Source organism: Mytilus californianus, unplaced genomic scaffold (assembly GCF_021869535.1).
Source record: "Mytilus californianus isolate M0D057914Y unplaced genomic scaffold, xbMytCali1.0.p SCAF_15, whole genome shotgun sequence".
Classification (NCBI taxonomy): Eukaryota; Metazoa; Mollusca; class Bivalvia; order Mytilida; family Mytilidae; genus Mytilus; species Mytilus californianus.
The window spans coordinates 15,944,344-16,204,386 of NW_026262637.1; the positions used below are offsets into that span (position 1 = coordinate 15,944,344).

General features: G+C 32.7%; 7 protein-coding genes and 2 long non-coding RNA genes across 20 annotated transcripts; 3 read left to right on the forward strand and 6 right to left on the reverse strand.

Annotated features, from left to right (window-relative positions):
• Positions 1-1,835: 1,835 nt before the first annotated feature.
• On the reverse strand, positions 1,836-19,696 carry LOC127725514 (uncharacterized). Of its 2 annotated transcripts, none has more exons than XM_052232545.1 (10): positions 19,561-19,696; positions 11,107-13,015; positions 10,445-10,611; positions 9,260-9,383; positions 8,643-8,806; positions 7,743-7,788; positions 6,369-6,473; positions 5,144-5,233; positions 3,307-3,345; positions 1,836-2,092 (listed from the first exon to the last, which is right to left on the reverse strand). In XM_052232545.1, the coding sequence occupies exons 2-10, from the start codon at positions 12,929-12,931 to the stop codon at positions 1,896-1,898; spliced, it is 2,757 nt and encodes a 918-aa protein (XP_052088505.1). In that variant the 5' UTR covers positions 12,932-13,015; positions 19,561-19,696; the 3' UTR covers positions 1,836-1,895. The 2 variants fall into 2 exon arrangements, with proteins under 2 accessions (XP_052088505.1, XP_052088507.1); XM_052232547.1 differs by lacking the exon at positions 19,561-19,696 and adding an exon at positions 15,740-15,780.
• Positions 19,697-23,491: 3,795 nt separating this feature from the next.
• LOC127725522 (uncharacterized) lies at positions 23,492-30,256 on the reverse strand. Of its 2 annotated transcripts, none has more exons than XR_007993022.1 (4): positions 30,212-30,256; positions 29,130-29,759; positions 28,307-28,367; positions 23,492-26,642 (listed from the first exon to the last, which is right to left on the reverse strand). It is a non-coding gene; the product is annotated as an uncharacterized LOC127725522 (long non-coding RNA). The 2 variants fall into 2 exon arrangements; XR_007993021.1 differs by lacking the exon at positions 30,212-30,256 and adding an exon at positions 30,094-30,204.
• A 17,803-nt stretch (positions 30,257-48,059) lies between these two features.
• LOC127725515 (uncharacterized) lies at positions 48,060-176,970 on the forward strand. 6 transcript variants are annotated; one of them, XM_052232548.1, is made up of 11 exons: positions 48,060-48,146; positions 57,652-57,983; positions 59,048-59,095; positions 59,548-59,765; positions 60,001-60,090; positions 60,798-61,122; positions 63,475-63,651; positions 170,965-170,991; positions 173,622-173,747; positions 174,428-174,551; positions 176,657-176,970. In XM_052232548.1, exons 2-11 carry the CDS (start codon positions 57,656-57,658, stop codon positions 176,904-176,906), a joined length of 1,713 nt encoding a protein of 570 aa, XP_052088508.1. In that variant the 5' UTR covers positions 48,060-48,146; positions 57,652-57,655; the 3' UTR covers positions 176,907-176,970. The 6 variants fall into 6 exon arrangements, 5 of the variants coding, with proteins under 5 accessions (XP_052088508.1, XP_052088509.1, XP_052088510.1 ...); XM_052232549.1 differs by lacking the exon at positions 170,965-170,991; XM_052232550.1 differs by lacking the exons at positions 170,965-170,991; positions 173,622-173,747; positions 174,428-174,551; positions 176,657-176,970 and adding exons at positions 64,433-64,558; positions 66,898-67,021; positions 68,534-68,798.
• Positions 99,680-114,883, reverse strand: LOC127725513 (uncharacterized). Of its 5 annotated transcripts, XM_052232541.1 has the most exons (10): positions 112,848-114,883; positions 111,684-111,850; positions 110,656-110,779; positions 109,954-110,117; positions 108,894-108,939; positions 107,800-107,904; positions 106,879-106,968; positions 104,430-104,468; positions 103,133-103,359; positions 99,680-100,114 (listed from the first exon to the last, which is right to left on the reverse strand). In XM_052232541.1, the coding sequence occupies exons 1-9, from the start codon at positions 114,847-114,849 to the stop codon at positions 103,163-103,165; spliced, it is 2,934 nt and encodes a 977-aa protein (XP_052088501.1). In that variant the 5' UTR covers positions 114,850-114,883; the 3' UTR covers positions 99,680-100,114; positions 103,133-103,162. The 5 variants fall into 5 exon arrangements, with proteins under 5 accessions (XP_052088501.1, XP_052088500.1, XP_052088503.1 ...); XM_052232540.1 differs by lacking the exon at positions 99,680-100,114 and having other exon boundaries at positions 101,650-103,359; XM_052232543.1 differs by lacking the exon at positions 99,680-100,114 and having other exon boundaries at positions 103,252-103,359; positions 106,839-106,968.
• LOC127725519 (uncharacterized) lies at positions 152,590-167,205 on the forward strand. The gene is made up of 6 exons (XM_052232556.1): positions 152,590-152,712; positions 153,727-154,056; positions 155,206-155,253; positions 155,556-155,773; positions 156,006-156,095; positions 166,798-167,205. Exons 2-6 carry the CDS (start codon positions 153,729-153,731, stop codon positions 167,188-167,190), a joined length of 1,077 nt encoding a protein of 358 aa, XP_052088516.1. The 5' UTR covers positions 152,590-152,712; positions 153,727-153,728; the 3' UTR covers positions 167,191-167,205.
• A 5,414-nt stretch (positions 176,971-182,384) lies between the features above and the next one.
• Positions 182,385-216,392, forward strand: LOC127725516 (uncharacterized). Its single transcript, XM_052232553.1, has 10 exons — positions 182,385-182,454; positions 182,907-183,215; positions 185,263-185,310; positions 186,284-186,495; positions 189,025-189,114; positions 195,507-195,828; positions 207,864-208,034; positions 210,338-210,457; positions 212,697-212,811; positions 215,881-216,392. The coding sequence occupies exons 1-10, from the start codon at positions 182,451-182,453 to the stop codon at positions 216,131-216,133; spliced, it is 1,644 nt and encodes a 547-aa protein (XP_052088513.1). The 5' UTR covers positions 182,385-182,450; the 3' UTR covers positions 216,134-216,392.
• On the reverse strand, positions 197,942-205,960 carry LOC127725523 (uncharacterized). Its single transcript, XR_007993023.1, has 2 exons — positions 205,003-205,960; positions 197,942-198,257 (listed from the first exon to the last, which is right to left on the reverse strand). It is a non-coding gene; the product is annotated as an uncharacterized LOC127725523 (long non-coding RNA).
• Positions 216,393-239,033: 22,641 nt separating the features above from the next.
• On the reverse strand, positions 239,034-241,705 carry LOC127725906 (complement C1q-like protein 2). Its single transcript, XM_052233222.1, has 3 exons — positions 241,523-241,705; positions 240,231-240,273; positions 239,034-239,480 (listed from the first exon to the last, which is right to left on the reverse strand). Exons 1-3 carry the CDS (start codon positions 241,649-241,651, stop codon positions 239,074-239,076), a joined length of 579 nt encoding a protein of 192 aa, XP_052089182.1. The 5' UTR covers positions 241,652-241,705; the 3' UTR covers positions 239,034-239,073.
• Positions 241,706-247,533: 5,828 nt separating this feature from the next.
• On the reverse strand, positions 247,534-255,871 carry LOC127725524 (zinc finger C4H2 domain-containing protein-like). The gene is made up of 5 exons (XM_052232558.1): positions 255,774-255,871; positions 252,583-252,754; positions 251,821-251,993; positions 250,299-250,461; positions 247,534-248,657 (listed from the first exon to the last, which is right to left on the reverse strand). The coding sequence occupies exons 1-5, from the start codon at positions 255,827-255,829 to the stop codon at positions 248,544-248,546; spliced, it is 678 nt and encodes a 225-aa protein (XP_052088518.1). The 5' UTR covers positions 255,830-255,871; the 3' UTR covers positions 247,534-248,543.
• Positions 255,872-260,043: the final 4,172 nt, after the last annotated feature.

The window sequence follows — 260,043 nt, forward strand, 5'->3', positions numbered from 1 at the left end:
CCCGGGTTAGAGGGGAGGGTTTGGTTCCCGCAAACTATTTTAACGCCGCCACACTCTGTCTGTGCATGTCCCAAGTCAGGCGTCTGAAATTCAGTGGTTGTCGTTTGTTGCTGTATAACGGTATCATATATTCCTACAGACAGAACCGATCTTGACTAGCAGTAGATGTACTTTTTATGACATATAATAAACTCCCACTCATATCTGAGGAGACACCAATATGTATGAATCATCAGTTATCTTTGACTGCTGGCAGTAGTATGTTTTATAGAAATTCTATACACGTATCTTTAAAGACAAGTAAAAAATACAATAAATTGTAGTCCGTCAAAAGGTATCAAAACTTTGACTTCTTCAGTTTGGCAAACAATATCCACGCAGAAAGAAAGAGGCGTCTTGTTTTTCGTTGATTACTTTGTACATAAACCAGGCCGTTAGTTTTCTCGTTATGTTTTATATTTGTCACTTCGGGGCCTTTACTAGCTGACTATGCGGTATGGGTTTTGCATATTGTTGAAGGCCGTACGGTTGCCTATAGTTGTTAACTTCTATGTCATTTGGTCACTGGTGGAGAGTTGTCTCATTCGCAATTATATCAGATCTTCTTATTTCTATAACTGCATATCAAAATAAAAATAAGGAGATGTGGTATGATTGCCAATGAGACAACTATCCACCAAAGTTCAAATGAAGTGGATGTAAGCAATTATAGGCAACCGTACGGCCTTCAACAATGAGAAAAACCCATACCGTATGGTCGGCTATAAAAGGCCCCGACATGAAAAATATGAAACAATTCAATTGAGAAAACTAATTTATAACAAAACAATTTACGAAAAAACAAATATGACAGCCATGAACCAACGACAACCACTGAACTACAGGCTCCTTACTTGGGACAGGCACATAAAGAATGCGGCGGGGTTAAACATGTTTGTGAGCGCTCAACCCTCCCACTAACCTGGGACAGTGGTGTAACAGTATAAAAAGTACTATAAAAATCTTTTGAAAAAGGCTTAACTCATCAGATGGATACAAATAGAAATACATCTAACAAAAACACAGAGTGGACGTGGACGGGTACTTATACATCCAAAAAACAAAAAGACACTAAGTACAGATCTGAGAGTACTCGCAGTTACTGACAGCTAGTTCAAAGCCAATATAACTAATGAAAAAAATCATGTTTCTAAGAATAAAATATCAATCAGTCCAACATCCAATGGATTTAGTGTAAAGACGTCATTAACAGTCAGAGAAAAACATGACCTTGTGCAATGCCAAACAAAGACCGTTGACATATCATAAGTGGTTTCCTTTAAACTAACCTTAACACACACTTTAACATGTAAACTATGCAAGAACCATGATAAGGGGACTGGGCCATATAAATTGATCTCCATGGAAATGAGCCTTACAAATGCAAAGCATTCAAATTCAATAGGCAATAACTGAAGGAGTGGGACCAAACAATCTCCATGGACATGAGATGTGCCAATGATAATACAACTGCATACCAAATATCATTGACCTTCCACTAGTGGTTCCCATTAAACTGACCTAATCACAAACTAATATATGTTAACTAAGCAAAAGTTGCAAGGTCAATAGATTATGACTGTGGGGCGGCGCCAAATAATCTCCATGGAGATGAGATGTACCAATGTTAATACAACTGCACACCAAATATCATATACCTACCAAGTGGTTTCCCATAAACAAACAAATACCGCAGGAAACAGCATGCCTAAGTCACGGTCTTTCGAATTTGTCGAATCAAAAGCGCAGAGATAATGCAATATGTATAACACTTTAACATGATATTAAGAACTAGGTTTTAAAAGTAATTATATTGCTTTTAACTCTTTACACTGTACACTGTAACCGTTCAGCACTTACGATAAAAAAGTTTTAACAATTTTCTTGATTCGTTTGTCACAATGTGGACAAAAGTCTATTGACCTACAACACTGCTCACACGTGACTCTATGTCCACAGTTTGTGAATAACATGCAACGTTCGTTCTTTCTACAGATGACACATAGCAGACTGTTCTTCAATTCAGTATTGAGGAGTTTTAGTTTCGCTGGATCTGAGATTTAAAAAAAACATATTATTATCATATTAGGAGATAAAAAGGCATTATACACGTGTATGTAGTATAACGAAATCCGAGTTCTATATTTTACTTAGATTGACGTGTAATTAAACAGTTGACACAGATATATGCAAATGATGAAATTAAAATGGTAATGTTTAAACATGTAAACTATGGAAATCATTCAAATTCAATAAACCATGACTGAAGGTGTAGATCCAAATAACCTCCATGGAAATGAGAAATGCAAATGCTTATCTAACTGCATACCAAATACCATTGACTTATCATAAGTCGTTCCCTTTGCATTAAAAATTACTTTTGTACTGAATAACAAATCGATCAGTGAGAAATAAAATAAAATGAAGTATTATTTTTTATTTGCAAAATCACAAGTTTAGATTGCGTTCGAAAGATGACCAATGCCAAAAAATAACAATTCAAACCGATTAACGCTGATAAAATGGGCTGTGGCATTCTTATTAATAAAGGATATATCCATCCGTTTTCATTCACGTTTACATTTCCTTCATTTTATAACATATTGTTAGCTATATCATTCTGATACAAATAAAGTTGTTAAGGTTGACCACACGGCAATTGAGAATAAAAAGAAAGAATTTGCAAATTTGAAAACAAAATATTGTTTGATTTCAGATGAACGTAGAAAACAACGAGTGTCATTGTTGATATTTTTAACTAATTTAAAGATAAATATGATAATTTGCAGGAAAAAAAAACAAATCATCTTTTACCACCATAATGATGGATTCTAAAATGCTAAATCATGTCAATGAACATTTTAAACATTTAAGAAATTTCCATAAAGTCGATAGTTCTCATACACTGTCATACCATATAATAATAATATGTCATTTCGGGCCTGTTATAGGTTTCTATGCGGTATGGGTTTTGCTCATTGTTGAAGGTCGTACGGTGATTCGTAGTTGCTTACTTCTTTCAGTTGGTCTCTGTTGGAGAGTTGTCATTTGCAATCATACAACATCTTATTTTTATAATGCTGAACTTTTGACTCGATGCTGCAATAGTAACTCTATACAAGTTGAAAAAAATAAATATGATATACATACATTATTGTTCGATATACTTTTTACCTTTATGTGAAAAGTTATGTATTAATCGTGTGTTTTTAATTATATCAGCTTTAATTAGTTAAAGTTTATTGAAATTTAAATTATATTGCTTACCTCTCTCTGTTGGAAATGGTCGTGGTGGTTGACTCGAAGCTGAAATAGCAACACGAACTCCATTATTTAAAAAAAAATTGGATAAAACATGAATCATTGGTGGAAAATTGCTGTTTGCGATTTAACCATTTTAAAGAAAATTGGTAGATTTCCTGTATCACATTTCTAGCAATTTTGAACACATACATGCAGATTTTCGTATGCATAACATGTGTTTTCAAAAAATAAATTCCCCGTGAAGAGTTTCGACAGTATCATTTCTTTGTTAGTAGATTGTATGTTATTAAGCAAAATTGAGCATCCTCTGAACTACAATGTATATTAATAGGCGTTGTTTTACTTTTACTGTACGTGTGTATGTAGTCAATGTTACATCTGTATTGAAGAGTTCAGTACGTTTTCTGAAGCGATTTTTATTGTTGGTTCTTCTGGCACAGTGTACCATTTGTTATTCACTGATCGAATAAATAATAGAACTTAGTATTGAGTGCTTAAAATTTGTAAAACAGAGAATATGTCCTTGGATCATTCAAAAGTTTGGACCCTCGCCGGTTTATTCACAACGAAATATTTATTGACCTACAGGATTTGGTGCTGATTCCAAAAATCGGTGTACATTGTGTAGATTCAATCGAATGTTTGCTTCCATTAAATTATGCTCCCATCCGAGAGTAAAAAATCGGGAAAATAGACGTGTATAATAGTTCTAATTCCTTTTGAAAAAAAACCAATATTTTAGGAAAAGCTGCATCCCTATACTGAGAAAATCGGATTAAAAAGAAATATGCGTAACTTTTCAATATATCATGGTAATGGTAACGTGTTTGTTGAAATAATAGGGATGTTCGTAACTGTGTTAATCCTCTTTTAATACATCATGCACATTCAAGATGAGAATAAGTTAACGTTCATCAAATGGTCGAGTCTTAAATCTGACAAGTGTGTAAAACAGGAAAGTATTTAAGGTTAAATATGGACTATTCTAAAGAATTTGTGCTAAGGTTCTTTAAAGTGTGCAGAGCTGGACATTATTTCGACATGGGCATGCTATAATTATTATCTGTAAGTAGGCTACAATAGAAAAATCGACACAATTAAAACTCATCTTGAACCGTGTTTTCAAGTTTTGAATGTATTTTACTTGAGTGACGCGTAGTCGTTTTTAATGAACTTAGGGTTTCAATGAAATAAAATGTGAATCTACTTTGTGGCTACAGCACTGTTTAACACTGTTCAATGCTACCTTCCTTTAATACTATCTGTTAACGATTTATATGTAAGGTTTTTCGTAAAATTAACATAATTTTTTCGCTATTAGTACTCTGTTTGGAAAACAATGGATTCATGAACATTAAACAAATTATCAAATAAGATAAAAGTCGTTCCAATTTGACGAATATCTTATTTACCAATTGTCTCGTCTTCCATGTTGAAATGTTGGTAACTTAAGTTACGCGCATCCGCTTTCCCCAAGTCAACATACCGTTTAATATTTCATGGTATGTTTGCAGCAGTTTGAGACTTACTGAAGTTTTACAACACTCAAAGGTTTTTGCTTGTTTTGTTGTTACAAATAACCACATATCGTCGCAATCCAAGAAGGACAATAAAATTTCGCAATTCAAAATGGACTATAAAAGTAAGCAATCCTATTCAATGACCAACTTTTCTTTCTTGGCAAGCTCTTACTGCAATATAAACATTCTATATCTACAATGTGGTTTTGATAGTTTCTAAAATTAATAATTTATCAACTGTTGCAACTGAAAATTAACGTATTTTTAAGGGTCAACTAACAATGAACGGAATTAAAAAAGTCTGCATGACAATGTCTTACCTTCACTAGACTGCGAATGTGTTGACTGAGCAGGTTCTATTGGATCCAGTATAAACTCTAACAAATCTTCAGTATTGAAATCACTATGTCCTAAATGTAATAATAAGAATGTTTATCTTCATTCTCTCGCCTTTAAAAGCTCTGGATTATTTAGAGTTTGACATATAGTATATCAATCTAACCACCATAGTAAAATCTTGAAATATTGTTGTTTTTATCGGTACAGAACACTGATTTTTTTTATGAAAAATTAAAATTAAACCATAACTAATGTAATTCTATTGTTGTCGTTGGTTCATAGCTATCATATTTGTTTTTTTGTAAATTGGTTTGTTGTAAATTAAGTCGTTGGTTTTATCGTTTGAATAGTTTCACATTTTTTATGTCGGGCCTTTTATAGCCGTCTATACGGAACGGTTTTGTTCTCTCTGTTCAAGGCCGTAGAGTGACCAATAATTGCTTATATCCACTTCATTTGAACTCTGGTGGATAGTTGTCTCATTTGGCGATTATACCACATCTCCTTATTTTGATATCAATGATTAAACCACAAGATAAAATTGAGAATGGAAACGGGGAATATGTCAAAGAGACAACAACCCGACGAAAGAGCAGACAACAGTCGAAGGCCTTCAATGGGTCTTCAACGCAGCGAGAAAATCCCGCACCCGGAGGTGGTCCTCAGCTGGCCCCTTAATAAAATTGTGTACTAGTTCAGTGAAAATGGACGCCACACTAAACTCCAAAACATATTAATAAAGAGTATCATTATAACCTTTATCAACAAGTCTATTGAGTAAAACAGAAAAGATTTAAAAGACATGTTGTATTCCTGTAAGCTTTAAAATATATATCTTCTTCAAATTTCATTCATAGAAAATAATTGCTTTCTAATAATATAATGCAAATTATAATGTATAGAATTTGAAAATACTATTCTTATGTTTTCAAATATAAACTGCTGATTGTAAATAATTACTTTTTATTTAGCAAAGTGTATTAAAGAATAATCTTGAAGTATTAGGCCCGGTCAAGTTTGTTAGAACGACAAGTATTACAACTTTAAATATCAGTATAATTACTGTGAATGTTTAGCAATGGACTGATGTTTGTTATCAAAACGTTTAAAAGATTTTATCTTTTTGTTCTTCTCTGTTGGATGCGTTAGTCATATTGAATACATGGGACTCTTTAACTTTATGCCACGTGATTTCCATTGACTTACCGCGAGTTCTGATAAAGCTGTTGATGGCAGACTTTACATTGTTAATGGTAAATCCCATTCGTAGTAATGTCTTTGCATGTTCAGTATTTAGAAATGAACTATCTCCTAAAATAAAACACATTAAACAAGATATTGATTGTAAAATGACATGTTGAAGGTTGTTGTTTTGTGTTTTGGTTCATTTATATTTAAGGAATGACTGTAATATTTTTTCTGTCCATTCGAAATAACATCAAAAATGTGTGGTGCTCACTGAATAACCCGCGTAAGTGTGCACCACATTTTTGATGTTATTTCGAATAGACAGAAAAAATATTGCAGTCATTCCTTATAATTTAATTCTAAATCCCATTTTTAAGGAGTAAATCATGAAAAACCGTTGATGGCGTCACGGTTACATGACAAAATTATGTCAATGAGGTGATAGACAATCAGAAGACGTGTTAGATCCAAAATTAAATTATTTCACAATAATATTGTCCTTGTCTGCCATGTCTGACTAGAGAGATTGAAAAAAAGCCAAAGTCGAATCTACTATCCAACAAGCATCGTCATAATATAATAAATCTTTATGTTACCTACCTAACCGATAATCCAATAAAAAATATGTAATTCAAATTAAAACGTTCAACATTAATACGTTTTGAGGATCAATAATGGTTTTAGATTTTCGACATGAGTCTGTTTGTTGTATAATGCATGTAAACTGCTTTTCGGTAAGGGAACAGTAGTTCCGGTGTACAATGATTTTTACCTGACATACGGATATTACTTTGATGCCAATTCTTAAAAAATGTTCTGATGACCAAATAATTTAAAAGAGTAAGACCAATTTCACAGGTCTGTATTTTGTTTCACTCAAACTCAGAAAGTTGTTGTTATTTTTTGTTGTTGAAAAGTACTGTAATTTCAATATTTTAGAGTCTTAATAATAACTCATTTGGGCCAAAAATTATTCAGAAAACAATTTTGATACACAATATTGCAAGGTTATTGTAAAATATATTGCACCAAAGGAAATCAATTACCAAATAAATAATGTGTTGTATTCGAAAGACAATACATGCCTTCATTTCCGGTAGAACAACTTTTTACACGTTTCTCTGTTAATAAAAAAAAAAAACAACATAAATTTGACAAATTATATAGTTTTAATGCATTTTGGGAATTATTTACGTATCAAATGTTCAGAAATACGCTATAATGTTTTAGAAGCTCCATGTGATGAAATAAATAGCTTACTACAAAAAACTTTGGTGTTAATCGGATAAAGTTAAAAAATAAACTAAAGGTAATTCTAGTAAAGAAAAAGAAATGGAATTCTTATCGCATAATATAATACTGGATTCATTTCTAAAACTAAAGAGAGATTACCTTGTCCTTCAAAAGAATTTGTAGTATTGACAGAAGCCTCTTGACGCTGAAAATTAAAATATATTTTACCAGTTGCACGAGTCATATATAATCAACATAAGGAACAGCAATAAAAGCGCAATACTTTTGACATTTATATATGTTATATTTTTTGTAGGTCATGGGATGTTTTTAATCTTTTCTTTTTTTGTCTTGATTATTTGATGTTTTTATTTGCATATCATATCAAAGGTCATACATGACGTACTTTAAAAAAAGGGACAGATGGGATGATATTAACATACATGTAAGTGGTGTTGCTTTTATTTATTTTTTTAAGTATATTTATGTGATAAAGATATTCCATAACGATTAACCAATTAATTATGATAAGTTGTTTGATTTTATTGAACTAATAGCCATCTTGTAAGCAAAAAACTCTCTATTGTTTCAAATTAAACGAAATGTAAGCCATGAAATATCAAATCAACTAAGCGACGCTGCTGGAATGTTAGTTGCTCGGTAACTTCCAAGGAAGATATACAGTGGGAACTTGGGAGTAAACACTGAAACTGTTCGGATTCAGAATACTGGTAATGTGTCGGTTTTTGGTACATATATTCACAAAACACATCCCCAGCATTGTTATGAGGGAGAACGAATAAAATCTGTATAGTTTCTGTTAAGGGTCTTAATATATTCATCGTTTTTTTTTTGCCATGGTGTTGTCTGGTTTTTTTTCGACTTATTGTTTTTGATTGCCGCCTTTGTACCTTCTACCCGTTTAAACAATGGCAATGACATCCTTCCTCTACTTCTGTTCAGATAAAACACACAACTAATTATTTTTTAAGGTCGAAGCTACTTAAAGAAATTGAACGGGACCAGTCTCTTGTTTTGATTTCTTTTTTTATTTATTACCTGATATTTTTCTTTGATACTATCGATGTACCCAGTTCCTTTCATTTTGATAAGATATTTACAATGTGGAAACCACCGTGCGTGTTCTTCCCAAGGGACATCTCCTGATTCCCAGTTTCGTAGTCCTCCATCACAGTAGTGGCAACGAACTATATCATCTTCCCCTGAATTAAAACAATAATGATAAAAAAATTGCTGTTTTTTACAGGTCACCCTGAGCTAATATATCTTTATTTTTAAATGATTATAAACCTATCTGAAGGAGTTGCAGAAGTTTGAGTAACTGCTGTACGAATCTGACACATATTTAATATCATAATCATTTCCATTGGTTGTAATAGTTTCATAATTTCATTGGCTTTTTCAGAATCAAGAGTGTAAATCTCATAACTCGAATGCCTTAGCGTTTTGGGAATTTTTTATCACGACAATGTTCAAAATTGCATTTCGAAGTTTGAATCGCGATATAGGACATCAGTCACTAAATTTAAAATTTCGAAACCTGAATCGACAACTATTTATCCTGGCTTTTGTAAAAATACAAATGGTGTCGCATATGTTTTTATAACTATGAAATACAAGTTCAAGAACATTTAACTAATAAATAGTTCATGTACCTGTGAAGAAGAAACCAGCATCCGCCAAATTTTCCGGTGTCTGTTCTATGTCATCTCGCCATCCATCAAAGGTCGCCAACCGTGATAGCAAGTCATCAAAGGCTGGATTCTTAGGTTTATATCGCTAAAATAGAGGACTAAATATATATATTTGAGTAGATATTTCCTTGCAATTTTATATGTTGGTTATCCTGGTTCCTAAAAAGATAAACACTCGTTCGCAGTTTCCGTCCCTCTTCTGGTGAGAATTTACATTTAATGTGTCTTTAATATCTCAGCTTGTCATCAGCTCCTGTCTTTTAATATGTGTAAATATTGGACATTTAGCACAGTCATGAGTCACATGATCATATCAATTCCTAGACTAATAATTTTGAATTTGAAATAAAAAAGTATGTAAATATTTGAACGAAAATGCTGATCAATATCTAATTTATTTTAAAACTGATTAGACATGTAAACAAAGATAGCGACAGATTGAATATCTATTACAATTTCGTTTAAAGTTGAAGTAAAATATCATGCATCAATAATCGATGATTCTACATTGTCGCTCCTTCGATATACATTTCGATATTACAACGTTAAAAACACGACTAGAGTAATAAAGCTATGTAGCAATGGACCTGGTTTCATCACATCAGAAAATTAACAATTAAATTTCGGATGAACGAATCTTAACTTAGTAGTGTCAGCATTCAACTTGTATGATACAGTGACATCGCGCCCATGAGCATGATAACGAGAAATTTGTTCTTCAAACAAACTAAGTTTTAGGATAGACTAAGTTATCAAGATATACATTTTGTGTATTCCGAGATAATACTTATTGCAAAGACATAATACCAATTACAGTTTTATCGACAGATACCTTTGATTTAATTAATTAAATACCTAATGTGTTCCATATTTGTTTATACTAGTACTTTATTGCTATATAGCAATGCTGCATGGCTGTATAGCCTAACTAGATGCTGTACAATATTTACTCAATGGTTCCTTGTGAAGACAATCTGATGGTATAGAGATATGGATCAGCAGTTTGATATATATGACATTAGCGGAAGTCGAGGACAATAACCAAAAATATCAAGCATTCTATAGAAGACACACTCATTTTATGTAATTTGGAAATGATCATGCAATTTTATTTAATTTTTTTTTGTTTGTATCTCCGACATATACCTTTTTCCATTCCTCTTGAATGCTGTCTATAAATCGTTGTCCCTTTTCCTTTCTGAGAAACCAACATTTAGGATTATGTCGTGCATGTTCTGTCCATGGGTCATCTGTTCCTGCCCATTCGGCTAACCCAAGATTACAACAAAAGCAGCGAACAATATCATTTTTACCTGACAGATGAATGTACATGGATATAATAGGTGGGTTTGATGAGACACATTATGATCCTATATATCAAGCAAAAATATCAAGCAGGATTTAATGGCTATTATTGTCAACACATATTTGTTATGCATATTAACGATAGAATTTTTATTTCTTGTTTTTTTAGAACAGCTTGTCAAAATCGACCCATTTAACGTTCTCACATTTTTATGTATCGACTTGAAAAACCTTTCGTCTTGAAACCCGTGACAAATACGAGCCATGGTGGATGTCTCATGATTGAAAAAAAATTGTTTGCAGTTTTGAAACAAATCATTTTTATAATTACAAAAGATATACAATGATGTTGTTTGTCAGGACTCACATATTTTATCTATAATTAACTTAAAGGATCATAAAGCGATCGAGCTCAATTTATTTTTATATCGGATATTAATGTATTTGAAAAAGAATTCTTCTTTCAAATAAAACGTAATGCATACTGTTATATCTATACAAACCTGTGTAAAAACATCCGCTTTCTGCCAAAACTGTTGGTGCTTGCTTTGCATCTACGGGCCAGTTGGTATAAGATGACATTCGTTGCTGTATTGTCTTGAACTGTGGATGTGAAAATTCCGGTTCATAAGGTACTTGTTCCGATTGAAGATTAGTTATTGGGTGGTCTATGTCTATTGATCTGCTGTAATTGTTGCCTGTCATGGCCGACTTGTACGATACATTATGTGAACTTGGTCGGTAAGTTCTAAAGTTATTTGATATAAATTCTGGTGCGTGTACCTCCCTTGACGTTGCTCTGTGAACAGGTGTTGTATAATTGTTAGTTACTTCATTATTGTATGGAATATTATGGCGTGAACCCTGGGGTATATATGAATTTAGATTGTATTGGTTATGTATAGTAGTATCGGGACTATTGTGGTTCAAGGTGTTTTTGTTACCATCGTTCTTTTGTACGGTATTTGTCAAAGTTGTCTCTGATTCCTGTGTTAATTGTTTTCTATTCGTACCGAAGCTTCCAAACTCATTCAGTGAAGATTTAGCTGCTTGTTCTGACGTTTCTTGGGTCGGATTTGATAAGACCGGGGCAAATAAGAAATCGTCACCACCAGTTGTATTATTAATGTCATTTGACGTAATATTACTCGTTTGAGTGTCTCTTCCAGAGTATGAATCTACATTTGTCCTTAACCTTATTTGCAAGTTGTCTGATTCTACGGAATTTTCAACAATTCTTTCACAATCTTCACTGCCATTTCTTTCGTCAAGATTTAATTTGTGTGCATTTTCCTGGCTTATATTATTGTCATGGTTTTTCACTTGTGTACCTCGCCATGCATATTTTTGTACTTCAATTCCTGTTTGTTTATGTGTATCATTTAAGTGTGGAAAATTGCCTTTTATGAACTCGCAGTCACTATTAAGTTTAAAATGCACAATCTCAGGTCGCTCATGTCTTTGCCAATGGTCAACGGCTGTCGTTACTCCACAAGTTGCACATTTAATAACTGTTCCATCTTGTGTATAATAGAAACCCGCATTAGAAAGTTGCTGGGGCCATACGTGTGTTCTGACAGGCCAATCGGAGTAAGTGTGTAGACGTCTAGATGGATTATCTATCATCAAATTGTTCTGTACTGGATTGACAGTGCCCAGGGAATTTGATATGAACGCAACAACTTGTATTGTTGATGACCGTTTGTGAACAGCTGTTTGCATGTCTTTCAAGTGTACATATTTTTCGGAAACTCTAACATACGATGCATCCATATTCGTCCTTAATGTAGGCATTTCCCGATGTCTTGGTTTTTGTTTTTGTCTGTGCTTTATTGTAAATACTTTTTCTATTTGAGTATCACAACAATGACTCACTGCCGCGCAGAATACTTTATAGTTAATTGGAATTTGAATCAGTGCGTTCCATAACGAAACTTTATTAGACGTATCTTCATCTATACGCCCCGATTCAATATCTGGTAAGATATCAAATAAAACATTTCTGCAAATATATTGGACATGTGGTAATAAGTCTTTCTGTTGTATTTCAATACAAAGTTCCTCAACTGTGTTAAATTTCTGGAAGTACTTTAGTTGAGCATATGCGTCCTGATATAATTCGTTTTGAAAATTATCAGCTTGAGCGTCAATAAAATCGGGTCCTTGAGAACACGTACTTGCACAAATTATTTGATCAGAATTTCCTGATTTTGTCTGGTATTTGCATTTCGGTATTTTTTTCATTTTAGTATTTGGAGTTAAGTCTATAAAATCTAAATTCTTATAAAAATTCTCACCAAATTCCTCCATGTCCGATTGAATTTGCATACTGATTGGCAAAGTCACAACTTAAAGATCATAAACAGCTATTCTTCTCTCCATAATTCATTTTTATGCTATACATTTCTAAATCTGTAATTAAATAAAACCATTTGGGTGTTAAAAAGTTCATTGCACAAAGGTTTACATCTATTATCAGAATTAGGTTAAATATTCGATCAGACGGATAAGGGGGGATATATGATATTATATATTTGCGAAGACGGAATTGTAGATGATTTATATTTTGTTTTGTTGTGGGTTTTTTTCCAGTAAAAATTTTGCCTTCACCTTGACACACATCCCATACCTTCTTTGTAAGGAGAAAAAATACATCAAGGAAAACCTGATAGGTAACGCACGCATTGGAATATCGTGTCAGTATAAATACTCCACATGCAGATTTAATGTTATTGTTGGTATAAATACAAACGAAAAGATAACAAATAAAATTTTAACTCATCTCTTGTCGTCAAAGTTAGCATTCAAATGACGCTCACTGTCATTTTCTATGTCAAATTCAGTATAAAAACTAAACGTACAATATATATATTGTACGTTTGTTTCAACATCAACGGGATAGATATTTATAAAGCTACCAATTAGAAAACCTTCATGGTAGCACGATGGTTGTTATAAGCCAGGGGCGGATCCAGCCATTTTTAAAAGGGGGGGTCCCAACCCAGGATAAAGGGGGGGGGGGGGGGGTCCAACTAGTTGTCCCCATTCAAATGCATTGATCGTCAAAAAAAAGACGGGGTTCCAACCCCCGGAATCCCCTCCCCCTGGATCCGCCACTGCAAGCAAACACATGAGCACGAGTCCTAAAGTCTTCAATACTGCACCTCGATAGTTTTCAGATCTTATAATTAGGATCAGGATCAAGGACTTTTTACGCGGCGATCTTGAACATATAAATAAGCAGAACAAATGACCATATGCATTTCTCGCATGTTCTATTTCTCCAGATATACAGTGTAAAATATGATATAACTACGTAACAACGTAACAGATCTTCAGAAAACCCCGAATGTTGATTTCATTCGAAAACTTATTACGATTTTGTCATTCTCTTACATAGTTACAAGTGCATAGAGGTGTCCGTAGTACGTCGACGATCACTTAAACTAAAATGGAAGCTTCAAATCTTACTTAATGTTCACTGTTCCTGATATTTAACGACTGAAGATTTAAACACCAATTACTGTAACTTGACTGTAAGTGTTGCTCTCCACCTATTGCAACTTATTCAAAATTCTGACCAAATTGCAATTTGTTTTATAAAACCAAACTGTTCAACTGGTCAGAAATTTGTACAAACTGCTGTAGAAAACCACAGTCAAGTCGTGAAAGTGCAAGGGGATAAAAATAAAACATACTTACAATCCTATAAGACTTTAATTCCACTTCATTGATATTATGAAAAATCAGTCTAACAGTTTGTGTACAAATTTTATTGTAATTGTCATGCTGAAGGTGATAGTTAGTAATTTTGAATTGCTATAAAAATGTCCAAACTAAGCTTTCATACGTGTTTTCTTTTGAAAAGTCTTCTTTATTCATAAGAATCATAAGAATCAGACATCATTTGAATTAAAACATCTTATATTCAGTTAAATATGTGTGAAATTGCAATACGTTGTTAGGAAGTTTCCATGAAAAGGTGGAGAGCAACAATAACAGTCAAGTCACAGTAAAAGGAAAATATCTTAAATAATAGTAAATCCAGAATTCAATGTTAAGAATTTTACATTGTTTCGTTGGTCTTTTTAAGAAATGGGACAATTTTAAATAAGATTCATTTGAAATGACAGAAGTTATAGATGTTCCGATTAATGAGATTTGAACAGCAGTTGAAAGGTAAATGTGTTCTTAATATGTGATGTACGATTAACAAATAAATGTTATTTATTGTCATCTTCTTCTATGTATAATGTTTAAAAGATGTCAAGGCGTATAAACTGGTTACCTTGATTAACAAAAGCAAATCATCATTTTACTCATAGACCTCATTTAATAAAAAGATGTCATACAGTTTTAAAATAATGAAGAGATGCACTTTGGAGATCATGCAAAAGTGATATATTAGTCTTTTTATAATTCATTTATAGATAACTGTAAATGACATATTCATATTGCAAGTATATGACATTATATAAGAAAACGCTTCGAGACCACACAAAATGCAAAAATTGTGATATTATCGATAACGTCTTATTATCGATTTTTTCTTGCTTGAGCAACAATACGGATGCCACACTTGTACCAAGAACTGCTTATCCTCCAGGAACACTTGAGTTAACCCCTGGTTTTGTGTAGGGTTCGTGTGCTCAGTCTTTAGTTTTCTATTTAATGTTTGTTATTGTTGTTTGAATTTGTTTTCTAGACATGGTGTTGTCTGTTTTTATTGGACTTATGCCTTTTTGTTATATTCTCTCTCTGTTTTACTACATGTATGCATGTTACTCCATTGCTTTTCATAAGACAACACTTTTAAATTAGTACTGCACACAGTCAAAAGAATTGCCACTTACTGTTTATTTCTCAATAGTGAAGCAATTACATTTGTAAGTTTGTAAAGCTTATTTCAATTGAATGAACTGTTTGAATTTGATTATCAATGATATAACTATCTCTGGAAGACAATCAGACAAGGAAGTGAACAATTGCAAATTATACATTACGGACACTGTATATAACGAACGTCTTTATAAAAATTAGATTTATATCGATGCAAATGAGACAATTCTCCACCGAAGACCAAAGCACAAATAGTTTTAAACAACTAAAGCGTAAGCCTATAGTAAGTAATTTTACCTTCTATAATTCGCTCATTGACTTTATCAATAACGCAGTAAACATTTTAAATGAGGAAGAAAAATGTTGAATTTAGGTCAACTTTTTATTGTGTTCATTTAACCTTTTGGTAAGTGTGCATCCTGCTAGAGCCTACACAACTTGTTCAAATGCACATCTTTTCACACATAATTTGTGGAGAGTTGTCTCATTGACAATCATACAACATCTTCTTATTTTTATATTATACCAGATGGCAAATATCTCTTTTTTTGTATCGGAATTTTAAAGTTTACAATAATATAAAACATTGATTATGCTAGAGAAATACTTGCGTAGAAAACTTTACCTGTATAACAAGTAATTCTAAACCTTTAATGACTTATTATGAAATATTGCATCAATGGTTTGCTTTATTCGTGCAACTTACAGTGTGAGTTTTAAATTCTATGTACCATCCACTGGCAGGATGTTGTCACAGGGGGAAAAGTTTGTAAGATTAAGCTAATCGAATTTCATGTTTCAGTTTGTTTTTCAATTAGCTACATTTACTTCAATCTTACCTATTATTCTTTTATCTATGTCTAGGTTAGTCTATGAAAAGGTATATACTATGAAATTTAGAGCGAGGGGCTTGCCCCAAGCTCTTAATTTCATAGTATATACCTTTTCATAGACTATCCAATTTAGCACATATTATAACTCGAGTGATCTTTTAATTGATCTATTGATAGTTTATTTTGGCTGACTACTGGTAACACAGGTGTTTGTAAAACGGAGCTCTATAACGAAGTTTTGTAAATCTACTCACTAGTATCATGGTAAAATATGTGATTTCAAAAGGCCCTCGACTCCAGAATGAAAAGATGGTAGCTGCTGGTGTAAGTATGTTTATTCGTATAAAGCGGTGTTTTACTATACACGTACTTCCTTACATGGTAAGATGACAAAATAAATTGACCAAAAGCAGGCAATAATTAAATTGCAGTGGAAGCTTTACATGTCTTGAAAACATTTTTCAACTTCACAGTAAAACTTAAGCTATAATAAATTTGAAACATATAGATAGTATGCAGTGACGGATCCAGGGGGGGGGGGGGATGTCCGGGGGGGGGGGGGGGGTGGGGGGGGGGGGGGGGTGGAAAACCCCCATTTTTGGACGATTAATGCTGTTGAAGGGGAAATATAGTTGGAACCCCCCTTTATCCTGGGTTGGAACCCCCTTTTAAAAATGACTGGATCCGCCACTGGTATGTTCCCATAGATAACCTAGCGGATAGTCATTAAAAAGCAACTACAAATAGAAAAAGGATACTAGGGTTTATTTTTTTTTTTATTTCAAAGTAAAAGCTAAAAGATGTATCAGAGCATGTATGTACATATATATATATATAGGTGGCACATTCTCTTCCGACATTAGAACGGTTTTTCAATTCATTACATCGTCCTGAACATGCATGACATATTTGCCACTAGACATTAAGCAACCAATAATCAATCAATCAATCAATTCATGACGAAATAGATCAAGTTGCCTTAATTTCCCTTCACAAGGTTTCAAAGTCCACACTTTTTTGTGTACAAAGTAATTGCGTGGATGATAAATTATCACAATTTTAAGATGGCGTTGTACTCTAATCAAGGTATAAAGAACCATATTTGTTACTCTTTATTTAAATGAAAGAAACTTGCAATCGTCAAAAACAATTTTTAGATCCAAAAATTTTAATAGCAGGATATTTAAAAATCAATGTGAAAACTATATTACCAACTATTTAATTTAATTTGGAACACAGCATTTTATTTCAAAATAGCCAGTGGCAATTTTTGTTTTAATATCTTGATTACGATACAATGAAATCTTAACCTTGTGGTCATTCATGCGTAGTTACTTAGAACACGGAAAAAGTATGTACTATGAAAATTAGAAGGCAAATTCTAGCAATTTGATTGGACGAGAAGTTGTAAGTATGTGCTAATTAATTCGATAAATAAGTCTGTAAGTTCTGTTGTTAATTATTTTGCTATGTGCTAATTTTTCTATAATCCGTTAACATTTAGAGAAATATTTGTCAAGTCTATTCAAGTAATTTTTAGTTTGTTATATAAACTGTTTTATCATTTCGATATGTCAGATTGGATTTAGTATTACACTGAGCAGTTCCAACTCTGTACAATTGTATTCCATGCTGCATTTGTATGCACCTGTCCTAAGTCAGGAGCCTGTTGTTCAGGAGTTGTCGTTTGTTGATAAGTGGTTCATAAGTGTTTCTCGTTTCTAATTTTTTATATAAATTAGACCGTTGGTCTACCCGTTTGAATTGTTTTACACTAGTCATTTGGGGGCCCTTTATAGCTTGCTGTTCGGTGTTGAGCCAAAGCTCCGTGTTGAAGGCCGTACTTTAACCTATAACTGTTAACTTTTATACATTGTGACTTGGATGGAGAGTTGTCTAAAGTCATTGGCACTCATACCACATCTTCTTATTTCTATGAACTATTAAATTATATATCGCGGAAACCAGAGTCGTCATTTGTTGCAAGAGTTAGTCTCACGGAGTCAGAGTCGGTGCAGACTAGTCTTATTGTTTATCGTGTGTGTATGTGGTTGCTTGCCAACACACATATAGCCCGTTACAAGATACACCCAGTTCTACTTGTGACAATGTCTATCCTATTTGTACATAATGGTGGATTTGGGGTGACATTATTTTTTTTGTAGCTGTTTGTTTAAGTTTAATATTTTTAAATATAAGTCCAACTCATCTTGTTATCAAATTTAAAAAAAATAACAATCACATGTGTTAATGCATACAACATAGTTGCAAGCAAATCAGTGACAATAAATGAAATATCTTTACATTTAATTTTGATGGAAAGTCTTAAAATACAAGTCGAAAAGAAGTAGAATTTTGTAATATAACACTTTCGAGTTCGTCACAAGTTGCATTTCCTTTAAAAACTTTGGTTTTGGTGAACATCATTCGTGCGTCACTTACTTCCCATGTTGAGCGAGCGTATATAATGCTATATTGCACAAATTATTTGGCAAATTGAATTCTTATAATTGATAATCAGCACTGCTGTCATTAGGGAATTGTTATTAAGTACCTACGGAATTAACATTATTTCTAGTTTATCCTGCATAATGACGATCACGAAGATGCTTGATAAAGTTTAATAGTGCAAGAATACAGGCGATCCTCTCTATCTAGTAAATGACGTTATAAAAGCGCACAAAATTGACGAACTTTTCCGGACAAGGACATACCTCAAAAAGTGGTCTATTGTGACTCTTTCTTAATCTTAAGCTTCAATTATCTTTATTACTTGTCATTTGCTTTTCTATCTCATATTTCTCATTGTAGAATTACTTAATCAGTTAGCTTAAAGAAAAAAAAATATATCATCGCTTAACTGGTTTGTAAATACAAAGAGATACTGACTGTCAGACTCATTTAAAATCTCTTCAAGTGTTTGCGGCTGTATATACAATGTATATGAAAGACAATTTTATTTTGAACTCTGTTGTTTTGTCGTCAATAATAAACTTGCAATATGCGTTGATCATATTGATCTTAATTCATGATTGATGTATTGACTCTAATTATTTATCAATCATTTGTGGCATAACTGGAATAGTGACCTGTCATGTGGTTCACATCATCGACATCTCACAATTCACATGCACCTTGTACTCATTGCACAACTGACGTCATAGGCACCGTGCAACGGCATTATCAGGCTGCGTTCTTATTTAAGTCATACAAATTAAGAAATTTCGATGGCTATACAAGTAGATGCAGCTAACAAATTCTAGTAAATAAATGTAATATTGTTACCTGTATCAGGCCTTCAATGTTAGATCATAGTCTGAAAACGAAAGTGAAACCCTCTATATGACTACTGCAAACGTAACTTAATACAATTTATCAATTGATACAAGCGGCGGCGGGATTTATGCCAAGTTTATGTCATGTTATGACATGCTTATCAGAGTATAAATACTAAATACATTGTCAGTAGACCATAGTGTATACAATGTTCTAAATATAGATACGCTTAATGTGTTAGATCAATTTGCATTTAACTCGAGTTAAATTGTAAAAACCAATATGATTTTAAAATCAATGGACGACGATTGGCAGAATATTTCTTTTTAAAAGAAAGGTTTTTAGTGGATAGTCTGAAATAAAATAGATTTATAAATATAGAATATGTTCATTCAACTCAAAAAGAAAAGCTTAATGTGATTCATTTCAAAATTTTATAAATAAGAAAATACATTATAGACAGTTGTCTTTGAAAAATAGACTTTTTTCATACTACCGACTTTTGACTCCGGATGATATAATGTTAAGACAGGTTACGTATTCTGTGGTAGGACATCCTGGTACTCGGTCAGGTAGGAGAACCAAAAGAAGTAAAATCAAACATATAATCGGTAAAATTTTGGGGAAAGTTTAATGTTTTCCGATGATTTTGTCGTGTATAGAAAACATGAAACAGAAAATTTATAGTAGTTTGGTCTATGCTGTATGCTATGTTATGGTAGGCTACCGACGCTCAAATCTTGAAAATCGATCAAGGAACAGATAAATCAAGGTAACAAACAAGAACAGAGGGAAGAATCGCATGAACTCAAAAAGGAGCGAGGAATAAATGAATGAAATAAACAGGCACTGTAATGTTCAGTGCGACATTTGTTATGGATAAGACAAAATGCAAAAATAAAGACGACAAGGGAGAGGCGAAAGATACCAAAGGGACATTTAAATTCATAAGACGAAAATAAACTGACAACGCCATGGCAACAAGAAGAAAACATGTATACAACAGTATACAAAACACAACAAAGAAAACCAAAGACTGAGCAACACGAACCCCACCTAACACCGGGGGTGATCTCAGGTACACCGGTAATGTAAACAGATCCTGCTCCACATGTGTTGCTCATGTAACTGAACAAGTCCGGTAATAAGTCTAATTCGGTAGGTCACATTCGGGGGAAAGAGGACGGGATTGTGGTTGCAACAATTGAATAGTAAATTTACAGGAAAGAAGTTTTGCAGTAAAATCTAATGTCTACACACTTAAATGTTGACTATTGGGCTTATAAAACACTCGACAAGACCATCGATACTAACATTGACCCAGTGATTGTAATAACTATTCATAGATACCATATATGTTGGTTCGCCAGAAGTTTAAACATATATAATAAAATATTTCAGCAAGATTCTTTCCTAAAATTATTGCTGCGATATAGGATTTCTCATTAGATGGAAGCCTTAAAGTAGATTCACTGTATACCGCCATCTTGGATTGTACAATATCAGTACACAATCGGTCTAGTTCTTTGCCTGAATCTGCAAATTTTGAGTCAGATTTGCAATTGATGTGTAAGACTGTTTATAATTGTAAATAAGTGATTTATTGCATTATCCAAAATCTTTAAACAAATATCAAATATTTGTGGTATTCAAAATCAGTTTTTTCAACTTAGCTATTTAAGGGGAGATAACTCTTATTGTAAAAATTTTATACTGTAATGATAGTGAAATTTTTACTTTTTACTTGTAGCAAGAAAACAAGTTCGGTAACACCATTTTTTCTTTTTATATTCTTAAAGCATATTATAAAACCTATCTTCTCATATTTTATTTCAAAATTCTATCTCATAGATTTCTTTTTATTTACAAAAATGTGTTTTTTCATGAACAATCTTTGCAAATTTTGGCAATTTTGCACGACTTGTAGCTTAAAAAATAGCACTGTGACCCATAATTTTTATTTTATTTTTGAAAAAGCATGGTAAAATCTTCATTTTTGCAAAGTATAAGAAAATTCTATCTGAGGAAATATATACCGATGATCCACCTTAAAAGCCGCAATGATGCTTAATTGTAAGCTTGAAGTTACATTTACGTAAATCTTACAATCGCCTCATAAATTGGTGTCCTGATAAGGAATATCTGTAACACAGCTTACCATGAATATGTTTCACTTCACTTGTCATATCAACAATTCCACCCTCATTAACTCGATTTTTATGTCATCGTTTAATGTGTGTATGCCAGCAGCTACAGGACGGATGTCATCAGCTTACATTTCTTAAGCAAAGGGATGAATGTTTTGTGATACACTATATACAGTTTAAAGTATGAAATGTTATAAAGACATCCTTAGTGTTTTCTGAAACCCTTGGATATAGCCAGAATTAACTGGGTTTATTTCTATAGTACTTTTCAGACCTGAAATATGACTATAATTCATATCCTTTTTCATTAGGATTTATCACTATTTATTGCATTTTGATATATACAAACAATCTTTAATGATTTGGATAGTGTAATATATTATGACAATCAGCAATTTTTTGTGTTTTATTTTTCATTTCTAACAACCGAAACATCATATTTTTTATGAAATATAATACTTATTTAACAATGTTTTAACAATATAATGTATTACCTATACCAAGTTTTCACAAACTGGTATATGCTGGTAACACCAATGACACTATTTAGTAACACTATTGACATTTTTAGTTATTGATGTTATGTTATATAATTTGGGATTTTTTAGCCTAAGAACTAGTTTTTGTCTTTTTCTTTTACTTAGTGTTCTTTGTTTTGTGTTCAGTACTCAATAAAAGTATAATTTGAACTGTGTTGTCAATGGTGATACTTTTGTGTCATTGTAGTTACTGAAGGGTCAGTGGTGTTACTATATAAAAATGCAATAATGTTTACTTTTTTATTAGGCATTATCTAATCATTCAAGTCTTACACATTTTACATATATTCAGTTTTAGTGTATTCTTTAATATTAACAACAGCCATAATTAGGGCAGCTATGTTTTTTTACAACAATTTATTCTAAAATTTATGTTCAAATAGAATGCATAGCTATAGGAATAATGCCAATAAGTAGTAATTTAAGCCTTAACAACAAATTGGAACAGTTGTTTGGTATTTAAAAATATTTTTAATAACTTAATGCATGTTTTTATATTGGTAACACCATTGACATGATTCTATCAAAGGATGACCTAAAATTGTTAAAATTGAAGGAACTCCTAATTTTGCTCATTGCATATTTCTGAATATAGCTGCTACCATATTTCATAATAGCAGGACATATTTTAATTTTTAAAACAATGACATCAGTTTTACGAAACTTCCCTTATCAAAATATGCATGTTTTTTTTTATAATGACCCATATAAAATATACTGAATTCGACTTGCCCCAACATATGGTATTGCATATGTAGAAAGAGAACAACACAAAAAAACAAAACCAGAAGCCTGTAATAACGCGATTGTTGTTAGTTGACGTCTTTTAGAAATTTGTTTTACGTTTATTGTTTTATCATATATGCAGTCGTTAGTCTACTCGTTTGAATTGTTTTACATTATGTCATAAGGAAGCCTTTTATTGCATTACTTACGATATTGTCGCGTGGAGATATTTTTCATAGGCAATCATACCACATCGTCTTATTTATATATAAACCCATCTAAAAAGAAAAACTTAAATAAAATACTTCGAATCATCTATGGGTAACGTTTTAACGTGTTTATAGCTACGCTGCCAGATCCCGAACGGCTATGGATATGTTAAAACAGAGGTTCAGCAGTTATCATTATATTATCAAGACTTAAGACAGTGTAAATCTTTACGTGCCTGAATTTGTGAACAAGTAAAAAAAAAAAAAAAGGAAATGAAAAAAAGAAAAACATAAAAAAAACTATAAAGCAACACAAAACAAAATCGAATATCATTTTTATCAAATATTTGACCTTCATAGAAATTATTTTTAAAATGCTGCAATTGGCTTACCAGCTGTTCAATGTGATATATATATATATATATATATGTTAGTAGTATAAATATACAATATATCATGACTACCTCCATAAATATTAATATTTAGCATAACAATCTGTTTTATTCAAATGCATTTTCACATATAAATGAATTTAAAAAATGCTGTAAAATGCCCTATACACACTCCTGCCCTTTTGCAAAATACTTCCCAAACTGCTATTTCTGCAGTCACCAACTTAAAAAATGTTTAAGCTGAAAAAACTCACTTGGACCTGAATTACGTTGAACACCTGCAATATTAACTACAAAATATATGGGACTAACTGTGCACCACTTATTGCGGACCTTTTTTTGTATTGCTATGAGTTACAATTTATGACAAAAATCAGCAAAGACCCATCGAAACAACATCTGATACACAAATTTAATAATACTTTTAGATATTTGGATGATATTTTGGCTCTCAATAATGACGACTTCAGTATGTATACGAAAGAAATTTATCCTGTTGAACTTACTTTAAATAAAGCTAATACTAACAATGACCACTGCCCTTTCCTCGATCTTGATATCTATATCATTAACGGAAAGCTTAATACTAAAATATATGATAAAAGAGATGATTTTTCATTTCCTATCGTTAATTATCCATTTTTAGATGGTGACGTTCCCTTGTCACCATCTTACGGTGTTTATATATCTCAACTTGTACGATTCGCTCGTGTATGTAACAATGTTTTAGATTTTAACGAGAGAAATTTATATATTACTGAAAAATTATTACACCAGGGTTTTCGATATCACAAACTAGGCAAAACATTTACTAAATTTTATCATCGGTATAAGGACATCATTCGTAAATATAGCTCAACATGCAGACTTCTTATACGTTCAGGTATTTCACATCCAATTTTTTATGGAAATATTCTTTATAAAGCACAAAAATGTCAGTATTCACCTCTGAAGCTAACAAAACCTTTAAATAGACTTATTAAGAAGGGATATAGTTACGATACTGTTGTCAGGTCATTAAAGATTGCATATTTTGGCGTTAATATTGATTCACTTATAGGGTCTTTGCATCGGCACTAAACACATTTATTTAAAAACCAGTTGTTGGCATGACACGTGTTATGTTCTTCTCATATATGTTATGATGGTATGATACTAAACCCCTAACGGGAAGGATTGTGCCTGATATTCATATGATGAAGACATAATCTTTCAATCAGTTTAATTGAAGTCTGGAGCTGGCATGTCAGTTAACTGCTAGTAGTCTGTTGTTATTTATGTATTATTGTCATTTTGTTTATTTTCTTTGGTTACATCTGACATCAGACTCGGACTTCTCTTGAACTGAATTTTAATGTGCGTATTGTTATGCGTTTACTTTTCTACATTGGCTAGAGGTATAGGGGGAGGGTTGAGATCTCATAAAAATGTTTAACCCCGCCGCATTTTTGCGCCTGTCCCAAGTCAGGAGCCTCTAGTTTTTGTTAGTCTTGTATTATTTTAAATTTTAGTTTCTTGTGTACAATTTGGAGTTTAGTATGGCGTTCATTATCACTGAACTAGTATATATATTTGTTTAGGGGCCAGCTGAAGGACGCCTCCAGGTGCGGGAATTTCTCGCTGCATTGAAGACCTGTTGGTGACCTTCTGCTGTTGTCTGTTCTATGGTCGGGTTGTTGTCTCTTTGACACATTCCCCATTTCCATTCTCAATTTTATCCTAAACGTATTTTAAAATCTATCATAAAAATGTTATTTTTGACAACCATGAACAAAAAATGATGAAACAGACCTATTTTGCTAGAAGCCCAGGTTTAAATAATCCTGAACTTTACTTAGTTAAATTATCTCCAACAAACAAGTGTACAGTTAATAGGAGATTATAGTAAATATAAGCAAATTGAAGGTGTACGAAAACTCATTTACATTGTACCAGTCAGATTCAGATTCAGATTCAGATTCAATATTTTATTAAAGTCTCACCATTTGTATAACATTATACATTCCAAGTCATTGATTTATTTCTTATTTGGGAGTGGGATTAATGACACTTAGATATATTTGTAGGAAACAAACTCTTTATTGTGGATAGTCGTGTTGGTCAAGTTGTCTTACGTCTGGATGTAGTGCAGACGCTGTGTGTTAGAATACTGCTAGTTTGGTAAATAAAGAACTTTTTTAATTATGTAATGATTTTCTTTATCTACATTTCAATTTTTTTTTACTTAACTTGTTATGATTTTTCCTAATCATAGACACATATATTGTATTTAGCTCCTTGAATTGCACACTTTTGGTATCTTTCGCCTCTGTTTGACAATTGGTGAAATTGAAATTGTTTGGATAGATCTTCCTATTGTTATGCCTTGAAACAATTTTTCTTCATATAATTAAATCGTTAACTTTTCATTACATACAACATTTAGTTACCAGTAGATTCAAAAAGATATTAATCAAAAAGTCACAAAGCGATACTAGTACCTATATTTGAAAAAAAATTAAGAAACTATCAATCACGGAAAATAAAAGTAATTAAAAATGGTTGATAGACGGCAAATGAGTATCGTTTAACACATAAGTAAAAACAAAAGCCCCGAAACAACGTATCAAATGTTATAATATCACAACATACTGTTATAAATTATTTATATTTGACCGCTGCACACTTTTAAGTAAACCCTATATTGTATATAATATCACCATACCTGAGATTAAAGTTTAATGGAAAACAAATAATAACAAACTCTATAAGAGTTCTTGTGTCAAATCGGATTGTCACATCGAGGACAAAAATCTATGGAGTGTGAACATTGCTGACAGAATACTGCATTTTTACAGTCATGAGTTATTACTTGAGCAGAAAATGTTGTGCATCTGTCACATTAAAACATTGATTTCCCAGAATCTAAGCTAACTCTGCACATTATGTAGGCATCGCATTTTGGACAATAATCTATACATTCTGAACACCGACAACAAGTCACACAGTGATAGCAATTCTGAAATACTATACCACGCGGTTCACTACCACATCTAATGCACATACTGTTCTTAATGTCACTTATCTTTTTTGATGTAGCTGCAAAGTATAAAAAGTGCGCAAAGTTATTACAAATAAGTTAACTGGTGATTGTTATTCATTTAGTTAAGCTGATATGGATGGTGTGTAACCGGTGAGCATGATTCTACTTGCAAAATCGCACGTCTCCACCGGGACTCGAACCCGGGACCTCTGTGTTACAAGGCAGCGCGTTAACCGACTGAGCTAAAGAAATACTTTCTTAGCTCAACCGCTTACGGCTGACTAAGTATCTACTAAATTTCTAAGGGAAGCAATCCCGTCACAGGTGCATGCATAACAGGAGACGCTTACTCTGTATCGCTCCTTTTGACTTCACTTTCATTTAAATCTTCTAGATTGATTTAAGAACATACTAGGTTCTCTTGTGTTGCTTTACGTTATACTCATATTCTATTTCAATATTCTTAAATAATTGAATAATTACTCGGTTATATCAATAGTATCAATATTAGTGCAAGAAATGCGAATTTCGACAATTAATGTCTCTTCAATGGTGCTCACTATTTTGGAATGACATGAAAAGCATATTTTTTGTTGTTTTTTTTTACACCTTCGTACATGTATGCGTATACAAATTTAAAAATAAACTTGAACGAAAACTTTTTCAAATGCAAAATGGTTTTCATTTTGCTTAGCCTCGAATTTTAGAAGTTTAAAGATTCTGAGGCGAATCATTTTTTTTTATTCTATGATTTTTTTTAAATTGTTTCAGAAGGGGACTGACAAAATAGTTTGTTTCTATTAAAAATAAGTACTAGTATAAAAAAAAACCTATAAAAATATGTTATGAACATGTATTGGTCAACCGTTTATACATACAGCGATTTATTAACTATCGAATATATAAGTTCATCCGATTATTTGTATCATCATCTATATTGCGGCATTTTTGTTTCTATTGTATTTGTAATTTTTTCAAAGCCCATCTTTTGTCTCCTGCTGTATCAGTAGAGGAAAGTTTCGCGTTTCAAATATGCCTTTTCTTTACATATTTCTAACAGAACAACTTTTTCTCTAATGCTGTAATTTGTCATTCGCTTAGACTATATTTAAATTTCTGACGTACATTCAAAATCAAATACACACCAACTTCTATTTAACCTCAGTTTGTAATTAGTGCGTGCAGTGTTGAATGAATGTAAATAATCAAACAATAGGTAAGTGAATGGGGTGAGTTAACATTTCAAACCGTTAGTAGAGAAGCTAGGTTCCGAAGACATTTCTGCTTAAAACTGCTTGCGTTAGTTGTCAACTTAACTAATTTTATGCATACGAGGTAAGAATATCAATAACGAAATACGTATTGAAATCTTAGTAGAAGGAACATTAAGTTAAAAAAATTTATGCATATGGCTCTTTATTTTTAAAGATTTATTTTTTGATACATTAAGTCTGTACAATAGATTTTTAAGGGACGTTTCGAGAACAGTTTTTCACTTCATTTGCTTTAAAAGTTAAAACCCATATCAAATATGCTCTTTTTGGTATTAGTTATTTCCTAGTTAGATGGGGATGATGTCTCGGTAAAATTCACCACTTCATTCAATCTTTTCTCCTTTGTAACGAATACTGTTTCTGTCTGTATCTTACAAAACGATATATTTCACATTTAAGGGAAAGCAAATCATCAATTGCAAAAAAATATTATGCAATGTAGTTACCCTTTGCTTCTTTCATATCTTTAGCAATATCTCTTCCTGCCTCATCATCAATTTTCCATCCCTGAAAGATATTTGTCTTCAGACATATTCCAAATAAACAAAATAATTCATTACAAGAAAGCAATGAAAAGTAATTTGAATAATTAGCAATTCATTCTTTTACTTCAACTCCCAAAAAATGTTTTTGCTTATGTTTGTTTTGTTGGATGTTTTATTGTTGTATTTTTTATATTGTGTTGTTCATTTAGTATTTTAGATTTCTTTTGTTTTGTTAATGTTGTTCTGCGTCTTGGGGTTTTCGTTTTTTTTTGTTTTTTTTTGTTTAATTTAATCACAAAATTGTACCAAGTAGCCATATAGCTATCATGCTGTCTTGGTATTTACTCTTCTTTATTTTAGATTTCTATGTATCCTAATATATTTGCAGATAACATGATTTAATATACCAGGTTATATGTTTGATGCCATAGACTTAAGACATTGCACAAGAATCACGAACACATTTTATTTTAAAAAAATTATCACGTTATTGTAATATAATACTTGCTTTAAACAATGGTTCAAATGTGGTTCATACGAGTTTTTTTTTTCTTTCTTCTTGATCGGTGCTAATATTAAAGGGAAGGTACAAAAAGATGCATACGTGTTCTGTTTCAGGATCATAACTATCTCTATCTTTAGTATACTCAAATGCATTTTTCAAAATAATCTTTAAAAGAAACCTAGTTTATCTAAATCATGAACTAAAGTATAGTCCAAACTAGAGTTTTTAAATCACTGTTGTCGTTCCTTAACATCCAAATTGTAAATGAAATAACAATACCTGTATGGTTTTTTTGCAATAATGCATACTGAGTTTAATAGTTGGAATCAGAGCATCAGATGTATTTGTTTGATTTCTGGCATTATACAGCGGCTTTTGAGTCATTTTTGTTTCATAATTGTCATTTGAATTGGTTCTACATCGGTCTTTGCTTGCGCATACATAGTCACAATGTGGCCAGTGGCATGGTGTTATATTTCCAATTGTATCTGAGCAATAAGTAGAATCACATTTATGACATTTGATGATATTCAAATTGTTTTCGTAATAAAAACCTTGTTTATGAATTTTATATATCATATCTGTCGGCATTTTATTCCTGTCGACTGTATTAAAAAATGTTCCTAATCTTCCTTGCGGTGTCCACTGTTTATAATCTGGATTTCCTATGAAATGATTGATTGGACGGTATCTATTCCATTTTTCAAAATTCGAAATAACATTATCCGACTCAGATATACAGATATCATAGAACTCTTCACGATTTGGACGAAAATAAGGGTAACGATAATATCCCTTATATTGATTGGCAATGTCTTTGTTGTTATGACCGACAGTTAGCTTTGTCTTTACAGATAAAGAACTGGTCAATGGAATTGGCCTTGAATATGCCATTCATGGATGTAAATCCTTAAATAAAAAAATAATAAAAAACACTTTAACTTGAACAATGTAAAAGAAAAGATAGATTTATGAGATAGCAAATCGAGCTTTGTGTGTAATGTACAAACATGTGCAACATTCATGTTTATTTTCTTTTTTCATATTTGATAATCATCAACATGCATCTTTATTCAGTGGCCTTTGAAGTAAACCTGATAAATAAAGAATGTTCACGATTGTTTTCGAAACAAATCATTACACTTAAAATTCGTGTCAATCGCAGTTTATACAGAGAGAAGTTAATCTTTTTTACCTGGTATGACTCCCTTTTATTTCTTTGTCTTTGATTCACATAACTTACCCGTATCCAATAGATAAGAAACTAATTGTGGTCGAGTATTAATCGTTATCAAACTACAAATTTTACAAATAAAAAAATTAAATACCGGAAGAAAATCGAATAACAATTACATGTTTACCTATTCTTAGTTTACGTCATGTGTTCACAAACAAATAAAAATGGACTCTCTTTCGGGTTAAAGGCTGGATACAGTCTAATGCTTATATATGCTTCATCAGTGCAATAATTTAAGGTGCATCAGAAGGAATTGAAAAATATGGCAGTGTTTACACCACAAATTTTACTCTGAGTACAGATAAACCTGTGTACCTGGAAAAGTTTTAAGGTATGGCAGGAACTATACTATGCAAAGTTTGAATGCATTTTATGTTTCAGAAAATTAAAGATGTACCTGGAATTTTTTCTTAAGCCTGCAGAAGGTGATAAATAAACAAACACCTTAGTTTCATTTGATATGATCCACTCATTTACACAGTTTAAATCACCTATTGTTGTGTATATATCTATTGTCCATCTATTGTCTAGTCAACCAATACAATTCACTACAATTATTGAAATAGGGGAACATCTCAAACATTTTTCCGAACTTAGTTTATTTTGGCACCTTCTGTGGGAACGAAAAAAAGGAATTTCAAAATCAAAAAAAGGTTATAATTTTCTGAAACATTAAATGCATTTAAAATTTAAGTATCTAGTTCCTGCCATTCCTTTAAACTTTTCCATACGCACAGGTTTGTCTGTACTCAGAGTAAAATGTGTGGTGTAAATACGGCCATATAAGGGACCGTTCAATATTTATCAGATGGATTGCAAAATGGGGTGGGGCAAGCACTTTTTTTGTGGAAATATTTGGATGGGCGAGAACTTTTTTTTACATGTATAGTGGATGGGCCAGAACTTATTTTATAGGAAAAATTTTGCTATCAATTTTATCGGTGTGTAGTGGATGGGCCAGAACTTATTTTATAGGAAAAATTTTGCTATCAATTGAATCGGTGTGTAGGAAATTTCTTTTGCAGGCACACAAAACATAAAAGACATGGTCTCAACAAACTGGTAGCTTGGTTCATTTCTGTCAATTTTAAGGATTTAATTAAAGAATACAAAAGCTAGAATTTTCTATTCGGACTAATTTCAGATAGTCACTTTTAAAAGTTTATATAAATTTTCAAAACCACTTGGATTTTCATATCAATTGTATTTTGACCTTATAGAATACCAGGTTGTTTGATAGTTTGGTTTATTGCTGTCAAATTTATGGATTTTATTAATAAGTAAGAAAAAAAAAGCTAAAATTTCCAGTTTAGGCTAAATTCAGATAGTCACCTTTAAAATTTTTTATAACTTTTTCAATACAACTTGGATTTTCATAAAACTCTACAACAATCTCTTTCATATATTGATCTTACAAAATGCCAGGTTGTTTGAGAGTTTGGTGTATTGCTGTCATTTTTATGGATTTAATAAATAGGTTAAAAAAAGCTTAAATTTTCAGTTAAGGTTAATACCAGATAGTCATCTTTAAAAAAATTTATAACATTTTCAAATCAACTTGGATTTTCATATAACTCTACAGCTATCTCATTAACATATTGATCTTACAGAATGCCAGGTTGTTTGGTACTTTGGTTTATTGCTGTCATTTTTATGGATTTAGTTAATAGGTTAAAAAAGCTACAATTTTCAGTTTAGGCTAAATTCAGATAGTCTCCTTTAAATTTTTTATAACTTTTTCAAATCAACTTAGATTTACATATAACAGCTATCTCATTTATATGTTGATCTTACAGAATGCCACGTTGTTTGGTAGTTTTGGTGTATTGCTGTCATTTTTATGGATTTAATAAATAGGTTAAAAAAAGCTTAAATGTTCAATTTAAACTAAATTCAGATAGTCATCTTTAAAAATTGGTATAAAGTTTTCAAATCAACTTGGAATTTTATATAGCTCTACAACTATCTCATTAACATATTGATCTTACAGAATACCAAGTTAATTGGTACTTTGGTTTATTGTTGTCATTTTTATGGATTTAGTCAATAGGTAAAAGAAGCTACAATTTTCAGTTTAGGTTTATGGTAATATGTTTACTAGTATAAGAGTTATTGTCCCTTAATTTAAATTATTCCCTTTATTTTAAATTAATATGGTATTTTGAAAATTGTATACAAATTGGATAGTTAGTTAATATTTTTTTTATTGTTAACAATAGTTTGAATAAATCTTTATGTCCTATGGTCACAAAAGGGGAAAAAGTGGTGACCCTCAATTATTTAATAGAACAAGAAGAGATACATTAAACTGTTTCAAATTTAAGATGACCTCAGATTTCAGAAAAATATAAACTAAGTACATTAAATAGTATGGTTAATATTTCTTCATATGTTTTATGACTTGCATGAATATTGTTAGCACTTCTTAAGCCTCTATGAAAGGCTGGCTGATATAGTATGCTATTACTTATGTCTTGAGATTTAATTGTGATATTGTATCTGTGGCTGCACATATAAAATCAAATCTATACATGTATATTCATACTGGTTTTAAAATTAATACTTGGCTAGACATAACAACATGCAAATATTAAAATAGAAAAAGAACCTTAATCATTTTTGATTGTCTTTAGGTTTTAGAGGGGCAAGGACTCTTTTTATAGTTTTTTTTAGATGGGTAAGGACTTTTTTGCAGAATTTAAAAGGATGGGCATTAACTGTTTTAATGAAATAATATTAAGAATGCACCGGCCCATCCATCTGGTAAATATTGAACGGTCCCTAAGCCAAAAGGTTATGATCAATAATTGATAAAGGTATGTAAAAAGTGCTACATTTGACCTTTTTATTTTTGTTTTTGTTTTTTATGTTGTACATGTATGTTTGTTCAACCTGTAATTCAGTGGATGTCGTTTGTTGCTGTATATCATATTTGTATTTTGTTCATTGTTTTTACATAATTCAGGCCGTTAGTTTTCTCGTTTGAATTGTTTTACATCTGTCATTTCGGAGCCTTTCATAGCTGACTATGCGGTATGGGTTTTACTCATTAAAGAAGGTCGTATGTGGTGACCTATAGTTGTTAACTTCTATGTCATTTTGTCTCTGGTCTTCTTATTTTTATTTATAGTCTTCTTTACGATTAACACCATGTAATAAGTTTTTAAAGGACTGAGATCATATCCATTGCAGGTATATAATTTACCAATGTAATGCAGAAAGACAAACTACTGTAGGCGATAATAATGACTTCATTCTGATTGTAACTAAAGAGTTCATCCAAATGGCCAAACGAATTCTAGTTATTTTGTCCTTTGAGAGGAACGTTTGGTGTCAACATATTTATGCTGAGGTTTTTTAAAGACATTGTGATAAATCTCGCTTTACGTACTGTGCCATTTTAAACTCACCAATACAGATGCTTTTGAACCACAATGAACGTATATGCTCCAAAATGAAGAGTTTATTCTGTTGTTGCATCCTTTGCATAGCACATGCAAAGTAATATTTAGTCGTATTATGTGATACGTAATAAACGAAGACGGTAGGACGGGGTTGTTACTTGCAGAAATGGAACACACACCAAATTATCTGTTATACGACCGTTCAGTCTACATAAGAATCTTTAGTCATACTAGAATGGAAAAAGTTGGAAGGTCAAATCTTGAGTTGTGCAAAATATCAAACTAAATTTCCTAGAAGTTATGGCGAATAAAGTTAAGAACGTCTATGCCCGAGATGACACGGATACTCCGCCACGTCAGGCCAATTGATGTTGATGTTCTTAAAAATTTCGGAAAAGTTGTTAAAGATATGCGAGTAAATACTATATTCTATGTATTTGCACCCCATGATAATGTATTAAAACTTCCTGTTTATCACCAAGTATCCATTGTTGTTGTTAAAAATATTGTATCATTCACATGATAATCTTGCAAGTTTCAAGTTCTGAACAATTCAAAGGTATAATCTTGTCCCCTCATTGGTATTCAGTTTATCTTTCCTATCTTTAAGTCATTATATGTAACCATACGTTTGGGAAAAGACAACAAAAATATTCGTTTACGAGATAAATGAGGCCACGGATTAAATAAAAACTTCAAAATAGGAGAAACAGCACCATGACAAAGGGAGAAAAGACGAGGGAACAATGCACTAAATGGTTACACAAAAAACAAAGACCTTATTAAATACGGAAGGGAGATTCTTTCAAAGTACAACAACTTTAAGTGAAAATCAAATAACTGACTTTGAACATGCATAGTGTAATAAGATATGAAACTGCATCAATGAATAGTGTCGGACGTACTAGTATAATATGATTTATTAAACATCAACATGAGAAGTGAATCTGAAAGATAAACTGTAGTTCTTGACGACCCACTTATCATGGTAAAATAATGTTCAAGAGCCTTAACGTATCCAATGATTCGTAGTAAGTCTAATGTAATCTTTGACTTGTCGAGTTAGTTTGATAAGTACAAATTTATGATATTGGTTAAACTATGTCTAGCCAAGTATTGGTTGTTTGATTGGCATTTTGAAATCACCCCTTCGTAAATTTTACGGACGCCATCACGAGTTGGTTGACCGTTATGGAATATCCGTTTCACCGATTATAGCGGAAATGTCGTAACTACAATCCCGTCCCCTTTTCCTCGAATGTGAATTACCGAATTAGACTTATCACCGAGTTTGTACTAGCATGAGCATCACGACGGATGACAAATGTCGAGCAGGATCTGCTTACCCTTCCGGAGCACCTGACATCACCCCCAGTTTTTGGTGGGATTCGTGTTGCTCAGTCTTTTGTTTTCTATGTTGTGTTTTGTGTACTGTTGTTTGTCTGTAGGTATTTTTCTTTTCCAGCCATGGCGTTATCAGTTTTATTTTCGACTTATGAGTTTCCTTTGCCTCTTTTTTTCTCCGACTAACATTATAGGAATATGACTCGCTCTACCATTGGCTTAGGCATATGTCCAGAGTGTATCAAAAATAAAAAAGATGTGGTATGATTGCCAATGAGACAACTCTCCGCAAGAGACCACATGACACAGAAATTAACAACTATAGGTCACCGTACGGCCTTCAACAATGAGCAAAGCCCATACCGCAACGTCAGCTATAAAAGGCCCCGACATGACAAATGTAAAACAATTCAAACGAGAAAACTAACGGCCTAATTATGTACAAAAAAAATGAACGAAAAACAAATATGTAACACATCAACAAACGACAACCACTGAATTACAGGCTCCTGACTTGGTACAGGCACATACATATAGAATGTGGCGGGGTTAAACATGTTAAATACTTGTTTAATCATATAATCCAGAAAAAAAGGCACCAATTTGATTAAGTTAAATTCTTATTTTGAGTGGGAAAATGTTTCCTCGACATTCCTACGTCAAGACACACTAACTAACCAGGCATTTGTTTATTAGGGTCGCACCCAACTAACCTTTAATTTTTATCCATGCATGGAACAAGTTAACGGTAGATCTCAATTGAGAGGGCTTGACTCATCTGATCGGTATTATGCTCACAATAAAATGTTTTTTTCGCTACTCCTGCAAGAACATGCATCCCAAATGTTTTTGTTTTAAGACTTTCAAGTTTAAAAAAAAAGCATGGTATTGATTATTCTAGGAAATTGTATCACACCTGCCCTTACTGTCAAAAGCAGTTGCCGTAAATAGCATTTCGATCGTTTAGATAAACTCAGCATGATGATCTAAAAATCGAAAAAAAAACATCCATGCCAATTACTTGAGACTTGATAGATAATTTCAAATATTAAACAAAGGCATCAAACATTTTTAATCTGATACAAGACGGTAACGATTTTTCTTAACACGAAAATGGTCTATCCAAAAATAGCCTGATGTAGATACCACTGATATTTATGTTAAACCTGAGGGTTTAGCGTGCATAATAATAAATTATGAATATATGGTTTACTAATGCATATGTGAAAACGGTTTTGTATAATCTTTCACTTGTACTTTATTTGCATATACTTTTGTTTTACGAGGAAACAAAACAATGGCTGAAGAGCTAACAACATAAAACGAATTCACTTATTTCTTTAAAAAAAAACAAGTTTAAACCTTTGCGGCTTCTACAATAAGTCATATTTTGGTTATTTACAAATGTAGCTTACCGTTTGATTCCTAACTGATGTTGTCATAACTTCTAGCTATCAGTGTCAAAGGTGAGGGTAAAACGATACAGGCACACAGCAAAAACAGATAATTTTGACGGCGTCAAGTACAGTTTCAGGGGAGATAGCTTCTAACACAATATTGAAAATTCCAATGCCACGGTGTTACCTGAATAATTTGTACAATATGATATCGTTATAAGGAATTCTAATCACAAAAAAAAAAATCGCAAAACAATGTTTTTGATTCGTTATTCTTTTCCATTTATAGCAATGGTGTATACATTCCTTATTTTGTTTATGAACATCCTGGCTCTTTTAACAGCGAATAACCTTTCATTGGCAGGGATACAATATTTTCTTTGAAATAAATCCCACATCAGGTTGGAAAAACCCCGGCATACTACAGCGTCAAATACTGAACATAAATACCCTCCCGACAGATTCACAATATAATTCGAAATTAAAACAAAGCAAAAAAGAAGTCCAATGATTCAGAACCATGAAAAACGGCCGAGTTGTGTTATGGAGTAAAGTCATACATGTACCAAGACAAACTACTTAAATCGTTTCTAATTTCAGGTTTGTTAGATTAATTTATAGATTAAGGTAACGTTTCTATCAATGAAGACAGAATAAGAAAGAAATGATTGCTATTCACTTTATTCTATGCTTCACGTGCACTCTTAACTGACAATGTTTGCAGTCGAGAAAACTGGTGACAAAAGTTTCTTTTTGTTATTGAATAGAAAGGAAATATGGAATTAATTTTATCAACAGTAACCGAAATCATAAAAAAAAAGAAAATTCCGTAGCTCTAATAGGATATGGGTCCGTTGATAGGAAGTTGTTTTATTTCCACGTCGGTAACATTTCTATCATTTGTTGTCTGAATCTAAAACAAAAAGTAGCGGGCTTGTGTCGAACGTAAAGTCAAGAAGTCTGGCCGGGATGGTGTAGTTGTTGTCTCCTGCAAATCAAGAGGTGACCGAGATATTATTTTATCAGTCAAAAATAAGCTAAAGGTCAGCACAGTATAGTAACATACACCCTTACGTGACCCTTCAACAACGCATTGAATGTGAAAACATGAGAGTGCTAACAAAAGCTCTGAAGTACGTAAACCCTGATGTACGTGTGAGAGGATCCGTCCGTCCAGGAGTCAATTTCACAAAAAATCTTACGACTAAGACTGATCGTAAGTCATGAACAATTCAGTATACTTACGATCAATGTTAGTCGTAAGTTTTTTTGTGAAACCGACTCCAGATTCCACCAGCAATGTTCGTTGGAATATGCGTCGTGAAAAGCATCGTCATACTGGTAGCTACGATCGCCATTCTTTCACCAGTCAGTACAGGAACAGTTCCGATAACCACACAGAACGTAGTAGTTACAGTGACAGTTTCGATCGACGATCATCTAGAAATAACAGTGAACAATTCAGACCAATACAGTCGAAGGAATAGGTTAAGATAGATTTTCGGAATTTCAACGCATGGAGTAAAAAAATCCTTTAATTGACAAGTTTAATGTACGTTTAAATTAAATCTCATCTTCAAATCTTGAAGTAATAGGTATTGCTGAAAATCATTTGCGAAATGATGAAGTTTGCTATATACCGACTAAAACTCTACTAGGCAAGTCCATTTTTCCGACACATTACTTTCACTAGTTTATGAATTCCAAAATGATGGTTTATTGTATATTTGTGGAGACTTCAATTGTAGATGTGTTGGTGAGTATGATTATATTCCTGGAGTAGACTGTACAAAATATGAGAAGTGTTATAGATTTTACAAGTAATAGTTACTGTACTATATATATTATTTTTTAACAAGTAGCAATTTTTATACGACCGCAAAAAAATTTTGCGGTCGTATATTGGTATGACGTTTGCGTCGTCGTCGTCGTCCGGCGTCGTCGTCGTCGTCGTCGTCGTCGTCGTCCGGCGTCGTCGTCGTCGTCGTCCGAAGACACATTGGTTTTCGCACTCTAACTTTAGTTTAAGTGAATGGATCTCTATGAAATTTTACCATAAGGTTTAATACCACAAAAGGAAGGTTGGGAATAATTTTAGGGGTTATGGTACATACAGTTAAGGAATTAGGGGCCAAAAAGGGGCTAAAAATAAGCATTTTGGTAACTTCCAGACACAACTTGTGTGTTAGTGTATGGATCTCTCTGACATTGTACCACAAGGTACCATATCACAAAGAGAACGCTGGGATTGATTTTGGGGGTAATTGCCTCAAAATTTTAGGAATTAGGGGCCAAAAAAGGGGCAAAAAACAAGCATTTTTCTAGTTTCATGACAATAACTTGTGTGTAAGTGTATGGAATCCGATCTTTCTGAAATTGTACTACAAGGTTCCATATCACAAAGGAAAAGCTGGAATTGAGTTTGGGGGTAATTTCCCAAAACGTTTAGGAATAAGGGGCCAAAAAAGGGCCAAAAATAAGCATTTTTCTAGTTTCCAGACAATAACTTGTGTTCAAGTGTATGGATCTCTCTGAAATTGTTCTGCAAGGTACCATACCACAAAGGGAAGGCTGGGATGTATTTTGGGGATAATTGCCTCAAAATTTCAGGAATTAGGGGCCAAAAAGGGGCAAAAAACAAGCATTCTTCTAGTTTCAGGACAATAACTTGTGTGTAAGTGTATGGATCTTAATGAAATTGTACTACAAGGTTCCATGTCACAAAGGGAAAGCTAGGTTTGAATTTGGGGGTAATTGCCTTAAACGTTTAGGAATTTGGTGCCAAAAAGGGGCCAAAAAACAAGCATTTTTCTAGTTTCCAGACAATAACTTTTGTTCAAGTGTATTGATCTCTCTGAAATTGTACTGCAAGGTACCATACCACAAAGGGAAGGCTGGGATTGAGTTTGGGGGTGATGAATCATAAGGGGGTTCAAAAAATTGGGGGGGGTTCCTTTTTTTCCTTTTTTTTTCTTTAAAATTTTCCATTTTAAATTGGTTATTTCTGATTTATATATAAAAGCAAATAATAATGATATGGTTTGAATAGGTGAATTAAAAAAAATTAAGTTCTTAGACCACATTAATTCTGTGTCAGAAACCTATGCTGTGTCAAATATTTAATCACAATCCAAATTCAGTGCTGTATCAAACTTGAATGTTGTGTCCATACTTGCCCCAACTGTTCAGGGTTCGACCTCTGCGGTCGTATCAAGCTGCGCCAGGTGGAGCATTTTATTGTATGTTAAAGTAGAGCTAGTACAAACAATGACTTTACATGTGTTTCATCAAATAGTCAATCTGTAAGTTGTTGATTATTGTATTACAAGCTATAAAAATCTTAATTTTTTCAAGACTTTGAAGTTATTCGAGCTTCGGATTTATTTGCAAAATCCAAGCCTAATATGACTGGGTTGGATGCGCGATCTGCTCCCGACCACTCTTTGTTGTATTGTGAGTTGATGATTAGTGCGCCACGACCGTCGTTTCATGCCTAAGGAAATCGTAATCCTACATTTATTAGGTATGATGTCAAAAACATCTTTTTAAATTTTGTCACGGCGATGAGATACATTTACGGATTATACAAATCGATGGTCTTGAAACAAATGAAGTATCCCAATGTTATATTAATCAAGCTTATGAAGAATTCTGTGCTATTTCCAGCAAAGAAATGAATAAGAATTTAAATTCATCATGTCAGATAGGACTTATTGTAGTAAGAGCAATAGAAGAAAAAAACCCTTGGTTGAATGATAATTTAAGTGTATTTTTAAAGATTAAGTTGTGCAAAAAAGTTATGGAGAAGAGGCAAGTTGTCTTGTGTGTCTTGTGTTGAATTGAAGTCCAGTTTTGTTTCAAAACGAAGGGTTTTTGATAGTGAAGTTCAAAAAACAAAACGTAAGTACTGGTACACATTACAACAAGAGGTTTTGATGGAATCAAATTAAAACCGATCAACAAACGGTTTGAAGAAGAGGTAAGATAGGAATCGCTCCTAAACGCAAAACTCTAATCCCAATTGAAATTGTAGACGCAAATGGTAATGTATCTTAAAATAGTGTAGACGTTTTATTAACGAGGAAATATCGGACTATCCCGGTATACTGAATTTAACAGGTAACCAGGTAACTACGGATACGAATATTCAAGTCGATCATAGATCTGGCCTCTTGACGTGAAAACGACTTTAGCAGAAAGAATTTCAGATGAAGAGGTTTTTAATGTAGTAAATAATAGCAAAAGAGGTAAAGCCTGAGGCGTAGATAATATTCCAGCGGCTGTTTTATGTAACCAAAATTGTATTTTATTTTTACATAGATTGTTTAGTTGTTGTTTTAAAACTGGTCAAGTCCCAGAGATGTGGAATAACATTATTATTATTCCCATTCCATAAAATAACATGTCAGATAAAAGAGATCTCTTAAATTACAAGGGTATTGCTTTAGCCCCAGTTTCGTATAAATTATATTGTAACATATTAAACATGAGGCTGTCTCAAAAAGATCATAATTCTCGAGTTGATGATCAAAATGGCTTCCGGAAAGGAAGGAGTACTATAGGTTAAATATCTTCACTTACTTATTTAGAAGATGTTCGTTAAAAACCACGAATATCAACCTTTTGTGCATTTATTGATTTCCAGATGGCTTATGATACGATTAACATGACATTGTTATGGGAAAAACCCACATTTCTTGGGGTTGATGTAAAAATGTGCATTGCTATTAAGTCCCTTTATAACGGGGTCATGTGCTCGATCAGCGTTAACAGATTGGTGTTCTGTCAACTGTGGTTTGAAACAGGGTTGTCCCCTTTTATCTAATATTTCCATAAATGAATTAGCTATGTACTTAAAATCTTTTCATTTTGGTGTTGACATTGGGGGAGAAAAGGTATGTATTTTGTTGTATGCTGATTACATTGTAATGTTAGCAAAACCTCTTAGATGAGTTATATCATTGGTGGACTGACAATAAAATTACTATTAATGAATGTAAGAGTTGACATTGGGGGAGAAAAGGTATGTATTTTGTTGTATGCTGATTACATTGTAATGTTAGCAAAACCTCTTAGATGAGTTATATCATTGGTGGACTGACAATAAAATGACTATTAATACATGTAAGAGTTGACATTGGGGGAGAAAAGGTATGTATTTTGTTGTATGCTGATTACATTGTAATGTTAGCAAATATTGAAAATGAGTTACAAAATTTAGATGAGTTATACCATTGGTGGACTGACAATAACATGACTGTTAATGCATGTAAGAGTAATGTTGTCCATTTCAGTCCGACTTCATTTGAACGATTAAGTCACGAATTTAAGTGTGAGGATATGAATATTGCTACTAGGCCTTGTTTTAAATGAATTTCTTGACTAGTATTGTCTGGTAATAGCTAAGTGTAAAAGTATTGGTGGCATTTATATGACGTCTATAAACAAAAACTAGTTGAATCACTTGTAAGTCCTATTGTTGTATATGGCGCCGCACTTTGGGCTGCAAGAATTTTTCTTTATTAATAAAATTCAGACGAGAGCTTGTAGGTTTTTCCTTGGTGTAGGTAAAAACACAGCCAACCCAGATGTCATGAGAGACATGGGGTGGGTTACAATTTACCATACACAATGGAAGGTAATTGAAAGGCACGGGTATAGATTAATAAACATGGAGCCAGATCGAATTTACAGGAAAATATTTATATGGGCAGATGAGGTCAGTCTGAAACATAACATTGTAAAAAAATTGAACTTAATGGTTAAAAAACAGTTCACTGAACTTGAGTTGGGTCACTTTTGCAATACCAACACTAATTTTAATAAAAATCTTTTTGCTGATACAGTCATGTCAAGAATATTTGATACATATGTTGATGAATGGAAAAGCATGATTGTTAATTCATCCTCTTCCAGACGGGCGAAACAAGTTGAGAACTTATACTATTTGTAAACAGGATTATGTTGTTGAAACCTACTGTAAACTGTTGATGCCTATTAGTGAAAGAAGTACCTTTGCAAAATTTAGATGTGGGGTGGCTCCTATTAGGCTGGAAACTGGGAGGTATGAAAATTTGCGACTGGAACATGAGATGCTGCTTTAATTGTTTTAATACTTTTGAAGATGAAAATCATGTCATTTACATTATTCTGTTTATAATGATCTTAAACAAATTCTTTTTACTGAATCTCTTAAAATTGATGAAAATTTTTAAAAATAGTTTTACAGACTGTCGGAAAATGGTATTTATATTTTCGAATCACGAGATTATGTGCCAAAACCTGTTATTCTATTCTGAAAAGACACCCTGAAGTTTCATATTTTAAATAATATTAAATAATATCACAATTATGCTGTATATTTTTATCATTCATGTTAATTTTTAATGTATATTCATGTTGTTTTAGTTGTTAACGTCTCTCATAGATAATTACTGTTCTGACATTTTATAGAGATATATGTAATACTTTCTCAGACCATCAGGAATTTATTTTTAACGAACATCAAATGTATGATTGCATAATAACATATAAGTAGCTTAAATATGTCCACTCAATATTCCATTTTCCCCCATTTTTAATGATTAATATTCATATTACTAGCAAGACAGTTAACTACATGCATATTTACTCTGATATATTCTCAAATAGCTTTCCACGGAAACCAAATTATATATTGCATAACAATTGACAATAAAGCTACCATTTGCGTCCTGCATCACTTCGGCAATATTGCAACTCGCACAATCTTTAACTAACCGGTTTGCCATGATTTTTTGTGTGTTTTGTTGATTTGTTTTACTGGTTCAATTAAAATTATTTAGTTCTTGTCTTTTCTGTTCGTTTCATTTTCTTTTGTTGTTTGTTGGTTTGCTTGGTTTTTTTTCTAATTTCAAATTGGTTTGCAAATTTTCAAGTCATTAAACAAAAGGACAGTGCAATATTTGTGCTGCCATGTAGTGAACACTATCTTTGTGTCCTTTATGTATCTTTAATGTATCGTGTGGCATTTTGGTCGCATTGATCTAAAGTACTGCATGGAAACTAAATTTAGAATAAAATATAACTTTCTTCTTTCGAGATCGGATATTACAGGTTTTGAAGTTCAATTTCCCAATATGTTTTTTTAAGTAATGAGATCTTTGTATACGTTAAATGTTAGAATTTCTATTGTTACGGCTTGGTTTTAACTGTTAGATGATTGTATTTGAACACGAATACACTCATACAGAAGGTACTGAGAATAAAACTATTGCTTGTTTTGTTTCAGGAGTATAGACATTTATAACACCAAGATCCTGAAAGATTTGTCGTTTTCAAATAATAACATTCAAATAACAAAGAGTAAGCATCATTTTGACGTTGAAGCACTACTGTACTCACCTCCGGTGCACTGCATTAAGACTCAATAATTAATCAACAATTTCCACAAGTAGCTTTCTTTCGTCTCAGAAACAAAAAAAAATAACCGCGAAATAATGATATTTGATTTCATTTATACGAAAGTAAACGTTACATAATGAAACAGGTTTTTACAGCAACATTGTCCACCGATGTTGTACTTAAAAAATAAATATAGTTCTAAACGTATGGGTTTGCTATTGTTGAAGGCTGTAAGGTGTTCTGTAGTTGTTCAGTCACTTGTAATTTGGTCTTATGTGTTCTCATTGGCAATTATTTCACACAGTGTCGCACCACAAAGCAAGTTAAAAAATAACTCGAAGGTATAGTACAAAAATGCAGAACCAGCAAAAATTCAACCATGAAACAAAACAAAGACAACACATAAAAAAACAACGAGACTAACTTGTATTCAGATACCACGAGGGATTTGCTTATCGTCACATTTCAGTATAAAGTATCTAAGCTGCTGAAACTTATAATAAATTAATAAATTAATAAGGCATTCAATATTAGGTATCCTTTTTAGAGATATAATTCAATTGTGAAAAAAATGCTATTTTTTCTAACTGGAAAACGAAGTTTCTGAAATTTTATATAAAGTGTGGAAAGAAATGAAAATATAACAGGTGAATGGAGAAATAAATGATATTGAAGAAATAACATGATTATAATTTACATTGTGGACATTTTTATAGATGAGAGCAACCGTGTACCATATTAACAAAAACAGAAAATCAGCTGAAAATCTACAAGAAGGACAAAAGAGATCGAAAAAAGTATGCATTTTACATACACACGTTCAATCGAGATGGCAAAAAAGGTGCGTTCACATGTTTAATAATTGAGGGTATAAGTTACGAATAAAAGGTGAACTTATTTCTTATTTTATGACCGGAGGTTGTAAGTTACGATTATGTAATTGCCTCAAGTTGCTTTTTTTATCATTTTCATTATGGAATGTGACAATTGTTAATGATACCTTGTTTTTTTGATAAGACAATTCTTGTTTTTTTTAGTTGTTTTATTTGTGTTCATTGTCGGGCAACGAATACTATAATTTGAGGGCAAGTGTACCAGTCAGTAAAACAATGTATTGCTTTCCTCTACTCCTTTATAGACATAGATAGAAATCGTTATTGAACATGACATAGACCCACTTCAGTAGACGTTATTGTCTGCAGCTGTATTTTTCAAGTATAAAATTGAGAATGGAAATTGGGAATGTGTCAAAGAGACACTAACCCGACCAAAGAGCAGAAAACAGCCCTAGGCCACCAATGGGTCTTCAACACAGCGAGAAAATCCCGCACCCGGAGGCGGGCTTCAGCTGGCACCTAAACAAAACTGTGTACTAGTTCAGTGAAAATGGACGTCACACTTAACTCCGAAACATATAAATGAACTGAAGTTAAAAAACATACAAGATTATTGTCGTATCATGTGTAAACTTTTCGTTTCTGTTCTGAAACTGTATGTGATCACTATACAGTTCTGGAGAATAATAACACTTATATTGTATCTGAACTAGCTTATTGTTGCGTTTACATTATAGTAGATACAATTTCGAGAGCTTGTTATCATAAGGGGATTATATGTCTAACCCAAAACCTTCGTCAACAGAGATGAGAGAAAAACGACTGAAATCATCAGTTTACTTGTCTTGTGGTTTCTTTATTATCAAAATGACTTTTTTCAAAACCTCATAAATATATTGCGTGCATTTTTGCTTTCAAAACAAATCCTAACATTTAAAATGAATGTCTATTACCGACTTTGGAGAGAGAAGTAACTTATTTATCATACACTTGTCTAAAGCTTTTTACCTAATTCGTCTGTATCCGATTAATTAATTGTGGTCAAATGTCATAGAAGTTACAAATCCCACAATGTATTAAAAAAAAATAAGAATTTATGCATGTGTCATAGTATCCATGTGCACCAATATTTGTAGAATTTAAATAAATTGAGAAATTTCTCATAGTAATTTCTAAGTTCTGTCATTTTTAAAATTCAATGTGTAAATACAAGGACTCTGCAACAGTTTTAGCGTTTGCTTTAACATTTTAAAGTTTTGGTATAAATACATTGTCATATAGATAAGCAATTAATTATCAAAATAGAAGTATGAACAACACCGTCACACAATAAACCTGTTATGTACAGTATAATCAATAAAGCAATTGTTTACTCTCAGATGCCTCCGCCTTATACATTGTATGTTTCCACCAGTACAGTAGTAATAGACAGTGATTTATTCGCAGCCGATAATGCAGCAGCAAAACAGTCGACACAGATGTTAAAATAGATAACGCAATATTGTAACCGTGAAAAGGCTGGTAAATCTTGTAAGTCAATGTCATTATGCCTTTCTTTTAAAAAGTCAAGCCATTTCAATGCGGTAATTAGGGATATTTCATTACTGTTTATAATTGGTAAATAAAGGTAATGTCACAAGGCCATACGGCATAGGCATATAAGACATAAAGCTTTATTTAAAGTCGGTGTATGCAAAACAAGTACAAAAATAAGCTCTGAAGAGCTTTTAAAAACCTAGATCGACTCCGGCAAGCATGTAGGCAACAGTCTGAGGATAGGCACACGGAAAAGGAAATTGTCAGGAAAAATTTATTTGAAATTACCTTCTCTGTAACTGTAGGTAGTACATATTACAACAACCATTTAATTGTCATTGAAGCTAACTTTTTGCACAATACAGGTAGAAGCAGTTCATGTGTTTTACCAGTTTCATTGCACTCTCATTCTTTGATTTGGTTTCCATGGGTCTTGTTTTGTTCACGGGTCCACATGTTAGACGCAGCTGTAATTGACGACAAAATAGGCTACAATCCCGCAGTGTTCTGGAATTTACATTCCTGTGTTTGTTTCGGGTCAAACCCATAATAGTACTGTTCTTTTGGAACCTTTATCGGCATAATGTTCCGAACTGTAAAATCTTATCATTCCAAAATGTTTGGTAAAAGTTCAGAATGGAAAAGCTTAGAAATAAAAGTTTGGCATCAAGAACCCTACCAACAAGCAACACTTATCATTAGTATAAAACAGACAGACAGCACATTTTATTGGATTACTAGTTACTTCCATTAAACATGCACATTTAGATGGGACTGTGTAATCGCACTAAGGAATAAAGTTAAACGTAATAGGCATAGGTGATTTATAGAAAATCGTCATAAGAACTGTACGTGAAGGAAAAACTGTAGAGATTGACAACCCAATTATGACACTTGTCCGAAAATTGTGTCTCTTACGTTAGATAAGTACAACAATTGGTGCATTGTTACAGCTTTGTCAAGCCGAGCATTCGTTGTCTTTCGGCATTCGTTAAGACGGACACACAGTTTATTCTACAAAGTGAAAGTTTCAAATCGAGAACATATCGAGTAAAGAAAACGTATTATTCATAAGGTAAATATCTTATTGATACATACGTGTTTGAGTTACTGTCTTTTGTTCTTTCTTTTTTTAGCAGATAATTTTTCTGATTTCTTTTTTTTTAAAATACTTAGTAGATACTTGTTTATTCCTAATAGTCCTGTTTACAATTTCCTCAGTTGCACAGAAAGCAGACTAATGACCCCCGTTTACATTTAAGGTTCATGTGGACCCTATGGCTAAAATGGCTGAGTTTTCCTCACAAATTTTACTATTGAGTACAGACAAACCAGTGTATCTGGAATGTTTAAGGCATAACATGCCCTGGCCTAGACAAATAAAATTCAGAAGCATTTTATGTTTTAGAAAATAAAACCTTGACTGAGGGGGCGGGGCCAAATAATCTCCATGGTAATGAGATGTGCCAATGCTAATATAACTGCATACCAAATATTATTGACCTACCACTAGTGGTTCACCATGAACTAGACCTAATCACAAACTAATACATTGTTGACGCCGCCGACGCCGGAAACAGCATACCTATATTTCGCGTTTTGACTCCGTCAAGGCGAGACAATAAAATTCAAATGCATTTTATGTTTTAGAAAATTTAAAACTTAACTGGATTTTGCTGTGCACTTTTTTTCGTCCCTGCAGAAGATGATTAATTTAACAAACAGTCGAGTTTCACTTGATATGGTCCACTCAGATACACAGTTTAAATCACCAATTATTGTCAGGTATCTATTGTCCTTCTATTGTTCATGTCAATCAATACAGTTCACTTCAAGTATTACCTGTGGGGAAGTTATCAAAATCCAGTTAAGTTTTTAATTTTAATTTTCTGAAACATAAAATGCATTTGAATCTTATATATCTAGGGCATGCTATGCCTTAAATAATTTCAAGATGCACAGGTTTGTCTCCACTCAGAGTAAATTTTGAGGTGTAAACTCAGTCATTTTAGCCAAAGGGTCCACATGAACCTTAAATACATCACTAAACTATATATATTTAACATTATGACATATTCGAGTTCACCGATGAGCACTGGTCAACCTAACACACATTGATGAGTAGACCACAGAACGTCTTGACTGTTCTCTTACTAAAGGTTAGCAATTGACATATACAATTAAGTAATGTGTTTGATTTTACTTTGTCTATTGTATTATTAGATTTGTAGCTAGGAACATATTTCAAATTATTTTTCATGTTTGATTTCAAAAGATACATAATATCTATAGATGACATGTTTATCCCGTCATCTGGATGCATCTGGTCATATTTTATTTTGTTTCTTATTTTCCATAACGTCCATTTGGTCAAATAAAAAAAACAAATTTACGTGCACATTTTGATTCGATTGACCACTGTTACCTCCCAGCATCATAATCAACTCATCATAGATACAACGGGCTTAAAATTGTGTACGCCAGACGCGTTTCGTCTACAAAAGACTCATCAGCGACGTTCGAATCAAAAAAGTCAAAAGCCTAAATAAAGTACGAACTTGAAGAGCATTGAAGACTCAAAATTCCGAAAGGTTTTGCCAACTACAGCTAAGTTAATCTATTCCTGGGGTAGAAAAACCTTGGTATTTCGAAAAAATTCAGTTTTGTAAACAGTTTATTTATGATTATGACCATATCAATGATAATTCATTTCAACAGGTTGGGAAAAACCCCTCAAATGAGGGATAACCCCTCAACGTAATGACTATCCCTTTTATGAGGGGTACATTTCAAGTGATAAAAAATATTTTTTTGTAAAAACCACTTTTTTTGTACAAAAGGGCACATATTTATATTATCTGAAGAAACTTTTTCCAAAGAACTATACATCTATCTGGTATTATATGGTCAAAACATGTCCAAGAATTTTGTAATATTCCTGGACTGATATCTTCTTTATTATTAAAAATAAGTGGACCCCTCTTTTAGAAAAGTTGTTCCAAATATAATGAATTTTTCCCATTTTAAGTTAAAAAATCTAAGTTTTTCTTTTTTCTTTTCTACAACAGTAAAATGACCCCTTGTCTGAGGGACAGTCCCTCATGTAAGGGATATCCCTCATTTGGGGGGTTGTTCCCAACCTTTTTCAACACAGAAGTGCTGTCTACTGGGTTAGTGATAAGTATTCTTGTATTTCGTTATTCATCTGAACATTCAATGATATGAAAATATCGCTGATTCTAATGTGTTGCTCTTCTAAAATAACCTTGTAAACAAAGACATGTTCTAGTTTTGAAATGAAAGTTTCGAATTACCAAATATTCTAATATTAAGCAGTTAAGAACATCAGTCTTTGTCTTTGGATTATTGCCAGTCTATAAAAAATAAGTCCACGTATAGATCATTTTTCGATAAAAAAAGGGGGAGATATATTTAGATTTATTCCGGTAACATTTGAGCACTTACAAAACAAATATTGTTCATAATACTTTTTATCAAATTATCACAGCCAATACTTGCCAATCGTTTTCAAGCTGTCTCACGGTTTATGAAGAATTCGATATAGCGACTGTTTTGTTTACTTCTCATGAATAAATCTATATATACGTATCGTTCTTATACTAACTTTGTTATTTTTTACCGTGAAAACGTGTCTCTCTATTTTATTAATTTTCAACATTAATTTCAAGAAAAGGATATATATCTATAAATCAGGCCTTCGTGCCTTCATAGATATAAGAAGATGTGGTATGAGTGCCAATGAGACAACTCTCCATCCAAGTCAAAATTTATAAAAGTAAACCAATATAGGTCAAAGTACGGTCTTCAACACGGAGCCTTGGCTCACACCGAACAGCAAGCTATAAAGGGCCCAAAAAATTACTAGTGTAAAACCATTCAAACGGGTAAACCAACGGTCTAATCTATATAAAAAACGAGAAACGAGAAACACTTATGAACCACATCAACAAACGACAACTACTAAACATCAGATTCCTGACTTAGGACAGGCGCAAACAATTGCAGCGGGTTTAAACGTTTTAATGGTACCAAACCTTCACCCTTATCTGAAACAATAGTGTAACATCACAACATAGAAAGACACACTATAAAATATCAATTGAAATGGCTTAACTCAATCAAAGATATATTAACAACAGTGAACATACACTGAACAAATAAATTTGATCTATGATACAATGTAAATACAAAATAAATAAAACTAAGGGAAGAATAATTAAAGTAACATGTTATACCGCTGTAAAATGTTAAACAATTAAGAAAAACAATATGCTTAAACAATAATATCAGCCATTTGCAATTACTGTAAACACAGGTAAATGAAAATAATTTTGTTGTTAGGTAAAGAAGTGAAAATTTATAGTAATACCAAACACTTATCAAAGCTGGTATATAGACCAGATATAACCCTGAATAAGTAAACATTAAATAACAAAAAAGCATTACAATTAGTATCAACAGGTCAAATAAACAAGAAAGTACGATTTGAGAGTACTCGCAGTTACTGACAGCTAGTTAAAAGCCAAAAACAATTAATAATAAAAAATCATGCCTCAGAGACTAAAATCAACTAAAACACATCCAAGGGATTTAGTATTTTAACGTCATGGACAGTCAAAGAAGACATGACTTGTGCAATGCCAAAAATAAATGTATCGACAGGCAGTAGGATAGTTAGGAGTTAACCTCTTTATAGATCAAAATGAACGTGGTATGTCTTTATACATCCCGTTTGAAAAGAATACAAATTTAGTTATGTTTTAATTTGCTGATGACAAATCGATTTTAGTGCCAATGTAAACCATATTCAAAGATCTAATTACAACATTGGTAAGATAACCTTTACTGATAAGTTTGTTTAAAGGTTCGATGAGTTTACACGGATCACATAGTGATTTCCGCGCTTTAAGTACAATATTGCCGTAAAATTTAGGATGTGAAATACCGTTTTTAATCAATTTTCTACAGGTACAGCCAAATTTACTAATCAAATCTTTGTATCTATGAAAGAATTTAGTAAAAGTTTTACGTAATTTATGGTAACGAAATCCCTGACTTAATAATTTACCAGTGATGCATTGATTACGTTCGTTAAAATCAATGACATCACTACACACTCGGGCATAACGAACGAGTTGGGATATATAAACACCGTATGATGGAGCCAAAGGAACATCGCCGTCTAAAAAAGGAAAATTAACAATAGGGAATGAAAAGTCGTCTCTTTTGCCGTAAATTTTAGTATGGAGTTTTCCTTTAGAGATTGAAATGTCCAAATCTAGAAAAGGACAACTACTGCTGTTTATGTTAGATTTAGTTAAAGTAAGTTATTTTGGGTAAATTTCGGTAGTATATTTAGAGAACTCTGGATTATTTAACGAAAAAATATCATCCAGATAACGGAAGGTATTGTTGCCTTTATGCCAGTGTAGGATCCTTAATTTCAAAGAGATATACGTAAGAAAGATACTCATTAAAAAAAAGATTATTTAGTGACATGGCATAAACAATAATGTGAAAGGGACATACATTTGAATTTAGTTTAGTTTAGTTGAACGATTCACTATATTGTTGATGTGGTTCATAAGTGTTTCTCGTTTCTCGTTTTTTAGATAGAATAGACCGTTGGTTTTCCCGTTTGAATGGTTTTACACTAGTAATTTTGGGGCCCTTTATAGCTTACTGTTCGGTGTGAGCCAAGGCTCCGTGTTGAAGACCGTACTTTGACCTATAATGGTTTAAATTTTGACTTGGATGGAGAGTTGTCTCATTGGCACTCATACCACATCTTCTTATATCTATACTTAGTATACAAATATTATGTTACAGACCGAATTTGAGTTTCCTGGTGTGTGAATGTTTTAGAAGTGTGGGTTTTGGACATAGACATATGCTTGAATTAGTCAGTTTACGACCCTTTTTGTCGAGCCTGCGACTTTTGTCGCAGAAAGCTCGACATAGAAATAGTGATCCGGCGGCGGCGGCGTTAACTAACTTCTTAAAAGCTTTATATTTTCCAAGGTGGAAGACCTGGATGCTTCATACTTTGTATATAGATGCCTTATGTTATGAAGTTTCCGTCTGTCATATGTCCATTGTCCTTGACCTCATTTTCATGGTTCAGTGACTACTTGAAAAAAAAAGTTCAGATTTTTTGTAATGTTAATTTCTCTCTTATTATGAGTAATAGGATAACTATATTTAATATGTGCGTACCTTGCAAGGTCCTCATGCCCGTCAGACAGTTTTCATCTGACCTCGACCTCATATCATGAATCAGTGAACAAGGTTATGTTTTCGTGGTAAAGTCCATATATCAGATATAATAAGCAATAGGTCTTCTATATTTGGTGTATGGAATGATTGTAAGGTGTACATGTCCAACTGGCAGGTGTCATCTGACCTCGACTCCATTTTCATGGTTTAGTGGTTAAAGTTAAGTTTTTGTGTTTTGGTCTTTTTTTCTAATACTATATGCAATAGGTCAACTATATTTGGTGTATGGAAATATTTTACAATGCACATGTCAGTCTGGCAAGTTTTATTTGACCTTGACCTCATTTTCACGGTTCATTGCTCAGTGTTTAGTTTTTGTGTTTTGGTCTGTTTTTCTTAAACTATAACCAATAAGTCAACTATATTTGTAGTATGGAATGATTGTAAGGTGTATATGTCTGTCTGGTAGATATCATCTGACCTTGACCTCATTTTCATGGTTCATTGGTCAATGTTAAGTTTTCATAGTTAAGTTTGTTTCTTAGAAACTATAAGCAATAGGAAAACTATATTTAAGGTAGATTCATGGTATACCGCCATCTTGGATTGTACAATCTCAGTACAAAATTGGTCTAGTTATTTGCCCAAATCTGCAAATTTGGAGACAGATTTGCAATTTAATGGTTAGATTGATTATTTATATAAAGAAAATTTGGTGATTTATTGTAATATACAAAATATTTAAACAAATATCAAATTTTGTGTTATTAGAATCATTTTTTTCAAATAAACCATTTAAGGGGAGATAACTCTTTTAGTAAAAAAAATATATACTGGACTGATAGGGAAATTTTTTATTTTTACTTGTAGCAAGAAAACAAGTTCGGTGACACCATTATTTTTTTAAAACATATTATAAAACCTATCTTCTTACAATTTATTTCAAAATTCTATCTCATAGAATTTTTTTTATGCACACAAATGTGTTTTTTCATGAACAACCTAACCAAATTTAGGCAATTTTCAACGAATCATAGCTTGGAAAATAGCACGGTGACCCATACTTTTTATTATATTTTTGAAAAAAGCATAGTAAAATCTTCCTTTTGGCAAAGTATAAGAAAATTCTATCTCAAAAAGTATATACTTATGATCTACCTTAATGCATAGATTGATTGTAAGGTGTACATGTCTGTCTGGCATGGTTCATCTGACCTTGACCTTATTTTCATGGTTCATTGGTCAATGTTTAGTTTTCCTGTTTAAGTCTGTTTCTTAGAAACTATAAGCAATAGGTCAACTATATTTGGTGTATTGAATGATTGTAAGGTGTACATGTATTTCCGGTTTGGTTTATCTGACCTTGACCTCATTTTCTTGGATCATGTGATACTTTTAGTAAAGCTTCATATTTAGGACTATCAACATAAAATCAATGGTCAGTAAAGAAGGCGAGACATTTCAGCGTGTGCACTCTTGTTTGTTCTTTAAAGCCTGTATTGTTTAATGGGATATGTTATATTGAGTCTTATCATAATACATGTACGTTACAGATTGAGTTTGAGTTTCGTTCTTATTGAACGAATTTTGGCGGAAGCTGTGAACCTAGAACAGTGACAATTACTTTAAAATAATCTGTTGCACTTTTTCTGTAATGTCTGAAACAATTGATTATATAATTGAGAATGGAAACGGGGAATGTAGTTTGTTCATGTGTTGTTTTGTTACACCACTGTCCCAGGTTAGGGTAGGGTTTTGCGCCAGCAAACATGTTAACCCCGCCAAATTTTGTATGTGCCTGTTCCAAGTCAGGAGCCAACAATTCAGTGGTTGTCGTTTGCTGCTGTATAGTATTGTTCTCGTTAATTGTTGTGTACATAAATCAAGCCGTTAGATTCCTCGTTCGAATTGTTTTACATTTGTCATTTCGGGGCCTTTGATAGCTTACTATGCGGTTTTGGTTTTGCACATTGTTGAAGGCCGAAAGGTGACCTATAGTTGTTAACTTCTACGTCTTTCAGTCTCTGTGGTGGAGAGAAGACTCATTGGTGGCCTTGTGCTGTTTTCTGCTCTTTGGTTGGGTTGTTGTCTTTTTGACACATTCTCCGTTTCCCATCTCTATTTTAAGTAATAATGATTAGCGTGTAAATTGGAAACTTATGCTGATCTGAAATTCAAAAATTAAACAATTTAACACAAAATACATCGTTTGTTAAAAATATGATATTCTGTAATATTAAATTTTACAAAGTAAGTATCAACAGGGGGAGGAAAATTATAACCATATACAGAATTATTAAAGAGACATTGTTGTAAATATTGTACGTATGAGGATTTAAATATTTGTAAAAATAGTTGGTCTAGAATCTGTTTTAAGAAACTTTAAGAAGGAGGATTTACCGTACCACTAGTTTGTATCTTCTTTACATGTGATAGATTTATGTATGCCGAAAGCTTTACAGTGACTATAATCAGTATTTCCACCAACAATAAAACACTTGTACAATTCTTGAAAATCTATCACATCGTTACCGTTGCTCAAAATTTAATACATAAATCATTTTAGATAGGTATTTAGGGAGGTCTTTTGTATATTATGAATTTTGAATGCCGTTACATTTTCGCCGGTAAACTGATCTAACATTTATATCTCAAACATTTATATATTTATATGCAAAGTTCAAAGGGTATGTTGCAAGTCTTACATGTGTTGCATTGCACTAGATATCAAACTATAATATCATAAGATAGAAATGCAGTATTGAACACTTCAAGAATACTATTTATAAATTATCAGGTTGTAAGCACAAAAACTTCAAAAATATAGGTAAAAGGTCAATAAAACTTTACACAGTTGTTATGCATAATATGTAAGTGTGTATTATACTTTGGTGAAATTCGGCTTATTAAATTTGGGAAAACGCTAGTCTTATAATAGGATTTTAACGAAAACTGATATGTAGGTGTATTAAGTTATTTCGAAGTGATTGACAAATTAAAAAAAGAATGGTAAAAACTTACTTTTTTAAAAAAAATCACAAATTTTGAGAAGCCTCGATGTCATCAAAAACTGATATATAATATAGGCATACTATATGCATTCCAAATTATTTCCTCACGTCAAAATTGTGTTTTAAACTTTATTTTTGTTAAAATCAAATGATAAATTCTGAGAATCAATGATTTTCCTAGGATTTATATAAAAAAAAATGTATCATTTTCTATTACAAAATAATTCTCTGTGTCAAAATTATTGGGTGCCCACCATTTACAAATGCCTACCAAAATACATCGTGCTTGGATTTTTACAACTCGTATGTTAACGAGAACACATCCTGAATTGATTGCTGGTGTCAAACACAACTTAATTATGAACATTTGCTCTGTAAGCGTCAGTCTCTTTGCCTCACATAAAAATGTGCAAGCGGAGCCCTTGCTGACCTGTCAGTTTTCTAGTAACATAGCATTTTCCATATCGGCCTTAGTATCAGGCCTGAGACTCCCATATAGGACCGATGGCTTTAGCCAAATGTTTAGATAAGGGTCCAGAGATGATACTAGGGGACTGGTCATTTACTGATTTAGAGAAGTCATCAAATTGGCTATAATTTTTGCTTGTTTGAAATACGGAATTGTTCAAATCTGGTTTAAAAAAAGAAATCGATGCCCCCAACCTCCATCTGAAGCATTGAAAAATTGAATTCCCCCCCTTTCCATTCTCAAAAATGTTCAAGCTCCCAAGACCCCCGCCCCCCCCCCCCCCCCATTATTCCCTCCTTTTCAGGTTATACAAATGACCAGTCCCTAGGAGCGATATGGAGAATACCATGCAATGATATATTTATCACATATTTAGCCTACGAAATTGGAACGAGAAAATAGAATAAACAATTGAATAAAGAAAATGTCTTCATATCTTTTCTTTTTGTGTGTTCGTTCTTTATTTTTAATTTGTTTCGTTTATCAATAATTTAATTTTGAATGTAACACGTCTTCTGATTGGCTGAAAGTTTTTTGTCTATCAGCTCATAGACATAATTTTGTCATGTGACCGTGACGTCATCAACGTTTTTTCATGATTTACAGAAAAAATATTTCAGTCATTCCTTAAATAACTCCCGTAACCACATCTGGTTTTCTCCGACAATCAACAAAGACATATTGTTTCTAGCAACGACGTCATAATAAAGGACTTCACTTTAAACAATTTTATAAACGGCAGGGTACCTTATGTTCAAGTCAATTTCCGTATGGGAGCGAGAGCGACACCGGATATTGGTACTAGCTGAAGCAGAGAGTGGTAGTATAATGCAGACTGTCGTACATATCAATATATAAGTTGCCGTACACTATCGAAATTTTGTATTTGTGATTTACATAACTTTTAAAGACGATTTATGAAAATTGTGGTCTTTTGTATCTATAGTAGGACACAATTAAATATTAAGAAGAAATATCAGTTTTTAGAAGCATCAAACCGGCTTCTCTTCTTGATCTGAAGTAATCGGTGCCTCTTTTTCCCGGTACTAGATGGTAGTTTTTTATCTCCAGATTTAATTGTAGTTTTTATCACCAGATTTAATTTACGCTGATTCCTAGATGATCAGGAGAACAGGTCAATTCCCAATATATCAATATACAAATCTTTATACACGCGCAATAATTACAAATGCATAAAAAATTGCAATTCATACCTGCGATTATAAAATTTTACAACCTCTCTCCGCTTCAGCTAGTACCAATATCCGGTGTCGCTCCCATACGGTGTTAATTAAGTCTCGAAAATGACTCTCGAAACCGGAAGAGGGTCGATTTGGATTTTGCACGTGTGGACTGATATTGATCTCGGATTGCAATTTAATGGGGAGTCCATATTGGCCATGGTTATTTGCCCCGGACAGGAATATGTCTTAGGCAAATCTGCATTCATGTATTACATATGCAAAACCTTATGTTTTTGTTAAAAATATGAGATAAGTGTATGTACTTCTTACCATGTCTATTTAAATACAGATTAATACATTGCCTTTTCCATATCGGCCCTGGTATCATCTCGAGACCTTAGTCGAGGGCTGAAATGGGCCGTGGGATGATACATTGTACCTGGCCGATTTGGAAAAGGACATGTATTAATCTGTTTATCATATACTACGGATGTACGAACGCAGCCCGGCTGATTACCTATATCAGCCCGACCACGTGACGTCATTTAGGGTTGATATGGGTTATCAGCCTGGGTGTGAATTTATAGCTAGTTTACTTCCACTCGTTACACATATGCTATCAAACTATCATTTAATGCTAATAATATGATAAGCTTATTCAAAGCATTTTTTTTGTGATAAAGGACACATTTGAGAGTGGTACATAGTACATATATATGCATAAAACGATTTAATTCATGCGTGATATTATAACTTTATTTAGAGCAATGGAGGTAACATTCCTTATCCTATGTCTGAACATCCTGGTATTTTCCAACAGTGAAAACCCTGTCACTGGCAGAGGATACAACATTCTGTTTGGTAACCCTGATGGAGTAAATCCCATATCAGGTGGGAAAGATCCCGGCATACTCCAGCGTCAAATACTGAACTCAAATATCTACACGACAGATTCACACTTTAACATTGCAAATTCGAATGACTCCAATAACTTGGGCAATACTTCAGATACATGTGAAAAGATCGACACAGTTGAGTGGTTTTACGGAGAAAAGTCATACCAAGATAAACTTTTAAAATCGTTTCAAATCTCAGGTATGTTCTTAAAAGTAGTTAATATTTGTATAATAGTGTGCTAAAACAAAATAGATAGTAAGTTTAGTAAGATACTCACATATATACCTCTTACACAGGTACTTTTAGCTGCTTAGCAACTGAACAATAAATTAAATGCTTAAATTAGAATAAAAGAAGATATTGACTATACTTCAATAAACAACCTTACGACACAAAAAAACCAAAAGACATCAAAACATACGGTCTTTAACAATGAACATCTTTACCATATATATAGCAAGCTCTAAATTGCCAATAGTTTAAAACAGTTGTGAATTTTTAACAGAGACCATCAAAGATCTGCCATCAACATCAACTTCCCTTAAAGGAAAATAAAACTAAAGCAATGTATCACTGCAGGTTCTAATGGCCTCGGAAAGACAGGATTAAAATAGTTGCATTTATCTGTCCCAAGAAAGGAATCTTGTCAGTAGTTGTCATACGTCATATCTTAATGTTTTTGTTATTTGGAGAATTGGGTGTAATTGGCAAATCTTTTGATTGTTTCTGTTATCTTTTTAAAATTATTAACATAATTAATGATAATAATTTTTATATATAAACTGTTTTATTTGAACGTTATGAGAAGAATATCCCATCTAATTACTCTAGGTAATGTTTAAACTGACTTTTTTTTTCATTTCACGACGTGTGACAGTGCAATAATTTCCGATATTCAAAAATAGCATTTTGTCCACACTCCACTTTGGATAAAAAGACCATTATCTATGATGGTGTTTGACCAGAACGAAATGAAAAAGAGTGTTAAAAAGGAATATCAAAGACATAGGTTCATGAAAATTAAAACTAATTACTAAAGTAATTCTATAAACCTTTCATTAATCCAATTTTCACATAAAAGAAGGTGAGAAATATATAAATTATTAAGAAAAACATAGCGCTCGCGCGAATAATGATTTCAAAATTCTAAATTTCTGTACGATAACTCCTACTGTCCTTTATAAAACAATTTGGACAGGATGAAGAGTGGTTTAATTTACATGTATTTAAGCTTGTTTAAGTTTGTTTTATACCTGTAACAGGTGACGGTAACTTCAAAATTCAAAGACTGGCCTTCACTTCAAGTCCACGTAAGTATTTGTTTTACATAACTTAAAGTATGTATTCCGGGAAACTGTCTGAGAACTGTATTTCTTTTTTTTTTTATCTTATAAAGCAATGGGTGTTAAATAAAAGCAGTATTTGGAACACGGAAAATCAGAAATAAAATGACAATTGTATTGACCAGAATATATTACTTTTTGACGTATGAATGATTCTTAAATGTTTTACATTTTCTGTTAATTGTTAATAGTCGAGATATAGTTTTTTGTATACTCGCGTGACGTGACTTTAAGCAATAAGTAATCAAGCAATCAATCACCAATTAATTGATGGCTTCTTTTATCTTGTAACAGAAAATTATATTTTGACGTGGTCTAAATTTTTTTTTTTTTTTTCGTTTCCTTTTTTGAAGGCTTTTTATTTTATTCTCAATAAGCATTATGCAAACAAAAGTAAAAATATTTTTGTTCTCATTCAGAGTTTGTTCACCACAAGTACTATACATTTCCAAGTCATCAGGTTGTACAGGAATTTCACGAAACTTGTTTACATGAGGGTACAAAGTCTCTCTATGGGGAGAATACTTGGCAAAACAGGAATCCTTCAGTCACAGACGAATTTGCTGCTGCTGTTTGTGGTCTTAGTTCTGTGTATGATGCACAAGAATATCGAAAGTTCTTAGAAACATGGGGAACAGTAAGTCTATCTCAAATGAACTCAAATAAATATTTCTTTATCTATGATATTATTATACAAATAGGAGAAGAGTGTTCAAATACAAAGATATTTTTACCACTTGTTTTCTGTAAGGAAACATACACATTTTGAAATTGCTTTGATAGCATTTCTGTTTGGGAAAAACCTCTTTTACATTTAATGATTTTGTTATGTGTGTAACACATCTAACCTATTTATTTGTTATGCACTTAAGCATGTTATATTTGCTGCTGAGGCTGGCAAGAAGAAAATAAAAAGATATAAGAAGATCGATGTGGAATATTTTGATTATGTGGAAAACAAGGTATTATAAATGAATTAAGATATGAAAGAAAGTCTCTACTAATATTTGTTTGTTTGTTTTTTAATTATTTTTTTTATCTTGCGCATGTATTTGTATATAATAAAAGTTTTACAAATATCGAGTATTTCCAACATTAGGTAACGATTGAATCCAATATGCTGATAAGTCATTAATTAGAATGGACGACATTTCTTATGTAATATCAGAAACGATAAGTTAATATGTCCCCTATCTAGTTATAAGATACGATAAGTTAATATGTCCCCTATCTAGTTATAAGATACGATAAGTTAATATGTCCCCTATCTAGTTATAAGATATACAGAAACGGTAAGTTAATATGTCCCCTATCTAGTTATAAGATATACAGAAGCGATAAGTTAATATGTCCCCTATCTAGTTATAAGATATACAGAAGCGATAAGTTAATATGTCCCCTATCTAGTTATAAGATATACAGAAACGATAAGTTAATATGTCCCCTATCTAGTTATAAGATATACAGAAGCGATAAGTTAATATGTCCCCTATCTAGTTATAAGATATACAGAAACGATAAGTTAATATGTCCCCTATCTAGTTATAAGATATATTTTATTTTAAGTATAAAGAAACGATACCCTCTTTCATTCATGTTTATTGTTATTTCAAAGGAATCATACATTAAAAAGTTACTTACAATCTGTTTTTGAATTGTTTTATTACAGGTGCCAGAAGCTATATTGCCTTATTTAAACAAGGATGCTAGAACAATTGACTTCCGAGTTTTTGCTTCAAGTCCATACTTTCAAACACGGTATGGAGATTATATGAAAACTCTTCATGTAGGAAATGACGAAGAACTAGAACCTGTGTTTCTAAAGCTTATAAGTATAGACATGATGTTTCAAAAACAGTTTTGGAATTTACTTAACAGATTCATTGCGCAAAGTACTTGTAACGATAATACTAGTGTACAGACCATTGCGGACAAGAAGAACTTGGTGATACAAGCTTTGAACGAATATAACAATAATGCATCGATTCCACAAGGTAATACTGTATATTTGTGTTATAATTTTAAGAAACTAGTATAGATACTAATGCGAAATTAACCGTTCGTCAATGACATCTGATTGCTGTTTTGACATTGATAAAATCTATTTTCGTTTTACCTATTTGAAATATAGATTGGAAATATTCATTCATTGAATTAATCTTTCAGTCTTAACTCTCTAAAGGGGCATTAGCTACGAGATATAGGACAAAATAAAATATGAATTTTTACCAATCATTAATGAAAGTGAAAAATTGATATGATAATTCGCTTTTAACAGCCAGTTTGGTACAGTTTTTCAAAATAAGCAAAGAAATATCGCTAATGAATTATTCACTTGCAAGTGAATAATTCGACCTCATTATATCCGTATTCATGTGAACTTCAATTGAACCCCTTAGCTAGAGATGGGTTACGCATGAACTAGGCGTGTTCGGCTATTAAAAAGAAAACAATGTCAACATTGAAAGTGAAACAAGGGTAAACCATTTGGGTGACTGATTCGATCAACAAAAACTCATTCTTATACAGGTAAAAACAAATATTAACATATTTTTTTTTAATTGAAATCAAACAGACCTAGGAAAATCCAATTGCACGAGTTCGCTTTCTATTTATATCTATGTTTATGTTTATATCGGGTTATATGACCGTCGGCAGTCTTCGGAGGTCACCTCGATAGTTAATTATATGGTGTCTAGACTAAAATACACACGAAATGCTGATACATATTATCGAAAATGTTTATTTTAAGACTTTTTATTATTTGGATATACGTTTTAGTATGTTATAAATCAAATTTAAGAATTTGAGTCAAATCGGTGAACATGAATGTGACAACTTATACCTCTTTAAGCAACATGGCAGAAATAGTGAAAGATTTTTTTAATCTATTAAAAATTGTTTTATAAAGACATGTCCTTTTACAGATTCGAGTATTGAAGTTTCACACTGGAAACTCTTTACAAACATATATGACAAAAGAGACGATTTTAGTTCGCTATTGGATATTTTCTTTTTACCATCAATTAGTTTAAACATTAAGTGCCAATCTGCCTAAGAATCAGGCAGTGGTGAAAACATGGCAAACAAAACCCCACTCAGCTTTACATTAATTTAAGTTCAGAATGTATAATGGTGCATGAATATAACATTCCTTTCCTTTCTCTGTTCTGGTAATTCAAGATATAATTTGGTTGAAATGCACTAGGAATTAACAGTTAAGGGGAGATAACGCCATAATTTGCTTTCATTCTAACCAAAATGTATCTAGATATTTCTCAAATTACCAGACACGCAGAAACGAAAGACCTGCCATTTCTAACTCAGGATGAGAGAACCTTCAAAATAGGATAGTTAGGTCGGTGGGTTTTTTCTGCCATGTTTTGAATTTTTTTCTAAATTGCCTGATTCTTAAAAAGACTGGTACTTAACTAAATTCTTTTAAAAAATACAACGATTTGGCATGAAAAATTGGCTGTAACTGTAAAAACCTATACTTACAAACAGGATATCGGACCCTAATTTTATGTACATAAACTTCAAAGGATCAATTCAACACTATAATACGATCTTGGAATATTTTCTTCTGGGTACTTACATTGATTTTGTTTTTAATAAAAACAAACTAAATTCAAATGATGTATTATTATACATTTATAAACGATCATAAACACTTATGGTCCTACACCTTGATAATACTTATACTTTGAAATTGCACATGGTCAACTTTTTTCTCGTACTGTTTATGATGTCTTTACATTTTATCCGTTGAATTTGTGCTGATTGATATTTAAGTTTGCGAAAAGATGCCTGATTTATGCTGAAAAAATAAACGAAAATCAAATATGTCACACAGCAGCCAACGACAACCCCCGCTCAACCCGCCCCTATCTTGGACAGAGTTGTAACATGATAGCATAAAAACAAACTGTTCGAAAACATAACTTTTCATCAGATCGGCACGAAGCATACACACAACAAAGATAAAAACACAAAAACTCAAAGTACTGATCTAAGCTTAACATTACTCGTAGTTACGGATAGCTAGCGCAACGTCATTTAAAACCTATAAATAAAACAATTGTTTTCCGTTTATTGTTTATTTTGGCGTCTTGACAGATGTTCCATTTAATAGTTTGCAGGATTTTTTTTTGCTTGCAAGACTACAAGAATACATAACTCACATAAATATACATCTATTAAACCAAATATATAAGCCATAAAGGAGCGCATCAAAATATATAATAAAAAAATTAACGCGTCATATATTATTGATGTCTTAATGTCAGAGTGCCATTATATGGTTATATATACTAGTATCATAACAATGTTTTTTTTTATGATAGACAAAAATATAGTGGTTCCTACTATCTGGCCAAAAGGAACCTATGCTTTAGTTAAAGTCCAACCAGAAACATACGGAAGCACAGTTTGTCCATCAGGAGTGCGATGGGATAGTGGTACGGTCAATTGGTGTACGGAAGACCAGAAAAATGACTGGTCCCAAAGTCAACACTTTGCAGGTAAAGATATATACAAAATACAAATATCGTTGGATTACTAAAGTCTGCATTCTTCTACTTGAAACATTGAATAAAATTTACGGAACTGAGACTTTATCATTTCATCACTCAGAAAATAGAACTCTGCTTTTAGACTGATGTACCCCTATTTTTGACATTTTTACCTATTATGTCTGTTTATTTTGTTCACACATTGTTGTCAATATAATGGAATTTTATGCGACTGTCATACAAGTGAGAGGTTTAGCTAGCTATAAAACCAGGTTTAATCCACCATTTTCTACATAAGGAAATGCCTGTACCAAGTCAGGAATATGGCAGTTCCATTCGTTTGATGTGTTTGAGCTTTTGATTTTGCCATTTGATAAGGACACTTTCCATTTTGATTTTTCCTTGGAGTTCGATATGTTTTTTATTTTACTTTTTAGAACATAAAAATCATGCTTTTTTACAATCTTCAAGATCCTCACAAAATGCTTTAGTTGTGAGCAATATTGTTTAATGAGGCCAGCGACTGAAGTGAATATCAGGGTTTCAAAAGTCACTTAAACCACAAAAGACAGTGTATTGTTTTATTTTACATCAAACATTTAAACCCTAACCATACATGTAACAGCACGTGACGTTGTGCAGTGAATATGGGTTTTCATCAGATGATTATGCCGTTTTATTCAAAATCCAATTCATATAATCCAACATTTCTTTTTCAAGTGCTTATTGTAAGTAGTTAAGAATTAAAAATAACTTAATATTATAAACTTACCGTATAATACTTTTTCAGGATCCAAGTCAACAGGAAACATTCAACTCAGTTTCTGTGTAAAGCGCGAAGAAGCACCGAACAGGGAAGTACGAGATTGGCCAAAAGGGGATTACTGTATCCCTCAATACAGTGGTTGTCCCGAAGGTAAGGATTTTTTTTAAATATGTAGAATTTTGTTTGATTTTGTACATCTAAGGCAACAAAAAATATGATTTGAACACATCGTCAACGTCATGAATAAAAGACTATTAGCACAGCTCATTAAAAATTGAAAAAAGCGTTTGTACAATGATGTAAATGTTATATTTAGTCAAAGTTCATACTTTATATTTTAATTTGTAAGTTTCATGCTATATTATATTTTGTCTAATTAACATTACAGTATAAGAAATGGATTAAAGAATTTTTCCTGTTTATGATAACTGGAGGCTCCATGGAGCCTGAAGTGCTGATCTAGTTAACAATTATGCCATATTATTATGAAGCAGATACATAAATATCAGGAAAAAACGTATTTTTGAAACCTTCCCATTTTATTTTTTATAGATATTGTATTGATGTTCATTTTTACTGTTTAAAGTTTTATCTTTCAAAATAAAGAAAAACCTGATATAAATTATTGGAAAAAGGTCTTCGAAGGACAATATCGCCTACAAAAAGTCGATTATTTTGCAGTCATTTACCGTTATTTTTTTATGATTTTCAGGCAAATCGGCAAAAATGGTAAAATTCGTAAAAATAGTAATTTAAGGACACAACTCTAATAAGTATACTCTATAAACTGATGCAAGAGTATTGACATTGTTGTATATCTTGTATTGCTGATACCCTGGACAATCAACCAATCATGAACTACAGTTACTTATCATTTGACTGTTTACAGTCTCTGTGTATCCGTTATTGATTTAAGGATAATAGGCAAAAATGCAAAAGATTGTCATCAAGAGCGCTGAGACCTATCTGAGGTCGATTTATCATTTCGGCCATGTTGGCATTTTTGTAGATATTGTAATTCTATATAGCTATTAAAGTTTTCTAGAAAGAGCGAAAATGTTTAAACATCGTCATTTAAGGGAACAACTCATATAAGTGGTTAATTAATCATTTAAGTTATAGGAAATGTTTTGTAGATTTCATATTCTGATGGCTTTTGCTGTTAAAAAATTCTGTCTCTCTTTTATAGTTTTAAAAATCAAAGGCATTTTTTTTTTAAAGCTTAAACAAAATTCTTTTAAGATGAAAATCTACTATACATGGTCAATATATAACTTTAGTCATATAAACATAATGGTAGATCGTTTATTACTGATCATTTTTGTTGTCCATTAAGCAGTAACTTTTTCGCTGTTTAAACCTCATCAATCGATTCAGAAGATACAAATTAAGGTCACCAACAAAATATGAAGGAATCTCTCGAACTTCAAAAGAAGCGAGACTGGGAATATCGACATGGAAAGCGTTGCTTACTAGGCATGCATCACGCGCCATGCGAATCCACATTCAGTCATAATGTCAAAGTCGAAGTTGACAATTAGGTTGTTGAAATCATCACGTTTGTCGTAAATTCTAATTTAAAGTCATGCATATGTGTCAATATCAGGGAAAAGATCAAGATTTGAAACTGACCATCTAGTTTCAGCAGTATCCTTCATCTTAGGTTCACTAGTATAAAGAAGATGCAGGCACTCACAGAAATCTGTTTCAACATAAGTTGAATCATTTTTGGCCTCCATTATGGAGTTCATTATTTCGAGACGAAGCGTATTACAAGTTGTTTAAAATCTAATAAAACATGTGAAAACGTGAAAAAGATCATTGAGTGCAGAGAACGAAAAACAAATGTTCAAATCATATATGTCATAGAAAACATAATATGTTTGTTGTCGAATGAGGTTTATGTTTCCGGACATTTGAAATTGTCCTGTTTTCATTGCTTTTGGTAGAAAATTGAATAATGATAATCGTGACATCATAAAAAGAACGGCCATACGTCAATTTTTCAAAATAGAAAAAAAAGAAACATTTTCCATTTAAAGGGACGACCGTTTGATATTCTGGGGGAGGGCGGCATGATATTTTCCCGGATTTATCATTTATTTTAATTTGTTGCTACGCATTTGTATTTTTTCGCGGCTTGGTACACATTTGTGTCCTCAAATATCCTGCATTTTATGTTGCAGAATATTCATTTTCATCCAGTCTTATGCAAAGTCATTGATTTTCAGTTCTTACCAGGCCAAGTTGTTCATTTCTAAAACCCCCCTCCCCTAGAAAAATAACTGGTCGTCCCTTTAGTAATTGTTTAACTATGATTCATTGTGCTTATAGCCTTAAAATACTAATTCAAAATTTTAGCTAGAAACAGAGGCCATATTTAGGCCTTATCGAACCTATTCTTTACAATGCTTCAAGTATACTCGAATGGAATTGATAACTATTTTTCTCATAGGTATAGTTATTTAATATCAATAGTGATTATACAGGTTTTTCGTCTGGATATGTTCGATGGGACACAAAGGATAACAGTTACGGCAGATGTAATCAAGCTTCTGGATATTACCCAAGCGGAAAATACAGTACTGATATAAAGATGGACTTCTGTTGCAGGTATATCATCATATAATTACATTTCGTAGAAGTTTCATTCGATTCCGTAATTTTGATTGACCGAGGCATTCCAAAAGCTTAATTTTATTTCCGTATAAAAGGCAACATCTATGACTCCACTAGCTATCCCGAACAACATAAAAAAAATGCATAGAAAAAACAAACGAAGGGCTTGCTTTTTTACTCGTAATTTCATTGATGTAGCATACAAATGTAATAATATGAATTGAATGGTTCTGTTAGTAATTTAAATTTGGTAAATTACGAATTTATAAAATGCAATATATCGGTTATTATGCTTTTTTTTAACTCATCGGAAATTCTCTAATGAATATATTTAGAAAGTCAAACCAGTGAAGTTATCTTGCATTGTTTGTTTACGAAGAAATCTGCATGACTTTTTTGATACTATATTATTATTCATTATATGACTAAAAAAAACAATTTCTTTTCTCGTTGGCTAAAAGCATACGGTCTTCTCTGATAAAACATTATATCCACCGCGGGAAAAACCATGAGAGGTTAATATTAGATTTGGAACAGCTAACGTGTCCCTAAATGAAGATATTCCAAGGCAACTTCAATGACGTAGGTTTATAACATCGTGGAAATTCTAGTTTTTTTTCTTTTCATGCACCACCTAGTGGCATTATGTTTTTGGTCTGTGCGTCCGTCCGTCCGTCCGTCCGTCTGTCCCGCTTCAGATTAAAAGTTTTCAGGTTAAAGTTTTTGGTCAAGGTATTTTTTTATGAAGTTGAAGTCCAATCAACTTGAAACTTAGTACACATGTTCCCTATGATATTATCTTTCTAATTTTAATGCCGAATTACAGTTTTGACCCCAATTTCACGGTCCACTGAACATAGAAAATGATAGTGCGAGTGGGGCATCCGTATACTATGGACACATTCTTGTTCTTCTTGTTTTGGGTGTAATTTTATTCTCCTCTTCTAGTTTTCGGTGTATTTTTTTTTAGTTAGCTTTATTGAATATTTCATCTTATAAAAGTTAGCAACTGCAAATGCAGATGATATATTTAGTATAAAAACAAGGAGCAGTTTTAAAAGTATCTTGAGCAAATACTAAAAAATTGGAGAAGTATAAAAAGTCATATAATAAAACAATTGTTGATATTTGATATCAGTTGACCGTTGGCCTCGGTGAATATCATATCTTTGGGACTGATGAATAATTGTATCAACCTCATCAAAAGTCAATAATTGTATAATATCTTATTGCACTTTTGCTAATAAAGCTTTAAATTAATGACATCAATGTTTTATATATAGGTTTGCTATACAATAGAATGGTTAGTGCAGGAATATTGGTGACTTGTTCATCCCTCGTACAATATCAAAATCAACCCGGGACAATATTAATCAATATTCATGCAATAACCCTATCATATACAGTTTACAAATCCGTTTATAAATTGTAATATATGATGTCATTAACTAAGAAGAGAGGGTGAGATTGAGGCTACATGTAAGACTGCTTATTATCTTTTTGTAGAAATGACAGTGATCCTTCGAAACCTATCACCTTACCACGTGACCAACCATTCTATCTTGTACGGAACAACGGCTCAAAAAAGTGCCAGCAAGTAAATGGAATGACATCTAAAGAAGAATATATAACATGGGATAATGCAAACAATTCACAATTGTATAAGAATTATAAGATTACAAGTGATATCCACCCATTGGTGAATGTTACTAGTGATTTTGACATAACCATGTATTTTTGTTATTATCACAAATAAAATTATAAATTTGCAGCTTTTGTGGTGGATATCTTCTTGATATAAAGTGGAAAGACTTATAAAAGCTGTATATTGTTTTAGTCTCAGTTTCATATAGAACAAGATACAGGTAGTTTTCTTTTCATTGATGTTCAAACCATACAATTCCTGGAGTATTTTTGAGAAATAAGTCATACAAGCCATAAATTTGTGGAAATTTTCACATGGCCTGGATCGTTATATTCTCATTTATCCTGAACGTTACAAATTCATGTGAAAACGATATCAAATATATAGATTGCATGAATTATTTTGAATATAATTGGACTAATTGGTGATTTTAAAAACCCTGAAGCGAAGATACGTATACCGTGTCTGTGGTTGTTCTATTTTAACTCTATATGTTATGCTATATCATACAACTGAAAGATTGAGTTCAACTATCTGTATTATGCAAATATTCGGGTAAAATCATCAAGACTTTACAATGCCATAGTACAGGATCTTCTAAAGAGCGCTGTAAAATGCACCATCTTATCCCGTCAGATTGCTGGCGTTACACAAAACACATGTGAAACCGGGTTCGTGTTGCTTAATCTTTAGTTATTTATATAGTGTTTTGTAAATTATTGTTGGATTTTTAGTCTTTTTAGTTTTTTCCCATGATTTTGTCAGTCTCTCTTCAAAGTCTTTAGGTTTTGATTCTACCTTGGGTATCTTTTGCCTCTTTTTCAACACCTCTTGTTGTAGAGCTTTTGGTTTGCTATGCGGAACGTACAAAAACAAACTTCGGGATTTTTAATTCAAGCGGAATCTGAAAAGACAGTATACCCGTGGGTGTTTTGCCGTGGCATAATACCTGGTTTAAACGACCAGCAAAGATTAAGTAGTGATTAGAGTATGTAACAAATGGTTCAGTGGCAATATTTTTCACCATGCAACACGTATACAACAGTATAGGTATTGCTTTTTAAATAAACCTTGAAAGTAAGTGTATTTTTGCCTCGCATCACGGTGCGGAGCTATTAGTTTCAGTCGACATACACGCCATCTTGAAATAATTACTTATCACATATAGATTCTGATTGGTTGCTTTATGATGCGGCTGAGATACAGCAACAGCTATTGGCCTAAATGAGATAAAGAATTACTTTTCTCGTCTCAGGATAAGACATCAAATGCCGGAAAATTAACTATGTGTAATTCAGTTCCGATCAACTGTCATTAATTCGTTCGTTTTATTATGCATATATTGCACACTGAAATTTAATATTGAAATATCAATTATTAATACGTGTTTATTTGCTTTGTTAATCTGCAATATGCATGATTTGTTTTGCTAAAAGCATGGGTGTATAACGCACACTCTTAAAGTAAATTCATTTTATATCAATCAATATCTAAAAATACTACATTTCCAATACTGAATCAACAACCACATGCACACATATTACCTTAAATTAGGATAGAGCGAAGCAGTCCACAGCTTTTTAGAAAGCTCAAACTTGTTTGTTCTACTTTCGTACCCCAATAACGACTGATGAATATATACAGTAAACAACTAACAACAGCGATGCAACACAGATCAGTGGGGAAATGAAATTAGGCCTTTAAATAGGACGTTTAATTTAACTGAATAAATGATCGATTTATATATATATCATCAAAGGTGATCCTAAAGAAAATGAGACTGTTAATAATAATGAATGTTATTATTATTAATAGCATCATTATTGATTAAATGGGACTGCTCATTTAACCTTGAAATATTAATTTCTTTGAGACCGTAAAAAAAAATCAACACAAAAAGAAGAATACAAACTAACACAAATATAAACACAGTAAACGAAGGCTGTATATGTACATTATGTATTGCATGAGTAAGGATTGACTGATAGATTGATTTTTAGTGTTTTTAAGTGCCAATCTGCATAAAAATCAGGCAGTGGTGAAAACATGACAAACAAAAACCCGCTCAAGTTTACATTAATTTAATTTCGGAATGTATAATGATGCAAGGATATAACTTCGTTTCCTTTTCTTGTTCAAGATATAATTTGCTATCATTCTTAGCAAAAGTTATCTATATATTCTCGAATTACCAGACACGCAGAAACTAAAGACCTACCATTTCTAACTCAGGATGAGGGTAACTTCAAAAAAAGAAATCTAGGTCGGCGGTTTTTTTTCGTCCATGTTTTTAAATTCTTCTAAATTGCCCGATTCTTACAAAGACTGGCACTTAATTCCAATTGCAGCATTCTTGAATATATCTTTTTTATTGGTGAAGGAAACCAGCGTGCTTGGAGTCGAGCGTACCTGCCACGAGCGGGGTTCGAACTTACAACCTCGGTGTTGACATGCGAGTGATGTTTTTAGATGAGCTACTTAGACCACTAGACCTCCGAGGCCCTTGCATGAGTAACGATAATATCTATTGAAAAGAAAAAGAAAACATAACATATAAACATTTATGTTTTAGGAACTTCATTTCGTAAAGTTAAAAAATAATTTTGAACATAATTATGTATAAAGTATCTACAGTATATTTGTCTTAACCATCATTTCGTAATTTATTCCTGATGATACGTTACTTCAACAACAACCATGCGTTATAATCTATAATGCTTGCATAATTGGAAACTTAATTATATATATCACCGGAGCGTGTGGTTGTTGTATCTTTGATATGATTCCAAAATGAAATATGATCATAGTGTAAATGTTTGTGTCAAAACTTCACTACAAGTATGTGAAAAAACCTGCAATTTATTACTTTGAGCTTGTTTTCAGTGATGAGAGGAATTCTGTTTTACACTAATAGCAATAAAGGCATAAATGTTTATCCTGTACATGACATCATGTTTTGTTTCCTGTAAAATCAATATGTTAATTTTGTTTTTAAAGTCATCGTTGATATCAGGTCTTAAATGTATACTGTTTTCACTGGTAGAATTTAAAAAGGGAAGGTGAGTACTAAAACAGTTGAACCCGACAACATTGTATTTGATAGTCAGGAACCTTATAAGTGTTGTTTTTTTTTGTATACCTTAGTATCTTTGAGCCAAGGCTCCGTGTTGAAGGACATACTTTGACCTATAATGGTTTACTTTTACAAATTGTGACTTGGATGGAGAGTTGTCTCATTGGCACTCATACCACATCTTCTTATATTTATTTGTTTAAAGTTAGTAACATCTACATTGGGGCCTATTTAATTCGTAGCAATTTTTTTTTGCGTCATACACAAACATCCTACATATCTGTTTTATTTATTTATTCGTGTATTTTTATTACTTATCTACGCTGTATCATGTACATCGACCCAAAATTCTGTATCTAACAGCATATTGCATTCGATTGCTGTAATTACTTTTTTCAATGGTCTACAATTTATTTTTCAAGTGAGCACTTAACTATTTTATGTATTTTACTTTATTAAGTATCAATTTAGTATTAAAGTCACTGTGAATAGAATTAACACTTATTAGAAAACGTCGGTCTGTATGTAATGACTTATAATTGGATTTACGCTTATAGTGAAATTATATTTGACATTTGTCTCACTGTCACGGAAATCACCTTTCGAATTTTGGCATAAGATCATTTCTAGGTTAAGGGTAAGTTTGTATTTAAAACTACGTTTTGTTCCTCTTCCTAAAACTCTGCTTGCAGCAGATTTACAATGTAAATATAAAAATAAGGGGATGTGGTATGATTGCCAATGAGACAACTATCAACCAAAGTTCAAATGAAGTGGATGTAAGCAATTTAAGGCAACCGTATGGCCTAAGATTGTTTCTTTTATTGCCTGCTACAACTGTGAAATCGAACTTTTGTTTTGATTGCTTTTTTAATTTATGCAAATAAAGGATTTCTGTCTTTATTTGTTTCTGTTTTTAACGTTCTCTTTTTCTCATTGTAAACATTGCAGAATTAACGAATTTAAAATATAGAACCATTAAGGGTAACATAAATTTGTCATTTTATTGAACAGACGAAATAATAATTATCAACCATGCATTCATATACTAATAAAAAACACATAACCCTCTTCAGTAGCGCTCAAATTCAAAACGTACTATTTGTTACATAATCGATTAAGTATGATTAAACAATACACGTAGCAATTGTGTATCATAATTATCGTTTTCAATTTAAAAGATTATAGAATGTATAAAACACTGGTAGTTGTAATTGCTTTGCTAAGCAACTTTGCAAGCGGAAATGGAGAAGTTATCGGTAGGGGCTACGATATAGTATTTGGAAATCCGGATGGAGTTAATCCGTTGTTAGGTGGTTCTGATCCAGGTATACTTGACAAGAAGATACTGGAAACGGAAGGAGAGCTCGATTCCCAGGCTGTCATTTCCGACCTCGCAGACAGTTGCAAAATGTCAGAGTCAGTAGAATGGTATCATGACAGGAAGTCATACCAGACTAAATTACAACATTCTACTGAGACTTCTGGTAAGAAACTACATGTATAACATATATAGTAGATTTATGTTAGATCAACATTGTACTTACATAGAAATATCTTTTATTGATATATCATTACACAACATTTTTCATACGAGCCCGACTTGTTATATTAATTTAAGTAGAAGCGTTTGTTTTAGATTATTTATGATGGTTGAAGTTTGTATGTTCACAATACTGGTAACATGGAATGGAAAACTTCATGTACGATCAGGGGTCACCCCCGATTCACATTGTTGTCAATATACGAGAATTTTATGCGACTGTCATACACGTGAAAGGTTTAGCTAGCTATAAAACCAGGTTTAATCCACCATTTTCTATATATGGAAATGCCTGTACCAAGTCAGGAATATGACAGTTGTTTTCCATTAGTTTGATGTGTTTGAGCTTTTGATTTTGCCATTTGTTACGCGACTTTCCGTTTAAATTTTCCTTGGATTTCGGTATTTTTGTTATTTTACTTTTCAATAACTAACATTTAGAAAACTAGTTGAAACAGCCTTACTCTGAGAAGAATAATGCTTTTGTTGTTGTTTTCTCGAAATAGCTAATGAATTTACATAAATGAAACTTTTTTTAAATGAGAAATATATTTTGATCATTTGGAGCCCAAATTAGCCCGTGTATGAAGTTGCACTACAGTTTTATGATAGTATTGAAATTAAGATTTTCAGACTACAGGGGTGCTTTTGTTTGTAGAAGGGAACTTCCGAAACATCATGTGTCACTACAAGACTTTGATCATTGGTTGAAAATTGGCATGTAGAAAGTTATGCCGGTACAAATTAGTATTTACATGGTTTAAACATGGAGTATAACTTGAAGCATATGGCAAAATTTGGGGTAATTTGTTAATTTGCATAGCGGCCATTTTGCCTTATCATGACGGCAGCCATTACAATAGGATTATATAAGCCCTTTTAATAAAAATGCCAATATGCAAATACCTATGTCGAATGAACAATTTGTTCGCATATAGGTGAATTGTACATGTTTTTAGGCTTCTGTCCGTGTACAAATGGACATTGTCCACTCTGAAATCTTTCGGCCTTTTTAGTTTAAAAATCGGAAGCGTAACCATTGTGTAATTGCTATATAAGATCAAATAAAATGACGTAAAATCGTAAAATAGCAAGATTCAAAACAGAAATACACATGCAAGAAGATATTGTTCATGATTTGTTCGCATATAGGGAAACACCTTGTAGGTTGAATTTTAAAGTTAAATAACTTTTAACTTACCTGCTTTCTTAAGTTTTCGGCCAAATTCTTTTAAAAACATGATGATTTCAACCTTCCCATTTCGTAAAAAGTCAAATTTTAAGCATTTTCCCTTAGAATTACACAGCATTTTTGTAAATATCCGCCAAAGGAAGTTTTTAAAGATACATTAGTTTTAGATACATGACGGAAAAGGACTGGATTATCCGCAAATCTATAATAAATTATATTTTCAATCTTAAGCTAAGGGAAGTAATTTGATCAAAAGGGACAAAGTCACGTGGTGCAAATGATTTAAATAAAGTACCTTTGATTTTGCCATATGGTAAAATATTTAGATATCTTTGAAAATAAAAAAAAAGTTAAATATATAGGGATTTTGAATTGGTTGTGTCACATAAGCTCCGCCTGATGTGGATATTAATCTCAATCATTTTAGTGTAACGTCATTAGCTTGTCATGATAACTACAAATGTATCGGCTTTCCATGAGCTGAATACAGTCGTATCCAGGAACTCTTCTAATATGTCATGTTAGCTTGCTGACGGTAACTTCACACGATCTTAAACTTACCAAATGTGAATAATTGTCATTTTTGCATGATTAATGTGGGTACTGTTGCTTTTGTCTTTATTGTTAATTTTCACAATATACAGAAAAGAACATTGCAAAGTTATTTCATTTCATCTTTATCGATGTTTTTTTTAACAGGAACTGGCAATTTTGCTCTTAAAAAATTCGCCTTCGTTGGAAGCACACGTAAGTTTAAGTTTACATTTGACGATATTGTCTAACGTGGACCACGTCGGTACACTTTGTAAAAACAGAATACAAAGCGACGATGTGAACGCATCAAAATGTTCCCAAAGTGCTCTTAGAAGGAACAACCTCGAACAGTGACACTTTTCAAATAATTAAAAGTAGTTAAAATGATCATCTAGGACCTGAAACAGATGCAATTATATGATGATTACGAAATCTGATGTGCTACGAAAGCAAGTGAACGAATATCTCGTACAATAATTCTACAACATTTTATAAATCATATTTACAAGTTTAACGAAATTAAATATTCTGAAAATTCATGCATACAAAGTAGATAACAAATTTAGACAGCTTAACCAAATCCTGAAAAACAGTAAAATTTCGCGAACTTTTGTCAATGATACGGGTGCATAAGCATCAAGGAAAACAATCAATTTGACGGTGAAAAGTAGTCAATAAAACCGCGTTTCCTTGAAATTGTATTGATGGCATTAACGGTACCAATTCGCTATAACGTAAAAACATAACAGACTCCAAATATAATTGCGATTGTCAATTAAGAAATGCTTTTTACAAACACCGCAGAGCGCAGCCAGTGAAACGAATATTTGCGAGCATATTAAGTCCTTAAATAGCAATGAACACTCTTCCTACCAGTACTGAAATTATAATGCATGATAGTTAAATTTAAAACTAAATTATTTGATATTCGAGCGATACGTCGATATTTATTGTGCAACGTTGTTGCCAAAGACTCTGACCGTTTATTGTTAAATTGACGACAGACATTATCAAAATAAAAGTGGCATAACATGTCATATTGGATTATATAACAACTACGCAGCTTGTCGCATTATTTTACATCAGTAAATTTAACAATGTTAACATTAGTGTTCTGATTTTCCCCTTTCTCCTTTTTTACCAGACTACCGTTACCTTTCTCAGCACACATTCGCTGAATATAATGTTGTACAGGAAAAAACGGAGGCTTGCAGCTACGGTAACGAACGCTATGCTATGGATGTTGTTGACTGTAAACATTTTACTGTAGGAGACTCTTTTGCAGCCGCTGTGTGCGACCTTAGTCCTACTTACAAAAAGAATGAATACCTTGATTTCTTAAAAACATGGGGAACGGTATGTATCAATAATTTAAGTCGCCAGCATAATTTATTTTTATCGTTACCTTGTCTCAATTTTTTATATCAGCTGGTAAGTTTTCATGTGCACATCATTAAATACTGCAGCATTCATACATTTAAAACAGTTAAAAGGCAATACTTGATATGTTCATTATATTTTTCTATAGCTAATATTCATTGCTCCCAAATGTTGCCGAAACTAAATTCGTTATCTTTATAATACTGTGTCGATGTCACTGCTGTAAAGGCATGCTCATTACAATTTTATAAAAAAAAACCTCGGGTTAAAAAAGAGTTGAAATTGGAAGAAAAAATGTTTGCGTTGAAAATTTAAAGGATCTAACTGATTTTTCTAGAGGTTATCGATGTGTAAAGTCGGCCGCTGACCCACAAACCTAACATAATTTGGAATTTCTTTAGTTTGAGAGTTACTCGGCCCAGTTCACACATAACTTCCCTAAAGAGAAAAATTGTTCAACCCATACCTTGTTGTTGATTTGAAGCTTAGCAGCAAACATTTGAACACTTTTCGCCGACGACAATATGGTGAGTATCAATGGTCTGTATGTTGAACTGTTTATGATGGGAATGTTTGCTTTAAAAACATCTCCAATATCATTGTACACCTCAAGCAGATTAAACATCAAAGTGAAAAATAGAATGCACTAAAATGATAAGTAGTTCTTCCTACATAAATGCATGTCAGCTGGTTTGGTTTTGATTATCTATAGTTATTTATAGATATCTTTCCAATACAACCAGTAACATATGTATGCTTAATGTATAGCCAGAGTGGCCACGATTGTACCGGAAACTAAAATTAATAGTAATCACACTAAATTGGCAAACTAACACAATTATCGTTAAAATATAATCACGAATTTCGACTACAAGGACAAACAAAATAATTGAACTAGTCAATCATTTAAGGTAATGGACAGATCTAGAGTATATATACTATATAACCTTACAAAATCTTCTATAATGACAGCTTAACCCCTATTAACAACTTCAAAATTCGAGTTGTTTAACCTATATAAATTAAATACTCAGACTAGTACAATGACTTTCATAATTTCAGAAAACAGTGTTCATTCCGTTTCAAAGTTTACTAAAGGCTGTCTGAAGAAAGTAGATATGATGCTTAAGTATCATTGCTGATAAATGATATATAAATCTAGTCATATTCTTGTATTGACACCATAACCCTGCTATATCTGTTCATGTAACTTTCTCTATACATTCCTTTACATTTTATCAACATTAAACATTAACATATTAATCTACAGCATAGTGACAATTATGTTGGCCTCAAAAACATTTTTTTCGCTGTTAATTTTTGTGACGAAAAATTGACGAAAAACACATCGATGAAAACATTTTTCAAAGCAAAAAAGGTGCTTTGAAAATTTTATTTTAAGGACAGCAACGGCACTTTACATACTTTAAGACAATAAATCTTTTCATGGTATTCAATCCATCGGTATATGTTTTTTTTACATTGATTTGTATGGATCAATGAGATTAAACATCGTTAAACTACTGTATCCCCTTGTATACGTCATTCTGGTATATTTAGCCTTTATTTGATAACATTTCGATGATCAAATGACTCTTATTTTTTAAGATGTTAGAAAACGACATCCTATTGCAATCTTAATTAATGTTGCCATCTAATGAATTATCATAATAGTTTCTTAAGTTTTCCGATAATGAATTGAGTAACAAATGTATTAAGAAACTAACATTTCCAATAGGTCAGGCAAAGTTTACCTTAGATAGTTTAAGATATTCCTTTCATGTTCCTATTGGTCATATAACTCTTCAATTATGTATACATCCTTGGCTTTTTAATATTTTGCTTTGAGAATTCCTGATGAAGTAAAATCTAACAGAGCGCTTTGGATACACCAATTTTATGTTAAGTTTTTCGGAATTTTTTACCCTTTATGCTCTTCAACTTTAATGTATTTGTCTTTTAACATTTTGTTTGAAGCGTCACTTTTGCAAACGATCCGCGCGTCCGGATAGAAAAGTATAGCCTAGTAGAGTTTTATGTTATCTATAAGCATTGAAGAATCATTTATTCACGTTCATTCTCATACATTGCTAATCACACTTAAGTTGAACTTGTGCCATTTTGTATGCCTGTTTTTTTCAAATGACGAAGAATTTCGAAGTAGAAGATTTTAATCCTATCCTATCAGATGTCCACTGTAACCTAAAGTTTACTCTGGAATCAAAACCATATACTAATATCAACAATGTGAAAACCGTTGAGAAGCAAGTCATTAAATGGAACAATAATAAACAAGATAAATTTGACAAATTTGTTAAAGAAAAAAAGTCTGAAGAAATACGGGACATAGAAAATATTCTTGATAAAATAACCGATCGAAATGATATTGTACAACAAACCGATATTGACACGGCAATGAATAAAATCTGTGACATATTTAACAGCTCTTCAATCTCAGTGTTTGGAACAAAATGTAAAAACCAGAAATATGCAAAGCACAATGAAAAACCTTGGTATAAAAGAGGATGCAAAGGCAAAAGAAATTTATTTCATCAGGCTAGACAAAGATACGGGAACATAAAGAGTGAAGAAAATAATAACGCTGTGAAAGAAGCAAGCAAATCTTATAAAAAAAGAACTAAATCGAAGTTATAATGACTTCCAAATGAATACCGCGAAAGATCTTAGAAAAGTGGCTAAATCTGACCCAAAACGGCTTTGGAAAAAACTAAATAGTATAGATACCAACAAATCAAATAACCTGATGCTGTTAAAATTGAAGATTTATATGAACATTTTAAACGTCTAAGCCAAGATGAAGTGATTGAAGACAACTCAGACATAGATTTAACAAAGGTACCACCAGAGAACATTAACAGAATTTTAAATTCTCCAATCACAGAAGAAGAAATTTTGAATGTCGTCAAAAAACTTAAAAACAATAAAGCTTCCGGATATGATGGTATTGTGAATGAACATATTAAACATACGGTTAAGGAAATGTTGCCCATCTATCACAAGTTATTCAACATTGTTTTGAATACTGGGAAGGTCCCAGATTCATGGACAATGGGAATTATTCAACCTATCTTCAAGAATAAAGGCAATATATATGATCCTAGCTCGTACAGACCAATACCTTTAGTGTCATGTCTAGGGAAAACTTTCACATCGATCTTAAATGAAAGACTTGGGGAACTTTCAATTGAGATCAATCTGATTTCCGAGGCTCAAACAGGATTCAGAAAAGGTTATAGTACATTGGATAACATATTTGTATTACATTCATTAATATCAATTTATCAAGCTCTAGGAAAAAAAAAACTCTTTTGCACTTTCGTTGATTTTTCGAGAGCCTTTGACACAATCTGTCATACATCTTTATGGATAAAATAACAAAAGGCGAATATTTCCGGGAAAATTTTTAAGGTAATATATAGCATGTATAGTAATGTTAAATCGTGCGTTAGGAATGGTAACGAAGTGTCAGCCGTTTTTAACTGTAACATTGGAGTGAGACAGGGAGAAAATGTATCCCCCTTTTTATTTGCTGTTTATCTAAACGATCTTGAGTCTTTCTTTGCTGAAAATGATGTTCAGAACTTGCAAGTTATGGAAAATACTTGCCGCAATTATTTGCATGTCTATATAAAACTTTTCGTTCTTTTGTACGCCGACGACACTATAATTATATCTGAAACGGCCGAATCAATGCAACAAGCCTTAAATGTTTTTGAAAGATACTGTGTCCGATGGAAGTTAAACGTTAATTTATCGAAGACAAAGGTTGTTGTGTTCTGCAAACGGAAATCACGAACATTACCAAAGTTTCAAATATTTAACCAGTCTATTTGAATTCAAGATTTTTATCCATATTCAGGACTAACTTTTAACTACAATGGTTCATTTGAAACAGCGAAGAAACGTCTTAGCGAACAAGCACAGAAAGCACTTTTTAGTCTTTATACAAAGATACGTAACCTCTCAATACCTGTCGACTTACAATTACAACTGTTTGATGCACTTATACTTCCAATTCTGACATATGGGTGTGAAATATGGGGATTCGGAAACAATTACATGCTGGAAAAAATCCAACTACAGTTTTGCCGGAATGTGTTGAAAATTAGATCCTCGACACCAAATTTTATTACATACGGAGAACTTGGTCGTACAACAATAGATACCGTAATAAAATGTAGAATGGTGTGTTTTTGGAACAAACTTCTCGCCAATGAAAATAAACTAAGCAGTATACTTTATCAAATTATGTTCAACTTAAAAGACGATCACATGTTCAAATGGATTGACTATACTAAATCAATTTTAGACAATTCCGGACTTAGCTATGTTTGGATTCAGCAATTACCATTAGATGTAAATCAACTAAAAATCGTTCTGAAAGAAAAACTTAAAGATGCATTCATTCAAAATTGGCATAGTCAAATTGACAACTCATCCAGAGGAGAATTTTATGGTCTTTTTAAAACAATGTTTGGCTTAGAAAACTATCTTGTACAATTATCACCAATCGAACGTGAATATATTTCAAAATTAAGATGCTGTAATGTAAAAATTCCAGTAGAGCTGGGTAGATGGTACAATATTCCAAAAGACGAGAGGACATGTAATTTGTGTTTAAATGCTATTGGTAATGAATACCATTATTTATTTGAATGCAATTCTGTATTAGTAAAAAGTATCAGAAATCAGCACATTCCAGAATACTATGTTAAATATCCCAGTGCAGCAAAAATGAAAGGACTACTATCAATGGTTAATATTAATGTACTTAAGAATGTATCTTTATTCGTTTCAAAGTTAGCGAAAATATTATAAAGTAAAGTAATTATTAATATATTTCATTTCTAAGTTGGTCTATTTATTTCTATGATTGTATGTGATTGTATTTTGTATATATTTACCTCTTGTTTCACATGTCAATGTGACGGAGTGTTTTTAAATAAAGCATATTGTATTATTGTATTGTTTAAGAGTAAAATCTCTTATTGTGTTTTACAGCATGTGATAGTGGAAGCAGAAATGGGAATCAAAATCATCAAACGATCACAGGTCAAGGACGTTGATTTATTTGTATACCTACTGGACAATGTGTGTACATTTTTTTCTTTAATTTCTTTTTATTAACAAGGTCATTGTTTATACAAAATAGATACTCACCAAAAAAATGAAAAGCTTAATCAGATTGCAGTAACAGAAATCAGAATTAATCATTAAAGTTCGAAAAACGTATATTCAGTCTATCAAAAAATGAACAATATTAGAGTTATATACTTCCTGATTTACTTTTGTTATCAATGTTTCCGTCTGAATAAAACTGACCACCATTTTCTGTACCAAATGTATACAAAACATAGTTAATCGCCACCAAATACAAATAAAACACATACACTTCGAAACTGGCTTTACCTTTTAATTGATAAAACGGATGCCGCAAGCTAATCAGATAGCGCTTAACCTTTTACATCACGTCCGCATTTGAAAGAAACACTTGATGACATTGCTGTCATTTGTATGTTTACTTTAAATCTATATATATGGGGTTGTTTTTTCGAACACCAGTCATTTTGATTTATCTAATTCGTGTATGGTTCTGTGGGCTTAGATTTTCTTCTTTGATATAGTTCGTCAGTATTCTCTATTTTCTATTGATACTTGAAGCTAGCAGTGAACACTGGATTATTTAAAGCATAGAACGAAAATGTTGTATACCTTATGTTTTACCTATTTTTGTTACCAAATAGATTTTTTTAAACATCGCAAAAGCACTATTTAATGAGTGCACTAAGTATTTGTGTACAGAGAAATGCAATATATATATATATATATATATATATATATATATATATATATATATATATATATATATAGTAAAGCAAAGTAAGGAAATATTTAAGTCGTGCTTAGAAACTAAATAAGCAAATAGATAATGAATGATTTCACAACAACGATACAATTTATACTAGTATTCAAAAAGGAACTATTAGACATTATTTTGAATTAGGAAATATATCTCCCGCATGTAAAGCTCTGTGATTTCTTGTTCGGCTTTGGCTATACTTTTTTGTCTCTTTGGTTTTAGTAGCCCCCTTTTTTTTTTTTTTTTTTTTTTTTTTTTTTTGAATAAGTTGTGGATTTTCAGATATTTTCGTCACGAGCATCACTGAAGAAGCATTTATGGAAATGAAAATCTGGTGCAATGAAATTGATAGTACCTTATGTTATTATATAACTTAGTCTTATCAGTGAAAAAGAAGTCTAAATTCTAGAATACAAAAAGGGGAAAACTATTTGCATGTCTTGTAGAAAATTGTGATTGAAATCAAGCTGCAATTTAGAAAATAAATATATTTAAGCTTTTCAAATTTGAAAGAAATTTTTCATTTTAAATTTTTTTCCAGCTTTGTTATTTGAAATTTTGTTATTATTTTTATCTAATTTTGCCATTCCTTGGTTTTTGTTTCTTAGCTTGTTCTAATCGATTTACGAGATTTTCAAAGTGTTGTTTTCATTTGTACAGCACTGGGTCGACCGATGCTTTGGACTATCAGTTCGCAAGAGTATCCTCAGCTCAGTTGTCAGTACTTCAGATTTATAACGAACCTTTCTTAAATTAAGTACTAATAACTAAACTAAGGGTCAACTCCCTCGGGCAAAGTTTACCTTAGATGAATTTTAGGTACTTTTATGAAATATAGCTCTTCAACTATTTCGGTTCAAATACATCCTTGGCTTTCAACTATTCGGCATTGGGCGTTCCTGATGAAGGTAAATCCAGAAAAGCGCTTCGGACACATAACATTTATAAAGTGTTTCTTTTTTTTTTTATTGTTTGACAATCACCTTAATTTACAACATTTTTCAATCTAAAAACAATGAGAAATTCCTTGTGTTTTAGTCATGTTATCTCAAGACAATGCTTGACTGTTTATTTCGCATTCAGTTATCTAATAAACACAACAAAACAAAACTAATGAAATACATTTCATGATTTTTGTAGGTTCCAGAATCAATCATTGAAAAAGACTATACAAGGGTGGTTAAATTTGACGTTTTTGCCAGCAGTCCCTATTATAAAAGCAGTCTTGGTAATGAAACTGACACACTTATTGTTGGCTCAAAGGACAAACCAGAACCTATAGGATTACGGATGATGAGTATCGATACTATATTTCAGAAGAAATTTTGGAGCAACATGAATAACTTGATCCTAAGGAATATCTGCAGTGATAATACCAGCATCGATGATGTATTGTCAAAAAGACCACTTATAATTCAAGCGCAAAACGATCTGCTGTACGGCATGATATCTCCGTTAAAAAGTAAGATATGTTAAGATGATGTAAAATCTGTAAACGGTTTGATTTGACAGTTTGGCCGTAAGCTCATTTAAGAAAAGACCAATTAAACAACATATTTACCGAAACAAAATGAATAACAAGATGTGGTATGAGTGCCAATGAGACAACTCTCCATCCAAGTCACAATGTATAAAAAGTTAACAATTATAGGTCAAAGTACGGCCTTCAACACGAAGCCTTAGCTCACACCGAACAGCAAGCTATAAAGGGCCCTAAAATGATAGGGTAAAACAATTCAAACAGGAAAACCAACGGTCTAATCTATATAAAAAACTAGAAACGAGAAACACTTATGAACCACACCAACAAACGACAACCACTGAACAACAGGCTTCTGACTTAGGACAGGTGCATATAAATGCAGTGGGTTTAAAGGTTTAACAGGCGCCAAAATTCACCTTAACATGAGACAGTAGTGTAACATTACAACATAAAAAGACACACTATAAAATATCAATTGAAATGGCTTAATGCGATCAAAAAGACATTTAAACAAAAACAAGTAAACATACACTGAATGAAAAGACCATTATTGTTTATTTCCATACTGCAGGAAAACATGCAATTTCAAATCATATTCCGTAATATTTTGAAAACTAGACACGCCCGAGTACAAGTCAACTTGGCCTGAATACAATTGGAACCATCTACAGAGACAGCTTGGCTCGTCTTACTGACAATGGCTGTTGTATTATTTGATTGATTGAAAGACATATTTATTGAAGACACATAGAACTGTCAATGGAGACAACTTGAAAATGAGACGGAAGATATCAAAGGGACATTCAAAACTCAGAAGTCGATGAGAAGCTGACACAACGCCATGACTAAAAACAAAAAGACAAACAAATCAAAAAAGAAACTATAGACAAACGCCCCAAAAACTAGTCGATTGGGGCCACTCAGTTTGTACGGGTGCAATATTGATGAGCAAAACCTATCATAGGTGATTTTACCATATAATACGCTTTAAAAGGCCCAGTGCACAATGTGAAATAATTATATAGAAAAATCGGTTGCCTGATGAATGCTTAAACAGTAATAAACGAAACCAATGAACTAAAAGTTCATGACTTAGGACAGGCACACAAAAAATGTGGCCGAGTTTAACGTAGAATCAGTAAACTATAACAGATTTATGATAGAGATATCATAAACAGTCTACCAAAATCATGATCTTTTGCAATGCCAAAATATTAGTACCGACATGATATAGGTTCATATGTGTATAAACTGTATGGCGATATATATCTAGTAATGTTTTGACTGATTAAAACAAAATCAATGCTAGTAATTATAATTCCGGATTCTTAAAGAACATAGAATCGATCATTTTGTAACTTAAAAAACTATTACTTTAATTAACATTTATTAACATTACACAATAATGACAGACTTTTTGTCATAATATACTTGATGTTTTTTTTATTTTGTTTTATATTTTGATGGTTTTGTTTTTGTCGAGGATGAGTATGTTGTTGTATGTATGTATGCATTTTGATTTATGTTAGTTCTCAATTAATAGACCCAGCAATAACTAAAAATGATAACTCGTAACACTTTATTATTTGCAAATAACGAAAACGACACAACGATGGCCTATTATGCTTTTTGAATTGAATTCTTTGCATTATGTTAGTCAATGAATAGTTTGTAGATTCCATTAGCTTATTCTAAGCTAACGCATAGCATCTTTTATTCAGGTAATTTAGCAGTAAACTCAGAATGGCCGAGAGGAACGTATGCATTAGTAGAGGTTAACGAAGACAATTCCCTCATCTGTCCTAGAGGAGTCAACAGAAAGGGATATGTGGCATGGGCGACTGAAAAAAGTAACTCAAAAAACGAATTTTCTGATCTGAATCATTTTTCAGGTATTATTTTTTATCTAAAGTTATGTATTTTTTTAGTAATTTAATTTTGGATGTAACACGTCTTCTGTTTGGCCGAAAGTTTATTGTCTATCAGCTCATAGACATAATTTTGTCATGTGACCATGACGTCATCAACGTTTTTTCATGATTTACTCCTTGAAAATGGAATTGAGAATTAAATTATAAGAAATGACTAATATTTTTTCTGTCTATTCGAAATAACCTAAACATCTGGTGCACACTATTAAATAACCCGCTACGTATACGCGGGTTATTCAGTGTGCACCACATTTTTGATGTTATTTCTTTATAGACCGAAAAATCCAGTCATTCCTTAAGAACAAATTTCTTAAGATGATTAAACCTGCTGTAATCAGGTTTGCATGTTGTTTTGTTTTTTTTCTTTTAGGGGGGTCTTTCAGTTCCTTGAATACTTATATTTGACATTTTAAATATAAAATGATCTGCTTTTTCTGTTTTTTAAGTTGCATTATAAATGTACTATTTTTGGTTATTGGTTGTTCTGCAAAACAATTTTTCATTATATGTCGATAATTAAACTCATCGTATATACAATGCTCAAAATGATATACACCGGACGGGAGTTTCGTCTACACAAAACTCATCACTCAGTGACGCTCGAATCAACAAACTTTAAAAATCCAAATTAAGAACGAAGTTGAATAGCATTTAGAACCAAAAATTTCAAAAGGTTTTGCCAAATGCAGCTAAGGTAACATATTCCTGCGGTAGAATATCCTTAGTATTTCGAAAAAAAATAATCCAAGTTTTGTAAATAAGTAACTTATAATTATGACCATATCGATAATAATCCATGTCAACACAGACGTGCTGATTACTGGACTGTTAACACCTTCGATATGATTTTTATGTGCCCCGTCTTTCTTAACAGATTCATAATCAATTTCATCTAAATTTCAAAATCAGATATTAATGTTATTAGGTTAAAGATTTTTCAGTTGCAGACCTTTCATATCTTGCATGCCTATGATATTATGGAACCTTGGGTAGATTAAGTAAGATATTCATAATTTAAGCAGTTATGACATCTCAATTGTTTAAAGTATGGAGCGAGTTTTTAAATTGAACAGCCTCTAATTGCCTCAAATCCAAAATATGAATAAACGGAGAAGCATATTTTATGTCAATGAGACAGCAACCCAAATTACACAAATTTCTAAAAGACATTAAAAGCATCAAACAAAATAGTTTTGCATGTTCTTGGAAAATATTACATTCCACGGGACAGTGAAAATATCAAACAAATCAGATTATACTGAAATGACGTAATCTTTGTTTTTAAAACAATTTCCAAACTAATTTAATTTATGAGAATTCAAGACGAATTACTCAATCAATTAGGATCGTAGTCGACAAAGATTGTCAGTTTTCCTACTGAAGGTCTGTGGTTCTCTCCGGGCACTCCGGCTTCCACGACCAATAAAAACTGACCGCCACTAAATAATACAATAGTGCTGAAAATTAAACACCAATCAATCAATTAATTTGTCATACCACAATGATCTGTTCTGCTTGAACAAGTAGGTTTCCAAACTACTTTTATCCTACTTGCCAATAAAATGTTTATATTTTAACATGGCATTGTCAGGATTAACTTGGTAGTCTGATTTGTGACAAAGAAGAGAAATACAAAGGAAGGACCAATTTACCTTGAATGTATTTCACACCAGGGCCAGTTTCATAAGCTCTTTCGATCTTTACTCAAGTTTACATTGTAGCAGCTCCGAATTTTTTACTTGGATGCTATGACTTATTTCTATATCCAAATGGACTAATTTTGAGTATTTTGATAAAAAAGAATATGACATGGACATCCTTATTCAAAACCAAAATTAAGTGCTTAGTAAAGCTATATATTGACATTCGGATAAAATTTTAGAAAATATATTCTGTTGAAAGACGTCTTTGATTAATTTGTTTTTAAATTGGTAATTTTGTGTCGAAATGCCTTCATCAGCAACATACAGCTATCAATAACTTTTTGACCTGATATGGAAATAATTTTTTATGTTAAATTGTTGAGAGTTTGATACAAGTAGGATTTGCCATCTTTTATATTTGATACTACGAAAATAAAAAATACAGGGGCATTTAGTCCTACCTTTATATTTACTTTTTAACTTAGTGTTTTATGGATCAATCATTTTACTCAAGATGACCACATCACTAATCTCTGCATAAAAACTTAATCGATATCAAACCTTGAAATGGCTTTACCTGCAGGTGATGAAAGCATCTTGATGCTCAAATTCTGTGGTAGGTACGATGTTACACCTACAAGGTATGAGCTAGAGTGGCCACATGGTAACTATTGTCTATTCAAACAAGGAGAATGTCCATCAGGTATGTTGAAATGTTCAGAGCCTTGAGGAATTGCGATCCAGAGATAGTTTTTTAGAATAAAAAGCAAAGGCGAAATGACTTAATACTTAATAAAACGTTTTATAATTCCTGACAAGATTTGTGAGGGAGACGAATCTGGCCTTAAAATGATCAAATGGACATTTTATGCACAAAATAGGAAAAAGTTAAAACATTGACTCACTGCTTTCAGTTGGTCTAATTAAGAATGCTTAAAGCTTAATATGACTGAAAAATGCTATTGTCTGTTGGGATACACTAACTTTAATTTGTACCTTGCGTAGAGGTGCATAAAATATATTTCAATATTTCTCTTCAAACTAATTTCTTTTTAATAGAATGAACACGTATGATCTGTATGTTTTGGCAAATTTCCAAAGATTACTCTATCTTGATATTGTAAACATTCTCTGTATTACGAAAGGTTTGTCAAAAAGTAAGAACTAACAAATTAAACCTTTCATATCTTGTGTTTCATTGATAAGAATATGATATGAACTCTTCCAGTGACCAGTTTGATGGTCAATTAGATTACAGTACACGTGTAAAGGGAAAAGTAAAATAACAAAAATACCGAACTCCAAGGGAAATTCAAACCGGAAAGTCCTTTATAAAATGGCAAAATCAAAAGCTCAAACACATCAAACGAATGGAAAACAATTGTCATATAACTGACAAATTATTCTCAGATAAGAAGGTTTTCATATATAAGATATTATTCTCATATTTAAAAGAGTAATTATTAAGATAAAAACTTCAAACAAAGTTTAATTATGACTTATTTAGTATGATAACATTGTTTATGTTATATTTATATTGAAACTCAATGAGTTCATTTGCTTTCGACTGGAACTCTAAGTATACAAGGAAGATGGAAAACTTTAAGACAAATCATATCTTTAATTGGTAATCCACAAACAAGTTACTTCATCTAATCGAATTATATAAGATTCAATAACAATGACCATTCTATATCAAAATAGGTGTTATAGGGAAATTGGGTAGGGGGGAAATTTCTTGTTATTACTACAAAATAATAATCACCCTAAAGGTTTGCTATAATTTCAAAAATGTATATGTTTGTATTGGCATAGTTTTTCTGTCTCTCGTGAGCGTATTAAAAGCAACAACAAAAAATTGAGCTTCAAAAGTCAACAAAGTTATTGACGTTATACATAAATTTTGCCATATAAAAGCATTAATTTAGTACCACAAAATACACAGAAACATACCCAAATTATTTCTCAAATGGCCACATGGTAACTATTGTCTATTCAAACAAGGAGAATGTCCATCAGGTATGTTGAAATGTTCAGAGCCTTGAGGAATTGCGATCCAGAGATAGTTTTTTAGAATAAAAAGCAAAGGCGAAATGACTTAATACTTAATAAAACGTTTTATAATTCCTGACAAGATTTGTGAGGGAGACGAATCTGGCCTTAAAATGATCAAATGGACATTTTATGTACAAAAATAGAAAAAAAATTAAAACATTGACTCACTGCTTTCAGTTGGTCTAAATAAGAATGCTTAAAGCTTAATATGACTGAAAAATGCTATTTTCTGTTGGGATACACTAACTTTAATTTGTACCTTGCGAAGACGTGCATAAAATATATTTCAATATTTCTCTTCAAACTAATTTCTTTTTAATAGAATGAAAAAGCATGATCTGTATGTTTTGACAAATTTCCAAAGATTACTCTATCTTGATATTGTAAACATTCTCTGTATTACGAAAGGTTTGTCAAAAAGTAAGAACTAACAAATTAAACCTTTCATATCTTGTGTTTCATTGATAAGAATGATATCAACTCGTCCAGTGACCAGTTTGATGGTCAATTAAATTACAGTACACGTGTAAAGGGAAAAGTAAAATAACAAAAATACCGAACTCCAAGGGAAATTCAAACCGGAAAGTCCTTTATAAAATGGCAAAATCAAAAGCTCAAACACATCAAACGAATGGAAAACAATTGTCCTATTCCTGACAAATTATCCTCAGATAAGAAGGTTTTCATATAGAAGATATTATTCTCATATTTCAAAGAGTAATTATTAAGATAAAAACTTCAAACAAAGTTTAATATGACTTATTTAGTATGATAACATTGTTTATGTTATATTTATATTGAAACTCAATGAGTTCATTTGCTTTCGACTGGAACTCTACGTATACAAGGAAGAAGGAAAACTTTAAGACAAATCATATCTTTAATTGGTAATCCACAAACAAGTTACTTCATCTAATCGAATTATATAAGATTCAATAACAATGACCATTCTATATCAAAATAGGTGTTATAGGGAAATTGGGTAGGCGGAAATTTCTTGTTATTACTACAAAATAATAATCACCCTAAAGTTTTGCTATAATTTCAAAAATGTATATGTTTGTATTGGCAAAGTTTTTCTGTCTCTCGTGAGCGTATTAAAAGTAACAACAAAAAGTTGAGCTTCAAAAGTGAACAAAGTTATTGACGTTATACATAAATTTTGCCATATAAAAGCATTAATTTAGTACCACAAAATACACAGAAACATACCCAAATTATTTCTCAAATGTTTTCGAAAAAAAAATCATTTTGATCAATTAAGTGGTATTATCATTGAGTGAGTTTTAGTGACCCATGGTATAACATATATCGAATTTCCTCACAAAATCTTATCACACACTATAGTTTTAATTTCAGTTATTATAAACGAATAACAGACTTTTCAGAAATATGCATTATGTAGTTTAATGTACTTTAGTTTGATCAATTTTCAATTTTGAAACCCCCTTTTTTGGTGAGGTTCGTGTTGCTTAGTCCCTATCTTTCTTTGTTGTGTTTTCTCCGACACATGAATTTTATTGATCACTTCTGTATCATCCGCCACTTCTTTCACTAAAAATGTTTCGAAATTCTGTAGAATATTATATGCAATTCAGATTGTGATTTGTTTGTACAATATTTTTTTTAATTTTCATTTAGATGTTCGTTAATGAGATTAATCATTTCCAGGGTTTAGTGAAGGTTCCGTGGTTTGGGACTCAGTCTCCAGTCGTAACTCGTACACCGGTTCCTACCATCCTGATGGTATATTCTCTCCAGATGTAGTCATGTACTTCTGTTGCAGGTAACAAAGTTATCACAAGGTTTATGTTGTTGTTGGTTTTTTTTTCCATTATGATTTTTTTTTATTTGTTTTAACTGCCAAAAGTTATGTACCTGTTTTCTCTGATTGTTATTCTAAGAATATAACATCTTCCTAGAAATAATGCATGTTTTGGCTAGCATTTCAGATGACCGATGTCATTGCCATTGCTCTTAATATAATTTAGTTCCAATAAAGTATGAAGGCATGAGATTTTGAACTTTAAAATTATTGAATATACAATTCCTCGAATAACATTTTATAGTTGTAAAAGTGGCATATCTGGTCGTCTTGTTTATTAATGTCATAGAAAGTCTCCTACTGAGATATATCGAAAATACCTTTCGAACCTTTTATGCCAATTCTTTTTAATACACAAAAATGATTGAAACATCAATAAGGAGAAACAGTATGATGATAATTTTGTCTGAGGAATATGATATCTTAGTTTTAGAACAATACCATGAACTATTTACTATAATATGCAATTAAATGTATTATCATATTCATAGAAATGCATTACTGGCTTATTGGCAGGTAGTATTACAAGGGAATAAACAATTCATCGATTGGTATATTTTGAAATTGAATAACGCAAATAAAAATTCAATTATTTCATTTGACCAATCAGAGGTCTACAGCGACAATGGCAAGTAATAATAATTTGAAAAAATCAAAATTATTTTTTACAACGCACAATAAAACTTGTGCATAAAACCATCAGTCAAATAATCAAAAAAATTTCAGAGCATTATACCAAGGAAGAAAGAAAATTTTATAAGAAAACACTTATTTCATTAAATGAACACCGCACACATACGGTGTATATATAGCAATAAAAATGCTTATGTTTCAGTATTATGCAGGTCAGGACTAAACTTTTTAAGGACTTGAATGTTACGCAAATACTAAGGAGGTGTTATGTTCTATATGTTGCTTGTATTTCACCACGTAATGCCTTTGTTTAACTTACGAAATAACAAAAATGAATGAGTATGAAACAGAAATTCTATCAAAAATGATCTTTCAATACATATCTTTATATTGAAAGTTAGTATAAACTAATAACTGCAAAAAAATTGTCATAAGTTTTTTTTTCTTGCTAGTTGTTATCATAATTGTATGCGTATGTTTGAGGTAAAACGTAACATTGATTTTATTGGTATACTGTGGATTCATTTTTTTGTGGATGCCATTTTTTGTGGATTGAGGAAAATTGTATTTTCATGGATATTATTCGATACGCCTGTCGATAAATATTTTCCACGATAAATTTCAAATTTAAAAGAAAACTTTTCCTTAGTTAATCAAAATTTATAAATTACCATTACTAACATGAACAATTTTTTACCAACACAAACAAAAACACATTTTTTGGGAGATAAAGATTCCTCACGGTTAATGTATGTTTTTTTTTTTGTTAAACGGGACTACCTTTCCGTCCTTTTATAAAACATCAGATGTGGTACTGTTCATTTTTTTTTTCTTATTAGTTGTTTTATATTAGCTCCTTCAAATTATGGAATGCACATTTCACGATTTGTTCCAAGTGCGCGTGCTAGTTACATAGCCAATTTATATGAGCGTTATACTTTGTACAGATACAATTATTATAAATTGGTCAGCAATTTAATAAAACGTTATGATACTTATAAAGATTATTTTTGAACTGTGATTCCAATTGCTCAGATTTCATATGAAGCGATATAATATATATACTGTTAATTTGATTTTATAGTTATTCGTATTGTTGGAAAAAATATATACTTTTTTTTTCTTAGTTGAAACACGACGAAAATGGGATTTTTTGTGAGTTGAATTTTTTGGAATCGAAATTCATTGTTTATGTCTTTAATTTTGTAATGCTGAATGATAGGACTTTGACAACACTGGATTATTATTATTAAAGTTGATATGTAGTACATACGAATAATAATTAGGGCCCCGCCTTGTGGCGGGTCGCCGTGTAGTGATCAGTCTGTCCGTCTGTCCATCCGTAAAAAATTGTGTCCGCTCTATATCTAGAGAACCGTTATTATTTCTTACTTTATACTTGACATGTATATTAACCAACACCAGAGGGTGTGTCATAATGTTTTTAAAATTTCCTAGGTCAAAGTTCAAGGTCAGCGGGGCCCGAAGAGATAGCTCCCATCTCAATGATGTCTAGTTTTACCTGTCTTTACTTGAGAAATTGTTACGAACAACCAATCTTGATAATGGCCGTAGGAACCTGTTAAACCTGTGAAATTGCATAGACAAAATATACTGAAATCATAATGACCATTGCTTGATTACAAATTAGCTACAACAGATATAAAAAAATTGGTTCAGTTATTCCGGTCTTTTATTTACTTGGTACAACAAAAAGCCTCATTTTCAATAACATTTATTTTATGATTATTATTATTAATATCATTATTATTATTATTATGAATATTATCATTATTATTAAAGACAATACACAATATCTTAGATTTGTAAAGCATTTTTTCTTTCAGAAATGACAGTGACGTAAACCAGGCAATTTTCCTTCCAAAAGACCGACCGTTTTATTTACTCCGTAACAAAGGCTCCAAGGATTGCCAAAGAGTTTCCGGTATGACTTCACAAAGAGAGTACATAACATGGGACACAGATGATTATGTTAACTTGTATTCAAGTAGTTTCCAGTATTTAAAGGGTGCACACCCGAAGGTAGATCTGAGCGATAAAATGGATATTACTATGCACTTTTGTTATTATTCTGTGTAACCATTGCAGCAGAGGCATGTTGAAAATGTAGCTTTTTAATATATTAAAGTAGTCTGTAGTTTCTAAGTTGTGGGCATGCTTAATGCTTAACTATTTTGGAGTTCATTTCACAAAATAGCAGGTAAAAGATTTAATGTCTTGAATCAGACAACCATTTAAAATAAAATCATATAGTTGTCAATATCAATACAAGGAACGATAACAAAAAGGCATTAAGATATACGATACAAAGAATATAAAACCATTTAATTGATTGATTGATTGATTGGTGTTTAACTCCTCTTTCAACATTATTTTGCTATTCATTGGTGGAAGAAGCGGGATTGCCCAATGAGAACAACCGACCTTCGGTAGGAAAACTAGCAATCCAAGTCAATTAAGATTGGAGTCAAGTGCACCTTCCATTTGTGGGGTTCGAATTCATAACCTCAGTGTTGACAGGCTTGTGGTACAGTAGTTCAACTACTCAGACCCTCGGCCACCGAGGCCCCTTAAAACCATTTGTGGACTAATGCTTGAATACAAAATAAATGAAGGCGGTCTTCATTCTGATTTTGATAACGAATTAAATGGGATCTAGGATATGCATAAATTAGACAGTAAACCAAAGACAAAACAAGCAGAAAAATATTTAGAATTTTCAAAGATTCTTTAATTTCACTTTCAGATATATTGATGATTTACTGTTAGCGATGTAGCCTTTTGCGCTGTTGCGGAGTAAAGCAGCCATCTATTAATCAATCTATAACTCAATAATCCACATTTGATTCAGTGCTTGCATCTCATATATATCATAGTGAACCTGAGATTAAGGATACAACCGAAAGTAGAAGGTCTGCTCCTTATCTTGATCTAGAATGTATGTAAGTCAGCAGTAGTTTATAGATAATCAATACAAAAAAGACATGCACAGTGTTACAAGTTACAAACAAAAACTGAAGAAATCAAGTATTATGATTTCAACTTTCTAATTGTCAACTTCCAATCTCTCAGCAGCAACATACCTACTGCCCAGTCGTAGAAAAAACTACTGTTACTTTTCTTTAATCGAAAAATGGTGGAGTATTACTTTTATTGGTATATGCAACCGTCAGTCCGCCCGTACGTCCGTCTGGTTTTGTAAGCGCTCTAACATGTACAATTTTTACCAGATTTTTTTATCAAAGGTTAAAATCTGGAATGTGTCGAACAAGTTCAGAAATCAGTGCCAAACAACTATTTTTAAAGGAGTTATAATTACCCGCCTTAGAAATAGGAATTTTATAGATAATTGCATAGTAAGCGCTAGAAAGCCTACATTTCTAGGATTTTTGTCTCGCCTTGACGGAGTCAAAATGCGAGAAATAGATATGCTGTTTCCGACGACGGCGGCGGCGGCGGCGGCGGCGGCGGCGTCAACAATGTATTAGTTTGTGATTAGGTCTAGTTTATGGTGAACCACTTGTGGTAAGACAATGATATTTGTTATGCAGTTTTATTAGCATTGGCACATCTCATTACAATGGAGATTATTTCGCCCTGCCCCCTCAGTCATGGTCTATTGACTTCTAATCTTTGCTTAGTTTACATGTATTAGTTTGTGATTAGGTCAGTTTATGGTGAACCACTTGTGGTAGGTCAATGATATTTGTTATGCAGTTGTATTAGCATTGGCACATCTCATTACCATGGAGATTATTTTGCCCCGCCCCCTCAGTCATGGTCTATTGACCTTGAAACTTTTGCATAGTTTTCATGTATTAGTTTGTGATTAGGTCAGTTTAAGGGGGACCACTAGTGGTAGGTCAATGATATTTGGTATGCAGTTGTATAAGCATTAGCACATCTCATTTCCATGGGGAATATTTGGTCCCGCCCCCTCAGTCATTGTCTATTGACTTTGAAACTTTTGCTTAGTTTACATATGTATTAGTTTGTGATTAGGTCCGTTTAAGATGAACCACTAATGTTAAGTCAATGATATTTTGTATGCAAATGTATTGGCATTTGCAAGTTTCATTTCCATGGAGATTATATAATCCCACCCCCTCATTATGGTTCATTGACTTTGAAACTTTTACATAGTTTACAAGTTAATGTTTGTGTTCAGGTTTGTTTAAAGGGGACGACTTATGAAAAGTCAATGGTATTTGGTATGCAGTTGTATTAGCATTGGCACATCTCATTTCCATGGAGATTGTTTAGCCCTGTACCTCCAGTCATGGTTCATTGACTTTGAATATTTACATAACTTACATGTTAAAGTATTGCTATTATAATTTCAACATTTGCATTATCAAAATAACAAATAGGCAGGACATATCTCTGTGTTAACAGTTTATTATAAATTCTATCAACGGTTTATTTCAGCAATATCTCGGAGGAATTTGATATCAGCGTTGATAAATTATTTTCACAGAGATTATGTCCCTGAGAAATGTAAATTTTATATAAAATTCCGTTTTAAAACGCTCTCAAGTATTCAATTCTTGACAAATATTTATGAAATGTATGTCAAAGGTTTATATCAGCAGTTTCTCGAATGAATTCAAACTTCGGCGCTGATCAATTATTTATATAGGAGTTATTCATCTTAGAAATATAAATTCTATATTAAATTGCATCGTCAGTGCTCTCAAGTGCACAGTATTAGTTCTTGCCAGCTATGTATGAGATGTATATAAAGGTTTATATCAGCAATGATTTGGACTAGTTCGAAAATCAAGTTTTAAAATAGAGTTATGCACTTCGGAAATATTAATTTAAGAGAAAATTGCATTGTAAGCACTCTTTCACAAACCTTTCTTGTGGAGTGAATATGAAATTTATATCATAGATTTATATCAGCGAAGTCTTTGGTGATTTCGAAAATCAGCGTTAATCTATTATGTTATGTCTCTTTAAAAAGCAAGTCATATTTAACATTACATTGTAAGCACCTTATTCGTCATTTTGTATCGAATTTTTATGAAGTTTATATCAAGGCAAACCTAGTTTTATATAACTACTTACAAAATGGGCCTCTATGTTTCTATTACTGGATCAATGCATTTGCTGATGGACATAACTACCCCGAGGGATTACTGGCCCAGTATTCAGGACTTTGTGTTATATGAAATATCATTGATATAAAATTGAGAATGAAAATGGGAATGTGTCAAAGAGACAACAACCCGACCATAGAGCAGACAACAGCCGAAGGCCACCAATGGGTCTTCAATGCAGCGAGAAACTCCCGCACCCGGAGGCGTCCTTCAGCTGGCCCCTAAACAAATATGTATACTAGTTCAGTGATAATGGACGTCATACTAAACTCCAAATTATACACAAGAAACTAAAATTAAAAATGATACAAGACTAACAAAGGCCAGAGGCTCCTGACTTTGGACAGGCGCAAAAATGCGGCGGGGTTAAACACGTTTTTTGAGATCTCAACCCTCCCCCTATACCTCTAGCCAATATAGAAAAACAAACGCAAAACAATACGCACAGTAAAACTCAGTTTAAGAGAAGTCCGAGTCCGATGTCAGAAAAGGAAACAAAAAAACAAAATAAACAAAATGACATAATTCATAAAAAACAACAGACTACTAGCAGTTACTGACATGCCAGCTCCAGACCTCAATTAAACTGATTGAAAGATTATGTCTTCATCATATGAATATCAGGCACAATCCCTCCTGTTAGGGGTTTAGTATTATACCATCATAAAATGTATGAGAAGAACATAACCCGTGTCATGCCAACAACTGGTTTTAGAACAAGGGAACGTCGCCATCTAAAAATGGATAATTAACGATGAAAAATAATCTCTTTTATCATAAATTTTTGTATTAAGCTTCCCGTTATTGATATAGATATCAAGATCGAGGAAAGGACAGTGGTCATTGTTAGTATTAGCTTTATTTAAAGTAAGTTCAACAGGATAAATTTCTTTAGTATACATACTGAAGTCGTCATTATTGAGAGCCAATATATCATCCAAATATCTAAAAGTATTGTTAAATGTTTGTATCAGATGTTGTTTCGATGGGTCTTTGCTGATTTTAGTCATAAATTGTAACACATAACAATACAAAACAGGTCCGCAATAAGTGGTGCACAGTTAGTCCCCATTGGAATTCCGATAAATTGACGATATACGGAATCTCCAAAGCGAACAAAAATGTTATCAAGTAAAAATTCAAGGCAGATATGGTATCAAAGCATGTCCAATTGACATAGTTCTTTTGTTTGTTGCTACTAAAAAATGACCTATAAGAGTTTGAACATATGTATTCGCATTCCGACATTTTAAATGCCCATTTAATTAGGTGTGTGAATTTTTTCTTAATAAGAATATGAGGCAAAGTGGTATATAGGGTGGAAAAATCAAAACTTTGAACAGATTCAAAATCACCAATATATGAATGCAATTTATCAAGTACTTCCAACGAGTTTTTGACACTTCAAAAGTAGTTAATTCCACTATTTTCAAAGGCCTTATTTGAACAATTTATTATCAGGTTTTTGATTGTACCAAGTGTACTAGTAAGTAGAATAGACAATTTAGTAGTGGAACAATGACTTGAAGACGAAATAAATCTATATTTGTAAGGTGATTTGTGTAGCTTCGGAAGCCAGTGCATAGTTGGGACTTTCATTGTATTTGGTTCTGCTTGTAAAGAAGTAGCTAATAGTTTATGTTTGTTACATTGTTGTTTAGGGGCCAGCTGATACGAGAAATAGGATTTTTATATGTTCATTTTCGGTAAAGTTTGTCTCCCTACCATATCCTAATTGCTTATTAGAGTTTATATTATTGTTCGTAAGTATATACCCCTAACAGCAAAAGTTCTGCATTCGTGATCAGGATAAGGTGAATAAACAAAGTACCACTATCAGTGATTATATATCCATTATCGTGATCAGGTTTTGGTGAATAGAGTTATTACATTTCACCTCCAGTGTGATCAGGACTAGATGAGTAGACATATCACATTTATGTTGCCGTCGGGGCAGGATTTGGGGAGTAGAGATGTTACCTTTAAAATGCAGTCTGATCAGTATTATATTAGTAGACATAATACCAATATGTTGCAGTCGTAGTCAGGATTTAGTGAGTACATAGATGCCCATACTATGCAATCGTAATCACAATTAGGAGTAGACATATATCCTCCACTCTATGGTCATGATTAGGATTTTGTGAATTGCAATATGAATATATATCCAGTAACTCTAATCATATGGCAACTCATGCATTACCAGCCGCAACTGAATCAAAGTCATTAACAGATTTAGTAGGTTCCTGTATTCATATAGACATTTTTGTTAACTATAATTATCACCTGAGCTGCTAAGGAGGCCGTGCAGTCGTGATCAGGACTCTATGGGTGGACATAAAACCTCTACATTGTAGGATTTGGTGAATATACTTTTTAAATCTTCGAATTCCATCGATTATACATCCATCCGCATGCATTAACATTTTTTTCCGTTTTAATTTGTCGTATTGACGATGATTGCAATTGCTACTTTTGCTAATTGTGTTTCGCATTTCGGGCAAAGAAAGCATGTCAAGAGATGCTACTCCGTAAAAGCACAAATCCTTCCGTCTGTCTTTATCGTTTTGTTTTGTTTGCTTGTTTTTTTTTGTTTTTTTTTTTAGATTTCCACTGTTTCAATTATACTGTTTGTTTGTACATGGACTTGCTATACTTAGAGTATTTTAAATTCGTATTCAAATTTGATATGAATTAATAAACCAATCACACTTATCAAACATAACTTTATTTCAAGACTTTTGAGTGTTTCGTATTTCAATTTCATTTTTTTTTTAAATCAGATAGGTAACAGTTTTACTGTGCACATTCCTCACAGAACAATCATTTCTTCATAGAATAAGTCTTCTTTAAGTAAACTTGCTAAAAGATCTATTTAAACAAAACGCATATTAGGAATGATAAATCTAAATTAAAATAATTTAACAAGCAGTTGTCTCTTTGAGATAACCAAATACTTTAATTCCAGCAAATTGCAGTTGTCCAGTGCCTACGATATTCAGTTTGACGTAACGACCAATTGCTTTCTTTTTTCAAGTTAAATACAAGATGTTCGCTGTCTGTGCCTGGTCCATCGTAATGTGCACAAACAGTCATGTTATATAGAGTGTTGTCAACACTAATGTCAAGATCATGTAGTCTATATCCTACACAAAATAGAAAAGGAAAACACATTGCATTAAATCAACACATCGAAATAAAATTATATATATGCATGAGTTCGAATCCCGGCGAGGGAAGAACAAAAATTTGATTCCGCAATTTTGCAGATTTAACATTTTTGTGCTGAAATATAGAGTAATTATGAATATACTATGTGTTTTCAGCCGTCTATCACCTTCACTGTTGATATAAGTCTAAATTGAAAACAACGTTCAAACCTATGATTGCGTTGGATAAAAACCGCAATTTTTATACGTGTGCATGCAAAACAAATTTCTTGGTAGAGGGGTCTAAATACAGCACAAACAACATTTTCCAAAAGACCAAAAAAGTGAAAAAATATTTTTTAACAAAACGCATTTGACTAACAGGTCGAACAACTGATGTTCTTAAACCCTGCTGACTGCCATTGGCGATTGCCAAATAAACGGAGCACAAGATGTAACAAAATAGATCTTATTATTAATGTATTACCAAACAGAAAACAAGAAATTTGATGGTATACCGCAAACATGAGGTGCAAAAATTTGTACACCATATCCAGATTTCGACAATTAATGTCTCTTCAGTGATGTTAGGAATCGAAACGGTATTTGGAAGGCCATATAATTTACCTCAATTTAGGATAGACTCTTGAATTTTGAAAGAGTCAAAATAGGATGAACGGATCATATAAACCCGAAGGCAAATATAATACAAGCCCGAACGAAAAAATATAAACAAGTCTAAATTGAAAACAACGTTCAAACCTATGATTGCGTTGGATAAAAACCGCAATTTTTATACGTGTGCATGCAAAACAAATTTCTTGGTGAAGGGGTCTAAATACAGCACAAACAACATTTTCCAAAAGACAAAATGAGTGAAAAAGTATATTTTAACAAAACGCATTTGACTAACAGGTCGAACAACTGATGTTCTTAAACCCTGCTGACTGCCATTGGCGATTGCCAAACAAACGGAGCACAAGATGTAACAAAATAGATCTTATTATTAATGTATTACCAAACAGAAAACAATTAACTTGCGGAAAAGATGGTATACCGCAAACATGAGGTGCAAAAATTTGTACACCATATCCGGATTTCGACAATTAATGTCTCTTCAGTGATGTTTAGAATCAAAACGGTATTCGGAAGGCCATATAATTTACCTCAATTTAGGATAGATTCTTGAATTTTGAAAGAGCCAAATAGGATGAACGGATCATATAAACCCGAAGGCAAATATAATACAAGCCCGAACGAAAAAATATAAACAAGTCTAAATTGAAAACAACGTTCAAACCTATGATTGCGTTGGATAAAAACTGCAATTTTTATACGTGTGCATGCAAAACAAATTTCTTGGTGAAGGGGTCTAAATACAGCACAAACAACATTTTCCAAAAGACCAAATGAGTGAAAAAGTATATTTTAACAAAACGCATTTGACTAACAGGTCGAACAACTGATGTTCTTAAACCCTGCTGACTGCAATTGGCGATTGCCAAACAAACGGAGCACAAGATGTAACAAAATAGATCTTATTATTAATGTATTACCAAACAGAAAACAAGAAACTTGCGGAAAAGATGGTATACCGCAAACATGAGGTGCAAATATTTGTACACCATATCCGGATTTCGACAATTAATGTCTCTTCAGTGATGTTAGGAATCGAAACGGTATTTGGAAGGCCATATAATTTACCTCAATTTAGGATAGACTCTTGAATTTTGAAAGAGTCAAAATAGGATGAACGGATCATATAAACCCGAAGGAAGCGTCTCCGTGAAGGGTAATAGAGTATTTGCCATAGGATAGAGTCGTATTTAATAAAGCGCACACTTGATCAAGCGTCTCCGTGAAGGGTACAGAATAGAGTATTTCCCATAGAATAGAGTAAATGAACACCCTCGTATAAGCCAATCAAAATATTGCATTTCTACGTGAAGTATAATAAATGCAAAATATTCCCGTTTTTTTGTGATGGATATTTAATTCATATCAAGGAAGACATTGATCATTGTAATTAGGAAATAACAGAACTTTATCTGAAGAGTTGCCATCGACAATACGATATTCGATTATTTGGAAATGAAATTGACTACCGACGAGAACTTTTATATAAGCTGCACTTACAGGCACATTGTATAAGATGTACGGGTATTTGGAATGAATTGACTCTTATATAAGCTGCACTTACAGGCACATTGTTTAAGATGTACGGATATTTGGAATGAATTGACTCTTATATAAGCTGCACTTACAGGCACATTGTATAAGATGTACGGATATTTGGAATGAATTGACTCTTATATAAGCTACACTTACAGGCACATTGTATAAGATGTACGGATATTTGGAAATGAATTGACTCTTATATAAGCTACACTTACAGGCACATTGTATAAGATGTACGGATATTTGGAAATGAATTGACTCTTATATAAGCTACACTTACAGGCACATTGTATAAGATGTACGGATATTTGGAAATGAATTGACTCTTATATTAGCTACACTTAACGAACGGGTTACAGAAAAAGTTCAGGAATCAGCTGAATTTGTCGATAAAATTTGATGACGGTTCGCAAACCATAGCACATTTTACTGAAAATAACAATTACGATAAAAAGTGAAACTGTAAACCGTATTTGACAAATAATTTTAATTATTTTATATATTATGACAATAATGGAAGCGAAGCATGGATATAACTACCATACCCACTTGCACCCAAGGAAACAGTACTAATAAGCCTTAAAAATTGCTTTGTTACCATTTTCATCTACATGTACGAGTACACACACAAACCATTAAGCCTCTTTCGTCATATTTTCCATTCTTATAAAGATTCTGACTAACTTACTAAATTTTCATTTTAAGATTAAACGGAAACATATGAACGTAAACTATGTCGATAACATCAGAAAGCATATAAAACCCCAAAATAGAGCAATGACACTTGAATCTTAGTGTCTCATATCATAGACTATTTTCATTGCTTGTATTACTTACAACAAAAAACAGAAAAATCAAATTCCACATTTATGACAAAAAAGTTTTGACAGTGTTCTTGATTCGTTTGTCACAATGTGGACAAAAGTCTATTGATCTACAGCATTGCTCACACGTGACTCTATGTCCACAGTTTGCGAATAGCATGCAACGCTCATTTTTTCTGCAGATGACACATAATAGGTTGTTCTTGAGTTCTTTGTTGATAACTTTTAGTTTTGCTGGATCTGAAACAAAAATTATATTCGGTATAGTCATCAGTGGTACATCAGCTAAATCGCGACAACAATATCTCATTTTAGAAAAATGCAGGTGTCCATTGCTTTCCAAACATGAACAAACATTATTTTGGTGTCACACATTTGTCTACAAAGTTACCTGCAAATTATACGATATTAATCGTAACGTAATAAAATAAGACCCAGCCAGAGTTGTCTTATGAGATAAAAATTGTAGATTATCTTCTCAATTTATACACAAAGTTAGATAACTTATTTTGTAACTCTATACTCTGTATTAAAAATGCAAATTGGTTAAAGTCTGACTTTGGGAATAAAGAATTATTCATGACAATAGCTCTGTAAAACAAGTTAAACCTCAAGTCACTGTAAATGTCAATTTAATGAAAAAGTATGTATCCTCTTCATTTATCTAGCGGTATCGGTGGTTTCATCTAACGACTGACTCGTCCTAACAAGTAGCTTGGTATTGTTTTTAATTGGCTGCGTCATTTTAATCGTCTTAATTCAATTTGAGGGCATATCCCTCAGTTTTATTCACAAAATTTTCCCCATTTCATAATATGTTAGTCATTATTTCAACCGAAATGACATTCTTGATCAACATGTGTAATAAAGCCAATAACTGATCATGACCTCAAAGGAAGAACATGTGTTAATTGAAATACAATATATCATTTTAAAATAGTTATACCTGGTTCGATTCAGTTTATAGTTAAATATTGATACAACAAATTAACAAACATGTTTTTCCATAAGATGAACGTTCTTTACCACCGCTATCCAGCAATCCTTAAGTAAAATATATATTTAGCCCTTCCAACGTTAATTTATTTCATTTATACTCTGTCTTACCATAGAAGAAACAAAAAATTGTCGAACTATTAATAATTATAACTAGTACAATTATTGTGTATAATTTGAATTTGTATATAATATTTCAAAAAGGGACTTTCCGATTTGAATTTTCCTCGGAGTTCGGTATTTTTGTTATTTTACATTTTTTTTCAATTTTCAGCTAAAATATATTGTGAAATACAACAGATATTATTTAATACCTCTTTCTACTGGAAAGGGTCTTGTCGCTTGAGCAGATGCTGTAAAATATAACATAAATACAATTAGTTGAGTCAGAGTTGTGTATTAAAATTAACATGATAACATCTTATAAGTGTTGCCGTAAAGTAATTAAGTAAACGCAACATTTAATATACAATTTAATTTCCTGAAAATAGATAGACTTTCTGCATAATATGTCTTGCAGGTTTTAACACTTACATTGTACACCCATTATTATATAGTTCATTATAATAATCCAGATTGAAAGAGATAGCAATTTTGATATTTGATTTTACACTACATGTACTTTGAATATGCCGCAACAGTATTATCCCGAAATGAAAATGAAAATTGTCGAACAGCATGATTTTTATATCAGGAGGTGGTGTACTTTGGAATATCTAATGTGTCAAACGTTCTGGAAAAATCTTTGTATATCTCTCGCATGATCAACTGAACAGATCGAAATTGTCATATATGAATCAAAGGAGATGTAGAAAATACGTCATTGAAATAGTACCTTGCCAACACAAAAAGAATATCGAAATTGTCGAACATACGGTCTTCAACAGACAACACGTGTCTTTACCGCATAACAAGCTATCCAAATCGACCCGAAGAAAAGCATGAATGAATTTAACAGAGATCGTCAAAGAAATACAATCAGCTACAGATTTCCTAAAAGACGAAAAAACATTACGTAAAACGACAACAATTGGTGAGGTACTGAACTTTTTACAGCTCATGCTAAATGAAGAACTGCTGGAATGAATCTACAATATGATCTTGACTGTTTCTTATTGATAAACTTAATCGTTGTGATCTTACACATAGTATTGTGACATTTTATCAGTTGAATTTCTTAAAATCATGACTTTAAAAGCCATAAAATGGGTCGAATAAACAAATAAACAAATTTGTCAAGATCGCAAAGTTTTATAATATAGTTAATGACAGATTGGCAGTAAAAGAGAAGCAAAAGATTCCAAAGTGACACTCAAAACTCACAAGTCGAAATAAACTAGCTACGCCATGGCTAAAAAAGAAACAGACAAAACGGACAAACAACAGTACACAAAACACAACATTGAAAACTAAAGACTGAGCAACACGAACACCACCAAATACTGGGGGTAATCTCAGATGCTCCGGAAGTGTAAGCAGATCCTGCTCCACATGTGGCACCCGTCGTGTTGCTCATTTTAGTACAAACCCGGTAATAAGTCTAATTCGGTAGGTCACACTCGGTAAAAGTTTACAGATACAGCTGAGATATTCTTATTTTGATGCACAAAAGAGAAATGTAAAGGAATTTTATATCACAAAGGAATGAAATGCAACGAAATATTGTTGATTTGTCACATTTATGACATAGTTACAGGTAAATTCAGAGGAATCCACACCCAAATTTATATAAAATATAATAAATGACTTGCGTTAACGTAATTTTGATAAGATTGTAAAACAACCGATGCATACATGTATTAGATGTACTTTTTAATTTCTGAAAAGGGAAATAACTTATCCCAACGCCTTCATAAAGTATTGAAAATATTTACAACAAACGTTGCTTCGCGTTTGTTTAATTAGATTTTTTGGTTAACCTTCGATTTTAATACAATAGTCCATATTTACAAAGTCTGTAGTTTCTTGAACTGTTTCAGACCTGTTAATTTTCAACAGTCAATAAAGATTGGTCTGTTTAGGTGTCTCTAATTATCTACTGTAACAAATGATTTAAAAACAAACCTTAGTTAGTAACCACTTCGGTGTTATCATGTATATCTATTATATAGTCATTTTTATAAATTTACTGTTTGCAAAAGTATGAATTATTCTAAATACTAAGAATTTTCTTATCCCAGACATATAACCTTAGCCGTATTTGGCACAACTTTTTGGAACTTTTGGTCCTCAATGCTCTTCAACTTTGTACTTGTTTTGGCTTTCGAACTTTTTTTATCTGAGCGTCACTGGTTAGTCTTGTGTGGGCGAAACACGCGTCTTAAATTTTAAACCTGGTACCTTTTGTTAGCTATTATTCGTATGTTTCTCTGTTCTATATGTTCTCCCATTTATTTGTATTGCAGTCCTGTCATGTAATGTTGTCATTTAAATGTTATATTGAACATTGCCTTAAAAGCGGGAGGTTTGGCTAGCCACAAAACCAGGTTCAACCCACCATTTTTTTCTTAAAATGTCCTGTACCAAGTCAGGAAAATGGCCATTGTTATATTATAGTTCGTTTCTGTGTGTGTTACATTTTAATGTTGTGTTTCTGTTGTGTCGTAGTTCTCCTCTTATATTTGATGTGTTTCCCTCAGTTTTAGTTTGTAACCCAGATTTGTTTTTTTCTCAATCGATTTATGAATTTCGAACAGCGGTATACTACTATTGCCTTTATTTACCTTCATTAGATGTCCTCATTGATGTCTGATAATGGCTTACCTTCATTAGATGTCCCCATTGATGTCTGGGAGGATTCTACTGGGTTTAATATAAACTCCAATAAATCTTCAGTACTGAAATTACTATGCCCTGAAAATGATGAAGATAGATTTAAAAGAAAGAATGTTTCTGGTACATATCCCTTATATATTTTGATTAATTGTTGGTGTTTAACACCACTTTCAGCAATATTGACTCCATTATATATTAATTACCAGAGCTTGGACGCCGTTATACGGCTGGAAAGTTCGATTTATAATACATTTAAGTATTCAAAATTCGCTGTTTACCACCAAAAGCTCCTTTTAAAATAAACTTGTGCTAACCGCTACATTATGTATGTGCCCGTCCCAAGTCAGGAGCCTGATATTCAGTGGGTGTTGTTGGTTGCTGTCTATCAAATTTGTTTTTCTTTTATTGCTTTGGTACCGTTAATGTTATTAGTCATGTTGGTGCCTTTTGCAGCGGAATACGGTATGAATGTTGCTTATTTTTTGAAGTCCATACTGTGACCTATAGCTGCTTGAACCCAGGTCATTTGTAATCTAATGGATAGTTGTATCATTGGCAATCAAACCTCGCCTCCTTATTTTATGTTATTATAGGGAAACTATTCGACTATGCAGAAAATTTTGGGCATTCCAAAAAAAAAAAATAAGGGATTTGTTTTAACTACAATTATATATCATGACATATTTTTTATTTGTACATTTGCGACTTTGTCTTCTACGGGATTTCACCACATTGGTTATGCGATAATTACCTACAAAAATCTGTACCACGTCAGGAATATGACAGTTGTTTTCGTTTCGTTCCATTTAGTTGATATTTGTCAGGTTTTATTGGTTTCCCTTTTTGAACATACCTTAGTTGGAGTTTGGTATTTTAATTACTACTTTTTTTCTGAAACTACTAACTTACCTCGAGTTCTGATTAAACTGTTAATGGCAGACTTGACAATGTTAATGGAAAATCCCATTCGCAGTACTGTCTTTGCATTTTCACTTGCTAACAGTTGGTTATCTCCTGAAATAAGAAGTGTTCTGATTACGCTTTTTAATAATACCTGTTGAGGATATGCTTGCACAATAAAATAACGAAACAGGGTGCGAATGCAATTTGACAACGTTCCACCATAGATGATAAGACAAGAATGTCAACAACAACAGTTGAAGACACTTCCTTAATCAATGAGCAACACGTATATCGTATAGAAGTTAAGCTATAAAGATGTTGTACAAATAAAATGGACCTGTTGACAATATAATTTTGTCTGTATTGCAGAATATACAAATATAGATGAGCAATAAAATCAAACTAATCGTGTTACCAACATGTATTCATATACGAAGAGCAATACGGGATTGGAAAAAAACAGAAATGAACAAATTCTGAACGATCTCAATATTCTAGTTTAGAAAACATCTAAATTATGCAAAAGTCACAGAAAGACATATATATATATTAATACATTTGTATTTCAGACAAAATGAGCCATCTAAAGTAGTTAAACTACTTTCATTAAGTAAAAATAAATGAAAAATATATCCATGGCACACATATGATGCACCCGCTTGCATATAACGTTATACAGGTACATAACTAGAGAACTGCAAAACTGATGCCACCCAACTTCGAACTTCATCTGTGTTTTATGGTAATAAACATTGTGTATAAGTTTCATAACATTTGGCTGAGGCAAACTAAAGTTAGAGAACTGAAACCAATTTTGAGACTTACGTACGTATGTACGGACGGACAAGGGAAACACTCAATGCCCCTTCACCTAGCGGCGGAGGAAAAAGCAACAATTCTTCAAAACCTTTTGCCTGGTATTAGGCCAAAATAAAAACTCATGGTTACGATTTCAATGCACATGACAAATCACAATAACTTCTAATGATATAAGTCATTATTTTGGCCCAAAAATTGCAAACTTCAATGTCAAACTAATGGCTTATAGCATACCTCCATTACAAATAGCGTTTATCAAATAGTCCTATAAACAGTATTACCTTGTTCTTCTGTTGTGTTTGTGGTATTGACAGAAGCTTCCTGACGCTGAAAATATAAATATAAAATATTTTATAGATTGCATATTACATGAGTTATAGTTAAAAATAAGTTGTTTTCTACTAGTATTTGAGTACATGCATTTCATTATATATCTAGTTTGTTTTCCCATCTGTTCTTGTGGACATATTATTAAACCCACAGATAAATATCTATATACTACATGTAGATATCGTATAAATGATTGTTTTAAATCTCTTAAGTTTGTTTGATTTTAAACATATGCTGCCAAAGCAGATACTTAAATAATATGACTTTGTAATGATTCTAATGAATCAAGAACACTTTTTGAACGACATCTTTTTATTACCAATTCATCATGATTTTTTTATAGTGATAATATTGTAAAAGTAGATTCCGATTGATATCTAGTCGCTTGTTCAATGCGCGACAAATATTTAAAAAAAAATAGTATTCTGACTAGTTTTTTTGAAACATTCTCGTGTTTATTCTAATGATAGAGTTTCTTAATATAAAATAACGTTTATCACTTATAATTGCAAGCTATACGTTGTTTTTTTATTTTCATGTCAGCAGTTGAGCTATAAATCGGACTCTCAAAATGATAGTGTAGTGTTCAATGCACGTTATCATATGTTTCTAAACCAGTGATATTATGAGCATAATGTAATTGAACGAATTGGTTAACTGATTTTCCAAAATCATCACTATTTCTGTTTGTTACGTATTTCATTTATGTCTAAGTATGAAACCTTTGTACTCATTTGCAGGTGGGTTTTTCTTTCTTGTAAACATGTGATATACAATATGAAACATGCCTATGAAAATAAATGACCAAAAAGTAAAGATGTTAATTCTTTCTGTTTCCGTTTTCCGTTTCCGTTCCGTATTCCTCTTCCGCCTTTTAGCAACCCAGATTTTACATAATGTATTGATGATAAAATGTAACAGTTGTTATTTATCTTGATAGGGACACTTGAAGTAAATGATCTATACCGCATACATTTTTCCTCTGCTTTTATATCTGTTGTTAATATTTACCTGATATTTTTCTTTTATACTACCAATGTACTGCATTCCTTTCATTTTGATGAGATATTTACAATGTGGAAACCACCGTGCGTGTTCTTCCCAAGGGACATCTCCTGATTCCCAGTTTCGTAGTCCTCCATCACAGTAGTGGCAACGAACTATATCATCTTCCCCTGTCAGAAAGAATTTTGTTTAAAAAGTATTATTTCTTTGTTTTTATCATCACGATAGATAAAAAAGAGAGGCGAAAGATACCAAAGGGACATGCAAAATCATAAGTCGAAAATGAACTTACAAAACACGAACCCCGCCAAAATTCGGGAGTGATATCAGGTGCTCCGTAAGGGTTAGCAGATCCTGCTCCACATGTGGCACAAGTCATGTTGCTCATGCAAGTACAAACCAAGTGATAAGTCTAATTCAACAAAATATTGCAATGAAGCATACACAACAGAAGTATCATACTACCAATTACCAATGCAACAGGTAAAAAACAGACGCATTATAACACATTGCCCTTGTGTAAAATAAATTCAAGAAAATTGACCCTATATCCTTGTTGGGAAGTGCATATCCCAGGAAGAATCAAAATACCGGTAGCCATTTGCAGTTATCTATTGAACATTAAATAATTAAAACGAACTTCTGGTAAGTATAATAGCCAAGACATCACTCAATTTTGAAAACTTCTTAAAACAAAACATGTATTACCTGTAGAAAAGAAACCAGCATCCGCCAAATCTTCTGGTGTCTGTTCTATGTCATCTCGCCATCCATCAAAGGTCGCTAACCGAGATAGCACGTCATCAAAGGCTGGATTCTTTGGTTTGTACCGCTTAAATAAATAAAATTTTAAATATGAAACATATAATTATGCTAATAACATAACATAATAAGGGAAGACTATAAAAATCCACGATTATGGTGATGGGAGGATCATCTTGACATGTATGACTTAAGTTTTTGACAGTGTCAAATAATTTCAAGAACTTTTATTGCATATTTGTTTTTTGATATCTTTCTTTTACTATAATTTCTAAGATCTGTTTGCTCGTGTGTGTTGGTCATCTGCAGGTTACATAAACATAATTAATTGTCATCAATATCAAGAAGTTAAACTGAGGGACTACTTTGGCCTTGAAAAATTTAAAAGATGGACAACCATTTAAATGAACAAGTATTGAAACATACGATCTAAGAGGTGGAATAAAATAGAATTTTCAAATTAAAGCAACACAAAAGACGCATATTCATTATAAAGGGGACACATGTTGCAGAAGGTTTTATTTGATTTGTTAGCGAGTAGAAAGTTACGAGACACACCTCATGCGTGGTTTGGACTAGGAATGTGAGCGATGTTATTTCTCAGCATTTGTGCGTCAGATGGTTTGATTTCGTGCACATGTCTTTGCATTTCTGCATTACTTATTAAAAGGAAATGTCTAAACAAAACATAACAGTGTATCGACTACATCACGTACATAGAGCCAACATTATTTTTTAGATTGCGGAAATATGAAATATTTTTATTCGTAAAGAAACTTTGGTTCCTTAATTGTAGCTTCTCTCTCATTGTGATCTTCCTATATTTTTGTTTAGACGATATGGACATGTAAGTTAAAATTGAATCAATACATGTTTTTGTAAATACACTTGGTAACTGGATGTTTTGTGTACAAATAGGGTAATGTTATTGTCACCTCTTGAAGTTTGTTGTCCTTTGCATAGAATATATTTACCTTTTGCCATTCTCCTTGGATCTTATCAATGAACGGCTGTCCTTTTTCACACCTAAGGTACCAGCATTTCGGGTTGTGCCTTGCATGTTCTGTCCAAGGGTCATCTGTTTCAGCCCATTCGGCTAATCCAAGATTACAACAAAAGCATCGCACTATGTCAGTTTTACCTGCAGATTATTATACAACTGAATATAAAATGTAAACACTATGCACATACAATATCTGAAAGAATACAGTTGTGAAATGCACCAACTGCAATATGGGACAGTTTCTTTGTAAATAATCATCATTCATTGTGTTAACATTGCGTAAGAATGTACTACTTACATTAACATTTTGACTGTTCTTGCAACACATTGCACTGAAAATAATTTTCACCTCTAATAGGAGCTAAACAGTAACAAATCTCTAAAGTAATTACCAAATACATGAATTGATTGGTTTGTGTTTAACGCCACTTTCAGCACTATTTGGTTTTTCGTAGAGGTCAGTTTTTATTGGTGGAGGAAGCCGGAGTGCACGCAGAGAACCACAAATCTTCGGTAGGAAAACTGACAATCCTAGTCAATTAAGATTGGTGTCCAACGCACCTGCCACGTGCACGATTCCAACTCACAACCTCAGTGTTGACAGGCTAGTGATACAGAAGTTCGACTATTTAGACCACTTGGCCACCGAGGTCCCCATTTTTAAGTATGGTATACAAATGGTAAGAATAGAAAACGGATGTACAGCATTTACAATAATTCAACTTTTACAACCTTCCGCTAGTACAAAATTTCCAGTCATTTTAAGTCTATCTTATACCAATGTTTCAACTTGCCCGATACATAATTTGGGTGCACGAATTTTTTGTTTGTTTATATATGTGTAGTATATCGGATTTATATCGACCTGGTAACAGATTTTTTCTAGGTACACAATATTAGTGTATATCACAATCAAGAAATATTAAGAATATATAAAAATATATTTACCATTTTAAATGGGAGTTATTAGATTTGAGTTGAAATAAAGTAATGCCCTGTGTATTTGTCAAACATATAGGTTATTCTGTTTAAATCATATTACTGTATATTTTTCGGTGAAATGAATGATATACAATTAAAAAAAAACAATTACCTATGGTTACAATGTACGTTAAACAACAAAATGTTCACATACCTGTGTAGAAACAGCCGCTTTCTGCCAATACCTTTGGTGGCTGTTTTGCCGTAATAGGCCACTTATTGTAGGATTCCATTCTGTCTTGAAAACGTCTGTAGTTTGGATGCGAAAATTCTGGTTCATAAACAGTTTGTACTCGTTCCGATTGAATTGTGGACACGGGAACGTCTATGTCTATTGAATTACTATAAGCACTTCTTTTGAATGGTGATTGCAACTTTGAATTGAAAGGAGTCGGCCGATTGGCGACGTATTTAAATGCTGCTTCTTGACCATTCACCGAACCTGAATTTGTTTGCTCATAAGAGGTTCGTTGTCGTTCCAGCTGATTAGTAGACACAGGAGAGTCCGTATTTATTGATTGGCTATAGATGTTTTGTCCAACGGTCGACTCTAATTGTGTGTTCAATAAAGTCTGAGGACTGGATGTAGCACCCTCCGTCATTGCCATACTGTTAGATACTAAACCTGTGTTATTTTGCCAGTTCTGTGTATAATTACCCTGTGAACTTCCAGATATATATAACTCATCTTTGTTCGGCATAAGCATAGAGGTATTTGAGCCCTTGTTTGTGTCTACATGTGTGGTACTTGAACCAGATGCACCATTGTTCAGCGAGGTATTGCTAATATGGTTGTTAGCCGATGAACCAGACCAAATATCAGTATTTTTGTTGCCATTGTTCATTAATGAAGGCAACGGTATCGAAGTTTTCTCCTGCGAACCTAAAAGCGAGTTTTCATTCAAATGATTGCATTCGGAAGAGGTTTTGTCGCGTTGCAAACTATCGTTTCCTTTCAATCCTGTAACAGTTGGGTCACTTACACAAAAATTAGAATTACCTGTTGAAGAAGAGGCTACGTTATTACAATGTCTTTCTGTTTCAGGTTGCTTATCATCCCTTTCATTTCTTTCATGATACTGTGATAAAGTTGTCCCATGTTCCACTGAGGCACCAACACCTATTGATGAACTATTTTGGCCTTTTGTAACGTCTTTTAAGTAAGGGAAATTGCCTTTTACAAATTCACAGTCATTGTTGAGTTTAAAATGAACCACCTCAGGCTTTTCAAGTCTCTGCCAGCCATCCACAACTGTTTTTACTCCACATGTTGCACATCTGACTGTTGTTCCTTCTTTTGTATAATAAAATCCAGCATTAGAAAGCTGTTGAGGCCATACGTGGGTTCTAATTGGCCAATCTGAGAATGTTAGTAGCCGTCTAGACGGGTTGTCTAATGATATATTGTTTTGCACAGGCATAGCGATATCGACTGAAAACGGCATCATTACCTTCTTTTCAGAATAGCCCGTCGATAAACGTTTTAATATTTGCATGTCATGTAGATGCTGCACATGTTCAAGTTTTTGAGAAACTCTAGTGAACGAAGTTTCGAAATTTCCCTTTGATTTGCACAAAGTTTTTTGTGTCGTTTTTTGTTTCTTTCTGAGATTTGCAAATCCTTTCCCTAACTGTTTATTATGGCACTGTTTGACCGCGACAGAGAAAGCTTGAAAATTGCTGTTGATATTGAACAGTTTGTTCCATACTTTTATTTTTCGTAATACATCTTGTTTTCTGTATCTTGTTTCAATCATATGCACAATTACGGACAAAAGTTTCTTGCATATGTTTTCAAGAACTGCCCACATTTTTTTTCGATATATTTTATAACAAAGATCCAATAATGTTTTACAGTTTTGAAATTTCTTTAACAGAGCAGAAGCTTCGTGGTTTATTTCAGTATGAAATTCTCTAGTTATACCAGCCTTTTTGCTGTTATTATTACCATTTAGAAGACCAGAGTCTCTCAGTCCTTCCAAACATTGTTTAATTGAATTTGCATTTGCTCTTAGTTCACTATTAGCAAATCCCAGACAATTTGGTTTTGCGATATTTTCGCAGAAGTCTGATATTTCTTTATCTTTGTCATCTATACCATAGTTTTCTCCATGACCGTTGCTTAACGAACGACAAAAATGTCTTTTACCAATCATTATCAATACAGTTGTTTTTCACTTCTATAAAAGATATAACTTACATAAGAAACCGGAAGTTCTTTAAATTTTATATCAGCGTTAAGATTGAAATGCAAAAAAAAAAAGATTAATTTATATTAAATGTAATTTATACACCAATGTATGTACATGCACGGATAACTAGGTATTCAGTTAACTAGGTACTTACATAATCCATTGTCATTGATGTTTTTCTTAAGATTTACATATAATTTCAAGCAATGTGTAGCATACATATGTTTCCCAAAACGCATGTACGTGTGTACTATTCATTTATTTAAAGTCAATAGAATTTACCATTCAGTAGATCTATAGATTTGCAGTTTAAACTAATGAACATATTCTGCCGCTTTAATCACTTTGAACTTATTTGCTGAACATATCTGTTCACTTCAATCATATGAATATATAATTCTTGGTCATATGTTTACTTAGTAAGTCTGGTGCCTCTTATGTTTTAATTATTATAAAATTCACTTACCATAATCCATAAGGCAATTTAATATTTGATTGTAACTAGGCCATATCATTACATTACATTATAAATAGTGTGTGTGTGTGTTACCTTAACATATAGTAGGTCAATGGAACATAAAAAGTGACGATTTTTAATAAACAGCACATTGTATACCTGTACTAAATACGCAATGTACGATTATAATACTTTGAAAACTTATTTGCAATATATATATATATATATATATGTATCTTTCGCACTGAAACTCTTTATAGGTCTTTTTTTATTATAGGTGCATTATGTCCAGGGGCAAATATTGCATGCATGTTCAGTCCTTTTGTGTCCTTACTTTGGACAGGCATATACAGAATGTGGCGGCGTTAAGCATGTTTGTGAGCGCTCAATCCTCCCATTACCTTTACTATCTTTATTGGGAAATAGACCGGTGTAACTGTAAAAAATCAAATTGGAAAAGGCTTAATAGCTCAAAAGATCGATACGAAGCACCGATATATAAAAAGTAATCGCAGTTACTGAAAGCTATAGTTCAAAGCCAGTTACAACTTATAAATCATTTATGATCCCCCAGACTTAACTTAGGAGATCATATGCTTATAAATATATTGTTCATATTATGTTTATTCTATATATATGATCGCATTTTGAAATGTACATTTATATCATAAATGTATTTAAATAAAATATGTATAATGCCAGCTCAGTCAGACTACACTGCTAAATGCATTCATTAATTTTGTTTGTTGTTATTGAGGTGTAGTACGTTAAGACTTTATATATATAATATATGCATGCATACAGATAACAAAAATGTAATAAAAAGTTAACGTACCCATTATATATAGGAAAATGTCGTCGATAACGAAAGTCGAAATTGGCTTACAATTTGCAAATATTTCCTGTTGTATCTTGTTTATAAGTTAGCGATGTTATTGATAAAATGTAAATTTTCATTTAAATATAGAATAAGGACACACTGAACTATTAACCCATATGGTCTATAAATAACATTCAATCTATATTGGCGTGGATCAGTTTGCAAATAAACCACTGTGTCTAAACTACCCCGGCAAAAAATGTTTGGACTCGATAGTATCTAATGTCCGGTACGGTGACGGACAATCAACAGACAGAGAAAGGTAGAATTTCTGTTTATTTATTTGTTTTTTAATGACATTGAAGAATAAACATACACATATAACTATTTTCGATTGTGTGATGTAATATTTTCTACAACCGTTCTAGATTAATGGAGAAATAAGTAAAAAGGCACATGAAAATGGTGATTTGAGTGAACCTTGCTACGAATTTGTTTAATTTCTTTTTAAATTGTGCACATTGTACGGAAAGAAAAGTACGGAAAGAAAGATATTAACACAGAGATTGCATGGATAGTCACTATGAGCACCTCAATATTTGCATTTCTGTGCATGGAACGAAAGAAATAGGTCATGTCAAATTGGAAGGACCCTGTTTCGTCAATGTTGTTTATTACACAAGGACCCTGTTTTGTCTCAGTATAGGACCCGGTTTTGTTTTGTTTTGAAACCACAAATTTATGAAAAGCTACGTTAGCACGGATCTGGACATTGCCCATCGGAAGAAATTAAATATTTGAGTCAAAAAGATGTTATTGCAATACAAACATGTGTTAAAATATATTTGAAACGGAAACTTTTCGAAATAGGGAGTAGAAATTTTTGAATGCTATACGTATACCTTATTGATCTTATCTTCGAACTAAGTTTAAATGGAAATAAATACTTTATATCATGTACTAACATTAATGCCTTATGATAGAAAAAAAGAAGATGTGGTGTGATTGCCAATGAGACAGCTCGTCACAAGAGATCAAATGACACAGAAATTAACAACTATAGGTCGCCGTACGGCCTTCAACAATGAACAAAGCTCATACAACATAGTCAGCTGTAAAAAGCCCCGAAATGACAAGTGTAAAACAATTCAAACGAGGAAACTAACGGCCTTATTTATGTACAAAAAAAAGGAACGAAAAACAAATATGTGACACAGCAACAAACGACAACCACTGAAATACAGGCTCCCGGCTTGGGACAGGTAAATATATACAGAATGTGGCGGGGTTAAACATCTTAGCGGGATCCCAACCCTCTCCCTAACCTGGGAAATTGGTGTAACAGTACAACATAAGAACGAACTATAAAAATCAGTTGAAAAAGGCTTAAGTCATCAGATGGATACAAATAGAAATACATCTCAAAAATGTTTGTTTGTTTTCTATACTACTGTAATGATGTAAAAATAAGAAGATGTGGAATGATTGTGTTACCATATCAATTTATCAAAAGAGTAAGGATAGTATGCTTTACTATACGCTATGTTTACAATATATTTACTCATTCGTTCATCCATTGACGGACAGTGAGAGAAAAAGCTCCGTTTTGAAGGCCGTACTTTGACCTATAATGGTTTACTTTTACAAATTGTGACTTGGATGGAGAGTTGTCTCATTGGCACTCATACCACATCTTCTTATATCTATTAGAACGTTTTGGATATCTCAAAACAAAATGGTTGCCTTTCGAACGTGTATTTTATGTCCGCTTCGAAATACACAAGTTCTAAACTTCCCCATTAGAAACAAAATAATTCTATCATGCCATGCTCTACGCTCATTTTAACATAGGTAGGCATTATATTTGTCAATATTTTATACCTGGCTAACCCTTGGTTTAAAAATTTTAACAAATATAATGCCTTCCTATGTCAAAATGAGCATTGAGCATGGCATGAAAGAATTATTTCTTTTTATAAATAAAAGTTGGGTTGCAACATTATAACGTCCAATATCTTCGTCTTCGTCTTCGAAGAACAACCTAATTGTCAAATTTAGCCCGTGAAAAATGACAATGAGACAGCTTTCCATCAGAGACCAAATGACGTAAAAGTTAACAAATATAGAACACCGTATGGCATCCAACAATGAGAAACGTCCATACGGCATAGCAAGCTAAAAAAGGCCCCGAAATGAAAACTGTAAAAAAAAATAATGTGGAAACTAACGACCTAGATTTATGTACAAAATAAAAAACGAAAAACAAATACATGTATGATATATAGCAACAAAAGACAACAACCGATTTACAGGCTCCTGAATTCGGTATTGGTACATACAGAATGGCGAGGTTGGACGTGTAAGCCACCCCCCCCCCCCCCCGCTCCCCCTCCAAAAATAATAAACAAGAAAAAAACTGGTATAACAGCACAACATATGAACAAACTATAAAATTCAGTGAGTTGAAAAAGGCTTAACTCATTTGATTACAGAGACCCTATAGTAAATATGCGATTGGCGGCTGTCTCTGTTTTTTCGTCTTTTATTAAATTTTATGATGGTATACGATATAGTTACATTATATCAGTGGCGGATCCAGGAGAGTAGAGGGAGTACGCCGACCCCCCCCCCCCCCCCCCCCCCCCCTTTTTGGTGGCTAGAAATAATTATTTTATCATGTTTTTTACGATTTATGTATGATTTTTTATTTAGCATATAATCGTTAAAAAAAATTTCCCCTTGCTACGCTCGGCGGTATAAAATCCGTTTATGAATACGCCCCTTTCAAAAATCATGGCCTCGGTCCGCCCTTGCATATTGACAATTTTAAACTTGACCAAATTGCTTAAATTGTAGAACATTTGTCAATGTACGATAATCATTATACAATGAAGAGATAAACCTATATATAATAGTTGTACTATATAGGGCAGTTGTTAACAACTTGATACTAGTGCATTAAAGAATTTGTTAATGTTAAAAAAAAAAAAGAAAAAAAAAAGAGAGATAAAACATCGTTTATTTATAAAAATTACTAATCAAATAATCATTATTGCAATTTCCGGATGGCCTAAGACTTTTATACTATTTTATACTTAGTATTATTGTAACAAGGAGGAGTAAACAGATTTTTAACGCACCATTATTGTGATCCTTTGCGCCGCATGGAAATTCCTTTTCTTGGGCGATTCTGCATGCACATACATTTGTCTTATTCTCTTGCTTTATAATGAACGTTTAGTTTCAGAATATTTATTTTGAAACGAGTATACTGTCTTCATTTTAAGTAGAGCGGAACACTAAGATAACCATCTTGTTGTCCCAGAAAATCACATATCAAATGTGCGTCCTTAAATTTTCAAGGCCGTACACTAATTAAGTTTGAACACTTAAATTTACATAGAGGATATAAAAAAAAACTAATTCCGTTTCAAAACCTTCCATTTCTTTTTAATTTTTCCTTTTTTTTTATACAAAACAAAATTGAAATTTGCTTTGTTCTAATATAGCAGTAATTCAAGTGTTTACGGATTCAAAAAGGTTATAAGTTATCCTCTGAAAGAAAATGTTTTTCAACGATCCCTCAAACTGCTGTTGAACGCCATATTTTAATTTTCGTCATGCGATTATGCATTATTTTCTATGACAAAACCGGGTCTGCTTTGTGAAATTTAAGGACAAAACCGGGTCGTACACATTGACAAAACCGGGTGCTTCAATTTTGACATGACCCACTTCTTTCATTCCATGCACAGACATGCAACTATTGAGGCGATCATAGTGAAAAGTCTTGAAATCTCCGTGTTAATATCTTTCTTTCCGTACCTTTCTATCCGTACAATGTGCTCAATTTAAAGAGAAATTAAACAAATTCGAGGCAGGGTTCACTCAATTCACCATTTTGATGTGCCTTTTTACTTATTTCTCCATAAATCTAGAACGGTGGTAGAAAATATTACATCACACTATCGAAAATAGTTATATGTGTATGTATATTCTTCAATATCATTAAAACGACATATAAATAAACAGAATTTCTACCTATCTCTGTCTGTTGATTGTCCGTCATCGTACCGGACATTAGATACTATTGAGTCCAAACATTTTTCGCCGGGGTAGTTTAGATACAGTGTAAACTGATGCAGTTACTCACCCCGTATAAACCCGATACAAAAGAATCCGGACGTTGACGCGTTCGATGCGATAATCAGGAAAACATTTGAGATGAAAACAATTTAGAACTTATTTGAGTATATATCAATTAATGTGTCAATGTACATGGTAGTTTATCTAATCAATTACACAGTTGTTGCAAGTTTCGATTTTGTATATAGAACGTTTGATAAAACTGCTAAATGCAAAACGCACATATATGGTCCAATTTTCTACGTTTTATGAGGTAAACAATGCTGAATATCTTTTCTCACATAAACTTTTGCGTAGCAATACTTTAAGCAATAATAAATATCTTTACGCTAAATTACTACGTGCCTTCAAATGTTCCCTACAACTCAGAATAAACACGATTTCATACTAAATAAGTTTTATCTACCTGTACCGTTCGTTTCACTTAATGTGTCGAGTTCGTGCGAGTTCGTTGCTCCCTTACTAGTATAATCCACTAGTGTCAAACTATCCAGCAATTCTCATCCTGCAATTCTCTTTATAAAAAGCTATCCTGCAATTCGTCATTCTGCAATTGCGTTTGGAAAACTACTTGAGCCACAATTTATTTTTCTTTAAAATCATAGTTTCTGACTTTTTTGTTCGAAAACAAGATTTATATTATAGAAAATAAAAGATTTGTATATCCGATTAACAAATTTTAACTTTAGTTTGCAGATTTCTAACTCATATTTACGATTTTGTAATTAGCATTTCCAATAATAAAAATCATGATGACGATTAAAACAAAGTATTATCTGTTTAAGTACAGGATGTGATTCATATTTACGCATGTTTAATCCACATTTGCTATTTTCAAAACTCATATTAACGACTAAAATATAGAGATTTTGATGTAAAATTAAAAAAAATGTTCATGGCATACCGACTTAAAAACTTCTATTTGAAACTGGGTCACCCACCTTCCAACTCATTACCTCGGCAGTTTTGTATGGCTAGGGATTATAGACTCTGCTCTAATAATTAGCTATTGAATAGAACTACAGCGTGAGGGTAAAGAATTTCTGGGGTAAGCATTCTGAAAGGTCGAAAATTTCGTCCGAAACATTGAAATAAGGCCAAATTCGAAATTCGATAAAACACGCATTTGGGACACCCACTTTCCGACCTATTGTCGCGGGAGTTCTTTATGGCTAGGGATTATAGACGCTACCCTAAGGAATAGCTATTGAATAGTACTATACCATGAGGGTAAAGAATTTCGGGGAAGCATTTTAAAAGGTCGAAAACTTCGTCCGTAACATGGGGAAAAAAGTCAAATTTGATAAAATACGCAGTGGGGTCACCCACCTTCCAACCCATTGCCTCGGTAGTTGTGTATGGCTAGGGATTATAGACTCTCCTCTAATAAATAGCTATTGGATAGAACTACAGCGTGAGGGTAAAAAATTCCTTATGTAAGCATCCTGAAATTTCGAAAATTTCATTCGAAACAACCGAGACAATGGGTCAGAAAGTGGGTGTCCCCAACGCGTATTTTATCGAATTTGGCTTTATTTCTATGTTTCGAGCGAAATTTTCGGCATTTACGAATGCTTACCCCAGAAATTCTTTACCCTTTCGTTGTATTACTATCCAATAGCTATTTATTAAAGCAGAGTCTATAATCCCTAGCCATACAGAACTGCCGAGGCAATAGGTTGGAAAGTGCCCAATGCGTATTTTATCAAATTTGACTTTTTTCCGTGTTACTGACGAAATTTTCGGCCTTTCAGAATGCTTACCCCAGAAATTCTTTATCCTCACGTTGTAGTACTATCCAATAGCTATTTATTAGGGCAGCGTCTATAATCCCTAGTCATAAAGAACAAACGAGACAATGGGTCGGAAAGTGGGTGTCCCCAACGCGTATTTTATCGAATTTGGCTTTATTTCTAAGTTTCGAGCGAAATTTTAGGCCTTTAAAAATGCTTACCCCAGAAATTCTTTCCCCTCCCGCTGTAGTACTATCCAATAGCTATTTATTAGAGCAGCAGAGTCTATAATCCCTAGCCATACAGAACTGCCGATGCAATAGGTTGGAAGGTGGGTGGCCCAGTTTCAAATAGAAGTTTTTAAGTCGGTATGCCATGAAATAATTATTTTACTTCAAAATTCTTTATTTTTAGTCGTTAATATGAGTTTTGAAAACATTGCAAATTATTGTAAATACCGTAAATATGAGTTAGAAATCTGCAAAACTAAAGTTAAAATTTTGTTAATCGGATATACAAATCTTTTATTTTCTATAATATTAATCTTGTTTTCGAACAAAAAAGTCAAAAATTATGATTTTAAAGAAAAATAAAATTGTCGCTCAAGTAGTTTTCCAAACGCAATTGCAGGATAGCTTTTTATAAAGAGAATTGCAGGATGAGAATTTCTGGATAGATTGACACTAGTTAATAATTCCTGTGCAATTCGTTGACAAAAACCGTCACAAATCCCTTTCTTTTTAAGGTATTCGAGATGGCATCAGCGACCCCTTTTCTGTGTTTTATTGTACATTTTTATCTGTAAATTTTGTCGAAATAGTAGACCATAAAATTATCAGTCATACAAAGCAAAATTGAAATGTTTTAAACAGCGCACATCTGACGGCAATTTTTCTATTGAAGACTATAGGAATTTCAACGTCATTCCAGCTGAAATAAACTGTTAAAAAATATATTCCAGATGAAATAAAATTTTAAAAAAATATATATATTACAAATCAAATCAAATCAAACTTTTATTGCCATATAAACCAACTTATACGATTTGTGGCAAAAACAACATTAACATAATGACAAGAAAAAAGCATGTATAATCATATTAAGCAAACTAATGAAAATAGTTCAAAATTCAATTATGAGTCCCCTATCCTTAGTGCCAATGACTTTTTTTTATAAAGAAACCTATGCTCTCTACCTGTTTTTGTGTTGATGGGCAAAGAATATTTATCATTTTTAACCGGATTTTCGAAGGAAATATCGGTTATTAAAATGGTGATATACGGCGGGCGGCTGCCAAACAGCGTCAGCACAATAACATGAAAACGCTTTAACAAATTTTTTTCAAATTTAAATATGTTGTTTCCTGGGACTTAATGAAGGTCTCTATTAATTTTCAAGATTTTAGTATATCTCCTTTGTGAGTTATTGCCATTTTTAATATCCAAAAGTAGAATTTTTAAATATTTTACTGTTGTTATCATTTTATGATTTGTCTTATCTCAGAATAAAAATTGGAGTGACAGATTTATTTGAAAATTATCTATTTCCTAAGTGGTAATTATTATAAGCTATATCATTAGACATTTTGAAGATTATTACATTATTATGTAAGAGTACTATGTTAAACAACCATAGTTCTGTTCAATTAGATATTATAAATATTTCAGCATATGATAATGATTTATTTTCATTATTAATTAGATCTTTGAAATATTTTAGCATATGATAATCATTGGAAATTTTCTGTTTTCTGATAAGATCTGTAGGACTGTATATATACAGTTTGAAACGTACTAGTATTACTGTATAAATGAAGTTTGGAATTTAATGTTCATTATTAGACATTTTGTAGATAATTAAGTGTCCATTAATCATATATATTCTTACCCCTACCCCCCTTCAATTTGATAATGTGCTTTTATCTTGTAAATGGTCGAGATCCCTACTCCTAAACCATATATATTCTTGTATGGGACAATAAAACAAATCAAATGAAATATTGTGATAGTCCTCAGGTTCACAGCTACCCTCCTTTTTTTTGAAAACTTGTAAATGTGCAAGCTCCCCACCCTGAAACCATATATATTCTTGTATGTTACAAATCGAATGAAATAAAAGGTGAGTCCCCTGGGGTCACCCCCAGCGTGTCTGTTTGAGAACTTGTAAACGATCGAGATCCGCACCCCTAAACCATATACATTTTTGTATGGGACAATAAAAGAAATCAAATGAAATATAGGGGAAGTCCATTATGGTAACCCCCACCCCCTTCTGTTTGAGAAATTGTAAACGGTTGAGATCCCCACCCCTAAACCATATTTATTCTTGTATGGGACAATAAAACAAATGAAATAAAATTTAGGGGAAGTCCACGAGGGTTTACCCCACCCCCTTCTTTTTGAAAACTTTTAAACGGTTGAGATCCCCACCCCTAAGCCATATATAATATTTTTTGGGACAATAAAACAAATAAAATGAAATTTAGGGGATGTCCCCTGGGGTAACCCCAACCCCTTTTTTGGAAATTTTTAAACAGTCAAGATCCCAACCCTGAAACCATTTTTCTTCTTGTAATTACAATAAAACAAATCAAATGAAATAAAAGTCGTCCCCTGGTGTCATCCCCACCTTTGTCTTGTTTAAGAACTTGTAATCGGTTAAGATCCCTCACCCCTAAACCATATATATTCTTGTATGGGACAATAATCCCCACCTTCTTCCTGTTTAAGAACTTGTAAACGGTTGAGATCCCCACCCCTAAACCATATATATTCTTGTATGGGACAATAAAACTAATCAAATGAAATATAGGGGAAGTCCATTGGGGTAACCCCCTACCCCCCTTTTTTTTGATAACTTGTAAACGGTCAAGATTCCCAGCCAGAAACCATATATATTCTTGTATGGGACAATATATCAAATCAAATGAAATATAGGGGAATTCCACGGGGGTAAACCCTACCCCTTTCTTTTTGAAAACTTGTAAACGGTTGAGATCCCCACCCCTAAACCATATATGTACTTGTATGGGACAATAAAATAAAGCAAATTAAATTTAGGGGAAGTCCCCTGGGGTAACCCCTACTCTCCTTTTTTGTGAAAACTTTTAAATGGTCAAGAACCATATATATTCTTGTATGTTACAATAAAACAAATGAAATGAAATAAAAGGTGAGTTCCTTGGGTTCATTCCCACCTTCTTCCTGTTTAAGAACTTGTAAATGGTTGAGATCCCCGCCCCTAAACCATATATATCCTTGTATGGGACAAAAAAACAAATGATATGAAATAAAGGGCAGGTCCCCGATTGGGATTCTTGAAACGTCTCGAATATTCGCAGAGCAAGTAGTTGTGTTTGGGTGACATTTTCCTATGCGATACATTCCACCGAGGTATTGTAGAGAGCTGAACATCAAAGTGTCTTGTTGTATTCGTTCGGTCCAATAAGTGTTGACTTTTTGGTTAATCATGTGTTTCCATTTTATTTTTGTTATAGTTTTGTCAAATAAAGATGTATAAGGGTCTTGAATTCCATATTTAAAGAATATTGTTTTAAGAGCAATAAACCAGCTGTTACTTTTTAATGTTTTTATCCCAAGTTGTCTTTCTGCAATTTTCCATTCCGTTGCAGTACAGTCTGCTCTGCAAATACTTCCAAATAAGATTAATGCTCTTTTGTGTATTATTGCCTCTGCCGGGAGTAAGCAAGAAATTATATATATTGCTGGATCTGCTACGTTTACTGGTAGTGACAGAATTTGTTTGATTATTTTCTTGTATTGCTGTGTTATTAAGTCCACATTTTTGCCATTAGGCAGCAATACTTCCAAACCATAAAACATTACTGGAAAGACAATAGTTTGTAGAGGTTATAGGATCCAGTCCATTTCTCCGTGCAGTTCTTGATGCATTAGGCTATACAGTGTTCTCCTGGTCTTTTTTAGGGTTCTCTTCGATGGTACTTGTAGTTGTATCTCTACTATCTCTTTGAATTCCAATGTGAGATGTTTTATTTACAACAGGCATTTGTTTACCCCTCATAAACCATTTTTCTTCCTCATATGTTACTTTCTTACTTGTTGGTACTGGTAGTACAACACTTTTCTCTGGCTGTAGTAAGTAATCTTCACGTCGGCTGTAGTCGAAGGCTATGTTGATCAAGATTTGTAGATCAAGAGGGTTGTCTCCTAATAGAGCGATATCGTCTACACATGTGGGGGCACAGCAGCTAATCGGTCCTATTTTCCCGCCAATATTGGACTCATTTAAGTTATCCAAGAGTTGGTTGACGTAGACCTTATACAAATCGGCACTGAGAGTACCACCTTGTCTCACACCTTGCTCAATATCAAATGCTCCAGAAATTTGTCCTTTCTATTTTTTTTTTAGTTGTGGCTTCCTTATAGAGGTTGTCAATTAACAGTATACATTGTTCTGAAATCCCCATATGATATAATTTTCTTATTAAATTTGTGTGTCGAACCACATCAAAAGCTGATTTTGCATCTAGCATTCCAAATAGTGTAGGTTTTTTTAGATCTTTGTTTTCTCTTTCATATTCCTCCATAATGAGGGAGGCTATTAGAGGAGCAGTATTTTCTGTAAAGCGTCGTTGCATAGGATTTTGATTAAGGATGATATCTGGATTAATTCTGAGTTTAACGATGGTTTCTACCAGTTTTGAAATAGTTGGTGTAATAGTTATGCCTCTGTACTTTTTTGAATTAACATTATCACCTTTGTTCTTAAATATTGGTGACAGAGTACCAGTCTTCAAGGAGTTTGTTATATAACAATGTTTGAAAGATGCATTTATGATATTAAGGAGCATGTGTTCTAGTTTTTTCCCTCCATATATTAAACATTCTGTTGTAATTCCAAAAATATCTGCTGATTTATTTCTATTTAATTTTTGCATTGCTTTTTCAAATTCTTCAGTTGATCTGAGACAACTTCATGGTCATAAACTTCTTGGCATATCTCAATGATTTGGGGGATATTCAGAGTCAATTAAACAAAAATATTCCTGATTAAAATTTGTGGGTTCTGATTGTTTGGCTAGGTTGGCGAAATGTGACTTCCAGCCTTCTAAGATGTTTTCCTCCCCTTTATAACAGTTATTGCCTACTTGTAGCTCGTCGAAAAATCTGTTTAATTTTCCTCTTTGTTTCTTAATTAGCTGGTAATAAAGTTTGCTATCCATAGTTCTTGCCTCAGTAAGTTTCTGTCTATCATTTATTCTTAATTTTGCATTTTCGGCTTTGCATATCTTTCTTAGTTCGTAAGTTGTAAATTTTTTGTGTAAAAGTAAAGGATTTGTTGGGTCTTGCGGTCTTCCTACGACATTCCATTCACAGTGGGCTGATTTCTTTGCCTTAATTGCTTTATAAATATCATGAGTCATAAATTTTAATTTAGGTTTGTGTTTTTTTACTTTCTGAGGTGGAGCAACAACTGCTAATGCATCAATTACTGCAGTGGTGAGTTTCAAAAATGCATCATCTGTCTGCTCAGTATTATCAGTTTGAATTTTGCAGTCAGTTATTCGATCAGATATGCTTGTTTATATAGGCCTTAATCAATTTTGCTCCAGTTCACCTTATGACTAGTATGCTTATTGTTTGAAGAAATATTTTCTGTATTTTTCATAGAAAAGTAAAATTTCATATTTGCTCCAACGTTAACAGGATAGTGATCAGAGATGTTGCTTGTAATTTCTAGCCTTCTTATGTGTAGTATACTTTCATCAAATTTTTTTCTTTTTCAAGTATTTCTTGCATTATTCGAGTTTGCAAGCAAATTTTCGTTGTAGTCACCTCCAATGATTACAGTATGAGTTTCTCTAAATGATTGTATTATTTCATACAGGATATCTATACATTCTTTAAGTTCTGATATGCTATTAGCTGAGCTTTTACATGGTATATAAATGGAGACGAGCAATAACTGTTTAGAAATTCCCTTCAGTTCAACACATTGTATTCTTTCATTACCAATATGCATAGGTGTAATGAGATGGTTTATTTCTTTCCGCCATAAAATTGCAACACCTCCATATCCTCTTGGCATATGTAGTGGTGGAAGTGGGTCTTTATCATCCACTGATTTTCCAATACCAATTAAATTTTCATTTAGTTCATTCAAAAGGTTAATCTGACAGTTAAACAGCCAATGTTCCTGTATCATACACACATCAAAATGTTTAATAGCCTCATCAAAAAATGGTCCACATGTTAAAACATTTTTGCAATTAAAAGTTAAAACTTTGACAACACTATGAACAAGATCATCATCATTATTTACACTATTTACAGGATCATTGTCAGTCGTTTGTTCACTATTAGTTTCAACTGTTAGCTGATTCGGTTGTGTTGGCTCACTCTGGCTAAAAAATGGTTATTGGACGGTGCTGTATAAAATATTGGTTGACTAGTTTTAGAAAAGTACTGTGTATTAGTAGGAGTTTGGATTGATTGATTATATTTATGCTCTTGGTGTTGCGGCTGGTGCGTCCTTGGAGTAGTTCTTATCTGTGATGGTTTAGTACTTTGCCTTACACTTTTATTCGGCTTTTGCTGTGGAGTAGCATAACATTGAGTTGGGTTGTGGGTCATACCCACTATATCATTTGCAATAGGCTGATTTTGGATTCTACTTGCATTGTCATTGTTCATACAGAGGCCTTGGCTCATAAATGACGGATTGATACCATGGTTTGAATTATCTGGTATAGAGTCAGAATTTAATATAGGAGAGCTCTGGGTTTGCTCGGACTGTCCAAGTAGTATGTCTAGCACAGAATCAATCTTTGAAAGTACATAACGTGTTACTTTGCCAGTTATCAGTTCATCCGTCGACCCATTAGAGCGGTTAGTATGTTTTGAGGATGTTTGTTCTGTCGTAGGATGTATCGGCTGTTCTTCTAGCAATGAGATTCTACGGTTTAGTGTCTTAACTGTCTGCTCAAGCTCTAAGTTTCTATTTTCTGCTTTGAAAAGTCGTTCCAGTATTTTTTCGTTTTCTTTTGAGTCGTCATTAAGCATTGCTTCTTTAATTTTGAGTTGTTCCTCCTTCTTTTTTAATTTTTGTTCCAGTTGGCTTAGTTCTTTAAGTTTAATAGATGTTTCTTGTTGAGCACGATCATTATCAGTTGGGATAGAATTTTGTTCTGCTACGTTGTTACGAGGTGTTTTGGTATGCAGAGCTCTACTTGTGATGTTGTTGTTGTCTTGAGTATGTAAAGACACTACTGGAGTTTGAGAATTTTGAATTACAGCTGTATTTATTTTGGCTTGTGTTTTGATGTTTACTGGTTGTTGTTCATTCGGAAGAGCTGTATTATGCGAATTTTGTATGAAAGTGCCGTAGCAAGCGTAGCATAAGTTTGAATCTTTAAGGAAGCATTGATCATGAAATTGTTGGCAGCATATTGAGCATGCAGATTTTTCAAATGTTAATATACGTAAACATGCTGGACAGTTCTCCAGATTTTCCTCCAAAAGTATTTGTTGAGCAAGAGTAGGTTTGGAACTATTTGAAGAAGAGAGAGTACAAACAGTGTCAGTGGCTGTAATTTCTGTTTTATCCAAAGTTTTTAAAGTTTTACATATAGAGAGTGGTTGTATTCCTTTATGTAGGCTATTACGACACATTGAGCATTCATATGTAGAAATATCCTGTTTTTTAAGTTGTTTAATATCAGTTTCAGAGAGTCTCTCACATTTAAAGTGTACCCAATGTTTGTTCGTGCAGTAGACAGCTCTAGTTCTGCAGCTCCTTTTACATTTTTGACATTTCTCTACTTCATTTGTGTTGTTATGCTCATTTGCATGATGAAGTTTATTTGAGTCATAGCTTGAATGTTGGAGAATACCGTCTAGTTTTTGGGCTAGAACTTTGTTTGTTTCTCGTATATCTATATTTTCTCCATTGATTGTGGTTTGACTGATAATTTCATGTAGTTTTGGCAGGTCTCTGTTTATAAAATTGGTTGAATGTTTGCCATTTACTAGTATTGAGCATTTTGTCAAATAAAGGTTAATTGTGTAATTATCAGTTTCATTCTCTCTAATTTTATATGTTCTTTGAACAGTGTTACCAGATTTATATATAGACACATCTTTTCTGACATCATAAAAGCTGTTGGCAGATTGAATATAAAATATTTCACATGCGTTAGAGAAAAGCTCAAATGTTACAGCATCTAACTCGGCAGTAAATCCCCCACCTGTGCAGTTGTATGAGATGTGGTTCCTTTTGCAGAGTTTGATTTGTTAGCAGAGATTTTTCAATATTTAGACTATACGGTTTAGTAAATGTGATTCCAGTTTTTTCTACTGACTGACTGTTGGTCGAAGCATCTGTGGATTCTACACGATTAAGAGCCATATCAAGAGGTTTGAGATCAAGCAATAGAGCTAACACGTCGTGGATACTCCCACCGTTGGAGATCTCTGTCACTTAATTTCAAAGAGTACTTTATAAGGATTAAAGACAGGTAGGTTTTAAACAGACAAGGATGCAGAGGTCAGATACAGTGAGTGCGTCGTGGATGCTCCCACCGTTGACTATGTACCTAGCCCCAACAATCCCTCTGAATATGCAAAGCTATCTTCTTCAACAAGACTCGTCCAAGCTCTGTGTTAGGGTGAATCCCGTCCAAGTATAAATTAAATGAATAGCTATCTCGTAATGTTATTTTCTTTGATTTAGAAGTTTTGGCGTTGTGATTATGGCTAATGTCTACTGCAAAATTTGGGGAAAAAGTATTTATTGATTCGTTGATTTGCCTGATTTGACTGTTGATATCATGAACTTTTGCTAATAATTCCTCCTCCTGTTGTTTGAAACTTGAGGGGTCACTGTGTCCTCTACTTTTATTAAAGTCAATAATTGAATATGGAGGTATTTCAAAGATAGTTATTTTGCAAGCAGGATATGTCTTTATGAGAGTTATAAAATTTTGTAAGGCATCAATCAGTATCTTTGGTTTATCTTTATCATCTGAGAGACTTATATATGTTCCGTTGTAATCAGTGAGGTCGCAAGTACCAAGCCAAATGCATAGGTGAATATTGTCTAAGTGACCAGTAAGTCTATCTATGTTGCTGAGTAACCAATTATATCCTTGGCTTGATGTTTGGCCAGATTTAAAACGCCATTTAATTTGTTTTTCAATATATGATGATGAGTATCCTTTTAAGTATTTGGCTTTGCTATCAGTAAGAATTACAGGCGTTAAAGTTTGTGTACCGAGTACTGGAGGTAACGGTTTTCTCAAATATTTCCGTAGTTTATTTTCAGACATCGGTTTTTCTTTCTCAACCAGAGTAGCTTGTATAATTACGCAATGATATATAGTGAAGATATATATATGTTTAAAATATACACTTGTTAATCAGAAGGTTCAATATATATATATATATATAAGGACAGATATATATCAAAAGTCACACATTGGTTTAAAACAACAGGCTAAATGTTAGAATATGAACTCTTATCCTCAGAGTTAAAAATTATTCGAGTCTTTGAATGACTATGTATAAAAAAGTTCATAAAATGACTAAGTGCTCCACCATTCATAAAAGTGCTCCACCATTCATAAAAGTGCTCCACCATTCATAAAAGTGCTCCACCATTCATAAAGTTTGATTTGTGCTATATATGTACGCTAAGATCTAAAATGCCATCATACCTTTAAAAGTCTATTGGTGTCAGTATATACGAAAAAATCAGCAGGTCAGCAGTTCATAAAACATTACAGTACAATGCACATATATTGACTAGTTAGATCGCACCTTGGCACCGGCCAGTCCCCTGGGAAATCAAATGCCCATTTTATGTACTGGAAAAAAAATATTTTAAATATGGAGTATAATTGGAACAGTATATTATTTAAAATTTGTCACTGGAAATTTGTTGTTACAGTGGAATTATTAGGTTTAGACCAAATAAAACAAATAAAAAGACAGTGGGTGAATTTTAAGTGTCCGCCATGTTGGATGGCTGAAAAGTAGCGTGGTCCAGGATACCAAATAAAAGTTTGTGTCTCCCTATTAAAAGGCTTGTTTGTTTGGAAATTTTGTAATATTGTGTGACACTTCAAATGTTATAGATATTGGAATTCAAATAGCTGTCTCCACTTGATAAATCAGATAAGTTTTCGTCAAATTCTTCTCTCACTGAAAAAAACCGCCACCATTCACCATTACCGGAAATCAAACCATGAGCTTCCTTCGAACTTTATGAAACTACTTAAAAGGGATGGATAGTTCTGAAAAGTTCATTCCTAAATTAATAAAGGGAAGTTTTACCCCTTCTCTGACAACCGTAGTCTCGCCCATTTTTTGAATCATCAACGATTATTTCGTTATTTTTTCGCGTTTAAAACTGAACTGTTAAACCTGTATTGCTTTAAGGAAAGCATTCCTGTTGTCCAGGGATTTATTACAAGCCCGTATTTTACACGATTACTTGTCATTCAATTCAAAATCGAATAGAGACTAAAACAAAACGAATAAATTGTGTAAATATATATAAAATATCGATATTTGTCATCCAATTGTCATTATATATGAATTAAATATTGTTTTAAAATTAATGTAAACAGAGGATGGCTTGGATAAGAAATAGCATTTTATGATGCATCAAGCCAAAAGTGTAAACAGGAAGTTGTGTAAGCCAGAAAGGGAGACAATTTTGGAGGGAAAATCCTAAAACAAGTACTGTCAAATCTTGACAAATATTTCTGGTGGCAAGTATTCAAATGTTTTAATATAAAATTATCAAACACAACCTTTAAAGGTGGAAGTAATGTTCCAATTGGCAAACATCAATTTATTTAATTGATAATCCACCTTTAATAAAAAAAAACAATTACTAGTATATAGGATTTCTATCATATTCATCTTGGAATAAGTTAGCCTTTTGTAAGCAAGTCTTTTTAAAATAACATTTCAATATTATTGAAAGGGTTATTATATTTCTTCCTTTGAAATAATATACTGATTATGATTGCAAAGTTGTAATTTGATAGATCATGATGTAAATAAAAGTAAATGAAAAAAATCTTATTGTGCCATTAAAAACTTTCTGTCAATATGTGTCAGTAAATTATGTTGTAAAGGATATATAACTAGTTTATAAGTCAAACAACTAAAAGTGTATACTTACTCTTACAAAAAAAGGATTGGAAGGGTGGTAATGAAATCAAATTATATAAATTATCTAGGCATTTTAATTTATAAAACTTTTAATAATTAATTCTAAAATGTTACTTTTTTTCCATTTCTGTGAAAGCATATATATAAAAAATGCAAGTCTTTTTAATATAACATAAACAACATGGTAGTTAACTTATAAATAAATGTAACATTATGTTAAAATGGTGAATTAATCTTTTATCGCGCGCTTACCACAGCGCTATCAAAAAATCCTGGGGAGAACACTGTATTTTTGCAAAAAATGTTCGGTCTGGTAAAAGTTCATTTGGTCCTGAAAAAAGTTGATCATTACCTGACCAGATGTCCTGAAAAAACTGAAAAACCTTTGGAAAGACTGCTATCCAATATATATGGCATCATTAGTTAACGAAGTTCTGAATTGTCAACTTATATTATTTTTTTTAGATTTTTTTAAAGACTAAAGACACTTTTAAGACAGACTATTAAATTTAAATGTTTCTTTGAAGTAATAATATGTATGGCTAAAGCCAAACTTGTCTAGACTAAGTGGCCGTAATGAGTCACAGCTATTTATTTTACAGGGGGCCAGGGACGTAGCAACTTTTACTGCAGGCACATTCGCCATACCAATTATTTTTTAAACACCTCATTGCCATACCAATTATTCTTATGATATGGCACAAACCCTTCTAGAAAGGACATTTTGCCGTACAAATATTAAATACTTTCCCTGCTACGCCTCTGATTAATCCCTTTTGAACTCTGTGTCCCGACGGCCAAGTCAGAAAATACTTAAATAGTCCCCGACACATTCAAAGGGGGTTACGCCTCTGATTATCAGAGTGAACTCCATTTCAGAGATACTTATTGCTATTTTAATCATTTCCAATTATCTATGACTATGTCTACGTAGTGTACTGTACATAAATGTCATTTTTTTTATGTGGCCAGTGTGGGGGAAAAGGACCCCCCTTTTTTTCCCCAAATACATAAACAAAACAAAACCGTAATCGTATTTAAAGGATCCGGTAAGTCTTAGAAAACATTAACCGAAATGATTAAAGGAATCAAGTGCAACAGACTCAAATATAAGTGAATATGAATTTGTTACTTGTGTTTATTGTTCCATGTGTTTATTGTTCCTTGTGTTTATTGTTACTTGTGTTTATTGTTACTTGTGTTTATTGTTACTTGTGTTTATTGTTCCATGTGTTTATTGTTATTTGTGTTTATTGTTCCTTGTGTTTATTGTTCCTTGTGTTTATTGTTACTTGTGTTTATGTTTTTATTAGCCTTAACTAAATGGCGCTTATAGTCTTGCGAAGCATTTGAAGGACTGAAAAAAAAAACACAAATATATATTATATATATATATATATATGTGTATTGGTCCTCACAAGGCAATATATGTAGATCATCACGGTTGAAACTGGTTTAATTACAAAGACTTTATAGATAATCAAACAAATATTCAGAAAAATGCATGACAATTATGAAAGGCTAATTTTTGTTTTCATTTGATAGAAAAGTACTAAGTATATGGTAATTATGCAAGTACAAAAATGTTCTTTGTTACCTTCAATATTTGTTCTCTACAATAACTTCCATGCATATGTATGCAGCATATTTTTCATATACCAAGTATTTATGATTTCTTGAATCAGTTTGTTTCTGATATGGCGGAATATGCGCTATGATTTCTTAAAGTTGCTGTCATTCTTTGAATAAATATAGCTTGTAAGGTCATTTAAGGCCACATCAATTTGATTTCTTGATCTTCGGGCTTTTGGTCAAACTATTAGAGATCACAAATCCATGTTTGCCAATGAACTCCACGTCACCATGTGCTTAACTCTATAACACACAAAGCATTCCATCCTTTCTTTACTCTTATATTATCATTAAACGTTTTAAGGATGTCATATTATTAGAATTAGAATGCCAAACTAAATTGGTGTTGTTAAAATTTATAGTTATTTTCTGAGATATCGAAAAGTCAGTGACGGTCATGAAGTTGCTAAGCATTTTTATAGTATTTATGAGCTATACAACTTTTTACATATTCAAAAAGGTGTGACATTTGTTTTCAAGTCCGTATTTAAATAGAATACCAAACAATATTTCTTTTTAACTCTAAACATGAAGAAATCATGATGACATTTTTTTTAATTTTCTCCCATATTTTGTGACGGTCCTAGTTCCTGGAGTTTTCAGTATTTTAACATAGTTCGTGTTTCCCCATTTACAAATTTATTGAAGCTGGTCCCCCTTCCAATTTTATGATATATACTAGTATGTAGCTGTTTACATTAGAACTGTTAATCATATATGCACAAAAAGAAATGTCATAAGATGTGGGAACGTTTTCGTGATTAATTCAGCACCATATTTTCATCATATGCTATTAGATAGACGTTTTTCGTGTCAATACCAATCAAACACTATCCAGTTACGATTATCTTCTTATTTATTTATACCGAGATTACGATTATCATTTTTGCGAGTTACGATTATCATCCCGAATTTTTCGACGGCAATTTTCTAAGCGCTTAGCCAATTATAGTGCACCGTTTCGATTCAAATATGATGTAATGGTATAGAAAAACCTTGCAGCTGAGTAACTCTTGACAACAACGGGCTACATTTGAGAAAAATGACTGAAAAGATTTTACCTATTTCTGCCGTCGCCATATTGGGATCGTCGTAATTCCAGTTACGATTATCAGTTTAACACCAGTGCTATTAGACGTGTAGGGAAAGGGATTTAAATACTGCGTTGATGTTAAATAACAATACCGATACAAGATTTAAGTGTGGACTTTCTCAAAATGCAATTGCATTGAAAAGTATCGTTTATCTTTGTGGTGTATTTAGTGAACGGCTAACGTCGACTCCAAATTTTAAGACTTGCATTGGCCTTTCATAGATCTTCATACATTCATATGAAGTTGTTTGATTTAGGAATGCAAACCAAAACTTAAAAAAATATGTAAGGGTCAAGAATGGTAATGAAGGATTTTACGGCCACAAGTCCAAATATATTGACATGTATGATTAGAATATGTTTAATAGTCAAATAACTCAGTTTGTCTCTCCACAAGTCCAGCACACAATCCAACAATTTGATTTGATTCGTGTCTTGGATGTCTCCACAAAGTTCCGACAACCCTAAATGTTTTAAACGTTTGATGACGTGTTCGACATAAACTTGACATTCTGAAATTCTTCTATTTAGTCTTTTGCATTTTCTTTTTCCTTTGCGGTTTTGTCTTATTTGGTTTCTTCTATATGGCGTAACAATTAGTGGACGGTTTGCATAAATCTTATCACCTAAACAACACAGTTTGGAGGAAAATCCAATTCCAAATTAGTGCCAATTCTTAGAAGAAGGTTGTCTTGCCGCGCATCGTTTTAATGTTCAAGAAAACCACTTTTCACGCGCCGTTTGTGATTTGTATTGTCTACTACTATCTGGATATGAATGCAATTGATAGACAGAAGACAGAAGGACTAACGAACAAAAGAACGGACGGATGGACCCATCCAACCATCACTATATACCGTCCAACTTAGAAAGCGGAGTGTATAGTGAATATTAGGCAAAACAAAATGAAGCAAATCGAAAAAAAAAATTGTCCGACATATAATTTAGCAGGCTTTGCAAGAAGTGACAATGGATATTCCATTTTTAAAATATACTAATGACCCAAAGATAATAAAATTAACTTCTACATATGAAAGTTTAACGCCACTTTCAACAATATCTTAATTAAATCGTGGTGTTCTTGTTTTGTTGGTGGAGGAAGCCGTGATGCCAAGAGAAAAAAACTTCCGACCCTTCACCGACACGTAAATTTCTTGAATAGTGCCCAAATGTGGTAGTGTTTTAAAACTTAATTCTTGTGTCCGAAAAACTTACTGACAAAAGTAGATAGAAAGAGAATGTCAGTTAAACTGTGATTTAGAATAATTAATTCACACATTTTAACCGTTGGTTTTTTTTTTAGGTATTGTCCCTTTTCAGCATAACATTAAATTTCCAGAGTGACATTTCTAGATAAGATAAAAAGATAGATATAATCAAATTGAATACGCTTTTGTTTCATTCTTTTTTTTTAATTGTCAAGTACACAAATTTCTAGTTTTGTTTTATTAGAATTTAAAGCTACACATTTTTCTATTCTAGAAAATTATATAAAATAAGGAGATGTGGTGTGATTGTCAAAGTAGACAACTATCCAGCAGAGACCAAATGACGTAAATGTTCGCAACTATAGGTCACCGTATGACACTCAACAACGAGCAAACCCCATCCCGCATAAAAGCTATAAAAGGCCCAGACATGAAAAGTATATTTTAAATAAATTTCAAATAAACGAACATTTTAAACAAAGATTGATGTAGAGTAAAAAAATCGGATTCGGATGTGATTTGATCGAGTGTTTTTTTCATTCATTTATTTTGATCACTTTGCGTATTATCCTTGTAGTCGTTCAACAAGATAGTACGAAAAGGGGGAACAACGATCTTAAACTTAATCGATCACTACTATGAAACTGCAGTTTTATGATAATAATATTAAAAAAATGTTATTATCTTATTGTTTAAAAATCATCTCAGCATTAGCAAACAAACCCATACAGGTATCTTGAATGAATGATTACATGTAGCTGTGCTTTTTGAGATAGTCCCCACTATAGCCTGTAGTGGTATTAGATGTCTATTAGACCTTTTCAACAACTCTCGATACCGACTAATGACACCTAGGGCGTGTTTTATTGGTCTTTTCTGCACATCTCCAGAATGTCTTCTGGTGAAGAGTCCAAAAAAATGAATCTGGACCTCTTCTGGGGATATTCTACGGAAGATCAATAAAACAAAAAAAATCAATTTGCCGTCGAATATAGCAGATTTTTGTTATGTTGGATGACATAAATGAAGTTTACAATGATTTTATAGAAATTAAAATACGTCCGGTAGACATGACTGTAAAAGTGTGCTCTGTTCGTGACATTTTTCTTTGTTCTTTCCTCTAACTCAATTTTGCTAGACAAATCTGGCTTAAACACCCACTATTTGATTTTTAAGAATAATCTTAAACTGCACAAAATTTCGTCAATGTTTGTCTCGAATATGATCAAAAAGGACATCTTGTCTATCCAATTTTTTTAAATGTACCAAACTGGATTATTTTTGTATAAAGCAAAGATATCGGAAAGTTCTCGAAATAATTTTTCTCTGGTGGTCCTTGAAGAAAATCTTCTGGTCCTAACTATTATATCTATTTCAAAATTTCGATGGTCAAAACCTTCGGACCACCACTTTTCTTCAAAAATTTTCATTGTATATGTATCAATATGCAAGTATACAATGTATACCAGACATTTCTCAGACTGTTTTTTTTTTCTTTTTTCTTTTTAATAAATCCGTTGGTTGTGTACTGATTGATACTTCAGTCTGGGAGAACAAGATTTATTTCAATATAAGTTGTTATTAGCTTTGAACAAACTTCCAGTAATTGCAAATATTCTTATTTCGGTGCTTTGTGTCTATTGTCTTAATGTAAGTTTTTTTTCTCCTTTTTTGTGTGTCTCGTACCGATCTTTTGAGTTAATCTAATTGCAATTAATTTGTGCAGGTTGTTCTTATATTGTACTGTTACACCACTGTCCCAGCTTCGGAGAGGGTTGAGCGCTCACAAACATGTTAATGTACTGTTACACCACTGTCCCAGGTTAGGGACGGGTTGGGCCGGATCTCGCAAACATGTTTAATCCCGCCACATTCTGTATGTATGTGCCTGTCCCAAGTCAGGTGCCTGTAATTTAATGGTTGTCGTTTGTTGCTGTGTTACATATTTGTTTTTCGTTCATTTTTTTGTACATTAATCAGACCGTTAGTTTTCTCGTTTGAATTGTTTTACATTTGTGATTGCGGGGCCTTTTATATCTGACTATGCGGTATGGGCTTTGCTTATTGTTGAAGGCCGTACGGTGACCTATAGCTGTTAATTGCTGTGTCATTTGGTCTCTTGTCTCATTGGCAATCTTCGTTTTTATATCAAACCTGCCATATTCTTTGTGTGCCTATCCCAAGTCAGGAGCCTATAGTTTAGTGGTTGTCGTTGGTTCATGCCTCGACTCATATTTGATATTTTGTAAATTATTTTGTTATGTATAATTAGGCCGTTAGTGTTTTCGTTTGAATTGTTTCTCACACTTTTCACGGCGGGCCTTTTATAGACGACTTTTAATACAGTATCGGGTTTTGTCATTGTTGAAGGCCTTAATTACGGCTGCCTATAATTTCTTACATCCACTTCATATTTGAACTCCGGTGGATAGTTGCCTCATTAGCAATCATACATCTCTTCGTTTTTATATTATATACCTGACTTTTAAACTCGTGTTTTCCTGAACCGAGTCCTGAACAGGCATGACATATTTGTCACTGGGCGTTAAAAATTAGCAACAAACAATCAATCAATTTAAACTTGTGTTAAATAAGAAGAAAAACCATTTGATATTTATCTATTTATTGGGGTGGGGGACAGGAGGGTTTCATATATGAATATGGTTGCCTGGTAAGAGCTGAAAAATAGGCATAATTAGCGACAGATTAAAAAATTTAATAGAGCCCTCTTCCCTTCCCCATCCTTCATCTATAAATTTAAACTGACCACCACGGAATAGCCCAACTTAGTGTTGAAAGTAGCGTTTAACATCAATCAATCAAAATCCCTTCCCTAGAATATCAAATAGTCGTCCCTGAACTGTTATTGTCCGTGTAGTTCTTATATTTATCCAGCTTATCGTCCTACAGGGATGTCCTACTAAGGCTGTCATACCATAAAAACGTTTATAACACAGCTCACATTCTAATATATCTGCATTCATAAATTTATTAATGTCATTTAGACTAAACGACGCCATGTTTGTTATGTGCCTCTGCCGTCTAAACTACCTATCAAAAAAGAAGAGGTGGAAGAGAGCCAGAAGATCTTCCCTTTTCAAAAAAACAGAAGTGGACCTCTTCTGGCTCACTACCGAAGTACAAAAAAACACTCCCCTACAGTTTACAGGTAAAATGAGGGGTCGTCTCAAAAATAGAAATCATTCATGAATAGTATTACGTTAACTGTTCTACACTATTTTGATTAAAGAACATATTTCAAACAAGTATGAATATCTCTCTCTTTCATATAATATTCTTATTACATGTATTTATACGACATTTCACCACGTTGAATTTATAAATTTCACATCGTGATCTGCTATATTTCTTCTTAAAATGTATGATTATGAGTATTTAGATAAGCGAGTCTGTCAGCGAAGATTGTACCACATGCCAATAGCGATTAATTCATTTTTGTAATGCTATTTATAAAATTTGCTGAAGGAACATTGTTACAGGACTGTCCGTCCGTTCGGTAGAATTTGTATTTCTCAACTGATCGTCACGTCACGTGGTGTACACATTCAATTTTGGGACGGGTAAAAGCCTAATAATTTCAAAGGTCAAAGGAAAAGGCCACATCGAAATATTTAGTTACTGTAACGAAGTCAGTAAGTGGATAAATAAACTTTATTATGTAATTACAAAGTTAAGACTGTTTCTAAAGTTCAAATGTTCGAATGTTCACAAATTGTCTTTAAAGTTGAATTGTACGAATGTTCAATAAATCGTCACACAAACATGTGATCGTATAAAGGTATAACTGTTCGGTCCTGGCTGAGTAATTCGGATGTCTAGTGAATTAATTCCAGCCTACCCATAAGAGGGGAGACCTTGGCGGAATCTCCTGTCGGAATCCTCTGTTCGAGTCCAAAGCTGGGTCTTATATACAATGTAGTTCAGAGGGGTCATCAATCAGCTTTCAACAATAGCCATAAATGTCAACAGTTTATAGAGTAGTCTAGCTATCAAATAATACATGTACTAGGTTGGGTAGTTGATGCTATTAACATCTGCACAATGCAATTAACGCCGGCAGAATACATGTACGATAAATGTCTGCAAGGTACATGTACTTTGTATCAATTATGTTAGATTGAAATACACCTTGTTACATGTAAATATTGTTCTTATACACATTGTGTTACAGTTACAAGGAAGATACATGTACCATGTTAAAGTTGAGGTGTTCTCCTAATGAATTGGAAACATTAACAGTATCATTTTTTCTGCGCCAGATGCGAGTTTTGACAATCAATATCTCTTCAGTGATGCTCGCGGCCAAAATAAACAACATTCAATCAGTACCTTATATCTCAACAGAGCTTGTTGTCATTGCAGTGCCGCACTTCTGACTTAAACATGGCTTTTTGGCCAACAATTTAGGTAATCCTTTAATAAGTTCTATGGTTGTCATCACGAACTGATTGACCGTTAAAGGTTTTCCGTGTCCCGAAAGACAACATACCTTGTCCCTTTGTCATAGATTCCTTTCCCCGTTCCCGAAAATGACCTTCGTGTGTCTTACAAGAAGTAGTAACTGCTTACCCTTTCCCTTTTCTGGAATTTGGTTTTCTACTCTTTTCTATTTTTTCCATGTGCAATTGTTTTTAAATTTCATGTCTGACTATACAAAGGGGAGGTTTTGGATCCAATTATACTTGTAAAACACCGCCGCATGTTTTATGCGCCTGAAACAATTCCAATTGTCGTGTTGGTCCGGCATTGGTACGTCTTTGTCACAATAGAATTTTAAATATACAATTTGGTATTTTGACATTTTGGTTCACCCTCATATCTGATTCCTTGTTAGTCGATCAAAGATCGCTAATTTTTTCCTCTTTTTTTTTTTGGGGGGGGGGGGGGGGGGGTAACATGAGGGTCTTTAACCAAAATGCAGATCATCAGGTTCAGCATATGGTTGCTGGGCAGCAGGTCAAGTGACGGCACCGTAAGCCGAAAATTTAAAGATAAAGAGTCGAAAATTGAAATGCATTGTCGCTGAATATCGAATTCAAGTTGAACATCAAATTGGCGAATTGAAAAGAAATAAAGTAATGAGTACATTGAGGCACCCGAAGCCAACATTAAAAGACATTGTAGAAACATGCGCCACCCTAGCCAACAGACATAAAACATTGTTTAATTAAACATCTAATACAAAAATACAGGTTGGTTTTTTTTTACAATTTCCATCTCGACGTCTAAAAAACGAAATTTCGAAGCCCATCTTTTCATCAAAAATAACTTTAATACAAATCACATATAGCTCATGAAAAGTGGTTTTCTTGAACATTAAAACTATGCGCAGCAAGAAAACCTTCTACTGTAGATCCCTGCTTCTTAAAGTTTTATATAGAAATAGCATTGTATCCACTTGTGTCCACTTTTTATTTTCTTTTTTATACATAGATATAACGATGAGTTCAGATTAGTACTGATTTGTTTATATATATTTGGACTTGTGGCCGTAAAATCCGTCATTCCCATTCTTTACTCTTGCATATATTTTTGTTAAGTTTTGTGTTGCACTCTTAAATCAAACAAATACAAATTAATGTATGAATGTATGGAGATCTACGTAAGGCCAATGTACTTCTTAAAATTTGGAGTCGACGTTAACTGTTCGCTTCATGTTGTATCAAACACACCACAAATCTAAACTATTATACTACGCCGGGATACTTTTCAGTGCAATTGCATTTTGAGAAAGTCCACACTTAAATCTTGTATCGGTATTGGTATTTAACATCAGCGCAGTATTTAAACCCCTTTCCTAACGCGTCTAATAGACGTGTTAGGAAAGTCAATACGTATTAGATACTATACAAAGGTAATAAAGAAACAGGCCGGTAACAACCGTTGCCGGATAGTTTTTCTGCACGAGTAGTCAGGTGAAGGTCCGAGGCGATAGCGGAGGACCTTGACCTGACTACAAGTGCAGAAAAACTATACGGCAGGTTGTTTCCGGCCTGTTTTTTTGTTATCTTTGTTTTGTATCTGACTTGTACGACGTTTCAAGAAAGAAGTAGTACATTTTGCATTTAGAAGAGGTAGCAAAACTAAACATATTAGAAACTTCAATGGTCATATACCAGTTAATGTAAGTTACAGATTAAACACATTTTTTTTTCACTTCCCTTCAGCCGAGAGTTTTTTTTTTCACAAAAAATTCAAGAATCTAATAACTTTATGGAAAGAACCATTTCAAGTAAAAGGTGAATGTTGTACACATTTGAGACTTTTTAAAATGCAACAATGTATAAAAAAGATTTCAGAGGTAAGAAAGCTACCATTTGATTTTTATTGGGGAAAAACGGAACTTAAGGGGCGGGGGTTAAAATAAATTTAAAATAAACTTGATCGTTTTTTGGTTGAAAAAATGCAGGATGTGCCATACCATCCCCCCATTCCCCCTTAAAAAAATCGTAAAAATCGTACGTTTGCCGCCAAATAAACGAATTCAATATTTTTTATATGCATTCAATAAAAATATAAATGTATCAAAATAATGAATTTACTATCTCATTAGTGAATGAAATGATATGGAAAAAAATGGATTTTGTCTTGTTATTAGATATATAGGCATATATTTTGGATTTTTTTTTTAAGTTCAGGTTTTTATATGTCTCTGATAGTGTTGATCAGGATTAAACACGTGTCACTATATGATCCAATCGCAGCTTACCGTCCACAATTGATGATATAAGTTGAATGATTTTCTTCAAGATTTGCTGCATATTTGAACATGTATTATAGTACACGGACATTTTTTATCTATAGGATCAATCGTTCATTGGTGAGTTGATAGGGATTTTACCTTTTGATTAGATTTGATTTTTTTATATATATTTCCTGTCTTTTTTATTGATATACAAACGTCGGTACCAGCTTTTCTTTACCTTCAGCATTGTTCAGAATACTATTCATGTCCATATATTGAAAAAAATACATTTACGGACCGACCATTTAACTTCAAAAGGGGGTTATGTTCTTTTCTGAGTAAGAAAATTATTTAGTTTTTTCAACGCTATCACACAATTTTTTTTTCGAAATTTATACTTACATATACGGTATTCGAAAAATCAGAATTCAGAATATTATTTGGTAATCTGTTTGACCACATTATATTTTTACTCATAAAATTGGGGATCAAAATAGTTTTTAGGAAAAAACAATAACCCCTCTTTTGAAGTTAAATGGTCAATCCCTTAGTGTACTGATATGAATAGTCGTTTATATATACTGGAATTGTTTGGAAAAAAAGATATTTATTGAATGATTGATGCTAAAGTAAATATTTTAATAAAAAAGACAGGAAATATGTCGGTGAAACAAAAAGTTCAAATCTAATTGAAATTTAAACTCACTGATCATGCACGGGTGATTCTATTCATAAAAAGAGTCCGGTAACAACTAAAAAGTGTCCGTGTATCATCTAAAAAGAGTCCGTGTAACACCCGTTAAAGTACTGTTTTTCTATAGCTCTGCTGGGGGCAAAGTCGTACAAGATTTTGACGCAAATGTTAAATACCAATACCACTACAGGCTATAGTGGGGACCATCTCAAAAAGCACAGATAATCATTCAATATAGATACCTGTATGGGTTTGTTTGATAATGCTGAGATGATTTTTAAACGATAAAATAATAACAATTTATTCCGCAATACACGAACGTGGATCCAGCAAAACAGCACGATCATTATTCTTAAAATTGCATTGTTTCATAGTAGATATCGATTAAGTTTAAGATCGGTGTTCCCCCATTTCTTACTATTTTGTTGAACGACTACAAGAAAAATCAGCAAAAAAGTGATAAAAAAAAATGAATAAAAAAAAACACAGGGTCAGGAGGTTATTTTGAAAATCGAATATTCATTTTCACCTCTTTCAAAACAAAGTTTGCTAAATTATATGTCGGGCATTTTTTTTTTTTCGATTTGCTTCATTTTGTTTTGCCTTAGATTCACTATACACTCAGCTTTCTAAATTGGACGGTATATAGTGATGGGTGAATTGGTTCATCCGTCCGTTCTTTCGTCCCTCTGTCCATTCATTGCATTCAGACCCAGAAAGTAGTAGACAATACGAATCAAATATAGCTCATGGAAAGTGGTTTTCTTGAACATTAAAACGATGCACAACAAGACAACCTTCTACTGTAGCCCCCTGCTTCTTAAAGTTATATATAGAAATAGCATTGTATTCACTTGTGTTCACTTTTTATTTTCTTTTTTATATATAGATAAAACGATGAGTTCAGATTAGTACTGATTTGTTTAAGCCACACATGTATATATATACGCGTCCCTGTATCCCTGGACACAAAATGCATGCTAACTATATTTTGCAACGGAAATAGGACATATCTATTGTGGAGAGACAAACTGAGTTATTTAACTATTAAACATATTCTAATCATATCGCTTAATATATATATTTTGACTTGTGGCCGTAAAATCCGTCATTCCAATTCTTGACTCTTACATATATTTTTGTTGAGTTTTGTTTTGCACTCTTAAATCAAACAAATACAAATTAATGTATGAATGTATGAAGATCTACGTAAAGCCAATCACGGTGGGTAAGGTTGTCCTGCGAGAGAACGTTCTGTGCTGGTGATTTGGTCCTGAATGGTGCTGGTGGGTCCTGATTCTGTGCTGGTGGGTTTGTTTACATTATATCAGAACGGCAATAAAACAACCGTTCTGTTGCTTTATTTTGATCTGATACGTCCTAAGTACCATGCGAGGAATATTACAACAATTTTTTATTGCAAAAGTCGTGCATATTCGCCAAACGAAATTGTCCTGACGATGTGCTGGTGATTAGGTAAAACGGTCCTGGTTCTGTGCGCCTATGTCCTGGTTCTGTGCCTTTATATTTTAGTTAAAGTGGCAAATATTCAAGATCATTTAAGCAGAAAATTTGTGTAATTGATAGAAAATATACCTAGCATATATTTAGTGGATATTTCATATGAGCAATGTTGAGTCTATTTTGTTTAAATTTGATTTTTGAGAGGGGTGCAGGATTTTTTTTTGTTTAGGTGTTCTGGGCATTTTTAAACTTTTGTTAACTGTTATTTTGAAGATATATGTGCTGTTAACTGTTAATGACTAATTAGCCGTTTTCTGTTTTCTCAAATTGACATTGTTGTGAACTGTTATTAGGAAGATTTTTTTTTATCCCTGTTTACTGTTTTTTTTTTTTTAATTCACTGTTTTCTGTATTCTCACTTAAGATTATTTAAAATGCTGTTATCGGTAATCAATATTTTGAATTTAGTCTAATCTGATTTGAGCAAAATAAAAAAAGATTGACCTTTTAAGGGAACCCCTCTAGCCCCCTTTTGAGATAAGACAATATGCATATGATTTGCGGGATTACAATCCTTTTGCATGGCCATCAAAATACGGTGTAAAATATCCAATACCTATATAAAATGGATTATGTGGCATGTTTGTCAATGGACAAATTTCTATCAGAAACCAAATGAAGTGGGTGTTAACAACTAAACGTCACCGTACGACCTTCAACAATGACACGAAAAATCAAAATGTAAAAGGTTTGGCATAAAAATGGAGAGCATAAATATAGAGTAAAGGACTTTTTTCTAATAAAATTGAGAATGGAAATGGAGAATGTGTCAAAGAGACAACAACTCGACCAAAGAGCAGAAAACAGCCGACGGCCACCAATGGGTCTTCAACACAGCGAGAAAATCCCGCACCCGGAGGTGGGCTTCAGCTGGCCCCTATACAAAATGTATACTAGTTTAATGGACGTCACACTAAACTCCATAACATATAAACTTAAATTAAAAAAAAATACAAAAATTACAAAGGTCCGATGCTCCTTACTTTGGACAAGCGCAAAAATGCGTCGGGTTTAAACGTGTTTTGTGAGATTTCAACCCTCCCCTATACCGCTATCCAATGTTTAATAAACAAACACACAGCAATACGCACAGTAAAACTCAGCTTAAAAGAAGTCCGAGTCCGTGTGACTGTCAGAATAGGTAACTAAAGAAACTAAGAAAAATGAAAATGTTAAATAGATTAACAAGGGACTACTAGCAGTTACTCCAGATCTCAATTAAACTTATAGAAAGATTATGTCTTCATCATATGAAAATCAAGCACACCTTTAGTTGATCACGGCGGCAAACTATCATGTGAGTTCAGATAATAAAGTCAGTGTAGCCTAAGCATCCTGGATATTGTTTCTCTGACAAATTTGTCCGATACTGTAGATACTTTTCTTTTTATTCAACCAAATGAATGCGTGTAAGAATCATAGGTCCTCAGCAGCTAAAATTTTCAAATTTCTTTGTAACATATTAGTATTTACTACGAGGATGACAATAATATTGCGAGTTTTTTTTTAATAAAGGAGAGGGAGGTCACGGTGAAATTTGTTAAGCTTGGAATAGTTTTGAAATTCTAAAATTGTAAAATAAAAAAATTTGATGCAGATTTAAAAGTTGTACTTTAAAAGAAAAATGTATCCATTAGCTATTAAGCATCATTTGCCTTCTGTCAACATAAAATCATTATCTGATAGGTTGTCGGGTTTTTGTTTTCGAAAGTTCAATAAAACACTATTTTTTTTTTAAATATACATGGATGGGCATAGAATGAAGACTAGATAACCTAGATAACACACACAAAAATAAGATTTTTTAAGTTATGTATTTTAAAGATCCAAAAGTAAAGTCTGTTGTCAAGGAATTTTGATTAAGAATTAAGGGGAAGTAAGTGAACGATGTACAAATTTCTATTTTTAAGTATATTTCATGAATAAAAATAAAATATGCCTAAATTTTTATGAAAATGAGTGAAAAATGAGTAAACGAAAAAAAACAATACCAGTAAGAAATACTCTTTTAGTTAGATATTTGCAATATCAGCACGAAGCTTTAAATGTTTGTGTTTCAAACATACCTTCTCTTTAGTAATGACTCGTAACAAAGGTATTTCACAGCACCCATTTATATAATTTTTATAATGTAAATTCTCAATTTTATTATATTAACATGTAGCCTTAATATATATATAAAAAATAGAATCTAAAGCCAGATATATCAAACGTTTTTTGTTATTTTATACGTTTTCAGGACAACACAATCAACTCAAACACGCCTTGAACGTAAAATGTGTACTCGACTGTTTTTACGATAAGATAATTGCCATTTTTTATGTATACATATTTATGACAATAACTGTTGTATGCACATGATTCAATGCACAGTTTTAAAGTTCTGCTAAACCAAAAACTAAAATGTGAACTTAAGTTTTGCGAAATTTGTTTGATGAGTACCGATTGAGATTTTAATCTAATAGAACATGGTTTTTCTCTTAGTTGAAAATGCGACTTTGAACTAGCTTTCAGTAGCTGCGAGTACTTCTGGTTCAATAATGTGTGTCTTTGTATTATTATTTTATTTGCTAAGTTGTCTGCTCATTCGCATATTCCTCATTTCCATTCTCAGTTTTAAGTGTTGTGATGTTACACAAATGTACCAATAAAGGAGAAAAGGAGGAGGGGTTTAATGGGTTGAGGTGGGGAGGGATAAGGAGCGCAAACAAACATGGTAAGCCCTGTCACGAGTGCCCAAAACCAGTGGTTGTCGATGGTTGCAATCTGTCATATTTTTTTTATTTTTTTCAAAATTGTATTTTAAATCAGTCTTCATTTTCTAATCGTTTACATTTCTATAGCTACCATTCGCTATGGTTTTTGCTCGTTGTTGAAGGTCATACTTTGACTTGTAATTCTTCACATCTTTGTTCCATTCTAGTCAGTTTTTATCAGTCATGTATGATAAACAAGTCTGGGTCGTTTTTTTTATCTAGTCGAAATGTATTGGAGACAGCGTATATATTAAGGAAGAAATTAGAGGCACCAGTAGTTAGATCATCTAACCTCGTATATCTAATTGAAATAAACCAGTCAAACGTTTTTGTCGTTATAAATGTCGCTTTACCTCAAGCACCTTTTAATTGTTAGTTAGCATATTATGTAGAGAATCATCAATTTGAGGGCATTTAATATCTTAAGTAGAACTATTTTAATTATATATATTTTCATCTGATATTGGACGGAAGATGTTGCCCTTTTATGTAATATAAGTTACTATTTTTTGAAAACGCTTATTAAACAGCCATATGGATGCACAAAAGTAAAGATAGGAATCACAAATCCGATTGAATACAATTATCAGCCCAATTTTATTGATTCTGTTACGTTTGTGTTAAAAAGAACCAACTTTTTACCAAAAATCACCAGCACCGTATCAGGACCCACCAGCACAATGACAGGACCCACCAGCACAGAATCAGGACATGTCTAAACTGAGAAAATGCACAATTTTAATAATTTGCGCAGGTTTTTCACAAAATAATTTTGTCGTGTGGATTTGTGTATAGAAATCGGACTCCAGGAGCATATTTGTTTAATTTTTTCACTTCTAGATTTTAAAAAATATAGCACTTTTGTGTTACGCTTACTGAAACAGTTTAGAGGGTCGAATTTTACATTGTTTGCCAGTGAACCCATAAGAAACAACATTAAAACATCTCGACTGTTTCCTTCCATTTTTATGGGAGAAAACGTCAAAAATCATAATTTTCGTCTCTGTTTACATATTTTCAATGATCACCAGCACCAGTCAGGACCAAATCACCAGCACAGAACGTTTTCTCGCAGGACAACCTTACCCACTGTGCCAATGCACGTCTTAAAATTTGGAGTCGACGTTAACTGTTCGCTTCATGTTGTATAAAACACACCACAAAGGTAAACTACTATACTTCGCCGGGATACTTTTCAGTGCAACTACATTTTGAGAAAGTCCACACTTAAAGGGGCACTAGCTACGAGATATAAAAAAAAATAAAATATGATTTTTTTTGTTCAATCATTAATGAAAGTGGAATAGTGAAATAATTATTCGCTATTAGCAGCCAGTATTGTCTAATTTTGTCAAAATAAGCAAATAAATATTGATGATGAATTATTCACTTGCAAGTGAATAATTCGACCTCATTGAATCCGTATTCATGTGAACTTCAATTTAACCCCTTAGATAGAGTTGGATAACGCATGAATTGTGTGCATGTTTGATTATTTAAAGGAAAAGAATGTCAACATTGAAAGTAGACAAAGGTAATTTATTTAATTGACTGATTCGAGCCTCAAAAAAAAAATCATTCTTGTACAGGTAAAAATAATGATTAACATATATTTTTAATCTATAAATGAAATTAAATAGACCTAGAAGAATCCAAATGCACGAGTTGCGCTATCTATTTATATCTTTATTTATGTTTATCTCCCTTATATGGGCATCGGTGGTTTTCGGGAGGTCAACTCGACAGTTAATTAGATGGCGTCTAGACTAAAATACACACAAAACGAAGCTACATATTATCGACCTATGCCCTGTAAATTGTTTATTTTAGATTTTTTATAATTTGGATAAATGTTTTACATTGTTATATGACACATATGAGAATTTGAGTCAAATCGGTGAACATGAATTTGACAGCTAGTGCCCCTTTAAATCTTGTATCGGTATTGGTATTTAACATCAGCGCAGTATTTAAACCCCTTTCCTAACACGTCTATTTAGAAGTATGGGTTATGGACAAAGACATATGCTTGAATTAGTCAGTTTACGACACTTTCGTATTCTTTAAAAGCCTGTATCAACTAAACATGTATGTTGTATTTAGTCTTATCATACGACGTTACAAATCGAATTTGAGTTTCGTTCTGGTTGAAAGAAATTTGGCGGAAGCTGTGAAAAAAAATGCTTTAAAGTATAGTTTTGCACTTTTTCTGTAATGTCTGAACAATTGATTAAACATGTTTTGTATTCAGCTGTCTTATCATTAGAAGTTACCTTTCAATCCGGTTGGGTGATTTTTGCAGGATTTGTGGCCCTAGGCCTAACTGGATAAGAAATTCTCAGCAAGATCAGTAAACACTTATCAAGTAAAACCAGCTTTCAGTAACTGAGAGAACTCTCAGATCTATACTTTATTTCTTTTAAATTTTTACAAAGTGTTTTTGTTTTGTTTTGTTCTTTTTTTTAAGGGTTCAGTCCTTTTCAACTGATTTTTTTAGTTTGTTCTCATGTTGTTCTCTTAGAACCCGTTCACACTAGGACATTTAGATCGATTTAAACTAGATCGGTTCACTTTAGATCGATTTAAGGGCTAATGTGAACGCTTTGAATCGATCTTTAATCGGTCTAAACTAAAGAGGTAGTTTAGTTTGAATCGATCTAAAGTGAACCGATCTAACTTTAAATGTGAACGCAAAGATCGGTTTAAACTAGTACGATTGAAACGAAAATAGTTTATGCGCATGTTTAGCGGCAAAACTACACGTGTAATAACATATAACATTCCTGTATATATCATTGGTTCGTTGTTTAATACATATTTCTCTGTCAACAGAAATTTGCGTAAACAAACGAGAAAAAAATAAATTTGCGAAATATGTGTCTTCTTTTCTTCTGTTGATTTTTTCTTTTCAGAAACCGCAGCAATTCTTCATGTTGTAAATTCTTTGCTACAGTTTTTAGTTTCAAAATTAATGAAAACTCCAAGAACACCAGTATGAAAATTTGAACTTGAGATTCAAGAGAAACAATAACTTCGTCAATTTTTTGTTAATTTCTGTGTCATTTGGTCTCTTGTGGAGAGTTGTCTCATTTGCAATCATACCACATCTTCTTATTTTTATTTTAGCCCCGTCAAATTTTGTATGTGCGTGTTCCAAGTCAGGAGTTAGTGGTTGTCGTTTGCTGCTGTATATAATATTTGTTTTCCGTTTATTGTTTTGTACACAAATTAGGCCGTTAGATTCCTCGTTCGAATTGTTTTACATTTGTCATTTCGGGCCCTTTTATAGCTTACTATGCGTTTTGGGTTTAGCCCATTGTTGAACGGTGATATATAGTTGTTAAATTCTACGTCTTCTGGTCTCTGGTGGAGAGTTGTCTAAATGGCAATCATACCACGTCTTCTTATTTTCTTACTAAGCAAATGTAAGTGTTACAACCGGTAGGGGGCATTATATTGAATATCAATACCAGCAGATATTTAATATAAATCGGAGGTGTACTCTTCTCCCTAAAATATTTTACTGTATCTCTCTCTCTCTCTCTCTCTCTCTCTCTCTCTCTCTCTCTCTCTCTCTCTTGTATATTATGAATTTTAAATGACGTTACATTTTCGCACGTAAACTGATCTAACATTTATATCTCGAACATGTATATACAAAGTTCAAAAGGTATGTTGCCAGCATCTGCAACAGATAAGTTTTACAGGTGTTGCATTGTACTAGATATCAAACTATGATATCATCAGATAGAAACTTCAAGAATACTATTTACAAAAGCTTCAAAAATATAGATAGAAGGCCAATGAAATGTTACACAGTTGTTATGCATAATATGTACATGATGTAGATGTGTATATACTTTGGTGAAATTGGGCTTATTAAATTGGGAAAACAGGTTAGTCTTATAATAGGATTTTAACAAAAACTGATATGTAGGTGTATAAAATTATTTCAAACTGATTGACAAATTAAAATAAAATGATAAAAACTTACTTTTTTTTTAAATCACAAATTTTGAGAAGCATCTTCTTGTGGTAAAATCACATCAAAAATTAATTATAATATACACATGATATGCATTCCAAATTTTATCTCCAGATTTAATTTTACGCTGATTCCTAAATTATCAATATACAAATCTTTATAGACACGTGCAATAATTACAAAAAATGGGAATCTTACCTGCGATTGTAAAATTTTACAACCCCTCTCCGCTTCAGCAAGTACCATTATCCGGTGTCGCTCCCATACGGTGTTAATTAAGTCTCAAAAATGACTCTCGAAACCGGAAGAGGGCCGATATGGATTTTGCACGTAATGACTGATATGAATCTCCCATTGAAATTGAATGGGGAGTCCATATTGGCCATGGTTATTTGACCCGAACAGGAATATGTCTTATGCAATCTGCATGTATTACATATGCTAAACCTTATGTTTTTGTTACAAATATGAGATAAGTGTATGTACTCCTTACCATGTCTATTTAAATACAGATTAATACATGGCCTTTTCCAGATCGGCCCGGGTATCATCCCGAGACGTTAGTCGAGTGCTGGTAAGGACCGAGGGATGATACCCGGCCGATATGGAAAAAGAAATGTATTAATCTTTTTATCATATACTACCTATGTGCGAACGCAATCAGGCTGATAACCCATAGCAGCTCGACCATGTGACGTCATATAGGGCTGATATGCGTTATCAGCCTAGGTGTAAGTGTATGGTTAGTTTACTTCCACTCGTTAGACATATGCAAAAACTGGCATTTAATGCTAAGTATATGATAAGCTTATTTAAATCATCTCCTTTGTGACAAAGGACGCATTTGAGAGTGGTACGGATACATATAGTACATATATGCATTACACGATTTAATTCATTCGTGACATTATGACTTTATTTATAGCAATGAAGGTTACATTCCTTATCCTATGCCTGAACATCCTGGTCTTTTCTAACAGCGAAAACCCTGTCACTGGCAGAGGATACAACATCCTGTTTGGTAACCCTGATGGAGTGAATCCCATATCAGGTGGGAAAGACCCCGGCATACTCCAGCGTAAAATACTGAACTCTAATATCTACACGACAGATTCACACTTTAACATTACAAATTTGAGTGTCTTCAATAGCTTGGCCAATACTTCAGATACTTGTGAAAAGATCGATACGGTTGAGTGGTTTTACGGAGAAAAGTCATACCAAGAGAAACTTTTAAAATCGTTTCAAATTTCAGGTATGTTCTTAAGAGGTTTATGTTTGTATTAGTGAGCCTAAACAAAATAGAATTGACAGTAAAGGTAGTGAGATATTTACATATATTATACTGGAGTGAAATATCTCGGCTAATCCTGCAGTTTGATTGGTCCCCTTGACAGGAAATATGAACCTTGTGAAAAAAAAACGAGCATGAGAATGGCAAATAATGTTAAAATAAGGACACTGCAGTATAATATAGTTATTCTTCGGGATTTACGATAGATACGGGGTCAAAATCCCTGTCAGTACCCTATATCCCCCTCGCCTGACGGCTCAAGAGATATAAAATACACTGACACAAAAAAACTTAAAAACATCAAACATACGGTCTTCAGTAATGAACATCTTTACCAAATGTAGCAAGCTCTAAATCGCCAATAGTTAAGGACATTTATGAATTTTTATCAGTAACTTTCCTGAATGAAAATTAAACTACAGTAAAACATCACTCGAGACAACCAGTGCAGGTGCTCCTGACATTGGAATGGTAGGATTAAAACATTTTCAACTGCATGTCTCTAATCAGGAACATCGTCAGTAGTCGTATATATATCATATTTTAATGTTTTTCGTTATTTTGAATTTGTTGTGTTATTGGCAGATCTTTTATCTTATAGAATATATAAAATTATTAAAAGATGAAGCAATAATTTTTATATATAAACTTTTTTTTAAATTTTGAACGTTATCAGTAGAATATAGTCACCATCTACTTACTGGGTAATACTTAGATTGAATGAGCATATTTTGTCATTTACCTTGTGTTACAGTGCAATTATTTTAGATATTTAAAAATAACATTTTGTCCAAATAAAAAAAAACCTTATGTGGAAATATTATATAATTGTGTTTGACCAGAACGAAATGAAAAAGAGTTCTACTAATTAAAGGAATTTCAAAGACATCTGTTTGTGTAAATTAAAGCTAATTACTAAAAAATAAAAGTAAACCTTTCATAAATCCAATTTTCAGTTACGTTTTTTAGGGGAGGTGAGAAATGTATAAGATCAAGAAAAATATAGCGCCCGCTCAAATGATAATTTCCAGTTTCTACCATTTGGACAGTTAAGATTATGTATAGATATATGTAGTTAAGGTTGTTAAAGTTTTGTTTTACCTGTAACAGGTGACGGTAACTTCCAAATTCAAAGACTGGCCTTCACTTCAAGTCCACGTAAGTATTTGTTTTACTTAAGTATGTATTCCGAAAACTATAATCTGCTGACTGTATTTCTTTTCTGTTTTGAATAAGTAAAGTGTGTTTAATTAAAACAGAATTTGAAAACGAGAAATAAAATGAAACGTGCATTGACTAGAAGATTTTAATGTTTGACGTATTTAATATGATCCAGAACATGGATATTTTCACGTGGTCTATATTTGTTCTTCTTTCATTCCTTTTCTTCTAAATCGATTTGTTTTATTCTCAATTGGCATTATGCAGACAAAAGTAAAACTATTTTTGTTTTTATTCGGAATTTGTTCACCACAAGTTCTATACATTTCCCAGTCATCAGGTTGTACAGGAATTCCATGAAACTTGTTTACATGAGGGTACAAAGTCTCTCTTTAGGGATTTTACTTGGAAAAGCAAGAATCCTTCAGTCACAGACGAATTTGCAGCCGCTGTTTGCAGTCTTAGTTCTGTGTATGATGCACAAGAATATCGAAAGTTCTTAGAAACATGGGGAACAGTAAGTTTATCTCAAATGATCTCAAATAAATATTTCTTTATTTATGATATTATATACAAATAGGAGAAGTGTGTTCAAATACAAAAATATTTCACCACTTGTTTTCTGTAAGAAACATACACATTGGAAATTGCTATGATCGCATTTCTGTTTGGGTAAAAACCTCTTTTACATATAGTGATTTAGTTATGTGTGTAACACATCTAACCTATTTATTTATTATGTAATTAAGCATGTTATATTTGCTGCTGAGGCTGGAAAGAAGAAAATAAAAAGATATAAGAAGATTGATGTGGAATATTTTGATTATGTGGAAAACAAGGTATTATAAAAGAAATTAAGATATGAAATAAAGTCTCCATTAATAGTCTGTATGTATGTTTGTTTTCTAATTTTTTTTTTTATCTTGCGCATGCATTTGATTACAATAAAAGTTTTACAGATATCGAGTATTTCCAACATTAGTTAACGATTGAAGCGAATATACTGATAAGTCATTTTTAGCAAGATGACATCTCTTATGTAATAAAGAGAGCTAGGCTCAAGCTAGCAGTCACTCGCTAGCAGCCACTCCGCTAGCAGCCAGTTTTCAGATATGTCTATAAACCCAAAAGTTGCATAAGACTCAAATGTTTTTTTATACTATATATAACGCTTTTTTAATTTAACTATCGAAGACACTATGCATGAGTTTTAGTGGTGGATCCAGGATTTTTTTAAGGGAAAAGGTGGATGGGAAGGGGGGAGCTAATTGCCAAAAACGATATGTATACCTCCGATCGGAGGGATGCAAAACATTGTTGACCGATTTTATGCCGTAAAAAAGAATTATTTTTCCTTTTAAAGGGGAAGGTGGCGTACATCCACCACGCCACTGACTTTTACATTTTCATTTCTTGATCAAGAATTAAAAGACATTAAAAAAGTCTTTGTATATTTTATTAGCACACCGCACTGCATGTTGAAAGGGTGAGAAATAAATTTAAAAAATATAATTTTATAGAACACTGCAAGAGTGGAGAAATAAGGAATTTCTTTTTAAAACACAATGTTAAGCAGCATTTTTCTTTAACAATTTAACCCTAAAAAGCATGAAAATATGGATTTTTTTTAAAAATATGATTTACCTCCTTTTAGAACTTACTACTTTAGAATAATTACAATATTAAGTCTTCTTTGATGCGTAAAACATAAAATACTTGTATCATAAGGTGTCAAGCATTTATTTATTGACTATTAATGATCATGTAACAAACAGTTGTAGAAATTATATATAATTAAGCTATTTTTAGTTTCATTTTACGCCCATTTCATGAGATTCATTATGAATATTCATGAACTTCGATTAACCTATGTAAGAGCAGAATCTCCATAGTTAAAGAGATAAAACCATGGTGCTCTCCCTGCTATCACATTGACAAATATTATCAGATAAAGGGAAGGGACTACTAATTACTTTTAATTCGCTTGGGGAATTTTGGCTAGTTAGAACTTATAATAAGTAATAAATTGTATCAGCTGGCCTAGACGAAGTGAGAACTGAACATAGCCTATGTTGTCGAAAACAGGATGAAATGAATATTCTACCCAAAATAAAGAATTATTGTGTACAAAATCGAAAGTAAATTTTCGCGCGGTTTTGCCGGCCCCAAAAAATGAGCCTGCATAGAAACCGGTAAACATGAATGACTATTGTGAAGCTAACCGGCGATAACAGTCGACCGCTTACTATTCATGAGGCCTACTTGCAATAATATTCATGAGCCTGCTATAATATTCATGAGATAACCTGGGTTCGATGAAGTGTTGTAAGAAAATATCGATGATAAGGATAAAATAATGTTTGCTGATTATATTTGATATTGCTATAAATAACAATAAATTTTGAACTCAGTGGATGTCTTCGAGGTCTGCGTTTACTTAATCAATTGTAAAAAAGGAACGCTTCCGTAAACCGACAATTACAAATATTTTTTCGGAAATTATAAAAAATGTCAATTGAAAAATAAATGAATAGCCTTTTATATTTAAACATTGAGTGAACCAAAAATACAATCTACAGATGCTTCTTAGTAAAGACACATTCCATATAAAATTACAAAATGGCTCTTATTAAGTTCTCTTATATGCCGACGTGACATTTTTACTGATTTAAACAACTTTCAGAATTATACAGTACTCATATTATATACAATCGTTTTCGACCATATTTGACAGCTCAGACTAAAGATAAGACCAGGTATCCCCACCCTATGCTGACAAACTCGTACGGGTTTAGGGCATAGGTACTATGAGCCACTTTAGCGGCAACATCTGGTACCATGGCCAACGTGAATAATCTCTAGATTTGACCAGCCGGCAATAGTTAAGTTGGACAGTGTGACATCAGAATATCAGGACCCCCCTGCTGAAAAACTCGTACGGGTCTAGGCATAAATGCTATGGACCATTTTAGAGGCAATGTCTTCTTCTACCTCTTTTATCATGACCAACGTGACAAATCTCTTAGTTTGGAAAGACGGCAATAGTTAAGTCGGATTATGTGACATACTAGGATACCAGGACCCCCCACAAGCTGAAAATCCCGTACGGGTCTAGGCATAAGTCCTATAGGCCATTTTAGAGCCATGAGTCTAGGGCATAAGTGAAATGATCCATTTCAGAGACAATATCTACCTCTACCTCTGGAACCAAAGCCAACGTTGATAATCTCGTAGTTTGGCCAGCCGGCAAAAGTTAAGTCAGACTACGTGACATTGCGGTCTAGGGCATAAGCGCTATGAGGCCAACATGGAGAATCTATTAGTTTGGCCAGCCGACACTAGTAAAGTGGGACAATGAGACAAACCAATTACCCCCAACCCAATGCTTAAAACTCGTACGGGTCTTGAGTATCAGTGCTATGGGCCATTTTAGAGCCAATGTATACTTCTACCTCTGGTACATGTATCATGGTTAATGTGAATAATCTCTTAGTTTGGCCAGCCGGTAATAGTTACATTGGACTGACTATGTGACATACCAGTTCCCCCCCCCCCCCTTTTCAACCTATGCTGACAAACTCATACGGGTCAAGGGCATGAGTGCAACGAGCCATTTAAGAGGCAATATCTACCTCTACTTCTGGTTCAATGGCCAACGTTTAGAATCTCTTAGTTTGGCCAGGCGGCAAAAGTTAATGTAAAAAACCAGGTACTCCCACCCTTCACCCAATAGTGACAAGGGCAGAAGTGCTAAGGGCTATTTTAGAGGTAATATCTTCTACCTCTTGTATCATGACCAACGTGGAGAATCTCTTAGTTTGGCGAGCCGGCAATAGTTAAATCGGACTATGTTACATACCCGGTATCCCAAACTCTATGCTGACAAACTCATACGGGTGTAGGGCATAAGTGCTATAGACCATCTTAGAAGCAATATCTCCCTCTTCCTCTGGTAGTATTGGATTGAAGAGAATAAAGTATTGTATGGTACCATGGCTAACGTGAAGAATCTTTAAGTTTGGCCATACGGCAATAGTTAAGTGGGAATATGTAACATACCAAATTCCCTAAACCCCTCCCCCACCCGATGCTGACAAACTCGTACGGGTATACGGCATAAGTGGTATGAGCTATTTTAGAGGCAATATCTACCTCTTCCTTTGGTGTCATGGCTAACTTGAAGAATCTCTTAGTTTGGCCAGGCGGCAATAGTTAAGACAGACTATATGAAAAATCAGGTACCCCCACCCTTCACCCAATAGTTACAAGCTCGTATGGGTCAAGAGCATAAGTGCTTAGAGCCATTTTAGAGAAAATGTCTTCTTCTACCTCTTGCAACATGGCCAACGTTTATTATCTCTTAGTTTGGCCAGCCGGTAATAGTTAGGTCGGACTATGTGACATACCAGGTATCCCAAACCCTATGAATAATCTTTTATATTAACTAAATTGGACTATGTGACTTACCAGTGTCCCTCTTTTTACCCTATGCTGACAAACTCAAACGGGTCTAGGGCATGCGTGAAACAAGGCATTTAAGGGGCAATATCTACATCTACCTCTGGTACCATGGCAAACCTGGAGAATCTCTTAGTTTGACTAGGCGGCAATGGTTAAGTCAAACTATGTAACAAACCAGCTACAACCCCCCCCCCCCCCCTCACCCCCCCCCCCCCTTTTTAATCTTATGCTGACAAGCTCGTGTGGTTCAAGGGCAGAAGTGCTAAGGGCCATTTTAGAGGTAATATCTTCTACCTCTTGTATCATAGCCAACGTCGAGAATCTCTTAGTTTGGCGAGCCGGCAATAGTTAAATCGGACTATGTTACATACCCGGTACCCCAAACTCTATGCTGACAAACTCATACGGGTGTAGGGCATAAGTGCTATAGACCATCTTAGAAGCAATGTCTCCATTTTCCACTGGTAGTACTGGATTAAAGAGAATAAAGTATTGTTTGGTACCATGTCTAACGTGGAGAATCTATAAGTTTGGCCATACAGCAATAGTTAAGTCGGACTATTTGATATAATAACTTCACAAACTTGTACGGATCAAGGGCATGAGTGGTAAGGGCCATTTTAGAGGCAAAATCTTCTTCTACATCTTGTATCATGGCCAACGTGGAGAATCTCTTAGTTTGGTCAGCCGGCAATAGTAAAGTTGGACTATGTGACATATCAGGTACCCAAACCCTATGCTGACAAACCTGTATGGGTCTAGGGCATAAGTGTTACAGACCATCTTAGAGGCAATGTCACCTCTATCACTGGTAACCCGCCTCCCCCTTTTTCACCATATGCTTGCAAAGTGTACGGATATAGAGCATCAGTAATATGAGCCATTTTAGAGGCACTGTCTTTTTCTTCCTCTGGTATCATGGCCAACGTAGTGAATCTCTTAGTTTGGCTAGCCGGCAATAGCTTACTCTGAATATGTAACATGTAGGGTACCATGATTTACCTCCACCCCTTATTCTGACAAGCTCGTATGGGTCAAGGGCATAACTGCTAAAAGCCATTTAAAAGGCAATTTCTTCCTCTTCTACGTCTTATTTCATTGCGAACGTGGAGAATCTCTGGTCTTGGACAGCCTGCAATAGTTAAGATGAACTACGTGACATACCAGATATCCCCCCTCTTAACCCTATGCTGACAAAATCGGTCAGGTCTAGGGCATAAGTGTTCTGGAGAAAACCAGTAGAAACAGGGAACAGTCGAAAGAGAAATTCAAAGTAGTCAACCTTAGGAAAAAACCTTCGATGGGTTATTGGCCTCAAGGAAAATTAAACCCACAGTCTAGATGGATCCAGAGACATTTCAAAATACCACCCATTTCAAAAGAATGGAAATTATAAATGGGGTAAAACGAAAATGCACAAAAGTAAATGTGATTTTACATTGTATTATTGAACAGATGGTTGGTGATAAGAAGGAAGAAGGAAGAAGCTTAGTAAACATATATCGATGGACAAAGTATTCACAAAGGCGACCAACTTTGAAGATATATTGAAAATTATGTATTATAGCTTTGGAGAGAAATTTGCAAGTTGGACATAGGATAAAAGTATAAAATTTGATATCGGCGAATATAGATCAATTGCCGGATCTCAATACTAGGTCTTACATAAGTGGCCGGCAGACAATAAAGCCATCATGGATGTGAAGAACCAGGACGAACAATGTTTTAAATGGGCGGTTTTGGCGTCAATACACCACGAAGGGGTAGGTAGACATTAAAAGTGTTGACCAGGTGACCAAGTATCAGCGATGGGAGACGAGTTAACGTTTGAAAGGAGTGATTTCCCAGCGAATCTCAAGAACATTACAAAGTTTGAGAAAAAAAAATCCGAATATATTCATCAACGTGAATGGTTTAGGAAAGAAAAATATCTACCCACTGACGATTTCGGAGAAAGGAGAACTGAATGTGGACTTGTTGAAGATTGAGAAAGACGGATTGACACATTGCTTTGTGTACTTGTTTTTTTTTTTTTCGTCGTGCTTTGTTTTTTTGCCATGGTATTGTCATTTTGTTTTCGACTTGTGAGTTTCAATATCCCTCTGGTATCTTTCGCTTCGCTTTTAATCACTTCCAAAATGACCCTATCCAAGCAAAAAGAGTAAGGTAATAACACGGTAACTGCGAATGTAAACATGCCAGATCAAGGGGCCAAATAAGATTTTAAAAACCATATGATTTCAATGAAGGTTCCATTATTTCGTAGTGTATGTAGAATTTGAATTTTTCCTGAGGACGTCAAGTCAAAAAAAAATGTGAGGGATCGTAGAGAAAAAAAATCAAGAATTTGTAAAATAAATCAAGGAATAGAAAAAGATTTCGACCGAAGAAATCATGAGTCGCTGGTGCCAAATGAATGACTGCAAACCAGACAGCAAACCCTACCAGAGGCACACACCGTCCGGAATTTGCTATATCATTAAGTGCTATGACGACAGGATGTTAACTAGAGAACCACTTTGTTATATACATTGTACAATATAAAAAGAGAGGGAAGATGTGGTCAAGATCTTTGTGAATAAACTTGAAGAAGATTTTTGTACCAGAAAGATGAAAATCGAATGTTCAAAGAGATATCGGAGGAGAATAAGCAACTGGTCTACAGTAAAAGTGCTAAAGACCATTTAGAGGCAAAGTCTCCCTCTACCTCTGGTACTATGGCTTAAGAATGTCTTAGTTTGGCCAGTCGGCAATAGTTATCAACTTGGTTCGTGTCCTGTGGATTACAGCCAATAATTTGTTAGATATTGTCGGTTTCTTGAATTTGGGAATGATTGCTAGTTTTAAGGCTTTCGTGTTGCCAAAGGTTCGGTTCGGAGTTTCATTTTCTTGTCATTGTAAGGTTGCAACTGTGGGATGTGGGTAAACATGATAACTTTATGTATCTTCCTAAGTTTCAACCCCCGGGCCAGACACCTCTTTAAGTTTACATGATGCACCACATATATTGTCGTGTTCTGAAGATAAGCTTCCGTTTCTTGATTCGGCTCCGTAGATTTGCAAAGATTGTGGAGCCAGTGGAAAATCATTGAGGTAACCATTCTTTTGCTATCATATCTCCATCCATCTCCTTAACAGTAAACGTGATGTCACAATCAATTACTTTTTTATTTTCTGGGAACACCATTGATGAACCAAGGTAGTCTGTCGCGTGATATATATTCTTTGCGAATCATTAATCCGTTGAATACCGTTGATGGTACATTTATCTTTTCCTCAGCCGAAGAAGGTTGTTATCGACTTCTCGACACAGTAAAGGCCAGTAAGTTTGGGTGACCATTCTTCGTGTCAATCTCATACATGTAGTCTTCGCAAATTAAAGTGTGTGTCTAATTTTTCCGGCTTATATTTTGCAATCCGAGTTTTACCGCAGTCAAGTATCTTAAAAAACATTACACTTTTAGCATTGAGGCTGGCTAGGTAGTCGCATCTTCATGTTAGCTGGGTAGTTGTGTCTACTTTAACTCCTTTGATATATCGAGCCCTAAGTTGGAAATCGTCCGGATGATTCACAATGCACTCTTGCTTTCGCCTGTCCACTATTTCTCTTATGGTTATGTTCCTACCATTTCTCCGAATTGTGTTTTACTTTGTACAATTTCGGGTCAAGGAAAATTTCTCCAAACGCTTTCTGTACATTACGAATGGAACTTTCATTAATCTCATATGGTTTTTAAAATCTTGTTAGACTCCTTGATCCGACACCGTCACATTCGCATTCATCCTTTTATTACAGTAATTCTTTGCTAGGTTAAGGTATGCTCACTTTAGAAGTGATAAAAAGAGAGGCGAAAGATACCAAAGTGATATTTAAACTCACAAGTCGAAACAAAACCGACAATGACACGGCAAAAAACAAAACATGACAAAAAGACAAGCACCAGTACACAAAACACTACATTGAAAACTAAATACTGAGCAAAACGAACCCATCGAAACCCGGGGTCGATCTCAGGTGCTTCGGAAGGGTAAGCAGATCCTGCTCAAGATGTGTCACCCTTCGTGTTACTCCTATTAAATATGATCACTAGTTATTTCAGTTGATTCGGCATCACGCAATAGCGGATTGGTATTTGACTTTTATCTAACCCTGAGACGACACAAAATTAATAAATCATCAACGTTTATAAAGTGTTATTTACATTTTTCATACAACGAACTGGGTTATACAAGTTTGAAGCACCTAGATTGTATGGTTGTGCAGAGTTTTTACAAACTAAATGGATATGTACATGGATATGCAGATGGTTATAAATATGATATCTTCGAACTCCTTTTGACCCTTTAACAAGCTCTTGAATGGAGTAGTGATTTGACGGCAGTAGATTTACGCAACCATATGTACATACAACTACTATATACCCCACGCCTCCAGGAAAGTCTTTTTATACTGGAATGGAGAATTGAATATACTGAAAATGAGTTTCTGGCGTATATTGCCGCGGAGCTTGACAATACAAATGACAGGTACAAAATGTATGAGTCGAATGAAGTCGAATGGAGAGGAATATGAAGTGTCAGATGAAAAAGAGTGCAACAAGAAGAATGATGATCAGGAGTATTAAATAATATCCAATCAAGTCCAATATCCTTAAAAACCTTCTACTGGAAGTAACGCATTAGACTTCACCTTTAGCTTTGGTGCTGGCTAGATAGTCGCTTATTCACGTTAGCTTAGTAGTCGTGTCTATTTTAACTCCTTTGATGTAGCAAGCCCTAAATTGGAAACCATCCGGATGATTCACAATGTACTCTTATTTTCGCTTGTCCACTATGTCTCTTATGGTTATTTTCCTACCATTTCTCCGAATTGTGTTAACTTTGTACAATTCAGGGTCAAGGGAAACTTTTCCAAACACTTTCTGTGTGAACATGTTTTTTTTTGTATGATTTAAAAATGACATCAGATGGTCAGTCTTTTGATAAAGTGACGTTTTTTATCAACATTATAAACAAGAAAGCTTGTAGACAAATTTGTATTGGTTAAACAGGAGCGAGCATTCTTACTCTTTTCGTGACCTTCGACGTGAATGATCATCGTATCCTATACCCGAGACCCGGTTACGCCCAAACTAAGGGACGAAAAACTTTGAGAGAGAATACGACCAAACATTGATTAAGGGAACTCTCAAAAAGAAAACAAAGATAAAAGTGGACAAGTCTGAATATGTGTCAACCAACGATGATTAAATATGCAGAACCACTTAATCAGTAATATACCTGAGCAAAGTCAGCAGATGAGCCCATGACGTAAGGCTCGAATGCAAACAGTTTTCACGAATTGGTCGCAAACATGAAAAGAAGATTTATGAGCATGTTGAAAGCATGTTATCGATGGGCGATGCTTGACTGAAAAATCCAGGTGGGGTATAGCACGGATTTTTTAAAAATTTGATCCAAAGTTGGGGTCCGACACCCTACCCTACCCTAACTTTCAAAGTTAATAAAAAAAAATCTGAGGCAATACTTTTTTCCACACTAGATGCAAATGAAAGTTGGGACCCTTAGGCATGTTTGAATGAAAAATCCAGGTGGGGTATAGCACGGATTTTTTAAAATTTGATCTAAAGTTGGGATCCGACACCCTATCCCACCCTAATTTTCAAAGTTAATAAAAAAAATTCTGAGGCAATACTTTTTTCCACACTAGGTGCAAAAGAAAGTTGAGACCCTTAGGCATGTTTGACTGAAAAATCCAGGTGGGGTATAGCACGGATTTAAAAAAAAAAATTGGTAATATAGCTAATAAGTTATGTCCTTGCACACCATACTTTGATTACTAAAAATAAACCCTGCGTATCATCGAAACTAAGCGAAACCCACTGTTACAGAAAAAGAATGATTCGCTAAAACAGATTTGTTTGACATGAAAGTATTAAAGTACGAACGCAACTTTGTATTCTTGTAGCGTAGAAATATTTTTACTTTTTAGGAACTATTTTACAGGATGCCGAGAATATGGAAAGCTATTTCAAACAATATCGCACACAATTTTCTGTCGATACAAGGTAGCAAGAAAATTTAGCCAATATTTAAATAATGTCATTTTTTCGGTGTTGACAGATGAAGTAAAGTCTTAAAGAGTGCAACACCTGCACGACGTTAAACGCACATAGTTTTTGCTATTGTATTAAAATATTGAACAGGAAATGAAATTTCAAAATTCATTGAATAGTGTTTTCGACGGCTAAATTGAAGTTAAAACAGATATTGTAGTAGTAATATAAAATAAACACGTTTTAGTAAATTTGAATCTTATGCAACTTTTGGGTTCATAGACATATCTGAAAACTGGCTGCTAGCGGCCAGAGTGGCTGCTAGCGAGTGGCTGCTAGCTTGAGTCTAGCCTTCGGTCAACGCTTTTACACCCAAATAAATTTATAAAAAGAAGCATTCAATTCTTAAATGATTCTTTTGAATAACAATAAACACGAATGAAAGAGGATATCGTTTCCTTATACTCAAAATAAAGTATATTTTGTAACTAGATAGGGGACATATTAACTTATCTGGTATTACATAGCTAGATACAAAATATACATTATTTTGAGTATAAGGAAACGATATCCTCTTTCATTTATGTTTATTGTTATTTCAAAAGAATCATTTAAGAATTGAATGCTTCTTTTTGTAAATGTATTTGGGTGTAAAAGCGTTGACCGAAGTACATTTTGTATGAAGCGCGGAAGCGCTTCATTCTAAATATGTGCGCACGGTCAACGCTTTTACACCAATATAGAATTACTAAAAGAGCCATTCAATATTTATAATCACATTTGTTTGCTAAGATTATGAAAACACGATTTCTATCAAGTTTTCCTTTTATTTACCTGTGAACTTTATTGTGGAAGCTCGTGTCATCATGACTGTTACATTTCATTTTGAAGTGAAGGTTAATTTCAGAATGAAGCGAGATTGCTGTTAGCCAATCAAAATAACGTATTATAATGAAACATACATGTAATGTAATTATATATTAGAAAGTTACCTGCAATCTGTTTTTGAATTGTTTCATTACAGGTGCCGGAAGCTATATTGCCTTATTTAAACAAGGATGCTAGGACAATTGACTTCCGAGTTTTTGCTTCAAGTCCATACTTTCAAACACGATTATATGGAGAATATACGAAAAGTCTTCTTGTAGGCACTGACATAGAACTAGAACCTGTGTTTCTAAAGCTTATAAGTATAGATATGATTTTTCAAAAACAGTTTTGGGGTTTACTTGATAGATTCATTGCACGCAGTACTTGTAATGATATCACTAGTGTACAGACCATTGCGAAAAAGAAGATTTTGGTGATACAAGCTTTGAACGAATATAATAATGATGCCTCGATTCCACAAGGTAAAACTGTATATTTGTGTTATAATTTTAAGATACTAGTACTTATAGTTACTGATAAAAAGTAAACGTTCGTCAACGTGCTATCTGATTGATATTTTGACATTGATAAAATCTATTTCCAGGTTATTCTTGGTATACATTTTGAAATATAGATGGATATCTTCATTCAAAAAATTGATCTTGTTGTCTTTAAGCAACATGACAGAATCATTGAACTTATTCTTGAAAGGATCAATCAACACTTGCTTATTTTCTTGGTGGGTACTTACATTGATTTTGTTTTAAATACATAAAAACAATTGTTTTTAATTTCACAGTGATATCATACTTTAACTATGTTTAAACCTGTTTATTTACTTTTGACTTTAATTATTTATCCCTTGTAATTTTTTTATTAACTGTGTATTTGCATTTAGATGTCACAGGTCAAATTTATTCGTGCATTGTGTGTTAATTTACGTTTTTGGATTGAGTTAAGCCTTCCAATTGATATTTTATAGTGTGTTTTTCTATGTTGTGATGTTATACTATTGTTTAAGAAAAGGGAGAAGGTTTGGTACCATTAAAACGTTTAATCCCGCTGCAAATGTTTGCACCTGTCCTAAGTCAGGAATCTGATTACAGTAGTTGTCGTCTGTTTATGTAGTTCATACGTAGTTCTCGTTTCTCGTTTTTATATAGATTAGACCGTTAGTTTTTCCGTTTGAATGGTTTTACACTAGTAATTTTTTGGGGCCCTTTATAGCTTGCTGTTCGGTGTTAGCTAATGGTCCGTGTTGAAGGCTGTACCTTGACCTATAATGGTTTACTTTTATAAATTGTAACTTGGATGGAAAGTTGTCTCATTGGCACTCATACCACATCTTCCTATATCTATATAAACTAAAACATGTATAATTGTTATATAGTTATAAACACACCTTTATGATAGTTATAGTTTGAAATTGCTCAAGGTCAAACTTTTATCGGACAGTTTATGATGTCATTTTATCCGTTGGATTTGTGTTATGGGAAAAAATACCTGATTTATGCTAAAAACAATAAATAAAAATTAAATATATCACACGGCAGCAAACTACCAAGCCCACTTAACCCTCTCCTAACCTGGACAGTGGTGTAACAGGATACCATAAGAACAAAATGTTTGGCAAAGGATTATTTATTTCATCAGATTGGAACGAAGCATAAGACAAAACAACAAAGATAAAAACACAAAAACACAAAATACCGATCTAAGCTTACGACAACTCGCAGTTACGGAAAGCTAGTTCAACGTCAATTTAAACCTATAAATAAAACAATTGTTTTCCGTTTATTGTTTCAAGCATAATGCAGACCGAAAGAGTTTCCCGTTGGAATTATTTCACATTTTGCAATGTCGATGTCTTTTGTAGCTTACTATACAGTATTGTTTTTACTTTTTGTTGAAGAATTTAAGATGATCTGTAATAGTTGTTTACATCCTCGAACTTTGGTCTCTAGTGAATAGTTGTATATTTGACAATCATTCCACACATTCTTATTTGTGTATAAATAGACTAATAGTGCATATAACACTATGATGATAATATAATGATATTTTCTTACCGTACTTCCATCAGATCAACTACATAAATCATTTCATTTGATGCTTTGTTTATAAATTAGGCCGTCACTTTTCTCAATTGAATTATTTCACATTTTTCCTGTCGGGGTCTTTTATAACCGACTACACGGTATGGATATTTATCATAGTTGAAGGCCATACGGTGACCTACAATTGCTTAATACCACTTCATTTAAACTCTGGTGGATAGTTGTTTTATTGGCAACATACCACATCTCCTTATTTCTATACCATAACATCATTAAAGTATCTTCAAGATACAATAATCTTTACTTTATTTTGTCGTAATGATAGGTGTTTCCTTTAATGAAGTTCGCAGTGCTGTTTGTAAGAATACAAGATCACATAACTCACATTGCTATATATACATTCCTTAAATAAAAAAATAAGCCATAATGAAGCGCACCGATATATATAATAAATACATTAACGCTTTCATACTGTTTATGTTTTAATGTCAGACTAGGTTATACTAGTATCATAACAATAAACAATGATAGATACAAAATACACATATCGATGGAATATATATACTAAAGTCCGCAATCTTCAATCTGTTTGAATATATTGAATCATTTCTACGAAAATATCGCTAACATTTAAAGACAAACCAGTATTCTTAGAGATCAGGTTTAAACCATGGAAGTAAATGGACCATTAAATAACAATAACAATTGTAAGATCATTAATATCTGTAATAATAGAAAGCAAATACCGCTAGTTTATAAGAAAATGTCGATTTTAAAATTTGCTGACTTAATTTATTGTAAGGACGACGAGACATTTTGAGGTTATACTAGTATCACGAGACAAATTCATTTGATGTCAAATCAAATCAAATCAAATCAAATCATTGGTGTTTGGATTTTACCAATATTGGATTTTACCAAGACAAACATGACAATATTTACAAACATACACTATCTAAATTTAAACAACATTCATATTCTATAAGACTACATTTTAGAGGAGGTGATACTTTTGCAAATTTGAAAGTGCAAGTACAATTTTCATAATGCAATTGCTATAAAATATAACATAACAAATACTATAAGAAAAATATAAAATAGTCATAACTTTGCTACATAAATTAGTTTTTCTTATCAGCTAGGCTATTTCTTAATACATATAAAATTCATTAACTCCCTTGACAATAATTTTAGTTATGTCATACTCATTAAATGTAAACATAAATGTAAATTTTTCCTCATCAGACATTTTGGTGAAAGATGGAACTATACTCTCTACTTCCTGTAAAAGTTTTTGCCTACATTTTTCTCAAATTTGACATTTTAAAGCAAAATGATATTCATCTTCTACCTCCTTTTTACAGAGGGGACAAAATCTTTTTTCCAAAGGTAATTTACGGTGTCTACACTGCTCAATATTTAGATTACTATTACTTATTCTTATTTTGATAAAATTTGATATCATGTATTGGTCTAAATCTATTAATAATAAATTTCTTTTTTTAAATTTCTGTATGTTCTTAGTTTGTTTCCTTTAGGGTTATTCTGGTCGTTAAAAAGACTGTCTTTCCAGAAATCTGTATATCTTTCAGCTAATTTTTTACCTACAGCATTAATAAGGCATTTTTTGAGAAAGTATTTTGATTTTCCCATACATGAATGAACCCTATTTTTGAAAGAGCATTTTTTAATTTGACAGCAAAACCATTATTTAAATTTAAACTAAATTTATAGGCATTTGAAGCATATTTTTCTTTTTTTGCATTCATCAAATGGCACCAAAACCCTATAGAAGCCTTTACAGCATCAATAGCAATAGGTAACATACCTATTTCTGGTAAAACTGCTGCGTTAACTGCAGCTTTATTTACACCAACAAGATATTTAGCAAATTTTATTTGAAATTTTGATGGTAAAAAAGACAATTATCTACATTCAAGACTTGAATTGTCTTTAACTAACATAAGTGCCCATATTTCACTGCAATAAAGTAGTATAGGTTTTAAACAACTTTCAAACAATTTTAAATGTGGATAAATATTAAGTTTATCAGAGAATAAGAGCTTTCTAATGCAAAACATTGCCTTTGAAGCTTTTTTACGCAGATGATTAACAGCATAAGAGAAAATTCCTGAGGGCTTAAATAAAATACCCAAATATTTATATTCATTGGTCAAATCAACTGTCTGTTCATTGAATTTAAAGTTATAATTTGTTAGAACTTTACCTGATTTATTAAATAGCATAACATTAGTTTTGTTTAGATTTACAGTCAAATTCCACTTATCGCAGTAAGTGTTAAGTTTGTCTAAACATTGTTGTAAGCCAGATTCTGATTCAGGTATTAACATAAGGTCATCATATAACAAGCACGATACATTTTTATCATTTAATATAGTAGGGTCACAAGAGCTATAAAATATGGTAACTAAGTCATTTATATAAAGTGAGAACAATGTAGGGCTTAAAATGCACCCTTGCTTTGCACCAACAGTGGAGCTGAAGGATTGTGTAACCCTTCACTAAACTTTACAGAAAATAGAACCTCCCCATACATGTTTTGTAAAATATTATAAAATGATCTCTTTATGTTATAAGAACACAGTTTGTGAAAAAGTGCATTTCGATTAATTGTATCAAAAGCTTTTTTAAAGTCTACAAAACAGACAAAAACATTTCTTTGGTGATTTGAAAGCTTTGTCAATAATATTCTTGAGTGTTAAACTATGATCATTCGTTCTGCAACCACTTCTAAATCCAATTTGTTCATTACAAACTAAATTATTCTTTTCCAAAAACTTTTCTAATCTATTCTGTAAAATTCTGCTAAATAATTTCACTAAAAAGCTTGATAGGGCTACTCCTCTATAATTTGAGGGATCATTGAAGCACCCTCCCTTACAAATTGGTTTGATGAAATTTTCCCAGATTAAATATAAGATTAAATAACTTCACATACATATCTGTATTAACTGAACATGATATTTTTATCATCTCATTTGTAACACCATCAGCTCCACAAGCTTTATTATTCTTTAATGATTTTAATGCAAGTGTCACCTCCTCAGTTGTCATGTCATAATTGAGAGTATCAGAGTTAAATTGATCAATAACCTTATTATCAGTAGAAAAATTATCTTTCTGATTTACATTCATAAGCTTTTTAAAGTATTCAAACCATTCATGATGAGTTATATTTGAACTAGGATCAGAATTTGTATTGGGTTTTAAAGTATTTATGGCTTTCCAAAATTCTTCAGGATTGCGTTTTTCTGCCTCCAAAATATTATCCAAAATTTTTTGACGAAAATTTCTATATTTCTTTCTTTCTTACCAACTTATTATACTCCTTTTTCTGATGTAATACATATAATCTCAAAGTTTTATCCCAAGTTGTTTCGCAAAACCTTCTACTCAAACATTTAACATTTCTGTACATAGTTTCACCTTCCCCATATTAATATGGTTTCTTTATTTTTCTACGTTTCGTTCCTTTTTTCCTTTACTCTTTGCATTGCCCACAAAAGCTGCATTATAAAGCATAGAAGAAACTTTTGAAACAGTTTTATTTACCCCTTTTAAAAGTGGACTATTGGAATCCAATAAATTATTATCATTATTATTATTATTATCCAGTACCAATGTGTCTATTTCTTTTATAATTTGACTAAAATCATAGGACAGAAGATTAGCTTTAAATACTCCTTCACGAGCTTCATTTATGTTAATTCTTTTCATGTTATTTTTCTGTAAATTGAATACGGTCTCTTGTACTGGCTGAGATAAAATCTGAACTGATATTGTACAATGATCAGAAAGTATAGGGCAGTATTGTCCAAATGTGATGTTGAAAGGATGGTTCAGGAATATATAAAAAAAAATGAATTGTATCACTTTTGATGAGAAAATATCATTTTATCACTCAGAAAATAATACTCTTATCTTATGCTTATAATAAATCTTAAAGTTTCTCACACAATGCTTAGGTGTATGTAAAATCGTACAATTTTGACACTTGTTTTAGGAAATAAGTTTCAAAACTCAAATTTTCTTTAAAACTTGAGAACAATATTCCCCCCGACGATAATTGCATCTAATCGGAATCATCTTGAGTGGAAAACACATATTCTTATCCTGAATCATGCATCATTAAATATTGATCCAAACAAATTCAACCAGATGAAGAAATGACCACTACTTTGCTTTAAATTCATACTATGCATTATGTTTCTCAAGAATGATTCAATTCTAATTTTGATTTTCATTGTTAACGAAAATTAATCTATAATTCTCCCGAAATTATATAATTATGTGTTGTACCCTTTTATAGTTTGTTTATGTTTCCATTGTTCTCGATTCTACAAATATAGCATTGGTAAAATGTACAAATCCATCTACTTATCAGTTACAACCCGGAACTATTTAACTAACGCGGTTTTGGCTGTTGCGTGAAGCATGCTATTTGGATTATGTATACTATCACTTCATCAAACAACTTTTTTTAAGCTTGGCATATGGTTAACGCAAATAAGATTTTGTGAATAATATACATTACTATGTTTTGAGGGATGAATATGTACTTTTATTGGCTTTCATAATACGCGTTCAAAAGGCATCCATTTTGATTTGATGAAGCCAAAACGTTATAGAAAATCAACCGTTTCATGATAAAGAATGCTCAGATACATGTAAACTTACTTTTAGAATGATTTGATTTAATTTCCTTGTGAGTAACACCAACACAAATCTCCATTTTGTTCTCCGGCGTTGTTCAAAATACAACTGACGTTGCAATTTCAATTGTGACGTCAATCACGTGCAGGCCATGTTCAAAGCTAAAGAAGAAAGTCATATTAGAATTGCTGATTTTCAGTAGTTAAGAATTAAAACAGCATTTAAAAAACTTGTAATACTTTGTCAGGATCCATGTCAACAGGATATATTCAACTCAGTTTTTGTGTAAAGCGCGAGGAAGCACCAAATAGGGAAGTAAAAGATTGGCCAAAAGGGGATTACTGTATCCCTCAATACAGTGCTTGTCCCAAAGGTAATGTAGAATTTCAGTTAACTTTGTACATCTACGGCAACACAAAATATGAATTGAACACACCTAAAAAATTGAAATAGATTTTTTTGGATAGTTATCCCTCCTCAGGGGCCACAATTGATTTATTATACCGAACAAACTATGGAAGGGCATTTTAAACCATTGAAGAAGCACTTCTCTTAATGAAGTAACAGATTGTCAAAACACTTACGTTAGAAAATTATTTTGTGTCTTAGAATTTTTCATATGCACAACAAAGGTAGACACTTTCTGTAATATATTAATGGCCCTCAAAATGACCGTTTATGAGAGATAACATCGGCACTATATCTATGAATTTCCACTCGATTTGCTTCTAACGTTGCCATTTTAATTTCGTTAACAAACGTTTGTGACGTCATTTTGATGGGAGATAACGCTTGAAAAAATCAATAAGCTCAAAGTGTTATCACCGCTAGGTTTGATTTTAAGGGTAATTCGTCTTTCCTTGCATTTAAATGAAAATTAACTGAATTATTCCATGTCACGTGTTAACGTGTTACCCAATAGAATTGTTGATCATATATGCAAGGTATAATAATATATAGCATATTCGAATTGACTTGTAAATCATATTGATAATTATTCATAGGTATAGTTGTATTAGTATCAATAGTGATAACAAAATAATTGATATGTAGGTTTTTCGTCTGGATATATACGATGGGACACAAAGGATAACAGATACAGCAGACGTAATCACGCGTCTGGACATTACCCAAGCGGATCCTACACTACTGATATAACGATGAACTTCTGTTGCAGGTAAATTGTCATATAATTACATTTCGAAGAAGTTTCAAACGATTCCGTAATTTTAATTGGCCGAGGCTCTCCAGAAGGTAAATCTTATTTCTGTATAAAAGGCTGCTTAAATATGAGTGCACATGATACCCGGACAACATTTAAACGATGCATAGAAAAACAAACGAAAGGCTTGATTTTTTACAAGCAATTTCACTGATATAGCATACAGGAACTTCTTAGGAAGAAAGATAAGAAGTTAGCAATATCCTTAACTTTACGTTCCGCTATATAGATGATGTTCTCTCATTAAATAATACAAAATTTGGTGACTATGTTGAACGAATCTATCCCATCGAATTAGAGATAAAGGATACTACAGATACAGATAAGTCTGCCTCATATCTTGACTTACATCTAGAAATTGACAATGAGGGTCGGTTGGAAACAAAACTTTACGACAAAAGAGATGATTTCAGCTTCCCAATTGTGAACTTTCCATTTCTATGTAGCAACATTCCAGCAGCGCCTGCATACGGAGTATATATCTCCCAATTTATACGATATTCCCGGGCTTGTATTTCCTATCATGATTTCCTTGATAGAGGATTGCTGCTCACAAGAAAGCTATTAAACCAAGAGTTCCAAATGGTGAAGTTGAAATCATCCCTTCGTAAATTTTACGGACGCCATCACGAGTTGCTTGACCGTTATGGAACAACCGTTTCACAGATGATATCGGATATGTTCCTTATGTCGTAACTACAATATCCTTCCCTTTTCACGAATGTGACCTACCGAATTAGACTATTTACCGGATTTGTTATAACATAAGCAACACGACGGGTGCCACATGTGGAGCAGGATCTGCTTACCCTTCCGGAGCACATGAGATCACCCCAGTTTTTGGTGGTGTTCGTGTTGCTTAGTCTTTAGTTTTCTATGTTGTGTCTTCTGTACAATGTTTGTCTGTTTGTCTTTTTATTTTTAGCCATGGCGTTGTCAGTTTATTTTCAATCTATGAGTTTGACTGTCCCTCTGGTATCTTTCGTCCCTCTCTTATACAAATGTAATAATATGAGCTGAATGCTACATTTAGTTATATAAAAGTTTGTAAAAGCGTTGAACGTGTGCCATACAAAATATACTTTGTCAACGTTTTTTTAACCCAAATAGAATTACCAAACGAAGCATTCAATTCTTAAATAAAGTGTTTTGTTCAATATAAGAATCGAGACTGAATGTTTTTTTTTTTTTTTGTTATCGGTTTTCTCGGAACTTTTCTTCTACATACCAAACTTTAAGGCGAAAGTATAAAATGCAATATATTAGTCACTATGCTTTTTTTTAACTTCTCGGAAATGCTCTAATTTATGAGTATATTTAGAAATTCAGACCAAGGAAAAAAGTAAAATAACAAAAATACCGAACTCCGAGGAAAATTCTAAACGAAAAGTCCCTAAGCAAATGGCAAAATCAAAAGCTCAAATACATCAAACGTATGAATAACAACTGTCATATTCCTCACTTGGTACAGGTATTTTCTTATGTAGAAAATGGTGGATTAAACCTGGTTTTATAGCTAGCTAAACCTCTCACTTGTATGACAGTCTCATAAAATTCAATCATATTGACAATGATGTGTGAACAAAACAAACAGACATAATTGGTAAAAATGTCAAAAATAGGGGTACAGCAGTCAACATTTTGTTATAATCTTAATCACTACAAAACAAGCAAATATGTCAACAAAGACTAACAAAAAGGCATATAGACAAAGCACATTAGCAAAAACGAAAGACAAGAATACAAAAATTAACCATAGCACAACAACACAATGACGGGATGTACAAGTACCGAGCCACTTCAAATGAATCACTACAAAAACAATCAAGTTATCTTGCATTCTTAGTTTACGAAGAAAATTGCATTACTTATTTGATACTATATTATAAAATATCCAATATCGAAATCTTCTCTAGACATTACTTATCAATATTTATACAATAACCCTATGATACACATTTTACAAATCCGTTGATAAGTTGTCAATATGATGTCATTAACTAAGAAGACAGGCAGAGATTGAGGCTACATGTAAGACTGCTTAGTATCTTTTTTTATAGAAATGACAGCGATCCTTCGAGACCTATCACCTTACCACGTGACAAACCATTCTATCTTGTACGGAACAACGGCTCCAAACAGTGTCAGCAAGTAAATGGAATGACATCTAAAGAAGAATATATAACATGGGATAATGAAAACAATTCACAATTGTATAAGAATAATAAGATTACAAGTGATATCCACCCATTGATGAATGTTACTAGGGATTTTGATATAACCATGTATTTTTGTTATTATCACAAATAAAATGATAAATTTGCAGCTTTTGTGGTGTGTTCTTGAAATAAAGTGTAAAGACTTGTAAAATTTATATATTGTTTTAGTCTAGTTTTTTAATCTTCAATTGATGTTCAAACCATAAAAAACCTGGCGTATATTTAAGAAATAATTTATACATGTGTCGAATTTTATACTGAGCTTTACAATTTCGCGTGAAAATAAAAAAAGTTTATGGTTGTATGAATTACTTTGATTATAATAGGTCAAATACGGTAATTTGAAAAACTGAAGCGCAGATAAGACTTTAGTGTGCCGTGTATGTGGCTGTCTAATTTACCCCTTGTAAGATAAAGCAAAAAAATTTAATGGCTTCCACAAAATATTTCTTAAGCAACCTCTTGAAACTTTTGCTAAATCAATATAACTCTCAACCCAACATTTGCAATTTAAATTTACAATTTGTTTTCGTTGGCTTAGTGTATTTAACGTCAAATCCACAAATCACATGTCGTAAACAAGGAGTGAGCCGCCGTGTTGACTTGATGAAATCTATAAATGAGCGAATAATGGAATAGAATAGAAAATGAAACAATGGCTACATCAAAACGCTATTTAATGAGGTTTCATCTGCATTTGGAGCGTCCAAGTAACGGAAAAATCTCCAGTCCGAGAATTTTCATTCATATGACGTCATTTTTGGACATGAAGTTAATTTGCCAAGATCATTGATTTAATTTTGCTACGTTTTATTTTAAGTTTTTACATTAATCCAAGCTTTTGTGCTTTGAAATAAGAATAACAGATCTGTAGTTATTTTTATTTCTGAATCCTAAGACAGCGAAGTCGACATAGTGTTTTCACATATGTTACGGTACATGTGGATTTACGTGGGAGGTAAACTGTAACAGCAATAAACATCTAGGCTAAATTAAGATTATCGAGAATTTTATCACGTTATAGGTTGGTTCCCTCCTAAAAATATTCAGTATACCTTCGGCATATACAAATATTAATATGTCAATCTTGTCAAATAACGGACGGATACTAGTCTAACCACGCTATTGTTAACAAAGCGAAAGCAGTACAACATATGAGAATATCTTCAACAAATTATCGGAAGGTAATTTAGAAAAGAAAACTGGTCTAAAAAGTATAAAAAAATACTTGAAAATTTCAGAAATCAGAAACTTCGATGAAAGAAGGAGAATCGAAAACAAAACAGGTGAAAATAGAAAAAAATTGCAGATATACATAGAATAATGCAGTTTTTGTTTTTGATAGTGACCTTTTCGGTGGGGTTCGTGTTGCACAGTCTTTATGTTTTTGTATAGTGTTTGTTAGACTTGTAGTGGTTTTTTTTTTTCTTTTATGTTTTTTGACATAATTATTTTGGTCTCTCTTCGATTTAAGTTTTGATTCTACCTTGGATATCCTCCGCCTCTTTTGAAAAACACCGCTTGCTCAAGGCGTTTTTCTTGCTATATGTAAAAATACAAACTTTAAATTTTTTAATTGAAACGAAACCTGAAAAGACGGTATACCCGTGGGTGTTTTGCCGTGGCATAATACCTGGTTTAAAAGTCCAACAGAGAACAAGTAATGGTTCGAGTATATTAAAAATGGTTCAGTGGGGGTATTTATGCAGAGATTTTTTTCTCCATGCAGCAATTATATATGAGTATTAATTTTTAAATAAACCTTGAATTTACATGTAACTGTTCTACTTTCGTACACATTTTGAAACTCGACAATAACGACTGACAAATAGACACGGTAAACAACTTACAACAGTAAGGAAATTAGATAAAAAGAGAGGCGAAAGATACCAAAGGGACATTGAAACTCATAAGTCAAATATAAACTGACAATGTCATGACTAAAAAAGAAAAAGACAAACAGACAAACAGACAAACAACAGTACTTTAATCGTTAAATAGGACGTTTAACATTGAATTACTGTTCGATTTATATATATGTCATCAATGGTGATCCCTAAAAAAAGAAATAGAACTTATTCATGTTATCATTAATAAATTATTATTATTGATAGTATCATTATTGAACAAATGGGGTTACTCTTCTTTGAAAAATTCGTGTAATGAGCCGAGCTCACCTGCCACGATCGGGGTTCGAACTTACAACCTCTGTATAATTTCTATTGAAAAAAAAAAAAAACATAACTCATAAACATAAATTATATATGCTTCAAGAACTTCATTTCGTAAAGTTAAAAATAGATTGAACATAAGTATCTACATAACATTTGTCTTCACCATCATTTCGTTATTTGTTCCAGATGATAAGATCAGAATATCTTGGTTAAAAAAAATCAAAGTTTGGTACATGAAGATGTCTTGATGTGTACGATCTGAGTGCATGATTATAAATATCACTACATACAGTTGAATGACTGTTAAATAGATAATAAGGTGATGCATACATTTATACATTAAGACAACTTGAAAATATTTTAGCCTCGTAAAAAACTCAACAATACAAGTTTCATAAATATTAAAGTTGTTGCAAAGTCATAATACATATCTTATTAGGTCTTTCCACTTTTCTGTGGAAAGACCTATTGTATTTGTTTTAATTATTATTATTTTTTTCTTTTTCCGCCAAACCGTTTTTTGCGGTATATAGTGGTTTTGCTTAGATTTTTTACGTATGATATTGAACAGGTATTGGGCTTTTGAAACTTATCCTGTTTAACCTAACACTTTTTATTGTAAGAGCTATCTCCTCAAACACTGATTTTCTTGTATGCGCATCTCCTTCGCAACCGTACAAGAAGTCGATAAATTTATTTTTCTAAATTGCTCGTTCAATCCTCAAGATGCTTCGGTGAATTTTTACTGAAGCGATACTGAGACTCCATATGAGAGTTATTTCCCCTTTTGTATTTGACATAAGAGATGTATAAAAGAAACTCATGAACCGTTAGTGATAGAGACTTAGGGTATCTTGATTTGAGTTCCTTGGTTAACCAAAAAGAAAATGGTGTCAAGGTCATAGGTCAAAGTCATGATTTAAATTTTGCTCTTTGCTTGTGCGCGCATTTTATCTCATGTTTTAGCTGAATATAAAATAACTGGTGCTTCATATTTAGGTTGTTGAGACGAAGATATGGTGCATTCATTCCGAAGCGATCTGATGATATCTAATGGAGTAATTGCCCCTGAAATGTTACAATCTAAGGTTAATTGATTATTTCTTTAATATGGTACATGATAAAGCCATAGGGTATTTTGCAAAATGTTGGGTTACATACAACCTTGAATGATTTTAACCGAAAGTCACCCTGAGTAAACCGGAAGTAGCAATTTTTGCACTTTTTTTTCAAGAAAAAGTACCTAAAAACCATATATCATTTTAATAGACATATATAAAATTATCATTAAAGAGTGGAAGAAGAGTACTTGTGAACGTGGTTAGCTGGCAGCTGGCTGAGATAAAGATAAAAAAAAAAAGCTGGTTGAAATAAGGAAAAAAAACCAGGCTGTGCAGCTCATCAGCCTGGCCCTGAAAACAGCCGTTGTAAATGCTGTAAACTTCAAACCAAATCAGAATAGTAAAAATAACAAATCAATCCAGCAACACCAAAATAGCCGCCTTTTTCTAACTTGGCAACAACAAAAATATTTAAATGCTCACCAAACGCCTTTGGGCACCAAACACATCGTGTCAGGGCTTAACAGCCAATCAAGGTCGGTAAAAACCACCTAGTCAGTCAGAGACCGGAAGTTACCTTCTATAAACCGGAAGTAGCTAATAATCTCCCTTATTTTAGGCAAAAGTATATAGAAACCATATATTTTTTGTGGAATCAGTAAGAGTAAAGCTGTCATTAGAGACTGGAAGTGACATTTTCTTAACAGGAAGTAGCAAATTATCTCCCTTATTTCATGGAAAAGTATAAAGAAACCATATATTTTTGGAATCAGTGTGAAATAAACTATCATATGATACTGGAAGTGATATTTTCTTAACCGGAAGAGCAAATTATCACCCTTATATTCAGACAAAAGTATATAAAAGCCATACAGTTTATGAATGAGTATGAAGAAACCATATGATGGGGTGCCAATAGTAACTTTTAGTAAACCGGAAGTAGCTTCTGGTCAATTTAAAAAAAAATAGTGTCGAAAGACCTTCAATTGTTCTCTGAAGAATTTGTTTTTAATTATAATTGTGTTTTAGCTTATATTCATCCATCCCATATATCATTTTGTGTTAAGACCCAGAACTACACAACAATAGTGAATAATTTGGAATTGGCCTGTTAATGGTAAACACGTTTTAACATATTTAATCGGTCTATTCTGCTTTGGGGCGGTACATCAACAACAATCCATTATGATCTGTAATGCTTCTTTTCTATGTTATGTGGTCACTGTCTCGTTGACATGATTCCCAAATGTAATGTGATCATGATGTTAAAGTTTGTGTCAACCTCACTGAGAGTTTTTAAATGGTTTAAGAAGGCATGGTATCTTAGACCTGAAATTTATTACTTTGAGCTTGTTGTCAGTGATGAAAAGAATCCTGTTCAACACTAATGGCATTAATGTTTTTCCTATAAATAATATTATGTTTTATCGCAAGTAATATCAATATATTTATTTTGATTTCAAACTCGTCCTTGATGTCAGGTCTTAAACGAATACCGTTTTCAATAATCGAAACTAAAAGTGAAAGGTGAGTACTAAAAGCAGTTGAACCCGACAACATTTTTATTTGAGAGTCAGGAACCTTTTGATTGTTGTCTTTTTTATACCTTAGTTGTCTTTGAGAAATTGATTTCATATATTTGATAGTCTTTGTTGAAAGTTAGTCACAATTAAATTTGGACTCATTCAATTCGAAAAATATATGTTTATGCCCCACCTACGATAGTAGAGAGGCTTTATGTTTTTCGGTCTGTCCGTCCATTCGTTCGTCCGTCCGTCCGTCCGTCTGTCCCATTTCAGGTTAAAGTGTTTGATCAAGGTAGTTTTTGATGAAGTTGAAGCCCAATCAACTTGAAACTTAGTACACATGTTCCCTATGATGTGATCATTCTAATTTTAATGCCAAATTAGAGTTTTGCCCCCCCCCAATTTTACGGTCCACTGAACATAGAAAATGATAGTGCGAATGAGGCATCCGTGTACTATGTACACATTCTTGTTTTGTCTTATTGTGTTGTTTGTCGTTAACAAACATCCTACATATCTTTTCTTTATACATTCTTTGAATTTGATGACTTATCTATGCTGTATCATGTACCTCGACCCAAAAATCTTTATGTAACAGTATAATGCATTCGACTGCTGTAATTACTTTTTTAATGAAGTATAGGATTTAATTTTCAAGTGAACACTCAATTTTTTTTATATATTTTACACTATGAAGTATCAATTTAGTATTAAAGTCATTTTCAATAGAATAACACTTATTAAGAAACGTCGGTGTATTATATTTCATGACCTATAATAGGATTTATATGTATACTGAAATTATATTTGACATTTGTGTCACTGTCATTACGGAAATCACCTTTCAAGTTTTGGCATTAGACAATACCAGGCTATGAGTAAGTTTCTATTTACAACTATATTTTATGCATATTTTTAAATCTTTGCTTGAAGCAGATTGACAATGTAAGATTGTTTATTTTTTTCCCTGCTTTGACTGTGAAATCAAACTTTTCGATTGTTGTTTTTTTTAATTCATGCAAATACACAAATAAAGCATTTCTGTCTTTATTTCTTACTGTAACAGTTTTTAACGTTCTTATTTTCTGATTGTAAACATGGCAGAATTTATCTCATTTTTAAGTATAGAACAGTTAAAGCTAACATATATTGATCATTTTATTGAATAGACGAAATAATAATTATCAACCATACATTCATATAAGAAAACATAACCGTCTTCAAAAGCGCTCATATTCAAAATCTACCCTTTGTAACCTAATCGATTAAGTATGATTAAAAAACGCACCTGGCAATTTTTGTATCATGATTATAGTTTTCAATTTTAAAGATTATAGAATGTATGAAATACTGGTAGTTGTAATAGCTCTGCTTAGCAATTTTGCAAGCGGAAATGGAGAAATTACTGTTGGTAGAGGCTATAATATAGTATTAGGAAATCCGGATGGAGTTAATCCGTTGTCAGGAGGTTCTGATCCAGGTATACTTGAGAAGAAGATACTGGAAACTGAAGGGGAGCTCGATTCTCAGGCTGTCATTTCCGACCTCGCAGAAAGTTGTAAAATGTCAGAGTCAGTAGAATGGTATCATGACAGAAAGTCATACCAGACTAAGTTACAACATTCTATTGAGACTTCTGGTAAGAATTTACATATAAAAAGGAAATGTGGTATGATTGTCAACGAGACAACTATCCACCAAAGTTCAAATGAAGTGGATGTAAAGCAACCGTACGGCCTTCAACAATGAAAAATATCAAACATTTCAAATGACAAAAAATAACGGCCTAATTCATAACAAATCATTTTACGAAAAACAAATATGACAGCCATGAACCAACGATAACCACTGAACTACAGGCTTCTGTTTTGGGACAGACACATAAAGAATGTGGCGGAATTAAACATGTTTGCGAGCGCTCAACCCTCCCCTAACCTGGGACAGTGGTGTAACAACACAACATAAGAACAAACTATAAAAATCTCAAAAAACATATATAGGACTTATTCAGAAGGGATATAGTTACGATACTGTTGTCAGGTCATTGAGGATTGCATATTTTGGTATTAATATTGATTCACTCATAGGGTCTTTGCATCGGAAATAAACACATTTATTCTAAAACCAGTTATTGGCATGATACGGGTTATGTTCTTCTCATATATTTTATGATGATATGATTCTTAACCCCTAACGGGAGGGATTGTACCTGATTTTCATATGATGAAGACGTAATCTTTCAATCAGTTTAATTGATGTCTGGAGCTGGCATGTCAGTAAATGCTAGTAGTCCTTTGTTAATTTATGTATCATTGTCATTTTGCTTCGTTTCTTTTGTTACCTATTCTGACATCGGACTCGGACTTCTTTTAGACTGAGTTTTACTGTGCAAATTGCTATGTGTTTCTTTATTCTACATTGGCTAGAGGTATATGGGGAGGGTTGAGATCTCACAAAACATGTTTAACCCCGCAGATTTTTGCGCCTGTCCCAAGTCAGGAGCCTCTGGGATTTGTGAGTCTTGTATGTTTTTTTAATTTTAGTTCCTTTATATGTTTTGGAGTTTAGTGTGACGTCCATTTTCACTGAACCAGTACACTATTTTATTAAGGGGCCAGCTGAAGACCACCACCGGGTGCGGGATTTTCTCGCTGCGTTGAAGACCCATTGGTGGCCTTCGACTGTGATCTGCTCTTTAGTTGGGTTGTTGTCTCTTTGACATATTCCCCATTTCCATTCTCAATTTTATAGATATATATTGTAGATTGATACTAGTTCAACATTGTACCAAAATGAAAATATACTTATGTTGTATACTTTATTTCTTACCATTTTCTATATGAACCCAATTCGTTATATTAATTTGACTTGAAGCGTTTGTTTTAGATTCTATACATAGTAATCAATGATTGAAGTTGATCAATTCCCTGTTCTAGTGAAACGAAAAGGAAAAACTTCATGTACAATGAACTGTCACACTACCAATTCACCCACTTACATTTAGAAAATATGACAAAGTAGCCCTTCACTTATAAGCACTGTGCCTTTGATGTTGTTGTTTACTTACACTGGCAAATGTGTTACATAAATGATACTTTTTTTCTGAATCAGAAGTATATAGTGACCATTTTAGCTCATATTTACTTGTGCATAAACTTGCATCACAGTTTAAGGGTAGATGTGCTTAATAGTATGCTAGTTTATATTTTCAGAAAACCAGGGTGTTATTTTAAGTAGTATGTCTTCCGAAACATCGTGTGTCACTTTAAGACTTTAAACAATGGTTGAAATTGGAATGTAGAAAGTTTTTAAATGTATAATTTGGCATATAAATTGTTTTCATGAAGTTAAACTTAAAGAAAGATACCAAGAAAGCTGTGAAAATTGAAAAAAAATGGTTGAATATAAAAGGAATTTTGAATTGGTCGTGTGACACCTTATTGGTATGACGCAGCGACACAGGCTACGCCTGGTGCAGATATTAGTCACAATAGATTTAGTGTAAAGACATTATTTTGGCATGATATCAATATTAGTATTGCCTTACACGAGCTGTAAAAATTAAATCAGTCATACGAGAGAACAACTTATTATTATTGTAGATGTTGCTTTTGTTTTTGTTTGGTATTGAGTGATCACACTGTACATATAAGAAGGTTTCAATATTATTTTATTTTCATCAACAGGAACTGGTAATTTTGCTCTTAAAAAGTTTGCCTTCGTAGCAAGCACACGTAAGTTTACTGCATAACACGTTATTTCCTTGGCATTTTTCAATTTACGTCCTATAGGAATAATAAAGCAGAACATTTTTTATGGTATATGGTTTATATGTTTTTAGATATCATGAAAGCGCAGGTTACCTTAAATTTTTATATGGCGAAATGGTCTAACGCGAAAAAACATTTTTTTTGTGTATTTTGTACAAATGGATTCCAAAGCGACGATGTTCCCAAAATAATCTAGATAGGACAATATCGAACGCCGACTAATTTTAAATGTTGAAAAATAGCAAAACAATAATATATAGAACACATCTATTATTTCTAATTTATTACTTGAAAATGACATTGAACTTGCAAACAGATATACATTCTAATTAAAACGAAACTCCGGGAAATATGGTAAATGATATTGGTGCATAAATATCATGGCAAACTATTTTACGATACAAAGTAGCCAATTATACAGCATTGCCTTAAAAATACATTAGGGAGCAACCATTTGATTTTTATGGGGGGGGGGGGGGGGGGGGGAGGGGGATCTAGGATGAAAATTTGTGTCCTGCATTTATTTTTTTAGTTGTAATCTCTGTCCTGCCTTTTTTTTTTTTCGCTCTATTCGGTCCTGCCTTTTTTTTTATTAGTTTATCTTTACTTTTTTTTACATAAATTGTCATCCTGCCATTTTTTTTTACTCAAAAGTCCTGTCCTGCTTTTTTTCAAATTTCATCCTAAACTAAATCATAGTCTTATAGTCGAAATTTGCAGGAAACGTTGACAGTAATTGTGCGACTTTGTTACCATATTCTCTGACCGTTAATTGTTTAATCGACGACAGACATCATCCAATCAAAAGTGGCATAACGTGTCATATAATATTTAATTATAACAACATATGCAGCTTGAGCATTATTTTACATCAGTTATTTTATAAAGTTAACATTGGTGTTCTGATTCACGTCTCTCTTTGTTTGTTTTATCACAGACTACCGTTACCTTTCTCAACACACATTTGCTGAATATAATGCTGTTCAGGAAATAACGGAGACTTGCAGCTACGGTAAAGAACGCTATGCTATGGATGTTGTTGACTGTAAACATTTTACTGTAGGAGACTCTTTTGCAGCCGCTGTGTGCGACCTTAGTCCTACTTACAACAAGAATGAATACCTTGATTTTTTAAAAACATGGGGAACGGTATGTATCAATAATTTGTCGCCGGCATAATTTATTCTTATCGTTCACTTGCAATTCTCTCAATTTTTTTTATATCAGCTGGTAAGATTGCCTGTGCACATCATTAAATATTGCAGCATTCATATATTTAAAACAGTTAAAAGGCAATATTTGATATGTCCATTATATTTTTTACAGCTAATATTCATTGGTTCCAATGTCGAAATTAAATTCGTTATCTTTATAATACTGTATTGATGTCACTGCTGTAAAGGCATGCGCATTACAATTTATGAAACCCTTGTGTTCAAAAAGTTTTGAAATTGAAAGACAAAATGTTTTTGTTGAGAATTTAAAGGATTTAACTAATTGTTCTAGAGGTTATCGATGTGTAAACTCGGCCGCTGACCTACACACTTAACATAATTCGGAATTTTAGTTAGTTTGAGAGTTACCCGGCCCAGTTCACACATTACTTTCCTAAAGAGAAAAATTGTTCAACCCATACATTGTTGTTAATTTGAAGCTTAGCAGCAAACATTTGAAGACTTTTCGAATGTTGAAAAGTAAAATTATTCGTCGACGACAATATGGTGAGTATCAATGGTCTGTATATTGAACTGTTTATGATGGGAATGTTTGCCTTAAAACATCTCCAATATCTTTTTAAACCTCAAGAAGATTTCAACACCATAGTGAAACATAAAATTAACTAAAATGATAAGTAGTTCTTTCTACATATGCATGTCAGCTGGTTTAGTTTGTATTATCTATATATATTTATAGATATCTTACCAATACAACCAGTAACATAATTATGTATGATTAATGTATAGCCTGAGTGACAACGATTGAACCGGAAACTAGAATTAATAGTAATCACACTAAATTGGCAAACTAACACAATAATTTTTAAAATCTAATCATGAATTTCGACTACAAGGACAAACAAAATATTGAACTAGTCAATCATTTGAGGTAATTGACAGATCTTGATAATATATGCTATATAACCTTACAAAGCCTTCTATAATGACAGCATATAACCTTTATTAACAACTTCCAAATTTGAGCTGTTTAACCTAAATTTTCTACTCAGAAAAGTACAATAACCTTCATAATATCAGAAAAAAAAGTACTCATTCCGTTTCAAAGATTACTAAAGACTGTCTGAAGAAAGCAGATATAATGCTTAACTATTTTTGTTGATAAATATTCATCAATTGAATCAGATTCTTGTATTATACCTTACCCACGCTATATTTGATCATGTATCTTCTTCTATACATTCATTTACATTTTATCAACATCAAAAATTAACATATTGATCTACAGCATAGTGACAAACATGTTGACCTCCATAGCATTTGTTCGCTTTTAATTTTTGTGACGAAAAACACATCAATGATAAGCTTAATTACTACATTGAAAACATTCCACAACAAAGCAATTGGGTATTTGGAAAAATTTATCGTTAGGACAGTAGTGCCACTTTACATACTTCAAGACAATATCTTGACATCAGTTAACTACTGTCGCCTTAATCTATGCGTATATTCACAATATTTGTAAGTTTAAAATATGACAATGAACATTCCAGTGTCAATAGCTGTCGATTATAACATTACCTTAGATTTAAATAAGACTTATTACCGAACTCGTACTTCCATAATCATCTCATCTAGTGTCACACGTGGAGCAGTATCTTTTTTATTTAACCCTTCCGGAGCAACTGACATCACCTCCGGTCTTGGTGGGGTTCGTGTTGCTCAGTCTTTAGTTTTCGTTGTTTTGTTTTGGAGACTGTTGTTTGTCTTGTGGTCGTTTTTTGTTTTTTGACAAGGTGTTGACAGTTTGTCTTCGACTTTGGTATCTTCCGCCTCTCATTTACCATTTAACGTCTCCCACGTTTTGGAAGTCATGAAATTTCACCGGTATATAATTGTTTTACATTGTTTTGTATGGATAAATGAGATTTAACATCGGTAAACTACTGTATCCCCTTTTGTACATCATTCCGGTATAATCCCATTTAGCCTTTATTTGATAACATTTCGATGTTCATTGTTTATGAAATTGAGTTATTAAGAAAATAAGATTTCCACTCCGTCAGTCAAAGTTTACCTTAGACAGGTTTTGGTATTTCTTTCATGTTCCTATTGGTCATATAACTCTTCAAGTATGTATAAATCCTTGGCTTTTTAATATTTTGTTATGAGAATTAACGATGAAGGACAGTCTAACAGAGTCCTTAGATACACCAATTTCATGTTAAGTTATTGTGGAATTTTTTTCCCTCAATGCTCTTCAACTTCGTTCTTTATTTGACCTTTTAATCTTTTTGATTCGAGCATCACTGATGCATCTTTTGTAGACGAAACGTGCGTCTGGCGTTCACAATTATAGCCTTGTAGAGTTTTTTTGTTATCTATAAGCGCTGAAGAATCATATATATACATTCATTCTCATCCAGTGCTAATCACACTTTAGTTGAACTTGTGCCATTTTGTATGAGACTTGAAGAGTAAAAACTTTTATTGTGTTTTACAGCATGTCATAGTGGAAGCAGAAATGGGAATCAAAACTATCAAACGATCACAGGTCAAGGACATAGATTTATTTGTATACCTACTGGATAATGTATGTACATTTTTCACTTCTATGATAGCGTTTATTATGCAGGCGTCACACTGTCCAAAAATTGACACCAGATGGCCATACGAATATAAAAAGCTGAATTTCGGGCGAATATGGTCTCGAACTTGGTCAACAGTAAATAATCAACTACGATGCCTATAGTAGGTCACACGATGTCACCGAATTATACACCAACGCAACACAAAGATGTGAATTTTTATTACGATGTTAATACGCAGGGCACACGAGGGCAACACAATGGCTATACGATGTCGTATTGAGAGTACGATGCGTTCGAACTTGGTCATGAAGGCGTCACGAGACCTCATGATGGTATAAAACCTTCGTCTGACCGTGGGATTTGATTTAGATTTTTGGTGTTTTAACGCCACTTTTATGCACCGCTTTTGGACTATTTCGTGGCGGCCAGTTTTTATTGGTGGAGGAAGCCGGAGTGCCCGGAGAAAACCACCGACCTTCGATAGGAAAACTGACAATCCTAGTCAATTAAGATTGGAGTCGAGTCCACCCGCACGAGCGGGGTTCGAACTCACAACCTCAGTGTTGACTGGCTAGTGATTACAGTAGTAACTACTTAGACCACTCGGCCACCGAGGCCCCTCTGACCGTGGGAAATTTTTTAATTCAAGAGGGACAGTCAAACTCATAGATCGAAAACAAACTGACAACGCCATGGTCAAAAATAAAAAGACAAACAGACAAATAATAGTACAGATGACAGAACATAGAAAACTAAAGACTAAGCAACACGAACTCCAACAAAAACTGGGGGTGATCTCAGGTGCTCCGGAAGGGAAAGCAGATCCTGCTCCATATGTGGCACCCGTCGTGTTGCTTATGTTATTACAAATCCGGTAAATAGTCTAATTCGGTAGGTCACATTCGTGAAAAGGGAAGGGTATTGTAGTTACGACATAAGGAACATATCCGATATCATCTGTGAAACGGTTATTCCATAACGGTCAAACAACTCGTGATGGCGTCCGTAAAATTTACGAAGGGATGATTTCAACTTCACCATTTGGAACTCTTGGTTTAATAGCTTCCTTGTGAGCAGCAATCCTCTATCAAGGAAATCATGATAGGAAATACAAGCCCGGGAATATCATATCAATTGGGAGATATATACTCCGTATGCAGGCGCTGCTGGAATGTTGCTACATAGAAATGGAAAGTTCACAATTGGGAAGCTGAAATCATCTCTTTTGTCGTAAAGTTTTGTTTTCAACCGACCCTCATTGTCAATTTCTAGATGTAAGTCAAGATATGAGGCAGCCTTAACTGTATCTGTAGTATCCTTTATCTGTAGTTCGATGGGATAGCTTCGTTCAACATAGTCACCAAATTTTGTATTATTTAGTGAGAGAACATAATCTATATAGCGGAACGTAAAGTTAAAGGATATTGCTAACTTCTTATCTTTCTTCCTAAGAAGTTCCTGTATGAAGTCAGCCTCATAATAAAAAATAAACAAGTCGGCAAGAAGAGGGGCACAATTGGTTCCCATTGGAATTCCGACAGTCTGTTGAAAAACACGTCCTCCAAACGTAACAAATATGTTGTCAATCAAGAAATCAAGCATCTTGGTAATGTCAGTTTCAGATAATTTTTTGTTTGAATCAGAGTGATTCTTTACAAAGTAGTATTTATCCTTCCCCAGGACAAGATACTTGTATCTACGTTCGCCATTCTTTTTAATGAAACAAAGTAATACGAACTCTTTCAATTTGTCTTTTAGTTTGGAATGGGGAATACTTGTGTAAAGTGTAGAAAAGTCAAATGTTTTAATACTTTTGCAAGATGAGAGAGTCTTAGATTGTATGTACTCTAAAAGATCTTTTGATTTTTTTTAGTATCCACATCTGATTCACGCCACCTCCAGAATAGGCAGTTTCACAATAACTTTGGAGCCATTCTTTGATTGCTGATAAAATAGATGTTAATAATTTAGAAAGAGGTTTCGTGGAGCACTTGGAAGACACAGCAATATACCGTTGTTTGTAAGGACACTTATGTAGTTTTGGTATCCAATTCAGTGATGGAATATCCAGTTCTTCATCTACAAGTTATTTTATTAATTTTTATATCAAAGTAATTTTCAATCAAAATTTCAGAAATACTCCGTATACAAGTTACAATGCAATATGTGAACATAATTTGTTCATCATCACAATGTTAGTTTCTATGTATTGATTTTACTGTCACTTGTGGGTATAGTTACTGTATCACCTTGTCTTGCCATTGCATCGAACAAGCCTTTGAGGGAATGTAGTGAACCAGGTAAATTCTAATTTGCCTCCCCTCCTGGATTTCAGTGTTCCTTGCCCTCTCATGGTAAACATCCAGTTATACTTTGTTATTTCTCCATGTCCCTGTGATGACACTCTGGTTCTGGTCCTCCAATTCCATCAGGTTGTTTTGGGTGGCTTGATATCTCAGTCTGGTGCGATTGTGAAGGCTTACACAAGTTGTGATGATTTTTCTGCATGTCTCTGGCCTCTGATTCATGGTCCTGAGCAAAATCCGGAACTTGTACATGTGTGTCAGAATACCAAAGGCTTTCTCCAATACACGCCGGGCTCTGCAGCGTCTATAATTACATATTCTCATGGTGCTCCACTTATGATGGAAAACGGGTGCATCAGGCGCTTGTTGACACCAAAATCATTGTCCCTTACTATGAAGTATGGGACAGAAACTTCATTACCCGGTAGAGACTTCTCTCAATGAGATAGAATATGTTGTTCGAACTTTCTAGGCCTTCCTTCAGTTCTGAACCATTGTAGGCACTGGCATCATTGCTGGAACAATCAGAGCCGACATCAATCCATAGACACTTGTTGTCTGCGTCAACCAGATTCACGGGAACGATGGAGAAGAAGCCCTTGAAGTTTATGTACATAAAGTCAACATTCCAAGGATAGATGGCCGCCACATGCTTGCCATCCAGAACACCACAGCATTGTGGAAATTTTCTTTTCTTCTCAAGCTGATCAGCAATAACGGTCCACCCTTCAGTTGTAGTAGGACACTAGATTCTTTCAATAGCAAACTCGGCTATGGTGGCATCGCAGGCATCATTGATGATAAAGGAGATTATGTTGGGAGCAACTCTGAAATTGAAGTTCAGGCTTAGATAATTGTCACCCCAGGCCAGGTGTCGTAGAGATATGGACAGCTTGAGACAAAGAGGGAGAACCTTTCTGTACCACGTGTCCTTATTCTCTATTCTGCCTTATGCCCCTTGTGGTACCCCATCGTAGACGCCTCTGGGAAGTCTTGTGTAGTTGTAGAATTCTTCTCATTTTCTGCTTCTTAGAGTAGAGCGCTATAGTGGCCATAGTGTTCTCTTCTTTTGTCAGGCAGCAATTTTTTTATCTCACATAGACCTCGGAAAAAGGCAAATAGCAAGGTATGACAATATGAAATAAGACAATTTATACTTGTAGGAGGAGTTGCTGGGCATGTTAGAGTTGCTCATCATTTTTTCTGAGATGCATCAAAAGAGGAAATGCTGCTGCTTTCTCTTTCCACTAATGTCTCCTCATCAAAGTAAACCATTCTGCAGAAACTTAATTGTGATTTATTGTGATTGAACCTTTTGGAGTTACACAAGCCTCTGTTCTGTAGAGTTGCCCAGGAATGTCTGAGGAAGATGCTCTGACACTAGCTTTTATATGTCCACGTAACCAGGACATATGTGAAACACTTGAGCTACTCAAGTTGGGCTGTCTTCGCCAACACCGTGGTCCCATCTCGATGTCATCGTACTATAACACGATGGCTACACGACGGCATTGCGAGAGCTTCACGTAGTCGTGTGGCCTTCTCAGGACAATCGTGTCCTATGTATTGTCTTCGTGAGACGAAAAATGGCACCGATGTTCACACGAAGTAAAGATGAAGATGACACAATTTGCCAAGATGCCCTCACGGTGGCTTTACGAAGGGCAAAATGAACATACGAATTCAACACGAGAATGAACTTTCGCAAGGTCTTTCGGAAATGTTTTGGCAGGCCAAAGATTATGTCACCGCTCACGAACTTGTTGCCGGAGCCTGAAAATTCAACCAGCGGTCATACGATGGCTTAAGATGCCCTCACGAATGACCCGATGTTTTTACAATCACACCCAAATTCTTTTACCGTGTGTCCATCTCGTGTCAACTTCGGGACAGTGTGACGCCTGCATTACGGAATGTATAATCAATGCTGTAATGGCTTAATGAAATACTGCATATTTCTTAAATCTTTTGTATAAAACAGGTTCATTGAAATTAACACAAAAGAAATTTAATATAAAAAAACATCAAATGAATAATCTTCAAATAAACAAAACAGCTTAATCAGACTGCAGTAACAGAAATCAGAATTAATCATCAAAGTTCGAAAAACGTATGCCAAGCATTATCAGTATATATATAGTGAAAAAAAGTTTTGTTATATACTTCCTTATTTACTCTTGTTATCTAAATGAAACAGATCTCTATGAATTGTACCAAATGTATACAGAGCATAGTTAATCGCCCCAAGACACAAATAGAACACATAAAACTAAATGTTGGCTTTACCCATTATTTAATACGACGGATGCCGCAAGCTAATCAGATGATGCTTAATCTTTTGGTGACATCACGTCCACGTTTGAAAGAAGTTCTTAATGACAGCATGCTGTCATTTGTATGTTTACTTTACTTAAATATGTAAATATGTTTTTTTTTCGAACACCAGTCATTTTTTATTATCCTATTCGTGTATGGTTCTGTGGGCTTCGATTTTCTTCTTTGATATAGTTTGTCGGTATCCACTACTTACTATTAATCACTTGAAGCTAGCAATGAACACTGGATTATTAAAAACAAAGAACGACAATGTCTTATACCATATGCTTTACATATTTTTTACCGTTTCATTACCAAATTTTATTTTTAAACATCGCAAAATCACTATCTAATGAAGTGCACTAAGTATTTATTACAGAGACATGCTTTATAGTAAAGCAAGATAAGGAAAAATCTAGTCGTGTTTCGATGAGCAAATAAACAAATAAATAATAAATGATTTCACAACAACGATATAATTTGTATTCAAGAAAGAACTATATGAAATTCTTTTAAATTAAGAGATATATCTCCTCTGTGATTCCTTGTCAGGCTTTGGCTATACTTTTTGTCTTTTTGGATTTAGCAGCCCCTTATTTTTATATTTGAATAAGTTTTGGATTTCAAATATTTTGATCACGAGCATCACTGAAGAAGCATTTATTATCAAAATGCGAATCTGATGCAATAAATTTGATAGTGCTAATGTTATTATATAACTTAGTCCTATCAGTAAAAAAAAACGTCTAAATTCTAGCATTCAAAAAGGGAAAAACTATGGGCATGTCTTATAGATATATGTGATTAAATCAGAGCTGAAATTTAGAAAACAAATATATTTTAAGCGTTTCAAATTTTATAAGACATTTTTCTTTCTTTTTTTTCCAGCATTTTTTGTTATTTGATTTTTTTTTTTATCTAATTTTGCCATTTCTTGGTTTTTGTTTCTTAGCTGGTTCAAATCGATTAACGAGATTTTTAACAAAAAAAAATAAAATAACAAAAATACCGAACTCCAAGGAAAATTTAAAGCGGAAAGTCCCTTATCAAATGGCAAAATCAACAGCTCAAAAACATCAAACGAATGGAAAACAACTGTTATATTCCTGACTTGGTGCATGTAGGTCCTTATTTAGAAAATGAAGGATTAAACCTGGTTTTATAGCTAGCTAAACCTCTCACTTGTATGACAGTTATATAGCATTCCATTATATTGACAGCAATGTGTGGGCAAAACAAACAGAGTGATGTTCTCATTTTTACAGCACTGGGTCGACACCGTTGCTGTTGGACTATCAGTCAACGAGGGTATCATCTGCTCAGTTGTCAGTGCTTCAGATTCATAACGAACCTTTCTTACATTATCTGTTTATACATTAAGTATTTATAACTAAACTTAGGGTCAACTCCCTCAGGCAAAGTTTATCTCAGATGAAATTGGCTATTGTAGGTACTTTTACGAAATATAGCTCGTCAACTGTTTCGGCTCTAATACATCCTTGGCTTTCAAGTATTCGGCTTAGAGCATTCTTGATGAAGGTAAATCCAGAAAAGCGCTTCGGATACTAAACATTTATGAAGTGTTGTTTTCCTTTTTTTTTTTTTTTTTGACGTCGTCTTTATTTACAACATTTTCCAATCTTTAAACAATGAGAAATCCCTTGTGTTTTAGTCATGTTATTTCAAGACAATGCTTAACCGTTTATTTCGCATACAGTTATCTAATACACACGATAAAAAAAGTTATGAAATACATTTCATGATTTTTGTAGGTTCCAGAATCAATCATGGAAAAAGACTATACAAGGGTGGTTAAATTTGACGTTTTTGCCAGCAGTCCCTATTATAAAAGCAGTCTTGGTAATGAAACTGTCACACTTATTGTTGGCTCTAAGGACAAACCAGAACCTATAGGATTACGGATGATGAGTATCGATACCATATTTCAGAAGAAATTTTGGAGCAACATGAATAACTTGATCCTACGGAATATCTGCAGTGATAATACCAGCATCGATGATGTATTGTCAAAAAGACCACTTATAATTCAAGCGCAAAACGATTTGCTGTATGGCATGATAACTCCGTTAAAAAGTAAACTATGTTAAGATGATGTAAATTATGTAAATGTTTTAATTTGACAATTTGGTCGTAAGGTCATTTTCGAAAAAGTCAATTAATCGACATATTTACCGAAACAAAGGACAATAATTGTTCATTTCCATACTGCAAGAGAAAAACGTTAAAATTAACAGGATCTTCTAAACACTAATTTACAATCTTTCTACAATTTTCATAGAAATAAAGATTAAACCGCAATTCTTTTCAAAGTATATGGGAAATATTTCCTAAAAAATACGCAGTTTCAAATCATATTCCGTAATATTTTAAAAACTAGACACGCCCGAGTTTAAGACAATGGAATACAACTGGAACCGTCTTTAGAGACACTTTTGACCGTCCTACTGACAATGGCTGTTGTATTATTCGATCGATTAGAAGACATATTTATTGAAGACACCTAGAACCGTAAATGGAGACAAATGGAAAATGAGACTGAAGATACCAAAGGGACATTCAAAACTCATAAGTCGATGAGAAGCTGACGCAACGTGATGACTAGAAACGAAAAGACAAACAATCAAAAAAGAAACTATAGACAAACGCCCCAAAAAACTCGTCGATTGGGGCCACTCAGTTCGTACGGGTGCAATATTAATGAGCAAAACCTATCATAGGTGATTTTACCATATAATACGCTTTTAAAGGCCCAGTGCACAATGTGAAATAATAATATAAAAAAATCGGTTGCCTGATGAATGCTTAAACAGTAATAAACGAAACCAATGAACTAAAAGTTCATGACTTACACAGGCAAATTTTGTTCACGTGAATTTAATGTGAAATTAACGTGAATTTCACGTGAAAAAATTCACGTGAATTTCACGTTAATTGAGCTTATACGCGTAATTCACGTGAAATATTTCACGTGAATTTCACGTTAAACTCACGTGATTTTCACGTGAAATACTGATTCACGTGAAATTCACGTGAAATTTTTCATGTGAAATTCACGTGAATTGAGCCTTCACGTGAAATTCACGTGAACTTTTCACGTGAAATTAACATGAATCGAGCTTCTTTTTTTTAATGAAATTAAAGTGAATTCAGCCTCAATCACACTAATTTCACAGGATTTGAGCTTATTTATGTAAGTCAATTCTAATCTAATACAAATTCTGTTTTGATATATATATAAACATGAAAAATATTATTCTTGGTCTGGACCATGTGTTCATACTTCCATTCTGTTTTACTTTCTTTGTTTCCAAAATATTTTGGTCTTAAACAAAGAAGGCAAGCAAATGCATCACAGGATATAAATTATATCCAGGGCACCTTAGTTCACTCCTAGAACTTTTTTGGTTGTGTTGAGTCTCAATCCTTTTTTGTAAATGATTTATGGACTGTGGTCATTTATAGAAGTTGATTGCACTGATGTATATTTCATCTGAGTTGATTTTTATTATGTTTGTATAAGTCATATTGTGTGGTCATCAGTTTTGACACAAACCAATCACATTATGGAAAAGACTTACTTGCAAAAGATGCCAATTCTCTTTAAGAAGGTTTTGAAGAAAAAAAACTAGTTCACCTAGCCACTTATTCATGTACCTGCTTAAAGCCAGAAATCTTTTCAGTGGTTGTCAAAAATCTCGTCTTAATAAAAAAAAAATATTCAGAGACTTTGGTGTTGATGGCTATTCTTGATTCATATTGTAATTTTTTTTATAGCCTCTGGTCAATTAAATAGATCATGGCATATCTTTTAGACACCTGTCTTTTGTTGAGGACTGCATGTTAGCACCTTAATGCCTTTCAGGTGTTTTTGTTGTTATATTGCTGGCTGATTGATGTATACCTCATGTCTCATTGTACTAATAAACTAAAATAGAAAGTTCTGTGAAATATAGCTGATATACAAATGTACCATATTGAAAGGCTCTCTGTAATTTACAACCATTTACTTCTTATTTCATATATGCAAAAATAGTTTTTTTCTCATTTTAACACTGATCTTAAGGTTAAGGCAAAATGTTGACAAACAACAGGCATATACCATTAAAAGATCTCAAAGTTTGGCTGCACAATAAGCTAAAAATTCTTGTTATTTCATTTTTTTATATAAAATTCATTTTAAAACATGCATTTTCATTTTTTTACTGTAACTTGTATGTTGACACAATAATTTGAATTTGAATTGTATTATATTCTGAAAGTACTTGTGGTTGAAAAAATATACACAATTGTTAATTCCAGTTGGTTTACGTTTCTTGAAAACACCACTACTATGACTACATGTCTGTTAATAATGTTTAAGAGTCCTCTTCTGCATATAATTGCTATTTGTACCCAAGGATTCCTTCATACATTTGCACTTCTCCTCCTAAGATGTTGCTCCAATGATAAAATCCTGTAATGCATACTTAGCAATCAGACTCTTTGAATACTTCCTACAGTTCCTGTAATATAATAAAATCAGCATGTTTGTTTCTGTAGTCAAGCAAAAAAGATAACACCAATTTAATCTCCAATGATTACCAAACTTATAATTAGGAGATAACTGTTTTGTATTTTAAGCTCAGACATGATCATTGGTGATTTGATGGTGATTTACCCAGTAAAACCCAGTAATTCCCACTGGGCTGGGCAATACTCATAAAACCCAGGTTTTTGCCAACCCTGTTTCAGGACATTTTGTAGCTCGCTATGCTGTATCAGTTTTGCTCATTGTTGAAAGCTGTACATATGATCATTTACAGTTGTCAATATTCAGTCATTTGGACTCTGGTGGATAGTTGTCTCATTGGCAATCATACCATGTCAAATTTTATAATAAATTACTTATGAAAACAAACCACATTACCTGTATATATAAGTATACTTAGTGCCTATAGAAACACAACTCATCATTTTCAAGCCCCCTTCTTACATGTCTTAGCCCCATTTAAATTACAATACTAACACAGTATGTTTATGGCTCTATGCATTCTGGAAACATCTGGTTACCTGATACTTTTCCAGTTAAGAAATTTGTGATTAGCTTCCATAGGGGTATAAATCAAAACTCCAAATGCTCTGAAAATTGATAATCTAGCAGACTGTACATTTTTTAATTACCTCTGCAACGGAGGTGTGGCGGTTCATTATGGTTGAACTTTGCCATGTTAACAAGTTGTACCTCCAAAACTGTAGGAGGAGATAGCCAGACAAACAAAGTATCCTCATCCGGACGGACAGGGGTAAATTGATATTATTCCCCCTCGACTGTTGCTGGGAATAACTACATGTGCTGTAGCATGTGTAAGGGGACCAGAATTGTGTTTTTATTGGCACTCAGTATAAATTTATATAAAATAGATATCACAAGAGACGAGTAAACACGCTGAAATGTCTTGCATGTTTTACTATTCATGATATATTTTATGTTGATTGTTCTAAACATGCTAAAGATTTAATTTTACTATAAGTATGATATATAAACTTAACATAACCAATGATCCATGAAAAAAATACTGTCAAGCAAATAATGCCAAGGTCAGAAAAACCAAGCCAGACAGACATGTGCACCTTACAATCATTGCCTACCCCAAATATAGCTTTGGACCCTAATGTAGACTAATTTGAACAAGAGGCTGTCAGAGAGACAGCAAACCGGATTTTCCTGCAGAGGTCGAACACTGAACAGTTGAGCAAGTATGGACACTACATTTAAACTTAAAACAGCTCTGAATTTGGATTGTGATTGAATATTTGACACATCATAGGTTTGTGACACAAAATGAATGTAGTCAAAGAACTGATATATTTGAAATTGGACATTTAAATACCTATTATGGTCCAATATCCAAAATCTAAGTACATATTAGAATCAGCATATCAAAGAACCCCAAGAATTCAATTTTTGATGAAATCAGACAAAAGTTTAATCTAGGACCCTTTGGACCCTGATTTGGACCAACTTGAAAACTGGGCCTAAAAATCTAATATCTAAATAGAGTTTAAATTCAGCATTTGAAAGAACCCTATATATATATTTAATTTATGTTGAAATGAAACACTGGTTAATTTTATCCATAATATTTTCTGTGCAAATGGAAATAACTCAAACTGGATAAATAGTTCTCTAAAATAAGATATGATGCATTTTTTCAAATTATAATCAATAATATAATAACAACAACCAGTGATGACTAATTAATATAAGTTCTCTAAAATTAGATATGATTTAACACTCAAACATTGTTAGAATCAGCATATCAAAGAACCAAAGAATTCAATTTTTGATGAAATTAAACAAAAGTTTAATTTAGGACCCTTTGGACCTCAATGTGGTATTATCTTATTAATAATGAAAAGCTCGACCGTTTACAAGTTCTTAAACAGGAGGGGGTGGGGGTGACCCAAAGGGACTCGCCTTATACCCCATGGATTTCATTTGATTTGTTTTATTGTCCCATACAAGAATATATATGGTTTCGGAGATCTTGACCCTTTACAAGTTTTCAAAAAGAAGGGGGTGGGGGTGACCCCAGGGGACTCGCCTAAAATTTTGAGGCAATTAACCCCAAAATCAATCCCAGCATTCCCTTTGTGATATGGAACCTTGTGGTACAATGTCAGAGAGATCCATACACTAACACACAAGTTATTGTCTGGAAGTTACAAAAATGCTTATTTTTGGCCCCTAATTCCTTAACTGTTGGTACCATAACCCCCAAAATCAATCCCAACCTTCCTTTTGTGGTATCAAACCTTATGGTAAAATTTCATAGAGATCCATTCACTTGAACTAAAGTTATTGTGCGAAAACCAATGTGTCTTCGGACGAAGACGACGACGCCAACTTCATACCAATATATGACCGCAAAATTTTTTTAATTTTTTGCGGTAGTATAAAAATGAAAGTGAAAAACTGTTTGTTTGCGTGAATGTAGCTCTGCAAAATTAAAACAACTTAAGTTATTTTTTCTGAACAGAATATACATGATATATATTGAACTTGATCTGTGAACTTGTCATAATGTATACATATCTAAATATTATTGTTTATAATAATATTGTTTGTTTGCTATATGCCCTTCTGGGGCCCTTATTTGGTGAATAAAAATATTCTATTCTATTCTATATATAAGGGCGAGGGTTTGGATTCCCCTAACATGTTTAACCCCGCCACATTCTGTATATATGTGCCGGTCCCAAGTCAGGAGCCTGTAATATTAATTCAGTGGTTGTCCTTTGTTGCTTTGTTACATATATATTTGTTTTTAGCGTTCATTTTTTATACATTAATTATGCCATTAGTTTTCTTGTTTGAATGTTTAACATTTGTGATTTTGGGGCCTTTTATAGCTGGGTTTGTGGTATGGGCTTTGCTCATTGTTGAAGGCCATACACAACTATTATCAGCACCCGATTTGCGCATGCGTCAAATTTGACCACAATCGATATCGATAAATTTACTATAGATTGTTAAAGGAAATCTTAAATTTTGATTAGCTGTCTGTAAATATCATTAAATTTCTTTTTCATTGGCATCAATTTTGAAACTTCAATTTATAAGCTTTCTACAGATCTAATTTGTATTTTGATAAGGATTGCAGAAGTTAGGGCCTTTTTCAATTAAAGAACACCGGGTGCACGACCTATTACATTGTACTTCATACAATACGAAACCAAAAATGTGTGCACATGGGTTTTCTTTAATGAATTGACATAAAATCTTTATTAGAAACAGCTTCATTCGCATGTATATTTATTCTCTGGTTTTAAATCTATCCAACGATATAAATTTCATATTTTACAATTTTTTTTGAATCAGGGCCTTTTTTATTCAAAAATCGAGATGCGATCATTTTTTGAAGTTGACCAGAAATAATCTAAGTCAAACCAGGTAAATATAATATTCATGGATAAATAATTAACACATGACAATGTGATAACTTCTGTTATTCTCAGTAGACATGAGTTGTTTGTGTTTTTTTTTTCTTTGACGGTTTAACAATGTTTAATAGCCTCTTTCTTTTCAAGTTTACTTTATAAATTGTAAATTTCAATGCACAAAAGTTTCAAATGAGAAAAAAAAAATATTCTCCAAGATAAACCAATTGCCAAAGTCTTAAAAGAATAAGACAAGGGCAGCATATGTGCCAGTGTGGACTATATACGAAAATATTTGTATGTAGTAATGCTAATTTAAAGATTACAAAACGACAATCGCTTAAAATTGAAATAAATTGAACTAAAATATTTTAACAGTTTAAGGAAGATGGGGTGTCTAAATTATAATCCATAGAATTTTTTTAATAATTTGCCAAAATGTAGTTTATATCATGCTTTTTAAAAAAAAATAATAAAAAGAATGGGACACGGGGCTTATTTTCACGCTACAGGTTGTGCAAAATTGACAGATTTTGTAATGATTATGCATGGAAAACCCAATTTTCTGCCATAAAACGAAAACTACACCATAGAATTTTGAGATAAAATATGTGAAGATAGCTCTAATAGTATGCTTTCAGATAAGAAAAATAAAAAATGGGGTCATGGGACCCGTTTTCTTGCTACATAATAAAATAGGTAAATTCCTAACACATTCTATTGTAAAGGTAACTTTATCTGAATTATCTGCCCTTACATTTGAGTTGCCTCCCCTTATATGGCAAAGTTGGAAAAAATAGAATCAAACAAAAGTATTCTGTTTTTTTGTAAAATACAACAATAAATATGATAAAATAGGTCATTTTCTATATTGAAATGAAAATTCTTACACATGAATTACCTACTACTCTCAAAATTTGCACCTTTTATTAAAGATCTAGACCGATTGTTTTCTGGTATTTCAAAATTCAAGATGGAGGAAGACACCCTATCTACCTTAAGAAACAAAATTTTAGATACATACATGTACATGTGAATTTACTAGTCTATTGCTTGTTTGATGCACATTCTCCTTTTATACACTTAACTTTTAGAAAAATAAATCGCATTGAACAAAATAAATATTATTTTTAATTTGTCTCCGTCCTTTCAAAAGATTCTATCATGAAAAAAATTTTAATTTTGCAATTGAACATTTATGTAAAATATTTATTAAAAAGGAAACTTATTTAAATTATTTTTCTGTTAATGTAAAGTTTACGGAGAGCTGTCTCATTGGCACTCATACCACATCTTCTTACATTTACAAAATTTATAAAAAAAAAAAATGTATATTGTACATTTTTTGTACATGTATTTGCAGAATTTGAAATTTTTAATTTATCAAATGAATAAGATAATTGGAATCGTTAAAATTCAGAATTATACTTGAAAACAGATGCCTGCGACCCCTGTTGTTTCGATTAGCATGTTTTCTAAAGATATCCGTGTGAAGTTCACAAATTTCAACATGTATTTGGTCACCTGGTGTGAATTTCAGATAAAATTGTCAAGTTCAAATCTGTGGTTAAAACTTTCCTTTACATATCAGTTATATTATTATCTGGGCAGGGTACTCCCCCCCCCCCCCCCTTTTTATATTATACTCTGAACATTATTGTATACACTTTTTCTGTGGGACTTTCTTTATGTAAAACAAGATAAAAATCTACGTTGTCTCATATTCGGATTTACGTCGAAAGAAAGGTTTAAGATATATCAAAATCGAACAACATCGTGTGAACATTTCTATTGATGACTATAGTGAATCATTTTTCGATTATGTATTTTGTTATTACATGAATTACATCTATCCATATTTTGATTGTCAACTCATTGCATACTTCTCTAAAAATGATGTTACTGAAATCAAGAATATTATATCTAATATAATATAACCTCACAATTACAACCCTCTTGCTTTTGAAATTGTTAAAGAACAATTTTAATTTTATGTAAGTGCTTTTATAAACTATAACTAGCCAACGATTTAATGATAGATATATATACATGTATATATGTTTGGTTATCATAATCTCGTATTTGTCCTTTTTCGACTTTTTATTTTGTATGTTTGATATTCGGTAAAATAGAATTTTATCTTTTGGAAATAAAGTCAGTTTATACAACTCGTATTCATGTGGAACCTAGCATGCTACAATGTCATATGGTTATAATATTGTTTACTTAGTGTTGTCAAATTATTAACGAGTGTCAACATTGTCTTTACAAACTCAGCATGTTGTCTTGATAAGATATCACACACAGAAAAGACTGATCAGACGGATAAGAAATTAAAATCATGCGCGATAACTTGTACTGGCTTACACTGAGGATAATAGTTGGCCATGCTGTACAGTGACCTGTAGCATTCTCATTGGCAATCATTCCACATCTTCTTTTTTATACTGTATCGTTTTGTGTGTCATTATTGATTTATACCATTTGTAGTTTTCTGTAATCTAAATATGCTGGAATAAAAAAAATTGACACAATTCAAGTCAATTGTGTTGCTTCTGATATGACGTTAAATCTAATGTCAAAGTGAGGTACAGCCACGTGACCAGTATTAGAGTGTACATTTTGTACAACAGATTAGGTACATTGTATTTGATCTGGCTTTCAGTTACTGCTAGCAAGTCCGGAAACTTGTCAGTGATTGTCTTGTGTCATGTATGTGATAACTGCAAGTCAGCCAAGTGTTTGTTATCTATAATATATAACTTTTGAGTTAATCATAGATAAGATAGTAATACGTATGATTTGAATCATACACAAATAAAAAAAGAAGTGACAAATTTATACTGTATAAGACTCAGTCAGAATTTGACATATCCATCTCCATTATTCATAAATATTTTTTGATCTGCCATTATCTGGGAAGTTGCGACACTTAAAGAATTCGATATGAGAAACTAAATCATGAATGCGTCTTAAAAGATTTAAGTATCCATATGAACATTGAAAAATTATAAGCAGGTAATGAACTAATAAGTTGGTAGTTTAACTTTAGTTTGTTCAAATTGTTAAAAAAAATCGATAGCTTAAGACCCCTTGACTTCGTGAATAACAGAAAACAAGCTACGTTACTGTATACAAATAATAAAATAACTTACAATTCAACTGGAATTTGAAATTAGATGCGTTAGGTCCTATGGGGCGAACGTGTATAAAAATTATTTGGGAGCGAACGAAAACGATACCAAAATCGAAGATGAAAACCATTCTCATTCAGTCATTGCAGATTTCTGTTTATTCCTGCACTATTAAATCATTTGTTTGAGTTACCTGTAGTACATCCTCGAGTATTCATTGATTCATAGCTCCTTGGTATTGTTTGTCTTGTTAAATTAACTGAAACAAGTACTGTTGTTGACAATCGGCTGACGGCGTTCTTCTCTTTAAGACGCGTCATAATCTGTATCTTTCAAGCGTTTTAAAAAACCCGACTCCGGACGAGAGATTCACGGATATTGTCCTGATCTGATGTTCAAAGTATTTCTCCATGTGAAAAGTGAAAAATAGGTACCTGCTAGTTCCCCCATTCCTACTATACAAATCCTTGGAACATATAACAAATTATTTTGTTAATAAGCATCCTTTACATAGGAGCACCTCCACATGGAGCTGTTAGTTAATTAAACCCTTACAACTATTTAATATATATATTTATAAAATCTGGGACTATTATACTAACTTAGTATAATAGTCCCAGATAAAATATAATAAATATAATTTCAATTATGACTGTGATTTCATTGTGTAAAAGAATATATATATATATCTATACAAAAGTAAAATGTTTAACCTTAATTCAATGAGCAAGCCTTGTCTAATTGGCAATCATTTACCACACATTTATTAAAGCTTAAAGAATGTAAGTTTTTTTTAATAATAAAGTGTAAATGTAACCAAGGAATTGTATATTTAAATATACAATTCCTTGATGTAACCATTCATTTTTTCTGAATAAAAACATTAATCTAAGAATACAGGGACGTAAAATTGTTTTGTAATTTTAAAATGTGTCCCAGTGCAACAATTGATCATGCAATCTTTCAATTTCAAAGATTATAAACAAAATTTGCTTCTTGTATAGATGTCATGTTATAAAAAGCAATACAAAAAATTTTATACTGCACTTTCAATATACTTAAAAAATTGATAAACATTCAAATTTACATTTATTGACAAAATTTAGTACATATAAAATTCTTTTCTGTATTCTTACTAGTTTTTATTCATATATGTCATAATGTTAAACTTATGTGCGATTCAATGCTCACAAATTTTCTTGAAAAGTTTTATGCACAGTAAAAAAGGGAGATAACTCATGTTTGGAAGTAAATGATATATATATGATATATATTATCCTTTTTTTCTTTGCAATAATGGGAAGTAAAGAATCTATTACAGTAACAGTAATCTATTTCATAAGTTGGAGTTACCTCCCACATTTTTTAAAAGTATAAAAGTAAAGAAGACATAAGATGTGTGAAAGTAATTAAATTTACTACTTAATAATTATAGAAATATTACTAGTAAATCAAATTAGTCCATCAATATAATATAGGCATCTAGGAATTTGAAATAAGAGATACACATGTATACAAAATTCCATCCTAATGACTCTACTAGAGATAAATATAAACAGTGATAGAAAATATAATTCAAAACCAACATGTTTTTGTAGTTGCATCTAACCCACTATCAAGGGAGATAATTCATGCTTAACAAAAAGATAAATATTTATCATTTACAATGATTGTATGTCCAAATGTGTAAATCTTGAGAGACAAAGAATAACAGTTTTTAAAATGATTCAATTTTGCAAAAAGAAAATTGGAATGAATAATAGCAAAATTCAGGTGAATTTGTTTCTCATGTTACAAAAATTTAACTCAATAAAGTTAAATTTCTCTTATGAATTCATGGTTTAATTCAGATAAAATGAAACATAACATTTTCACATGAGTTTTGATTCATGTTAATTTCATGTGAAATTGTTCACGTGAATTTAACGTGAAATTTTTCATGTGAATATATCATGAAATATTCACATGAATTTAACGTGAAATATTCACGTGAATTTCACGTGAAATACTCACATGAATTTCACGTGAAATATTCACGTGAATTTCACGTGAAAATAGAATTTTTCAAATTAAATTAAGATTTCCATGGAATATATGATACATATAATACAAGATATTAGAGGTTGACAAAATGTTTGATTTTCGGTCATTTTTTTTTAACTTAGACACCATTTATATTTTTTCACGTGAAATTCACATGAAATGTTTTACGTGAAATTCACGTGAAATAATTTCACGTGAAAATTTAACGTGAATTTCACGTGAAATCACTTCACGTGAAATTAACGTGAAATTCATGTGAAATTCATGTGAAATTCATGTGAAATTCACGTGAAATGAGATTCACGTGAAATTCACGTGAGCAAAATTTGGCTGTGTAGGACATGCACACAAAAAATATGGCCGAATTTAACGTAAAATCAGTAAAACTATAACAAATTCAGGATAGAGATATCATAAACTGTCTACCAAAATCAAGATCTTTTGCAATTCCAAAATATTAGTACCGACATGATATAGGTTCATATGTGTATAAACTGTATGACGATATATATCTAGTAATGATTTGACTGATTAAAAACAAAATCAATGCTAGTAATTTCAATTCCGACTTCTTAGATAACATAGCATCGATCATTGTGTAACTTAAAAAACAATTACTTTAATTAACATTTCTTAACATTACACAATAATGTGACAAAATTAACCTTTTTCTCAGGTCTTTACATACAGACTTTTTGTCATAATATATTTTTATTTTGTTTTATATTTTGATGGTTTTGTTTTTGTCGATGATGAGTATGTTGTTGTATGTTTGTATCCATTTTGATTTATTTAATTTCTCAATTAATAGACCCAGCAATAACTAAAAAGAGTATAACTCGTAACACTTTATTATTTGCAAATAACGAAAAGGATACAACGATCTGCCTATTATGCTTTTTGAATTGAATTATTTACATTATGTTAGTCAATGAATAGTTTGTAGATTCCATTATCTTATTCAGTGCTAATATATAGCTATATTGAGACATCTGTTATACTTTTATTCAGGTAATTTAGCAGTAAACTCAGAATGGCCGAGAGGAACGTATGCATTAGTAGAGGTTAACGAAGACAATTCCCTCATCTGTCCTAGAGGAGTCAACAGAAAGGGATATGTGACATGGGCCACTGAAAAAAGTAACTCAAAAAACGAGTTTTCAGATCTGAATCATTTTTCAGGTATTTATTTTATAAAATTATGTATATTCTTTAGAAAAAACTTCTTAAGATGATTAAACCTGCTGTAATCAGGTTTGCATTTTTTTCTTTTATGGGGGGTTTTGCAATTCCTTGAATACTTATATTTGACATTTTAGATATAAAATGATATGCTTTTTCTGTTGTTTAAGTTGCATTTCATATGTACCGTTTTTAGTTATTGGTTGTTCTGCAAAACATTTTTTCATTATATAGACAATAACTGTTTAGTGTCTTTAAATATCAGCTGTATTTGTACGAGACTAAGAAACAGGTGTAATGCGAGCTTCAGCGAGCTATTACTCCTGTTTCGAACCGAGTACAAATACAGCTGATATTTAAAGACAACAAACAGTTATTGTCTTTATCCTGTAATTAATTTTGTACATTTTTTTCCATCCCAATCGTTGAATTTGTTTCTGAATGAAATCGACATGACTTAAACGCGGACCGCAATGAGGACCCCAAATTGAACTGTGATGTAAACAGTAATTTGACATAACCGTTCGTTTGCAACAGAAGCAGGATATCAGGAGACTATACGTCTAGTATACGTTTATTGCTTCGTGTTATCTGTACACCTGTATTAGTATAGTAGAAAGGTCGATTGCAGGATAATTAAGCTCATCGTATATACAAGGCTCAAAATGATGTACGCCGGACGTGAGTTTCGTCTACACAAAACTCATCAGTTACGCTCGAATCAACAAACTTAAAAAAGCCATATTAAGAACGAGGTTGAATAGCATTTAGAACCCAAAATTCCAAAAGGTTTTGCCAAATACAGCTAAGGTAACATATTCCTGCCGTAGAATTTCCTTAGTATTTCGAAAAAATCCAAGTTTTGTAAATATAATTTATAATTATGACCATATCGATGATAATATATGTCAACACAGACATGTTGCGCTTACTAGTGGACTGATAACACCTTCGATATGATTTTATGTGCCTCGTTTCGTACATTCCACCATATTATCATTTGCTTTCTCTGATCAATGTTTAAATGAAGTCTTTCGTAACATATTCATACATCCAAGGGCTGTAATATATTTCATCTAAATTATAAAATCAGTTCTTAATGTTTTTAGGTTAAAGATTTTTCATATGCAAAATAAATGTTCATAATTTACGCAGTTATGACATCTCAATTGTTTAAAATATGAAGCGAGGTTTTAAATTGAACATCTTCTAACTGCCTCAAACGGAGAAGTATATTTTACATCAATGAGACAGCAAATTTCTAAAAGACATTAAAAGCATCAAACAAAATAGTTTTGCATGTTCTTAGAAAATAATACATTCCAAGGGACAGTGAAAATATAAAAATGTGATCATTTTTTTTTTAAACAATTTTACAAATTAATTTAATTAATGAGAATTCAAGATGAATTACTCAATCAATTAGGATCGTAATTGACTAGGATTGTCAGTTTTCCTACCTAAGGTCGGTGGTTCTCTCCGGGCACCCCGGCTTTCTCCACCAATAAAAACTGACCGCCACAAAATAATACAATAGTGGTGAAAGAGGCGTTAAACACCAATCAATCAATGAATTTGTTGTACCACAATGTTCTTTTTTGCTTGAACAAGTAGGTTTCCAAACCACTTTATCATACTTTCCAATAAAACTTTTATATTTTAACATGGCATTGACAGGATTTACTTGGTAGTCTGATTGGTGACAAAAAAGATAAATAAAGAGGAAGGATCAGTTTACATTTAATGCATTTCACACCAGGGCCAGTTTCATAAGCTCTTTCGATCTTCACTCAAGTTCACATTGTAGCAGCTCCAATTTTTTACTTGGATGCATGGCTTATTTCTATACCCAAATTGACAAATTTTTAGTATTTTACAAAAAGATTATGACATGGACATCCTTATTCAAAACCAAAATTCTGTACTTAGTAAAGCTATATATTGACATTCGGATAAAATGTTTAAAAATATATTTTGTTGAGATACGTCTTTGATTAATTTGTTTTTAAATTTCGTAATTTTGTGTCGAAATGCCTTCATCAGCAACATACAGCTATCAGTAACATTTTTGATTTGATATGGAAATATGTTGAATTGTTGAGATTATGATACAAGTAGGATTTGACATCTTTCATATTTGATACTGCGAAAATAACAAATACAGGGGATTTGGTCCTTCCTTTTTATTTACTTTTTAACTTAGTGTTTTGCGGATCAATTATTCTTCTCAAGATGAACACATCACTAATCTCCGCATAAAAACTTAATCGACATTAAAAACCTAAAAATTGCTTAACCTTCAGGTGATGAAAGCATTTTGAGGCTCAAATTCTGTGGAAGGTACGATGTTACACCTACAAGGTATGAGCTAGAGTGGCCACATGGTAACTATTGTCTATTCAAACAAGGAGAGTGTCCATCAGGTATGTTGAAATGTTCAGAGCCCCTACAAGGTATGAGCTAGAGTGGCCACATGGTAACTATAGTCTTTTGAAACAAGGAGAGTGTCCATCAGGTATGTTGAAATGTTCAGAGCCCCTACAAGGTATGAGCTAGAGTGGCCACATGGTAACTATTGTCTATTCAAACAAGGAGGATGTTCATCAGGTATGTTGAAATGTTCAGAGCCCGTACAAGGTATGAGCTAGAATGGCCACGTAGTATACGTAACTATTGTCTATTCAAACAAACAGAATGTCCATCAGATATGTTGAAATGTTCAGAGCCCCTACAAGGTATGAGCTAGAGTGGCCACATGGTAACTATTGTCTTTTCAAACAAGAAGGGTGTCCACCAGGTATGTTGAAATGTTCAGAGCCCCTACAAGGTGTGAGCTAGAGTGGCCACGTGGTAACTATTGTCTTTTCAAACAAGAAGAGTGCCCATCAGGTATGTTTAAATGTTCAGAGCCCCTACAAGGTATGAGCTAGAGTGGCCACGTGGTAACTATTGTCTTTTAAAACAAGGAGAGTGTCCATCAGGTATGTTGAAATGTTCAGAGCCCCTACAAGGTATGAGCAAGAGTGGCCACATGGTAACTATTGTCTATTCAAACAAAGAGAATGTCCTTCAGGAATTTTGAAATGTTCAGAGCCCCTACAATGTATGTGCTAGAGTGGCCACATGGTAACTATATTCTTTTCAAACAAGGAGAGTGTCCATCAGGTATGTTGAAATGTTCAGAGCCCCTACAATGTATGTGCTAGAGTGGCCACATGGTAACTATATTCTTTTCAAACAAGGAGAGTGTCCATCAGGTATGTTGAAATGTTCAGAGCCCCTACAAGATATGCGCTAGAGTGGCCACATGGTAACTATTGTCTATTCAAACAAGAAGAGTGTCCATCAGGTATGTTGCAATGTTATGAGTCTTGATGAAATGTGATTCAGATATAGGTTTAAGAATAAAAAGACAAAGGAAAATGATTCAATTCCTTATGATTCCTGACAAGATTTGTAAGGGAGACGAATCTGGCCTTAAAATGATCAAATTGACAAATGGCAAATCAAACGCTCAAACACATCAAACGAATGTTAAACAATTGTCATGTTCCCAACAAATTATCCTCAGATAAGAAGGTTTTCATATAGAAGATATCATTCTCATATTTCAAAGAGTAATTATCAAGATTAGGAACTTCAAAAAAAGTTAAATTATGACTAATTTAGTATAATAACATTGTTTATTTTATATTTATATTGCAACTCAATGAGTTCATTTGCTTTCGACTGGAACTCTAAGTATACAGAGAGAAAACTTTAAGACAAATGATATCTTTAATTGGTAATCCACAAACAAGTTACTTCATCTAATCGAATTATAACAGATTCAACAACAATGACCATTTTATATCAAAATAGGTGTTATAGGGAAATTGGGTAGGGAGAGAAATTTCTTGTTATTACTACAAAATAAAAAATCACCCTAACGTTTTGCTATAATTTCAAAAATTAAAATGTTTGTATTGGCATAGTTTGTCTGTCTCTCATGAGCGTATAAAAAGCCAAAAAAAGTTTTGACATTCAAAAGTCAAAAACGTTATTGACGTTATACAGAAATTTCGCCATATAAAAGCAATAATTTATTACCACATAATACAGGGATACATACCCAAATCATTTTAAAATTATTTCAAAGAATTATTTCATTATGATTAATTCAGTGGTATTATAATCAAGTGCGTTTAAGTGAACCATGGTATAGCAAACATAGAATTTCATCACAAAATCTTGTCACACACTATAGTTTTAATTTGAGTTATACTAAAAGAATAACAGACTTTTCAGAAATATTCATTATGTAGTGTAATATACTTAGTTTGATCAATTTTCAATTTTCAATTAGATCATATGTTTAAATTTTTGAAACCCACTTTTTTGGTGAGGTTCGTGTTGCTTAGTCCCTAACTTTCTTTGTTGTGTTTTGTGAGAGAAAAAAATTATCTTTTCTTCGTTTTTTTTTTTTTTTGTTTACCGTGGTATTGTCGGTTTTTCTTCAACACATGAATTATATTTATCACTTCTGTATCATCTACCACTTCTTTCATTAGAAATGTTTCGAATTCCTGTAGAATATTATATGCAATTCAGATTGTAATTTGTTTATACAATAAATGTATTATTTTCATTTAGATATTCGTTAATGAGATTAATCATTTCCAGGGTTTAGTGAAGGTTCCGTGGTTTGGGACTCAGTCTCCAGTCGTAACTCATACACCGGTTCCTACCATCCTGATGGTATATTCTCTCCAGATGTAGTCATGTACTTCTGTTGCAGGTAACAAAGTTATCACAAGGTTTATGTTGTTGTTGTTTGTTTTTCCATTATGATTTTGTTTTAATTTGTATTTACTGCCAAAAGATATCTTTCTCTTTTCTCTGATTGTTATTCTAGGAATATAACATCTTCTTCGAAATAATGCATGTTTTGGCTAGCATTTAACATGATCGATGTCATTGCCATTGGTCTTAATATAATTTAGTACCAATAAAGTATGAAGGCATGAGATTTTGAACTTTAAAATTATTGAATATACAATTCCTCGATTAACATTTTATAGTTGTAAAAGTGGCTTATCTGGTCGTCTTGTTTATTAATGTCATAGAAAGTCTCCTGCTGAGATGTATCGAAAATACCGTTCGAACCTTTTATGCCAATTCTGTTAAATACACAAAAATGATTAAAACATCGATAAGGAGAATCAGTATAATGATAATTTTGTCTGAGGGATATGATATCTTAGTTTTAGAACAATACCATGAAATATTCACTATAATATGCAATTAAATGTATTATCATATTCATAGAAATGCATTACTGGCTAATTGGCAGGTAGTATTACAAGGGAATAAACAGTTCATCGATTGGTATATTTTGAACTTGAATAACGCAAATAAAAATTCAATTATTTAATTTGACCAATCAGAGGTCTACAGCGGCAATGGCAAGTAATAATAATTTGAAAAATTCAAAATTATTTTTTACAACGCACTATAAAACTCGTGCATAAACCATCAGTCAAATAATCAAAACATTTCAAAGCATTATACCAAGGAAAAAAGAAAATTGTATTAGAAAATGCTTATTGCATTAAATGAACACCGCACACTAACGGTGTATATATAGCAGTAAGAATGCTTATGTTTCAGTATTATGTAGGTCAGGACTTGACTTATTAATGACTTGAATGTTACGCAAATACTAAGGAGGTGTTATGTTCTATGTGTTGCTTGTATTTCATCACGTAATGCCTTTGGTTAACTTACGAAATAGCAAAAATGAATGAGTATGGAACAGAAATTCTATTAAAAATGATCTATCAATACATCTACGTAACTTTAACAGATGTAGTCACTACAATGCATTTATTTGTAATGAAAGTTAGTATAAACTAATAACTGCAATAAAAAAAAATTTTTTTCTCTGGCTACTTATTATCATAATTGTATGCGTATGTTTTAGGTAAAACGTAACATTGATTTTATTGGTATACTGTGGATTCATTTTTTTTTTGTGGATTCCATTATTTGTGGATTGAGGAATATTGTATTTTCATGGATATTTGATACGCCTGTCGATAAATATTTTCCACGATAAATTCCAAATTTAAAAGAAAACTTTTCCTTAATTAATCAAAATTTATAAATTACCATTACTAACATGAACAATTTTTTACCAACACAAACAAAAATAAACTTTTTTGGAGATAAGATTCCTCACGGTTAATGTATTATTTTTTTGGATAAACGGGACTACCTTTCCGTCCTTTGATAAAACATCATATGGTATACTGTAATTTTTTTTCTTAGTTGAAACCAGGCATGGGGTAATGCAAATTTGTAATTGTAATGCATGGTAATGCATTACATTTTTCCAAGTAATTGCATGTAATGTGTAATGCAGCAATTTGTGCATTACATGTAATTGTAATATAATGCATTACTTAAGAAAAAAGTTGTGTAATTTCATGCATTACATGGCATTACATGTCATTACTTTTTTTCACATACTACATCTTTAACATATTGTTGGAGTTTTAACTAAACTAAATTTTGAGATTTCTTGATTAACTAAGAATATGTTAATCATTAGAATATATTCTTTATTTCATCTTATTTCATACATTTTCCTGCATAAAAAGATTGATATTTGAAAAGCATAACTGTATTGTTGTCATAAGATCAAAGAATATCTTGTCTTGCTTAAATAAAAGATAATTAAACTTTGTTATAAAACACTAATTAGTTTGTTTTACAATCAATATTTTCACCATTTAGACAATTGTTCATTAATTAAGAAATTAAAAAAAAAAAAAAAAAAAGTATATTTTTAAAAGTAAAGTCAACATTAAGTTAAAATAATTAAAATTGTAAAAGTCGAATTAAATAGACTTTTTACATGTATACTTATATTCAATTCATGGAACAGTTACTGCATATGCTTGAATCTTTTGTGACTTCTAGTTGTTTTTCAAAATGTTTAATTTTTCTATTCACTTAATAAAATTTTCAAATGTAATGTGTAATTCAAGGCATTACTTTGCAAAAGTAATTGTAATATAATGCATTACTTTGATAAATGCATGTAATTGTAATTGTAATATAATGCATGGTTTGGTCAAAGTAATTGTAATATAATGCATTACATTGCAATGTAATTCGCCCCATGCCTGGTTGAAACACGACTAAAATGGGATTTTTTGTGAGTTGAATTTTTGGAATCGAAATTCATTTGTTTATGTCATGAATTTTGTAATGCTGAATGATAGGACTTTGACAACACTGGATTATTATTATTAAAGTTAATATGTAGTACATACAAATAATAATTAGGGCACCGCCTAGTGGCGGGTCGCCCTATAGTGATCAGTCTGTCTGTCTGTCGGTCCGTAACAAATTGTGTCCGATCTATATTTAGAGAACCGTTATAATGTCATACTTTATACTTGACATGTATATTAACCAACACCAGAGGGTGTGTCATGTTTGTAAAATTTCCTAGGTCAAAGTTCAAGGTCAGCGGGGCCCACAGAGATGGCTCCCATCTCAATAATGTCTAGTTATACCTGTCTTTACGAACAACCAATTTTGATAGACAAAATATACTGAAATCATAATGACCATTGCTTGATTACAAATTAGCTACAACAAATATAAAAAAATTGGTTCAGTTATTCCTGTCTTTTATTTACTTGGTACCACAAAAAGCCTCATTTTCAGTAACATTTATTTTATGATTATTATTATTAATATTATTATTATTATTATTATTATTATTATGAATATTATCATTATTATTAAAGACAATACAAAATATCGTAGATTTGTAAAGCATTGTTTCTTTCAGAAATGACAGTGACGTAAACCAGGCAATTTTCCTTCCAAAAGACCGACCGTTTTATTTACTCCGTAACGAAGGCTCTACGGAATGCCAAAAAGTTTCCGGTATGACTTCACAAAAAGAGTACATAACATGGGATACTGATGATTATGTGAACTTGTATTCAAGTAGTTTCCAGTATTTAAAAGGTGCACACCCTAAAGTAGATCTGAGCGATAAAATGGATATTACTATGCACTTTTGTTATTATTCTGTGTAACCATTGCAGCTAAGGCATGTTGAAAATGTAGTTTTTTCGACAAATTAAACTTGTCTGTAGTTTCTATGTTGTGGGCATGCTTAAATATTTGAGAGTTCATTTCACAAAATAGCAGATAAAAGATTTATGTCTTAAATCTGACAACCATTTGAAATAAATTCCTTTGATTGTTAATATCAATACAGGAATGATGGCATTAAAATATACAATACAATTAATAAACCATTTGAGGAGTATTGCTTGAAAATAAAATAAATGAAGGCGGCTTTTTTTATTTTGATTTTGAAAGCGAATAAAACGATATCTGGGATATGCATATACAAGACAGTAAACCAAAGACATTTACGAAGTTCTTTAATTTCACTTTTAGATATATTGATGATTTACTGTAACTCAATCGCTGCGATGTAGCCTTTTGCGTTGATGCAGAGTAAAACAGCCATCAATTGATCAATCTGTTACTCAATAACCCACATTTTATATAATGCTTGCATCTTATATATATATCCCCGTGCACTTCAGATTAAGGATACTACCGAAAGAAGAATGGCTGTTCAATATCTTGATCCAAAATGTATGTAAGTCAGTAGTAGTTTATAGATGTTCAAATCTCGTAAAGTTATACAAAAAAGACAAAAATTCTTATGATTTCAACTTTCTAACTGTTAACTTCCAGTTCATCAGCGGTAACATACCCCTGCCTAATCGTAGAAAAACTGCTGCTCCTTTTTTTTAATAGAAGACTGATGGGTTATTATTTTTATTGGTATGTGCAACCGTCAGTCAGTCCTTACGTCCGTCCGGTTTTGTACTCGCTCTAACATGTACAATTTCTGCCAGATTTTTCTATCAAAGGTTGATGTCAGCAATGTGTCGAACAAGTTCAGAAATCACTACCAAACAACTGTTTTAAAATGAGTTATACGCCTTGGAAATAGGAATTGTATGGACAATATATCGACAATTGAGTAAGTAAGTGATCTCAAGCCTACATCTGTTGTGGGATTTTTATAAATCTACTAGAACACACCCGCGGGTCCGTGACTGAATTAAAGTACCTATGCCTTATTGTTAGTCTGGATTGTTAGTATTCGTATTGTCATCTGATAAAGTCATGTTAATTGTAATGTGCACAGTTTTCTCGGATTTCAAAATCTTTCTATTTGAACCCGTCCTGGTTTTCTTACAACAATAAACTTACAATAAACTAAATTTAATTTTCAACTAATTAAGCAAATTAATCGGATTCGACCCGGAACTTGTTAATTATTGGTAATATTAATTATGTGGAAAACAAAAGGGCCTGGAATGGTGTAATTTTTAAACAACACCATTGTCCTATATTAGTTATATATAAAGTTGAATTCTTTGATTCGTCGTTTTAACGTCATGCCGGCTAATAAATTGGACCTCGTTATTTTAGTAGTGTATATATCAAAGGTTTATTTCAGCAATGTCTCGGACGAATTCGAAATCAGCGTTGATAAAATATTTCTACAGAAGTTATGTCCCTTAGAAATGTAAATTCTATATAAAGTTGCGTTTTAAACTCTCTCAAGTATACAATTCTATAATTTTCATAAATATTTGGTAATAGTCTTGCCAGATATTTATGGAATGTATATCAAAGGTTTATATCAGCAATGTCTCGAATGAATTCAAAATTCAGCGCTGATCAATTACTTATATAGGGGGTATTTATTTTAGAAATGTGAATTATTTATTAAATTCCATCGTAAGTGCTCTCAAGTTTACAATTCTTGCCAGTTATATTATGAAACTTATATCAAAGGTTTATATCAGCAATGACTTGGACTAGTTCGAAAATCGAGTTATGCACTTTGGAAACATCAATTCAATAGAAAATTGCATTTTAGGCACTCTTTGACAAACCTCTCTTGTGGAGTTATTATAAAATTTATATCATAGATTTATATCAGCGAAGTCTTTGGTGATTTCGAAAATTCAGCGCTAATCTATTAAATAATGTCTCTTTAAAAAGTAATGTTTATTGAACACACCATTGTAAGCACCTTCATTCGTCATTTCATGTTTATATCAAGGCAAACTTGTTTTCATATTACTACCTACAAAATGGACCTCTATGGTTTTATTATTCAACAGGTTATGTATTGCCTCAAGAATGTTATATATTTTAATTGCAAGAAAAGTCTGCAATCGATATTTTTTTCTGTATGCATTTGTATTAGCAGAAAATTGCTTACAACTTTTTGTTACGAATAATTGTATAATTTCACAAAAACATTATTGTATGCAGACTCAGAGATTATCAACCTGATATCTTGATGACTTTTTCCAACCACTGGGTCAATGCCACTTCTGGTGGACTCTACTACCCAGAGGGATCACTAGCCCAGTATTCAGCACTTTTTGTTGACATGAAATATTATTGATATATGTTAATTTACCATAAATTGTTTGATTATAGAATTTAGAACTCTTCAAAACAGCCAGTTTTTTCTACCTCAGCAATTAAGGGCCTCAGTCGTCTTTAGCACAACTATTTGAAATTTTTGGCTTACAATTCTCTTCAACTTTGTGTTTGATATTGACCTTCTAACTTTTGATTCGAGCGACGCAGTTGAGTCTAATGCAGACGATACGTGCCCTAGTTTCTTTGATGAGTTTTTACTAGATATGAAACGATATTTCTTTCTTTTTTCTACTAACAGAGATGCACAAAACATGAATGAAGACTGAATGTCTTACGAAGAAGCTATAATGCTAGCCTCCATGTTCATTCAGTTTTCTGTAAAACTTACTCCAACGCATTTACTTTAAATTTTATTGTGGCCAGGGTAAGACTTTAGTTGTTTCTTCTAAAATATTTATGAGCAAAAGTGATATAACTTGAAATGTGTTTTCATGATCATTCTTCTTTTCTATGAAAAAATAAACCTCGTCTAGTCAGCAAAAAACGTTGCGCTGTCTTATTCACATCCCTCGGAGTAACCTAAATTTTTTATATATATTGTGTCTGATTAGGTCACGAGTGTAATTAACTAGTTTCTTGTCTCATGTCATATTCGTGCTCCATTGACATTTACAGTTGTAAACATTTACGATACGGTTTTATAAAATTAAGATGTTATGTAATTACCAAATAGACAACTATCCCCCAGAGACCAACGCACTAGGATGTAAACAACTATTAGTCATCGCCCGGCTTTTAACAATGAGCAAAGACATATCTTGTAATGTAACAAGAAAGACCCTGACTAAACAATAACTCCTCTATATTGTAGTCGTGATCATGGTTTGGTGATTAGACATTTTACCGCTACCATAGATTATACATCAATCAGCATGGTGGATTGACATTTGTTTCCGTTTTTTGTTTTTGTCATGTTGATGATGGTTGCAATTGCTACTAGAATATTGTGTCGTATAATAGTACTGGCAATGGCATAATATCAAGAGATTATAACTCCGTGAACGCACTGATCCATCATTCTGAGTTTATGTGGTTATTAGTTCGCCTGTTCATGGATTTGCTTTACTTGGGGTATTTCATATTCTTCCTTTTTAATTCAAACTTGATATGGAAATATGAACCTATTAATTCGTAAACTTCTACGTTAGTTGGTCACTGGTAGATATCATACCACATCTTCCTAGTTTTTTGTTATAATTATCAAACAAATTAGTATTTCAAGGTATTTTTTGAGTGTTTTGGTTTCAATTGCAAATGTTCGATTCCAATAATTGTAGCGAGATCACTGTTTTACTGTTCAAATCCTTGACAAAGCAATTCAACTGAATATTTCTGCAAAGAATAAGTCGTTTTTTTCACATGCTAACAGATCTATTTTAATATAAGCATATAAGGATTTAATTGTCTACTTTCATAGTTGTTAACAAACCACTGACTCTGTGGGAACAGCAAAAACTTTTATTTCTGCAAATTGCAGCCGTCCAGTGCCTACGATATTTAACTTGACGTACCGACCAATAGCTTTCCTCTCCATATTAAATACTATATGTTCGCCGTTTGTACCTGGTCCATCGTAATGTGCACATACAATCATGTCATACTGAGTTTTGCCAACACTAATGTCAAGGTTTTGTAGATAGGATCCTGTAAAAATGGAGAAAACAGCTTATTTTATTTGAAGTGTAATAAAAATTATGACAAATGTCACGAAACATATTTTATTAAAATTTTCCAATTGAAAGTCGATTTATTTGACCTGCTGTTTATAAAATTGATATTTTCGTCCTGCACATTCGACTCGTCAGCGACATGATGTGTTATTTATCGTTGTAGTAAAAGCTATTGCTGTGTTTTAATGTGCCAATGGTAAAGTTTTGATCATAAACGTAATGTTATCCCTTTGTTCTGAATAGAACAAATGTTTTAATTATTACAGATGTTATTAGATGATTTGTTCGATACTCTTTTTGACTCTTGGATTTTTTATATCTGACTATCGTTCAAAATCCTACTGACATTAAATATTTAATTTCATTCTGGTCTTTTACATGCATTCGTTTAAACAGTTTCAATCAAATATTTCATAGATATATATTTTAATGTTCCATAGTTTATATTGTTTTATTCGATATGTCGTACATATTTTATTTTCATTTTATAAGTCACCTTTTCGATATACCCTTTAAAACTTAAAGCTATTTTGATATTTGTTTATTGATCTAGTACGTTAACATACGTACTTACTGACACTGTTATCGAATGTCTGTTTCACAGATGACAACAGATATGATCCAGTTTTTGTAACAACAATCCCGTACTCTTTTCCCCGAATGTGACACATCAAATTCGACGTATCATTATGTGTGTATTCAGATGAGCAACAAGATTGGTGTCACATGTGGTGCATCATCTGCTTATCCTGTCGGAGCACCTGAGATCACACCAGGATTTTGTTGGGGCTCGTGTTGCTCAGTCTTTAGTTTTCGATATTGTGTTTTGTATATTGATGTTATTATTTTGTTTTTTCTTGTTTTCTGTCATGGCATTGTCAATTTGTTTTCGACCAATGAATTTGAATAGTCCTTTGATATCTTTTGCATCTCTCTGACTATAAATGTCATTCAGACGCGTAATTTCTAAAATTTCCTATATCCAATACGACATATTATGTTATATTATTTTACTATCTATACTAGTCTATAGAACTTTTAGCAGTAAAGTATAATGACTAAAATAACGTTTACATTATTTAAGATTTGGACACATGCTCTAAGTATAGAATCTACAATTGCACGGTAAGAGTATAGACGTATGATAGGAAGAATCTTAAGGTTGATACTTGCCTCCAGAAATCGAATTGAAAATGTCGATTTGTATTATGGTGTAATAGTCTCCGAGGTCTACCTCCCAGTACGGCGAATCTCGTGTATTTGTATGAGTGAACGTAGTTAAGTCATTGTCGACAGCGTTTGAAGGAATATGATTAGTGTCCTGCCAGCTCTGCTCCGCTTTCTTACCAAATGCAACGTTTTTAAAGTTTTGGTCCTGACAACCTGTACAAACAAACTATTTCAGTATATAATTGGAATAAAAGGTATAACGCAAATTGTGCTGATTTGTTTTTTATCAAATCATAACTGCTATCTATGTTTACCGTACCTTTCTGATCATACCGGATTATTGATGTAGCATGAATCTCCTGAAAATCCACGCATGAGTTTTGTATGTTTTTTTTTTTTCGTACAAAATTTAGTTGAATCCATGCCCATGACGAAATGACAAACAACAGTACACAAAACACAACAAAGAAAATTAAAGACTGAGCAAAAACAAAAAGGGTGATATCCATTTCCCTCAAATAATAAGCAGATACTGCTTCACTTGTGCACCCGTCGGATTGCTCATGTAAATACACACTCAGCGAAAAGAAAAGAGGGATGGATTCTGGTTACGACAATTGGTACATATCCATCGTCATCTGTGAAACACATATTCCATAACATTGACTAACTCGTGAATCCGTCCATGCTAGTTGGAAGGGATGGTAAAAAAAAACCATTAGTGAAAATACATGATTAAGAATATCGTATCAACTGGGTCATCTATACTCCACATAGAGGCGCTGCTTGAATGTTGCTACACAGAAATGCAAAGTTCACAATGGAAAGCTGCAATCATCTCTTTTGTCATAAAGTTTTGTTTTCAAACTACCTTTGTCAATCTCTAGATGCATTCAAAACTGAATTCAATACATACATCACAGAACTGGTCGACTTCTATATCAATGTGTGTAGTATACACGCAAAAATGAAGATTAGTGCTATTTTTCATAAAATTCTAGCTACATTAGTGACAAATGTATTCGATGTATTTTTATAATATACGTACTATCTTGAACGCAAACTTTTTTTGCGTTTTTCAAACTTTCACAAACTTCTCCTTCTTTACAATGATTTCCACGGCATGTGTCATATAGAGAATCCTGAAATTAATAGACGTTATATTTCAGGTAAAACATGTTTATTTTTTGACATATATGATAATTGCTTATTGGTTGTTCGATATGACCACATTATCGCCTTAAAAAATTTAAAGCAGTCTATAAATTATCAAAACATCAAAACATCAACTTTCCACAAGAAATTTAAGTTTGTCAGATAAAAGTATTTTACATTATTCGGCAAATATTTCAGATTTACCAATTAAACAAGAAACAGCACAGTACAGCGATTCATATTGCATTACGAAAGTCACGATTTAGTAACAATATGATGACAGAAAATAGACAAATTGAAGAATTCATTCCAGATCCATAATTATAAAAATTATTTTGAAAGTGTAACTTCATCTTAAGAAATTAAGATAATGGGAATTTTTCTGTTTTATCAAAACTAATTAATCTTTTCACAAGTAGATAAAAGATAAAAAAAAAAAGTATGAACTACTATGTAAATCAGATGCAATCGTCTCATATTTAAGGGGCTGGTGCCTCCAAGATATGCATAAATATGACAAGCTTACATCTAATACTTTTATTTAATGTGTCTTCAATTTAGGTATACAAGGCTTATAACGGAATGCTTAAATGTCTGCAAATTAACTGTAGGTGCCGAGAAAGTTGACAACATTTGAAAAAAATATCACACGCTTAGCTTTAGACATTCACGATGTATTCAAGACAATTATTAACTTACTTGTGTATCCAGAGGTCGACATACGATATTTTCATCGAATACAAAATAGCCTTTAATCATAGTTGTAGAAAATATATAAAAAAGGAAACTATAAACTCTGCAACTTATACCAAATTCAAATATGAATAAAAACAAAGATAATTAAAAACCAATTGTTCAGAGAACAATTGAAGATCTTTCCACGTGAAACGATATATTTTAATATGAAAATATAAAAATACGGTTTGAAATGTCATTTCTAGTGTCAAATGATAGCTTATTGTATGCCGATTCCAAACATATATGATTTCTATACCATTTTGTTTGACATAAGGGAGATAATTTGTTACTTCTGGTTTGAAAAATGTCATTTTCGGTTTAATTTGATAGATAACTTGACACTGATTCCAAAAATGTATGGTTCTATATACATTTACATTATAAAAGTACAAAAATTAGCTACTTCCGGTTTGCACATGGTCACTTCCGGTTGATCTTTTTGATGTCATAGGACTTCCAACCTAACGCACAAAGTCCCATGGCTTTATCATGTACACATATGAAGTTAAAGCAAAGGTCAAAATCTAAAACGTAAAATTTTCCTATGACCTTGAACTTATTTTCAAGGTCAGCAAGCAAGAAATTCATATCAAAAGACTTTAGGTCTCTACTATGTATTGTTAATAAGTTATATTACAATACATCTTACTTTTAACATTTAAGGGGAGAAAACTCATAGTGAATGTTACCGCTTTGATTCGAATAAAAATTTCCTATTGCGACAGATCACAACTAGCAATTCAGTGAAAATTTTTTGTCGATATCTTGTAAAGTTTCTTAGGAGTAGCATGCACAAGCAAAAGCAAACAAATTAAACATGACTTTGACCTTTGACCTTGACCTTTTTTCCATTTTGATGAACCCAGGACCTCAAATCAGAAGACCCTAGGTCTCTATCACTTAAGATTTATGAGTTTCTATTACATTTTTCTCAGGTCAAATACATAAGGGGAAATAACTCTCATATGGAATGTTCAGATCCCTTCGATCCAAATGATTCTTGACAACCTGAAGATGTAACGAGTAATTTGGTAAAATAAATTTGTCGTAATCATTTACTGTTGCGAGGGAGTGGTACGCACAAGAAAAACAGTGTTGGGGAGGTAACTCATACATGAGAAAGTGTTCTGTTAAGCGGTGTCAGTTTAAAAGGCGTATTAACTGTTTAATATTATATGCAAAATATCTAACCAACATCTTTTAAATTAACAATACAGCGCATGAAAAAGATTAGGCGGAAGAAAAAAAAATAAAAAAATTAATAAATAATCAGAACAAAAGCAAAAGGTCTTTCCACGGAAAAGTGGAAAGACCTACTAATCAGAACAAAGTAAAATCATAAAAATACTGAAGGAAAATTCAAAAAGGAAAGTCCCTAATCAAATGGCAAAATCAAAAGCTCAAACACATCAAACGAATGGATAACAACTGTCATATTCCTGACATGGTACAGGCATTTTCTTATGTAGAAAATGGTTGATTAAACCTGTTTTAAAGCTAGCTAAACCTCTCACAGTCGCATCAAATTTCATTATATTGACAACGATGTGTGAACAAAACAAACAGACATAATAGGTAAAAATGTCAAAAATAGGGGTACAGCAGTCAACATTGTGTTATTATCTTTATCACTATAAAAACAAACAAATATGTAACAAAGAAGCACAAAATGGCATATAGACCAAGCATATTAGCAAAAATGAAAAACAAGAATACAAACATTTACCATACTGTGGATTCGCTTATTTTCGTTGGTACCAATTTTCGTGGATATTTGATTTCGTGGTTTTGCAAAAGTCTTCATAAACCCTTATTCAAAATATGTAATTCGTTGAACATTTAATTTCGTGGTTTACCTGTACCCAAGAAATCCACGGAAATTGGTATCCAAAGAATAATAATGAATCCACAGTAGTACAATAACACAATGACGGGATGTATAAGTACAGAGCAACGTCATATATGTATTAAAAAAACATAAAAAGGCATATAGACAAAGCACATTAGCAAAATGAAAGTCAAGCATACAAAATGGTTTTCTAATAGCACAATAACAGGATGTATAAGTACAGAGCCACGTCATTTGTATAAAAAAAAACACCAACAGGCATTAAGACAAAGCATATTAGCAAAAATGAAGGACAAGAATATGAGAATTATCAAATAACAATAACACAATGACGGGATGTACAAGCACCGAGCCACGTCAAATGGATATCAATAAAAACAGACTAAACAGTAATATTAATAAAGGCAAGTAAAAGAATAGTGTAACACGTCATTAAGATGATAAACAACGTCAGTACCCAGAATATATACTTCAAGACCATCGTGTATTATTTGTGAAGTTGATACTGAATATTTTTCAACAAGGTCTTGTTACCTTCCGATGAACTTAGAAAATGACGAGACGTTCTTTGACACACCCCTGGTTCATCAACTTTCTGCTCAGAAACTCAGACAAAAGGAAAAGGTCTTTCCAAGGAAAAGTGGAAAGACCTAATCAGAACAAAAGCAAAAGGTCTTTCCACGGAAAAGTGGAAAGACCTAATAATTTTTGTCGTTGACAAGGTACTTGATCAATTTCTAAAAGTAGTTAGTAGTATACATACTCGTTCGAGTAATAGAAAAACATATTGACAAAATGTATAAATTCCATGAAAAGGGCATAACACCAGATCGATATATATCCCAAAACACATATCTAGAAAAATATTGAAAAACTAAAATACTAAAAGACACACACTACTGATCTGAGAGTACTCGCTGTACTGAAAGCTATTTTAAACCCAATAACAACTTATAGAGAAACCATAATGTGTGCTTAAAAGAGACAGCGAAATAAAGAAACAACAAAGGAATGGTGTGTATTTCGAATTATTCCTGTTTTTGACTACCTACATGTATTGATGGATTGTAAATGCGATTTTAGTACACCGTAACGATGTCCACTAGAGAACAAACGCCCCGCATGCAGTGACCAAGTCAGGACAGATGCTTATTATTTCATTTACAACTCATAACTAGAGATTATCACTTCTTCAAATGTTTCCCTTCATCGCAAATAAGGTCGACAAAAATATGTTGTTGTAAAGTTGATCTTTAAATATGTTTAAATCTGCGAGGCGAGTATTCAAACCATACTTCAGTATTTTTTAATTGTGAAAATACTTCGCTGTGAACAATTTGTTTTTTAATCCATATGCAATCTTTAATTTTTTTCTTTCGTTTTTGTTGTAAATTTACAGATTTCAACTAATAGCTATATCAAATTCAATTATTATTATTATTATAATTATTATTATTATTATTATCCTACAAAACGTACAAAAGCTTTTCAATTCTACATTGCATACAAATGTCGTGGTGCTGATTCAAACAAAACAAGAAAAAGTCAACTAACAAAAATAGGAAGCTCCAAGGAAAATTCAAAAAGGAAAGTCCTTTATCAAATGGCAAAATCAAAAGCTCAAACACATTATACGAATGGACGATTTTGAAGTGTAGAGAGACGGAAAGAGGGCGCATACAATTTAAATAAAAATGCTGAAATGTTGATTGGGAAATATTTCTATGGCTAGTACAGTTTTTCATGTTCAAATTGGATTGAAGGGGTGCCGAGATAGTTGACATTTAAAGACTTATCAATCAATTGATTGATAAATACATGCAGTACATGAATATATCTGGCTGTGGGTTTTCTTATTCATTCGCTGTCATTTTACAAATGAAAGTGAAAGTCTGACCCTCCTAATTATAGAACCATATGGAATAACAATGTAATGTTTTGCCAAAGAGGAATTAAAGTCTGATACTAATTGAATAGTATTAGCCTCTTTATAGACGCATGATAGCCTATCAAGGATCTATCCATCTTGTTGATACAAAAACGTGTGTTTAAAAATATAATTTTGTTATTGTCATGACGATCAAAATTTAATTAGGTGGTATAATTAAAAGACTGTAAAAAGACAATTGATTATTATTATTTATTACAGGTTTCCAAAGAGGACTTGACAATAACAGCGAAACCAAATTCAAAGATTGTAGAAAGATTCAAATGAGAATTCATTGACAACGAAATATTTTCACAGGTTAAAAATATATCATACATAGATTTTTATTCAACTGCACAGACAGAAGAGTGATCAAAACCAAATGTTTGTTTGGGAATATATACTGAGGCTCAGGAGTTGTATACTATAATATAAGGTTGGCCGTGCATTTGAACAAATATTAACTGAAACAAATTTTGAGATTTGAAGTATATACCCTTTCTATTATGTTTTATATGTTTATCGATCCTCTTTAAAAGAGGGGCGAATGATACCTGATTGACATTTAAATCATAAGTCGAAAACAAACTGACAACGCCATGGCTAAAAACGAAAACAAACTGACAACGCCATGGCTAAAAAAGAAAACAAAAAGAACAACATACAAACAATAGTACACAAAACATAACATAGAAAACTAAAGACTGATCAACACGAACCCCACCAAAAACTGGGGGTGATCTCAGGTGCTCCCGAAGGGTAACCAGATCCTGCTGCACATGTTAAACCTGTGGTGTAATGAGTATCAGTTCGAATATTTTACGATTTATTACAGTATTTTAATCGGACCGGTTAATAAAATTTTTGTCTTCAAAACAATCGCAAAACACTATTGAATGAAGTTTGCAACGAGACAAATTTCCCAAAGCACAGTTTAAAAACTTGCATTAGGAAATGAATAAACCAAAACATAACATAAGACTCTTGCCAAAGATAGTAGCTGAATTATACTACCTCATATATAATGATTCATTATTCAGTTATCATACCTCAAGGAATCATATCAGACCAAGATATGTGCATGAACCTAGAGCATCGCATGGCTCTCTTACACATCTAAAGGGAAAAGTGAAGTAAAGATTCAACCGATCAACGTAGAGAACAATCAACATGTAAAAATCATTGTTATGTTTGGACAACATTTGCCATACAAAGAACACAGCCATTTACTTGATTGGTCATTTCATCTTTTCATCTGTACATTAACTAAAAATTCCTTTCACGGTTTTTCGGAATGGGCATATGGTGTATAGATTCAGAATCATATTATTGTGATTTTTTATTTTATATGTTATAGTTTATATTATTTAACAGTGTGACAGAGCCTCTTTCATTGCATTTTATCAATAAACAAAAAAAAATCATAAAAGGACAAGGATTATTCTTATTTGTTTTTTTTTTTATACATGAACTTCTTCATTTTCATTTGAAATCATTTTTAATGGAATAATAATAATAATAATAATAATAATAATATGAATATTATTATTCATATTATTAGTATATCCTTCTTGAATTTGCAATAAATATTTGCCAGTTGCAGTTAAAAACACACCATTTTGTTAATAAAAAGTAAAATGATTCTGTTATCAATATAATGCAACATATCTGCTTTTGTTGTATTTGAAATATTTGATTTTTTGTGTTTGAACTTTTCTCGAGCTCTAAATAAAAGTTTATTCATTATGTTTTGTAAGCTAAACATGCCTTACCCCCCTGAAGCGATCTATTTCTACATATACATAGCCGTCTTTATTGTGAATATCAGCTTCAGACATTGGTTTCACATTAAGTTCACATTTTAACATGGCTCTGTTATAGTTGTAAGAATGGCACTTCGGTCTTCGTATACATTTGTTAAAGCACAACCTTGGTGATATCTTTTCAAAAGTGCCAAATACCAATCCATCGAGCCTTGCGTTCAATGTGTCCGGTTCTATGCGAAAGATGCCTGTTCTACTTTCTTCTGCGGATACATTTGACAGAATAAACACTAAAGCCCAGGTCGTCACATCTATGTTTATGTTTAGAATCATTTTCCTTCTTCCGTCAAGCAGTCTATCAAAGTAAAATTTGAACCAGTTTTATTATCCAATATTTTAAAGCACTAATACTTCATAAATGAACACCCGTGACTAATGGATAGTTCCGTTTATTTCATCACGTACGAATCAATTTTTTTGTCAAGCATACAAAATGATGATTTATCATATTATATAGTTCAAATAATAAAATCGATCAAAAACAAGTTTTACAAAAAGGGGAATACGACGGAGCAATAAAAAATTCGAAGAAAAACAGATAACTACTTGACCAACAGAACAAGTCTGAAAAGACAAGAAAAACGTTCACAGAAGGATTCAGCACTACGAACCATTTCAAATAATGTATGGAATGATTGCGTCTTATTCGACTGAAGTTACTGCAAAAAGAAAATCGTCTGTACCAAGTCAGAAACATGACAGTTGTTTTCAATTCATTTGATGTTTGAGCTTTTGATTTTGCCACTTGATACATGACTATGATTTAGTGGCTCGTAGAGTTTAAGATGATTTTTAATTAGAAATCTGCATACTTACATAATTACATGACTTTAATGTAAACAAGATCTAATAATTAGGTCTTTCCACTTTTCCGTGGAAAGACCTATTAGTTTTGTTCTGATTATTTTTTTTTCTTCCGCCTAATTTTTCTTTCGCTGTTTGGTTATTTCGCAAGATGTCGATTTGATATTTGGTATATGATATCGAACAGTTTATGCGCTTTCAAAACTGACACTGCTAAACCGAATACTTTATTTTGTAAGAGTTATCTCCCCGAACACTGTTTTCCTTGTGCGCACTACTCCTTCGCAACCTTAAAAGATTATGACAAATTTATTCAACCAAATTGCTCGTTATATCCTCAGGATATGGAGAATAATTTGGATCGAAGAGATCTGGAGACTCCATATGAGAGTTATTTCCCTTTATACATTTAAAATAAGTGATTTGCATTTGTAACTGGTTAAACATAAGTGATAAATTGATATTGGCTTATTCTGACTTCTTTTCATAAACCGTACAAGATTTTGACAACATATTTTCATTGAATTGTCATTTGCGACATGTCGTAACTCATACATTTTGGTGGAAAGGGAGCATAAACATTAAATGGGAGTTTTCGCCCCTCATATATTTAGAATTATGCGTAAAGTGATATAACTAATTTACCATACATATCAAAGACCATAGGACTTTGTATATTAGGTAACAAGCCATATGACCTTGAAAAAGCAAAACCGGAAGTGACCTTGTGTAAACCGGAAGTGGCTATTTTTTTGTACTTATTGCATGTAAAAGTATACATAACAATATATTTTTGAAAGCAGTGTCAAATAAATAATCAAATAATACCGGAAGTGACATTTTTCAGACCGAAAGTAACGAATTACCTCCCTTATTTCAAACAAAATTGTATAGAAACCATATATTTTTGGAATCAGCAAACAATGAGCTATCATTCGACACTGGAAATGACATTTTAAACCGATTTCCAATATTTTTGTATCAAAATAAATCGGAAGAAGTGGAAAGACCTTCAATTGTTCTCTGAACAATTGGTTTTTAATTCTAATAATAAAGCTTTTGGAAAAACCGGTAATTATTAGTGAGGTTTATTAGTTCTTATATCATTTGAATACTTTTGATGTCTTAGATAAATTAATAATCTGTAAATTGTTTGAGGTTTAAAATTTCTAATTGTTTGTTAAATAATATATATACATCAATATTTGCTTGAGCTTGAAATTTCATGGTTATGAACTTATTAATTCAAATTTACTAAATGTTATAATAGTTACCGTATTACAACAATTTTACAATCAATTTACTACTTGACGCCATATGATATGAAATGAGTTATGATTGCCAATGAAACAACTCTCCATCAAAGTTCAAGATAAGTGGATGTTAAAAATTTAGGCAATAAATTGGCCTTCAACAATAGGAAAAACCAATATCGTATAGTCGGCTATAAAAGGCCCGGGCATGAAATATGTTAAACAATTCAATTGGAAAAAAATAACAGCCTAGTTTATAACAAAACAATTTACGAAGAGCAAATATGACAGACATGATCCAACAACAATCACTTTACTATAGGCTCTTGCGTGGGACAGGCACACAAAGAGTATGGCGGGGTTAAACATGTTTGTGAGCGTTTAACCCTACCCCTAAAGTGGGACAGTAATATACAGTACAACATAAGAACTAACTGTAAAAGTCAGTGGCTTAACTCACAAGATAGATACGTGGTAAAACAACTAACATAAAACTCTTCAACTTTGCACTTGTTTTTTTGGCTTTCTAACTATTTTGATCTGGGCGTCTCTGATAAGTTTTAAGCTTATGTAGACGACACGCACGTCTGGCGTATCAAATTATAAGCCTGGTACCTTTGATAACTATAATAAAAACAAGTGACATAAAACACCGAAACAAGCGTACTCGCAGTTACTAAAAGCTATTTCAAATCCAAGTAGTATTAAAAGATAAATCAACTCTCCCAAAATTAAGTTTCGATCATTACACATCCAACTGATTTAGTATAAAGTATAAGTATATTAACAGTATCGACAGGATGTAGGATCATATAGATCAATGTATATTTGATAATGTTTAATTTTGCAAACATAAAATTAATATTAATACCAATAAAATCAGTATTTTATTACTGTGTTAAGTTGAGAACCTTCAGAATACTTAGGTTTATTTAAAAGATAAATTAGTTTACACGGAAAGTATATAGTTTGGCTATGCGGGATGTTTCAATTTGCAACCACGTATGTTCGAAATGGAGACGTTATATTAGATGACTTGTTTAGTACAAGTGATCCGTGCTCTGCAAGTTAAAGAACCTTTGCAAACATTCTCTCAGGGGTCCAAAAGTGCCAGTTGCTTGGTTAATGTTCCCTTTCCTCTTTTTCCGGTGCAAGGCAGTCAGATTTCACTGCCTTTTACCCCGGACGACAATTTTGCTTGATCTACCTAGTGTATTAATAAATGTAATTAATTACAGATGGACGTTAAAGGCGTATGATAAGTTCTGATCCAATAGAAATTTGTTTATGATCATTTGCATCCAAGCTATTTTCACCTAATACAAATATGTTATAAAAATGTACAATTTAAGAGATAAATAGGGTCGAAATTGTAGGCATTTACTCAAAATTGCAGGGTTTTTTTGTTACATTTATTTACTTTAAACAGACAAACCCAACATTTTTTCAAAAGATAAACCTAAGCGGTTTGTACAAAACACGTGTTTGGAATATCATCTTATTTTAAAAAAACTTCTCCGCGCAAATAATCTTCCCACACAATTTAACCAAATGCCATTATAAAAACGAGGGATCTATGAAGTAATTTTCAATCCAATAATTAAAAGCAGTCGAAAATACATCTTTTCCCAATATGTCACATTTGGTCGTCGCAAAAACTAACATTTTATGTTAGCAACGTCATTTTCTCTCCTGTAACTATAGTGCTTGCCTTTAAGCAAGCAAAAATCAATCGATCAATTATTTATAAAAATAAAATATGTAACTGTACACCTTCTTTTTTAATCTGTATCTTCTAAATGACAAATAAACATGTAAACTTTAAAAATAAAAAGTTTGAATATCTAAAACCTTGTGCTACCTGGATCAAATCTGGTTACAGAAACATTAGAATATGCATGTTGTCTTAATCTGTTTATGCGAATGTAGTATAATGATAATAAGATATCAACCTCGCTATACGAGTTGATCAATAATACTGTTACAAAGTCGATAATTTTACTGATATCTAATATATCGACACGTTTTCAGCACAATCGTTGTTATTGGAGAAACATTTTATACAATATAAAAAATGTGCGAATGAAAGATTATGTATCTGCAATTAGTAACATATATTTACTAGTTTTGGTTAACATGAATTCTATAATTTGCACTTTATATATTTGGCAACATTGGTCTTGTCGATACATCGGATATTCTCTGTATGCTGAATTGTAATTCTTATTATAAAATAGACAGTACTTAAGAATTTATAAGGTATAAAAATTGTTAAAATGTATTTTCCTTTAAAGTCACTAAAACCAGCAGACAACTCCTTACAGTCTTGGAGGTTTATATGGTTTATTTCTTTTGACGATCTTTTGTTTGAAGATACTTGGAAATTTTGTGGATGTTTTTCATGGATAATTTTTATGAAAACCGTTATATAAATTACAGTATAGTAGCCAGATTTAAATCTGAAATGGTTATTTTGATCTGATAAAGTATCATGACAGGGATATATTTAGACGTATGTTTTCAACAGAAATATATGTATGAAACTTCGTTATTGATACCAGGCTTATAATTTGGTACGCCAGATCCCTGTGTCATCTAATTGAGACTCTTCAATTGCACTTGAATATAACAATTGGAAAGTCATCTCATATACAAAAGTGGAATACAGACGTAGAGGTATTCAATAAATTAGAATGGTCGGTGTTGTGTTTCAGTGCTCATCTGCATTAACGTATCAATTGAGGAACGATTATTCATAGATTCTAGTGTTTAACATGATTCCTAATCATTTTCGTTTTTTTGCATTTCTTGATGTTTTTATTGATTTGTTTTAAAGTATGCTGACCTAGTGTTTTAAAAGTTATTCATTACATAATTTTGGATTTATGTTTAACAGCAAATAATATTAATGTTATCGTTTGTATTCAATATTTATGCAAGATGTGATAGCTCCCTTGATATTTCGTTTCTTGTTTTACAAAAGATGTCAATCGTCACAGAATACAAACTGAATAATTGAATACCAATTCTCTGTTAACATCAAAGTGTAAAGAAGGAGGCTTGGCACGCAGACGTGGATTTGTTCCGTATTGTTATTATTTGATAACTATCATCAAATATTAAGAAACAAATGGGTATTTTCCTTAGTTGCTATTATGGTTACAATGGTGACAGTGATACCTGCATGTTATTACATTATCCAAATTCTACATAATAATAAAAAAAAAAACTGTGGAAAGGTTTAGTCCGCTGTTTATAATTTTTTTATTGTCTCTCTCAAATCCATTTTTTGATTTACCACTCGCATAAAATACTAAAAAGTAGGTTTTTTTTAGATGACTATAAAAAAAATGCACATGGGTTGGACCAAAAGTTTTTCTTGTTTCTTAATTATTATCTATAGGATAGAGTTGAAATAGCGACAAAATATAATTTTGGGAAATTGGAGTTTTTATTCAAAAATACCACACAAAAAGTTCATGATTGTAAATACTGAAAAGCCATTATCTCATACAATATGTATAATATGCTGAAATAAGGTTTTTATAAGGGCAAAATTGTATTTAGAGGAGTGCTTCGTGCTTGTTCATCCATCCATGTAATTTCTGAAATAAAAGACCTTTTTGTGAATAGGAATCACAAAAACAACAATATGATAATGGAAATACGGATGTCATGGTGAAAAAAGTGAAAAAAATCACCCTATTTTTTTCATTTTAAAACTTCATAGTGCTAATGATATAACACTAATAAAGTAATTGCTGGTATCACAAACACAAGAATAATAAAAAAACTATATGGTTGCCATGGTAACAGATTATCAGATAAAATGCACCCTAATTACAAAGCATATTGTCATCTTTTGTGCCAAGGATAAGAATTATCATATTTATAACTAACTTTAAATATTGATTTGGTTTTATTTGGTATTCTAACAAAAACTGATAAATGACATAAGAAACTTAATAATTCTGTTAACAAAATTCAAAATTTATAGAAGCAAATTATCATTGGAACAAACCAATATGATAGCACTAAAAAATTATTTAAAAGAAAACTTATTAATAGAAAAAAATATATTTAATAAAAATAAAATACTCAGCAGGGAAGAGAACTGCTGGAACCCCTGGACTCCTTTATTGTCATAAAAACAAAGATAAACAACAGACACCATATGTATTGTATGTATTCTCTATCCAAGCAGCCTTTATCTTGAAATCATATTCTGCAATGTACCAAAATATTTCAGCTGTGTCTATTTAATATGTTGTATACCTTCTGTTTATATATTATAATTATTATTATATAAAATGTGTATAACTTACTAGTATGTTCATGTGCAAATAAAAAGAAATTCATTATAAATATATATATATATATAATACTGCCATCATCAGCTGTTATACTACAAAAAAAATAAAGTTATCTGGCATAGCTGTATATGTCAATTACCTCAAGATACCTGTAAAACCACTACATTGTTGTACTTATTTGTCACCAGCTATTAGTAATATAATGTTCAGCGGACCGACATTTCCTGGGTAAAAATTATTTTTTAAACTAAATATGTTAGTTTACTTTCATTGATATTTTTTTTTTTTTTTGTTATTTGCAAACTTTCAAAAATCCAACATATCTCACTGCCACTGCCATTTATCCCCCCTTTCTGAAATTGGAATGAGGGATGTATTCATGAGCGATAAAAATATATTAACATTATCTTATTGTATACCATATTCTAAGTCTTTCCCTCTCTTTAAAATCTGACGCTATACGTAAAAAAAGTAAAATAAGAAAAATACCGAACTCCGAGAAAAATTTATATTGGAAAGTCCTTTATCAAATGGCAAAATCAAAAGCTCAAACACATCAAACGAATAGAAAACAACTGTCATATTCCTGACTGTGTACAGGCATTTCCTTATATAGAAAATGGTGGATTAAACCTGGTTTTATAGTAAGCTAATCCTCGCATTTGTATGACAGTCGCATAAAATTCCATTATATTGACACCAATGTGTGAACAAAACAAACAGACATAATAGGTAAAAATGTCAAAAATAGGGGTACAGCAGTCAACATTGTGTTATAATCTTAATTACTATAAAAATAAACAAATATGTCAACAAAGAAAAACAATATGGCATATAGACAAAGCACATAAGCAAAAATGAAAGACAAGAATACAAAAAATGACCACAGCACAACACATTTGTGGGATGCATAATTACCGAGCCACGCCAAACGATAATTACCAAAAATGGACTAAACAGTTAATAATTTACAAAAAACAAATAAAAGAACACTATAAAACGTAAATAAGATGACAAAAAACGTCAGTACCTAAAATCTATACTTCAAGACCATCGTTGTCTTTATTCATACTCCTAAAGCCATTAGGTCGTTGATACAAAGTAGAATCCACATGTTGAAAGTCCGTATTCAGAGACAAAGAGACTGTGAAATGTCTGAAATCTCTTCAACACAGATATGTTGTTGTTCAAAGCTTCAAACAATGTTGTTTATGTCTGTAACTCTTATCAATACGAGTGGCTTATTGAAGAATTAGGAATAAATGGACACGCGGGTAATCCTACGTACAGAAACGTAACCTTTGATAAGGATGAGATCTTGGCAAACAGCAAGTCCTTCATGGCCTCCTTTAATGTTTTAATGAGCAACAAATCTAAGGACTTACCTCTTTTGTATTGGATATCTAAACTTTACAGAGCTTCGTCCAAACAACGGTACATTGACGTCTCATATGCATGTTCGTCCAAGGAATTGTTTGTTAAATTAACCAAACGTTTGTCCGCAGTTAAAGATGGTTTACAGAATGACGTGACACTGTTAACTCTCGTAGTGGCATTAACCATTTGTGGATTCTAAAGAACTCAAGAGAACTTCTGGAAAATTTATCGGTCATTCTTAATTTTATCAAAACCTTCGATTGTTCCAGATTTTACACCACAATACCACTTAAAAAATTAAAAACCCGTCTTTTAATAATGCGCAATACTTTCCTCCATAAAAATGGTACCATACGTTACAAATTTATTGTTTTGGGGATATAATTCTGCATATTTTGTTAAAAATTAGCCCGACAATAAAAGATTCTACACTGAAGAACAAGTGATCCGTGTATGTCATTGACAACATACTTGTTAAACTTGGAGTTCGAATTTTCAAGTATTTTCAGGTTGTCGTCATTCCTATGTGAACCAACTGTGCACCTCTACTAGCCAACAATTTCTTATTTTCGTATGAGTCAGAGTTTCTTTAGACATCCAAAAAAACAAGAAGATCAAAAAGGCTATATCGTTTAAGTTTACATACATTTATATTGAAGATTTTCTTTTCATTAACAATTTTAACTTTATGATTGTGTCCCATTAATATATTCTACTGCACAAAAGTTAAAAGAAACAACAGATACAGCTTTCTCTGCCTCATTTCTATGGATTTGCCTCGAATTTGACATCAGCGGCCATCGCAGTACCAGAATCTATGACAGACAAGACGGTTTCAATTTTCAAATTAGGAATTTTTCTCACCTTTGCAGCAATATGACAACTTTACCAGCGCAAGGAGTATACATTATTCAACTCATACGATATCAAAGAGTTGGCAGCTGCTACTCAGCCTTTGTTAAACGTCATCGGTGTCTGAGCAAAAAAAAATGAGCCCGGGTTTTGTCAAAGAACGTCTCGTCCTTTTTCTCAAGAAGTTCATTGGAAAGTACCTATACCTTATAGATAAATATTCAGTGTCTACTTCATCAATAATACATGATGGGTTATAGATTCTAGGTGCAGAAATTGTGTATCTTTTTTCATTTCTTTTTACAGTTTTTCCCTTTATTTGTCTTCGTGCTATTATGTTTCGTTTGGTATTCATGCATCCCGCTAAACAAGGTTTAGCTCACCATTAATTTTCCTTCGAAAAATACCTGTTCTAAGTCAGGAATATGACAGTTGTTTTTCACTCGTTCCGTTGGTTGATAACGTTTGATTTGTCAGTTGTTTGTTGTGTACTAACAGATGGTAATGGGTTACAATTGATTGATTATAATGTATCAGTTGATACTCTTGAAGACCTTTAACTAACTTTACAGTTTTCTATGGTGGCCGGGTGCGGCCATTTCGCCTTTTCGCGTTTTGGCGTTTTCTCCTTTCACTTTCACGCGAAATCGAGAAATCGAGAAATCGAGAAATCGGGAAATCGAGAAATCGAGAAATCGAAATCGAGAAATCGAGAAATCTGGAAATCGAGAAATCGAGAAATCATGAAAGCATTAACTCGAAAACGCGAAGGCGAAAACGCGTTTTTGCTTTCTTGATTTCTCGATTTCGCGTTTTCGCTTTCTCGCTTTCTCGATTTCCCGATCTCCCGATTTCCCGATTTCTCAATTTCTCGATTTCCCGATTTCGCGATTTCGCGATTTTGCGTTTGCAAAGTGAAAGGAGAAAACGCGAAAACGCGAAAAGGTGAAATGGCCGCATCCGGCCACCATAGTTTTCAATGTATGCATGTTTTCGTAAGATTAAACATATGTGCGTGTGTTCTTAGTAATACGCATATGGCGGGTATTCATCTTGATTCTCGTAGAGGACGAATGATTAAATTATCGTCTGGTATGATTCATTTAACGTTCATGACTTTATGGTCAAAATAGCTATGTTAACTGATTATGCGTGACTCATTTTGTATTTACCATTTAGTATGGATCAGTATGTGTAACTTTATTTTAAGCATTAGTCCTATACGATCCAGTAGGACTCATTAGGGAGTGTGTTCAATTTATAAGGATAGATATGATGTGTAGGATTCATACGGAGTAAGGCCAACCTACAGGAATAGATAACGTCAGTGACATAATAGGGTCACGCCCCTCCGAAAAGGCGCCAAGGGCTTTAGACTTGCATCAAACACCTCTCCCCCTTCTACTAATCTCGCGAAATGTTTGATTTAAATGTGACTTAAAATCCAGAAAAGAGCTTCGGACGCATGAACTTTATAAAATGTTGTTTTCCTATTTTTAAACAATGACCTTAAAACATGTCTAATACTTTTATTGTTTATTACACCACTTCATTTTAAAACTGTCCTTCAAAAAGCAGTACTGCTGAAAAAAGGTTATATTTTTCACTTGCATAGACATTAGCTTGGTGGATATTCTGAACCCAAATGCGATCATGTTTGGCAAGTTTGACGTTTATTGTGTGTGAAGCCAATTCGTAGCTATCCCCACCTCCGGTCCACAGACGTACCAGCTCTTTACCATTCTGAACTAACTGCAAATGAATCCCATTGTGTGGGTCTCCCATCAAACTGGCTGATAAACTATAAATTCCGCTAACTGTGACTTCAAATATTCCGGATGTAGAATCGTATGCATTGCCTGTGTTTGTTATTGTAGTATCATAACGAATGATCTGCTGTGCTCCAACGGTAATACTATGGTTAAGCAGTGCTGTAAACGCAACAACCTGACTAGGATGTCCTGAAATATAAATTGCAATTGGATTATACTTTTTCGCATAAAAAGACATGCTATCTTTATACTCAAGACAACTAAAGTTTAAAGTTTTAAAATGTGACCTTGCTGATAAAACCCGTTGAGATCATAAAATGTTTCATTTCACGAGATAGAAAATAAGTTTATTTTATTTGATGGATTTTACAGAGTGCTTTCTTAAATAGCGTCCAAAGAAATGTACTGCTATTGAACTATTGCAGTGACCTTAACAATGACACCTTTAGTTCGAAATTCTTCAACCGGACAGCGAAAGTGCGATGGGTAAATCGTGATGAAAGAAAAGCTTGACAAACGTGAAAGGAAGATATTATTGATCGCAATTTTTAAAGAAAAAATATAAAACACCAATTAATTTAACAACTCTTATGACAAAGTTTAATACAAAATGGGAACGCATGGAAAATATATAAAAATATACATCGCTCTATCGTCTCCCTTATTTTCCATGTGTTCCATGAATCTGTGTTGATGGTTTGTCAAAAGGTAACAGTCGATAAACTTCGGCACCAAAACCCGAAGTTAATTAGCATCCATAGTTTTCAACAATCCTAGAATCAATTATTTGTCTATTTCACGTGAGAAAAACGTGCACATAGGACTTAGTTTGGTACATATGCATGCATTGGGTCTATTGCACGCTGTATCATGATATTGATAACAACTAATGAGGTGCAAAAAGTATGTCATTCTTAGATACAAAATATAGTGTCTTACCTGACAGACTGAGAGTTTTCATTTCATTGGTTAAATTCATTATCTGTGAAAATTAAAGATAAAAGAAAAAAATCTAAATCACGAAAAATAATCTTTATTTAAACTTTTTAACACATTGCATTTTGTAACTGCCTTAAAGATAAAGAATATTTAATATCATTAACGGTATCAATTTACTAAACTGCTATTTCAGAAAACTAAGGAATTGTCACAACTCTAGGTAGAACAAAAACAACTAGTTTTGAAGTTAGTTTATTTCGTGGCACTGATTAAAACGGTCATGCATGTATGGTTAATTTTGAATTTCGTTTCGCTGTAAGCTTGATAGTGCACATTTTGTAAGGGAATTGTACATGCGCATTTTTTATTTAACTCACTGTCATGGCTTTGTCTTAAATATGGTTAACACAGTGATTTTGTGAAAATAAAAAACAAGTCGTATCAACCCTCTTCAGCCAAAATCAATTTGACAATATCATGTCAAGATGTGTATGTCGTTTTTGAGGATATAATATACTAATATGTTATAAAGTGTTTGATAAAACTATGATATTCTACCTAAAGTTAGAGCTGCTTTGAAAACTTCGTCTTAAGGTTAGTAATTTAGAACAGATGTATCGATTTTTTTTTCTAAAAGTTGAATACATAACTTAACATACAATGGTGTACAGTATATAATACTTCTGCTCCAAAATCATGCCGAAAGTTATATGTTGGCATTGCACAAGGTCATGTTTTTCTCGGGCTGCTTATCACGCCCTGACACTGTTAGTGATGTCTTTGAGGACATGATTTCTATTTAAGTTATTAAAATTGAACTTTAAACTAAAAAAGTATACCAAAATAGACTAAACTCCAAGATAAATTAAAATAGGGGGAAAGTCCTTAAAAACTGACAATATCGAACGTTGGACTTTTTCAACCAACGGAAACAACTGTCATATTCCTTACTTGTATAGGCTTTTTCTGTAGAACTTGGTGGGCTAATCCTGGGTTAACTCGCAGCAATTTAATGCACTTTTAAAGCTTTGAAGCGGTGCTTTGTGTGTCGTTTGTCTTTTATTAATTTATGTATTTGATTTGTTTCGCTAACCATCGATCTGATGAGCCAAATCCAACTAATTTTCGGTTTTGTACATTTGATTTTAAACGTATTTTTCCTCTATTAGATTTAACTAATATTAATGCCTTTTTTTCTTGCCATACTGAGCTATAGATCACAGTATTGCCATTATATTGCAATCCTTATTACTGGCTATTTTTAATACAGAAAACAAAAGAATTTTTCCTACCTGGGCATCTTTTTCATTTAAACGGTTCGTAAGCTGTGCTATTTTCTGATCCTTTGTGGAGGACTGTGCCATCAGAATTTTGAATTTTGACATCAATTTGATGTAAACGAGATTCCACGTAATCGCCATCGTTTACCAGCAATCGTTTTTTTTTCAAATTTGAACATGACACAACAAAACAGAGTTGACAAACCAATAATACTTTCAATAAACAAGCAGATAAATAAACATGTTCCATGTTTATTCTCCGATTTCAATTTAAGTCAACAGTCGACCAATGACGCAAAATATTGATAAGAACGTGCCCTTCCTTCAGTCTTAGATATTCTTATCGAAATATTTCAGAATTAATCATTTTGATTAAGAACTAATATAGTATATATAAAAATGTTTATATCACACCAAGAAACTGTTTCTTCCTTTTTAAAAGGCTATTGCAAATTAGTATAAACTGGTAACATAAAAGGTGTGCAATTTATGGTGTCTGATGGAAATAGTTTATATGTTTTAAAGCCTACTACACTGGTTCTTGAGACCGCTGGTTGTATCTGAGTCTATTTATTGGTTCTTTACATGTTCTCGATAGTGTATTGAGTGATATCATTTACATATAGCGGTCTCGTGTAGCAATCTTGTAAGTAAACATCTTTACTTTACAATTATAAATAAAGTTTTACATGTGGAGCAGGATCTGCTTACCCTTCGGAGCACCTGAGATCACCCCGGTGTTCTAGTGGGGTTTATGTTGCTAAGTCTTTGCTTTTCTGTGTTGTGTGTTGTGAACTGTTTTTTTTTTTTTGTCGTTTTCTATTTTTTTTTTGTCATGGCGTTGTCAATTTGTTTTCGAGTTGTGAGTTTAAATGTCCCTTTGGTATGTTTTCCCCTTTCTTCTAACTGTCTTAAATTTGCTTGATAAACCTTTTCAACTGATTTCTATAGTGTGTTCATATGTTGTGCTGTTACAACACTGTCCAAGGTTTTGGGAGGGTTGGGCGTTCGCAAACATGTGCAACCCTGCCACATTCTGTATGTGCCTGTCCCAAGTCAGGAGCCTGTAACTCTGTGGTTGTTGTTGCTGTATATCATTTTTGTCGAGCCTTCGACTTTAGTCGAAAAAGCGAGACATAGCGATCCTATATTCCGTCGTCGTCGGCGTCGTCGTCGTCGTCGTCGTTGTCGTCGGCGGCGTCCACAAATATTCACTCTGTGGTTAAAGTTTTTGAAATTTTAATAACTTTCTTAAACTATCCTGGATTTCTACCAAACTTGGACAGAAGCTTGTTTATGATCATAAGATAGTATCCAGAAGTAAATTTTGTAAAAATAAAATTCCATTTTTTCCGTATTTTACTTATAAATGGACTTAGTTTTTCTGCCGGGAAATATTACATTCACTCTGTGGTTAAAGTTTTTAAAAATTTAATAACTTTCTTAAACTATCCTGGGTTTGTACCAAACTTGGACAGAAGCTTGTTTATGATCACAAGATAGTATCCAAAAGTAAATTTTGTAAAAAAATAAATCCATTTTTTCCTTATTTTACTTTTAAATGGACTTAGATTTTCTGCCAGGAAACAACACATTCACTCTGTGGTTAAAGTTTTTAAAATTTTAATAACTTTCTTATACTATTTTAGATTTGTACCAAACTTGGACAGAAGCTTGTTTATGAACAAATGCTAGTATCTAGAAGGAAATTTTGTAAAAAAATAAATCCATTTTTTCCGTATTTTTCTTTTAAATGGACTTAGATTTTCTGCCAGGAATCAACACATTCACTCTGTGGTTAAAGTTTTTAGAATTTTAATAACTTTCTTATACTCTTTTGGATTTGTAATGTCTACCAAACTTGGACAGAATCTTGTTTATGATCAAATGCTAGTATCTAGAAGGAAATTTTGTTTTCTTCCAGTTAACATTACATTCAGTCTGCAGTTAAAGTTTTTAAACATTTATTAGATTCATAAATTATCCTGGATTTTTACCAAACTTCGACAGAAGCTTCTTACAATCAAAAGATAGTATCAAGAGGAATATTTTTATTGATTTACTTCCTCATTTTTGTTGAGCCTGTGATTAACAGAAAAAGTAGGCGAGACACTGGGTTCCGCGGAACCCTTACGAATTTTATTTTTTTCATTCATTGTTTTGTACATAAACAAGGCCGTTAGTTTTCTTGTTTTACATTTGTCATTTTGGGGCCTTTTATAGCTAACCATGGGGTATGGGTTTTGCTGATTGTTGAAGCTGTACGGTGACCTATAGTTGTTAACTGCTATGTAATTTGGTCTCTGTTGGCGAGTTGTCTCATTGGCAATCATACCACATCTTCTTATTTCTATATTTTACTTACATATGAAAACTAAGTCAAGTGAAGCGTAGATTAAGTAGAAAATGCTGAGGTGTAGTACATGTATTTTAGAAGTAAAATTAGATGCTTTTAATATTATTTTATGAAGTTTAATTCAATAGGTAGAGTGACATACTTTTAATGAGAGCTGTAACAATCTTTTAAAGGTACCTTTATATCAAGTTATATGATTGTACGTCATTTATTATCGGACCCAAACGATTATTTGATTGAGAAAGCTTTATATAATTCTTACCAAGATTATATTTCAGCATCATTCCTCAATTGAGATCTCTTAACACAAACATTGTGCCAGAACCGTCATGTATTTGAGGAAATGATCTTGAAGTTTCGTATCACTTCTTCTTTGAGTGTCCTCGATGTTCAAATATTCGTCACCACTTATTTAACCATCTTCAATAGTTACCCGCTGGCTATACCGTGAGATCTGGAGCACACAACTTATGGTACCATTTCTATTCAAATTTCTTATATATCCAAAGCAAATCCCTATTCAAAAGTTTAAAATTTAATAATAAAAGCCCGATTGATGACTTGATAAGAAGGTTCAAAACAAAGCAAAGATCAACACAAACACATATGACATCATCTGACAGTGTATTTCATACAATTGCTAGCAATATTAATATACTATTTTCATATACTTGGGTCGTTGGTTCGATCCACCTAATCAAATCAGACTTTGTTTTTGCAGCTTGGGCGCTAAACACGTGGCATTTAGGCGAAAGATCAAATCTGGAGGTAAAAATAATGTCTCGGGTAAGGTGACATGTCCTATTGTCAGCTTGTGGGCTAGTAAACAAAATATACAGATCAGCGTTTCAGCCAGGTGCAAAGCAGCATTCATATTTATAAACATTGCACATCAACATGTTCTTGTCCTGATAAAACATGAGATATTTCACACTGGGCGTTATACGTCTTTCCAATGCAAACATCATAAAAGCAATATATAATGGATGAATTTGTTTGTTTCACATATATTACCCCAAAAATTGGTGTAAAATACTATTAAATAAATTCCTGCTTCTAAAATACGTCTATCTTAAATAATACCTGATAAATGTATCCCTCTTCTCGGATTTTTTTTTATTAAAGACAATATTACCATCGTGGAAATCTGATAAATCGACACAAACATGTATCACATATGTTTTGCTTACTTTTTTATTTCATATTTAGATATAGTGAAACCGCCTCGGTGGTCTTCAGGTAGCGTGTTCACCTTTAGTGCAGGAGGTTATGGTTTCGAACACCAATCGGGTCAAACCAAAGACATTGAAATTGGTAGTTGCTGCTTCACCGCAATGCAACCGGCATTTAGAAGTAAGAGCGAAGACTGGTCGGCTTGGAAGTCAGAATATGTCCGGGTAAGGTGACACTTCTTCCTGCGGACTGTTACCTTGTGCATTAGCACGTTAAAAATCCGGCTCGGCGTGTCGCTCTAGTACAAAGCAGGGTTAATATTCATATTACATTAACATATGTTCGTCCTGGATATGCATTTTAATTTGCCGCTAGACGTTAAGCAGCCATTCATCATCATCAGATACACTGATGATGTTCCAACCTAACGGGGACTTTTTCAGTGGCGGATCCAGAAATTTTCATAAGTAGGGGCCCACTGACTGCCTAAGAGGGGCCCGCTCCAGTCATGCTTCAGTGATTCCCTATATAAACAACCAAATTTTTCCCACAAAAGAGGGGGGACCGGGCCCCCTAAATCCGCCTCTGTTTCTATACTATATATGTATAGACTGTCCCTGAACCTAAGAAACCAACATTTCTGTGAGTGTTTGCATCTTAAATTTACTAGTGAACTTAGCTTTAAGAATTAGGACTCCTGACACCGGATGGTCAACTTTGTTTCTGGGTTTTAATCTTACAATTGGCAAAAACAATATTTCAAACAACAAACGGGAATCGGTGGCCGAGTGGTCTAAGTGGTTCATCAACTGTATCACTAGCCTGTAAACACTGAGGTTTGTGAGTTTAAACCTTGCAGGTGCGTTCGATTCCAATTTTGGTTGACCAGGGTTGCAAGTTTTCCTACTGAAGGTCGGTAGTTCTCTCAGGTTTCCTCTACCAATAAAAACTGACCGGCACCATTATAGCCAGTAGTGCTGAGAGTGGCGTTAAACACAGACAATCAATCAATTAAAATTGGCACATGCATCTTCAAACTAGAATCTATTACAAACGTGAAATTTATCAGTTTTCTCATTGTAGTTTTGATTTTTCAAGAGTAATATACCATCTGCCTCATTCTATGGCACCTACATATATGACTTACAAAAATTGAATACATTATATATATGTGCATATACAGGCCTCATTGACAGTGATGGGCTAATATTGCAAAAACTGCTCCCCCAAGCCATTGTTCAGAAGAAGTACGATTGAATAATACATAAAAAGGATAATAGGAACTATAGAGAGCAGAAACAATTTGTGTACTTACCATGCTTATACACAGGGTGGTTAATTTAACTGTACAGTTTTTTTCCTTGTATGGGACACTTTCTAGAAGTGGTGAATAACTGTGCCAGGTTTCATTCCAAAATCCAAGGTGATTGAAAGTTAGAGAGCAGAAACAATTTTTTGTGACTATGTAGGGTTGAGACTTATTTGAAGTTTTTTTTTACTTTACTGCTGTGTCTTCTAACTTGTACCAAACACACCTTTTATATATTAGTGGTGAATAAGCATGCCATGTTTCAATACCTAAATCAAATGGATTTGAAAATTAAGAGAGCGGAAATGATTTGTGACAGGGAAGGTTTTCACACTGATTACTATAGGCCCTTTTCTGTTTTATTTGCTTGGCCCTAATTATCAAAATATTTTTTACAAATTGACCAAATTTTTAAAGCTTTTTTCATCATAGAACAAATACCTCCATATAATCAGCCATTAACACAACATTTTACATTTATAAGGAAGAAAAATTTATAAAAATAAGATATAAACAAGAGGCTCATGAGAGCCTGATATCGCTCACCTGTAATTTCAGTTTCAGGCATTTGACTTATTTGCAGATCATACTTTACTGAACAATTTTGTCATTTACACTTTCTCTCTTTCTATAATAATATTAAAGATAATACATAACCCAAAACTGTAAAATTGCCTAAAGTTTAACTATTTCTGGACAGTAACCCAACAATAAGTTGTCCTATTGGTCTGAAGATTACTTGACATGTAGATCTAAACCCGTTTAACACTTTCACCTATGTCAGTTTTGCTCTTACTGCTTTAGTTTTTGAGATGAAAGCCAAAAATTTCATTTGACCCCTATATTCTACTTTTAGAAACTGCAGCCATGTTTTTGAAAGGATCAAATCCCTGAATACAATCTATAAACTAGATACCATAAGGAACATTCAATTAAAGTTTTTAAGTATTTGGCCCAGTAGTTTCAGAGGAGAAGATTCTTGAAATAGTTTACGATGATGGACAACGAAGACGGAAGCCAAGTGATGGCATAAGCTCACATGGGGCACTTTGGGCCCCGGTGAGCTAAAAAGCAAGCTGCTAAAATGCTACCATATTAATTCCTGATTGATATATAGAACAAAAAAACATGATCTTACATAAAAAAATATTTGTGGTGAATAAGCATGCAAATGCAAATTCAACATGCAAATTCAAATGATCTTTAATAAAATAAATACATTACAATATTTCTATATTATTTGATCAATGCTGATGTGGTGTTTTCATTTCAACAAAGTTATTATACTACTGTTTATTTATTCAGAATGCACATTGGCATTATTACATACCTTTTGTGTAATAAAATAGGAACAAGAGGATAGCCAAGGAAGCCATCAGAGAAGGCCTGCAGCATGTAATAAGTAAATTGTGATGCAATTCGGCCTATTCAATTTAAATGTATTTATATGCACTGTACAGTTTCTTAATTGTATGGGACAAACCTTCTAATAGTGATGAATCAGCATGCTAGGTTTCATTCCCAAAATCCAAGGAGATGGAAATTTAGAGAGCAGAAACGATTTTTGTACATATGTACAGGGTTCCGACTAATTTGAAGTTTTTTTTTGCATGACCTTCACTGTTGTGTCTTCTTATTTGTACCAAACACACTTAGTTAATCATAAAAAGTTTCATTACCTAATTCCAATTGGTTTGATTAATATAGGCCTTTCTTAGATTAATCTGCCTTAATAATTAAAATACTCTTTTGTTACAAGATTTTATTAATTTAATTTTTAAAGCTGTTTTCATCATAGAACAAAATACCTAAATATTATCAGCCATTAACACAACATTTTACATTTATAAGTAAGAAAAAGTTATAAAAAAATAAGATATAAAAAGCAAGCTGCTAAAATGCTACCATGGTAATTCCTGATTTATATATAGAACAAAAAAACATGATCTTACATAAAAAAATATTTGCCAATTCAAATGATCTTTAACAAAATAAATCATTACAACATTTCTATATTATATGATCAATGCTGATGTGGTGTCTTCATTTCAACAAAATGTGTATACTATTGTTTATTTAGAATTGTCTGAGATCTACTTCACTACCATCTACAATCTAAGGACATCATATTGTGACTATGAACCCTGTCTTTCACAACCATTGTGTCAGCACCATTGATTCTTGGAGATAATCTCTCATTCATCTAGTTTTCTCTTTGGTTTCTTAGGATTTCTGGATCTACTCTTAGCTTTACATAGAGGACAGATTGGAGCATTACGGTGGATTTGTTGATGACATGATAAGCAAGCCTGAAGAAAAAACAAAATATAACATAAGACTTTAATAGTGTGATTTTATCATAATTAATACAATTTTACTACTACTAAATAGAGTTAAATATAGATTGTACCACTGCATCGAGTGTGATGCAATATTTTTCCATTCAAGACATTTAAATTTTCATATTTCAAATGCGAGGCTTGCTGAGCGATTTAAATATTTAAAATTTAACTTTTGAGAGTGCAGAAATATCGTATTGTACAAGATTTTGTGGTAGAATCTGTTTCTCTAATGATTTTTAGAAAAACTTAATCCTTCTTTCCCAATGATAAAAAAAAAAAATGTGTTCTTTCTATGTACAAATGTAACTTCATCAAAGATGGTCACCTATTATCTTCAGGAAAAAGATAAATACAGTGTAGGCTACGAATTAGAGAAGTAGTACTATAATAACAATTTAAATCAAGGCTTCATGTTTAAATGCAAATTATTTTGTGTTCAAATAATGTTTGATATAACTAGATATCATTGAGATGGAAGCCATCTCTGTGGGCCCCGCTGTGAATAATGTGTGGTAAAACATTTGTATCTTTATCATTGGACATGGGGTTGTCAACTGAAACCAAAGTTTTTGACCTTGACCTTTGACCTAGGAAGTTGTACATACATTATGACACACCCTCTGGTGTTGGTTCATATACATGTCAAGTATAAACTTTGAAATCATAACGGTTCTCTAGATATAGAGCGGACACAATTTGTTGTATCTTTATCATTGAACATGGGGTTGTCAACTGAAACCAAAGTTTTTGACCTTGACCTTTGACCTAGGAAGTTGTACATAAATTATGACACACCCTCTGGTGTTGGTTTATATACATGTCAAGTATAAACTTTGAAATCATAACGGTTCTCAAGATATAGAGCGGACACGATCTTTACCATAGGACATGGCGTTGTCAACTAAAACCAAAGTTTTTGACCTTAACATTTGACCTAGAAAGTTGTACATCGTTATGACAAACCCTCTGGTGTTGGTTAATATACACTTTGAAATCATAACGGTTCTCTAGATATAGAGCAGACACAATTTGTTACGGACGGACGGACAGATTGATTACTATAGGGCGTTCGCCATTCAGTGGGGCCCTAATAAATCATTGGTTACAGTGTATTTTGTATAAAAATTTCCTCACTTGATGTCTTCTTATATTTTTTAATTCAGTATTTTTCAACATGTAATATTATTAAATGTGCCAATTTTACTGCACTAGATGCACATTTAACAAACATGTTTAAATAATTTATGTCTCTTCAGTGATGCCCAGGCCAGATATTTAAAAATCAAAATTGGTGACAAACCTCATACAAACTTTGAAGAGTAAATATAACTGAAAAGGACCTTAACTATACCCATAACGGGATACGAAATCAGACGTATGCAAGATGAGGATAAATATAATAATTTTCATTATTAAATTAGCAATTTTTGTAGGTTATATGAAAGATAATGAGAATTACAAAGTATTCCAACAAACTGTGCTCCAGGAGAAAATCCTAATGAACCTACTGAATAAGGAATGACTTTTACTACATATCCATGTGGCATGTTGACAAGGTGAGCACATTTAAAGCAGGAAGTTTACAACAAAATTAACATGATAACAAACCTTCATAGGTGGAGGTTGTTGTCTAAAAGGCTGTCTCTCTGTAGGTTTATTTCGTGGTACAGGTATTGGTTGAGTATTGGGTGCTGGAATGTTTAAAGTTTGTGGAATGTTGGGTTCAGGAGGGGCTTCTGTGTTCCATTCTGTACTCTGCTTCTCAAAAAACCTGTCAACACAAAAACATATATCATTAATCTGAATTCATTATTTTCTATTTTCATCACTATCAAAATAAATAACTGCATATGCTTTCATGTCCATGCATACAGCTAGTGTTGGGTACTACAGGGCAATTTTTCAAATAAATGAGATCATGATAAATGTCTAATATCTTTTGAATCAGATTTAAATTGGAGTTTTATAAAGAATTTTACTACTATTTTAAATTTGTACAATATTTAGTCCGATCACTACACATAAATGCTGCATACTGAAGGTATTGGTTCTCTAACCACAGAAAATTAGGTAAGGAAGCAAACAATTGGACATTTTTTCATGGTCATCAAAGTATATTTTTCTGATGTATTTTACATAAATATTAGAGAAAAAAAGTGGGCATCGATTAAAACAATCTTTAAAAAGAACACCAAGTCTGCAGGTCATGAATGTTCATTACCAAAAGTGTATCCAATTAAACAATTGCTCTTAAATGGTATTTTGAAAGTCATACAAAATAATACAGTTGATTGAGATGTTTCCCTTATAAAATTTTAAGACCAAAATTTGAAGTGAGAATATATATAAAAATGTGGTATGATTGCCAATGAGACAACTCTCCACCAGAGACCAAATGACATAGAAGTTAACAGCTATAGGTCACTGTACGGTCTTCAACAATGAGCAAAACCCATGCCACATAGTCATATGGTTGACAGACAAGGGTTATTGAAATGTGGCCAGTTAAGATAGTGACTACGATCTATGTGCCTGTAGCCGAGTGAATGACAAATTTAGATGTAGTTTAAAAAAGATTTGGAGTAAAAATATAATTCTCCATATATATGTAAGGAGCTTTTTAGGTTATCGGTTTTCCTTTCATGTCAAAGTCTGTTTGGTGGTAAAATCCAGAATAACTTCATGGCTGCACATTTATATTTATTTTTCAATGTTAAATAATATAAATCCTCAAACTTCATACTGTTAACCTAGAAGTTTTTGCTCTGGGCTATCTTTACTCATTAAGGTTATTACGTAAAAGGCACAAAAATATCTTTTTATCAAAATGTATTTGAAGAGAGCAGCAATACTGATATGAAGTGGAAACTAACCTCCAACTCTAGCAAGAAAATTTAATGCATTGAAATTGTGAAAATAACAACCTGCAATATCTACAATTACAGTGTTCAGTTAATAATTGCAGATTTCAATTATGTTCAATAAAAAAGTCATTATAAAATCTTTGAAATGAAGAAATGTTTTCTATCACATCCCCTCCTCTATCTTCATGTCATTTATAAATTTCTTGCCTGTACCAAACACATCTCAAGTTAAGTATTATTATTCATTAGTTACGAAAAAGACTAACTCTGGAGTAAGTTTCTCTTCATCTTCATTTAGACTGGGTAATTTCTCCATTCCCATCAAATTTCTCATGTGGTCTATATCATCCTTTAAGGGTTTAAATTCTTCATACATTTTCTTAGCATTCTCTAGACATCTATTCCTGTCTTCTTCAGCTTGTTTGATTGTGGTCTCCATCTAAAATTAGACCCTCATTATAAGATATTCATGAATAGTAATAGCAGTTCAAAAAGTGTTGTTATGTTGTTTACCATTTTAATGAAATTGATCAAAATCATGAACAAAACATCACTGGAAATAACCTGTGGCATATTCTGCTTTACATAGGAAAAGGGTAAATATCTAAATTTTGCTCATCAATTCAAATTGTATACAAGTTTTTCTTATCATCTGACTATATCATGTATATTTCTTTTCTATTAAAATGGGAATCACTGAAAATGAAAGATGTTATTCCTTGCATTTTCTACATTATTTAACATGTACAAATGTATACATGAAGGCACATAGGAAATTTGGTGAGTTATTTTGCAGATTGGTTGCTTAAAAAGTTGGTCAATTATCAATCTTTAAATTCTAGGATTAGTTATCATATATTTTTTTTACAATAACACTGATATGCTTTGAAAGGTGGATTTTATTTATTCACTTTACATGCTTTAGGTCGCAGTTCTTCAAACAACTTTCCATCGCAAATACTGAAGAATGCTGAATCATTTCTAAAATAATTCTTGTATTCTATTTTCTTTTAATCTAAAATATTGACCAGATTAATATCAGCATGGATGAGTCTGAGTTCCTCAACATGGGCCATTTTCTCCTGTAACAACAGATCCATCTCCTGTTTATATTCCTCCAATCTTTTCTCCTCCGTTTCTGAACCATCAATCTCATGTCTTAACTTCCCACGGATCTTCTCTAACTGAACTGTCCTACTTCTAAAAACATAGTATTCAAAACAACTGTTAGATGAGAACATTTTCAAACAGCTCTAATCGGACGACAACTGATAATTTAACAGATCAATAAATCAAGATGAATTCTGTAATATAAATTCAGGAAAAATACAAGTTCAATTTTTTACCTTTTTGGTACATTTTGTACATGTTGTACATGTATTTAGAACTGAGATTTCTAAATTCTTTACAACTGTTAACTTCATAAATGGAGTCTAACCCTACAGTAGTATCAAATTTAAAACAGAGTTCATGAAAAGTGGTGGTCTGTGGGATTTGACCACCAAAATTTTGCAAACAACATGCAGAACAGACACAATTTTGGAATTTTGCAATAGAAATAATAGTGAGGATCAGCAGTTTTTCTTCAAGGACCACCAGAGAATAAAAGGTTTTGCAAAGTCTGGTAATAGCCATTTGAACATATAAATTCATTAACACTAATACACAGGATACATGTACATGACCAAATTGGGCAAATATGGAAGTTACTAAAAGCCTTTTAAAAACTAACAGTATCATGTCAGTTTGATTTTCATCTATTACTTGAGACATTTCAGTCAGGGGTAATCCTTGTACAAGTTATTTTTATTTACTTGAAGAAGTATATAACAATATACTTATATAAGTAAATTTGTTATATTCATATTTTCTTGTAAGGTTTGAATAATCTCCCCTTAATTTTCTCAAAAAATTTACTTGTATAAGTAATTTTTTTTTTACAATCCCTAAAATTCTCAAGTTTTGGGATGTAAAAACATGCCTTAAACAATTTTTCTCTGGTTTGTTCATAATTTTTTATTAGAGTTCAACGTTTCATCTCATTAATTCAACAGAGAAACTAATTGCGCAAAGATCAATGAAGATCTTAAGTAATTGCGCAAGGCCTTCAAAAATTGCCCCTTAGAGGCTTGTAAATGGGCAGTGTTTTGAAGATAACAGACAAATGAGATTTTCATTGTCCATGAAGTTACACTTAAATGATAAGTGAAGACATCTGCAAAGGACAGACAATTAAAAATTCTATTAGAGCAAAGAAGTCCTGAGAAATTCAAGAAAAGATGAAAGTATGACTTTTTGACTTGTATAAGTAAAAAAATCTGAATGTCTAAGGGACATAACTAAGCCATTAAAATAATTTACCTATACAAGTACCGGTAAATAAAATACACATGTATAAGTATCTTACAAATTTATTTATATAAGTATATTAATATTTACTTCTTCAAGTAAATTAAAATAACTTGTACAAGTAGTACCCCTGACTGCATTTTGCAAGATCTTGGAAACTGATAGTGTAGGATTTTCAAGATACGTGTACATAATAATAATGCTCATTTCTAACTGGGGTTATGAAATTTGTGTCAGTCCTTTGCAAAATTATGATGACCAAATCCTTTGGACCACAACTTTTCATGCTCTGAATGACAATTTGTTGTTCATCTATCATGTTTGTGAGACATTTTGCAAGATCTTAATAAATTGATTGTGCGGTATTTTTAAGACAATACACTTTTTGAACTGGGGTTATAAAAATGATAAAGAATTGTGTCGGTCCTTTGCAAAATTTTTATGATCAAATCCTTGGGACCACCACTTTTCATTGGCAATCATACAACAACTTTTAGACCTTTTTTTTTCATATGAATAATGCATGTAGGTATGGGAAAGTATGGAGGAGAATTTCTTGAGGGCTTATCCTTGAAACAGTCAGTAGTGGTACTGCAGGTAATTTATTCCAATCTTTAATAGTTTGCCAGAAGAAAGAGAACTACAATGTAGCAGTTTACTTTGCTGCATCAGATTTGTCTGAATGTTCATGTCATGAGTATCAAGCTTTGGCAAAGATGTTTGGTTTTAATCAGCTTTTTAAAAATCTTATTTCTTGTAGTGAATGCCAGCATAGTGTATTATGCGTGTTTTCAGTTGTACAATGGTGACCCAGACTTTACAACAGTATTTAAGTTTTAATCTACATGTAGTAAGTATTTGATATGCTCAGTTTTTGATTGTCACTGAGTTTGATAGATACGTTTTGATATAACATAATTTGAGTTTTTTTAGTAACTTCCCTTCCTCACCATATTTGTGATGTAAATGGTTGATTTTCTTATCTGACTAACCAAATTGAAACATGCGTTTCAAACAAGTTTAATAAGAGATCCTATACTAGATCAAGATATAAGCCAATGTGCTGACTACTGTAGGAATTCTTCCTTTGACCTAGTTGATAATATGAGGCAGGCATTACCTGTGAAAGGGGACGAAGTCTATATAAATTTTTTTTTTTTAATTCAAACATATTTTAAGTTCTAAATCTGTTAAAAAAGAAACGGAAATACCGTAACGTTTCCGATTTTGGTTCTGTTGTTAGGGATTTTAGTTGTGACGTTATTTTACTTATGACGTCATATTCAATGTAAACAAAGAAACGCTATCATCAGGTAACGTTTTTTCATATCAAAGAATAAGAAATGAAATTGTTATTGTGTTCCTTCCTATATTTTACTGGACTGATAAATATATATTTCACTCAGTCTCATGACAAACGAGACCGGAAGAAGGAAGTAGATTTCTGGGCAAATGCGGGAATTAAAAAAAGTTACAAAAAAAAAGTTAACGATTTTGAGTTCATTAGTACAATGAAAATTTCGGGAAATTTTCCCGATTTTTTTTTTTTTTTTTTTTTTTTTTTTTGATTTTTCTACTGTTATAGGGGACTTCGTCCCCTTATAAAACCGCCCTCCATTAGCTGCTCTTTGGAGTATTCCTTAAGTTCAGTTGGTAGAGCTATGATTTATTGTGCCAGAGATATATTGGCCTCCCAACCCTGCTGGTACAGTGTCAGTGGTTATTTTGGAGAACAAAATTATCATCATCATGCTCTCCAGTTTAGTGTGCAAGGTCTGAAGGATCCGATTTACAAACTACCTCCTGTGACATTAAAACGTGACACGCAATACAAAGAGTCTGGTAAAAGGTTTACTGTATAAGAATGTACCTAAGTTCTTTCACATTTTCCAATTTATTCAAAAGTTCGATTTCTTTCTCTTCCATTGTTTATAGCTTTCTGAGTTACTGAAAAGCTTTACATCTGATGTGTAACTTTATGTATTACAAACGTACTAGTGATGTATTTTAAAATTAGACAAATAACGGAGTAGATACGTTTTAAATTCCGGATTCATTGAAATATTACTGGAAAATCTCCAAACTCTTTAATTCAAATAATCTTCTACATAGTATATACTGGAGTAAAGTTTTCTGCTAGGGATGTCAATCTTTCACTTTGCTGAAATCATCTTCTCCCAATTCCTCTTCAGTACGATGGACAAAAAACAAAAGAATAGAGAAAAATGAGCCAAAGAAATGAATAGAGAATACAAAAATAAAAATATCTTAATTATCATGTTACAATTAGCTTCTTGTGTTATTCTTATTTGTTTATTATATAGTCTGCTCATCTTATTTGCTTAATGTTGTAATTAAGCAAGCTTTGAAATTTGTATTTTATCTAATTTTTAGTTGTTATTTACTTTTACTTAAAATTTTTAGTTGTGCTTGCATGTTATTATTTTATATCAATCTGGTGTGGATCCAGAATTTTGAAGAAGGGGGGCCCTGATAAGCCAAAGTTGGAAGTAATATTTATGAAGAGTCAGTGCATTTATCATGTATGAAGCTCCATAAGGGGTGTCCCTGGGACCCCTGCCCCCTAAATCCACCTGTCGCCGTGTGCTGATATGCTGTATTTATGCATTTAAATATGTGCTGCTTAAATCCTTTTTCTGCTTGCACTCTTTTTTTATGTTATTTATATGTTAATTTTATTTTGTAAAAAGCTCCATAGAGCTTACATAATCCTTATGTTTATATTGCTATGTGTAACCGAATCAAAATAAAACTAACATGAAAATAAGGCCAAATTTAGGTGTACCTAGTAAAATAGTCCTGCACTCATTACAGTCATACTATAGGCCATTTGTAGATTATTAATTTACAGAAACAATGAAACTGAGCTAAATATGAAACTTTAAGGGAAATTCACCCTCTCTTTTTTTAAGGGGGGTCTCAGGACAAAGAATTTTTTATAACTGCATTTAATTATAAGCCAACTATCTTTTTCAATAGTATACAGGAGCATGATATGTTCTTTTTTTAAGTCAATGTTTTGTTTTTATTTGTGTATAATTCTATAGAAACAAACATTTTGTTTACCTCCCCTTTAAATCAAAATTTTTTTAAAGAAATTTAGAATAAATAATTCATTTTAAAATGTGTATCCCCCAACAAAACATTTATCATTGAACCATTAAATGAGATTGTGCACCTGACAATCATTCTGTACAAAAAATGTGGCTGAACTATAATTATTTAAAAACTACCATATCAGGATTATTATAATGTTTTCAGAAGATTTTTAAGTTTTAATAACAGTGGCAAGCCTATTTAAATTGAGATTTAAATAATGATCGTTCACCATACTTCTTTAACAGATTGGTCTGTGTGCTTGGTTTTCAGACTTAAACATCTAAAAAACAAAAACTTTTGCGAGGAAAATATTTCTCATTTCATTGTTGGATAACTATCAAACTTCAGTTTTTTTAAATTATTTTTTTTATAGTTTTACAACATAATGGTAGAGAAAGACAAATGGAAGATTGTGTGCTCATGTAAAACTGGATTAACCACATGTTGTGCCTATACCAGTGACCAAGACTGGCTATCTCGACCATGTGTTGTTCTTTGTTGTTTGTCTTTGGTTGTATGTCTGTTTTTATTTAGAGGAGTTGGGTGTTGGTATTGAGGTAGTCTTTAGTACTGTGCAGTATCTTTGGATTTTCCTGTTATCTTTTTTTATATATATATAAAAGTATATATTTGGTATAGACAGATGTAATCTCATCTCACCCAACTTCCTCGTGATCAGCATACACACTCTGTAAACTGCCTTTTTCCTCATCTTTTGAATGTTTTTGAATCTGCTCAATGTTAAATGGGAGCCAGAAAAATCAAACACTGACAAGATTAGTTATGATTTCCTCAATCTCTACACCTCACAAACCAAATGGACCAAGGTTTGAAATCTTATTCTGGGGTGTCATAGATTTCCAGGTCTTGCACTGTTTCTGGTGTTAGATTCTTAGATTCTCTATGCCTCTAGATTTTCATAAGACATGTATGAGGAACATTTAACTTAATTCTTTTACTCTTGGAGAAGATTTTCGGACAGAAAATTTGAATCCTTTATCAGAAAATGATGAAATCCATATTTTGCCTGTGGAAACTTTAAAATCAAAATTGATGCTAAAAATATAAACTTCCATCATATCATTCAGGGGCCAGAAAAGCAACATTTGTGTCTCACCTTTCTAAAAATTCATCACAGGAATTATACTCCTTACATAAAATTTGTTAAGTTAACCTATATATAACTAGGTTAGAGTTAACTAAGATATTGTGGTACTTAGAATATGTAAACACCATAGTTACCTAGCAGGAAAATTAATGTCTAAATCTTAGCTGCAGTAACTTTCATTGCAGGTGAAATGAAAACTTGAACCAAAGATTAAAGCATGAAAATGTGGTCAAAGTAATGCAAACATTTACATTCTGCTTTGCTAGATACCAGCTGAAGTGTGAACTGAATATTATTAGTAACATAGTGTGCTAGTGACCTAATACGGTATATATGGGGTCAGTAAATATCATATGGGGTGAGAGCGAAGCTCGAATCCCCATATGGAATTTACTGACCCCATATATACCGTATTACGTCACTAGCACACTATGTAACGAATTTTTCTTACCGACTATCTTAACTTGTGATATTTAGACTAGTAACCTATCAAAATGAGCAAGTCTTCAATACCGTTAGCATTACGAAACTACTTCCATTGATCATACAAAAACAGATGCCAACAATAACAAATTGTTAGCTTTAAATGTGTTTTATGAATTTATTTCAATCTTAATCATCAATTTCTTCGTTTGTTGAAACCTTTAAGATGTTTTCTCAGTACCGTTTTGTTTTTATAAAGGGTAATATCACCACTACTAACCGTGTATTGAAATAACCCCGCCTCCCTACTAACCTAATATGGAATATATACGGTCTCCACGCGGACGCTTTTAACCAATCATATTCCTAGAAATGTATAGGTAAGATAAACATCAATATTGTAACTTTTTAAATGTGTAAAAGCTGTATGAAATATATAAAGGGGCTCCCACAGGGTACCCCCCTCAGGTCGCAAGGTCGCGAGGTCGTTTTTAAGGGAAATGTACAGGTCGCAGGTCGTTTTTTCCAACATAAAGGTCGGAAGTCGTTTTTATATTTAAAGGATCCATTTAAGTCATTGTTGTGTTGATTCTTGTGTTATTAAACCTGGGACATATAGGTTCCTGATTAAACCTTTTAGTTTTAAATTAGATATTTGGACATTTTCAACATGCTGTGCCCTTGGGTTCGGTTGGTCTTGTTTTGTTTGAGGCCATCCAGAGATGGCTGTCTGTAAGTGGGAAGTTCCTGCTCTATTAAAGTTTGTGTCGTCAGCTCTAGATTTATTTTGTGTGGCATTTAATGATCAATATGTGATGTCTTCGTGCCATTAACCCATATCCGTTCTTTTCCATATTGAGACCAAAACAGGACTTGAACTTTTCGATTTTTCAGAACAGTAGTTTCAACCAAACATTCAGTATTTCACTAATCCAACACAATATTCATATTGAGCAAGTCCCCAGAACTTATAAAATCACCGGGGATGTAGAGCTGGATTTACCTACTGAGATACTTTGAACACGATCTATAGACTGATGGCAACAAGGAAATGTCTTGAAGACAGGGGTGTCCCGCTCGGCGCTTATTTCCATTTTCGATGGAACTCCCCCATTTTAACAGTTGTTAGTCCATATCATGATAAATAAAGAGTATGGTACAAAAGTTCATGAAGATTCGACTTGAAACTTTTTAGGAAATCATCTTAAACGCAAAGGTAAACCAAAGTGTAACTGACGAACGAACGGATGGACGAACAGACCGAAAAACTATATTTACCGCAACAATGTTGTCGGGACATAAAACATGAAACTGATTATCAACCTTACTTGGATACATTTGTCTCTTTGGAGCACACACAGAGACACTAGTAGCTAGCGCCCTATGCGCTAGTGATGACCATCACCCATAGTGTTCATAGTGTATTTGAAGCAATAACCCAGACCAATTTAATCTTTTTTAAGAAACAAAAATAGTCCAAAAATTATCA

Coding starts and splice junctions, on each gene's coding strand:
- LOC127725514 (XM_052232545.1), bottom strand. CDS start 12,931: ATGCAAATTCAATCGGACATGGAGGAATTTGGTGAGAATTTTTATAAG. Junction 10,612..11,106: donor AAGCGGATGTTTTTACACAG/GTTTGTATAGAT, acceptor TTCATCTGTCAG/GTAAAAATGATATTGTTCGC. Junction 5,234..6,368: donor CAGCTTTATCAGAACTCGCG/GTAAGTCAATGG, acceptor TATTACATTTAG/GACATAGTGATTTCAATACT.
- LOC127725515 (XM_052232548.1), top strand. CDS start 57,656: ATGGAGGTAACATTCCTTATCCTATGTCTGAACATCCTGGTATTTTCC. Junction 59,096..59,547: donor GGCCTTCACTTCAAGTCCAC/GTAAGTATTTGT, acceptor GTTCTCATTCAG/AGTTTGTTCACCACAAGTAC. Junction 63,652..170,964: donor CCAAAGTCAACACTTTGCAG/GTAAAGATATAT, acceptor AGTTTTGTTTAG/ATTTACAGTCAAATTCCACT.
- LOC127725513 (XM_052232541.1), bottom strand. CDS start 114,849: ATGATTGGTAAAAGACATTTTTGTCGTTCGTTAAGCAACGGTCATGGA. Junction 108,940..109,953: donor GTATAAAAGAAAAATATCAG/GTAAATATTAAC, acceptor TTATATTTTCAG/CGTCAGGAAGCTTCTGTCAA. Junction 106,969..107,799: donor CAGTTTAATCAGAACTCGAG/GTAAGTTAGTAG, acceptor CATCATTTTCAG/GGCATAGTAATTTCAGTACT.
- LOC127725519 (XM_052232556.1), top strand. CDS start 153,729: ATGAAGGTTACATTCCTTATCCTATGCCTGAACATCCTGGTCTTTTCT. Junction 154,057..155,205: donor AAAATCGTTTCAAATTTCAG/GTATGTTCTTAA, acceptor TACCTGTAACAG/GTGACGGTAACTTCCAAATT. Junction 156,096..166,797: donor TTGATTATGTGGAAAACAAG/GTATTATAAAAG, acceptor GTTTCATTACAG/GTGCCGGAAGCTATATTGCC.
- LOC127725516 (XM_052232553.1), top strand. Junction 195,829..207,863: donor CATGATAACTCCGTTAAAAA/GTAAACTATGTT, acceptor ACTTTTATTCAG/GTAATTTAGCAGTAAACTCA. Junction 210,458..212,696: donor ACAAGGAGAGTGTCCATCAG/GTATGTTGAAAT, acceptor AATCATTTCCAG/GGTTTAGTGAAGGTTCCGTG.
- LOC127725906 (XM_052233222.1), bottom strand. CDS start 241,651: ATGGCGATTACGTGGAATCTCGTTTACATCAAATTGATGTCAAAATTC. Junction 240,274..241,522: donor TAAATGAAAAAGATGCCCAG/GTAGGAAAAATT, acceptor TAATTTTCACAG/ATAATGAATTTAACCAATGA. Junction 239,481..240,230: donor GAAAACTCTCAGTCTGTCAG/GTAAGACACTAT, acceptor TTTATATTTCAG/GACATCCTAGTCAGGTTGTT.
- LOC127725524 (XM_052232558.1), bottom strand. CDS start 255,829: ATGGAAGAGAAAGAAATCGAACTTTTGAATAAATTGGAAAATGTGAAA. Junction 252,755..255,773: donor GAAAATGTGAAAGAACTTAG/GTACATTCTTAT, acceptor CTATGTTTTTAG/AAGTAGGACAGTTCAGTTAG. Junction 248,658..250,298: donor AACAACCTCCACCTATGAAG/GTTTGTTATCAT, acceptor TTTTTTCTTCAG/GCTTGCTTATCATGTCATCA.